The following is a 236,364-nucleotide window of genomic DNA, read 5'->3' as shown; positions in this document are numbered from 1 at the left end:
CAACGCCACACACAACTGCCGCAACTTAATGTTCAATGCGACACACCAGTGATCCACACATCTTTCTCTTTTTAAATTAAAATGTTTCAACATTACTCAGAATGTAAAGACATATAAGCGGTATGAAAACTTTCCAGCTGTGTTTTCCTCTGCCGTTGTTGCTGCAGCGGTCTGTGTGACGGCGGGAGAAGAGGGCTCTGTGAGCGGGCGGCTGGCCTGCCTCACACGCTCCTCCTGTGGGTTGGCACAGGCATCCCCCGCAGCCACTTGCGGAGCTCCTCAACTCCGAAAATATTCAAGCACATTTTTGTTCCGCCATCACTTCTCGTAAAACTGTCAATATTCGAAATCTACACAGCTGATTTCTCACCTCAAAACTTCTCAGAAGTGGATTTAGTGATGAAATTACATATGAAAACTAAAATATAAAACTTATGTTGCTGGCCTGTCTGGCGCACACAATCATGATGCAGTGAATAGTGTATATTCTCTCTGTCCAATCAGCAGTCTGTCGTGTTTTCACATTTACATCCAATCGAGCTGAGGGACATTTTAGTATCCCTCAGCTCGATTGGAACCTCGATGGAGGTGAGGTGATACAAAAAAAAGTACCTGGAAACTGGTACAGGTACAACATTTCTACAATGGAAAACCAAACAAAGGCGAGTCGTCCAAAAGGCCTGACGTGGGGCGTGCCTGACCCCGCTAGCCGCTTGACAGCTTTATGACGCGTTTTCACTGTGACGTCACAAGTAAGTGAAGGGCTGGACAACAAACAAGATGGGAACTCCCTTTGGGCTGGACTTTGGGCTTTTTCACTTTGCAAACCTGTTACATGCACAAAAAAGATATATCGACCTATCGGCCAAACTATGGAGGGATTATTGGGTCCGAACTAAAACTAAAAGTTGAAAACTAAAAGTCGAAATTGGAAACTAAAAGTCAAAATCAAAAACCAAAAGTCGAAGTCGAAAATGAATTTGGTTTTAGGATTGGGCATTTTGCCATTTAGGATTGGGGATTTGGTATTTAGGATTGGGGTTTTGTATATTTTGTGGTTTTGTGGTTTTGGGGATTTGGGGATTTGAGGATTGAGGAGACCCAAAGGCTGCAGGGAGGGTTTGGAAAGGCTGAGGCGCAGAGGCACTTTATGGACTGCAGGGGGAGCTCTGACTGCCAGAACACTGCCATGAAAGCAAGCAGAGGAAGTGAGCAGGGCTGGAGGGAAGACTATCATTTATAATATCATAACCAAAAGTGTACAGCATTTCTGTCCATGTGGTCTCACACACAAAGTCAACAGTGAAAGGAATGCTATCCATCTGACAAGAAAGAAGTGGACAGTACAGCAGGTAAGATATGATAATATTAGCAAGTTAGCAATATTAGGCTAACTGTTGCTGACATGCATGAGTTACGTTACTGTCGGTACATGCAGGTTTTAAATGAGGCTATTAACCCAGCTGTGGGCTGTGTGTATAAACTGTAAAGATAAGTTGTAGAAGCTGTGTTTCTGGGTAACAGCACCATGCTGGGCAGGTGACAGGTGTGTGTTTACAGTGTTTGTGTGCTCTGAAAAACATAACAGCGCAGCTATAAAGTCTCAGCCGGCAGATCTAGTATGGTATTATTACTACACACACATGGATGTAACGTTGAGGCCCGATAGACATCTGCTAATTAGAAACAGAGGACACTACCTGCATCACTGCAATGTCATTTGACCAGGGATTGAATGGTGATTAATGCGATTGTCATCAGTGTTTTCCTATAGTGTCTCCTTTTATTCTTTCAATTCACTGTGTTTTGAGTGTTCCCGTCTATCCCTGTGTTTGTTACTGCTCCATACTCAGTCTCCTGGCTCCCACTCAGCTGCCTATTAGGGCCTAAAGTCTATATTAGAGGTGTTTGAGGTTAACGCAAGCGCCACTGTTTTTCCCCACTGACTTGTCCTCCCCCCTGCAGACAAAGATGTGTCACAGCTTTGGATCAACCATCTGCAGCAGAGTCCCGGTCCACTGGGTCACACCACAAGTTGGAAATTACAGCTACAGCTGATTCAGTAACTTCTGGATCCACTCGGGACTTTTCTCTCACTTAGACATAATTTACTCTTCATTGAAGGCTTGTATTTTATCTTGCAGAGTTTCTATGTGATCTATAATTACCTTGTTTAATTTTGCTCATTATATTATGCATATAAATAGCACAGAGGTGCAGTCTGACGGGAGAAGCTGCTTGTCTTTTATTTTCACTATATATAATTGCTAGAGTTGCTCCGATTAGGATTTTTTGGGCCGATTGCTGAAAGCAGTATCGGCCGATACCGATCACCGATCACTGGGTCTATTTGGAGCCTTTTATTTACCATGTAGCATTATACAGTATACTGTATATTTATTTAATTGGTCAATGTATTAAGTGTTAAAGTTAACAGATGATAAAGTATCATGAAATGATAACTGTTTATTGTATTGCCGGGAAACATGGGCAACAAATTCCGCTCAATCTGTGTTAGAGACTGAAACCATAGCACCCTTTGCCTGGTTACTGTGAACATCTTTTAGCTTAACAAATATAGCTTTACTAAATAAACTACAAAAACAGAACAAACAGCATCTTTATAAATTTACTACAACCATAAAAACTGCAACAAAAAAGGCTGTAGCCAAAATATTTAGGAGAAAAAGGGGCACAGGCATCATGAGTCGATGATAAACTCTGAAGTAGCTGCTTTTTGTTCTGGAAAGCTGGGGCAGGTTCTGTTGGCTTTAGGGGGGAGAGAGGAGTGGAGAGAGGGAGAAGGGCTACAGAGAGGAGTCAAAACTGCCTTCAGTGAGATTTGAAAATAAGGAAAATTTTAATAAATAAAAATAGGCCACAATGTAAATTCCATATTATACAGTCAATTGTTAATATTACATAGGCTACGATATTCATTATAATTTCATATGGTTTGCCATTAGTAGGCTATAGGCCTTATATCATTTGTGGATTTGTTTTCATTTTTAATCCTTGTGCAAGAAGCACAGTCTACATATTTTCCATGCTGCCACCGACTTTACCAGAGGGAGAGTAGCAAACACTTTAAATACGGGCAGAAGGTTTTTATTTGATTTCATAAAGGTTAAAAATATGGGAGATTTACAGGGAAACATTTAACGAGTGGATACCGGATGAGAACGGAAAAATACAGGAGAATCTCGGGGGAAAACGAAGGTTACGATATGGTAACCCTAGTTCTATTAGCACAGACGGAGCCCTCTACTGGACTCTATGGGTACTACCTCTTCTCCTATCACACGTACGTACTTGCCCACTGAAATTTTGCGTACTGTAAGTAGCCGACCAATTGGACGTCGCTACTGTACGTGCGCACCGGATAAATAGCGGCGTCCTCACTGCTCAGCATCAAACCACCCCTTCAGCTGCCTCCATCCTAAGCGATGGGGCAGTGGGCCACCCCTCAGAAAGGTCACTAGACTGCTCTTGGCATGACCAAGAGGGATCCAGATCCAAACATCTGAACTGTCCTGACCCCTTATAGGGACATCCGGCACAGTCAGCGTAAAAATGTTTTCCCCGACAACCGGTAGTCTATGGTAGACACCAGTCTCCTTCTTCACAGATCCTGAGTCACACCTGTAAGCACAGATCCTGAAAAGGAGCCCAACACATCCAAGAGGTAAAAACGAACAAAGGGACATGGTGAAGACCACGATGCCGTTGTACAAATCTCCTCGACGCTCACCCCGCTGAATAGGGCCGACACAGCCACACCCCGTGTGGAGTGAGCCCAGACCACCGAGGGTGGGTCTTTCCCTGCCTGCACGTAGGCCTGTGAGATACAGTCACAAAGCCATTCGGCTAGGCGCTACCGATCGCACCGTCACCAAAGCAAACGAGCATTTGATCAGTGCAACGAATGGGGGCCATGCGCTTCATATAATGTGTTAGGGCGCGCACAGGACACAACAGATGCAGCCTCGCCTCCCTAGGCCCAGGGTGGTGCAGAGGGTGGAAGGCATCCAAATGTATGGTCCTCGACCTGAACAAGCTTCTTATGTTCTTAGGAACAAAGGAGGGGTTCGGTCTTAACACTGCTGCACTGTGGTCACAATGAAGCAGCACGCAGCTGGGATAAACCGACAGGGCGCACAGCTCACTCACCCTCTTGGCAGAGGTGAGAGCCAGTAACAAGGCTATCTTGAGAGATAGCATCTTCAAGGAGGACTGTTCCAGGGGCTCGTAGGGGTTTGACCTCAGAGCCTCTAGTACCAGTGGCAGGTCCCACTGGGGTGCGGAGAAACGAAGCACTGGTCGTTGTCTCCTCACACCCTGCAGAAAACGCTTCACGAGGGGGTGGGTGAAGACAGGTCTGTCACCAAACCCCTCATGACAAGATGAGATAGCTGCCGCATACACCTTAATGGTTGAGTGTGACAGTCCCTTCTCCATTTGGCCCTGTAAGAAGGAAAGGATGGATCCCACTGAGCGGGTTATGGGATCCATTTCCTTGTCAATGCACCAGCACTGAAAGCCCAGCCACTTAGGTTTGCAGCAGGAAGTGGTGGAGCCTGCCCTCGCTGCCTGGATGGTATGTACCACCTCTGCGGACAGCCCAGCCTGTCTCAACCTCTCCCTTTCAGGAGCCAAACCTGGCGAGGATGGCCGAACACCGGCAGCTTGCCTATGGCGCCTGACTCCTGGAAGGCAAAATGCAGAAACTTCCTGTGTTTCCAGGCCACCTCAACATGAAAGTAGGCGTCTTTCAGGTCTATGGTCATCAACCAATCGCCGGGCTGCACTAGCTCTAGCAGTTTTCTGAGTGTCAGCATGCGGAACAGTTTCCGTGCAATATGCTGGTTCAGGTAACAGAGATCCAGGATGGGTCTGAAGCCTGGCTTCCTTGATGCCCTGGAAAGACAATACGGCATGGGATACGGCAAAATTGTAGGGAGTAACCCCGCCTCAATGTGCTGTTCATCCAGTCTGTTGTCTTGCAGCAGCGTCTCCATTCCGTGTGGAAATGAGTCAGGGGATGCACTGTTAGCTGAGGAGCGTTGTGGACGAAACGCTGGAAAGCTTCCTTGGCCCTCACCACTACCAAACCCTCCATAAACGGGAGTTTGGCCCAAGGGGCACCGCAATTGAAAGTCCCAAAAAAAAAACGAGCGGACTGTGGTGTCCTGAACACACCACGGCCGGTCGCTCCGTTGACGTCATTGCCTGCGACAGTGTTGTCGTAGCGTCACTATCGGCAGAACTGTTGTGAGGAGCAGTGACGAGCCGTGGAGCTCTCCTCTCCACAGCTGTTGTCCACTGTGGGAGAGATTGTGTGCCCTCTGCTGCCAAACGGCGCAGCGAGCTACTCGCAGAGGCAACAAAAATACTGCCGGTGAGCTAGCAGAGCGGGTTCACGTAAGCACGCTGGGAATGCAGGCTAGGATCAGATAGCTGCATTGTGCCGCTTCTACGGCAAGAGCGGCTCGTTTCTCGCCCGTCATGCCGCGGAAGCGGAGTGTGTCGCAGCTCAGGCGGCGTAGCGAGCACTGTGGATGCCCAGGCCGCACCACCGTCTCGTTTGGCCGGGAGAGCGGTGTGGGCCACAGGGTAAGCCGCTAGCTTAGCGTCGGTGAACGTGCCGTGTTGATGTGGCGTGCTCAGCACAACACTTTGCTGGGAAGGGGTTGGTGGGGAGGAATTAGCTCTTTGAGGAATGTAGGCTGTTTTAATCAAAACATTTGGTACATTCACAACATTGTCACAAGCAGCACACAATGTATTAACACAGTGGCTTGGACATGATACGGAGGGGAGGGGCTCGGCAACATCGGCCGGCTACTCTCCATCCTCAGCCAGTCATTTCAGCGGCCGCTTCTTCCCACAGCCACAGGTAGGCTGGTGGGGGTCTAGGCTGCTCCTCTGGCCGCGATGTTGATCCCCTGGGCGGCCCGGTGTCTCAGGGAGGGCGCGGTGCATCCGTGGATCCACCCTGAGTGGCCGGTGATGACGACAGCAGTGATCTGGCTTGACAGCAAGCACGCCGTCTGAGAGTGGCATTATGATGGCGAGGCTCGCCGCCCTTGCCCTGAGCCAGGTGGCTTCTCCTCCTCCAGCCTTCTGAAGCGCTGAGTAGAGGAGGATATGGAGTCAAAGAGGCCGTCGGATGAGATGGGGGCATCCAACAGCTCTTCCCAGTCCTTCCCATGGAGAGCGGTGAGTCCCAACCACACGTGGTGAGAACCTACTGTGGCCAGAGACATCACACCCCCAGCAGCGGTGGCCACACCTTGGACCAGGTTATTCATCTGACCAATGGCTCGGGGCAGGAAATCTACCTGGTCCGATGAGGGGGGGCAATCGGGGACTCGGATGCCGCCGCGACGCCCAGCACACCCAGATTGTTGGCCGCTGCGTCCAGCTGCATGCCCAGTTGGAATATTTTTTCTAAATACTCCAACGTCCCCCTATCCTGCGCCAGCGGCGGGCGGGGCTTCCTTCCGGCTGACCAGCTAGCAGAGTGAGTAAGAAAGTGGGCAGCGAGGGCCTCTTCCAGCAGGGGCACGCACGGAACAGCTGCTTCTGTGTGGCCCTGCACGCACAGGAAATCAATCAAACCCGCGACGGGCACCCTCGTCCGCTGCGGCTCTGCCCAGGATGCCTTGGCGCACTGCCAGAAGGCGGGCTGACCATGTCGGTCCATAGAACCCCTCCCGGAGCAGACTCACCGGCTTAGGCTGGATAGGGGGAGACAGTGCTAGCCCGACGCGCCCTGCCGCTATAGCCATAACCGCAGGGAAGTCCTGACGGACTGAAGAGGAATTCATTTGCTCTTTAGAGACGCCAAGGTGGCCGTGGTAGAGGTGGCTGACGCAGATGACAGGCTGTCAGCATCATCTTCAATCGGTGGCGGCAGGGACGGCAGGGAGCGTGAAGCCGACTGAGGCGGTAGATCGGGGGCCGGGGCATCCTTAGCGGGGAGGGGATCCGGGCCGCCATCTTCCTCGCTCTCCTTGCAGATGAGGGAGAGCTCACACTGCTGGAAGAGCTCCCAGCGCTGCTGTCGCCGGATGAGAGGAATGGCTCGGCAGTCAACACATGGCAGCGGATGCCATCTCTGCCATGGTCCCTACCGAGGCATTCAAAGCAGAAGCGATGAGTGTCGACCCAGGCGATCAGAGGGCAAAGGCGAGCTTCAAGGAGCAGCGACTCCATCCGTGGAGGTGAAGGAAAAAAGGATGCTGAGCAGTGAGGACACCGCTATTTATACGGTACGCACGTATAGTAGCAACGTCCAATTGGTCGGCAACTTACAGTATGCAAAATTTCAGTGGGCGAGTATGTGCGTGTGATAGGAGAAGAGGTAGTACCCATAGAGTCCAGTAGAGGGCGGAGCCTGTGTGAGATAGAATGGGAGGGTTGACATGAGAGGAGTAGAGAGAGGAGTGTGGTAATGTGAGGCTACATCCACACTGCTACGTTTTTAAAACAGTTTTATAACGATAACGATCTTCTCCGTCAACAGCAGCGTTTCAGCTGTGTATCAGAGTTGATCTCTGTCTATATTAGAACGACTGACAACACACATCTAGTGGCCGTTCAGGCAGCTACACTGGGCATGCGCGTGCCAGTGTAAACATGAAGCAGATGGTCTACTCCGCAGTAGCAGACAATTTAGCGAAAGAAGAAAGTAATACAGACCAAGAACCACACCAGGCTTTTTTCTTTTTTTTGCATTGACCGACAATGAAGTGGAACTGTTACTGAAAGTAACACGGGAGTACGAGAGACGGCGGCGGAAAACGGACTGGGAGTTGTCGCAAAGTAAATACAGCGACATGCACAGTAGGCTAACTGTTAAGTTTACACAGTACTTATATTTTAATAAAAATGCCAAAACTAAAACTCTGTAAAGCATCGTGTTTTTGCTTTGCATGACTGATAAGACCGACTCACAAAGCCAAATGATAGTGTGTGTCATCGTTTTATAAAGTCCTCTGTTTTGTCCATCGGGTCAGCAGCGTTTTCAAACAAACATCTGATTCACCGTTTTAATCTGGACAGGGGGTCGGAAACATAGAAAAAGTCAGTTTTTGTAACGAAAACAGAGAGAGAGAGAGAGATGCAGTCAGCTGATTGAGTGGCACCGCTCTTTGCATCAGGAAACTCACACTGAAGGATCAGTCTCTCTCTCTGTCTATTAAACTCCGGTTGCGGGTGGCCTGTGTGTGAGATAAGCACAGCTGCGAGAGTTTCACATGATCGCTCCTGCGTGTTGCTCCACTTGTCTGATTGCTGCTCAACTCTAATTGTAAATAATTATGTGGGCGCGTTAATCCCTTCTTGTCTGAGAAGGACTTTGGTGCTAGCTAGCTTTGAAAACCGCTCACACAGCGTAGTGAAACATTTTTGCTGCCATTGAAAATTTGTCTGGCGAGTATTGCATCATCTGATCGTCTTTTCTTATCTGCCTTTTTAGCGACCACCGATCAAACTAGTTAAAGCCATTTTTGGCCGATTATGATCGGTGGCCGATAGATCAGAGCACCCTTAAATTGCTGCTGTTGCACCTGAATTTACTTTAGTGCAGTCTTATCTTAATGATCATACAGCCTATGGACTTGCACAGTTTCTATGATCAAGGTATGTGCTATACCCTGGTCTATGGCTATTTGCTTCTAGTGGTGGGTGCTGCTGAAATTAGAAAGATATTAGGTCTAATTTGGCTTTTAGTTATGATTATGTAGTTTGTCATTTGTTCTGCTGTCTTTGGAATAATTTGCTAATTTGTAGAGGCAGCGAAATAAAATTGGAAGTAGGCATAACATTTCATTATACTTCCAATTTTACGATAATAAAATGTTAAAATCAGTGTTCTTCAATTATGCATAGAAGCTTCCTACACCAGGTAATGACGGATAGAGACAGCGAGGACACCTCACAAGGCCTGACCTGCACATGTTTATTTGACATAATTTTTTCATCCTGAAAACAAGTCTTAAAAACTATTTGTAAGAAATAAATATTTACCTTCTGAGCAATCACCCTCTAATTTCCAAGTTTTGCAGTATAAGAAGCAACATTATATATTTTACGCCCTGTTCTTCCCCCATTTACATTGATCTGAACTGGCACCGTTGACAAAACCTGGACTCATCACATGGAGACAAAACTCAAGAACTTTATTCCATAGGGCAGGAAAGTTTGTAGTCTCCTTATGATACACACACAGAACATAACAGATAGTTAGATATACATTTGAATATGGTAACATAAAAAATGGCCTATACAGTTATTATTTTACAAATATACATATACATATACACCCAGGAAGTAATTGTCCAGTGCATTTTTTTAATTTGTGTCAGGGAGAATGTAAACAGCAGTAAGATCATAATGGTAAAATGGTTTTCTCCAACAGGATCTCAGTCTTTTTTTTTTTTTACTGCAAAACATTTTTGATCATCCAGTACTTGATGTCACTGATACAGTTGTCAATGTCATTAATAAGGCTGAGGATATCATGTGAAATCATACACAACTGAGCCTTGTGGGACCTCAAAGAAAATTTCATAATTGCCAGTTTAAAAGTTGTCAAGAGACACAGAGAATGTCCTGCCAGTTAGATAGGAAGAGAGCCCCTTTAAGACACGGCCACATTGCCCAAATTAATTTTCTAGTTTACTGATTAAAATGCTGTGGTTGACAGTATCTAAGGCTGCAGTCCGTTCTAGAAATACTAGGATAGAAGGTTTGTTTGCAGCATTGTTGATCTTTTGATCACTGACTACTTCAAAGCTGTTTCAGTGCTGCGGTTGGTCCTGAAGCCAGATTGATACACATCGTATAGATTGTGGAGGGACAGGTAATTATGCAGTTGTTTGTGGACATCCTTTTCAAATACTTTACTAGGAAAAGGGATATTGGAGATTGGTCTGTAGTTGCTTATCACAGATGGGTCTAAGGGGTTCTTTGAAAAAAAATTGTGGGTCAAGGAAGCAGGTGGAGGAATTTAGCTGCTTTATCACCTCTTTTGGATCGTAGAGGTAGTAGGTGAAAAATGATATAATGGTATAGGGGCATTAGATGAACGAAAGATGACTAGGGTTGGAGATCTGAAGGCATCTGAAGGAAGTTTGTGAATAATGTCAGACAAGATGATGTGGGCAGTGGCGAATGGGGACACATGGCTGGCTGTCCAGCAGAAGGCAAACGTGAGGCAGAGGAGCAGGAGGTGATCCTGAGGTACAAAAAACAAAAGGTTAGTCACAAAGAAAACACTAGGAAGCAAAGGAGAGATGATGAGGCAGGAGCTCTGAGTTGATTGAGCCTGAGATGTGAAACTGAGTTTTCAGTTCTTAAACAGCTGATCAAAACTAGTTCAATCAACTCTGAGGGTATTCACTGAGTTAGTAAGTGGGGAATGAAAAGAAAACTACAATTCACCATGGCAATGAGTAAATAAAGATCCAGTGGCGCTAGAAATATGAATTCATGCAAACACGGACCATTTCATTTATCTTAAAAAACTGTAGTGGAGGAAGGATTAATGATTCAACACTATTACATTTGATTCAGTGAAGCACATTCATTGTTTAATAAAGTGCTGATATCCTTCTGTATGTTGCATTGCATTTATTTAGCTGATGGGGACAAAATGCAGGTGGCAATAACTGAAGATGAAATTATGAATCAAACAGATAAGACAGTTTACTCAAATACCTGTGAATGTAAAGTCACAGTCTAACCCATTAATAAAGATTGTGGTGATTTGCAGTTGAAAATTAGTCTAGGTTCAAACTGACTCTATTTTACATGCATTTTGAAGACTATCTGTAGATGTTCAAAGACTTTGGAACTCCATTTAGTCCATACCCAACATTAATCATGTTGCATCCAATTTTGGTTACTGTTTTTGTTAAAATCTAACTAGCTGTTACTAAGCCTCTAGTGTCGAGTTTATGCCCTAACTTAGGAGAGAAGTAATTGTTGCACATCTGAATAAAAACTCAGTGTGGCTTTGAATATCTTTACTAAAATCTGCAATATAGATAAACAGATCGAAACATTGTTATCAGCATGGTCAGTTCAGACTCATGTTAAGTTACAGAAAGGCACTGCCATTTTGAGGCTTCTCACATAACTCACTAACAGTATACCAATAAAGGAAAACATTTGGCACAACTCCTACATTAATCAGATTAGTATTGTAGCTCCTGTTTATTACAGCTGCATGTACAGTCATGTTACAGGCTTTACAGACACAATTTCTTATATGTACCACCACAAGTCTTAAGCAGATGATACATGGACTATTTACGTCTACTTACTTGTGTAGGTTCCGTTCATATATTATGTCAGCTTGCAACATACCTGCAACATACACAAACGGATCGGTACATTGTTATGAGCATGGTCTGCACTGCCTTGTTGAGGCTGCTCCTAACATGACTCACTAACAGTATACTCCCTCTTGTGGTAAAAGTGGGATCTAACACTTACTGGAGCACAATACATAATTAAACAATACCAAAAAGCAAAAGTATCACAAAACAATACATGAAGAAACAAAAAAACCACACTGCTACACTCTAAACAATATGTAAGGGGGTGCCTGTGTTATGAATCTAAGAACCCATTAACCTCACATAATACAGAGCTAGTGCAACCCAGTGCTGGTGTGTAGATGTAGCTGAGCATGGGGCAAAAACAAACACTAGGAAAACACTGATGACAGTCACATTAATCACCATTCACTCCTTGGTCAAATGACATTGGCAGTGATGCAGGTAGTGTCCTCTGTTTCTGATTAGGCCTCAACGTTACCTCCATATGTGTGTAGTAATAATACCATAACGTAGACTAACCATGTTCCATACACAACGATATTCCGTACAAATGACCTTTTCCCGCCGATCACTGAATAAATACTTCCAGGTTATACATAACGCTTGTTTCAGTGTGATTTCAGTAAGTTTGCTAGGTGCACCCACTGCACTTCAAAATGGAGGGTGGGCAAGCTACAGTCCAAAAAGCAGCTTGGGTGGGGAGACAACTCCAGCACCGAAAATGTACATTTAGTTTGAATTGATGCTTCTCACAGTACTACAGTCTTTATGAAATGATTATTATGTTATCACAAGTCATTAAATATATTACATTTTGTTGAATAAATTCTTTGAAATAGGATTTTTTAAACGTCAATTCCGGGCAATGACCTATTGGCGCCACTCTCACACTGAGAAAGCACGTCTGTCAACACAGACGCTGTTTGCATGTTATCCTGTGTGCAGCAATGATGTTTATATTTATAAAGGATTAAGTTAATTAAGATAAGGTTCAAAAAATTTTAACAAATGCACATTGTTTGCCCTTATTCTTGTTCTTAAGAAATATATGGTAATGTTGTTCACTAACATTTTACATGGTTCATGCTTAACTCACGTGCCTTCTAGCTTATTAAATCAGTAATTAACTTGTGTTTTAAACAAATTAAATGTCCTGACCTTTAATAATAATTTAAAAATTTCTGTTAAAATAAATTAATAACTCACATATGGTACATGTAATAACGCCCATTTTCGCCAATGAAATCAAGTTATTCGGTCTGTACGGAACACTGTTGATAGCCTGTACGGAACCATAATGAACATCCGTACACATGCGGAGGAGGTACATTTCCCCACTTATCTCAAATACTATTGGTTCAAAAGACATCACTCAAAGAATAAACTGTCCAATAGGTATTCCCCCAGGGAATGAGCATGCAAACATGCTTGTCAGGCTCTCAACAACAGCGTGGTGGTCAAGTGTACGGAACATGGTTAGTCTACGTTACTAGATCTGCCGGCTGAGACTTTATAGCTGTGCTGTTATGTTTTTCAGAGCACACAAACACTGTAAATACACACCTGTCACCTGCCCAGAAACACCCAGAAACACAGCTTCTACACCTTATCTTTACAGTTTATACACACAGCCCACAGCGGGGTTAATAGCCTCATTTAAAACCTGCATGTACCGACAGTAACGTAACTCATGCATGTCAGCAACAGTTAGCCTAATATAGCTAACTTGGTAATGTTATCATATCTTACCTGCTGTACTGTCCGCTGCTTTCTCGTCAGATGGATAGCATTCCTTTCACTGCTGACTTTGTGTGTGAGGCCACATGGACAGAAAATGCCCAAATCAATCCCCAAAACCCCAATCCTAAATACCAAATCCCCAATCCTAAATGGCTAAATGACTAAATGCCCAATCCTAAATACCAAATTCATTTTCGACTTCGACTGTTAGTTTTTGATTTTGACTTTTAGTTTCCGATTTAGACTTTTAGTTTTCGATTTAGACTTTTAGTTTTAGACTTTTAGTTTTAGTTCTGACCCAATAATCCCTCCATAAAACTCGAGGCTTCAAAACGGCAGTCCACAAAACAACGGGTAAGTAAGGGGTAAGTCCATTTCTTATATACAGTCTATGGTCAACACATATGACCTACAGTGTAGGCTGTGCCCTATGGCTCTGCCGTGGTGCACCCGATCTACTGTGCAATTTCAACAATGGAGGATTCACAGTAGATCGGGTGTGTGTTGAGATGCTGCTGTCGCAACTGCTCCCCCCTTCAGCTTTGGCAAACAGATCATTGCTGGTTGGCATACAACACATCACCACCGGTGTGCCTGCGTGAGACTGTCGTCACAGACACCAGATTTAAAAACTCAGGTAGCCTATACTACAAATACAGAGAGATTTACCCGGCAGTGATAGGCTTGGTCCCCATTGTGTGAACTCATTTGGCAAGGGCTTGAATGGAACAGACTAGGGCTGAACAATTTGGGGGGAAAATCTAATTGCGATTTTTCTGCCAGATATTGCGATCACGATTCGATTTGCGTTTTATTTTTTTCATTCTTTAAAGTTTAGCTAAAGTTCAATATTCACTGTCTATTTTTGACAGAAGCCGCGTCAAGCAGCACAGAGCAGATGAACCAGGCAGGAAGTCAGACACATAACGGCATAGAGAATCTGGTCGATTTTCAAAATAAAACACCCTGTGCAGACTCCCAATCGTATATGAACAAAAACACAGTTAAAGCAGACAAAAAAACAAACAAATTTAACCACATAGCCTACTTAACCATCGTAGAAGCACAAAGGATAACTGAACAAAATCTGAACAAGTCAGCAAAATTAGGCAAACAAGGGGAATGTAGCCTGCGGAGAGCGGCACAAAACCGGCTCACAGAGAGCTGTGATCTCTAGTAAGAAAGGACAAATTAACAACGCATCAACAATGTAGGGCAGCTAAACACTCCGCTGCTGAAACGCTTCAGTTTGAGTTGGTGACGGACAAAACCGCGACACAGCCGCCGCCTGTCTCGACTCGCCTGACGCCATCATCCCACGTTTTCCTCTAGTTTCGTTTGTTGTTACAAATGTGCACGCCCTGTGCCCGCTCTGAATGGTGAGTAGAACCATAACAGGAGTTGCATGGCGCTTGTGATTGGCGAGCAGATCTGTCACACAAGGATGACAACGGAATTAATTTGTAACTGCATGACTGTTTAAAACCTACATTTTAATCGGCATCTTCACGATTAGCTAATCGTGTTCTTTCAAATCGCAATTTCGATTTGAAAACGATTAATTGTTCAGCCCTATAACAGACGTTCATTTATATGTAAAAGTCCCGTACTCTAGCTTTAAGTAGGACTGCACAATTAATTAAAATAGCAATATGGCCAAGTGCAACATACAAATTCCAGAAGCTGGTCAAATGTGTGACAAAACAGCATGATAATGCACAGTAATGCTGCAGAGATGCCCTTGCCTACATGTATGAAAACATGTTTGTTTGGTACAGACCCAAACAAATGTCATATAATTGTGAAAATGAAAAATGTAATGCAAAAATGATCACTCCCACGAATCATATTGCAAATCATAATATCTGTTAAAATACGTCTATCTGGTTAATGTATTTTTATGTGCATTTTCATCCTATACATTATCTGTTCATTTTTTACAGACGTTAACAAAAGGTCCTCCAAAAGAGCATATGGGCACTTTGATGAACATGTAAATAATACTTACGTTGATACCTTAATGCCTTAATATAAAATGTTTTGGTGTGCTGCACAGCAAAAGTCCCATGAGGCCAAAATGCATCCAAGCCGTCTGTGTCACACGTTTCTTTAGTTTTGACCACGCATCATTGGCAGTTCATTCTGCTGATTGATTGATTTCCTAACAATTACCCCTAATTATTTTTCTGGGTGAGAAAAAAAAACTAATTTAATGCATGGGTGATTGCATTAATTGGGAGAAATGACATTGTCCAAGTTTCAGAGTAAATACAAATTATTGACTCCATTATTGTTATTTGATTGTATATTGTCCCAAGTACACTTCACTGACAAAGGTAATTAGCGTCCTGCTTCTTTATTGGGGCAGCCAACAGAGCAAGGTCACCATCACGCTTTTGACATGTACAAATCAAAGACCACCTCAAAACAAATAAGTTTATGCCTGCTTTGCCTTCATCGACATTGAGATAAACTGTGTGACACAAACAAGGGTGCAAATATCCACACCACTGCTTTTGTAATGAGTTTTTTGTCTTTGCCATTGATTCTTTATCTAATCAACTATTGTGACCTTGTTTGGTCAAACAAATATACTAATGAATGTAATTAAAGTGAGGAGATTGGATTAACTAATTGAATATGTGCACCGTTGGAGGTGGATTTTCTTTGATACTGGTAATTTTATTGCAACTGCATTTAAACATAACACAAATACGATACCCTTCCATTTTCATTTAAATTAAAATGTATAGTGGGGTAAAGGTTTTAAAAATCTATCTGTGCTGACAAGCGCTAAGGCCCATTTCACAGTGACTTACACTACAGCTAATCTGGTGCATGCATTTGAATAGGAAGCATCAGATCATCAACAGATCATTTTTTATATTTGCAATGTAGCTCAATGATGTAATGGGATATATTATTGTTTATACAACTAGATTTATATATTGTAATTTCAGCAGCTTTTTCCAGCTACACACCTTCAGCTGGCATCTGAATTCAAATTTAAGATGAAATATGTGTCCTTCTGTCAGTCCATTTCTTCAGAGAATTTTAGGCCCACTGATTCAGATCTATAATTTGGTTTAAATGACAGTAAAGAATTACGATTGGCAGTCCCTGGTGAAACCTGTCTTGACAGCACACACATAAAAAAGTGAAAAAAGATGACTCCATGTCCAGATAATATGTAATAACAATGTTAGTTTGAATAAAGAAAGCCAAATCTAGATTCAAATGTAATTTTCATTTTAGAAATATGAACAACCGTGGAGTAAAGGTTAAAAAAAACATCAGCCATATCCTTCATATAGCAATAGTCTTTCCTTATCCCTGAGGCTATGGCCTGGCTAAAACCTCAATGCAGCAATTATTTGCTGTAATGACTGCAGTTCAAATAAGCCTGGAGATTTTATTAAACCAAATGAGAGAATCATCTGTGTATTATCACCTTGTGATTGACAGTGACAAGTGTTGGGCAGGCTCGGATGTGAGCATGATGAAGAAGCTCTCGGCAAAGCTCTCGATAATGTTACCCCTGATAAAGTTGCCTGGAAAACCTCAGCCAACAAATGGAGAGGGAAAGCTCCACGCATATTAATTCCAATTGTCAGATCCCTCCAGTGGAGGAGGCGGGGGGGTAATCTGGCAGGCAGCCCCGGCTGCCCCTCCATTCACTGAGTGGCATTTTACACAACTAATGAAAAAGAAATCCATTGTGCTGATCATATGCATAGATTTCACTCTATAATAACGATGAAATAGAAATATTCATAATAAAAGTAAAGGTCACTCGCTCCTGCAGCTAAGCTTCCTAAGCTGCAATCTTTGCAAAAGTAGTTGTCAGGTTACAGCGATAAAATAGAAAAAAAGGGAGAGGCGTCAAGTTTTAACCCTGCAGAGGCCAAGAGGTGAGACACTGCAACCAAGCCACTGCTACGTACTGCAGCTCCTTGGTCATTTGTTTATCTTTCTCCTACACCAAACAGTACATAATATATCTGCTCAAAGATGGACAAACAGCTCGGTCTCCTCCAGCGTCCAATGGAGTGGTTAAAGGTCAGTAACATAGCTGTGATTTACATAGTCCTTTCTCTGACGTCCAGTATCAAAGCTAGTGTCTTCATTCTTCAGGGATTTGTCTAGTCTAGTTAATAAAATACATGGAAATATGAACAGCCGCCTCTCCTCTCTTGAGCACTCCGATCCTACCTGCCTCTGTATGTAGGTCACCTGGGCTTCTTCAGGCATATGAGCAGTGGAGTACAGGGGTGGAGAGAGGCATGTCTCACCTCTGAAGGACATTCACAGCATTATTATTGCCCTGCTGCGACTTCCACACTGAGCCCCATCTTCATATGCATCATACATTGGCATTTATTAGTGCCATGCACTAAGTATAGGCCATGTTATTGAATTTGAAAATCAGCTCCTAGCCACACTCGCAGGCCCTGAAAATATATTATATTAAGATGAAGCAATCTCATTTAATAACACCCAAACTAATAAAAGGAGAGCAGATTGGAAATTAAATTTATGAATATTGCTCAGCAGCAGGAGTGATCCAAAAAAGCTTGGTCTGTCGTATGCAGGAATATCTCTAGCTGTAAGCCCAGGTGTTGGAGAAATTTCAGATGAGTATCATGTGGAGAAAGCAGCAGGTATGTATTGGTCCTTTTAAGTTTGTCATTGTTCAAAAGTAAGAGAGCCATGCTGTTGGCTACTTCAGCTGCATAGAAGCATGTTGATGCCTGTATGTGTGAGTTCAACTTTTGTTTTGAATTAACCACAATGCTGTTTAGTTTTGTCCCTCATAATGTTTTCCTGTTGTTAAACTAAAGTTGTACATCCTGTGGATGGTAAATAAAACACAAAAACCACAAAAGTTTTAAGTCTGTGACAAAATATAAAAAAAAAAAAACCCAGCCAGCACTTGAAAACGTTTTTCTAAAATCTTGAAACACTGACTTTCTGAAGTGGCACTCATCCAACAGCAGTCATGTCAGTCTGTGCCAGAGCTTAGCATCTTAAATTATGGAATGCCACTTTTTCACTTAACTGACTCTGCTTCTCACGAGCCTGTAATTTTCCCTCTTGAGTCGTTGATGGACAACATGATGTTGGTCAGTGTTTCAGTGTTATGTGTGTGCGTGTCTGTGTGTGTATACAGCAGTCTTATGCCAAGACATCCGACAGGCCTGGTCCATCTATGTGTAAATGTTGACTCCCGGTGGAGCTGTGACTGTCACTCATTGCCCAGCCAGTGTAGTGCCAGGCATTGATCGCTACATATATCTTGCTCTGTACTTCGCAAACCTTCATCAACAGATGCGGCTGCAGAATTGATTAGCCGCCAGTCAATGACCAAATCTCTTTGGAAACATTTTTATTTATGTGTGTGTTTATGTGGATAGCTTAGAGGGCCATTAGCGGGATTACCTTTGAGGCCTGGCTGAACAACAGATGTTCAAGGACGACTCAATCAATTTGACTTACAAGACGCTGTACTTTCCGGAAATAAGTGATAAGTCTTTGGGCGGGGGGGTCAGATAAACAGTTCACTGTGGTAATACACAGGTACAGCAGAAGAACATCAGAATTAGACCCACAAAAGGTCCATTATTTAGAGTGAGATTACTGACGTGTTCCCTGAGACTACACAATGGAATAGAAGTGAAATCTTCTTGACGTTTACAAAATGATCAAAAGATTTGGTGGTGCCATTTTAACTATTGGCTGCTTTCTGTTATTACTTAAACTCACCATGCATTTGTTATATACTAATAGTTTTAAAGTAAACAAATTCTGAAGAACTATATATCATAATTATGTGCTTATGTCTGTGCTTAAAATTCTCAATCATTCTCAAGCATTGAGTCCTACACAAATAAAATCAGTCTGGCCACTTAATATAATAAATACATATAGCCCAAAACATGTTTATTAAATTGACGTCAGACCGAGCCAAATGCATGCATTGGTATAAGTAAAATATTTTCAATATAAGCAACTCCAGCCTCTAGACAGGCCCGTTTTAATTTGTGCAGAGTAGTGCATTCAATTATACAAGCGTCTATATTGAATTGAAATTAATGTTTAATATGGACATTTTTATTATATTTAAATAATCTTGATTCAGCACAAAATATTAAAATATTTTTTTCTCAGAGAAGATCATGTTCTTTCATTCTTTTCAATTTTCCCCTTTCCTCTCATGAATCAAATACTGAATAAATGTGTTGCAGAGACTCACGATCTGCCTTTCAAGTCCATGCTTATGCTTCCTTATCTGCAAACTTATTAAAATTAAGTCAGAACACAAAATGGTATTTAAAAAGTTTAAGTGAAACAATTTGCATTGGGAGTGTGTGAAAATGCTAATGCATTCTTTCACTAAGCCTCACAATCACTGTCATCCGTTTCGAGCTCTGATTGTTTTCCACATGGATGCCTTCATTCATTATTGCAAAATTATAAACATAAAGAAGATCTCTGTATTAATATTTCTGCTTTTTGTAAAAGCTCAATCAACCATAATGTTCTAATTTTTTCTCTGTGAACCTCATTTTATATTATCTCACTACTCAATGAATGGATGTCCCAAAAGGGATTTATTTCATTTATCAGGATTATTGAATTAAATTAAACTAGACACTTACTGCAAGCCGAACAGAGGTACCTTATCCACTTAAAAGGTGGGCCTGCTCTTCACTGCTATTTAGGCAAACACATTAGGCAGCAAATGCCTTTTGTTGGCTGAGCCTAGGTTACTGCATAATTCATTTGTTCATTAAGGAAAAGCATTGAAAGTGCTTGAGGTAAGTGGAAAAGGTCATGTATTGAATGGATCTTTAATTAAGCTACTTTACAACCACAGTTACACGACTGATGACATATGCATCATGTTAGTTTACATGCAGAATTAGGGTGTGGAAAGACAATAAGCAAGGGAGGTGAAAAAGAGGTGCGCAAAGTTGATTTGACCCAATTTGAAAATAAATATAGTAGCCTTCAAAAAAATGTTAACTATAAAAGTTGTTACTGTGTGTATGTATATAATGTACATTTGAGTTTAGGGAAATTTTACATGGGTTTTATAAATAAGTCTTTCACCTATAGAAATTGCATATGTCTGTCATAAAATATTTGTTTCAGAAGAAGTCTGGAGAGATTTTCAAGAGCCTATCTGTTATTCTTGTGTCCAGCAGCAGATGGCAGGCTGTTTCCACTGATGAACCCTCTCCCGACACCAACACATGATGAACTTCTGTACCCCTGACACTATGGTGTTGGCTTCCCAGACCTCGCTGCTCTTGCCTGTGAAATGCATTCCCATTAAAAAGGCATTTTTAAAGCCAACACCAGTGCTATAACAATCATCTCCCCAAAGCCAAGCCTCCACACCCGGGAGCTCAGCACTGCCACACAGGCAGACATGTGGCGGCTGCCACAAACAAAGGCCCCGTGCTCTCCTCCCCTTTCCTCTTCCCTAAGTCTCCACATGGTTACAGGTTGGCTTGCCAGGGGCAATTACACCCACAGCCCAGTGTGTGAGGTCTCACAGAGACCCCAATCACTACTAACAAGATCAAGGCTAACTCCCTATCACATGCACACATACACCTGCATACATATGTGTTTCCAAATAATCTGTCCCCTCTCTCTTCACCCAACCTCTCTCTCTCTCTCTCTCTCTCTCTCTCTCCCTCTCCCTGGCACGCTCTGAAATCATAACACATTTTGAGTGGCTGTGGAAAGTATATAGCTTTTTTAAGAGCAACAAAAATAACAGGGTGACAATCATGCTTTCAGACGTGGCTGTCTCATTTCACTGTATGTCATCAGGTTCAGAACTTTGTCTTGGTGACACTGCAGCAGAAATACATCAACGTGTTTTATTGTTATACATAAAACATAAATTTAGATAACAGTCACATGACATGAGTTGAAACCAAAAAAAGACATGGTCAACCATGCATCTTAAACAATGTTACCATGTTTCCAATCAAATGCCTGTGCCACCCCCTATCCTCTAACACAGCTTACTTTAGTGCTGACATTTGTTTAAACCATGTGCAAGTTGTTCTGAAAGAGTTGGTGTCACTTTTTCAAACATGGTAAGCCTCTGATTTTGGAAGGACATTAAATTTGTTGCATCTGAATCATTCACTGTTGGTAACGAGGGCGTGCATTTTACCCTCATTAGGCCCAGAAAATGCAGAAAGGCTGGATGGGTGACCGGTGAGGGAAAATGTACCCCTGTACCCTGATACAGCCACCAATACCCATGAGGCCGTGTGTCATGCGGTGGAGGTTCACATGCTCATGATCCCTCAGTGAGAGCCCATGCTTCATGTCCTCACACCAAGAGCTGATGTGGCAGCTTGCTAAATAATTTGTGCTTCTTTACCGGGGTCATTGGATAGAGAATCTGGTCTTTGAATAATTGATCAAGACACAATCTAAGCATCCGACTTCTGTTTCCTCCTCATTTCAGCCAGATTGTCTGCCGCTGTCCCCCCGCATTCATACCAACTTTCCGTCTTATTCATCTGGATTGGAACTTCCATCACAATATTGCTGTAGGCAGACTGATGTTAGGAAGAACATGTCCTGAGCATGACCCACAGGATCTTGAAAAAGAAAACCACACACAGCCGCGGAATCTATTTTCATTTTGTGGATAAAAATAAAACAAAAGCCAATTACCGCCATGGCTTTGTTTAGCTACATAATTGCTTTTCATTATTCAGTGCACAGTTGATACCCACAGTGTAGGTTGAAAGAGGCACAGTTGTTTGAGTGCGGCTGGAAATTAGATCTTTTATTGATATACTGCTGTGTCTCAGATCTGATTCTTACAAATGCTGAGTGATAAAACTGGAGCCTGATTGTCTGTCTGTGTCTGTGAATACTAATGGCGCTATTCAGAATGTTAGATGGGGTCCTGGTAGCCTAGAGGTTGGAGAAGCAGACTTGTTACGCAAAGATTTCCCATTCAGCTTGTCAAACTCGCTGCAAAATCTGGGGCAGGCAGGTATGTAAATCTACTGTAACTCTCACTTCAAGGAATTGTTCAACATTTTGGGAAATAAACATATTTGCTTTCTGGTAGAGAGTTGGAGCAGAAGACCAACACCAAGCTTGTGTCTGTAAATATAAGGCTACCACGAGCAGCTGGTTAGCATAGCTTAGCACAAAGATTGCTAGCTTGGCACTTTTTTAATGTAATCATATCCACACACATCAGCACAGCTAATAACCATACTGTACCGTATTTGGTTAATCTGTACAAAAACTGAAGGGTGAAAATTTGTGTTATGTTTCAGACTATTTTGTGGCTTTAGTATGGATCAAACGAACAAAACATGTTAAGAAGTGAGCTTTAGAGGTGCTGGTAGGCTTTTAAAACAGAATCAGGCTAGCTGCTTCCCCTTATTTCCAGTCTTTGTGCTAGGCTAAGCTAACCAGCTGATGGCTGTAGCTTTATATTTACCGGACACATATTATCTATCTTCTCCTCTAACTCTTTGCTAAAAAGCAAAGAGGTGTATGTCCCAAAATGCTTAACTATTACTTGAACTACCACTGAAGGTCCCAAACAAGGCACTGACGTGTGCAGTAATGTTTAAAGTTCTGGAATTTTTCTAGATATGATTATATGAAAACGTGTGAATCCAGATTGTAATCCTTCCTTGGATATAGATATAGCATGCTAAAAAATACTTAAAAATTAGACACCTTTATTCAATATGCCCCAAAGTACCTTGAGTGCTCATGCGCTGAGTATGACTGGCCCTAGTGGGAATCACAGTTCTAAATCTAGCAGTTTTAGTGGCATGCTTGCGCTATCGTCACTGGGAAATCAGACACCAATAGCCAGGCCAATGTCAACGAGGCTTAGCTACATTATATTGGCCCCCAGAATCAAGACTCTTGTGTGTGCGTTCCTCAAATACTTTCCCATCACTGCAAATCTCACTCATACTTAACTGTCCATGTGCTCATCACTGATAGCTTTCCACATGTATGTAAATCCTCAAATTGATTTACTTTCATATTTTCTCCATCTTCGGTTGTTTCTAGAAGAAGTGGTGTATGACCAGGGCCGGTACCTCTTGATAATACCCCAACATGGTTGTCAGGGTCTGTGTCCCTTCAGAGCGGCCATGAGGGATAGGGCGATAAGTCTGAGGCGCACGGTAGAAAGGATAGTAAGAGATGGAGCTCTTAAAAGAAAATACACCAAGACAGGAAGAATGACACTTAGCCCTTAATCATCTCTGTGTCTGCAGGGATCCCCTGTACTTTTGTGTCTATTGCAGATAATGGTCTTTCCTTACTTGACAGCATGTCTTTGCCAAGCCAGAGCTCTGTAACCAATGCTTAAGTGTATCAGGGTGACAAAGCGTTGCTAGATTCGGTGGTGTCATGGCTCATCATGTTGTGACATTGCTGACAGCTGTGGTGTTAAGACAGGGAGGCTGTTGAATGGAGTCAGAATAGAGTGCAGAAGACCCAACTTCCATAACAATGCCTTCCCTAAGGATCATGCTGCAATATGCAATCCAACAACACCAGCTGTAACCACTGGAAGACAGGGAGGGGAAGAAATGGAAATCTTGGAGTGCAAACCAAAATGCTGCTACACTTATTGGAACACATGGATGCTTGTGTTTAAGGAGAAAAACCAGAGGCAAAAGCAATACAAGAATGACAATGTTTTTTTGTGGGATAGATCTCTCACGCGCCATAGTGGCTGGCAGGCTTTCCAAATGTACTGGCTCCTTCCTCAGAAAAAGTGGGAGGGAAAAGTCCCAGCCTTCAGATATAACCGCACCATCTTGAATCTGTCCAATCCCATCAGTCCTCTTCTATGAGCCTGTCGGAGGAGACACGTTCTTGCCAGCTCCTCCACTGGTTTTAAGGGACTTCCTGTTTGTTGAAAACAGTACCGACAAATTGTATAATGACAAATGGTGGCCTAAACATCGTGGGAGCATGCCGTCTCGGGACCTCAAACTCAGTTGCAACAAATTTTGCCTTGACCCCAAAACAAGCAGAACAACATGACAATGACCAGGCTTTGTCTGTTTCAACGCAAAAATGGTCTCTGAGGTTTGGCTAGATGTGAAAAGAACTAGACTTGTAGTTATCCACTTTCTGCTGGGCTGTGAACAGTTTTTAGAATAATTACATTCAATATGACCAGGAAATACACATTTTATTCTACCTTTTTGCATTTAGGTCATATATACAAGAAGCCAAGGGCAGTGCAGTCAGTTTGGCGGCATGGTGCATCTGAGAGACCTCACTACTAACAGGATTCCAGTGTTTATGCTGCTGATCAGGACCCTGGATTAGATTACTGTCATCCTCGATTAGAGATTAATTCGGGAAAGAATGCTAATGTTAACTAGTGATGTTCTCAGTCATCTTTCCATCCAGCTGTTTAAAATGATACAGTCTTGCCTGTGTACTATGCTGTTGATAAATCGATCCTTATTTAGAGTCTGTGGCTATTCCATCGCCTTTCACTGACTTTACTACAAGAAATAAATGGCAACATAAAGGATGTCTGGTTTTTGTGTTGCCAAATGATCAAATGTTTGGACATCATGCAAAATGTTTTATTAGAAAATAAATGGTGCTCACTTATCATTTTCTGAAATTTAACACACGACCGTAATACTGCTTGGGTGGATAGTTTTGGACATTTTGGTAAAAATGGTCATTTGCCTTCTTGCAAACATAAATGAGAAGATTGGTATCACTCTCATGTCTGTGTGTTAAGAAAGAGATTAGAGCCAGGATGTAATTAGGATAGTTAGCCTAGGATAGCATTAAGACTGGAAGCAGGGAGAAACAGCCAGCCTGGCTTACTCCAAACCAAATGAGATCCAACATATTAATGACTTGAGAGGTGCTGGTAGGCCTATTTTTGAACCTTGGACAGCTACTTGTCTCCCCCCCCCCCCCCCATACAAGTCTTCATGCTAAGCTTAGCTAATAAATTCCTGGCTCTAGCTCACCCTTAACCAGTGTTGGACAGTAATGCACAATTTAGGAACGTGTTACAGTTATGTCAATTCTGAAGGTTGATCTCAATTTCATTTCTATATGCGGTCAGTGGACAGACGTGTGCCAGGTCCGGCGTGGCACAGGAGCTGGCAGAGGGAGTTAGCCTCCACCAAAAGAGGAGGAATGGGCTTTAACTACAACGTTTTCATTATGTGTCTTCTTTGCTGGCTTGTTAACATTAGCCACTGGAAAGACACATTTAATAATCAGCTGATTAAGAGGTGGGTTTGATGGCTTTGGAATTGTTAAAAGGCACCTTATGAAAGAGCTGTGCTGAGAAGCTGTAGTTGCTGCTGTAGCCATAGTTTTTGTCAATTCCTCTCTGGATGACTCATTTATGTTTCTTCCTGATTTTGAATGAATTACATCAAACCTAGCCCTGGTTTCTGATATGCAATTCACATGCATATGGCGACAATATTGCAGTATAAACTCCTTAGCCCACCACACCAGGAGCACCATGACACAAATTGTTTGTCGTCAGAAGCCTCATGTATGTTTAAACAGGCCTCTGTAATGATGGTTCTGACCGTGTGCTTATATTTGGCTGCTCAACTTTGTCGCAGATCTGTAATGAATGTTGTGGTAATCTATTTCATCCCCCCAACCATTAGCAAGCTGTAAGCACTCTCTAATACCATTCCGGGCCTCATTTTCCAGGCCTCTGATCACACCGAGCAGTGGGCACCTAATTCGCTCAATGAAATGGGACTTGTGATTACTGAGGCAGAGATTTGATATATCACGGAAAATTAGGTCAATTTTAATAAATTACCCATCCCACTGAATAGTCTACATATGCTTATGGTGGAGGAGGGGCTGCTTTGCCACAGGGAGGACTAGTTGTTCTAATATGTGTATTAGAGGATGAGGATGAGTGGCGGAGAAGGAAGTGGAGGGTGAGTTGGCTTAGGGGTGTCCCCTCCCAAATAAGGGATATAAGCCCTTTGGAGTCCTTGTAAACAAGAGCAATTAAGGTTTTGGCTTTATCTTCAGTCATCTTAATGGACTGCACAGACCTCCACATCTAAATATTCTATCTTCATATCTTCCTGGACCTCCCAAAAAGCCAGCGGGCCTTCCACTGGCACACAGCAACTTGTCACACAATGCATGAGTAAATAAAATATGAGTTAGTACATTTTCACCATGTAGCACAGGGTGTATTTTACTTTTACGGCAGCATATTTTGCTCATGATGGAGGGTGAGCGCTAGAGAAGTCGAAATACCTCCATAAATCATTCTTTGCGTTCTACCTCAAAAATAGTGCTCACATGATAAATGCGAGTTTACTGGAAGCATTTTAACTCTGAACAATGAGTCTATGTGTGTGTGTGTCTGTGTGTGACAAATCTGGAAGCATTTTATGGTCAGCCGCAGAGGCCTCTGTGATTGGACAAGCTATGTCACTCCTGGTTTTAAAAGGCTTTGCACAACACAGAGGGCATCCGCGAGTCATCCCGCCATTTGTGGGAGGAGAAATTCCACAGGATTCACCACACCGTTCATTTCTATCCAAACTGCTTATTCTATCTGCAGGCTCTTGCCAGCTCAGTAATTTGTGATTGTTGTCCATAATCAATACCCATGGCATTCACACTGACTAATCTGGAAACGTATTTGTCAGAGCTGCAGAATGTTAGTTCTGAATCACACTGATGTGTGTACATTATTGTGAGTAAGGCACCCAGAGAACTACAGCTTGTGACTTATGAACTGCATCATTTTGTTGTATGACTTGGACAGGGTACACTTCCGTGGCATAGGTTGCACATCATCAATAAGTAGATTCACAGATTTTGATTTTACTTCCACTGGCCACTTAGTGACACAGTCCAAGTCAGTGGTCTCCTCTCTGCATGAGTTTTCACTGCAGGTTGAAAGCTCACCTATTTAAGAAAAAACTCACATCATCTGCACCCTATTAAATCACATCTCATATCCCCATGCTAATTACTCTCTGTATGTCTGAACTGAGATTTTCAGCATTAACCTACATTTTTTTACCGTTTATGGGCAGTACAAAAAGCTGTATAACAAAATTGACCTTGAAGTTCCTGTCAGAGCCAAATCCGTTCTGCCTACCGGATCCGTTCTGCACATGCGCAAAAGTGGTTCTGTCAGTCAAAGAAGGTTACTCAGATCTGCCTGTTCAAAATGATCCAACTAAATCTTTCAAATCAAGATAAAAAAATATTTTTTAATCACTGGAGATTAAACTGTTCATGATGTAATAGGATTATACTTAAGATATGAACAATCTTATTCAACAGTACATTTTTTATTTCTAATAATGACAACAATCTAACAAAGTAGCAACACAAAGGAGGCTAGGATGTGCTAGCAGCTAGGGGTAGCAGGTAGACACGCATACAATCGCTGACTTATGTTTATGCACACACCCCTGTGATTGTTAGGATAAGGGCAAGGTGCTTTGGGAAGCTGTCAATGCCTTTTATACTAACAAAGCTAGCTACCTAGCTAGCTACTAGCGCTTCTGGTCTAGACAGGGTGTCTCATACAGATGCGCCCAGGGACGTCTATAGGGACGCTGAAGGGTACCTTTTGCATCCAATAATGCTTTGTCAGCCTTTCTGAGAGCGTCCATATTTGACGCCCTGAGATGAGCACAGACAACAACACACGAGTAATTATGAACAGGCACATTTGTGGTAACCTTCTTTGACAGACAGGACCACTTTTGCGCATGTGCAGATAGGGATCTGGCAGGTAGCACGGATTTGGTACAGTTTCAACATGTTTTTAACGTGTTAGCAAACAGTTCCTTATTCACACATCTAGAAGAGGGTCAATAGTAAGCCCAATATTCACTGTTCTTTTAACTCTATATTGGTCTCCACCAACTCTTGAGGGAAATATCTGGCTCTTTAGCTGCTAAATGCTCCACTATGCTCTTTAGCTAGTTGCTAACCCTGTAATGCCAATTGTATCATATATGATACATGCGTTTTAGAGACCTCTACATCACCAGTGTGATAATTCCCCCCCCAAAAAACATGTATACAATCAAATACATGCAATGCATGGATAATCTACCAGGGGGGCGAAATTCGTCCGCCATAGATCCTTCAATTGAGGCAGCCAAAAAGGAGGTTGTCTGTCGGTGGTTTTACAAGGAAACTTTTGCCAATTTTGAAGGAGTTAAGGTGAGAAAAACACTCAAATTGTTGAAAATGTGTGTATCAAATTAGATACGGCAGGTATATAAGGTAATTTATGTGTACATCTGTAAATCACAGTTTTATTGCATATCCTTCATTATGCATTCCATTAAGTTACTTACACTCTTTTAATTATTTAAGAAAACTAATTAAAGGCACAATTAGGTATATTTAGTGCAGAAATTGAGAAATTTTGTAGCCTAAATTGTATTTTCCTGCATCGAGATGCTAAATGTCTAATTAGATGTTTCCAAAACTCACTTAATAATAATTGTCTTTTGGTCATTGATTTGAAATAAAAATTTACCAATTCAGAGGAAAAATACACAATAATTTGGGTTTGGTTTGTATTTTTTAAATGGCAATAAAGTACACCATTGAAGATCCTGATTACGGATGGCAATTCAAGTGACATGGAGCAGCTAGGGGAAGATGATGCTGCTGCTGCTGATAAAAAGCTTAAAACATGTTGTGTCTGCATATTCTTTGTTGTTTAAAAAAAAACATGATTTGCGCAAAAAATTTAAATAAATTCCGATTGTGTCAAATATGATACAAAACAAAAAACAAAACTTATACATGAAAAGGGCTATTCAACATTTATTTTATTTTATTTTGGCATTAGGCATAATAATCACTCCATATTCAAAAATTAGAATTTTCTGGCAACTGTTTGATGGTTCAGGCTTTACAGGGCTTACTTTGTCTGTCCGATGTTTGGTGCAGAGCAGCTAGTAGGTTCATCTGAGCTTCTTAAAGTAATGACCAAAGCAATACAAAGACGCTATAACATCGGGTGATATTCTCTGTGTATTCATCATTACAAGCAACATTATACATTAAATCTGATTATTGTTAATATAAAAATCTTGATTTGAGCTGGTGGCTCAAACCATTACAACCACTAGTGTTTACTTACACTGTTTATTTATTTTGCACATTACTGAAATTTGCACTGAGTGAGAGCATAAGCAAAATATCAAACATGTCATAGTGCAGTAAGTAGAAGAAATTGATGACTTATGCACACTTGATTTAAAATTGTCAGTATTAATCACTGTAAAATATAAAATGATTGTGGGGTGGTATTTAGGTGATGTTGCAGCAGTCAACGGTCAAACCACAACAACAATTGCATGTACAACGTAGATATACAGATGCCTTACAGATTACATTACAGTACTGAAGACAACAATAATAGTCAGCTTTTTTCCTTTCAACTGTCAACAATGTAAAAAAAACAATATGTTATAAAGGAATGCAGGGTAAATACATTATTATTATGTAAGATCAGGTAAGCGAGAACAGATAAAAAGGGGAAAAAAGTCAATGAAAAATTTAAAGCATTTTTTATAGATACAGTTTTGAAATGAAAAATCACTCAAGTAATATGTTTACATATTCCCTATTGCTAGTGGATGTTTGAGGGTTTGTTATAAGCTCTGTGAAAGGCACACAGGGCTCCCAGAATTCTTCATATCACCACATTGCTTCTCCTGTATATTTCTCAAACCCATTCCAAACACCCTCCCGCCCCCCCCTCCCCATTCAAGATAAATATGAAACCAAAAAGAGAAATTCATGCTTGAAGCAAGGGAACTAATCTCCCTCCTGCCTGTTTCACTTCTCTGTGTTTAATTGATAGAAATTGCACGCATCAAAGAAAACGCACACTGAGATTTAATGGGCATAAAATGGACATTAGCATTTTAAAGAGGTGGATTAACACATTAATCCGGGCAATTTTCATCCAGCATTTCCAATGAGATCGTCACAGCGCGCAGGCTTCTAATGGGGCTTAACTGGCTTTCTGCTTTCGCGCTGCTCTTAGGGATAACACCAAAACTTTTAGTTTTTTGGAGAGGGGGAAACGAAGGGGCTTAATTTGTGTGATGACTCTTTCAGAACTGAGCTCTTACTTCCAAGCGAACAGACATCCACATGACACATTACACCACCAGCAACAGTGACACGGGTGTGCTCTTACGTATTTGGTGCAGAGTGGAGACACTGTAAAGACGTGGGTTTCAGATGGTGAATTTGCACGTGCTTGAAAAGCAGTAATCAAAGGAGCTGTTGTTGGATGAACATCATGGAGTTGACTTTTCATCTATGCTGAACATATGTGGTTTTACTAAAGGCACACTGGGTTGTTGAGCACAATCACTGTACATACAATAGAAGTACATGATTTTACCATGATGCGGGGCGCTGAGTCTTGCATTATGATCAAAGCCGGTCCAATATGTTCACCATCCAGCCAGATGAAACTCATTTGGGCTGATTTTCTGTGTATCACATCTACAGATGCAGGTTGGTTTGTGACTCCCACACACAGCCCTGAATGTAGAAGACACACAGTACTGCTGTGGATTGTTTTAACACATAACCTGTCAAACCAGAGGAAGAAAGTAGCTGCCATTTGATCCCAAAGGAGCGTTTGCTGTGTTTCATGTGTGAGGGACGAACTCCTGATGAGCACACACGTCCTGTATGTACACACACACACACACATGCACATAAAGCATGTTCACACACGCACGCGTCCCACCAGTGCAAACCATCATCAGTGACACTAACCCACAGTGGCGGTGTTTAGACTACACTGAGCTGTCTTGATTCGATGTGTCCCCTACAGTGGTACGCACTTTCATTTCCGTCCCCGTACGGCTGCTCCTCCCTTTTGTTCGAGTCATTTACAACGCAGTTTATGCACACACAACATGTAAGCCCGCTGTACCTCCATGCAAAGAGAATGTAATGTAGGTCATCAAACAGAGCTGACTGGGAGAGTGCTGTTGTTTGTGAGCGGCGAGGCAGCCTCCAGAGTAAAGGACTGATGTGAAAGGAGGGGTGTAAAAAAATAACAGAGACAAAAAAACACAATGGAACAAACAAAAGCTTCTTTGACAAACTGTTAAAATGTAGGGTGCGTTTGTTTTGGGTGTTGTCACTGGTGGGTAGAGGTATGGAAATACAGAAACATTGCTTTCTCTCACTCCCTCTCCTCCTATCTCATGCACTCTGGTGAATAGTTTATGCTACGTACCTTCTATTCACCTCTGCTATACTTTCCATCCCATTATCGCTCCAACATGAGATTGCACTCAAGACAATGTTGGAATTTTTGATAACATGGATTGTGAAACTGAAACACTGTTTTGAATTAATAAACAACACAGTCTGGAGCTTTTAGAGAGGATTCCACTGTTTTCCGGCTGCTCGCTGTATTATTAGCAATATTACTTTTCATGCTCGGCCTGTTGTCCGGTACCATCTGAGTAATATTAGAGAAAGCTCTCAGCTTCCTGGACGGGGATTGGAGATGGGTGTTTCCTGAAACATGCACTGGCACGGTGCTGTGATTTGAGCAACCCTGAATCTGCAACGCAAATGATATCTGAAAAGACAGGCTACACTCAAAGCATGGTTTCCCCATTCCCTACCTTTGTCTGAAAGCCTGCGACATCTCCATACACAGGTGCTGGGCTTAAAGTGTCTGAGTCGCACTCTGGCCTAGATTCGGAGCAGAGTGGAGACACTCATTATCATCCAGTGAGAAATCTTTCACTGCAGAACAGACTTTTTGTCAGCCATAAGTTTAGGGCATTTAAGCTCTTCTTCATCTAAGTCGCTCTGCCACTACCTCACACTTTCCCAACAAATACAGTAACTCAATCACTCTTCCATTTTCACCACGTTTACCAGATTAAGAGGAAGAGACCCCCTCGACCTCTTCTGTGAGAGATAATGTTCACATTCCTATGGCAACCGCTCTGTCATGGTCAGCGGTTTCTTGCCAGACAATAAAACACACAAATGCTGTATGCTGATCCAAGATGTCGATAATAACAAAAACCCAAGCCACCTTCTCCCAAAGTACAACTCTAACCACTGTGATCATGATTCACTTTTGTTACCATCTTTTCCATACAGTTCTCATCAAGGAAACATTTCAAATTCAGAGGTCTGGTCAGAGAAGGAAGAAAACACATACATATAAAGGAAGATGTTCACCCAGGGGCTAACCATGGCCAGTATTTGAAACACTATCAAAGATCTGGTCTTCTCTTTGTCCTTTGAGAATAGTTACACTTACTGTATCTGCTGCTCAGTCTGATTTGTGTTAGCAGCTTGACAGACAGCCAAGGCACTTGGACGAAAAGGACAGAAATTTATAGTGCAACGCTTGTCTTCTCATTTGCCTTGGCCAGGTGTTCGACAGCCTCAAAAAGCTGGTAAGCTCAGATACTTTGAACCGTATGATAAGGATGATCCCAAGTCAGACACACGCTATGCAAAGAAGAATCCAATTTTACATAAGGGCTTTCAAAGAAGTGCGACATCCGTAATTGAATATAGAGTACTCCGATAAAGTGATCAAAGCAGAGCGCTGCAAAGTTAATGAAAATAAACACAGCTAAAAAGTGAATTTCTCTTTAGTGACAGAGGGGTTTAAAAGGATGTTTCATCCTTAATGCTGAGACCTGTCTTTTAATAAGGATCATAATGAGGGGTTTCCTTTATATATATAAAAAAAATCACATGTCTGCAAACAGGACAGAATTTGATTAGGACAGCCAGCTCTTTTCGATGTGTATGTGTGCATGTGTGTGGATGTGAGTGTGTGGAATAGATCCATCCATTCCTGATGTGGCTCCCAGCAGTCGACAGCTCTGCCAACCGTTGTCATTTTCTGGCAGCCAGATTACTCTTGGGGTGGCATTTTCACAGTTGTCAAGTGAGGATTTAATGGCCAATTATCCTCAGATAAATATATCTCTGCCGAGGAGAGGGAGCCATCGTAGGAGTGGGAGACTATCGCTTCTAATTGTGGGCTAAAGAAAGAGGAAAACATGTCTGGTCAAAGCCTCCAGAGACTGGCCAACTCTCTATATCCCTATGCTGCTACTTCATCATCTCCCAAGAAGGCAGTTGGATCCCTTAAAATAAAATCAACTGTACTGTAAATCACGTGTTACACTTACCGCACAAAGTACACGCCGTCGTTAAACAGGGTGTCGCCATCCTCACTTTAACCAGAGCCGTGCTGTCGATAGCTTTTTTTTCCCCACACTGGTGTTCATGACAGGGAAGGAAATTGTTCACTGAGGAGACTGTTCAGGCCAGTAGGATGGCTGAAACACAAGAATAATGGGATTATGGAACGAAAACATTGAAAACCAAATTTAGCACCTTGCTGAACTACAGAGGTCACATCAAGAAACAGACTCAAATATGACAAGTAATGTTTTTCTAAAACGTTACGGTGAGGTTTATTTACACAATATTGCACTTTTTTTCAAAAACACTTGCATTACTTTTGGAATAAAAGATGTTAAAAAAAAAGAAATCCAGACTATCTTCATCAACAGTTTATGCAGATTTTAACTTCCTGAACTTAACAGAGCACCATCAAAACAGTTTTAAAGACATTTAGTGGAACCAAACGACCATAGAGTGGTTGTGACACTCCTAATCATTTGAATCAAGTGGCCTGTGTGGAAAACACTAATGCAAACTCTATGTCCTGCTACTTCCCCACTGAAATCATCAGTAGTAACTCCTATAGGCTCTGACTTTCACTGGCACTAAATAAAGTTTTGCTTGAGAGGCGGCAGTGATAGAAACAGGCTGGTTTCAGGCTTGAGCATTATACAGATACATGTCTCTGTTGCTGAATGTTAGCGGAGTATAGATGTCAGTGGGGATAGCAGCTAACAGACTGAGCGGCCTGCACCGACGTCACCTCAGGTTAATGACAGTGACAGTCTCAATCGCTGTGGTGGTGGAGAGGATTTAATGCTTCCCCTTTGCCACCAGGAAGTGCTGATAATGATGCTGGGTGGCATGGAGCGTGTCCCTTCTGACATCAGCAAAGATTTAAACTCCTGCAATGGTGAGCAAGTTCACACACACACACACACACACGCATACACATATTTTTCTGTCCAAATTATGCCTCAAATATCCTATTCTCTTCTTTATCTTTTACTAGGACAGTACACATTAATCAATATATCAGCCAGGTCTAAAAAATAACCCTGTTTTCAACATTAAACCAGTGTCATTACATTACACTACAACAATTAAAATGTCAAAAAGCCACTTACAAGCTGAAGAAACCACTCACGGAGTAGCAGTAATGCCACCAACAAAAGTCTGTTAACATGTAGCTATCAATAAATCATTATTTCAAATATAGTTTGCTTTCTGCATGACACACATAAACAGAAACAAACAAATACATGATGTAGCCTAGATAAAGAGAGGCTTCAGTGATACAAGGACAGGTGCTCAACAGATGATTTCCTTTCATATAATTATCCCCAAAAGGTATCTCAGTAGTTATAAACTACTTATTAGTGCTTGACTTATAATACATTTTTATAATGCATCATTTTTAAGCCAAACCACGTTAGTACTAGCGTACCAACAGCAAGAACATTGCCGATACGAATGCGATGGCTGTTTTGGATAGATTTCAATATGAGTAATTGGCTATGTGACAGGAGTCTACAGTTTTTGTGCAGCATTTTTGAGCTAACAAGCTACTTTGCTAACCAGCTATCAGATACAACCATGTGCAATGACCTGTGCTACACATGTCACAGTCTAAGCATGTCAAACTAGGAGCCAGACATATTTTATGCACATAGCTCATTATTTCAGATTGTAACATACAATTCAGTGGTGTTTAAAAAAAAGTCCAATTACAGTTCAACATTAGGCTGTCACAATGCACATCAATAAGCTGTAAATGTATTTGACTTATTAAGCTACTTTTTCTGTCAATTATTGGACATTTCCTCTGCCATATAGTAACATTGGTAAAATTAGCTTACTGCAAAGGAAATACATTAATTTATTAACAATGATATTTTGAATATCTCTCAGAAGACGCGCGGTGCACTCTGATACTGACATATCTGCTAAAAGTTCAACCTAAAAGTTTCATGTGATCTTCTGCACAGGTGTGATGTTTATGCTCTGCCTACCACCTGATGTAAAGTCAGTGTAACTCATCGAAATTGAACTGAACATTTCCCCTCCCAATTGCTCCATTCTTCCTGCTCACAATGACTATTTCCAGTTGATTCTTTGCCCATCGTTCCCTGCTACCCTCCTCTTCCTGTTCTTTCCTCCCTCCACTCTTTATATTTACATTATCATCATTGACACTGTAATGATTGGTGTGATTATGCATGCGGACGGGGCTGTGAACGGGTGTGTTGACACGGTGTTGACAGGCTGCCGCGGTCACATCTCTCCCACTGTCTCAGGTGGGAGCTCTGGTTATGCACAGCCTTCATTTAGATTCGATTACAGTGATGCACGCCTCATGGGTGTCACTTCTCTTCCGCTTCACAATTTAGGGAGAGAGGATGGGCAGTAATTGTGCTACCTGGGTTCCGAAGCCCTGGTGGCAAATCAAGCAGCGGGTGCGCGGTGGCATGTCGTCTGGCTGCCTTTCCCCAGCTCATTTATTTGCCTCCAGTTGTCAACGCGGGAATATCACTGTGTGCAAATTAGCTAGCCGGGCCTTCAAGGAGCTACACTGCCTCTTCCCGCCCACCCCACCTGAGTGACGCCGGTTATGTCCAATTACACACCCAGTAGCTGTGATTAGCATGTATAACTAGCAGCTCCAGCATGAGCACACATGTGCATATAGGCACAAACAAACACAGATACACACAACCTTATCTACATATGCTTCATTACTTGCGATCCCCGTCAATGCGGATGCATAGCCGTGTCTCTAAGTTTTCATCTCCTTCTTTAAGCCTCCAAGGGGTCTTCATTGTTCCTTGCAATAAGCCAAGAGAAGCTACTAAGTGACAACCTATATATATATATATTCTACATGTGTATATCCAAGTCACAGCATGTGTTCTGCAATGCATAGATGAGATGTGAGCATAGATACCACACTTACAAATAATACTATTATGTGACACATGCCACTATGACACATATTCCCAAAGTAAAAGAATCTGCAGGGAACAGAAAGATCACAGTTTCTTCTCTAGTCAACAGAGCCAGTTCTCATCTTACTAGCTCCAAAGCCTTTGGGTATTGCATATTGCAAATAGCCTACAGCAGTGCAGTTATGTGGAAGAGAATAGAAAAGTACGCTGGTTTTGGTTGGTTAAATATGAAATGTTAGATCTGTAGCGTTTACTGTCATACAGTTGTTGTTATTTCAGTCTGTGGATATTTGTGGCGCTTCTTTCGACATGGCCCGACCAAAGAAGCAGTATTACTCAGGCTCTGGCCACATGTGAGCCGCACATTACGACGAGCTGTGCTGGCCTCTGACCACCCCTGCTCTTAAACTGCAGTGAAAACAAAAGAAGACAGAGGGTTCAAAGTGGTGTCTGTTTTGTGTGTAGTCATGGTGGCCTGCCTTCAGATGCTTTCATCATATCTCTCAGTGATGCCACAGTGCCCAGAGGGGGTGATGTCACAGCGAGGTCAATGTCACATATGAAAGAGGGAGTAGTGGCTGCCAAGGACTTGTGGGGAGAGACAAATTTAACCAAAGTGTCCTGAGATGGGAGGCAAGAAGGCAGCATGTGCCACATTTGCCTACGTGCCTGCACATCAGGCCTGTATACTGTCAGCCAACCGAGGCCTCGAGCCCTGGGGATGCAGATAGTAAACCACATGCTTCCGTTTATGTCTCTGTCTTTCTTTGTCTCTTCTCTCAGTTTATCTGGAACGCAGTCAAATGGACAAAGTGCTCCATGAACAAAGGGAGCATTGGTATCCTCAGTACAACGCTTACTGCTCGGAGCAGCTGTGGAAATGTCAAACAGGGCTGAGATGAGAGAAGTGTCGCGAGCGGAATGAAACTGCTGACACCTCATTTCCTTTCATTCCCAGTTCTGAAGCTACTTTTGTCACAGAATGTTTTATATATGTGTAGGTCCTATCTCTCATCTCTTGAGCTTTTCACCCGACATCAACCACAGAAACACACACACGCTATCACGCAAACTGCTTCTTGTGAGCCATTTGTTCTGCCGTGGTAGTGCGCTCTTTGTTTGAACCTATACTGTCTGTTTTCTCCCCAAATCTACTTTTTAGAGGGAGTACAGAGGGAGACACTGTTATTCTCCCTGGCTGAAGGTTGTTCAGTGTGAGTGTGCTGTGATTGCTGTCTCCACTATCACTATTCTTTTCTTCCCGAAATGTAAATCTCATGTTTTAAAGATTCCTTTAATGGGAATCAAAGTCTAAATATTTCAATACAGCTATTTTATTATTCAGTAGACTCACAGGCATTTCAAGCCATCTGACTGCGAGAAATCCATGTGGCTCACGTCTTAGCGGTGCAGGTACATGGCTTCAGCTGGCAATATTACAAGGATTAGCATGGAATATGAAATATTTAGTGGATTTCTTCTCCCCTCCCTCTAAAACCTAATAAATCAAATGACTGCCAAATGTCATTAAAGTGATGGTCTTTGACTGGGTAAGAGAGAGTCCCTTTTCATATTCAAATTTGGGGTGGAAGAAATGAAAGAGCGGAAAGGTTACTTGGTTTAGCTGACGACCCACAGTGCCCCGACGCTGGGGGGTGAAGATTTGAGGAAGGGCAGATGGAAGGACAGAGAAGGAGTAGTGGGGCGCTGTGACAGAGCAGGTATTGTCTGACATGCCAGCCAGGCGTCCTCGTGGCATTGGTGTCCTGTTGGCGCAGGCAGGGCGTCTGGCCTGCTGTTTTGATTAGTCAAAGATGTTTTTTCCCCCCTCTTTCCTTTTCTTTTTTTTGGGTGAGGTGTCACCTCATAGTGGATCACAGGCAGGGGCTAGTGGGACAACCAGCTGTCTCTGTCACCAACTGTCACCAGCATTGTCTCTCCTCCCTCACTGGCTGAACAGATGACGGACATTTGAATGGCAGGCACCATTCAGTCCCTCCCGCCTCTCCCCCAAACCCAGCATACAGAGGAATCATCGATATTCATCCCCTCGCCCACCTCCAGCCTCCCTTTCTGTGTTTTGAGTCATTCATATGTAAACGTAGAGATAAAACATATGGTGCTAATTTGCAACAAATCAACAGTGACCCAGGCTGACTCTCTTCTCCGGATATTCATAGTGAGAATCACTAGACACCCAACACCTGTCTGTGTTTGAAGCCTTGCCTTATTCATTACCAAAGTGTTGGCAAAGAGTGTCAACAAAGGCTCAGCAGGCCTATAATTTGCAGTCTTCCTACAGGGTGACATAATGATGAAAATTATCAAAGAAAACTGATTTTGTGTAAGGCGCTGAGGTTGTTGTAATGCCATTGCCATTGGTCTCAAGAGAATATTTGAAAAGGAAATTATTATAGATACACAAGGCACTGTTTGTTACCTTAACTCTAAAGGGAAATCAGCTTCAAAATCATCTGTTTGTGAACTCAGTGAATGGCAGCTGTCCTCATGTCGACACCTCATAAGAAATGACAACATTGATCTAAGAGGGATACAATGAGCCAAACAAACTTTGATTTCACTTCACTTACATCATTAGAGCCACTCATAAGGTCACAGCATAAGGAATAAGATTGAGGAACATCATGAAAAACATAGCATGAATAGAATGAAAAGGAAACATCGTTGACAAAGTTAATATCCATTATACATCAAATTGATATTGTTAATTTTGAATAAGATCAGAAGTGTGAAATATTCATGTGGAGCTGTCCAAAGTTTTTTTTTAAATTCCTTTTCTCTCCTCCTTCTTCTTCTCTTCACGTTGACTTGTCTTTCTTCTCCATTAATTATCATGCCCAGGAGGTTTTTCAGGGAGAGGAGCAGCCATCAGGCTGAATCATCTTGACAAGGCGGCATGGCCCAATTACACTAGAGCTCCACCGGGCTTTGATGTGGCGGAAAAGCAGAGAGATAGGGGCAAATTGCACAGCCATATTATGGTAATGATCTGATTTAATCCTGCCACTAAACTTTATGTAGCTTGTTTAAAGAAGATGCTAACGCTAATTACAGAGGTGCACAGAGGTGCTGGGTGGGATCGGGTGGAGAGGGCTGAGCCCAGGGGCTAGCGGTGCCGGCGCTGCCGCCATGGCTGGTGGGAGTTGGGAGTCCACAAAGTGCAGCTCATAAATGTTGTAAATGAAAATGAGACAAAGTGGACTCATTTCCGTTTAATTATACATCCAGCATAGGTGAAAAGGTCAGGGGTATAGGAGGGCACGTGCGCGAGCTCAAAACCTGTTGGGCTACCATTGTTAATTAACACATCTGAGAATGGGAGGTAGAGCAGGTTCGAGAGAACAGGAAAGGGACTGAGACAGGAGTAAAGGGAGAAGTGGGGAGGGGGTTAGAGAGGGGTGTTACAAGGAACGCAAGATAATATCAGCCTGTAATTAACTTGTCACTTCAATTACAGCCCCTCAGATTGGAATTGTCTTGGGTTATGGCGCTGGGCCCTGTCTGTATGGTTAATTAGTCTGACGAGTAGCCACTGTACTCCTCTCCGCTCTCCACGCCGTCACGCCTGCAGCAACTTGGTTTATTGTTCCTGATGACTGACTAGCATGCAGCGGAGAGCGGATCAAACTCAAGAGAAGGAGCGCGACTGATCAGCTGTCACAGGTAACCGACTCCATGCTGTCCATTATTTTAATGGCTGTTATGACTTTAACCTCTTTGCTTGTTTTTCATTGTCAATTATTAATGCCTGTGTAAAATGTATTAAGATCCAGAATGTGCTTGAAATAAGCTCAAGTTGATTTTATCTTCAAACAGGAGAAGACAGATAGAGTGGCTGGTTGAACCTAAAAGCTTTGCATTTAAAGAATGAGTGACTCAATCATTCACAGCTTTGAGGAAAAGACGGGCTTGCTAACCTTCATGTGAACCCACCTGTGGACCATTTCCAACTGTTAGACCACTATTATATGAGGGGGGGAAAAGAAAGACATTGGAACAATGAAAATAAATAAATAGCAAAACCAATAGATGAATTCATAAAGGAATTTTCTCTGTATGCTTTTCTTGTTTGTCGGACCACAAGCCATTAGTGCCAGTAGAGATATCAAAGCGAATATAAATATCACACTGACAAATTGCAGACTAGAGAGTAGTCACAAAGTTTCCTTGTAGAACAGACTTATCTTTGATACCATTGGTGATATTCATCAAGTAAAACAGTGTATATATCAATAGGCAGAAAAAAGTAAACATAATTATCGGTTTGCATTATGCTCAGAAGAGGATCAAAGATATTTAGCATCCTTGGATAGGTTTTTAAACTTTTTAAATAAAAGTGAAGTGCTATAAATATACATTAGAGAGATAGTTGCAGTATCTGCTATGGTTTGTCCTCTGTGTTACCTCTCTCCGTGAAGATGAGGACATCTCCTGGGATGCTGAGGGCCTCTTTGTAAGGATTCATCACTTACACAGGCAGTCGTGTGTACTATCACAGCTCTTGGTGTAACTCTTTGAAATCTCACTGTTATGCAGAGCTTGCACTTGTGAGGTGCTTGTGAAGATGTGTCGAGCATTTTGACACAGGTATAATCGGAGTGGTTGGAGTGGATTGGTGTGTTTTCTTAGGGTCTCAGAGGAAACTTTGACAGTTTGTGCTCCATCAGATACTTATAGGCTTATATAGTCTATGCATTTATTTCAACAAAGCAAATCTATAAAAGGAGAAAAAAGTGTCAGTAAGTTCTGAGAGTAAATGTCACTTTTTCCATTTGAAATTCTGAAATTCTTTGCTTACTTTCTCTTTCATTCCACTCATTCCACTAAAAGTTTAACCTGTTTCAGTTCATTCATGTGCAGCTATGCTTCATAGTGTTTGTGTATTTACAGATGGACTCACAGTGCTCCCCACTTGATAGTCTTTCCCAGGGAAATATCCCATTCTTTTACATTGATTTATTGTATAAATTGTGGTATCAAACATCTTTGAAGAAAGGAAGTTGCTCTTGGCTGACTCCTTTCTCTAGCTCTTTTTCCACTGCTGTCTTGTTGCAGACATGGCTACAAGATTTAAACTCCACTCTAACAGAAAGGTAATGGATATTCAGATTACCTTTAAATGCAAAGTCCAGAATTCTCTTGCTATGACATAACAGCACTAATTACCAAGCCGGTGCTTTGAGCTAAATGTCTGCATGGAAACATGCTCATAGTGACATATTAACATGCTGACGTGTAGTAGGTATACTGTTGACCATGTTTAACATCTTAGAGAAGCATGGTAACATGCTAATATGTGATAGTTAGCACTCAAAACAAAGTACAGCACAGGGTGACGGGAGTGTCATTAGTTGATGGTGCTAAATTAAACCCTAAGGGATCACCAATGTTTACATTGTATCCCGAGGGGGACATGAATGTATGTACCAAATTCAATTGCAATCCATACAATGGTTTTTGAAATAGTGTACTTAAAGCCAAAATATAAACATCATGGCTAGAGTATATGTGAGGGGATCATTCAAGTCGTAGGATCCATCCTGTGGTGCCCATGAATGTCTGTACAAAATAACATGGCAATCAATTAAATAGCTGTGGATTATAGATATTTTAGGCTGGACCAAAATGGTGGACAAACAATCAAATGAAATTTCCACCCTTTGAGCCACATGCTAGCTTGGCTAAAAACAAGGGAATTTAAATAGGGGTCGAATTGCCCTTTAAATCCTACATGAGACCCTCTGCTAGGCTGTATCGGTTACTACTGCATTCAGACCACTAAGTCCAGCAAAGACTAAAAATCCAACTGTCACAAACACAGATATTTATGCATCAAGATGCATGCACTACATTACATCATAATACCTTTGTAATACAGAAATTAAGTTGGACCTTGATGGCCCATATATGTATCTGTGCTTATGTAATAGTAGTAAGACTCACATGACAATTTTAAGGTTAATTTCTGTATTTTTAAATATGGGCCCTATTTTTACGTTTTCTCAAGGACAATTCCAAAAGTTGTTACAGGAAACGCTGTTGGAAATGTGGGTGTAAAGAAACTGCTAGCAAGACTATTTCCTAACTTTACTCCAACACAACAAACTCCTCTCAGCAACAACTTGCCCCTCACGAGATTTCAGAGCGAGAATTTACTTTGAATGAGACTACGGTTTCTTGTTAAAAACAAAGGTTGTCACCGGGTGTTATTCATATGGATCCTTACCGTGATGTTGTTATACACCTGGTATAATGGTCTGAGCCTGTCAGTGGCAAAAAGAAGCACTTTTTGTGGATGTAATTTTGACAGGCAAAATTGCCCCAATATGTTGCAGCCTCTGCAGCCTCTCCACAGCTGCCGGCTAAAGCCATCTACTGCACAGATTCTAAAACTTTTTTGTAACTACTTGTCATTGTGACCCCAAAATGTGTGAAAATAGAGCCCGGTTTTAAAAATACCGAACTTATCCTTTAAGAGAGAACATTAATCATTTTCCAATTCAAACACGTTGTTGCATTTCACCATACACCATCAGTTTGAACTTACAGCAAAGATTTACAGATTCATAGATTGTAGTCACTGTGGAATTGCTGGTAATAAAAAATAGCAGTTACACCCTTGAACAAAAGCATTGTTTTTCTGTGAGCGTCTGCCATCAGAATATGTCATCGACTTGAGGTTAGCTATCCCGGTCACTGAAGAAGTCTTGGCTTCGAGGGGCTGGGTTGGTGGTTGCACAAAGTCATGATGAGGCTTCCTCTCTGCCTTGTTCTCCAACATGTATCTGTCAGCCTGTGGCCTTCAGAACTCATGCCCGGAGAACCCTCTGGGGCTCGCACTGACATTGTCGTTACTGGACAACTTACAAATGTTGTGGTTTACAAGATTGACAACAAAAAGAAATTGTGTTTACTTATTTTTTACATTTGAGAAAGGCAACATTACTGTGCACATATTTACTGGAAGTGAAATGATCCATGAAAAAGTGGCCAGCTGATCAATCAAATCTGGAAACAGCAAGTAAATGAAAAAAAATGCTTGTTGATTAGACTCAAAATAAAGAAAGGATTTATGATTCTTCTGCCTGCCATTGCACACTTTCTGTTTCTGGGTTCATTGTTTTCTTTTTTTTATGATTTCTATTTTCCATTATTTTGTTCTTTTTACTATTTTGTGTAGTTCAATTGAAAGAAAGCATAAGCCATCATTTTAGGAAAGTGATAATTGTCACACTGGTCTGGTTCTGATATAGGGGCAGCCATCCATAAAAAATCTGCCTCACCAGCAATGACACCAGCAATGGGGAATGCACACCTCATGAATAAGCTGGCATGCAAAACCTCTGTTGCAAGAAGGCTACATTCAAATGAGCTCTGTTATCAAGCTCCTCCATGGTGGCTTGCCAATAGCTGGACTGCTAGCATGACCGTTTTCCAACAGCAAAAACCCTTTGATCAGTAATAACCAATACTTTAGCAGCAGTATTGGGCTGACTGGAGCTCATACAATTTTTTTTCCATTTTGCAACTTGTTTACAAGTTATTAAGGAGCCTCCTCCCTCTTTGTAGCTGTCAGTCTGTGTAATTGTCATTGACAACGCCGCTTGGCCCACGACACTTGGGACATTCCTACAAAATACAATGAAGACAAGGCTTTGGAAAATTCAGAATCTGCAAGGGAATTGGGTTAAAAGGCAAAATTAGCCTGACAATTACTTTGTGACGGTGCTGTTAAATCCATGCAAAAAACAAAAGGTATTGAACTGATTAAAGTGTTACCCTTTTTTTCCCGACTCCCTGGGAGGATCAAACGTAGAAGTTCAGCCAGCTTCTTTTAGTGTTGCCATAAAAGTGTCCCTTCCCTCGCAGACATGATGTGAGAGCTGGAGAAGTTCAACCCCTCATATTGTTTGAAGATTACAGTATCTTTATGTGCATGTACCAAATGTGCATGTGCAGCAACAGAGCTGCAGCCTTCATGATAAAATAGCCAATGGCTTTTGAAGCTGCCTCCTGTGAATCTCGGCCCAACACATTCCATGTTGGTACTGTTTAGATAAGGGCTTTTATTCATTGTTTTAAGAGCAAACCATTGTAATACATGAGCATAGTATATATGTGCAGTACAAGAATATTTGAAGTACAAAGGGGTATTCTAGTCTTGTCCGGTCTATTCTCATTTCTTTTTATCATGCAGTGGGGTAGTATGTTCATATTGGAAAGTTATCCTAAAGAGAATAAAATACAATCATAAAGTTGTCACAGTCCACAAACTGTGCAGAGCTGCTTTATGAGATGACGCCACAAATACCAGATCTGTCTGTTATTGCAAGTGACATTGTCATTATGCACTGACACAGCATCCTTGCTCTAGTGGGGCATAAAAATGTCCTACTAAAACGGCAACATAAACACGCTGATAAATTACATTTATATGCCATCAAGCTGCGACATTTGCTGACACCAAAAATGTTTCTCCAGATCTGCCGAGGCGATGGTTCTCATTATCCAGCTGAGGAGTGAGCGGCGCTGGGTTGTTAATGAAAAATACACAGACAGTGACCTTTGTAAAGTCTCCCTGCAAATGACAGTGAGTTAACAAACTCCAGTCAGGGTGCAGTGAAAACTGGAAACAGAGGGAGAGGGCCTTGCTGCTCAAGATACTTTGAAGGAACTCAATGTTTTATCTGTCTGAATCTTTGAGTTGTCGTGTTGGATGGACGCTGATGGGGTCAGAAAGGTCACAGTAGTCGCTAACTCCCGTCTCTGCTCCAGAAATCACAGCTGCAGAGGGAGAAAACCTCAGGTCTGAGCTCTGCCCAGGCAGCCCAGGAGTTGGAACAAGTCGAAAGACTACAGTTCGACTCAACAAAGAGTGTGGAGGAATTTCTATAATAGCTAATGTCTTAATTAGCCCATAAGAAATAATAGAGCCCAGGACTGAAACACAGCCCGCCAAATCATGACAAAATGGCAGTAATGGTTCACTTGGATGCCTAAAAAACATGCAACTCATTAAGCATCAGGGTAACAGGCTAATTTCCTATTTTGCAGACAAGGTTTATAGGGCAAAATCAAATGCAACATTTTATTAAATATAGGTGTGTCCAGCAGACAGCACATAAAAATGATATTTTGCTTCCTTTTATGTATCCAGATATGCAAGCTAGTGTTCTTGTGGTATTATTGTACAACTGTAAAGGCGCACTGAGAAACAATTAGAGGATTTACTGCCAAGCATCAAATTAAACCGCCTGTGACCTCTGGGTTCACTCAGTCATTTTCATAAATCCTTACTTGGACTGATTTATTGAAAGACCTTAAGACGGGTTACCAGACGAACTGTGAATTTGCTGAGTTGATGATGGCACCATGTTTTTTATACCACAGCCTATTTGGCTCCTTTGGAGCTTAACTGATCACTGCTGATGAAAGGGTCAACACAATGACAGTTGAGATGCAATCAGCCCTGGGACCATTAATGCTGGGGTAATCATCCTTTATAGTGGTACCGGTTTATAAAAGATGTACACAGCAATACTAGCAGACTGTGCAAAAGGATTACTGTAAATGCAATCAACTTAGACACGTCATGGGTGGAGCTCACCACATCAGGGTAATTTAGATAGTGTCAGATGCGTTGTCAATCCCATGCAATATCCAAAATTCCCTTAAACATTGTCTTTGTACTGTCTAGTTATATCAATTCAATCTGTCTGGAACGCTAAGCTAGCTTCATAGCTTCAAACAAGCTAAAAAATATATTTTCATATCCTAGCTGACCAAGTCGGTGCGCTAACATCACCTCAGAAGTTTTTGGGAAAGGTTTCAGCACTTTGTTGAGTTGTTCTTTGCTCCATGGCAGGTGCCCTCTCTCACGCTCTCACTGAGATCATATGGGCCCATCCAGCCTCAGCCTCAGCCTCAGCCTCGGCCTGCACCAGGTTCGCTTTCTGCCAAAGCCCTGTCACACCTGAGTACAGAAGATCAAAGAGCCCTGCAGTGCCTACAACCACACAGCTGCTGCACGTGCCAAACTTCCTTCTCCGCTCCACTTCCTTTGCTTTTAGCACATGTGTTTCCAAGGTTGACCACTAATCCTCCATTTATGTGCATTATCGGGTAGAGCTAGAACTCACTGGAGTGACAGCTCTGGAAACTCTCAGCCATGTTGTTATGTATTTGGCATTGTTATCCCCTCTGGTTTGTTTAGCTTTTGGTCTCTTTGTCTGTTTGTTTGTTTGTTTCACCCTAACTGTAGAAAGCCACATTCGGAGAAAAGGAGCACGAGGTGAAGTCTTCTGCGATCTCACTTGGCCAAACCGTAACCAGTAAGGCATAATTGTCGTTGGGGTTTCCACTTGTAAAACAATGGCTTTGGCCAGCTATGGAGTCAGCTTTTCATACCAGCCAGCTGAAGAGAAGAGAGTTTTTCTGTTCAGCACTGACTTAAAGCTCCAAATTGGGACTGTCATTAGAGAATTCCACAGAGACTGCAAACGATGCAAAACGCTGACTCAAACCAAAGCAAGAGAAACCTCTGGGGCAAATAAATATTCTAGATACAGCCATGTATCTGAGCAACAAACAAACAAATTAAAAATATCGCTGTCTGATTAAACAGGAGAAAGAAAGCTATTGATTATCACTTGGCTTGCAGAGTTTTTTAAAATTGTGTCTACCACTTAACGGAACAGAGACTGGCGCAAGGAGAGACAATTTGAGATTAGATTCAGCTCAGTCCTCATCTAGCAAGCGGTGTTTATTGACTTCTGCAGATGCACTCAATCTAAGTTAACTTTTTTTGTGGCAAGAATTGATTTGGAAAAAATCACCAGGGGTCCCTTTAATGCTCTAAGCCACATTAATTTCCACTGGGAAATCCATCTTTGTCCTTTTACATCAAGTGAAATGGAGATTTATTTGTACTTGTGCTATCCCCTTAATGAAATCAACCCCAAAGAATATTACCATGTGTATGACGTATGTAGTTCTACTAAATTAAGAATATTGTCCATAGGTTTATGTATTAGTGATGAGATGTGAATACTTTCAGTTGCAGCCTTTTCTGTTACAGCAACAGTTCCAGTAAATAATGGGTAACTTATGCAAAATTGAGAATCTGCGATGTAAACTATGCTAAAGTGACATTCAAAGCAGTGATTAAGGACAGATTCTGATTGGCTCAGAGATCAACAAATTTTGTTTTGGAGAAGAAATGTTGCTCAGATGTTTGGAAGAAATGAAGTATATCATAAAATGCAAATACATTCATTGCTATTAAAGACAATAGCAGCGGTGTTTATGGACCTGCGTAACAGAGAAATACTGTAATTACACTGATAATTTACTAATCATCCCATGTAAAACGTGGAAACAATGACAGAGCTCACTCAATCTGTGCCCAATATTGTATATCAGATGCAGCTGTATGCTTTGAATAAACCATAATTTGGTGAAAAAAATCACTTGCTGCATAACTGATATTCACTGTACCATTACCAAGACGCAAGCAAGGCCACGCTTTTATTTTATGATGCAGATGTTTATCAGAAATGAGTCACCGCTCCTTGGCACTGAAAAGCAGCACTGTGATGTACCGGCATTATTGTCTGACTGCCAGATGCAGAGGTCTCAATTTAATGTTTTCATGACAACTGTTAAATCTCCGCAAAGCCACAGCGTTAGCATATCCCCAAGGTCAGATATGGACCACCGCTCCGGAGTTTTCCGTAAAAGAGTCGCATTCAAGATGTTGCAGTTTCATCCTGAAATGAGATATCTAGTATTTGAAAGAAATGGTGCCTAGCCTTGAGCTGCTTGCATGCATCTCGAACAAAAGGATGGATGGATTTTAGGAAAGGACTGATTACAATGCAAACATCAAGACAATATGGTATGATAGCAGGTCACTTTGTTTTGATTAAAGGTGTGACATGATAAACTGACATTGTGTGAAATAAGTGTCATATTTTGTGTTGACTTTTAAAAGAAATCTGTATTATTCCCTTTTCATGGCCTTCCTTTCGAATGTAATAGATCCCAGGTTAAGAATGTATATTTCGCACTGATTTACAACTTAACACTTTAGGACTTCAAAGGGTATTTCTTCAACAGTTTTGAAACATAATTGAAAAGCAGCAGGGTCACTTTTCCAGGCCAGTATTGGCAAACTACACCATCCCCACTGATTCAAATAATGTACTATAAATCTGTTGGGTGAGGGGATTCCAGAGAGCATATCAATTCAAATACCACAAACCTGGCTGACAGAAAGGATTTAAAAATAGTTTAAGGAGAAGTTTTCGTACATCAATTTTATCAAGTTTGATGCTGCCTGAAAAGAGTGGAGAAAAAGGAAAATGGACAGGAGCCATGTTGCCTGTCTAAGACACGATTACATTTCTGTCTTAATAGCATCTTAATTCAACATTCTTCTTCAACCCAAATTTGATTGATTGAATTTGATTGTACCAGAAATGAAATGTCTCTCATTCAGTAAATCCTATAAATGCTGTAAAATCGAATAGACCTAGAAGCAGGAGTATTTGGAGCCAGCTTTTATGAGGGATTTTAATATTTTATATACGTAAATAATGTTCACATACATTGCAAAATTTAATCCACAAACAGCTGGAAGGACTGGATGCATGTCTCCATAGGAAAATTGAAAATGAATACATTGATTGCATTGTTTTCCAACAACACATGTAAATGTTAAGAGTAAACAATAACTTTTCCAAGTGAAGAGGAATTTGAAGAAAAAACAACCAAGGACTGTGCTGCAGGGAATATTAGTAGATGGGAATTATATCTGCTTCGCCAAAAAAACAAGTTTCTTGTGTTTCTAAAATATGTGGGTTGTCAACTAAGCTGTGACAGGGTGGGATGTGATGTACCAATAGGAACCAGAAGGTTTAGGGGTCATTTGCGGAGTAGTGACAACATGCCACTCACCAAATCATCTCTCATCTCTCTAATGTAAAAATTAACCATCCCCTTTGTGCCGACCACAGCGGATTTGAGAGTGGCTGGGCTACACGGTTGTGCAATGCTTCCTTCATAATTCAATAAGGATCAGTTTCACTACAGGGAAGGGAAATCTTTAGAGCAACACATGAAGTGCAAATGCTGAAGCTCGTCGAAAGGTTTCGGTTTTTGGTTGTCATGTAGACCGGGGTTGAGCATTTGGTCCGTCGCCTAATGTTTTAGTGTTGGCACTCGCCTTCTCACCCGAATGGGTGCCAGATGTCTTTTTTTCCCTGAGCTAAGGACCTGAAGCGCGGTGACATGGAAGGCCCTCGTGCTGCTCCAAAAACCACCAGCAATGTACACACAAACTGGCACCATTTAATGAGTCACACAATTGCTTCAAAGTGAAATTACATCCATTAAACCTGTCTTACACATCACCCAAAGACGCACAGAAAAAAGTGTCTACCTACAATTTATAGCGAATGAAAACCGCAAAAGACAAAAGTGGGACATGTGCAAGTTATTATGGATACACTCCATTCTTAGTGATGAGAGCAGCATGTATAAAATGGGGAGGAAAAGGGAGGGGTGGCATAATCTCTGCCCGGCATATTTGTATGATACCAGGCTTTGAAATGGAAAAATCAAAGGAAAGCTTTTTAGAACAAAATGTGAACTTTCTTGCTGTCTCTTCATGACCAGGCATGGTTTATAATCATCATTTCAGCTGTTGTTTCAGGCCATCAAAGGCTCTGCGCTCGATTACTATATCACAGGTGATCACAGGAAAGTCAGGAGACATGCTCAGTGAATAAAAGCAGCCTAGGAAAAGTACAGTCTGAGCTGCTGACAGAGGGCAGATTGTTTTGGCATGTAAAGCCTATGCTCACATATATGTGAATATAGGGCTATAAAGCCTTAATACAACACTTGGGAGTTATGGAAAAGGTTGGTGCATGGCCTATAGTTAGAGGCAGAGGGCCACCATGTCCTAACAGCTGTCCACAGCTGTGTGGGTGGCTGAAACAGTGGCGACAGCACCCAAACTGACTTGCATGTGAGCGCCAGAACACAGAAATATACAGCTACAGTACTGTCAATAGCCAACTTGCTTGGGTGTGTGTGCAGTGGCGGTCCTTGTAACCAGTGTCAAAGACATTTCCCAGAGGCAGACAACATGCTGCATGCATTTCTATTATTACCAACAGCATAGCTAATGTGAGAATACCAGCTGGTACAAGGGACCCAATAAAATTATTTATTAAGGATTAAAATGGACCAAAAATAAAACAACCAAAAGGTGACACAATTGAAAGAGTGCCATCTTTGGCCATGATATAATTTTTTTTTGCCCTCCTGAAAGTTGACTGAGTTGTCCCTTAATTCCTTCCCTCACACTGACCAGTAATACACCCTCCATTGTCCTGGAGAAGAAGAGAAAGAGCTGGAGGAAGTAACACCTGGTCCCCCAGAGCCCCGCTGAGGCCCCTGGATAGGAATAGCACATGCGATGCCACTCTTAGTGGCCCGGGCTGCGCTCAGCTGCAGGCGGAAAGATACTGAAGTACGTTAACCAGAACAACCAGCTGAGCAGATGATCTGAGGCAAGAGGCACTATGGCTTTTAAACATCTAGGTGAGAGGTAGGGCAACATGGGGAAATGGGGGCGAGTCTGTGAGTGATAGAATGTGTTTTAATTGAGTGTCAGGCCAAGCAGGGTGAAATCAGGTAATCTGGCACCAATAAATCTTTGTGTCCCTAGCATATGCTTTACAGACAGCCCATCTTTCTCTGGCTGTTGCTGTAAAGCTATCAGCCGCAAGAAGAAAAATCCAGCCAACACGTTCTCCGAAACACACACATATGACATGCAAGTTGAAATATTGACGGTGGTACCATCACACATACACACACATGCACACGCTGGACTTGGTGCATCAGCTTCACAGGCTATGACTCTCCCACTGCGTTTAAAAGTGGAACCACACAGGGCTGTGGCCCCCGTCTGCACATCTGGAGGCGCTGCTGCAGAAGGCCGCAGATCCCTCCTCCTCCTGCACAGTCCTCATCATCCTCAGCCCCATTATAAATCCCATCTCACTGTGTCCGTAATTATTCCACACATGCTTGTGCAACAAAGCAGTAGCCAAGCCAAATGACAAACAGACCAGAGCTATAAATTAAGACTTATTTCTTACTTTAATGGCTTGCACTCTCATAATGTTTGCCACTAATTCTGTGCTGCAAAAAGTGGCAACAGTGCACTTTTCTTCCCTGTGCATCACTCTTATTAACCCTCGTATCTCGGCAACAAAGCAAATATGGCGGGTGTTGAGACTGCAAATAAACATTTGTTTTCCCCTTTGTTAATCATTTTCTGTGAGGGGATTAAATGATGCAACGGCTTTAAAGACACATGCGATATTGTTATAATTAGTGTTGTGAATCTTCGTACACAAATAACCAAAATCATCCCACTTGAGACTAGCGTTTTGAAAAGTATCCAACAGAAAAACATTTCTTTGGGTAAGTGGCACTATAAATCCATCAACTGTCAACACTTATGCTCAATTACAGAGGGCCATCTAGATCCTCCAAAATCTCTCTATCATACCAGTTCATCATGATGTATGCACACCGCTGTAAATAAGAATTTCATCCATAAAGCAAGAAACAAATCAGACCACTTGACAATCTGCACCAGTTTGCCTCTTTGTCACAAGGACCTGACATCAGAGAGAGCAGAATGAATGGGACAAGGAGAGCAGAGCAGAGGAGAGAAGTTCTTCCCCAGCCCAAGGCTTGTCACTCAGCCGTACCCAGCACTCACTTAATCAAGCAGGCATGTGGCATGGTGTGGCAACTGCCTGGGTGCATAAGTACATGTCTTGTGGTTTACGCTGTTTTAAGGCAGGACGGATGTGGCACTAGTGGCAGCCTGTCTCAACTTGTTCCTGGTATGTTTGTTTTGACAGTCAGCTAAGACCCCATGGCCAGGCCCTCCTCGCCCCGGCTGATCCGAAAACATAATACATTTGGTTTTTCGGAGACAGAAATAGAAGCCACATTATCCTTCAAATATGGAAAGCTGTTGCCCAGAGAAATGTAGAAAAAAAAAAGTCATTTAATTTTTTTTTTTTTATCCCCTGCCTTCTGGCTTTTTAGAATAGACCGGAGATACTCACACACAGGCAGTTCAGCCCAGCACACCATATGTATAAGCATTAATCAAAGGTTCCTGGGCCTTGCCTTTAGTACCCAATTCACAATATAACAAATGTTCCTCCAAGCAGCACATCTGTAGAGGATGTCAAAAAAAGGACTTTGAAATGTACACCAACGCCGACACTCGGTAGACAAGAAAAGGGGGCTTTGAAACAGCTCCCATTGGAGGTGCTCGCTGAAAGGAAGACCAGCGGGGTATTGAAAAGATGTCCGTTTCCCCAACTTTTTCTTTATGTAAATCCACGTTCCCTACGGGTTCCGTTTCTCAGCGAGGTATCTATATATGGAGCCACTTTATTATGGACAAATCCTCTTTAATGTTCTTGTCGGTGGAAGAACAGCTGGAGCAGAGATAAAAATGAGGAAGCAATCTGCACCAGCTGTTGAAGTATTAATACAAAAATTAACTACTGTGTGTTGGTTAATTGCTTTCTGCTTAATGTGCTTTCAAAAGCCTTGATTCCTCTTTTCTGTTACACAATCGCAACTGCGGCGGGATATCAAGAGGCCTGTGAAATTAAAGATTCCATTTAAAGGAGCAGGCCTCCTTCCCCCCATTCTTCTCACGGCTCAGCGGTCATAATGGACTCATGTGTTGAATAACCAAAATGGTCACATTAGACACCTGCTACTGTGGTCTTTGTAGACACAGATATGGAACTCTTTTAGATTGAAGCAAACACAAGTGCCGCTTATCCATCAAGAGCCCATGCAAACATTTCCATAAGCTTAGACTGTAAGTTTATCACACTCCGTTCTGTCCCATTCCAGCAATCACACGCCTACACAACCGACTGAGTGATGACGAGCGATTTCAAACAGCACAGCTGGTATATTCACTTTAAATGTCATGCGTTTTATTTGCGTTATTATCTGTTGCCACCTCACTCCTCAGATCCACACTGACTGAGGCCACATGGAAGTACTTAAGAACGACGTGTCCCTTTACAGAAAACAAAGGGATTTTTTTCCCCCTCTCTTAAGGAGTCACAGCTCTCCTCCTCTGGGGCCCATACATGCACGGGTCGTGTCTCCAGCACATTTAATTCCATGCTGTAAAAACATTAATCAGAGCCAGATGAAGTGGGAAGAATTCTAAGACATTATGTTTTTATGGATAATTTGAGGTTATTTATGCAGGATAAATAAGAAAATAACAAGCCCCAGACAGCAGTGTAGAGGACACTGGTTGCTGTTTGGACATTCATTTGCTGCAATTATTCCACTCCAGAGCACTAATCTTTATAAACCCTATAAACCCTATAAACCATAGATAGATAGATAAATAGATAGATAGATAGATAGATAGATAGAGCTTGACACCAAAATAGTTTCCATTGTTGTCCATTAGATGGCTTGCTTGTACTACAAACTCCCAGCATATTGGTGAGGTTGGGGGCTCATAGTTCATGATCAGGCCACGGTCGACATCTTCCAGGAAAACAATGCTGGATAACAACGTTGTGTGACATATGAGAGGTCAGAGAGAGGGCTGCCACCACAGAGCGAGAGCCAGAAGACAAGGAAGGGGGCAAGCCAATTTGACACACATTACTGCTCTCTCGTTCTCTCTCTCTCTTTCTCTCGCTCTCTGTCTCGCACACAGACACACACACACTAACACTCACGTGTTCGACACTGTAGGGCATGTACACACAACCACTACAGTCAAAAAATACTATTGATCAACTGCTCTGATGTGTAGCTGTCAAGGTGTGTAAAGTGCTGCAAAAATCAATACAAAATGATTCTAAACCTCTTTATTTACCATTTTTTGGACCCAAAAATCTGAAAACTAGCGAATTCATTATTTTAAACGTACTAAACTTAAGCGCATGATAATTAACAATGAAGTGCATTAAGAAAAGTGTAGTCCTGCAGGGCAAATACAGGAAAGTAGAAAGAGCAAGGCATGCCCGGTAAGGTGGAAAATGCCCCCCCCCCTAAAAAAAATCAATTTTGTATGTATCCCAGAATGATGATTAAAAAGAGGATAAGATAGAAACGAATCTTAACCTTATCATACAGCACAAGTTTTATGTGGAAATCTCCCCTCCTCCCCTCTGCTTTGATATTGCATGTGTTGTGAACATGGAGTCTGTATCTCTGTTCCAGCCGCACCACCTCAAACTGTCATTAAAGCGCATGTCCTCAGGTGGAAAATGACTTCTGTGGGGGAGCTTCTCCAATGATAACATGGATTTGCTCTAAAATATGTTGCTTTTCTAGAGTATCATGAATAAGTAAAGGTTGATGAAAACCCTTTGCATTTTCACTATCGTTCCTAATGCTTTTGCTTTTAAGATGCACATTGAGGCATGCATAAAACATCCCCTTTCCCCCCTCACTGCAGCCACAATGAATGATGGAAGAAACTTGCGCACACCAAACCCTCTTCACGGCAAAAAGAAAACAGATGAACAAACAAAACAAGTAAGTCTAAATGTGTCCAAGGAGCACTGCCGAGGCCTAAAATTACATGTGTCTCCCTTTCCATTTAGCCGAGCGTTTCTGAATCGCACTGGCGTCACTAGACTTTACTTTGGTTGAATGAACTTCATGTGATCTTTTAATTCATCCAATTGTTGCTGTTGCCCTGGAAAACAGGGCTGTAATTTTGGCCCCAGCATTGATAAGTTTTTCACTTAGCATTGAGAGGATTAAATCAATTATGTTGATTCTGAATTTACTGCTTGCATGCCCACAGTCGTTTGTAATTAGCTTATTGCTTTTGATCTGATGTAATGTGATGAAATGCCTGGAAGCAGCTCTGGGAGCCTGCTTGGCTGGAACGACTGGGGTGGGCGCCACTTCCAGGCCCCCACTGAAGCCCATCCGATTGTCCAAGCATGGGGAGAGGAGGGGACCGGGGGGACCAGGGCGACTCGCGTGAGCAGCCGCAGACAGAGAGGCAGGGGGATCGGTGTCAGAGTGGTGGGAGGGACCACCCTCTGAGATGGCAGCATCCTCCAAACCTCATTACACTCAGAGGCCTTTCCTTCACATGCATGTGTAATTACACCCCACCCCGCCCCACCCCACCCCCCACGAAAGCTTTCAGAACACCTGATACCTGCAGGTAGAGCACCACAGGGGGGCCTTTGCAATGATAGGGCTCCAAGGCCCAAGGGCCTGCTTAGAGTAACTAGCATTCAACTCTGGCCACCCACATCTATCAAAGACCCCATCACACAGAGACTGATGATGTGTTTTGGAGAGAAAGAGCTGTTTAGTCATTGAAAGCTAATTGTTATACCTAGCCACTGTTCTGTCTCCAAGACTGTACTACAAAGCACAAAGGATGCAGGATTGGATTTGAAACAGTCCAATATATTTGGACTTGCCTGAAGTATTTGATGTTGCCTGACAGGGAATCCTTCTCAAGTTAATTCTGTCAACCTTCTGGTAAACAGACGGATGAAATCTTTGGCTTATCTAATACAAGAATGAGCTGGACCTCAGTTAAATGTAGAGTTTCAAGTGTTGCCCATCTTTCCCCAAAGCAGAACGGCTCCAACATGACTTCCATTCAAACTACCCCGACAGAACCCCTCCCAAAGCACCCCTCTACCACCCCCTTCTCTTCCTCTCCCAAACTAGTGAAACGGACCCATGGTGCACTGCAGGCTGTTCTGTTTATGGAAGAGGTCAGGGTGGCACATATGGCCAGCGCGTTAAAATACACACGGCTCCTACCGTGGCTGCTAAAAGTGTATTGCGGCTGTCTGTACATGCAGGAATAAAATAAACTCTGAATGTTTCAGCAAGCAGTGCTGAGAATTTAATGATTGAGTATTTGAAACTATGGTCAGATTTGTACATGAAAAAGCAGAAAGAAAGCACATGTCTTTAAAAGTCCAAAGATATTGGGTTAGACGTCAGCAATATACAGAGAGTTGTTTGACTTGGCAGGAGGGGACGCTTAGATTTGCCTGGGATAAGTGTGTGTCACACGCCATCTGAGAGGATAGCAGTGCCACAGTAAGCCATAGGAAACTAGTGGTGAAACTAAACACATGCAATGACAGCCACAGGCAGTTGATGTGAGCCAAGGAGTCTTAGCTCCCAAAAAACTGGCCTGAGGGGAGAGAGAGCGAGGCTACTGATAAATGGAATAAAGAACAGAAAATATGAGTACCTTCCCCTTCAAAGCAAACCATTATGTGCCACTAAATTTTGATTATTTTCACTGTGATTCTGGTGCTTATTTCTCTTGGCTGCACAGAGTTCTTCTCTGGATCTGTAACAGATTTGTGGCTCTATGTTTCACCTCTCCAGCGGATAGACTCTGTGCCTAATAAGACATAGGTTGTAGATTAGACTGTGGATTGTGTGGGTATTAACAGCAATGCTTTTCGTGTTTTTTTTTAGTTGTCACGCCATTAATAAAGCCTCTTCTGACACCAAAGACAAAATTTCCAGCTTCTGCTGGCGCCAGTTAATGTGAAGAGAAGGTCAAGAAGTGATCATGGTGTGTTGCTGGGTGCTGTTCTTGTTTTTATGACAGTCACGCCTTGACACTGGGCGCAAATTAACCTTAATGCTGTAAGGTTGCAAGTTTGATTCCATCAACAGCCAATTCATCCATCACTGTCAAGATTCAGCGAAACACCTACTGCTCCAGCTGGCTGCTGCTTCGAACCACTATGGAGAAAACACCAAATTCATATTCTTAATTGCATTCTGTGATTAAAGTGCTCTACATTTCATAGAAATATTAAATCAGCGAAACTCCCCAGACTGCAAAAAACAAAGGATCTGAATGCATGCAAGGCGCCACTAAGTGTGAATATAAGTTCAAGAGGGCATCGCTGGGCGCAGCACTGGGTGTTGCTCTCCGACGCCCTGTCTTTACGAGATCAGGCCTGGTTCTGGGTAATCTGCTGTGACCTGTGGCAGGAAGACTGTGTCCACCTCTCAGTTCTGTGATCCTTTCTTACACCTAGCAGTTGTGGGTAATAACCAACCATAATTCCATCTCCCGCCGGGCAATGAAAAACCTCCCCCGCTGCTCTTTGGTTTTTTCCAGTTGCAGGGTCATGCGCTAGCAAAGCATTGTGGGAAGAGAAGGGTGACCGAGGTGGAGGAGGGGGAGGAAAAGTTTAGGGGTGTGGGTTTGGGGGTTGCTCAAGAAAAAAAAGAAAGAATAAAAACATGTGTAATGAGAAAACATGTGGTGTGTAACTATTGGAAGTCATCAACAACAGAAAATAATAATTAAAGTACAGAATGAAGAAAAAAAACTGAAGCTGTCTTTTCGTGGCTGGGAGACCACTGTCATCATGTCTCAGGAATTAGGCAAACATATGCTGGTCTGCTGCTGTTGAAACCGAGGCGCCTCGCTCAGGCTGCGGTTTGGGAACATGAAAGGCTTTGTGGGATGAGCAGGAGGACTGGCCCTAATTCAGGGCCTCATTGCCAGAGAAGCTGGCAGCAAACTCCGATTGTGGGACAGGGAAAGGAATTTGGTTACATATTCCAGCAAGGACCGCAGCTCCAAACAAACCAAAGCAACAGGCTGCTGAGCAAACCATTCTGTCCGCATTCAAGCCCCCTCTCCTGCTGCTGCTGTAGGGGTGAGGGACTCAACTTCCACCTGACTGAACGCCAGAGTAGGCTCAGGAGGGCGAACATGGGGAACAGGAATCTGGAAGGTCAGGCCCAAAGTTAAACTTGTAGCCCTTCCTCCCTCCCCACGCAGGGTTAGGGATGCTGGCAGCAAACTCCCTTATTTGGATGGAGCGTTTGGAAAACAAAGCAGGCTTTGTGTTGTTTTATTGCAGCCAATTAAACTCTTAAACTCAATTTCTATCTTTGAGAGGATGCACAGAGGTCAACCTGAGATGTGCAAGGGAAACATGGAAGATGTAACAGATAACGGATCTCAATAATCCCCCAGGCTGCGGATTTCACTGGGTTAAACACAGCATGCCTTCACTGTAACTTGATCAATTTAGCAAATTGGATAAAACTACTTTTCTTCTATCTTTTCACAGCCGTTGCAATGTATATATCAGCAGAGCAAGCCTGTCTTGATTGCCTTCCAGAGAGAGACACATTTTCTGGCATTTTCAGACAGGCAGGGATTAGATTAATCATGCCTCTGTTCAGGGTACATATGATTATGGTTGACTGTTTACAAGTTTTCTCAGATGTGCTCCCCATGCCAGGACATGGTGGTAGAGCTCAGAGCCTGAAACTCATTCACGCATGTGGTGGTCTTGTTTTAAACCAAGCTGAACTGAAAAATCATTCAATTTTTTGACAGTGGAAAATACAGATGTGAGGCAACATTGGATTTGCACCTCTTTGTTAGCATTTATTTAACTTCTTGGTGTTCCAACTGGTTGATGGTTAATATGTGAAAGTGATTTATTACAGTCAAGTGACTTCTGAATTGTGTTGATGCAGTTAACTCCAAGCAGGTTAACACAAATTACTTAAGTTTATTTGTCTAGCAAGAGAGGATGTAGTTTGAAGTTTCTATGTCAGTATCGTGCCCAACCAGTGGGAGGCAGCACAGACTGGAGGATAATAGGACTGCAGAGCAAACACTGGCACGCATGTATACACAAAGGGTGAGTCACTTGAGTGGTTGAAGGTGACCATATCACACATCTGGGGTGCAGACGCAAATGGCCGGTGGCAGAGGAGAGGACCAGGATCAGTGGCCAGAGGAGCGGTGACATGTGGCACGCACAGGGGAGAGTGGACCGCATTCAGTTTCTGTCTGTAATCCTCCGCCTGAGAGAAACGTTTGGTTATGGTTAAAGGCACTGTTGTCCCACATTTTCATCCACTTCTAATTACAACATAACTGAGGCTCAGTGGCAGCCAGCCTAACTGTTGTTGTTGTTGTTGCTGTTTGTTGACATTACACAGTCCTCCCCCACAACACACTTGTCACACGCACACGTTCAGCCTCGTACAATCAAGACCAAGTCATTCACACCCTGCATGTGAACACACACAGGAGCACACATGCCTTATTTAGGGACCCTCAAACACACACATGCTATACATGCAGGTTTTTGCGCACACACACATACACAAAGTGATCAGGATAGTTGAGCAGTAACCATTGCAGATCCCAATATAGAGACACAGATCTGTTTGGTGCCACTGGGAGATTAGTACGACCACAGTGAAAACCAAAAATCACTATGTAGACATTTTAGTGGCCCAGATATCACAACTTGTGCATATGTGAGAGAAATTCGGAGCAGTAAAAGGACAAGTGAGTCAGTTATGTGCCACATACAAAGTGTACAATACAAATGTGTTACCACTAACTAATAGTTGCCAGATACGGCAACCTAAATGGCTTTGTGTGATAATTTAACAATATTACAGCTGCCAAATGTAGAAAGGATATTGAGATATTATGCCTTTTTAAAGAATCTGGGATTATTTTGTTTTATTTGTTGTGAAATGAAATATGGACTAGAAATTGTGTGTCTATCCGTAGACATTTACACAACACACACCATGAACAACAAGTATATGTCTTGATGACGCTGACACTTATCAGGACCAAAGCTCCAGCTGCAAGTCTGTCTAAATACATACTATGTACACGCCACAATTTCTCAGTCTGTAATTTAATGTTTGCAATTAAAAACTCCTGTGCTGCCTCTCAGAGCGCGTAATTTACTGAATCAACGCCTTTAAATCAAGCGTTTCCTTCTGTGACAGACTTGTGTCTCCCGGAGGAATTTGACATTCCAAACCACAGTCTGCGATCCCCACGTTGTTTTCACTCCCAATCACACGCTTTATCTCCAATTGCTGACTAATTACCAAGAGCTAAGGGTTATGGAAAGACCCAGAAATGGCAGTCTGATGTTTTTGTGGTTCAGCATTTGGATGGCTGCTTTTCTTGGGCTGTTTTGTAATTGTCTGTCGATTTACAGTGTGTGAAACTGGGATTCAGATGTGAAATAGGTCAAAGTAGGGTCAACTTTTTTTAATCGGAAAGCATCTTAAATGTACATTTACAAAATATTCATGTACAACAAAACCTGAAGAAACATTTGAGTACTTGGGGCCAGATTGTACCTTTGGCTCTTGGACTTTATACAAGAGTAAGTTAACCAATGTGAAAATGTAGTAATGAGATAAAATGTGGCATACAGTCATTTTACTGCTGGCTGAGTGGGTAACAACAAAGAAACACTAAAACTCTCCATTGAAACCTTAAAAATTTAATTGTCGTTTGGAAGATCCTCAAGGTGCTGTACAATGCCCACTTTTTTTTAGAGGAAACTCCACGATGAAGTGAAGCATCATTGCTTGGCTTTATCAATCAATCAATCGATCAATCAATTTTTTTCTCTGTGATCTCTGATGCTGTGGATGAAGTAATCTGACGACATGCCATGCCATGCCTCTGTTGATGTGCGTACGAAACACCTGAGGTGACTGACTCATATAGAGGCACTGTGCGGTGTGACATGTACGATTCTCCGAGGAGAAAAAAAAGGGGTAGCTTAATGCGTCTGTTCATGATGAAGCAGCGAATTATGGAGACAGGGTGTGTCATCTCATTCTCTGCTCCTTTCATCATAATCTCCCCCACTACGTTCAGAGAAAAACTCACTGGAGGCCATCAGCCCTGAACCACAGCCAAGAACATCATACAGAGATCTACCTATGGCCTATTTCAATAGCTCAGTATACAGACAGCTTATGGATTAAAAACCACCATCTTGAAGTTGGAGGAGTAAGGAAGTACAAATGTACAGTGTTAGAAGTGCCTGTGTGTGTGTGTCCAGATTTTACGCTAACTGATAACTGACAGGTTGCATTGACAAACACACCCGCACACTCAAATAGTAGTTGTTGCACTTATTTGATATTTTTATTGCCAAATCTCAAATTGAACTGGTTAGAATGGTGGGAGCAACCACAAAAGTACATCCCATTTCCGGAAATATCTGTGCATCATAAACCAAAAACTTTAAATATTAGGTGAATTAGGCGAAGTCTAACTGAAGTGGGACCTGAACACCATTCAGTTGTTTCAATTTCTTCAGTTGCCCAATTTCAGCATTACATTTGAAAATACTGGCAAATGGACTCTTTTGCCTTACAACATAAAACATACAGCATTAGTGAATAAGCACCAAGATATTTTACTTAAGTTAAGTTTCACTACTACTACTCCATTACAAGTGCAGGTCCTGCATTCAAAATGTAATGTAGAAATAGTACAGAGACATAATGAGCCAAATGTGCTTAAAGTGGCAATCCTTAAGATTTCAGTCCTGGTTGATTTGGCAACACCTAGTTAGTGGTCATGGTACTAAAGTTACAGGTCAGAGGTTTCTGGGGGCAGCAAGACAAACTTTCCATCGGTCTGTGAGCAACTGTGATCTGATTTTATGCACATGGCATGAGGCTGCGATCAGCGAAAGTGAAAGCAGTTGGATGGTTACCTTGCTGAGAAGTTGGAGGTGTGCAGCCTGTCGCCTGCAGCTTTTCATCTAACAGCTGTCTGTGGATGCTCCTTCTTGTTCCATTAGCCCCTGCGTTATTTCAAACTGATCCGCTGTCAAAAAATGCAGAAAATGACCGTTGCCTTGTTTCGAAGATGTATTTTTGATGAACAATAGCGGTCAGTGCTAAGGTCACTGACAAACACATTGCACTCCTTGTGACTACTTTATAATAACAGTTTCGGTCAATTAAATGCTTTTAATGTGAAAATATAGCCGTGGGAAATGTCTGGATTGCATTAGCAGCGTGTTTCCCTAGACACACAGTTTGTAATACTGAAAATATATAAATATTGAAATACTTTCAGAGGCCATAGGCTCAATCACCTCGGTGTTATTTCATTTGGCGATAGATAGGGACTTAATAGATATTTATTTAAATGAAAAATTCAATATTGCCACTTTAAAGTATCAAAAGAAAAAGTACTCCTAATGCAGTATAATATGCCAGATAAATATAGCGGAGTAGTATAATGGAAATATTCCAATAATGGACAAGTACCTCAGAACTGTACTAAAGTACAGTACTTGAGCAAATGTACTTAGTCACATTCCCTTTTTGTGTGTGTGGCAGTACCCTTATCAGCCTTAAACTTGGCCACCATCCATTACAACAAAATTGTTGCCTGCTTTTAACATAATTATATTTCTGTTGCTTTGATTCCAGTCCGACGTAATAAAACACTTCTAACTCAAACCCCAAAATCTATCCACAACTACAATTAAAGTTAAAAGTGCAGTTGTTTTATGATAAAGGCTGCAGGGTCTGTAGCCACCAAGGCCTAACACCTGCTTCTGATTGGCTAGTGGCATGTTATTTTCCCCTCACATATACCCCAGCATGCACTGGGGTTTATTTATTAGGAATAAAAAAAAGGAGTCACTAATCTGTGTTCGGTTCAGACAGCGGGCTCCCCCTAGACACTCGCACACACTTGCACACACACACACATCTGCGTACCAGCTGAGCAGGGAGCAGTCCCACTGTTAGGCTTTCACATATCAAAGGGCCTGGGGTGCTTTGGCACTGCTGGGGTAGTTGTCCTTTTTTACAAAAGACAAACAAGCAAAGAGCTCGAGATGCGGTCCAGAGCTGCCTTCGACACAGGGTTGAAATGGGGACTTGGCTCCGTGACATATGTGATCTACATGTATAAAAAAGCTGTGGTGTTCTTTTTTAATACATAGTAGTTGTTAGTTGCTTGTCCTCTGTGTATAGCAAGACAGTCCACATTCTCTATTAATCTGCCTTAGCCAGATACCACAAAACAACATAATTTGCTGAATTGTTCAAACTTCAGCTTGAGGCTGCTTTTATGTCAGAGTTGCATGGAAAGTATTACCTCTAGGTGTGTGGTACTTCTGTGATGTGTGGTGTACAGATTTTCAGAGGTCAGGATGTTAGTCTGACACTGTGACATCATCACAACATCAGTATTTACGCAGAGTGTAGTGAATCCGTCTTAGAGAGATGATCAATTGGCAGGCATCATGAATTACGCTACAATCCTCAGAACTCCCTAAGAGACTAATGTTCCCAAAATAGCTAATCATTATTTATCATATTTCAGCAGCGGAATCTGTTATTGATGATGGTTATAATGAGAAGGGAAACAAGGATGATGAAGTCCTGTGTGCCTTAAAGTGATCTTGCAAGACATCATATTTAACACGTAGAAACAAATCACAGAGGTCCATTCCATGTACCGCAGCACAAATACAGAACACTATTTTCAGCAAATGGAAACAAGACCCATTTGGGATCAAAGCATCTAATGGGTTCTGGATAACCAGAAGCTGCTGTCAGTTTCTGGCCAAACCAAACAGACATGCAAACACATGCGGTACCGCGTCCAGAAGATTTTCAATGCTGCTCAGAGAATTGTAGCTACATTACGTCTGATATGAGTTCTCCCCCAATCATGAACCTATAGAGGCGGCAAGGAACATTGCAGTTTGGACAGTTGACTGAATGGAAAAATTGCTAACAATCTTGAAAAATGACTTGGCCGAGTTTAACTAGAGCTTGTGCAGTTGAAACATTTTTATTGCTGAGATGACGGCTATTTACCAAGTGCACCTCCATCCCTTTAGGAAAGAGGAAAGAAAAGAAAAGGAACACTGAAAGTAAATGAGAAGCAAACTGAAAAAGACTGAATTTATGTTACACACACAACTAAATTCTCATATTAACCTTTGAGGTTGGGCTGGGGAGAGGTGTGTACCATGCTTGTATGTCCCACTATAAACCAACCTTCCATCCAGTTGAATGTACAGTAATTAGACATGAAGGCGGCCCCCAACAGGAGGTAAGAAGCTCTGTATATGGGATGTTGGGTGTGATTTAAACTTCCCAGCCAGTGTTAAATGTACCTGTCACCATCAGCACGCTCCATAATGTAAACTAATTTGGAAATGAGGAGAAATGTGCATGGATAAATATACACATTTCATGTCAGTGGTCAGACTGGTGGGTTTGGGTACAGTTCAGGCTGTCAGATGAATTCTTGATCATTTGCCAAACTAGAATCAGTTTCACATTCATCAGCATACACTTCTAACATTTATTAGTAACAAATGGGCAGATTAATTCAATGAATGTGTGTGTAGCATCGGTGCACCAGTGAATAAAGCATACAATACAAGAGATCTTTATTAACCCAGATGGGATTTTAATTTGCACATCAAAAGACTACCAATATATGTTCTGAGTGTGTACTAAAAATCATTGTCGTATGTGTGCCGCATGTGTGTCTTGTACTGAATTCAGCGACTGGTCACACAACAGGACCTAAACCTGGTAACACTGACTCAAGGGGAAAACATGCACATAAAAGGCCAGAAAAGCCCTAATAAAAAAACTCTAATGTAAAACAGTCCCCATCAAAGAGATCCCTCCCAATATTTGTTGAACTCTTACATATCATATTAATGCCATATCAGCCATTGTTCACTCTCTGGCTGGGTTTGATCTGTAGGGCTGCAATAACTCTGGGGCAGTAGGAGTGCTAATGAGAGGAGTTGGCACTTTATAAACACTGTCACGAGCAGGTGGAGCTAGGGGTCACACTGGGCCATTGTGTCCACCTCAGCTGGTCCTATTCAGAACGACTTATTTTCTTAGATCATGGAGTGTTTTGACAAATCAGCATATTTCAGGCAGACGTCTTTGTTAAAAGTTAAGTCCGGTCCTCGGCGATTGTATCATGCTGAACAAATGTGCGATTAATCTGCGGCATGGTGCTGAGCGATAGGGCACAGGCTTCTCTAGAAAACGGGTCATCTCTGCCTCTACAGAAGATATTCCTTCCTCATGGTAGCAAGGACACACGCAGAGGATGTATGCTTCTGTACAGAGTTTTATAATGTCTTTCAGCCTGACATTGTGCGTGAGATTTAAAAAGGGGGCTCTTTTGTATGCCAAAACCTCACTTTTAATGGGGTTCTTATAAAAGTGCTCAGTGATCATGGTATTCAAATCACAGCAATAGCAAAGCACTTCCTCATTTCAGTGTCTGGAAGTGATCCCAGGCAAGGAGGTGTACCACATCTTAGACTAAGGCTGCACGCTCTTTCTGTTCACTAACCAAAGGGCTCTTTCCTGTGGTGCTATACGATCATTTATTGAGGCTTAATCAACATGTATTGAATGGTGCATGTACTTTTTGAACCATTTTAAAGGGCCCTCTGTGCACTTCAAGCCACGGCCATGGGGTTGAAAGGTTTCAACGATATTCCAGCAAAGGGTTAGATGCAACAAATAGCTTCTGTCCCTGCAGAGCTTTCATTATAGCTTTAGGAAACTATCCTTTTCACTGGTAAATGAAGAAAGATAGTTATTTTAGCTGGATAGCAGGCGCTGCTCAGGTATGGCACTTGTCCCTGAAGGATTGCAAACTGAGGTTTGAGATAATTTGCACTGATGCAGTCTGGGCCTCAGTGTTAACAATCCTGATTAGTCAAAACACAGACAAAGCTATGATACTGAGGAAATGTAAAAGGAAGGCATCTTGTTTTAACTGGTCCAAGCAGCATTTTGCACATAGACCATAGCGGCATCACACTGCTATCAATCTGCATTGCATGGAAAACACATGGCAGTGATATTCATATGATTTGAGTCTGTCACATACAACATACACAACACAACACACCAAATACTTACAAAACACAAAAGATGAAATCCACAACAAGAACCACAGATTCAGTCCAAATTGGGACTTAGACATAAAACAAGCTGTAAATGGCGTATGACACAGAAAAGGTGTTAAGCATAAAATTTAAACGTTGCACTGGAAAACAACAGTAACTTCTTTCCATGGTGATCTGAGTGACCCAAATCATGAACGACAAAGATCAATGTGCCGCCGCTACATAACTGGCTTAAGTGAAAGTTGTGACATGCAGATTTAATTTTTGCTGTTATTTCTCATCATAGAAAAGTCAATTTTTACTAACATACTCATTTCTTTCATCCACCTCTTACATTTAATATAATTCTTTAAACATGTTTTTGAAAACTGTATCTCATGTCATCAGGTAAGCTGTTATAAGCTGGCCCCCCACACATCGAACTGGTATAGATCCAAAAGAACCTATCATTGACATATGAATCTATGACATTTGACTGAATTTTGATGCCTATTGACACCTGTGACGGACCATTTGTCCATTTACAAACACAACCTGCTACTTATTTTGAAAAGTGAGTGTGAGCGTGAGTGGATGTTCGTCTATGTGTGGCCCTGCGATGGACTGGCGACCTGTCCAGGGTGTACACCGCCTTGCGCCCGATGTCAGCTGGGATTGGCTCCAGCCCCCCCGCGACCCTGTACGCAGGATAAGCGGTTGACGATGGATGGATAAATTTATTTTTAAAATCTGTAAAATGTTGTTAGAAAGACCATGCTGATAGGACATGTGGTGTCACAGCAACTCTCCTCTAACATTCAGAATACCTATTCTTAACTAGGCACTTTTCATAGTTCATAGTTTGCAAATTTTAATATAATGCATGTACCAAGACCATCAGTACATACATTATATGCAGCTCCAGAGCGTAATGAATATGAAATCCCAGGAGAATTTACAAAATCTGCCCTTTTTGCTACACAGGACTTTTAATCTTCTCCATCACTATTGTAGTGCCACTTTTAATGCCCTGTAACTAATAGGCCACAGGGTATGAGCCACACAGGTAGCCTGGTGCTATAAAGAGACTGTACAAGAATGATACGCTGATGCTTCAAAGGGACAAGTAGAAGGAGGTGGAGTGTATGGAATGGAAAAAGTCAGCAAGAAAATAAAAACTCTCTTCTGAACGAGGACATAATCTTTTGGAGGGCTCCAGCACATAACCTAAATAATACATTTCAGGTTTTGATATAACTATTACTGCCTGCGAAGCGCTCTTTGATGTTAATTAAAACCAGTGGGCAGCAATCTGCTTTATAGCACTGACAAATAACAGTTTCCTAGGGCTAAGCATAGAAGATTAGCAAGCAGAGAAGGCACATGCTTGCTCCATATGCTCATTCGATATAAATAAAAATCAAAAAAGAGCTTGTCTTCACGGACGGTGCACAATATGCTGAAGAGAGTCCCTGGCCGAAGTTGTGGTGAGTGAAAAATGCTGTTTACAATTTTAACAGTACCTTTACCAGAGGTCCCGTGCGGTGCAGGACAAAGCATGACTGTATTGTTTTGAGTTCTCCCATTAGTTTGCTTCCCCTCTTTCACACAGAAACCACAGCTTAACTTGATAACGTAATAATAAAATCTAGGTGGCCCAACAGAAACTCCTACATCGGAAAGATATCATTATTCACAGAGAAGTCTGTCTCTTGAATTTCTGATTTTTCAGGCCATACAATAGTTTGAAGCATGGGGGAGAGATGATTGCAGGGCTGTGGGCTCTGGTTTTAATACAGACACAACACAATGGTCTCTGTCTTCCTTTAATGTATTTTAGTACATTCTGGCACCGTGCTCCTCATCTTTTATTCTTCCCCAGCTTTTTTTGACGCTCATTATTTCACAAAAAGGAGCCTTGTCAAAGGGTCATCCAGATCTGATGCAATGCACATTAACAGGAAACATACCACCAATGAGCGCAAACATATTGGCCAGAGCAGCAAAGAGGGTTATATGATGATAGAAGAAGTTCAAAGAGATTTTTTCCCCCTCCATCCCATGTGATACCACATCAGAGTGTGTACAGGGATGACCTTGCCTTGTGCTGAACACCACAGGGCAGACATGAGAGGAGAGGTGCCTGCTTTAGAGCCTGATTCACTGTAGGACAAATGACAGGCATTGTTGAGGAAGGTAATTGGCTTGTTTCCATGTAAAGAACCCGTACATTATGATTGTTTACAGAGCCTCAGATCTGACCATGGAGCAAAAAAGATCCAGAGAACTCTCTCCCCTTTGCCGTTGTTCCTCATCACAATGACTGACAGTGAGAACATATGAATGATAGTTTGAAGTGTTCCCTATAGTAACATACTGTAATGATGGATTGGGTTTATGGGTTGAATGGAGTGGTGTAGATTTAAAAGAAATTTTGACATCAGTGGAACAAAAATAGTGCTTTTACAACCCCGAGAGTAACAGTATGAGAAGAGTGATACCACTCACATATCAGTACAGCAAATATGAAGCTACAGCTTACCAGCCCGTTAGCCTAGCTAAGCCCAAAGACTGGACACAGGGAGATTTGGCCAGACTGGCTCTGTCCAAAGGTAATTCCGCCTACTAGCACTTCCACGGCGTTCCAACACATTATATCTCAATATGTCCTCATACCTAAACGACCAAATAGATCGATTGTCAGTTGTCCCAAAACGACATAAGACCAAACGGCATGTATGAGTTAGCAAGTAGCCCAATGTTACCAGTCCAGCAACATGCACAGCGGATGCTAATTTGATGACGTTTCTCTCCTAGCCATCTCTGAAAGGAACAGGAAGTTTATGCTGTTCTACTGTCTTTGGCAAATTAGCTTGACATTTCTAAGCTGTAAGATGTTTTTCTAAATGCAGTCCATTTATTCACTGTGTAGGAAACAACCTAGTTGTGAAGGGTGAGAAGAAACATTAACGTAATATTTTTTCTTAAGCTTGTTAACTGTACAAGATCCATGTGTAGGGCTAAGTGTTTAGCCACTGAGATGTGGTGCAAAGTCAGCTAGCAATCCAATCAGTGGAACCCTTGCTGTAAATTAATGCCACGCCATGAATAGAACATATACAGTAGTAAGCTGTGACTCAGCATAACAACAACACCAGGTCTCCCCTTTCAAGTATCACTAGGTAGATGGCATTGATTCATCAGACCATGCTATGTTTAGTCAATGAACCAGACGGATCCTGATGGTTATAAACATACAAACATATGTATTCATGAACAAATGAATGAGTTGCTACAGTAAACAAGTGGACAGCATTTAGAAGAAATTATTACAGCTGAACAATTTTGAGCTAATTTGTCAAAGACAGGAGAACAGCAAAAACTTTCTTTCTTTGGGGCTCTGTGAGAAATGTTATCATCAGGCAGACAATCAGAGGCCGAGCAGGGCTGATCATGCCTGACGAAAAGGACTTTTTGTGAGTCACGTGACCTAAGTCACATGATGTTTAACATGTGGTAAATGCTTTTTATTTACAGTCTATGGATAAATGCTGTGAGAAGGGTATAGCTTGGTTAGGTTTAAGCCATAAAACCACTTCGTTAGGCTATCGTGTTTTGGGTTACAATAAATACATTACATAAGTCACTTGTCATGAAGTCATCATCTGGACTTTGGCTGCTGAGGGAACGCTTTGGTGAAAGTCATGAGTTTACTTGACACATCCATCTACCCCCACCTCATCCTTACGTGGACTACTACATTGCCTGACTTCATCCTTTGCTATTGTCAGACGACCACTAGAGGTTGAGACCTAACAAAAAACATAAATATGGATCAAAATAAGCTGCTGCATAATCTGCTGTTTTTCTGGTGAGGACAGACTGGATATCTTGTTTGTTTAATCTTTACAATATCCAAGGGTACAAACAACAAGTTGTAGTTTTACAGGGGTTGTTTGCTAGATTTCTTGGCCAGGCTGTGACTTCCTGGAGTCTTGTTGTTACTTTAAATAGTCCAGCACATTACCCCCTTCTTGTTCTTACACTTAGGTTTTTGTACAAATTACATTTCTCAGTTAGTGAGCTTTAGAGGTGTTGTACATGTACCTTCGGACAGAGTCAGGCTATAGCTGTTTCCTTTCTGTTACTAGTCTTTATGCTAACCAAAGCTAACTGCCTGATGGCTGTGGCCTTACACAGTAGGCCTCCAGTATTTATTGGATAAATATGAGAATGGTAACAATCTTCTCATCTAAAGTGCAAGTTATATTTCTGCGTGGACTCGACGGCGTAGCCACTGCGTAGCCCCCTACCCTGCCTGAAGTGCACCTCCTCAAAAATGTAACTACACGTTGAGTCGACGCGGACCGTAAGCTCTGTGATTGGTCGGCTGGGAAGCCTCGCAATGTCTCCGAGCTGACAGGAAGTGCCCGTGCTTTGATGTGACTTTTACTATCAATATATTTGACCGTCACAACCCGAGTGAAATGACTCGTTTCATTATCAGAATGTAATCCATTCAATCGATGACATTTGAAAAGGCTATAGCAGCTGCACGTTTACAATTTTACCACCATTCACGTTAGCGGAGGGCTAGCGCTGTAACGCTACTGCCGACTAGCGTTTGGGGGTGTAATTACAGATTGACGGACACATGGACGCACAAGTATAAATGCCTGGCTACGTGTGTAGCCTACGGTGTCGCTACGCACGTAGACCCTACGCAGGAGTATAAATCAAGCTTAACACTCGGAAACAAAACAAATGAGTTTATTACCGAAAATGTCTAAATATTTAATTAAAGTAAAACAATTTTCTGCATCATAAATTGCATTACAGTTTTAATACATTTAAAAGATTTTTAAAGCAATACACGTAATAATGATCAAAGCAACTCTCTCTATTGTGGCTCTAAAATGGTCCCACAAACCTCCATTACTGAGAAGTATAGTACAGGATTTTAATGGTTTATACTATAATAATAATAATAATGATAATAATTTAATAGGGCCCACTGTGCATATACGATTCTTCAGCCATGGGGGTTGTTAAGATTTTGACACCCTTCCACCAATGGGCCACCAACGATGGAATTAAAAACCAAGCTTCTGCAGGGATTGTTGCACTTGGTAAGTGGCCTGTCTGCCATTAAGGGCCCTATACACTATGTTCACTCAGAAACCCAGATCTGACAGACTCGGCCAGGAAAAGTCAGTCAGGGAACCTTGAAATGGTAACCATAAAGATGATTGACAGTGTGAATATGTGAATGATAGTTTGACGCATAAAAGGAACACAGTGTGATGATGAATCGGGGTGATGGAGGTTGGATGAAGGCAGATTTTGACATTATGCAATAAAAAAAAGAAATTATTTACAACATCATAAGATTGTGTTCCATTATAGTAGCTCTAAAAAGGCACTATAGGCTGACATATGTTAACGCTGAAAAAAAAACCCGTCTATATGCATGCACATGGATCTAGTTTTCACAAAATAATTCCAAGGATATTTTTCAAACATATCTTCCCCTTGGAAGACCAGGACAGAGTAGAGGAAATGTAGGTTATAAATAGGAATCAAAAGAACCCCCTCTGTTTATTAGTAAGGGATGCCAGAGACACCGACATCTTTGAAAGTGGGAGAGCTTTTGAGCATTTTACAAGACAGGTGAAAGAAACATGTGTGTTAAATCACTGTACCCGCCTCACTTGGGTCAGCTCTACCATAAAAGAAAAGAGATTACAGAGGAAACTAATGAAGACACTGATCAAAGTCTGTAATGGTAATATGTAACAGGTGTTACAGACCCCTGCAATCCGCCTATGCACCACCCCCTCCCACCACGTCTGCTCCAGTCCATGAAACTCTCTCATGTATTTCACATGTGCTTTGATAGGAACAATGGACAGAACACATTTCAGCACTATTCAAAACATGTTATGAGCAATGGGGATGAACTCTTGGAGGGTACTTCAGCTGTGGGTGATACATAAAGGCAGCCACATAGACGCTGTGCGTTTATGGTGCACTTTCATGATCGGTAGTAAGTTGAAAAGGGCTGACGTGGTTGAAGCCCACACGGGCAGAAAAGCACCTGGATTTGAGATGCATGCAAGAGTTGAAAGAAGGCTGGCGGGACATGAACTGGAGCACCTTCAAAGCGTGATTGCTATTTTTACACATAGTCTAAGATGAAAGTGGTACTGCTTTTGATTTACAAAAAGGGGGAAGCATATGGGATATCCATATTGAAGACCTGTATATTCTGAATAAAATATCATAAATGTGTTTTATTTAAACACCTTTCAATTTTAAAACATCAAATTATTGCTGAACTGCAGTAGGACCACCACTACCAGGCTACTACAGACAATAACAATAATAATTATTATATCAATGATAACAATGGTAGTGTGTAGCAGAAGTTTATTTTACACATCTGTTTCACATGTTTGTCTTATGTCACAGCCATTTCAAGGGATGCAAAAGCTAAATCACTGATTTAAAACCATGTTGTCCGGCGGATCTGTATTTGTAGATCTGTACCTGCACTGCACCTGCGCAGTGCAACATGTAGAGCGTGCCCACGCTGCTTCCGTCGCTACCACGCGTCCAATCTGGGAGTTGTAGTTCTCTGTGATACTATTTTAGCGTCTCCTTCAAGGGTCTCACTGCAAAATAACATTTTACACTGAACATATCGACGACTGAGCTCTGGCTGAAAGAACAAGAAAGGCTCCTTTTGCATGTGTTTTTTTCTAATATGAGACTAGACTGAGATGTGATGTACCCGTGCACTACAACAACCACTGTCGCTCCTAATGAAAGCGAGGCAGTGTAAACACAACTCCAGGAACATGAAAAGATCGGGTGACAGTGAGGGGGAGAAGAGAACAAAGGTATTGATAGCGTTTTTCTCCGTTAGGTCTGGCATATTTCTAAGCCCTGTTGCTCGCTGAATATCTAATGCTCCTTATGTGATGCTGCTGGCTGCAATTTGAAGGCTAGAACGCCGCGAATGTCAGCGCATACCTCACCTTGCCTCTTTCCTTTATGGTGTTATCCATTTTCCCCCCCAGTCTACCACAATGAAGAAATACAGTTAACATTTAAACGGTGTTTTATCACGTAAATACACTGCTGATATGGAGCTGTAGCTTGCAGAATAACGTCTTGGCAACATCCCATATCAAGTGGAAACACGATATGAATTACAGTCTGTGTAGCAGGCTATATTTGTTATAAAATAGTAGAAGCCTATTATTCTATAGGATAGCGTAAGTTGTTTACATTTAATTAAAAAGAAAATCCATGAAGCAACATCAAAGCTTAGTGTGGGGTGTCATTCTGGTGTAAAGAAAGATCAATGAATCAATTCTTAATTGTATGGTAGCAACAGGAACAACTCGGTGCAACAGTAAAAAGAAATGGTAAAGTTAGTGTGCAGTGTATCTCAGATTTGGTAAGGTGCCAGGCCAGCAGCCTACAGCTGCTTCAGGCTTTACTATATATGCAGTGGGTAATTACTGGTGCTCTGGTGTGCAGTAGAAATGATAAGTTATTGGCTAACACCCTCTGCAAATAAGCCAGCTGTAGCACCTGCTAAGGTATAAGAGTGAGATGTGTGCAGGACTATTTATCATGTGAACAGAGATGGGTTCATTTATAACCTGTCATGACCAACTGTTGCGTGTGCTTGTGCGTTACGCTGTGTTTCGTGCTGACCTGGGCTTAATCAGGCTTTCACATGCTGTATAACCGTAACTTTGTTGTTTGTTGAGATACTAAAGGAAAGGAAGGAAAGGGATCTGCTGCGCCCAAGGCATTATGGGCTGTGTTTCGCCTATAGTCATAGTGTGTCTGTCTGCCTCTCTGTCTGTTCCTTATCTCCTGACTTGGACGCCGTCTGCTGTGGCACATGTGTTTGGATCATGTTAGACAGCAGTGAAACTATGTAGGACGTGGTTCCTCCTGTTTATGAAAGCGGCTATGGCGGCCAGATGAGCGGCTCAGAGAGAGAACTCATTCCAGCTGGCCCTCAGGCAGTCAGGCAGCACTGCACAGACCTAATGGCTTAGTATCCTTTCTCTTTAGATAAATAAAAGGATGAGCAAGAGCAACTGTAATTGCAAAATGACTGTGTGTGACTGTAGAGTAGCCAAGGAAGGAGCTGCATGCATTTTGGCCAGTTTTTTACAATATCAACGGTTGTATAATGACACAGTTATTATGATAACTAATAACTTGGATATGGTGGTTGTCTTTTCCAGTAAGCAAGCATGTTTGCAATGCTGCACAAACTGAGAGATGCGCTATGATGGGTCCACTGTCATTCTGAGTTAAGGAATGCAAGCACCAAAAGATTAGTGCCAAATGAATACACAATCTCCCCAGAATATCCCAGCACAGCATGCCAGTATAACATACTGACAGCAGGTGGGATGTCATTGTCTATATATATATACTGTATTTATACATGGAGAATTAATCAACCCCATCCACATGAATTGACATTATTTAAATTTAAATAATTGTACTTTTTAACTCGATGATGAATCCATCAGACATAGTTTGACACATCAACTATAAAAACTGCAGACTATTTGTGTGTTTGTGGTTTCTCAAGTAGCTACATTTGCATGACCCCCCCCCCCCCCCCCCTAGCAATGATTGAAATTGAATTGAAAAACATTTAATTATGTTTTATCAGTATTGTCATCGCAGGATGAATTTCCATGCATGCCTTGGCAAGTGTGAAAACAGCTCTGACCCTGTCCCTTAACCCGATGTTCTAATGCTGTCTTTGATGCAAGCTCCCCATTTGGACAGTGATGACAAGTATAAAGTGCTGTGTTGAAACAGGAAGTGTATGTGTGTGCGGCGGGCTAAGTAATGATCACACAGGGTCACCAGATGTTGTGAGGTCCTGGGCTCAGCCCAGCCCATTGCTTAGATCAGCCTCATTGGTTTGCTCTGGTTGTGGCACCTAGTGCAAGCTGTTTAGGGTATTTAATTTCTGAACACTCATGAAAATGGTTTGTGTTTCCCTTGGCAATTCTGTTAAATTAACAACTACCGAGGTAAAAGCTGATTATGTGGCCACACATCCAGACATGGTTAATCAATTTTCGCACACAAAATGTTAGCTGGTGAATTAGTGTACAGGAAACGATTTATGGCGACTAATGCCGACGTCCTGTCATGTCAGGCCTGGTGTTTTAGCACGAGGAGGGTGTCAGATTCAGCACATTCAGCAGGTTTGCGCTCTGCCGGCCATCTTTTTCTCCCTTTTAACTCAAGCTACATGCTGCTTGCTCTATTAATGAGCCAATAATGGAGAAATAGTGTTGGGTGCTGACATAAAACATGGGCATGGATACCTAGGGCAGGGTAGCACATACTCTCTAACAGAGCTAGATTTACACCAAGGCTCTGTGTAGAATGGTAGAAAGGGGAACACTCAGCATGGGGGCTCTCACAGCTTCATCAGACCCCCGCCGGTCGAGCTGTGGAAAAGCCAGGGCTCAGAAAAATACGGCTGTGGCAGATAATGATACCATTACACTAATGGAGCTGGCAAATGAAGGAGAACCCAGATGTCCTGCTTTATTACCGGAGGGGGTCATTTCCTCGCTGCATTCCTAATGGTCTGAGCACACAGTATTGATCAGGCTATCATACTGCTAATCCTCTACAGAATTACTTATCGCTGGCTAGGTGTCGATCCACCGCATGCCCTGCTCTGGCCTTGCTGCTGGGCGGTTGCTGTGTGTCCAGCAGGGACACGCTGGGCCGTTTATCCAGTCATGATTTAGGGCCAAGCAGGGATGGTGTCTGGGAGGTCTTCAGCAGTGGGCTGGCCAGTTCATTGGTAAAAAAGGAGGCAAATGAACCTTACAGCTTTCATTTAATTAAGGAGCAGGCAATGATGTGGTTCCTCCCTCTTTATGGCCCCATTGGCTGCTGTGGAGCAGGGGAAGCTGTGAGGCTGGGTGTTGTTCTCAGTAATTGTGTTATGCTGTAAATAAGAACATGCAACTCTTGTGCCACCAGCAGCAGTGGGATGCAAGCACAAAGTGCTCCACATATGAAGGAATGAAAGGATTCCGCAAGAAAATGTGTTTTTTAGGCCTAACCATAGTGGCACCCTAGATCCAGTTCTGATTACTACAATTAGAATAATGGCTTTATGTGAAAACTGAAGAAAAGACTCTCTAAATTATTCATGGTATGCATTATTTGAACATGACTGAGGATGGTGTAGCATGGGCCCATCATCACTACAAATGAATAGAAGGGTCATGTAGCACATAGCACTTTGCCCAGGGCATGTGACCTGTCATATCTTTGGCCCCTTTACTTTACCCCTGTGTGCATTAGCATCCTCAGGCCATTGGAAGCGATGCATCATAGCATCAGCAGACCCCTCTTGTTACCTCTGGCCTTGGCTAATCAAAGAGTTTACCTTAAGGGGGGAATTTAGCCCTGTTCGTTAGGGCCACTCCAGTTGCCATAAAGAAGTATTTATGTATTTCCATCTGGAACAACCTGTCGTGGCTAGGGAAACTAGCTATTGATCTAGATATTTAGTCATTTCTTTCTGCGTGCGCCATCAATATTGTGCAAACATCCGTCCACGCGAGCGTTGACCTCAGCCCTGGCCTCTGTTTTTTTTGCTCCCATTAGAGTTCAGTGATATACAATTCTGAAAAGTAAAATCAATGAATGAATATGAAGTTTTGGTGTGTAATATAGCGCAGGCCCAGGGCCCCCGGGTCTTTCATTGATCTGCTTTGTGAGCGTTGGACGGGGCTGATTAGTCTGCTGCTGAGCTTTTCCTCTACATGTCTTTACCTTGTCCTGCCTATTTGATCTTTGGCTCATATGTTTGGTTTACAGATCAGCCAAACTATTCTAATCATAGTTAAGCCTCTCATTAAACTAATTCTGCCAACATACTAAAACTGCTGTGCATTCATGGTCCTGCGCAGTTTGGTACAAGAATGTTATAACTTGTAGAGTTATTGACATTTATTATTACTTGTTAGTGAAATTAATGAAATATGAGATGCAAAGTGTTTACTGAGATATTTATAATATTGCATTCATTTTACTTCATTATTCTGGAGAAACTAAAGTGTTTTGATTTGTAAATTTATTTTAGCGCGTAGGAGATTGGATAATTTGAACTTTACCAACTTAGGCTACATCTTAGTTTTAAAGATGTCACTGAAGGAAGGATGGGATTGATTGTTACCCACTTCATCTGCCATGTATTAAATTCAATATAATATGTCCTACAACTGGTGACATTTAAACATGAGCAAGCTGTTTCCTTAATATAAAATGCTGCATCAAGTTACTGTTTATGACCCATGAGATGATGTTCTGTTGATGACATTCTGTTATCAGCCATATAAGGGTTCAGTTAGCTTATCATGATCAACGTGAGAAATCTTGCACGTCGTTCCCCCACTTCCTACCACCTTTTATTTTTATTATAGCAGTCTGTGTTGAATGCATGACATTTTAAAGGTGCATGATGTCTACATTTGGTTTGCATCTGGAAGGATATCAACTTTAACGGCCCTGCCTGCATAGTCTCAGGGTACATGGCTAAGATGACTTGCCACGGACTCCCATATGTGCTCAGAAACTTACTAAACATTTAAATGGAAAAACAGAGATAGCGTCATGCTAAGCTTTACAGTTTTGTGTGGCTTGGGGATTGAATGTCATAGTGAGTCATACTGTAACTGAAAGGGTATGCATATGCAGAGGTTTTCTCCAAGTACAGGCTGCCATCTACTCCCCTCTGACTAGCTGGCCACTTCAAATTATGCCTTGAACTAATGCAATGATCATTAGCTGGATTTCTTTTGGAGAATACTAGCACCCCTTTACGATATTCTTCCCAAATAAGAAAACAATTATATTGATGCTTCATTGTTTAAAAATATTAAGAAATATTCTGCCTGTGAAATACCATCTTATGTACCTATGGTTTTCTCCTATGGAAGCAGTCACTAGGATTGCCCAAACAGCCCTTGACAGCTCAGGTGTCTGACAGCCCCTATCCGCGTACCTCATATTAGTGTTGAGGCATTATCTACAGATGTCTGCGTATTCGCAAACAAGGCCTTGATGTGGATCATTCAAACTGGCCAACCAGATCAGCCGTCAGATTCAATGCGATTAGGCTATATCGACTGTGACCTGCCCAAGTAGAGTTCATCTGTCATGCATGTGTCCCGTCACAAGAGAGACATAGAATAATCAGTTCAATCAATAGATGGTGGTGGCTCATTGGACTGGTGCTGAATAAACATGGGAATGACCCTCTCACCTCATACACAGAGGCTAGAGCCTCCAGGGGGTTCATTAGCCACTCGAGGCTATGATCCGGGCGAGTCGTTATTTTCCATTTCTGTTTATTTGGCATTCTGGTGTGTGTGTGTGTGTGTGTGTGTGTGTGTGTGTGTGTGTTAGAGAGAGAGACTGAATGTGCAGTATGTCTTTAATACATGGTTTTGTGCGTTTCTATACATTTATGTGTGTGTGTGTGTGTTGCGGCTAATGCTAAGAGAACATAACACATAAAAGATCAATATCTTCAATAAGCTTGTTGGAAAGATTAGCAATTACAGAGGTAGTAAATTGCATCAGACTTATTCAGACTCATCCTCCAAAGCAAAAATGTCAACAATAATCAATGCTATTCAGGATACATCCTAGCTAACCTGGTTGTTGCTAATTTTAGCACATTTTAGCGGATTTCACTATGAACAACCACCTGCATGGGACAGAGCATTCTTCATGCTGTTTATTTGTGAATTTATTTTCCTTTGTAATGACTCACCTTTCCAGTAAAGTAAAAGTGCCTACTGCTACAGTGTTGTCCAACATCTGGTTTTAATGGAAAGTCCAAAAACCTTCATTCACAAAAGCTGCGGGAGACCAGGTTCACAAGGTCCTTTAAATAGTAACTGTTAATTTGTACATCATAAGTTCTTTTCCATAAACGTGAGCAATGAAAGCGTGTTAAAATACCTGGCATTTAGCACGTTGCTTTGTAGAGGCTGAACATAGGACCTTACCTCCTTTAGCCAGAGCTAGGGTTTAGCCTTGCTATTAGCTTAGCTAGCTGGAGGTACACTTGGCTTCATCTGCTAACCAACATTAACGAAATACCACAGGCAGTATACTTGTAAAATCAACCATATCATTTCTTAATATACTGTGTTACTTAATAGGAAGGGTAGGGTAGTAATTGTATCAGGCTTAGGGGTTGTCTTTTCTATGTTGTTCAATTAGCAAAGATGTTTAAAAAATAAACTAAAACATCAATGCACTCAATTACAACAATAGCCATTAATCAAATTTCTGTCTCAACACATATCATAAAAATACTGAAAAAAGATTTGTAGTCCTACGCATTATATCCACACCAACTTCCAGCCTGGAGTGGGGGTCCTGGTTATCCTGTATTTGCTTTCATGGAGCTTTTTGTATTGCTCGTTCCAGCATTTACTCTGCATCAAGTCTTTGAGAAGTGTCTGCTCACTTCAGGTAGTCTGTTCATGTCTCAGTGATTCTTCCTCTGAGCCCCCCGTGTGTTTTTTCTTCATCAGCCTAACTTTTCCTTGCATATGCGAAGGAGCCAACGACAGCTTGACTGGCATGCTGTCAGACAGGTGATGCCTTTCGGTGGAGCATCAGCCCTTTCCTGAGAGTGTGTGCGTGTGTGAGTGGGGGGGGGGTATTGTCAGGACGTGACCGGCACACTTTGCATGTTCTTCTCGAGACAGGTGCTCCTGGGCGAGCACTGGTGCATGACAGTTGCCTTTCATCGCTGTCTTCTCTACACTTAACCCCTGACCAGCCCTCCCTCCTTCGTCTTCCTCCTCATCCTCTTCTCCTCTCTCCTCCCACCCTCGTTCCTCCACGTCTGACCTCTTCTCACGGCACTTCCCTCGGCCGTCCTGAGTGATGGACTGCGAAGGCTGGTGGGCGGGTTGCGTTTTTGTATGTGGTGGTGTTGTGCGGCAGGCTTGTCACAAGCCTTACACAGTCAGGCCACGGAAACCCAGCTGTCCAGACTGAACTACACGCACACACACACACACACACACACACACACTTTCACTCACACCACAACTTTTTGTTCAACAGTCCGTAATTCCATCCACTGGCGCTGTCAAGCACTTGATCAAACGTGCATAAAGAAAGGAGCCCCTTGGCTGAATCCCATCTTCTCTCTTCCTATCGTAATGTAGGCAGATTTTCCCTCCTCTGCCTGTTTCTTCAACTCTGTTTATTCAGATGAGCCTGACTGGGGGGCAGCGGGTCACATCCACTTGCCTGGCTAAAACGGTCCTGAATTGAGGGTTGTCTCCAGTGAGATGGAGAGAGAAAAAACACAAGGAGGGGTTAGGAAGGGCTGCCGAGCGGTCATGTCAGGGCTGTTTGCGGGGCTATTTGTGTGTGTGTGTGTGTGTGTGTGTGTATATGTGTGTGTGTGCATGTGCCATGGCAGGGGTAGGGGTTAGGGAGTTTGAGGGTTCAGTTGTCAACCCCTGTGTCATGCTTGCCCTGGCCCTGTTATGTAGAGGGCATCCACTGTCATTTGTTGCGGGACTGTTTGAAGTGGAGTGAGCCACAGAAGCATAAAAAGCAGTCAGCTCACTGTGAGCTCTCAGGTGCCGTCAAGTACCACACGTTCATTTAAAAGTACAAACTCCTACTCTGCAGGAACTAATCCCTTAATAGTTTGTGTCTATCTATTTTTTTTTTCTTTTTAATCTCCATCATACCTGTATTAATTCAAGAAGGAGAAGCAGATGTTTTGTATAGGATGCACTTAGTTTTACTCTTTGTTTTCCCTTTTATTCTTTGAGCTTCATCATGTTAAGTGAAGTAGGTGGATCAAAGTCATGCTTGAAGCCAAGTTTTGAGTAAGCTTGTGGTTTTCATCGAACAATCATTCTGTACTTCCAAGTTTTTTTTTAAAGTTTATCCCTGTGTCTGCGCGCGTGTGTTCGTCAGTGTAGGTGTATGTGTGTTTCATCTGACATACATCTCCCACATTCTCTCTACACTATGGAAAAACAGCAATGGTTAAGACTTCTTAAACTTGTTGTTGGAGTGTCAGTGAAGACATGAGCAGAGCGCACACCATGAGCTTAATCCAACAACAGCCCGTCTGCCTTACTGTACAGTCACTATCTGTCTGCGAGTGGACCCCTTCCTTGCAGCCATTGTCATATATAGGGGGCATTGTCACATATGAGATGGACTCATGTAAATGTGATGACAGGCTACTGTCTCGGCTGACTGACAGCACAGAGGGATTGGGCTAATCTGAGTGACTGATTTGAGGCGCACAGCGGCTCGGCTGTCCCCATAACTCCTGAGAAATAGACAGCTTCAGCGGAGTTATCTGTGTTTGTAAGTCCTTCTGCTGCACTGGGATGACAATAGGGATTAGTGCCAAGGTTCTTTAAACTGTTTTTTTATTTTATTTTTGGGAGGGGGGAAGGGGGCCTCTTATCGGCGTCTCGGCAGGATGCTGCCGCAGCCAGTTTTCCTTGACTGTCAATTAAAGAGGGGATCATTAACTTCAAGGGTATAAATGTTCTAACACTGGTATTACGTTGGGAAGCTAAGTCGCTGACAGATGTTCCAACTTTAATTCTCCACTTGTTTTTTTGTCCTTTAATTAATTTATGTATCACTATTCGGGTTTTAAATATTTTTTCCCCCTGTCTGCTCTTTGTTAGCCTGTAATCTCAGTTACCATGGTAGTCGCAAAGACGATTGGGCCTTGTCACTCGCCTGTGTTTCTTATGAGGTTCACTCGGCTAATGTATTCAATATCACCCAAACTGAAAGGTAAACAGTGTCTAATGGCGTGTGTGTTCCTGCACTGCCTCAGTGCAGCCCGGAGGCGCTGGGCGGGAGGAGAACAGCATGTCTGCCTCTGGTTCTCCGGGCTTTTCAGGAGGACTCTGCTACTTAGAATGGTGCTTGATAAAAACAAAACGGGCGCAGCTTGTATCTCTTTACATGTGCATGGATTTTTTTTGGGGAGGTAAACAAAAGTAGTGTACTACTTTGGAGTTTTCTTTTGGAAGCTTTGCTGGCGGTTGTGAAGCACCAGTATGACAGCTGTGGTTGCAACGGGATACAATGAGGTGTATACTGTAGGTAGCCACACAGAGAAAGAAAGACAACAAGAGGAGGAGAGACGTTAAGGGGAGTGGAAGATAGGCGACAGAGACCGCTAATGGGCAAACTCTCTTCATCCACCGCCACTGCCATCACCAGCACCACCCTGTTCTCTCATGACAGCTCTTTTCCTTTGTTCTCCCCCTCGGCCCACTCTCTGCCGGGGATTCGTGACAAGTTTTCGCGGGCTGATCAAACGCAGCGGTGACACCTGATTAGGATATAGTGCGTGTTTACAGTCATGCATGGCGTGGACCCCCCCCTTCGCAGACAACAAGGGAGACTTCACCTTGACTAATTAAATTTGCACCTGCAATGCCGGCTGTGACAGCCACTGGAGGGCTGCATTTATTTATGTCACTCCATACATACTTCCTGTGACGTTCATGGAGGCTGAGTTTGCAGTAGCTCCTCTGTTTAGCCAGTGTGGGTTTTAAATACCTTTGTGTAATACCATGGCTTTCAAAATTGCTTCTGACTGATAACAAAAAAAAAAAACCTGTTTGTTTTGGCAGCGTAATTTTAACATGTATGATGTTCAATCACAATTCTTTCTTGAACATTGCATGCCTTTAAAATGACAAAATGAAATACAAATTTTAGGTAGGATAGCCGGTGGCACAACTTTCCATATCAAATTAATTTGCTAGGTTATGCCAGGTATCATATAGTGTTGATGGTGTATTTTTCATCAAGGTAACTAAAACACATTTTATTCTGTGTTATCGCTTGTGAGAGTTTGAGATTAAATTTTGAAAGGGTTTTGAACCCTTGTTTAAAAGAATGTCATTTGTGTGTACCTCGCTCACTGTGTGTGTATTTAATCATGTATTAATGTGCGTAAATTTGGGTGCTTGTACATGATCTGCCTTTCAGAGTGTGTGTTCGTGTGTATCTATCTAAATCAGTGTTGAGAGTGTAAAAGAGCCACAGCTGAAGTGAGCAGGACATCATTCACCCAGTAGCAGGAGACGGGGCCCGGTAATTTGTGGCCCCCCCCCCACATCCCCGTCCTGCCTCCCCAGCCTCAAATTGACCAGACTCGACTGCTGGTCATGCTGTATTACATGGGTTAGATGAAGTAATTATTTCTAGGCCACTGACTACAAGCAAGATTAATAGTTTTTGAAACGGCCATAATGGAGGGCTGACCCGCCGTGACATAAGCATTATTTCAAGCTCACCTCCACTCTCATCCCTCTCACCTCTGGGCACCGGCGGAGTGTGATTTATACCTGGGTTAATGAGGGGAGGGAACCTAGGAGCCCAGGGCCAGCAGCATACCAGTGCAGTGTTACAGGCCCGCTCCCCCAACTGAACAGACAGTGGGGTCACTTGAGGAAGGCTGAGTTTTTGCTTGGTTGGGTTTTGGAAACAAGATTTAAAGTGATTAAAAATCGTTTTACTGTATGTTGAAATGTGACGTGAAACTTGAATAGATGGTGTTCGCTGAGATGTCCTTCAAAGAAAAGAACAATATGCTAATGATATTGAATCCCTCTGTCCTGGGTAGGTCCACCGCCACCACGACTCCCCCACACCGCCTTCTCCACCCACCCCCACCCCTGATGCTCTCGAGCCTTAAGGACCAGAGAAGCTGGAAAATTGTCACTAGGTGGCACTTGGACATCATGTTATCACATGCGCTCTCCCCTTCACCCTACACCACCCTCCCTCTCTTCCTCGCTCATGTCTTGCCTCCCTCACCTCCTCCCTCCCCTCTGTGCTAAGTACACCTCAGATGTCAGGGTGTTTTATTTTTATTGGATGAGGCCAGTGTGTAATGCATTCACCTCCGTTTCTGCCAGCTGTTAAATGCCCCAGAACATGGTCTTGCCAGGCTCCGCCCCGTTAACCCCTCCGATTGGGTGTAATAATTAGCAGAAGTGAACAGTAACTATGGCGCCTAGCGAAGGCGTGGGACAGCTTGCGACTCCTTGATATGTACGTGACAGAATGGTCCGTCTTGCCCCGGAACCTAAGTATCTTGGGTCTGACCCAACCTGGCCCCATCCCTCCTTACTGGAGTGCATGTGTGGTTTTTAAGTTTTAATATTAACCCTCAACTTAAACACATGCATGCGGTGTGGCACCATCAATTACATTTTCAAATGGCTGGGTTTGTAAAACTCCAGGATGTTAATCTGTCACCATTCAAGCTACTGGGAAGAGTGAAAAGAGGATTAGGCCATTCAATTCCTGGTAGAATATTTTCCTTTGTTCAGAATGAGTGAAGGAAAAATAAATAAACAAATGAGGTGGCTTCTCATGCAAGACAAATGCTGTCTGCTATACTTCAGGATTTGACTAATGCCATTATAGCAAACTTATCTGCTTCAGGATTCCAGGAAGACAGGCTAACGGTCGTGTAAACAGCCACAAATCATATTCGGCCCTTAATTCAATATTAATCTGAGGTCTCATCATAATGCCATTTTATCTGGGTCAAATACTACATGAGATGGAATTAGACCTGTCCTAGTTGTTCAGTCCACATCTGTTTTGCACCATATGTTTTTCTAGTGGCTTAGGTGATTGTCAGATTTGAAATGTAGACCACTGCTTCAGCTTGTTAATAATACCATATTCAAAACTGCGTTTCAACAACTAGGTCTCAGCAAATAATACAAGAGGTGGCAAAAAGTAAAACAGCTTATCATATTGTGATGAATAGGCCACAGGCCTACTCTTGGTAAAATTGAAGCAGACAGGATCCTCTCTATTTTTGATATGTAGTATGATCTTCTGATATGCGTTTCCTTCAAAATGGCTCATTTTATGTGTTGTGTGGTAATGTGACACACAGCTTAGTTGATGGTAAAATATCCTTGACGTTTTTTTGTCAACATACTGTATCAAGTCTTATATTTAGCATAAGGTTATAATATACCGCATGATAATTGTCACAGTTGTCAGCCAATCTGGCACGGTACCCCTGTCTTAGCCCCTCGTTTACCCCTTGACTCCCAACCCTTCCGGTCGGATTGCGCATCATCTTTATCCCAGATGAAGTACAGTACCAGCCTTGGTAGTGTCAGAAGATGATCTAATATGGAGCCGGAAGGACACAGAGCTGGGAAATCATCGTCATTTGAAGAGGTTGCTTGTCACATGATGGGGTTTGATCAACCCGTGCCGTGTACACAGAGCCGGGTCTTTGCACTGTCTAACAGTGGTACTGGATTAGAGACACAAGCCACTTCTACTGTGATCAGTCACTCACACATGGAGACACACGGCAGGACTGAAATCCTCCTTGCACACTTCATCCACATCATGTACACACTTCTTCGTCAAGCCTACTGTATGGAAATGAGGAACACTGCTGTTGACAATGATAGTATGCCAGTTTTTTTCTTCTTTTGAGGCTATTTCTGATGTTTTATTCTATATCGGTATCACAGCTGCAGCAGTAAAGCTGCCTTAGAGTGAGATACAGTACCAGGGTGTGTTGGCCTATAGCTGCCTGACCTGCATGGGTGCTACTGATCTGTGACATGTTGAGACAATGGCAGTGTGTGTGAAGAGTCTGGCTCTACACCCCTCAGACAATGTGTATGGCTAAGTGCTATTGAATTGTTTATTGTCACAAATCGCAAACCTTTCAATGACTAGGTGCGACCACCATGCACCCACTCATCCATCCATCTGTCCAGCTGCTCTGCCCTGAGCGATGTGTTGGTCTACTGGGCTCTGAGGAGCGTAACGTCAGCCTCTTGAGCTGGGGATTTTAAACGCTCCACCTGCTTATCGATCTCTTCTGCCCCGCTGAGCCAGCCAAGCCTGGGCAGCAGAGAGAGAGAGAGAGAGAGGGCGAGATGCAGAGGGGAAGGGCAATCTAGTGGCCTCAGTTCTGGTCTGTCCTTGACACTGCCTGTGGGACAGGCCTGGAGGACGCCTCTTGTCCTCCCTTTAAGCTCCACATCTAGCTCCTATAGCTAGCTGGCCCTCCCTCTGGGCCAAGCTGCACTTTGCACAGCCATATTGATTTTTTGGGGGGGCAGGAAAAGTGTGGCTGGGTGGTGAGAGTGAATGAGGGAGGGAGGGGGAAATGGAGAAATCGAGGGTGCTTTCTAAAGCGCTGACTTCTCCTTGACTGCACCTCGAGACGCGACAACCCTGTTAGAACAACTCTGTGGCCCCGGTGCCCCGCTGAAAACTGCTAATCACAGTCTTTCAATCAACGCTCTCCTTCCTCTCTTCTCTTTCCTCCCTCCATCCCTCTCCCCCTTCTTTATTTTCTCACTCTTTCCGTCGACTTTCCCCTCGCTGAACCGGACCCTGCCTGAATACCAAGGGACTGCGTCTGCATTAAAACTGGCCATTCCACATGGAAAACAGCTGACCTCGTGAAAGCAGGCTGTAATTTGAAGGTGAAAACTAAAAAGCTTTTCTCGATCGACATAATCTTAATGGAAACATTATGGCCCGGCTGCAAACTAACAATTAAGGCAAAATGGCAAACGGCCCTTGCGTGTCTGTGGTAGAGTTCATAAGGCTCTACGACGACAAGGCTGCTAGTTCGAATCCTGCACTGCGTTTAAAGCTCAAGATGCCCTTGAAACCCCCCAGTTCCTCCAGCAAAGAACAGAGAAACCTTCTATGTCCTGGGTGTGAAATTGTCTGCGTATGTGAGTGTAAAGCTGCTAGTATGTTTTTGATAAAGAGAATGCTCAGTCAATCTCCCCCAGCTAAATAAAAAGGTTATGTAAGGCGTACATTGACAGATCTCTTAAATCGCCCTCCCCTCTTTCTCTTCTTTCCCTCTCTTTTTCTCTCCGAGATTTGACACTTGCTAAAGGTCACCGAAACATCTTTTTTTCCCCTTTGAGGTGTAGATAAGTGTGAAATAGATGTTGACACCACAGACACATTGAAAAGCACTTAAACAGAGTGGCCATGTGCCAACCTGTCCATGTCTGGCTTTTGTGCATTTGTAAATACTTTTGAATGATTGATCTGGAGACCTCTGTAAGCCGGTCAGGGGCAGTGAGAGAGATGGCGAGTGGGAGAGTTCAAAAAACAGATGAGGTCCAGGACTTCTTTCCTTCATCTCTTTCTGTCTCACACGCATGCACACATACTCTCCACCTGACAGAATTACACGTACCCTGGGATGACTGGAAGAGTAGCTTTAAGTAGGTGTGTGTGTGTGAGAGAGAGAGAGAGAGAGAGAGAGAGAGAGAGAGAGAGAGAGAGAGAGAGAGAGAGAGAGAGAGAGAGAGAGAGAGAGAGAGAGAGAGAGAGAGAGAGAGAGAGAGAGAGAGAGAGAGAGAGAGAGAGAGTACACATGGCTGACAGAAAAATAACTGGACAGGACTTTTGATGTTTAGTTAAAATGGCGGGTGTGTGTTACTGTACCTTATCTTGTGACATTTTTCTAATGTGACTGGGCCCCAATAAAGTTGGTCACATTGTGTGTGCGAATCTAATTAATGACTGGCAGTAGTCCCCCGCAGCTCTGGTAATGTGCTTAGATCAGTGTTATAAACAGGGTGTGAAAGGTCTACCCAGCGCCAGCCCTTTAAATGACTGGCCTCTTGTTCAGGTAGATGGATGGAAATGTTCTAATATTAATGATCACGTCCCCCGCCGACCTGTGGCGAGGTGAAATGAACAACGCTGCCCTCAGCCTCCAACAACAATTAACGGGCCAGAGCCAGCCTGTCTGCCATTTGTCATCACCTGTGGACCCTGACTGAACACATGCTGAACATGTCTGTCAATATATACAGAATGCTCTCTTCACTGATTTGGACAAATATGCAGCAGTTAATGGCAAAGCATTAATCCTCAGGTATTTCTGTGTATGTATATATTTATATATTAGGGCTGAGCACGTTAATGTATTATTATCTCATTGACACATTAATTAATTAACGGCAACAATTATTTTTTTCGCACGTTAACGTAGTTTTTATTATTGTTATTACTTTGATGGTCTGTTGCTCACTGGCTCTGAATACACATAGAGTCACACCATGGGTCACAGGAGGGGTGGGATGTTGAACAGCCTGCAAATCACTCACCCAAACAAGCAGTGGAGGGAGGATTCGGCAGACTACGCTAGATGCAGCGTGTTGGAGCAAGACAAGCGTACAAATGCCATAGCGAAGTGGACTGCTGCACACTGCATTCTGATTAGTATAGGGGAAGATGTCGGTCTTAGGAAAGTTCTTAAAATCACAACGTAGTTGCTTGGCCTTGTGGGCTTGCTCTGTGCTCCGGCAAAAGGGAGACAGCGCTCCACGAGTAAATGGCAGGCGCTGTATGGATAGTTACCATGGCAACGGCTTCTGTGCGCTACACAGCTGTAGCTTATTTAATGTAAGTTCAAATTATACACAAGTTTACCTGATAGGCCTTCATCTAGTTTTGCTGCTCTGCCATGCAACATACCTCCTGTTGATGTCCTATTTAGTAAACAGTAATAGATTCTGGAAACTCAACAGAGAGGATCCGTCTTTCTTCCAGTGATTTGTGCCCCGTTTTGTGTAGCCTACAAAAAGTTCAACACAATTCAACGTCGGCAGCTGGCGGGCGTATACGTGAGGCGTCCACTTCTCCTCACTCTAACAGGGACACTTGCTGAACACAGTTTATGCTGCTCCCTGATAAAAGAAAAATGTTTCTGCTGATACCTGTTCAGAAAAAAAACAAAAAACAGATTTATATATGTTAACCTGTTGCTCAGGTGCCTGTTATGATGTTATGATCGTGGCTCTGAACTTGTTTTAATGAGCTAGATAAAAGGTAATGCCCTGGCAGTGGCAAACAGCTTTGGTTTTATATTTGACTACATTAATGTTTATGTTGAGATTTACAAGAAATATTTTATTGCTACTATGTAAAGGGAATACTGCTGGTAAAAACGCACCTTATTTGTTTAATGTTTTTGCAAACCACGTGTTATTGTACTTTTGTGTAAATAGCAGTAGATTTAAATAAAAAAAATCTAATATCTATCTATCTATCTATCTATCTATCTATCTATCTATCTATCTATCTATCTATCTCTATCTATCTATCTATCTATCTATCTATCTATATATATATATATATATATATATATATATATATATATATATATATATATATATTTTTTTTCTGTTTTTGTTTCTTTTTCTTTTTAAATAAAGAAACCCAGAACAAAACAGAAGGTTCTGAATTAGATGAACTGAATTTGATGAAATCTTGTAGCTATTCTGCAATATGTCTGTAAGAGAATCATGGAGGATTATGTTCTTAATAACTGACATAAACATCTGATCCATATTGTTTGCATGAGCTTCGATGGATGACCTTGCATTAAACATGATTTGCGAATGTAGGCTAGACATACATGCCAAATTGAATCTGTAATTACATCTCAGCATAATACAGATTATCCAGGAATCGTTTTTTTATGTATCAGCAGGAAAGTAGCTGAAAACCAATTGTTTTCAAATGTTTCTGGCAACAATTTCCTGAATAACCTCTGGCTCTCACTGTCCAATTCTTATTCATGGGATGGTCCTGAGCAGGAGTGTGGAGACACGGAGTTACACATTACCAACGGCTCTGCTCGGCTCCCACACATTACAGTTAGCCATTGACCAGGCTGTCCAGTCCCATTGAGTCACCAAAATTCTAGCTTGTGTTTTTAAAATAAATGAATGCCACAAGTAGCTCTAAACAAAATGTCATAAGTCATAAGGAAAATGTCATATGGAAATTATTAATTTTTGCAGTGTTTATTTTAGTGTGGCATTTCCAAAATTGTAAGAAGTACTGGAGCTGCTGTTTTTCAGGCTGTGCAGTTGATAGGATGGACATATTTTTGCATATTCTAAAAGAAAGTCTAAAAGTCTAACTCTCTCACTCAGCAAGAAGCACTGCAACAAAAGTGGAACCTCTCTCTGCGTGTGTGGTCGTGTATGTGTGTGCTTGTGTAGGTATTTGTGTGTGGTGGCACCTAGGTGCTGTGTTATCTCACCATAGTTCAAGTTAGTGACATACCCTGAAGATGAGGTAGACCTCGAACTATAGACACCCTTATGGAACAAACTTGACTTCTTTTAGATGATGAGCCTTGGGTGTGTTTTAAGTGGGTTTTTTTAAGTAGCTCCTCATGTGTTTGTTTTTCCTCAGTTACTTTCAAAGTTCCAAGCTGAATTCAAGGGTCCTACAGACTGTATTTCTTTCTATGCGTCACACATGCAAACACAAATGTTCTGGTGCGGTGGGCACTCCCTGCCCTTCTCTTACACCCTGGGTCGCTTCACACGAGCTCCCTACATTCTGCGATCCGGTGCCAAATGGACGAGGGAGGAAGCGCCTTTGATGTCCTGTCTGTTTGACTCCAACATTTTACAGCTGACTTGTCAAAACTGTTGATTCACCATCACTTTTGCAGAAGAGGACCAGTTCTGAAATGGGTGTCACACAAGTACCAATGGCTTCCTGTTTAAACACAGAGCTCTATTACACAGCTATCTCTCATCACGCCATCCCCGGGAATGCAAAAGGCCTGTTTGAGATTCAAGGTTTTCTGTCTGTCTCTGCACTCTGGAGCACCTACATTGAAAGAGAAAGTGCTGCCCCCATTTGGTTAGAGGTCTTGAAGAAAATATGGTATAACTCTTGCCACACATTAAAGAATATTTAGATACCAGCCACGATGGAAAGAAGAGCTTCCGTCTAACCAAAAAGTGGGCACTGGAAAACACAAGAAGTGCTTCCACATGGGGTGACACTTATCAAGCCATCTTCAGGGCTTACTCCGCATTGTAGCTTTTGTCTACAAGTTATGAAGCATCTGTCAAATCTCGACAAGTCCATTAAGACTCTGTGTCGCCCTTCAGCAGTCATACCACATACAACGTCAGTCCAGTGGACCCTCTCTGGGGCAGACATAAGTTAGACTGGAAGTGTTTTTATCCCCGCAGCAGCGGAGTTATCTGGCTTTTTTGAGCTATTGATGCTAAGCGCTGGACATTAATCTACTCTGCAAGGAAAGCTTTGAAGAAAGTGTCCGTTGAAGTGTCACAAATGGGGAATAAATTAAATTAATAAATACATGGTACACAGTTTGATATCTCTTATAGGCCAAGATGAAAGCAAACCAATTGAGTTCTATTCTACCTAATATGTTTTTCGGTGATAAACAGTCCGGCTGAGGGAATAATCCCATCAAGGAAGAGAGAGATTAAAAAAAAAGGGGGAAAAAAAGCATCAGATATATCACTCAGTGCAGACGGTTGGCACGGCTACCGTGAAGCATCCGTGTTATTATGGGATTGGTAATCTCGTTTCTTGGGTCTGAGTGGAAACGCAGACCTTTTTTGCGCCTCGTGGTTTTCCTTCTTGAATCAGGTGCAGACACAGAGACAGGAAGACAGACACAGCAGTCCTCTGATACTGAGAGACTCCATCTGCTTCAGAGGGCTCTGGTAACTTCGTGTCTTTCTTTTTTTCTGTGGAATTTCTGAGTAGCTTGATGTATTTGACACGTGTGTGACAGCCCTGGTTGTGTGCGATTGGGGTTGAGGCATCATGCTCGCTACCCCGGCTGTGTGCTTTTTTTTTTTTTTTTCAGGATGGGCATGTATCTATTGGAGCCTTACACACACACACACACACACACACACACACAGTATGAACGCGCACTTTTGTGCTTGTGTACACAGTAGTGGTTTGCACACTGTGACTAAAGTAAAGTAATGATCTTACTTATGTGCACACATGCGCACATCTACACTAGCTGGATGCCAGGATATGGATCTGTACAGACTCACAGCAGCACACAGATAAAAAACACACACAGATACACACATAAATACACACAGATGCATACACATACAATACTAGCCCAGAGCCTCACCTTGATATCTTGAGCTTCTGTCATGAGTTAGAATTTGACACCAATGTGTGTCAAGTTGTCAATTTCTTCCAACAGCCTTTGAATGCAGTCTGGCCATGAATAGTGCATGTTGTTTTGTTTTTCCGATTCCAACTGTCTGCAAGTCTGTTTTTGTTTGTTCCAGAATAACTTGGAAGGCCTGTACACTCATGTGCATCCTTTAAGAAAACTTTCAGCAGGTGTTGTGTTGTTTAGCCTAAGGTAAGATTCAGCCCTGAAGGTAAATTCACCAAACTGCTTCAGATCTGATGCCCTCCCATTTCTTCCGCCTCCATTATCGGGATCTGTTTTCCTCCCTACTGTCTTTAATGCACACGCTTTCACCACTTGCCCTCTTTTTGATCCTGCCCCCTTTCGAGTCAGGACACACATCTTTTTATATCTGCACTTTAATGTTATTAACTGGACATTTTATTTCACTCTTAAAGTCAGGACATATTTTGGCAGCCGGTTTCCATATAGTGTGCCACATGAGGTCTTTGGCATTATTAGGGCAGAAGAAATCTGAGGCGCTTGTTGTAAATGTCTTGGAAATATACACAGGGTCAGTTCTCCTTAAACTATAACAACTGCTCGGTAGTTGATTCACAGGCCATTCATACAACACTTTTAAAGATGTAAAAAGACAGTGGCATGTCGGTGACATTTCTCTTTCCTGCGGAGACACCATGCAGAGGCCGTGTGTTGTGTGTGTGTGTGTGTGTGTGTGTGTGTGTGTGTACCTGTTCGGAATGAATGTGAGGTTCTTAACCCACATACACACACAGATACAACTCCTCCACCTACACATACTTACACAGGAGCACATAACGAAGGGGAAGAAGTGGCAGGGTTGGGAAATTGTTGGGAAATTTATGTGGGCATATAGTTTTTATTCCAGTTGCCATTGGATTTACAGGTCGGAATGGAATGCGTCCCAATGAAAAGTACTTTCATCCCTCCACTAGGTTGACACTTTTACTGGAGGAGCTATGTATGGCACTGGGCAACTTTTATAAGGTTGTGAAGAACCCCACGGCAGCCTTCACAAAATCATAAAACTGTGAGACGTCAATGAAAATGACTGGTTACCAGTTTTGAAAGCATCATTTGTTAAAATAAGCTAATTTATGAATTTGATCCTCAAATACCAGGTGATTCAGTTTGTGTGGTTTGACTTTAGCTTAACAGTTTATTTTTGTTAGTCCCCGTTCTCCGGTATGTGACGTTTTTGTACACAGCACACCAAAGAAGTTGCCTATTTATTTCCAAAGATTTTATCTATTGTGAGGCAAGCAAGACGGTTGGGAATGTATTCAGGTCACCAAATGCTCCGTCCGTCCCTGCAAGGAAAAGCCTTGTATACAAGTCTTGTATCCAAAGACTGTGTTGTTATTGCTTGAAAATGAAGCGCCTCGGTGGATGTGGCATATGTAAGCCATACAGGGCCATAAGAGATTTGTGTTACAAAAGCTCCCTTTACAAAAAACCCCAACAGATTCTTATTCCAGTCATTTATATTTTGCCCGCCACACCATCTCTGCCTCCAAATTCCCCAAAGGTTATACACTAAATATATTTTAATAGAAAATAAAAGGCTGGGGTAATTGATAAGTTAGACACAAACATGTAAAAAAAATACACTATAGCTACATGCAGAAGGTTCCTGCTTATCAGCCTATTTTACTGTGTTGTGTTCCACAGAGGCGGAGGCTACTGCAGGAGTTGGGAAACCAGAAGATCCCCTTTCTGGGACCTTCAAATCAGGGCTTTCAACAACTGGTGAGCCAGCCACACTTCTAATAATAATAATAATGAAAATGCTGCTTAGACTTCTACTTTAACGGGCCTGCAGCAGCATTTGCCTACTCTAACCTGCTGCTACAGGCCTGCGCCGTGTAACATTTTGCTAAAGATCTGAGAGAGAGACATGTTTTTTAGCAAATAAAATTATAATTCAGTTTTAGTGAGATTTGTTTGTATGTCATGATCAGTTATGATAAGAATGTGTTGTGTTTTCAAGTGGGACTCCAGTTACTCCGGCCTGGTTCTGAGGAGATCCTGCTCGCTACCCACTGAGCTCCATGGCCGGGTGCAGGCAGCTCTACTCACCCTGAGGAGGAAGGGCTGCCTCCTGAGGGATTTGGTCCGCGTCCGTGAGCGAGATGTATTCACTGCCGTGTCACGGGCACTGCTGGGTGAGCCGGGCCACACCTATCGCTACCTGGACACACGGCTCTTTGCCATCCCCTGGCACAGTGAGGACATTGAGGTCAAAGGACAAAACTGTTGTGACCCTGACTTTAGGGCTGCCTGCAAGGCATTGTGGGAGCTTAACACCTTCTTCTGCTCTGATGTGTCTCAGCTGAAGGAGGGAGACAGGCTCACGCAATGTGTGAAGGGGGGTGCAGAGGCCAAACAGATAGAAGAGGGGGACACAGAGTCTAAGCACAGTGAAGACTCCAAGAATAGTGAAGGAGGGGACTCGGAGTCCCGGCAAAGTGAGGAAGGAGACACAGAGTCCAAGCACAGTGAAGAGTGGGACATTGAATCAAAACACAGTGAAGAAGGCTGCTCTGGGTCAAAACAAGAAGGAGAATGGGAGACTGAGTCCAAACACAGCAGTGAGGAGGGAGAGTCCTCCCAGGTCAAACCATGTGTCGCAGCAGGGTCGGAACACAGTGAAGGAAAGTTCCCCGGCTGGGCGCCTAAGGTCATCAGTGGCACAGAGACTGAACCTGTCGGACCAGGGGCCCAGAAGAAACCTGTGGCCCAACTGAAGCACAGCTTGCCAGATTACCACATTGAGGACAAGGAAGAACAAGCAAGCGGTCAGGGCTGTTCCCAGCCGAGTCCTGTGCAGGTATACACTGGTCCGGTCAAGTTCAATGTCACTTTACTCAACTACATGGACCCAGCAGCTATGAGCCAACTCAAAGAGGAGCCCTACTATGGCATGGGGAAAATGGCGGTAGGGTGGCACCACGATGAGAACCTCATCAGCCATTCGCCAGTGGCTGTTTACAGCTATAGCTGTCACGATGACAAAGGTAAGGGTCAAAGATAAAATAGCTTAGTTGTCACAACTGCGCTAATTTAATAACAGTAGTTTGGATCTGTATATTTCACATTTTAGAACATTTTATTTAAATGTATTTTGTTTAATATATCATGCTCGTCTTTGGCAATTTGTTTCTGAAATTAAGATTCCATTTTCTCTTTCACCTCAATATCCCATCAACTTATCTGAGTTGCTTTGTGGTGGATCAAATGCAGCTAACCTTGTGTATTATGGCCCTACAGCAGCGCTGTAGCAGCTGTAGACACGGCCTCTGGTGAAGCAACCATCAGATCTATCTATGTGATAGTGTCAGGGCATTATCAAATGTCATCACTGGCTTGCTGCTGACAGCCTTATCGCAGACGTGCGTTGGGAGATCACAGACATTTGGATCTGAGCTCTTAACATGCGCTCAATGGCGCAGTCTAACAAACAGACCTTATCACACACACTGCATCTCATCTAAATCATTTCCCCAAGAAATGATCGATGTGCAATTATCTGATATGGAATAATGAGCCCCGCTTTGATAAGTGTTCCTAGACTGTACTGTATGGATAATACGATGTCTCCTAATTATGGAAAGTGCACTCTTTCAAGAGCTGATAGATTTTGCTGATCGAGTTGATAGAGAATCTCAGTGAGACAAGAACTTTGCTTTCTAGAGCGTGTGTGAACTATAAAAGGCAGTATCGCCATATCAAAAGTGTGTCGTCTTCTTTTCAGTGTCAAGTTTGCATGTATACAATATTATTCAAAATACATAATCTTTTTTCTTATTACAAAAAATAATACTCATACCACGACACTAATGATTAATGAAGCTCCTTTTTGTTCATTACTCTTTGCAACCCTAACTCTAACCCTTTAAAAAACAAATAATCCTGTCTATGTCCCTTTATCAGCCACTCACCAGATCATTTCTTTCACCTTCCACAGGCTGGAAGGAGAGCAAAAAAACGATTTTCCACTGTGGAGATACAGGTGTATTTCAGCAAACATATACTTTAACTACACAGTCTGCATCTGTGTCTTGATATTGGAATTTTACAGAATCATACAGGTGCAATGCCAACTGCTCTGACATCCCAACACATTTTATAGCTGGGCTTTCTTCATTGGGGTTTCTTAAACAGAAACACCTGCTCCAGAGCTCTGCTTCAGTGATTTGTTCTAGGCCATTTCAACTTTGACCCTGTGAACACGGGCTTCAAACACTATGGCATAACACCTTGCCGTGCTTAGCAGCTGCATCTTTTCTGGTCCTGAATGACCCCACAGCTCCAGACTTTAGAGAGGAAAGTCTCATCAGAGCGCCATAGAGCTATATTCCAGTGGCTGGCTCTGAGGACTCCCAGAACCAGACTAATGATATTGTTTCTTTGAGGAATGTTGCACTTTTAACACATGTTCCCTGAGAAGAAAGAAACACGGCACATTAAATATCTTAGCTGTATAAAGAATATATGTTTTGCATGACACCTGCTTCCTTTGAGAGGCTTTTTTTTTCTCTTTGAGCAGCCTCACCTTATTTTTTTCTTCAGCCGGAGAAGTGTTCTGAGTGTTTTTCCCAGCTGCTCTGATCCAAAGGAATCTGCCACGACTGAGTGTTTTCCGGCGTGGAGGATGATCTTCCACCATTCCTGAGGCCTTGGGGAGTGCTGTCATTAGCTGGCTCTCAGAGCACAATGGCTGGAAATTAAGTTACTATTTATCCGTGCTGAGCAAAGGAAAAGGCAGCTGTGGGGCAGAGAGGCCCAGAAAGAGTTTAGTATTGATTTTGCTGAAGGGTGTTGGCCAGCCGAGCCAAATCTTGTTTTCTTAGCGTGCTGTGTAAGAATAGAAGGAGAGAGAAGAAATGAGGAGGAAGTTACAGTGAATAGGTTCAGAAACAGGAATATTGTAGGACACCTACTGTCCAATAACACACTCACTAAACAACATCAAGTGCTTTTATCCAACTATTTCCTCTTACACAGCATAATGATCCTGTGCTAACAGCCAATATGATCACACTTATCACTTATCATCTTTGCTCTGCTGTTAAGTGATTCTTACTTTCTGGAGACAAAGGCTAACATTTTAAATGCATTATTTGGCTGGTGTGGATTTAATCATTGCACTCCTTACTATTTCAAATGGTCACCCTTTATTTTATTTATTTTTTGGGCTGGTAAATTGTCACTGCAATGGTGTTACAGCACTGCATTATGCAGATATCACTTGTATTGTGAGAAAGTGGATATAATTAATATTGAAAAACAAGTTTTTCTATAAAAATGTGAGGAATTTAAGTTTAAGCGTATTGCACTTTTACTCTCAGTTTAAGTCACGCTGGGTGAAACTGTCAAACCAAAAGCCTTAAATATGAATAACAATGTAAAATGCAGATGTCACAGTGAGATGGGCTGTGTGTGACTGACAGGTGAGAGCAGCGAGGGAAGCAGCGGTGAGAAGGCATGCTGGAGGATTGGGCTCAAGGTGGCCTGGGACATCCACACACCTGGCCTGATGTTGCCACTGGAGTCGGGGGACTGCTATTACATGAGAGGTACTAAATCTTCTCTATAAACACACACGCACAGACATACACACATGCACATGTAAACATATTGCTCACACTACTCGGCCACATTCACAAGCATGTCTGACTTTGGAGGAAGGAACACTTTTATTACCCTGTGTTTTAGTGTTTCATGTACTTTGTCCCAAATGACCCATACCAGCAGGATGCACTTCACTCTCACTCTCATGCTCTGTTCTCTCTGCAGGAGAAATGGAGCTGAGGCGTGTGTGTGCGTGTATGTGTGTGTGAGCAGGGTTACTTGGCCTCAACACGGGGCTCTAAGGTTCCATGAAATTGTGTGCATTAGAGAGGTTAAGAAAACCAAATGTTATTTTTTGAAGTCCTGTGACCCAGTACTGACTATGTCTCTATGGAGAGGACAGACAGCGAGCCGCAGGGGTGTAAATCATAGCTTAATGCTTTTGGCAGCAGCAGGCACCTCCACCCTCCTCTTTTCGGCACCATGGGCCCTTCCAAGGATTCTCGTATTTTCTGAGTGTGAGGACATTTATCCATATCACAGCAGAAGCTTGTGCTCAGATGAACAAGAAGTTAGGGCCCCTGGTTGGATGAATGGGAGATTTATCATTTTTTAAGAGCACTCTGCTTTCAGAGTTATATATATGGATAGACATACAGTACAGTCAGTCTTCACTTCATCTGATCAATGAATTACTTTTGACAGACGCTTACCTGACAACCTAATATTTCAACTGATATTTATCTAGAAATCAATATATCAAATACATTGTCTTTTACTTCCTTCATCTAGTCTGTTAGCTACCTGCATATGTGATAATATATCTGATCTAGTGATTAGAGTGACTTACTTGTGATTAAACGATCACTGTTCTGATCCCTCCAACAGCAAATACATCAAATACATATATCCATGTAGTGTACAACCACATGTGCTGTCAGTGTTTTTTATGAAGATACTGAACCCCTACCTGTGTACTCTGCATAAATGTCAAAATCATAAATACAGTGCTAAGATTTACACCAGCTTTAAGCTGAGAGCAGAGTTTGAAGTCAGGGGGATGTAACTGATGTGATTTACAGGCCTTTACCAAATACAGGAGATACGCTGAGTTTTAGCCCAAGAGCCCACAAGGCCCATTCTACCAACTACAAAACATACAACCAAGCAACAACACGTACATTTCCTCAAGAAGAGGAATTATACAATGCCCCTTATTTCACTGCATTGTACAGTGATATCTCTACAAGTTAATTCAGCATCTCCTCTGGTAGGGCATGATATGTGAAGTTGTGCAGGTGATTTATGGTACAAAGGCAGAATCTCAGCCAAAACAGTCGAGAGTTGGTCCACTTTTTTTTAGCATAGACATATCATAGGTGCACAAGCACATGGACTGTCAAGATGCTCTACAGGTAACAGGACCTGGTGCCTACCAAGGCATACAACATCAAATGCTGTGTTGTAAGTGATTGCATTCTGGAGTAAATTAGCATGACTACAGCGTGTCAAGTGAAAAAAATAGTTGTTTTGTTACCATCGGGAAAATGTTTCTTGTCCAATCTTGTTTTTACTATCTGTGTTTTGATAAACATTTCTACTGAGTTTTTTCAAGGTTGTAACTAGTTACTAGAGTCAGCAGTGACAAGGTTGTCAGCCACTAGATAATAATTAGGCCGTTGCTTTAGTTATCAGGATGTTTGCGGGTTGTTAATAAGAATTCGCTATGCATAGTGACAGCAGGGGGGCTGTTATATATGAGACAAAATTAAAATATTAGAATTTGTTTGAAGGCATCCAAAAAGTTGAAAACATTCATATACCATCTAACACATCTGTCTAACTGAATATTAGACTACCTATCTGCTGTAGTTAGATTGTCAAATCAAATAGGCCGTTAACAAGTGTTAGGTAAGGAATAGGAAGGTTTTAATGAATTCCTTAAGTTGACTCTTTGAAACTGCTGTGTTTTCATCTGAGAGCAGCGATGTCTGTACCTAATATTCAGCTTGACAGAGCTTGAAGCCGACCTCCTTTAGCTGGATAAGATTTACAATAGAACAGTCAGTTTCAGGCCAGCCATGATAATAGAGTGATGGGCTGTTGTGCAGACCATTCTAATGGGACTTGACTGTCGCGGATCAGTGGGGATTTATGCTCCACTTGGTGAGTACGCCCTTGAGAGGCCAACTGCTGCACAACGATAGCAGCTCACACAGTCCTCGGCTGTCGCTTTGTCGGTCTACCTGAATTAAATACTTGGCACAAAGCATGAACATATGCATGCACCTTTAATTTGCACAACTGCCATAAAATACACACTCATACACACGTGCAAAGAAGGCAGTCCTCTGCTTATTGGCTATCTCAAGCACACGACTGTATACACAGACGGAGCAGCCACCACTAAACCATGTGTTAAAATGTATTGTACCAGTGTTTTAGTGACATACACCATATGATAGATAGTTTTGCGGTATTAAAAGAAAACTACAATGGTGTATAACCACAGACACCGTAATGTCTTTTCAGCACCATTTGTCGCCGCCTGGCCCTTTTGAACTGCTAATGTCTGAGCTGCTGGAGGCAAATTGAATCACCATCATTTCCACCCAAATGGAATTTCAGTGGTTAAAAAAGAACAATGCAAGTCTTGACACCGGGCCTGTTCAATAATCAGATTTCCAGCTCCCAATGCACAGGGGGACTGGAGAAAAGAGTTGACCCAATATATTTAAAAGCCTGCTTCCTGGAAAAGGAGGACAAGTGGCAGCAGGCGCAGGGGTTGAAAGAAAGATAAATATTTATTACAGTTATCGAGTTTGCCTCTACTCCCTCCTGATCCCACTGACGCATCAGACGCGCCAAGAAAAGAGCAGATTGATGGAGATAATTTGTTATTGGATATAAACAGTTTTAAAGACGCAGAGTAATTCTGCCCAGAGACCTAATCCTTCACAATCTCATCAGGGTGAAGAAAACACCGGCAAGTTGTTTTGTTTGTCACCATTTTTTTTTCTCCCACCAAACAATAATATCTTGCTCCCAAAGCATTTGGCTGTTTGACTTTCAAATCACAGGCATTAGCCAGTGTACTCTTGCTCAAGGCAGTTGTAAATATGCACATGTGCTGTGAATGACAGCTCTGTCATGGCTAAATTAATTATTGGTATGAGGCAAATAATGGCAGAGCTGAGAAACATCTATACACACAAAGAAACACATGGAGGGATACACAGGAAACAGCAGTAAGGCCTCTTTGTAAAGCTTCCGTGATATTGGACAAATGTTTGTTGGTATGGCTCTTCCATCTTGACAGATTGAGCGCGATCTGGTTTTGTTTGGTAATTAAAATTATAGTACAATGCTGCTCATTCTATTTGATTCGGTGCTGGACCAAGCGCAATCTGTCTGAGCGTACAAGATGATTTAGTTGTCGTGTTCCTCCACGCCCTGCTTTTCATCTGTTTTTCGATTGTTATCAGTTCTTTTGTTTTCATGGTCTGTTTTTTTTCTTTTTCAAAAAATTTATTAAAACCACATGATCAAAATTTGAAATCATACCTCTTCTTCTATTTTACGGCGCTTTTGTGCTCTACATTGTTTCAGTAAATAGTTATTTCTGATGGATGAATAATCTTTGCTGTTCTCATGTTTACTCTTCTTAGCTGCTTTGTTGATGATTGCTGGTGGAATTGTTAGCATATTCTGTTTCTCTTCCCTGTATTTACCAGATGACCTGAACAGTACCCACCAGCACTGTGTCCTAGCTGGAGACACTGCACGCTTCAGCTCCACACACAGAGTGGCAGAGGTGAGAATCCACAGGCATAAAAGGGCCTACAGTCCCCTTTTGCTTTCAGTAAGATTGTGTAATATGGAAAACGATATTGAGTGTGGTGACACAATTCAAAGTAGTATAATCAAAATAAATAATGTATCCAATAAAACTAAAGCATTCATTGATCACTGAGTTAAAAGAAATATATATATTTATTTGAAAAAAGTAAATAAATTTGTATTAATCAAAATAAAGCTGCAGAGTATGTTCAAAATCAAACATACGGGCATTTAATACAAATGTATGTTATATGTAGATACAAATTTTTTTTGATTAAAAAGTGGATCATGACAATTCAAGTAAAATTTAAGGGTGAATTATCAAGACCTCATCTATCTGGAGGTTATATTTCAGAAGCTTTATGCAAAACATAAAACTTAAGTTTTATATTGTCTTTTGACTCACAGGGCTTAACTGAACCCTGCATAGCAGTTGTGTGTTTAACAGTGGATCTTCCCTACCAGTGTTCTAGTGGGACCCTGACCTACATCCAGTCGCAGTGCCAAGAGGCCCTGTCCAACCTCCACACTGACCCAGAGACAGGCTCCCACAGCCTGCTCGCCCTGCTGCCGACAACGCTACAGCGCTGTGAGGAGATTCACAATGAGGTGTGTGTTCACATGCATGTGCATGCGCGTGTGTGTACACATTAGTTATATAGTTACATTAGTATTTGTGTGTGTTTTGCATTGTTGCGCACATATTTATATGTTCTTTTCGTATGATTTCATGTGGGTGCGTAACTGTTAACATTTCTTTGTATTTGCAGTTTAATCTGTGTAGGCATTAACTTTTAACCTGAAGAAACCTATTGTTTCCTTTATTAACATGTATGCAGCAGACCTGAATCACACAGCATTTGGAAATATTTGAAGTTTGTTTTGGCCTGCGAGGAGTACCAGATGACTAAGCTTTGCCACACTGGACAACAGAATGTTTGCCAATAAAGTTTAGACAATAGCACGCCAGTCTTTGAAAGTTTAAATATATTTTTCTGTCATGAACCTGCCCGACACTATTTGAATTGTTTTGATGCTGCAGTCCTCGCCCATCTGGTACTTTAAGGAGGTTAAAAATGCCTAAGAACAGTCTGCAGATATGACAGAATTTCATCAGGAAAGGATCACAGAAGATATTAGAAAACTGTCATGTAATATCGAAAATTTAGTCATATGAATAAAGTAGATAAATATTTAACAATTGAATGAATTTATTTGAACAAACTTCTGCAATTGTGCTTTTGTGCATATGTAAAGATTTACATATATATGCATATATAATGCAGTACAGATATTTTCTCTGGGTGATCTTTAGGACTGTGGCCTAGTCAACAGTTTTGATATAATGTCAGCACCATCCTATGTAGGGAATGCTGTGTTACCAAGCCAAAGTGTGAATCAGGATACTGTTTAATTCTGGTTTGATATGCCCTTTCCATTTTCTTGGCATCATGGGATTTATAGACCATCCTGGCAGTCCTCTGATAAAAATCTGTAAACGGCAGAATGCGAACTTGCCAGCTTGCCACATTCTACTTACCTGGTTGTTTAATGCCTCCAATATGAAATGCAGGTTGTTCTCATTTGTCCTGGCCTGTGATGGATCGTAAGTCAATCGCCTCGCCATATGTTATCTAAAGATGGAGTCATGCCCCGCTCCCCTCCATAACCCCTTTTCAGACACAACACAACAGTGATGCTGGCTTGGGGTATTGAGGGGTAGAGCAGGGTCAAAAAAGAGAAACGTGACGGGCCGTCTGCGGAGCCACCAGCCGCCTGTGCTAGCATGCCGCAGGCCAACAGTTAATATAGCGCTTCACCTCTCCCCCTTTACACCCCTGGGCTCAAAGGAGCACATCCTAGCCGACGCAAGCACCCAGGCCCCTCAGCGGGAGCCATGACAGATGAGTCTGACGTAAGGTTGTTTAAAGGTTGTAGACAATATTAATTATTCAGCACTGCAAAACAATAGGGCTGTCTGTGTGTGGAGGTGCACTGAGCTAGTTGAGCTAGCAACACCTGCTAGTTTGCTGCACAGCGCCACAGGATTACCAAGCGTAGGCCCCTACCAGTAGGGCAAGGCAGGTTTATTTAGGAAAACAGGATGCTTTTTATGAAAGAGCAGGTGTGTGTGTGTGTGTGTGGATGTGTGCATGTGTGAATGTTTAAGTAATGGGAGGGGGGGCTCTCAGGGGCTCAAAACTACCCTACCTGGCACTCACAATGATCGATGTGGCCATTTGTTTGGAGTTGCCCACGAGAGCAGAACACCCACTTAAATGATGTATTGTTGGTGGAGTTATTTATGATGGCGGCCCTCTTTGGCACTTGGCGGGTGCACATTGCGCAGGTCGTGTTTGACATGGACGACCGAGGAGCGAACAAGCCTGAGACACACAGGCAGCCTGACCTGAGCAGTGCCTTATGGGCCTTTCCTCAAAAAGTGCTAAACAGCAAGCTAGCACAGGCTGACGTGCCACGGAGATTGTGCAATGTGGTGCAACAGGGGGGAGACGAGGTTGACACTTGTCAGAAGACGTGGGCGGGTCTGACGATGATGAAGCAGAACGTCTGCCATCTGAGTATGAGTGTTCGGGGATGGGGCGGGATGTCGAGTTGAAGTAGGGGTTGATGGGAGACAGAGACAGAAATGAAGAAAACTGAAGTTCCCACCTGTTTGTAAAGCGCAGTCCCTCTCACTGTCTCTTTTTAATCTTACCTCCTGTCTTAGGTGGCGGGGGGGTAGTATAACATAGCATTGCCACACAGCTCCCGTGTGCATGTTTGGCTTTGAAATGCTAATCCCAGATGCAAACGTCTTGTCTCATTTAAAACCACTGTGTCACTTCCCAGGTGGGTGTGTGACAGAGTGCCCTGAGGGACCCCATCTAATGATGCTAGTCCCCCCACAGTAAATATTGAAGGGAGGGACAAGGTATTCCCACATGTTCTGGCAGACAGAAAACTGTGTGGAAGCAGGTGTGTGTGACCTTCCAACGTCCTGTTTCCAGGCCAAAATATCTCCCTGGGCTCTTAGGTCTTTGCTTGGCTTTGAAACGCCTTTCCTGAGGGGCTTGTGGGGGCAGTATCATTGTAATCTTATAAATAAACTTCTGAAAACATATTGTTGCCAGCGGACCTGTGTAGTATATACTTTGAACTTGTTAGTCTTGATGTATTTACCAGTTTTATTACCATTTAACACTTTATGTGAGACATTTCTGTTGTTCATTTTAAGGGTTTATTTATTGTTTTTTTAGTCTCAGAAAGTACTTATTTTTTGAAAAATGCTGCACAGATACAGATCACAGTGGATAACACGTTCTAAAAGTGAATGTGTCTTCTGATTGCTGTTGTTTTTTGAAGATTTGATTCATTTAACTGTAATTTAACGATATAAGTCACATTAACATGAAGTAGCTCTTCTCCAGTGGCAGATAAGAAAGGAAGACCAATTTTAGCTACATTTGTGGCCAGAGAAAGAAAAAAAACGAACACAGACTAATTTATTGAAATAGCTAGAAATGGAAATGTATCCAACAATCTGTGTATGTACAGTGTAACCCAGCTTGTGTATGACCTCTGTGGCAAATGTGTGATGAGCGTAAATAGCGTGCTTGGTTGCTCAGAGAAAGCCAAGGGTACCAGTTCTCCTGGCTAATGTGTGAGAAGGCGGGGAAAGGTAAACAGAGAACGGCAGAGTGGGATCGATCCCACTCTCATCAGCTACAACCTTAGGGCCCTGGCCTGGAAATTGATTGGACCCGCTCAGGGAATACCGCGAAGGTGTGGAAGCGTACCTCATTAAATGGGAAAAAGGGGGCTACTTGGCTTTAACACCAGAGTTGCCACGGTGGGCGGCCGGTCGAGTAATGTGGGGCTAATGTTTAGTTAGTGTGTCCATCACCTGGAGAGATGACAGCGACTGCCGCAGGGGAGCCACTAGCTCCCCTCTTGCTCCCCCACGCTGTCTATGAGAAAAACTAGCCCTAACAACCACTCTCTCTTTTGCACACACTTTCGATCTGTCTGCCTGGATAGGTGGCATTTAGTCAGAGTTCTCCTCTTGGTAACTCTCAGCTGGGTGGCCAGACTCTAAATGCCACACGGCCAGTACTCCTCAGTAGCTTTAGATGGCCTTCTTTGTGGCTGCCACTGGCCTGCGCAGTGGGGGACAGGCAGCCATGTCAGCTCAAAGTGGAGACACAGGTTGGTTTCTTCTCACTAAAGGACAGGCAGACAATCAGAGGGATGGAAGGAGGGACTGACAGAGAGAAAAGGACGTCCGATATCGGCGCTTGGCGGCTTTGTTGTGTGTTTGAGCTGTAGTGATCGAAGGGGAGTGGATTTGGAGAGTGTTGAAGGGACCATAAAGGATGACATTTCTTTGAAGGGTGGGTTGTATGGAGTGACTGAGAGGCTGCTGAGCTGTGCCACTGGCTGTGTATTCTCCCTGACATGCCCCAGTCCTTGCATGTCATCCCTGCTGTGATCAGAGCCTTTTGGGAAGCAAATGGCAGAATGATTCTGTGCACAGCCTCTACCCAAGGCAGACCTTACTCTAGTTGTTTGTGCAAATAATTCTTGCCCTTTGTTTAAACTTTCTTGGGGTGCTGGACGGTAGGTCACTTGCTTCATAATACACAGCAATGACCACTTGAAAACTTTTGCAACAATTGCAGCAGAACGTTTCCAGATCAATGTTCTTAATTTTCCATGACACTTTTCTAAGCAAGAGTCAGTTTGAGTTCAAAACTACACTATATTTTATATTTTTTTAATTCTTTTTATTTATTTATGAACACAATCTCTTTAGAAAAACATTTTTCCAAAGTGACACCCAAATACCTTCAAACCTCAAACCCATGCTGCTAAGTGCTACTTACCCCAAGGGTCAGGTTATGTTTGATTAGAACTAGTTTGTAAGATGTGTTGGCCGACAACATCGGAAATCAAAAAGTGTTTATAGTTGTTTGAAACGGCCATGCTCGAAGGCAGGGTGAAAAGGCTGGTGTCATAAAGAGTGTTTGTGCATGATACGCCATTTCATAAAAAAAAAAAAAAAAAAAATAGAATACCAGTAAACAAAATAGTTTTCAGAAAAGGAACAATAGTTCTTTCAGTCCCATTTGATGTGAGACTCCATTGCATACAACCGCTTTTTGTGTTATACAATTGTCTGCGTCAAAATGAAATGGAGCGTGTATTGTTTTGGCTGGATGATGCTTTGTAGGACGTTTTAGGGGAGGGCAACTCACAGCGTCTCGCATTTACGTTGGCGGCAATTGGGGCAATCTTTGACATACACACTCGCATTGGCAAGTGTATGCACAGACGTTAACAAAACCCAAAGTCACTCACACACTTATGTAGACGGATCCATGCAAGAGCGTGAACACGTCTGCTACACACACAGGTACATACACACAAACATGCAGACGGAAAAGCACACTTAGAAATAGATAGGCTACACCTGGCTACATGAAGCATCCTTGCGAGGATTAAATCAGCACTTCAAAAGAGCACGAAACAAAAACACTCCCAGTGGAGGAGAGGGGAGCGGCTCGGCAGTCGAGACTGTCATCTCCAGACGGAGCAAGGGAATGGGAGAGGAGGGGATGGAGGGAGGAGAACGAAGAGAGGAGGAAGAGGGTGGAGTTTTCAGGTGTGCTGACTGGAAGGTGTGTGTGTGTGTGTGTGTGAATAGGCATATGCATATTTGTGTGTGAATGCACTGTGTGTCTGTTTGTCTGGGTCTTCGTGTTTGGTAAGGGTGTAATTGTAGCGATGACCAATATTTGTATTTTACTACTTTTTCACGCATGTATTTTATAAAATATGTCTTTACTGTGTTGTACCTTTAAGAGACCTCATAAAAATAATTGAATGTATTTTGAATTAATTTTATGACATAACAAATATGCAACAATTCAAAGCAATGACTATTAACAATAATTTTCCAAATATGACATTTTAAAATATTTTTGAAAGCAGTTTTTATAACATTTATAAAATGTATCACAATTTTGATAACGGAAAGAAATTTACATGGACCAAAAAAGGCTAAAACTGTATATTTAAGTATGACAGTGAAGACTGAAATATTTCATTAAAAAACAAGATATTTACCAGCTGAAAAGTCAGACAGCTAAATTAAGCTAAATGACATTGCTAAATTAAAAAATGTGATGTTGTTTAAGGAGAGAAAGGAGGGTGTGCGTATTCAGATTTAGATTGCATTCTAAAGTTATAGTTCTTTAATTTGACAGTGTTTCAGTGTTGTGTAACAGTGTAACCTATAATTTAATAATTTACAGTTTCCTCTACATTAAATAAAATACTGTGCTGTAATGTCAAATGTTTTTTGCTGAGGAGCAGTGTCAGTGTAAGAAAAAAAAAAATGTTTGTGTGTGTGCATCTGCAGGTGGAGTTTGAGTGGCTGCGGCAGTACTGGTTTCAGGGCCAGCGCTACGCCCGCTTCTGCAGCTGGTGGACCAGACCGATGGAGCAGCTGGAGAAGAATTGGAGGCTCATGGAGACGATGGTAAGGCTGCTCAGACGCGCTGCTGCCGGTCACGTGGCAGCCTCACTGTCTTGTTTCTCAGCCTGCGTCGTGTACTGAAGTCAGTGTCACTCATATACTATACTAACCCTTCAGTCGCTAAATTACATGTATTTCTTTAGTAGGAAACTATGTTTTGTTTCTTCACAAGTTCAGGTTTACGGACACACCATCCTCAGACCTAGCTTTTACAATGACATCGTTCCTGTTTAAGAAAATAGATGAATACAAAAACATAAGTCTAAATAGCTTTTTTGAAAATCTAGAAAACCACATGTATTGTAAATAAAAATGAAAAAAAAAAATCAACAAAAAATAGGTACATTTTGCCCAAATAATATTGAAAGTGAATACTACTACCAAATTTTTTGGGACTAGTGTGTTACTCATTTAGTAATAGTGGTTTTATCTATCTAAGTGCTCAACATGCCTCCGCTTGTGATTCTTATGCAGACTACATAAGTGATCAACTGGCTAATAATGCTTCTCACAATGGAGGGTGTGTTTAAAGTTACATGATGGATCGTCTAACCACGGTGCATTATAAAGGATGTGTCATGTGTTAAGTGTAGCTTCACAGAAGTTTTATTAGAGAGGAACGTGGCTGCACAGCTATTAGTTAGACACCACTGTAAAGGAATCACATTTAGTAATGTCAGGCTCATAATTAAGTCACCTTAGTCACAGCTCTGCACTGTACACATGTGCCGCAGAGACACACACAGACACACAGCCCTGTAGATATACAACTCACAAACTCACACAGATACATGCTTGGTCTCTCTTTCTCTCCCTTCCCGCGGGTTCTATGCAGTCCCTCGCTCATAGCTAGATTTCAAAGAGTGTGTGTGTGTTTGTGTGTTGGTGTGTGTGTTTAACACCCAGACACCAGAAGCAGCAGGGGGCACTCTTGTATCACTGTAGCAGCAGCGGAGGGAGCGAAAGAGCTGTGCTCCTCTTTTCCTCTCCGCTCCCTCTCTCCCTCGCTCTCTTTCTCTCTCTGTGCATCTCTTTATGTCTCTCACCCACTCCTGCTGTCTCTGGGAGCTCTCTGTCTCTGTCAGTGTCGAGCGCTGAGCAGTAATCACATCTAATGCTCAGGCGGGGATAAAGACAGGGGCTGGAGGAGAACAGCACTGCTGCTGCCGACGCTGCTCGGCTGTAGTCATGGTCTCTCTCTCTCCTCCTCTCTCTCACTTAGTCGAACAGCCTGGCAGAGGGTGGGTGGGTGACGGGGTTAGTAGACAGGGGCTAAACTCATCTGGAGCTCCACCTCCGGGCCCAGATGAAGTGTGCGATTTGGACCTGTATTTAGAAAAGGGCATCAGTGAAATGTGAGGTCTTTCTCTCTCTCTGCTGCTGTGTCTCTGTCTCTCTGTAATGGGCAAGCAAACCATATCCACTGTGTGTGTGTCTCACATGCGGTTGTGTTTGTGTCATGCAGTAGAAACTTTACAGCATCATACTTTACACAATGCAGCAAATGAAATGTGAGCCACTTTTTATTTAAAAGAAAGTGAAATCAATAAAAGAAGATTTTTGAAAATGAGGATATATTCATATTTTTTGGAAAATAAAATTAGATGTAGTATTTTTATATTTATATCTCAAATGACTGATGTGTATTTATAACAGCTAAATTAAATTTACTCACATTCTGTCAAATTACTCGAAAGCAAGTATATCTTCTGCAGAAATGCATACTGAACCTTCGCACAAATAATACAATGGTGGATGCATAAATGTAATCACTCGCTATTGTGATGAAAGACAACATTATTGCTCTCGCAAGCAATATTTACATACATACATCGACCTCTGATATGCTGATGAAAGGCACTTTATAGATGTGACTTATAGATTTTCCTTTTTGATAGCTGTGGCTTTTCTGCAGTTAGATTAAAACGGATTTCTCTAAATTACTCTGAGTTATTTAAATTATGTGGGTTCCCCCCCATGATTCCTTTATTGCATATATTTTACGTTTTGAAGCTGGCAATTGACAGTATAGTGTAATTTTGTGAAATACAAGTGACCTACTGTGTGCAGATGCTGTTTGCCATTTATTTATTTAGATTTTTCTGTTCCTGCCTGCAGAGTATATTTTAGTACAGCATTATTTTTTGTCAAATTTGATATCACCATGGGTATTTTAAAATAACAAATATATGTCTCTTTAAATAGGGTTTATAAATTGACACTGTTGTTTTATACACTGCGCTGTGGCAATAAAACAGCCTATTGTTTTATCCTGCTAAAATAGCAATACAAACAGCCAGCCTTCCTCTCTTTATTGTCATATTTAGCACACAGTGTTGTGGGATGCGCCGGGCTATGTATGCGTTTGTTAGTCCGTATGAAGAATATTGCAATATGGGGGGACTAGCTCCTGTTTATGGATACTGTCGCTCCCTGGGGCTCCCTCTCTGCTCCTCAGCCTGTTGTCATGCAAATGCTCATCCTTCCATTTGAATGACATTCTGATAAAATACATAAATAAATAAATAAAGAATCGACACAAAACAAGTCCACTTGCTCGCTCGCCTCTTTTTGGTACCTCATGAATTCATGTGGCTTCTTGATAGAAACAAAGAGATGTGCTGCTGAATAAACTTCAAGTGTAGTTATGTGTATTTTAATGTACAGCAAAAAGTGTAGTGTGTCTGTGTGTGTGTCTGTGGTGGTGGTGGTGGGGGGGGGGGTTAGTGTATATAAGGTAAAGGTTGTTTCTGGAGGGTGGAAAAAGGAGATTAACTTAAAGGTTTTACATTCCCCTGTGATCCAAGGTGCTAAAGTCCGTTTAGACCTGCCTCGCTCGCAGCTGCATGTTCCCTCAGGACTCTATCATGGCTATCATACAATTGTGACATTTCCTTAAACTAGCAACAATGAATAGCTTCCGCCTGACTGACAATAGAAAGAGAGTCTTGGCTTTATGCAGAATATTTTAAATACCAGTGTGGTATTTTTTTTATCTTTCCTCTTTTCACCGTGGGGGAGAAGCGACAGCGACGAGCCCGTGAGCACATCTCCCCTTTTTTCTCCTGTCCTGTGTGTATGTGTTTGTGTGAGTGTGTGTACCATTGATGTTAATGTATGCACTTGGCATGACTTTAATTGATTTAGCAGCTCTGCTTGCACAGTACAGTTTTTTCCCTAATTTGTCACTTTCCTGACTTCTGTGGCTGCTCATCTCACAACTTCAAAAGCCACGGTGGATGCAAAGAGATTTATTTCAATGCCCCCCCCCCCCCCCCACACACACACACACACACATGTTCGTTCTTTCTCTTGTTCTCTCCCTCTCTCGTTCCCTCTATCTCGCCCTATCTCTGTCTCTTTCTCACACTTTCTCCCTTATTTGACAGCAGAACGAGCCTTTTAGATGGAAATCTTTTCAACACATATCAAGGAAATTAATCTACTTTCATAATAAATGGGATCCATTGAGTTGAATACATTTGTATACTTCAAGATGTACAAAACAGGAAGTGCTATCGGGGCCATGTCTTCTTCTACTCCATTCACCCAGCCTGTCACTCCCTGTTTTCCCAATGGTTTGGTCACACACATATACGCAGTGTACACACTTTTCCTCTCGTTGAAAAGTTCCCTCCTCTGATTTGCAATAGAGCCTGACTTTTGCGTGCACGCACATGTGTATGTGCAGGGATGCGCTTAATGACCATTTCACAACCCCCCCCCCCCCCCTTTAATAACTTTCTTCGGAAACAATCTGGCCTGCTCAGAAAGGTTGCACTGCAATCATACGCAGCCTGGCCCGGTCGCCATCGATAGCTGATTAGGTTATTGACCTAGCATGTGGAGGGTGGGTGCTGAGGAGTGGTCGGGGACGGAGGGATGGAGGGTAGTGAGCTGTAGGGAGAGTCTGTAGAGACAGGCACAGAGAGGGGGAGGAGGTAAAAAAAAGAGAGGGGTTGTGTGTGTGTTGGGGAGGAGGCGCGGGGGGTCAATGTAAATGTTATTGCTGTGTGAGCTCATTTGATCAAAGTCCTGGAAAGGTTAAGCGAATCCAATCTGGTTTTGTATGGCAGAGTGGAGACACAGGCGCTGGGGAAGAAACCCCCAGGACGGAGAATGGATTATCATATTGGCGCTGGAGTAGCAGGGGCCTCCGACGGACAGTTTACCCAGCCCGTAATGCGTTTAGACAGCAATTGGCCTTAATAACCTTTATTGACTTCAGCGGGTCAGTGCCAAGAATCTAATTATCAAAGTGTATCAATTTCATTGGAGTTTAGAGTTGCACCGCTCACAATAATTATTTTAAGGTCGGTCCGGGGCAATTAATCCCTTCTCCACTTATTTGATGGCTTTGTAAAACATAATAAATGTTATGGTTTCTGTTGTGCGTTTCACCGTAAATAATTTCAGGGAGCAATTTTTTGTAATGTATTATTTGGAGAGCTTGCCGTGCTGGACCAGATGAGGGGGGAAATGCAGCATATTTCGAAAGCTAGAGGCCACAGCTGAATCATGTTGCAGATGTTTACCAGTAATTTTTCTCTTTCGTTCGCCGTTTTACTTGCACAGTCAGGCAGAGTTTTATACCCACTTTATATGCACACATGGAACCCAGATTAATTATAAGTGTGAACTAAGCTGTAAACTGTTTAAAGACCATTTATATTGCTCATTATGAAGCCATTTATTATCTCTTACATTAAATCACACTGTGTTTATGCATCATATTGTTTTGCATTTTAAGCTCTATACTGTGGAAATAGGCTTATACATTTAGTATATTCCAGTTCTTTGAGGTTCTTACGCATATATACAATATGTGTGTGTGTGTTTGTGTGTATGCATGTGGGTTTGTTTGTATATGTTTGTGTCCATGTGCTTTTATGTGTGTGTGCAGTGTGTCCACAGTGTGAATGTGCAACTGCACAGTAGTTTATCCTTCATTGACAGTCAATACGTGCTGTTACCTGGATTGTAGCAGCTGTTTTTCCTTATCGCACAACATAGACTAGAGGTCTAATCCACACGTTCATTATTGCACGGCCTTGTTTACCCGTGGCTCTATATTAGCTTGCTTGCTTTGCCCTATTTAGACGGAGCTGTATAAAAAAGAAATTACTCAAAGATTATTGTTATTATTCATTTAAAGAGGAAATATATGGCTTATAATACATTTTACATCACGCAGCAGCTTGTGTTTGGAAATATAAAATGAAAAGAAGCAGGAAGAGAAAGAGAGAGAGAGCGAGACAGAGAGAAGGGAGAAAATGTAGCGGTGCAAAGGTATTTGCAATTCTCTTTGAAGTCCCTATTCAACAGGGTAAGCTGAATTTTCGGCAGTGCCTGATAGTGTTCTGCGTAAATGCTTAAACCCCTTTAGAGAATTTTCATGGGCAGATACGCGGTGGCTTGAAGGGAGCGTTTATGTTACCTGGAGCCAATGCAGCCCGCTGCTTTGTACCTAAAGATGTACACTAGCAGTGAATGGAATCCCACAGAGGTTTGTCTATGACAGAATCTCACTGCAACATCGCTGTAAGCCGAAGCAGGGGGGAAAAAAATACGAACAGATTTTACCCTGTCACTTCTCAGCTGGCTTCTCACATACGTATTTATATACATGGACACAGACATGGCTGGACAGAAACACTGGGACAGACATATCCTTACTTGCATGTACAGTGGTGTCCATTTAGGAAAGTATAAAAGACACTTTGTGGTGAAGGCTCTTATAGTAGCACTGTTTTCAGTTAACACATGCGAGTAACAGTTTGAAATGGAAAGAACTGCAGTTGAATGTTTTTTTTCGGTCTCTTTCATGGATTTACTTTGAAGCTATGTTGCATTACTGCAACATTCAGTTTATTTGAATATTACATAGAAGAATAAAGTTGGCCTATTCAAATGTGCACACAGAGACATGCGCACACATGGCTGCCAATCATAATTGCTCTTGTTGTCAGAGCTCATAGTGTTTTACTATGTATTACTGTCTGTTAGTGAACAAAACCTAACACCAGCTCATCTTTCCTTCTTTGGAACAACTCCTTGTGGAGCACTTTATCATTTAAAATGATTAAAACAATTCCTCATGTATGTGTGTAATTATTTCTCAATAACAGGGTGTAGACGTGTACCGAAAGCTGAGGAGCTGTTGAGAGTTATTACAATTTCATTCCTACCATAGACTCAGACCTGAGCGAACTTGTTTCGGGGCTGTGGATGACTAAATTTGGAATGTATCAGAGGAACTTCATCATTGACCTTCTGTCACATTGTGCAAACTGCAAGTGAAACAATGCCGTTGTTTTACGTTGCTGCCATTTATGACAGAAAATGAGCTCATCGAAAACCCCCTACTTTTTTTTATCTTTGTACCCATGACTGTCAGCTACAGTATGGAGTAGACCTCTCCTTTACAATGAGGGGGTGGGGAATTTTATTGACAGTGGTTTGGATAATTTATTTTGTTTGTCTGTGAACTGTGATGCTGACAGTGTTTTTACTGTATCAGCAGGCTTTGAAGGCGGCTTGTCTCGTCTTCTTAGAAAACAAATGAGCACTTTACAGAGACTGATCTGCCTTATCCGCTTAGCAGCTTCCTCAATCCCTACATTTATTTATTTACTTACTTATTTACTTACTTATTCATTTACTTACCTCTGTCTGGATTTGGTTTGATTTCTGCACCCCAACTCCCACCCACCCATAGCCACCTCCTTCTCTTCCTCTCCCTCTCCTCATCCTTGGCCTCGATCAGCAAGATAAGCCTTCAGAGGAGGGGAGATAACATCCATTAAAGTGGTAAAGAGGAATTATGGGGCAGCCCAGATTAATCACTGCTCAGCTTAATCGCATTCAGTGCGGACAGCGGGGTTGGCTGCAGGGCCCAGCTTTTTCCTGTGTCATACCAACAGAGAGAGAGATGCAAGGAAGGAGTGTTTGTGTGTGTGTTGAAAAGTGCCAATGTGGGGGAGAAAGGATAAAAAGATGAAAGAGAGATTTCATAGCATCTCATAGCAAAACCTGCCCCTCTTATAGCTGACTAGAGACATCACCCATAACCAGCGCTTGATATATAATTATTCCAGTACTTTGATCCAGGTGTAATTGTTTATACTCACAGGCAGTCGTGTCAAAGGGATGGAGTAAAATAAATTACCACAGACACAAGAAAACACATTGATTTGTCACTAAAAGCAAATAAAATAACTTGAAATCTTGTTCAATTTATGTATGAAGTTTTAGTGCATATTTAATCGTATTGCATATTAAATACATGGCCAGAGCTTGTCTATCACTAGTAATATTTCTCATTTTCAGAAATAGCAATACACACATTGAGATGTGGTGCTGAGCTTCTATGAGCCGGGGGGAACAAAAATAGAGCCCTCATACTCTGAAATCTGTGCACACACGTTTATTAAAATCACTTGAATCTGAATCTGGATCCTCATCAGGTCTTGTGGTTGATATCCTTATTATTGTTTATCCGTATGCCAACTCAAATTAATTTCACATTTATTTGTACTGCCCCTAATCACAGTCACTCAGTATCAGAAGGCTTCATGTCTCCCACACATAGTGAAACAATAAATTATAACCGATTAATGTACATGAAAACAGCCCACCGCTAAAATCCCACTCCAAATCTTAATTAGAATTCTTTCAAATTAAACATAAGGGTCGATCTGAGAGAAAAAAAATAACCATTTTTCTGGCATTATTACGCACAGGTATGATCAAAAACCTCAGAGTAATATACTGGACAAAAAATAAGCCTCAAAATCAAATATCACCAAATTAATCTTTTCATCTCTGAAGAAGCCATAATCAGCTTTTTGTTCGAATGTTGCAACTAGCACAGCAAAGTACTAACCACTTAATACCTCGGTGCCTCGCTAATTCTTCCAAATGACTGGCGCAGCTATCATGTTGTTTTAAAGCCTAGTTTCGAAAACAGTTGGGTGATCCTGATGGGAAGACAGTGTTAAATTCTCTCATTCGCTTGAAGACACGCAAAGAAAAGAAGGAAATATGGGAAAAGATTGTTGATGATAATTGTATAATTTTGTGGGTTCATGGGGGGGTTTAGATAGGTGGAAAAGGGGGCTAAATATAGGGGGGTTGCTTTTTCAGAAGTGAAGGGAATTGAGATAACAGTAAAGATTTAAGTTGGAATCAGAGTGTGCGAGAGAAAGTAAACCAGAAAGAAATGAAAAGCTGATGCTGTAAACAAGGGGATGTGAGTACAGTCAGGAAGAAGTACAAGTCCTGGGAGCATTCTGGGAAGTTCCATGCCTTGTTTTTATTTTTATTTTTTGCCCGTGCACCTTTCAAAACAAGGCATGTACAGTATGAAGAGGATAACCCAACAGAGATCAAACTTAAGATGTGTGTTTTCTGGTAAAGCAGATTCTCTCCCATGTGAAGCCTGAAAGAAAAATCCCATTTTTTACAACCTGCTTTTGTAGTTTTAACCATCAATCCTATTATGTTTTTACTCAACAACTTTTCATTGTTGACATCCCAACACTAGTAGCCACACCTTTGCATGGGAGTTTAGGCAAGAAACAGTGTTGTTCCCCCAAATCCCGAAGTATTTAACTCCAGGATGTTTTAAAACCAGAGGTGTACACACCTAAAGTGTCCGTTATAAACCTCCATTGCATTACTCACTGCATGCATAACTGCTGTAATTATTGTAACTCAAAGATGAACCAAGAAGTTGCTGTGCAAGATCTACCTTACTTTTACAACTGACTGTAATAATACATATTAATTTTTGTCTTTGTTTTCACTGGACTTGTTTAAAAACCTGTCTGATCACTCAAATATATCTAAGCAAAGTTTTGGGCTGTTTCACACTGGTGAAGCAGACAGCGGCCATCTTTCCAGGTAGTGACTGGCTTCCACCCTTATATCCTTCCCATGCAGATAGAGCGATCTGATGGGTGGTGTTAAATGGGTGAGATGTAGGACAATGTAATTAACGCTAGTCCTTTAGCGGGCCCCGCCTCGCTCCGCTGGGAGTGCCTGATATAGCGCTCATTAATTCCTATTTGTGTGTAATGAGAGGGTCATGTTGGATGTAATAAATGGCTCTTTTATTTGGGCGAGAGCTGTGGGGCGGCATCCTCTCCTGGCTAACAGTCTCATAAACACCCTTTAGCCGCTCTCATCAGCCTCACTTACACACACACATACACATAAAACACAATTGTGGGGGACAAAGTATACTGTGTAAATGTAGGGAATAATCAGATATCAGAATAAGATAATCATATTTCTATTAATGATAACCAGTAGAGATAACCACCAGAAAGCCATTAGTAGCACCATATCAGCATCACATGTTAAAAAGTTGCAGTATGGTAATGAAGTACAGATTGACTGAAATGTTCCCAGGGGCTTTGTTCAAATGCTGATCAAAAGTTTCAACACTTTCAGCAAGAGTTGGCAGCTGAACAGCTTTACAATTAGGGGCTATTTTGTAGAAAGATTAAACCAAGAATACAAACGATCAGCAAACGTAAATGTCACAAAAATGAGTTTGAACTTGACTGCTTTTTGATGATACAAGTCAATCTAGATTTTTGATTCATTGCAATAATTAGGTACATGGTGTAACTCAATTGAAAGTGTGCTGTATTCACTTTTAATTCCCTTTAATTAATTAGATAATGATAAATAATAATTGTGATAGCGTCTGTGTCTTTTTTGCCAGATTGAAGTAGACAGCATTTTATAGTCAGTATGTGAGTCCATAATCCAGTTATATGTCACTGCTTCATGCTGTGTTCCATCGTCAGTGACTGTATAGCAGCGTAGTGCCGAGAAAACTGTTTAAGGCAACAAGGCTGCCAGTCTAATCACAACAGGGCTATAGGTAAGCACCAGATTAAACACTTGGTTTTTTGTCACATAATGCACAGTGCTTTAAATGATCAATACTAGAACTTGAGGTACAATGACAACAGAAAAGACAGAAAATATACTGACTACCCTAAACCTGTCTTAGTTTTAAATTAAACAAAAACTTGAGCTGCCATAATTGAAATAATATCACAAAAAACAAACAAAGTTGTTGAGAATGTTGGCTCATCTTAAATATTTTGTCCTCCCATTCAACTCCCAGGTTTATCCATGAAACCAGGGTTTGGCTATGGCCTCTACTACACAGACCTTATGGCTTTTAATAAAGTAAACAGTGTTTTTATGGTAGCGAACCTGCTATTTTGGAGATCCTAATCCACATAGTCATTCTTTTTCACCGTACCTCTAAAAGAAATTCACATTTGTTGTCAGACTAGACATATAAGAGGGCCTGTTTTGTTTCGCTACAGAAGCTCCACGGTTTCCAGCCAGATGCAAAAATTGAGGAATCACTGCACTTCAGACTTCTTGTAGTCAATCAAAACTTAGTAAGCAGCACATTTCAGCCCCTGCAGGCATATTCCCCCTCTAAAACAAAATTCCTGTCTGCAAGCGTGTCTAGATGGATGGAAACCCTTCTTATTGGTTTAGCATTTGAAGACCTGAAGTATGGTGCAGTGTGTATTACACTGTAACTTAGGGTCTTAGAAAGGCTGGCTTTGGCCCCACTCAGCAAAAAGCTTTTTACTGGCAGGAGAGTGAGGTGCTGATCACAATCTGCTATCTAGCTAGAATCTGGACTCCGCTTTCATATACTGAAAGAGAGTAAGGGGGTTTTAACAGAGCAGAAGGTGCTTGAGTGTCACGCTCATCACAAACATCTCTGTCTAGCTCTGTCTTCATTGTCCTGAATTAGTCAAAGCGCCTCTCAAAGCTTTCTTGTGATGGATGGATGATGCGTTCTTGCCAGACCAGTGAGGACATTGCACAAGTGTGTGTGTGTGGGTTTGTGTGTCCCCTGTCCCAGCCTGCTGGAGAGCTCATTCAGACCAAAAACTATGTGGTTTAGCCATTAAGGTCAACTGGATCCGCACTCCTTATCATGACACAGAGACAAAAGGCCTCACAAGAAACAGGCCGGTGAATTTTTTATGTGATATTTGTGGGCCCAGTAGACTACGACCCAACAACAGATTTGCCTTTTCTTCTCGATAACCAAAAGGGAGCACCACAAAAGCCTGTGAGTTCTGCTTCATTTGACCCGGTGGAAAGCATATGTCCTTCCATCCCGCTTCTTTTCTACCAAGAAGATGGACTGCCGTTCGGACCATAGAAAGCCTGTCTGCCCACTTGAGTGTCCTACAATGCCTTCAAACAAAATCACTTGTCAGGGGTCTTCCCTTTTTGGGAGTGTCCACCCCCCACCTCCCCAACCCATTGTCACTTCAAACATGTTGCTCTGATGTTTCAGACACATTTTTCTAATGTTTTACACTCCATATAATCTGCTGTGTGTAGCAAAGCCCATTTTACTGGCTGACATAATTGATGGTGCCTGTGACCCTGCAAAGGTCAATCTAGCCGAAAGGTCTTGGTTTCTATCACCACGGAGACTGCGAGAACACATTAACACACTCACCCCCACGTACACGGTAGAAATTAGTGATTTCAATACAAATTTATATATTTAAGTATCTTGTTTTATCATCATTTAAAAATGTAGACAGACATTGAATAAAAGACTTTGATGTTATGATATTATGTTTCCAGAAATTCTATAATCTAGGTCTCAATTTTGAACCACCTGTAATCATGTGACAGCAGGCAAACGGCAAGAAAAAGAAAAAACACACACACACACACACACACACTTTTTATGACTTCTAGTGTGATGTCACAGAAAAGTGAATGTGTTCTGGGCTTATTTCTTCCTGGGCTAATATAATTTTTCCACCGGTGGAGAGTCCCCCCCAAGAGCAATGTAACTTGGTGGTGGCATGCAGCAAACACACACAGATCCCTTGTCCAGACTGGAACTGGCCCTGGCAGGATCACAGCTCCCAAGTTGTTTATATCAGTGAGCAGAAGCTATCCATTACCCCGAGCAAGGTGCCTGATGCCTTTTTCCACCAGCGGTCAAAGTGATATTGGTTTCTTGTATTAGAGGGGAAAGGGAGATGTAGGCAGCGGGCAGTCCGCCAAACTCCCACTCCCAAGGCCTATGAAATCATATGTCAGAGCAGTTGAGCTTAACCTGTGGCAGAATTCAGTGGATTGTCTGAATATTTGGAGAACGGGGTTAGACCTTAAAGCTTGAGATACCTTGCTAGCCATGTTGGTGAGCAAGGGGAAGTCAAGTTAGGGAGAAATTACAATAAAAGGTAGAACTGACAAAAGGTTATACATCATTCATTTTACGAATCTCATGTCTTTGCTATGGTTTGGAAATGTGGTTCTCTGTCCCGAGTGTTGCCCAAAATCAACTGGTCGGGTGTTATTCTCAGGTGTAAATATGTCTTTTAGTGGATTGCTATAATTGAAACCAACAGAGCTCTGAGTCATCTTCCTGTTGACCAGGTTTAAGCCCCACTGATTTTAAAGAGTTTAGACTCTATCTGGTAATTACCAGCATTAAGAAAACAGATTATAAAACATTTCCTTCTTTTCATCACATGAGGTATTGAATCTCGGAATGCTACACAGAAAATACCTTTTCCATGAATGAGATTAGGAATAAAATGACCTAATGGAAAGTTAACCTAAACAAACAACACCTCTACTACAGAGTGAAGTACATTTGGGTAAGTTCCAGATACTGTGTAGGTATAATAAATGGTCCATGGCCAGACAGTTATCAGTCCCTTCTGCAAATGAAAGATAGATTTTTCTCAAAACACGGCTTAATCTTTGGAGGGTAAGTCAGTCTTGATTAGATTGGCACCTTAATGCAGGAAATGTAATTTTTTAATATATGACCCATTTCATGGAGAGTTTAAGTGCTTGCATGTCGTCACTATGGGTTAAAGCCCCCAGTGTTTGCTCAACAGAAAAGAAAATAGGGGGATAGATTACTATATTAACTATAGTTAGGGCCATGCCTGCCTCTATATGGGCACATAGGCATTTTGGCACACAGACAGGCGAGTCTACTTGCCTGTTGCTGGGCCTGTTAGGTGTGGAGACTGCCAGTCTGATAGACAGAGGTTCACTTAAGATGGGTTTCACCATGGTGGCAAATTAACACCAGCCACCAGGCAAAACCCAGGGAATTTTGATGTTACTGGGGAGATTGTTAACTACCTACCTTTTTTGGTAACCACCCATCATTTGGATGGTCTATTCTGGTCTCGAAATCACCCATGTCTGTGAAAATTGTTAAAAAGGGAGGTAAATTTAAGGATTTTCTTTTTTTTTTGTGGCCTGCAGACATAAAAGTTTCCTATTTAAGAGAGTGCCAGTAAGCTTAAGAGTGCTCTGGGTCCCCTGAAAGACCTGGTCTAAAGTCAGCTAAGGCATTTCATGGGGTGTTAACAGTTTCTCAGACACTCTGGTGGTCAGCTAGTAGCTCTGTTTTATGGAGTGTAAACCTTCAGTTGTGCATGCATCTTTTTTTAAACCTTCCTCCCTTTCAGCGCTTGCTTCCTAGCTATTATGTGGCCTGTGACAGCTATTCTGTGAAGTTTTAAGGGATGTGCATCATATTGCACTGTGCATAGCAACAAAACATCTCCCCGTTCCATTATTCTGTGTTGAGTGAGTGACATGTTGTTATGTGATGGAATAGACAGATGCTTGTTGGTGTTAAGATACAGTCCTGGCTCGAGGTGTTAGTGAGCCACCCCAGGCTGCCCTCGGGCCACCCTTCGCTTGGAACACTATCATCACTCCAGCTCTCCACCAACCAAAATATCACCTCAGCCTGGCTGCGTGTTTGTTGACCTGCTTCTGCACAGGGCTTGAAATGTTTATGCCTATCTGTAGTAAAATAGACATGGTTGAGTTTGGGGTCTGAGGACCAGGTAGAGGTACCCAGGTCCTCCTTGTCCTCTTGTTCACCTCGGGATATGGCCTGGGTCAGGGGGACATCTGTGGTCAGCATCAGGCTGACAGAGGTGGAGGCTGAGGATAGCTACTGTCATCAAGGGGTAAATAGAAGGAAAGAGGGGGCTGATTAGTGCTAACACAGGCCCCGAGATAAAGGGCTGTGGTATTGCCGTGGCTGACCGATGCTGGACTCGACCAGTAAACAACCAGTGGGATGTCTAAATGGCCTGAGGATCGGCCTGTGGCTTAACCTGAAGGCCTCTCTCAGCACGCGGTCTTCTAAACACCAGATCATATGCACACAAACTCTGGCATGCAAACACGCATACACACATTTTCATGGGTAGGAGGCTTGGTAACACACATTCACATTACTAGAGGCACACCTATACTCACAATAATTAGCACAGGACAAACAGCTTTTTTCATACACACACACAAATGTACACACAGTCTCAGGCATACACCTTGTTTGGCCATTAATTTATAGACTGTAACATACAACATGGTGATATATAAACATGTGGACTTCAGTTTAGCAGTTAGTGAATTGTAGTTTTGATTGGCTGTATTTTTGTTTTGTTTACAGTGAGAATAAGCTCATTGGATTGCACTGTATATACTTCCTTGCTACTCATTCTGTTCCCTAGTCTGCTTTGGGAAGAGCTGAAGCAAGCTCAGAAGCATGTTGGAGCAGGTTTCAGATCAACTACGAATCACTTGCTGTATTTGAAACACTGAAACTGTGCTACACGGCCAGCGTGGCAATATGATGTCAAGTAGCTAAGATGCTGATACAGTTTGAATGCACTTTCTGGCACTTTCTTATCCTGACACTCATCCCAGAAGGATGGGGTTTGATCCAAACCGAAAGGTACAGTTTCCATAGGGAGTACAGCCAGCCCTGCTCCCTCCTGGTCACCGTAATCTTTGGTGTCTCCTCCAAGTCAAGTGTAATCAGTCACACGCTGCCACATGTTTTGACACCTGTCCTATGTGGTATGGAGGAAGTAAGCATATTACTCTGTCTGCAAATCACACTCCTCTCCTTTGGAAGTACGCACACACAGACAATCAAACCTATCTTCACATGAAGTAAGACAGACAGGTGGATTGTCAGAAAGGGATTAAAAAGAGGGAGAGGGGAAGAAATGAATGTTCTCTTACATTGTGGGTTTTTTGAAAAGGGGGTTGGATGACTGGGGAGGCGAGTGACTGTTAATGGGAAGAAATGAACGCGCTTTACTGGTGGATGTGACAGGAAGAGACTGTTCTTAACAAGGCGTCAGAGTCAGTCAGAGTTACAGATCCATCACTTCTCAGAGGCTGGGAGAAAGGGGGTGCGGGGGGGCTTTTAAGGATATTCAGAGAGGGAGAGAGACTGTGAAGGGTAGAAAAGCAGAGGGAGAAAGAGGGATTTGAGTGTGGCTGACAGCACTGCATTTAATTTGGGCTGCCAGATCCTTTTTCATTTGACTCCCTCTCAACCAGCTTAGAGGCTGCGGAGGACTTGGAGGCGAAGGTTTGCCAGGATGTCTCAGATTAGCACTGATGTGCCACGTCACACTTTAAGCTGGCCTGTAATTCATGTTCAACAGGAGGATACTCACACATTACACTGTGCTGTGCAGGACGTGATTAATTGACTCACACTCTAATATTGGGTGTAATTTGCCCATCCTCTGATGTGAAACTGACTTTATACTAGACTTACTGTATGTCGCCGTCCCAGGGATGTTATAATGGAGTCTTGGCTCAGAGCTGTGTAATTTCTAAACTGAGGATAGAAGCTCAAGGATGGAGGGAATTGCTTCAGGTAGTCTTTTCACTCAATTATATGCACTTTAATATGGGAAGATTTAATAAGGCCAAATAGTTTTGATATGTCTTACTCAAGTATGTAGTGGGTGGTAAACCGGCCAATATCATTTTTGCCATTGTTTTAATAAGACAGTTTTCTCCTGTATTGCAAATGAAAGTTTCCGTAGATAAGGATCGTGTGAGTTTTTTACAATAGCGTGTTTTTCCGGTGGTCCAGGTCATGCTGTAGTTTTCATTTAGTTCTACTTGATGCATCATTTGTTCTACTTCTGGCTCTCTTTTTCAGACCATGCTCTTCCTGGCTACGGTGGAGGAGGAGGGCCAAGCACAGGAGGGAAGGAGGGAGATGGCTGAAACCCTGCTGTCTGCCTTGACAGACAGACACCAGCAAAGACAGACATGGAGAGACAGGTAACACAGTGTACCACCAACTTTGTTCCCTTCGTTGGTCCTCGAAAAATAAATTGCTGACATAGGTGTGGAACAGATAAAGTAATGGAATGGGAACCGCCATCACTCAGCTATTCTGCTTATTCAAAATAGTCATGTTTTTACACACAGACAACATGTATTCATACATTTTGCTGTGGGCTGCTCAGAAAACTCTGTGTAGTTATATGAGCATCATAACCAATAAACAGCAGCAAATATTTAGTGAACCCCCATGAAGGATAATGGGACCCAACCAAAACATGTTGCTTGTATTATCCTTACAACTCACACTTTTATCCAGCTGTGATAACTAATTTGTTGGACGGATCAGAGCTGTTAATATGTTGAATGATAGCAAGTAACACCAATTGGCCTCACTTTATAATCATGAGTCGTGAACCTTAGTTCCTTGTTTAAGGTACCTTCTAAAGAGCTGATGTGAATTCCACTGATATGCAGTGGTGCATTTGGTGTTTGTTTGCTGTCCTTGGGCCTGGCAGCTATCACAGCTATCACAACGACACGTGTGTCTTGGATAAGCCCAGTTACTTCCTTCCTTCCAGATAAGAGCAAAGAGCTCATGGATTAGAACACTGGCCATCCATTCAGATAAAGAAGGGCCTCACACACACACACACACACACACACACACACACACACACACACACACACACACACACACACACACACACAAACACTGTTATTTTAGCTGTTCTCTCTGTTACTCTCCCCCTCGGCACTAGCAAGGACAAAAACACTGGCATGCATGTATGCACTAGATCTGCATTCACATGTTTCACTGCTTATTGTCTCTATTAACATATTTGACCTCAGTGTCACACACACACCGACACACACAAATGCACACACTTTGGACCGGACATGATCCAGAGCTTAGACAAAACAAAAGTGCCAGGGGCAGAATCCATAGACTAGAAATTCCTGAAAGCAACATCTTTTCTTTTAAAAGATATATGTTAACTTCCCGCAGTTTTGTAGCCCTCACCTTTCCATGGCGTCCCTCTGCTTTGAGTTGTCGCCCCTAGTTGACCCTTAGCTATGCCCCATCCAGTTGAGCCTTGTAAACAGGCTGTTTCCACACACCTTTGCTTTGCTGTGTCAACGCCCACCGCCTCACAACTCTGATGTAGGCCTTGCTCTTGTAGTGCATTCCAGCTACAGGTGCTGAAAGCTAGAAACCATCTCACCACACCCACCCCCAACCTAACATCAGCACTGTCCTCCACCATCCCAGCACCCCCACCACCCACAATGCGATGTTACCACCTTCTTACCATGTCTAACCCTAGACTTGGCTCAGCCCACCCTAAGATCCTGACAACCAGTATCGAAGACCAGGACAGGAAATGCTCAGTCCTTGTCGGCGGGGCAGACAGACGTTTACTCTATCAGCAGTGAAAGACTGATTAGATTAGTTTTGGAGGAGGGCAAGCATCCCACACAATATGTTTGAACTCCAACTGCTCCTGATACCTCCTCTCTCCCTTGCACACATTAAATGTCTAACCCTAACCCCCACAACCCCCAGGGGTCATCCTGTCAAGTGGCTGTCAACAGATCTCATTTACACAAAACTAAACACATGGCCATGTGCAATTTTAATGGGGACGTGCTGGCACTGATTAGAAATTCACGGCTGATGAGGTTTAAGGTTTGCCACTCCAGTTGTTAATGAAGAAAGAAAAAGTTTGTATTTCTTTATGCATACTTCTAAGAGATAGTCATTGTTTTGAATTTCAGATACAGTATATTACAGAATCAGACACACAGTGAGGGAATTTAGTTCACTCCAGTCAGATGTATTCAAACCTTCATTTATTTTCATAAAAGCACTCACCAAAATGGGACTTTGGAAATTAATTTGCTGATTCATTTTGCTGTTTTTTTTATATCGTGCTAATTAGGTTTCCACACAATATGCAACAGGCAGGCTTTTATCATAATACTGCCTTTTGTTTCCATGGTTTCCATTCACCACATTATGCTTGCAAAAGGATGGGAAAAAAAGAAAAAAAACATGATTGATGACTCTTGCTAGAGGCACATAAACATAAACAACCAGCACTGATTGATTAAGTTTCTCGCTGACTTTTGTTTCTTAAACACCAGTTAAAGCAGCACTCGCTGGAACGCGGGCCTGCTAGCTGCCATTTTCTGCCTCCAGGGCATTTTTAGCTCTAGCAAGAAAGAAAGAGAAATTGGACCTGGTGACCAGTGGTTCTTCGCAAGTGACTTATAGGCACTCAGAGTGAGTGATGCCTCAGCTCACCCTGCTAGCAGAAGTAGTCCATTTATTCACTCTGAGCCAACAAAGTTATGAGAGCTTTTTTATTCTTATGAGCTTTTCTGGTAACTGGGTTTTCCAGATGCACATGGTGAATTCTTTGATAGATGTTGCCCTCCATGTCCCTTTGGTAAATGCCCTGTGAGTGCCCTGGAAATAGATGTATTATTATGTGGGTGGGTGACTGTACCGTAGCAGAGCAGCTGTGATGCCACACAGGAAGTGCAAATTGAGGAGCAAGGCACAACCTCCAGGGAACAGACCCATTAGGATAGGAAGTGGTACCAGAACTAAAGATTCAAAACACTTGGTCCCAGAATTATTAGGTTCTATGCAAATGCATAGATAAAGGAGGATTCGTTGTTTGACAAACACTGTTAATCAAAAGTGCAATATCTTCAGTAGTTACTTGGTGTGAAGTCATCTTCAATCTGTATGATTACAGTATCGCTACCTTTGAACCTCCTGGATGAGATGACCTCATGCTGACCTTCCAGAGCCTAGAGGTCAATTCTCTGAACAGAAAAAACAAAACAAAACAAAAAAAGCTTTGTCACAGCCAGCAAGCAAACACTGAAGGGAACAGCTGCGAGTTTTGTACTGACCATGCAAACTGCTGTAGGCTTTGTAAGGTCATTATATGATAATGAAAATCATTACAGAATTACATGGGGGTTTAGGACATGAGAGCAGCGGGGAGGGGAGGGGAGGGCCACATTGGGTTTGATAAATGGACTGTGAAGGTGCCCATCTGGCCCTCTCTATGGCTTTTTCTTCCTGCTCTTTTATCCACTCTCGTCCTTTACTACCCCTCTTTCATTCTCCTCCTCTGTTCTCCAGCGGGCCAGTGTAAAAGCAAGCAGGCTTGTAGTGAAAGATTAACAGAGTGCAAACCCAACTCACCTCTGTGGAGGAGAAAAGAAGAGGGGACGCAGGCGGATTTGTTTATGACCCAAAGCAGGGTTTGTGAATGACTTGGCAAACCCTGTCCTCCCATCTCTCAGTGTGGGCCGGTAGGAGAGTGAGCAGCCACTGACCTTTGGCATCGGAAACAGTTGGACAGCTCAGGATGTGTGAATCGCGATAGGTGGTTACTTAAAATGTTTAAAATAGTCCTTTTTTAATTTGTGTCACATACCTGCTCCTTTTAGATTAGAGAGGGGAGGAAAGATGATGCAAACAAGTTACTGAAATGCAGCATTTGCAGCATTTTGGGTTCATAGCAAGTGACAAGGGATTATGTGGCAATTATGCGGCAGTGGCAGCAAGGGATGGAAATACATCATATTCATCCGTAGCCGATTGAGACATTGTACTTGATATTAAAGGGCCTTTTCTGTTTCTTTGTAAGTATGACAACTTGTAAAGCATATTTTCAGATTTGTTTTTAATTACGAAAGTGTTACTACAGTTAAAGTAATGTATCCATGAGAGAGCATCTAGTTCATGTTATTTCCATGTAATTAGTAGTTTTAACATTTGTTTTTAATGTAGATTATTTTAGGAACTGACCATTTTAATTTAAAATGTTTTAATTAATTTCAGACAAAGAAAAGTTTTATGATCTCATTCCATTCTAGTCCCACTGGACAAGGAGGCAAGGATTTGACCCACACCGTATGGGGCTGGGTATTACTATAATAGCTGTACTCTCAGAGTCTGTGGCGTACTACATCTGTTAGATGTTTATTACTTTTCTCCAACTTGTTGAAAGTTAGTGAGGTCTTTATCCCAAGACAAAGGCAACATCAGCTGACATGGCAAGGACAGAGAAGGAGGTCCACGTGTCCACAGCTGCACTCATCACTCAGCTGTCCATCTTGACCCATGACCCCGTAGGCCTGTCTCCAGCCTCCATTTGGCTTTATGCTTCCTGCCATTGTCATCCTCTCTTGTCCTCACCTGGACAGGGTGCTGCTACTCAAAAGGCCCAGTCTGTCATCAGAACCAAGGGTCACTGGGGGCCAGCAAGGGCCAGAGGGCCGTGGCTGTGCCCAGCCGAGGATGACCCCACCAGTGATGTCAGCTACCAGTTGCACCCCTGTGGAGACGCATAGAGAGAGAGAGAAAAATGAGGAGAGAGACCTTCGTTGGCTGGCACTTCATTCCAGGAGTGGTGACATTTCCTTTGTGTTGTCCCTGACAGACCCCGCCCCTATTCCTGCACTGGGGTGGGGCAGGGAGTTAGGAGACAATGGAGGTCCCCTGTCCCAGATGGGAGTTGGAAAGATTGTCAGTGTCGTGTCCACAATAAAGAGGGAAAGACCACTGCCTTGTCTAATGTGGCCAATGACCTCTTTTTAACGCCTTAGTAGCCCATTCTGCGGGGATTGCTCTCATCCCATAGGCAACCTACTCTCTTTATACACTCAAGGGTTTGCGGGGCACAGGTTCCCATAGACCTAAATGTCATCTCTTCAGCTGTCATTGCACCAGTGTTGTTGGGGTGGCGTTTCTGAAGGTTTAGAATTTTATCAAGGTGTCATTACGTGGAGGCGTTTGAGAAACAGGGTTTGTGAGGTACATTTAAGAGAAGGTGAAATTAAGCTGTTAATAAGTAGGTTTAATCAGCGAGTGCTGTTGCATTTGAGCTGGCATCATAAACCAATGTTCCTGTTTGGCGGCAGGTCGGTCCGGGCATGTTGTCAACCAGGCCTGTGTGATGTAAGTTGCAACCCGAGGTGACAGGTTAATCAGATCTCCCAGACAGCAGGCCCACATTGCCTCTACATCACCCCCACAACAGCGGTCCTGTTTTGCAAACAGAACAGCCAGGGCTAGCTCAGTCTGTTTATCTTGGCAAGAGTTGCCAGCCAACAGTTTTTCTAGCTGCACCATTGTTTCTCTTTACCTCAGGGGTTTGCTTTCTGCAGTGGTAGGTAAACACCTGTGTGTGGTGGGTGGAACCCTCATCCCACAATCATGTTATGTTCATATGACCTGTGTTGTCTGTGTGCCTTTTTCTTTGCACCACCTACTTTTACCATCGTCGGCATTGTTGTGTTTATCTAGTTCAGGGCACTGGAGGAGAAAACAAATAAGTACATCTCATCTGTCTCTTTCATCGCCGGCCAGCCTGTAATTAGCGCAAGCGCAGTGGTTAGCCCGAGACGCTGTCGTCTAATTTGTCTGTCTTTATCTAAAACATGTCTGTGTGGTCCCCTACACTGGTTACATGCGTGCAGCGAGATTGCCTGTGGCCTGGGTGTTTGTGAGGTGTGTGTTTTTTGTGAGTTTGATTGTAAATTATGAATTCTTCTCTCGTGCACCCGCCCCTGTTTAACAATCAGTCAGTTATGTGTGACATGTCCTGACCTCAGCAGAACCTCACAGCTGCTGTTGCCGTAGCAATCGTCCTCCCATCCTAGTTCGCTCCCAGGCTGGAAAGTACTTCAGAGAATGTCTTGTTCTTGCAGGAATGTACTTTGAACAAGATGACTGATGATGCTATTTCTTTACCTTCTACTTACTGTACAAACAAGTTCTCCCCGTGTAAATATGCACTTAGAGCTATCTTTCCTGGTTCTGAAACAAGTCAGTAATTAGCCGTTGAGGTACATGCTTTCTCTCGTTTTGTGGTTAGGTGTGGGAATGGAAGGCTCACAACTGGCATGAATCAGTATCACATTGTTTCTTTGTGAAATTCACAATCCACTTATCCTTCACTGAGTCACAACTGCATTAAATTGCTTGCAGGTTTTAATTGAAACGGTGATTTCATAATTATGCGTTTCACAGTAAGAGGTTGGCAATGCAATGTGGCACAGAAAGGGAGAAAGAGAGAGTTAAAAATGTCATTAAAAGTCCCACAGACATTTAAACACACTTGTTGCAGAGACAGTTGCACATTAAATCCTGCCTTTTTTAATATGGAAACAAGATTTGTGTTTGGAAAAGACAATGTGGTAAAGAGAGGGGAGGGAGGGTATGGGTTTGGGCCTGTTTTACGGGTAGGCAGGAAAACCAGGACATTCTTTCTGGTCAAACCAAACATCCCAGAGAGCTGATAAAGCATGATTGGGTGAGGATGTGTGGCAGCCATATGAAGCAAATAGCAAGAACATAGCATTATGGGCCGGTGGAGGGTGTGCTCACCAAAAACACTCTCATTACTGTTTATCTCATCTAAATCTTGTTTGTCCTTGGTTGGGTCACAGTTCTCCTTAAAACATGAAGTTGTAAATTTACCAATTCAGGAACAAACACTTGAGTGTGGTGAGCGAGCTAATAAGCACAAGTAGAACCGTGACAGAGAATTATGTCAGTTATTAAGTGTAGGAAAATCTGCATATCAGAAATTGTGTTTTGTGTTTGGTTTGTTACAGCTACTTGTTTGGAGGTTGAACATTCCTGTGCTGAGTTCAAGTCCTTGCTATGTAACGTCTATAACACAGAATTAACTGAAGGAATGGATGTCATTTTTAAACGCACGCATGCACATTTTATATGCTTGCACATCACATGCTCCATCCATTCCCTTTTTCTCTCTCTCTCTCACACCCACCCACACTCCCCTCCCACTCTATACACACACACACAAACACACTCCCCTCCCAGTCTATACACACACACACACACACACAAACCTTCCACTCTATACACACAAACACACACACACACACACACACCTTCCACTCTATACACACACACACACACACACACACACACCTTTCTCCCCTCCTCTGTTAATTATAACCTACACTGCTGGAACACTTCATTTCATATCAAGCATATTGTCTCTTCAAGGCTGGCAGGCAGGTCATAAATTATCCTGAAGGTGAGGATGGAAGTTGGAGGAGATAGTTATGAAAATTTCATCTGTCTGCCGTAGCGGCCGCAGCTGCTCCTGTCACCAGCCGTGTGCTAGAGGAATTACACCGGGTCAGCGTTTGTGTGCATGTGTGTGTGTTCTTCAATTTGTGCATATGCGTAGATACATGAACACATGTGAACAGTTACAGTGTGCACGGATACACAGCTCTCACGCATGCAAGTCTTTGTGTATCTCCACATTTGTCCCTGTGTGCGTGTGTGTGTTCCTGTGTGTGTTCCTGTGTGTGTCGCTGGGCCAATGTGTACAGCGGGTTGGCCAGGTAAGACCTGCCTGTCAGTGTGTGGAACATCTCTGGCGTCCCTGTCACCCCAGGGCCCCCAGTTCTGCCCCGAAGCAGGGAGACTTGGAGGGGGGACAAGCTCTCAGGGCGGTCCCCAAGCTGTCTCTGTTCATTACTGCTACATAGACGGGACGTGGCCGGCAGGTGGCCAGACCTTTACTCCTTACCTACTGTGATCATCTGCTGCTCCACTCTGTGTATTTGTGTCTGCGTGGGTGGGTGTGCAAGTGTGTTTGAGAATGAAAAAGAGTCAGAGGAAACCCGTAACTTATGTATTTGAGCAGGGAAATACATATTTTATGTTTGGCCTATGAATGTGCGTTGTGTGTCTGTGACAGATTATTGCATTGAAGCAGTGTGCCTGTGCACGCACATCTTTTAATGTGTACATATATACAAATTTACAGAAATTCTGCATTTGGAGAGAGTGGAGTGCTGCTGTGGCACTTTCTTGACAGAACGCAGAGCAGCTCTTCTCAACAGACAGCCACCCCAGTGGCAATTAGTAAGAAAAGGAAAACACAGTAAAACTCCCCCCTCGTCCGCTCATCCCTTCCTACGTCAATCTGCAGTTTCCTGCAAAAATTCTATTAGGGCCAAAGTCCATAGCTGTTAATTACAATTCTAACTAGCTTGCCTCCTGACGAATGGATGGCTTCAGCAGCGATGTAGGATAAAAGGGATATCAGCGATTTCACTTCCCTGTACAAAGGCTGCCTCTGAAATGGGTCATCAATCCCATAGTGATAAATGTCTGGTGGAGTAATGACTCTCTTATCGGCGCCGGATTACTGCAGATATTTGTAATTAGTGTAGCCACACAAGTCCCCAACAGATGTTTTTGAGGCGGCACAATATTGAAGCCTTGTTTGAGTACTAAATGGGAACTTTCTGCAAAGAATAGGGATAGTTAGAGCTATTGTATTGCAGCAGACATAGGTGAATCAGGAGAACTGAGATGCTGTTTTGTTAGTGGGAATGTGTGTTTGTGTTGTGCTGTGCACACACACCTACAGTACACACAAATGTATGGAGCCACATGTACACACACACACTTGCTCATGACCTGATAGCTAAATACACAGCCCGAGGTCTATCCTTAAGATATTGAGCTCAGCCGTCACATGACTGTGGGAGCCAGGGGGCTCCTCTTCTCCTCCTGTTCTTCTTCCTCCTCCTCCTCCTCCTCCTCCTCCTTTTCCTCCTATCCCAGCCCCTGAGGTAGCCACTGCCACGCCAGGGGGAGTGAACGATTCACTTTTAACTTCCATTTCTCCTGTTTTGGATCGAGATTCACTAGCCGCCCTGAAGTTTTATCCTTCTTCCTCCTCTTCCAGCTCTCATGAAATCACAATGTGATGTATTCAGCCTGAGGTGTAGCTCTATTCACAATGCAGTTTGACACTACGAAGCCCTGCTCCCCCTGCTTTCACAATGCATCTGTACAGACGGACTGCTGACAAGTCAGTACCACTAATACAATTGTCCTGGCAGTAGTCGACAGCTACTTTGACTAAAGATGTTTAATGTACGCTTCAGGAAGGGAGACCTGTGTTGGATTCATCTCTGTCTCTCGCTATAAATATGTGTATATAAATACTGTATATATATTCTAAAGAACTGGTGCCAATGGACCCTTTGTGTCTAGATTTGTTGCCAAAATATACACTCACCAACCCACTGTATGGCACACCCACAAACCTATAAACACATACACAGCCTGGCCAGCACTGACAGACGTGTAAGCAGATGCAGCCAGAACTGGTAATGGCAGGTGATTATAAGTGGCACACGTGCCAAACTAATTAAACCCCTGGGTTGACAGCAGCATTTGGTAGCACTGGCATTCTGGCATGCTGGCATTAGAATAATTGTAGCAGTAGCACGTTTCACCTGCGAGACTGCATCTAACAACGTCATTTATTTTACAGCATGCTGCACCGGATGTTGCTACAGAGGGTCGAGTTAGCTTGCTTTAGATTTGACATGTATGGCAACCTCTGGCACAGATGGGACATCTTTTCTTGCCCGGGGGTGTATTGTTTCTGTTTTATGCAGTGCAAAAATGGTTTATCAAGTTGCTAATTTTGTTTAACATAAAAACGTTAACCCCTTGATGCCGATTGTCTGCAAATTCGCATACCAAATGCAGCCTGATATTTTCAGGCAGGCTGACCTAGCTCTGCATGTCCCCCAAGCAGCACACACTGTAGCAGGCAGGCAGGCAGGCAGGCAGGAAGGAAGGAGAAAAGGACAGGAGGATGAGTTCTCTCAGTTTGTTCACTTCTCAGGTCATTACTTCTCCAGCTGGAGGGCTGTAGCTGTGATCCACCTCACAGAGGTCAGTTGTGCCAGGAGGCCAAAAACTGCACCAGGAGGCCCACCTGCTTACGTGCATCTCCACACACACACACACACACACACACCTGGACAGTTGAGTAAGAATTCTGACATACCTTCTTCAGTTCTGTGGAAACTAGACTGGTTGTAACCGACTTGACTGATTCATGTGATTGCCTTGTGCTATGCAGCAGGTGTGTCTAGGCCAGGTGCACACTGTGCTGCATCACAAGGTGTGTGCACTTAAGGCGAGAGGTAAATCTGATATTGTATCTGTTGTGTAGGAGTGAGTGCAAGGTGTTTGCGTGTATTCTCAGATTTATGGGCTGTGTCGTGGCATATCATATGCTGTCATGTGATCTCCGAACTAAGACCTTAGACAGCCGTAGATTTTCTGTGCTGTAAATAGCAGTGACAAATAGGGTGTATTCAGCTCCCACACATTTTCCCCATAGGCTGCATTGTCTTGTCCACTTGCACATAATTGCTTCCTTGCTTTACTGTATATATATCACTTGCTGAAACATAAACTTAACATTTTCAGGTTTTATTTCACATTCACGGACTGCGTTCGCTCTCGATAGCTACTGTGTTAAGCTGGTTGTAGAAAAAGTGAAAAATCAGCTCTTTGAAGGCACAAGTAAGTGGCCGATGGCAGCTGATAGCTGGGGCTTAGTGGATCCTCATTATGTGCTGTAGCAAGCTGATTAAAACATTTGATTTTTTCCCAGTGTGTGTGTGTGAGTGTACAGTCAAGGGCCTGTGTGTGTCCTGTGTATGTGCGAGCGTCATGTGCATGCGCATGTGCGAAAGCGTAGACCTTCGGGCTGCTGCGGTGTGTTATCTGTTTTTTCAACCTTGTCATACTAATTACAGTCCATATTTACTTACATTCTCTTTTTGTTTTCTGCCCTCGATAGGCATCTGTGAGCGCCGCTGCCTAGGCTGTTCTCATTAACAAACTGATGATGTGTGATAGGTCTATCTGGTGATGATACAAGGAGCTTTTCCTAAAAAAGAGGTCATGATACAAATGTTGTCAGCTTTTTGCAACCACAAAGAATTATGTTCTTGTTATCAGTGACGCTGTGATTGCAGTTTTGCCAGTGACTGTTGGTGGGGAAACACTCTGTTCAAATCAAAGCCAAATAAAAAAAGGCGCAACATTAATTTGTATCAGAACCATATTAAATTGTATTATGGCCCCATGATAAGCCAATTCTCAGGGATGTAAAATGGAATAAAAGAAGGGGATAAAGGCTGCACAAAATTTCTAATCTTTATTTTTTTTTCCTCTGAAAAACTTGATAGTTTTCCTCTTTGGACATGGAAAATAAATATCACTCCTTTCTTACAGTGTTCACAGAAAGTTTCTGTTGCTTCATTATGTATGTCCACACGCCATGCAGGATGAAACCACTGGCTGAAAACTGATTCTAAGGTACAGTGGTGGCTAGTGTTGGGCTTTCAAAAACCCATTTAAGTTGCACAAACAAGTAACAGCTAGAATTGCTAGACAGCAGATGTAACCAATATCCGTCCCTTGAGCAACTTACAAGTTAAATATCTCAGACCTATGCCAAGTTACTGACCGTGTTCATTGCGGGTCGCTCACCACATGTCACTGAAGAAAAAGACGGATGGAGCAGACCAGACCCTAACACTGTTGCTGGCTTTTCGGAAAACACAATTTCTTATTAACCAAACCCCATTCGGTTAACTAATCTGGTTACAGTGCAATCAACAACAGCTTTATGCATCTGTGTGTATTAGAGAGACATAGACCAACTTTACAATAGGATTTGTAAATGGTTAAACTGAACAGGAAGCGGTGTGCGGATACATGGTGGGGTGAGCAGGCTAAATCACCGACAGCTGAGTTTTATATGAGGGAGGTGGGTGGTAGGGTGTTTGGGGGTGTGAATGGTTTTATATGAGTGTGAGTGACTGATTCCCAGACACAGAGCACAGTGCATCCTGAATGGGTAAATGGCATTTATTCAGCCGGTTAGTCTGGGAAAACATATGGTGCCATTTGGAGGCCCAGACTGGTGCACGCTGTTCTCCTGTAATTAGACTGGCCCAGCAGAGCAGCTACATAACTGCTTCATGATAACCGCCCTACTGTAGCCTACAGAGCTGCTGCCACCCAGCCCTGGCTGCAGCACAAGACCAGCACACCGCATTACACATCCTGTTAACACACTGTTCAACACCAGTGAACACCAGTGACACCACAGCTTTGGCAGCTGCACATGTGCCAGATTTACTGTATGTGATGGCACAAACAAATATATGCACTATACCTTTCATTCGATTTATGCTTGCAAAGTGCATAAAAATGTAGTTTGATTTACCAAAGCAGCAACTGATTGCACAGTCAGTGACTGGGGCTGCCTTATAGTTGCATTCTGGGATAATTTAAAAATGTGCAGTTCAGAAAGGCTTCAGATAAAAAAAAGTATAGTGATGTCTGTAACTAAAATTGTAATCTTCATTTATAGAAAGGTTGAAGTATGAGTCATTAAATAAACTTTAAAATGAAAAAATAGATGGATTCACATAAAAACAAATATTGCTTATAAAAAACTTAAGCCGCCACAATATAAATGTCAAATCAAAGCATATCCACAGCACATTAGCAGCTCAGTGAATGTCAAGTTCAAGTTTAATGACCACTCGGCTGCAACTCCCCATCCAATCTTTGTTTGGTCAGATTTTGCATTATTTTATATGTTATAAAACATTTGGTTATTGCGTTCCCGTATTATTAGTTCTGTTTTTCTTTTTCTAATTGGATACTACCTCAGTACTGCTACCCTGTAATTTTTTGGGGGCGCTCTCTTTCTTTGTAGTCAGAGATGTGTGTGTATAGTTTAATATACCTGAGCATATTGTGTGGGTTTAGTGAAGAAGACTGAAAACACTACATTTGTATGATTGTGGTTGTCTAGAGAGAATAAGAGTCCAGCAGAATTCACTATAAAGGTATTTTATCATATGTTTAATCATTTGTGTGTTCATCCCTTACCACATACTCACCCGTTGGCCTGTGTAAGAAAGTAGAACACCTTTTTCTTTCTCTCTTTTGTCTTCTTTATTGTCTTTGCACTTTTCTATTTTTTTTTTTAATCACTCCCCACTATCCCTCCATCAGGATCAGTGGAGCAGATTGTGGGTCGAAGGCGTGGGTTGTGTTGGCAGGGCTGTGGGGCGTCAGCTGGGCTGTTGTCCCATCAGGGGGAACAGGCTGGCAGCCCGGCGGGAAGGCCCTGTTAAAGATACACTGCTGGGAATCGGACTGAGCCAGTGCCTGGCCTAAACCTCGCACGCACACACATCAACACACACACCAGGAGGGATTGGTAAGGAAAGTGGTGGGGGTGTCCAAATCTGTGATAAAGACATTTCCCCCCTCATTTATAACATCTGACACCACCAGTCTGCCCTCTCCTCCTCCCTCATCAACATCCCCACAAAGATCACACACACACACACACACACACACACACACACACACACACACACACACACACACACACACACACACACATACACATACACATACACAAATACACATGGTGGTGCACATACAGCGAAAATACATGCTGCAGTCTATAGTCTTAAACTGTAGTTTCTCTAATGACCAGTAGATGCTGGCTCAGAAAATAAATCTCTGTCTTCACAGGCTTCCATGAAACATATGACACTCCTTCAATATGCACACATATACTTACATTCTGTCTGTGTCCAGAAGGGTCTGTTTGTGTGGCATGCTATTCTGTTATTGTCTATTTAGCAAGTACAGCATGCGAGAGCACTGCCAAATTTGCATATGCCGCCATGTATATTTCAGCAGCGTTTAAGACACACACATCACTGGCAGTGAATTATGCATGGAGCTGGTACAGTGGAGGTGCTTGTTTTATACACTTGTGAAGAGAAACCGAACTGTGTTTTCTTCTACTCGTGACGCTCAAGGCCCAAGGCCCATTAAAGCACACCGGTGCAGACTGCTTCTAAATGGACTGGTGGTGTACATCGTATTCCCCTTTAACAAAAGGGGCCTGGCATAGGGAAAGGCATCCGGCAGGTTCTGACAGCTAGGTAAGAGGATTCCCACCTCTCCAAAGGGACTGACTGAGGTGCCGTTGTAGTATCCTTGTAGACCACTCTGTCGTTTTCTATGTGAATGTGCATGTGTGTTTGTTAAATGCGGTGCTGTGGCAGAGATGACTGACTGAATAATTCAAAACTGGCATGTCTCACAAAATGATGCAAACCCGTGCATGGATTGTCAGTGGGAGGAATAAAGTGTTGCAGTAAAGACAGCCTAAAAGGCTCTTATGCATTATAAACAAGCCTTTTGAAACTGTTTTCTCATATGCAAATATGGAACACACACAGCTGCAAAGGCTTAATATGAATCTCTCCCATTTGCTGCAAATCCAAATGAGGCATAGGGCTGTTTATGTTTATATTGTGGATATGACTGCTAGACGAGGATGGAGGGGTGTTTGTCGAAGCACATGAAAGATACAATAAAAGACACAGTTGTGCTGCTATCGATGTTTTCTTCAAAGAATGAGCAGTTAGAGCGGCGGCTTTACCTGCACACAGCAGTTGTGCTCATAAGCCTCCTCTGGACTGAGAGAAAAGACTGCAGTGGATGAGCATCATTACATATGTCATTTAAGACACCCATGCTCTCCTACTGCTCTATATTTATCCACTTGCAGGTCTCTAACAGGCCCTTAGGTCAACACCCTGTGTCCCTACCTGTCAGCTCAGCAGTGGACGGGACATGTGTGGTGGATAGAGACAATACGACGGCACCTACTAAGTCACCCTCTCCTCTCCTCTCCTCATCTTTGCCTAACCTTGCCACTGGGTGCGTTTATAACAGTTCATATATTCCACTTATAGCAGCCTTGTTTAGCTTGGCTTAGTACCAGTGAATCTGCCATTTATAGAGTTCGTTTTAGCCACCTCTGTGTGGTAAATGATGATAAGTCTAGCCTGTAATAAACAATCTCGTAAACAGCTCTGCAGCTCAGCCCTTAATGGCCTTAGGGGCTTGTAAGAGCTTTATAACACATTTATTACCCATTTAATAGCCAAGAAGCTGTAAGCCATAACATAAGCTAACACTAATTTAATTTCCTGACATATATTGGCTTTATGTTATCTTAAGGTTTTGGATATTTTGATTGATCTGGTCCTATTTAGGGTCTTACTTAATGTGATGTGACACCTAAGAGAACTGTATTCAACACTTGCCTCAATTATTTTGCCACTTGGTATTCAGAGTCTGGTAAGAGAAAAGGAGAAACCATTACTTTGTTAGCCAAAAGCACACATTCACTCAGAACAGACGAAAGGGCCAGCATGGGGAATAGAGATATTTGATGTTGAATCTCCCCCTATTTACAGTAGGATGCCTGAATAAACGTGTTCAGAAGCTGGAAAGCAGCATTATGACCCATAACCCCGAGGTATTTGAAATGGAACAGCAGGACTTACTTTGAAAAAGAATAGGAGATGTGCTCTGGGCTCACTGTTTATACCTTGATGTGATTTGGACTGAAATATATAAAAAAAAGCCTGTTTATCTGTTCTTTCCTTTTCGTCCATGGTTGGAAATTGCATGGTTTAGGAAAGGGAGGCTATTCAGATACACTGCACTGCTGGCAGTGGTTGGGGGAAAAAAAGTCTCTTTTTTTGTTTTAGATGTGTCTAACAAGGGTAGGAAATTATTAATTATTAGGAAATTGTTGTAAAAGTTTTCATTATATTGTTAGCTAGTCACCATTTTTCCTGTCATTGCTGTTGAGTGTTCAAATCAGATTTTAGTGGTTTTGTCTTGCACAAGTGCCACTGCAACCCTCATAACCATGACATTATATTTGAAGGATCTAATAAGAGGGAGTGTACCTTTTTACAAGGTACAGATTTTCTGTCACACAAGTGCCCTTTCTGCAACATTTTCCCATTATGGTTTATTAAACTAACTCTGGGACCTGAGTGTCTACGTTAGGTTTCATTGCTTCTTTCTCCAAATACCAATTTCAACCTTTCTTTAATTATTCTTTTGTTTGAAAGGAAGCAAGGTATCAATCTTTCATGTTTTGGAAAATTCTGATGAGTGCTATTTGCCGGACCTCCTGCTCAACAGAGATTGTGGAGCTGGGGAGAGAAATACGAAATTGCAGAGTAAATCAATACTGGGCCAGTAATGTTAGGGGGGATCCCCTTTCAAAGAGCAGAGCTGAATTTGTGCTCCTTATGTTTTTGATCTCTTACTGTACTAATTTCATTCCAGACGCAGTTGTTATCATAGTTGCTGTTGTTTGTATGTTATTTTAGCTTCTTTCCCAAGTAGCTATTTTGCAATTTGGACAAAAATACAATTAAAGGCCCATCTGTTTCCAATGGTCCTAACGTTAGACAGATGGGGTCTGACTATTGAAGCCATACTAGGATCCTGGCAGGTTAGAGGTTTCAGTAATGAACATGCTAAATATGCGACCAGGCTGATTTCATCATAACAAGGCCTGTATGGGTAAAATGGGTAAATACAATCTTTCATGAAGTTAAGCTGTCGCACTTTAGCCTCGGCGATAGTCAGAGAGATATACTGGACTGATGCTCATAGGTATTCACCCCTAGTGGTGTAAGTTTCAGTTGCATTTGGGACTCTTCTTACTTCTTACTGCCATGATTCAGTCTCTTGAGACTAGGACAGCTAAGGTTTTATTGTTGGGCAAATGAAAAATTGTCTGGCAAATTTTTAAAAATGTGATGATACAAAAGTGATGAAGGCTTAATGTTTGTCCTAATATTGTTTAAACTCATGAACAGCAATTTGTTTGCTCATTAACATGTTTTGCATGTTTTCAGCAGAACACCACACGTTTTCAGCATGAGAGGCCCCAATCCTAATCGGGCCCCTAACCACTAAACCTGACAATGTTAGTTAGTTATTTTGTGGGACATGCAATCCTGATTCTGGTTGAGCTGTACTGGGCCACTGTAAAGACCACAGTACTTTTCAGAGACCACTGCAACTTTTGAGGAGTCATGGGATTTGTCACATGCTTTCACTTTCAAACTCCTCACGTTAAGCCTCAAACCACTGACCCTATGCCTGCCCAATTATAAATGTCAAAGGAAACCTCACGAAACACATCACACTGATCCCTTTTGCATAGCCCATGTGTGTAAACAGCTCGGCCGCATTCATGTATGCTGTTATAGAGTAGTCTTCTTACTTCCTGTCTGATCCTGTTCCTTCCTGGGCTGCTACAATACAGCTGTAGTCAGTAGGAGGAGATGCCCTTTTTTTGGCACTTGCTAAGTCCTGTTAAAAATACAAGAGCTACAATTATTTGTACTAAAGTTGCACAACAGGCTAATCTTATAGATGATAATATCCCCTATTGACAGCTAAGTGTTTAGGTTAGTTGTAACAATATACTGGCCCACCCTGTTATGTCCGTGTGAGACACTTGTGTGAATGTGCAGCACATTCGTATCAGGTTTTCTGGGGACGGAGGAAGTGTCTGGGAGTGAGTGATCGTTCTGATGGTCTTCACTGAAGTACATGCACTCGCCCACTCCTCTTGCCTTCCAAGCATGCAAGCACAGGCATTTCTAACACAGTTCTTTTACCTAGAAACAAGCCAGAGGGCTCTGACCAAAACACTTCTAATATAGGAAAATTGAGCTTCTTTGAACTTTCGTGTTTTTGATAACTACTTGGTATGCTTCCTGGAGGATAACCTGTGGGCTTGGCTTCCCAAGCTGTAATCCCTTTGATTAAGTGCCAGGGCAAGATATCTCGGCATTCAATAGGCCTTTTACCTTCCTAATATCCCCACTGTCCTGAGCTTGAAAGCACTAGTGCTCTCAACTCTCAGTGGGTGAATGTTTAGCCCTCCTGAGACTCCTCTGCAGATAGTTGTTTTCAAAGTTTGGGCCAATAACCTCCTTCCTGTCTGTGCCCTTTCCCTTGTCCCTCATCCTGTTTTAGGTCAAGGTGTCCTCTGTTCTTTTGCTCTGTTTATGCATTATGATTCATAGCAACAAGGGTATGCGTGGTACGGTACTGCGCCTACCCCTCCTCCTTCCCTCCCTTTCAGTGGCCGAGTGGAGCTGACGGCAGGGCCACAGCCTCCACAGATTAGCAAGGCTCAGAGGAGGAGCACTGTTGCTGGGGTAATTATGCTGAGAGTTGTGGGTTGCCAGATGCTAGATGAGGCTTGGGCCTTGATTCCATACTGGTGGATCAACCCTAGAAAGCTGCAGCTAATTGCAGGGAGCGTCCATGGTCAAGTCCACCAAAGACCCTCATCATCACAACCATCTCTCAGCTCGTGACTGTTGTGGAAGTATGCAAAGGTTTCCTTGTTAAGTTACTTTGTCTCTTGCTTGAATGATAGATAAAGTATATTATTATAATCATTTTGACAATATATCATGGCATTATTGACCAAATTGCCTACGGAACACCTGAATTTATCCTTAAGACAGTTGAACATGACAGTGGGTGATACAACTGTATATTTCACATTTTTGCAAATTGATTCTTGATTTAAAGCTACTGATTTATCCCAGAGTTTCAGTGAGAATGTCACATGTGTGCTTTCTGTGTCGGGCACTTTTCTGCCCAAACAAGCATAATATTTGATTACAAACATTGATTTTAGAACTTACTGTTTTGATATGAAAATGGAAAAAAATTAAGATTGACTGTTGGCAAATATATTGTGTGGTGATGATTATTGGTATTCAATGTCATGAACCCATATCAGTCAAACCCCTCAGCTTGCATTTTCACATAGCTGAAGCTTAGCTGTGCTGTATCTGTTTAAGTCTTTGCTCATTTGTTTGTGTTTCATACTGTACATATTTAAAATGTTTCATGATCTGGGTCCAAAACCCAAACAGTTGTTTTGTGAACCTATTTTTCTGCTCTTTTATGGGAAATTGTCATAAACCTTGGGGCTTGAAAAGTAAATGAGCTTGTTTGGTTGGAGAAAACCTCAAACTTCAAATAACTGACTTATATTTACTGCATCTAGCTCCTGATGCCTGTTATGATTGGCCCAGTGTTTCTCAAGAAGAGCTTTTGTTATGTATTTCACTGCAGCTGCCCAAAGACAACCACTGGATTTAGATGCAGATAGAAAACAAGACACTCTCTAAAATTGGCTGACCCTTCCCAGCACTCTGTACCCTTTCTGCCCTCACCGCAGAGATATGAGGGCACTCTGACATACTTCTGAGGCATCTTTTGTTGTTTCTCATGGTTAAATTCTGCCCAGTGATATTCCCTGTGAACCCACTCCACAGACACACACACATGCACATAACCAAAACCAGTCCACAGCAAAGTCCAGAGCGTTGCAGTTTTCTTTCACGCCCATTAAATATTGCATAAAAAATACAGTTAAAAGATCACAGCTGGGACCATGTTTAGATATTTGCTTACATTTATAATCTAAGACAGTAGCTTGCAACAAAAGGCTATAATGGATGCTTTTCTAGCTGTATCTATTTTTTTACTTTTCTGTTTGCTTTCATTACTTCTCAATTGCATCCATCCTAAAAATGATTTGATGTCCTCCTGATACTGTAGAGAGGAGAGTCTTGTAGTATAAACAGTTTGAAAAGAGATTTGCTTAATATCCACTATGTCCTTATCAAAGCCAGCAAATAATCTAGCCAATGACAAGTTGGTGGTGGTAAATAAGTTGCACAATATCCCAAATATCCTGTATTAAACTGACGCAACTGCTATGATTATGAATGATTTGTCAACCATGGAGAGCAAGCAAATATCCTAAGAATCCTAAGATGAGCTAAGTCAGTTACAAATGCAGTGTGTTACCAGTTTAGACATGTAAGTTCTCAGGCTCGGTTAATCAATAGGTAGAGTGAGTCAGCAACGTGTTAAAGACAAGCTCCTGCTGGCCTCTCATTTATGTCCACCAATTTATCAACAGATCCCAGATTTGTTCCCAGCTTTGATACAGATGTTAGCTTTGGTGGCCTCTCAGTAGCCTCTTCCTTGGCACTTATCCTGTGCCATGCCATCCCTCCCCAACACCAATGAAATGTCCATTGGCATTTGAATAATGTAGAAGGTAAAGTCATCCACCATGACATATAGCAGCTTGACTGCATGCATGTGTTTATGAGTACTCGTTTGCCTACACGCCCGTTTACATAAATATGTGCAAAACTCAAGATGGGCCCCATTATTTGTGCAGCAGGGTATTCCTTAACTCCTATCTTTTTTAATTATTTATTTCAGGAACAGTATATATATTTTGTTGGGGGTTATTGGGGCATGAATAAGCGCGTGTCACGGCCTTTTCACAATCCCTTATGAGCAAATCCCACCCCCATCCCTGCCTTGCCCCCAGCAGGCCCAGCTCAGAGTTCTTCTGATAGCCATGAAGGGATTTGGGCTGGATGGGCAGACCCTGACTGGGCTGATTGCTTTGAATGGCACTGGCTAAAGCTGCCTTTGAAAGCAGGGGCGTTGATGAGCTGCCTTCTCAGAAGAGCCTGTGTAGTCACTGCCTCTGGGAGGGACCCTCACTAATACCCCAGCATAAGATATACAGGAAGAGGCAGGGATCACCAGTCACCCCCAGCCATGCACACACACATACATGCACATAGACATGCACACACCCACTTACTTAGACAACAACAGAAAAGTATTTCGAGTAAACTTTTTGACTTTTACTTATGTTGGCTAGTAGTTGATGGATCTGTAAGTCGCTCAAGCTAGATGGTGCAGTAACTAGTTTTATTACCCCAAAATACTGTGGAATGAGGTTATTCATATTATTTAAGTCCTCACTCAATTTGATGAACATCATTCCGCAGATCTTTTTGTTTTTCCTGTAGATTATTTGAGAATAGCAGCTTGCAAAGACAGAGTGGGAGGATTTCAGTAGGAGTATTGCACTTGCTTGTTTTGTTCGCTGTTTCACCTTGTCCTTTTGCTCTCATAAAACACCTTGAACATAAGAGAAGACAAATTACAGCTCAGACGCAGGTGTCCTTGTGCGTTTTTATCTCTCAGCAGGCCCCCAGGGTACATTACCTGTGTTCCACAGGGCTGGCTGTGACATGGGAGCTGTCACTGGTGGGAGCCCTGAAGCCCAGCTTGCTGCTCTAAACAGGGTGGCCTTCTCTCTTTGATGGCCTGTCCCCTGGAGCATGGAGCTCTGAACTTAGGATGGGTCCGCACCCAGCAACCCTGACCCCAAACCTAGTTACCCCTTGACTTTTCTATCATCTTAGTCATGGGAACAGGCCTGTCCACCATGTGCATCCTTGGTTATTAACATGAAAACACAGCTATACAGCTACATGCTCATTACGGTAATTGGTGCAAGTTCAGGCACTGAGATATCAGTGCTTTAGACTACTCATCTTCACCGTTCTTACATATGGAAAATTCCTAGGTAACGCTTGTTGATGTCAGTAAACCTTGTGTCAGAGTCAGAGAGTTAAGGATACGTGCTTGTCTTCCACAGCAGACGAATGGCTTCAGGCGAAACAAGCTCATTTTGTGTGAAAGAGAGAGAGACAGAAGGGGAAAAAGAAGTAGCAGTAAATTACTGATAAGTGACAGAGAGAGAAGCTTATCATGTGACAGCATCAGTGTGGAATGAAGGCCTGGTGTGTGTGTGTGAGTTAACCCTTTGACACATCTCATGGGTGAAGGGTTAGGGTGAAGGTGAGTTAAACACAGACGCACAGATGAACAACCGTGGAAAGAAGAGAGGCGTAGTGGGAAATGGGAAAGATGGCAGGAGGGGAATGGGTGGTGCATACAGCGTGCCTGGCTTTATTTTCAATTGCAGTTTACAATTTTTCATGGTCATGTCTCCCCTGCCTCCTTTTCAAAATAATCGGCTGTCGGTTTTTGCAAGCCTGGCCGCCTTTCATTTCAGAGGTTTGTTTTTGAAAAGGTTGCTATTATAGCCAAATGGTTTCTGTGCTTCTCTAAACACGGCAAGGCATTAGGCTGGGCTCCGGTTTCAGGGCCTGGCTCCTAATGAGAGACCCAATCACACAGAGGGAAAAGACGGATCAGTCCTGCTACACCAGACCCAACCTGTGGTTTACCTCTTGAAACATAACCACACTGCTTCATTCTCTCTTTTTCCCCCGTTTCTTTTTCTTCCACTCTGTCGTTCCCTCCACCTCCTGTCATAACTCTTCTCTTTTAAAACCAAACTTGATCAAAGTTGATCTTGCAGCTGCACAGATCTGTAAATAAATAGATTAACACCAGGGCCAAAATCTGGCCTGACAGTTGGCATAAATGCGTGCATGGTGCTGGAATACTTAGTTTCATCTCATATTGGTAGGGAGATATTCCTCTTTAGCCGCAGACTGTGACTTTGAGTCAGAGCAGTGACAGGCTGACATGCCATGTAAACATAAGCAGAATATGTGTATGCAGAGCGTATGTATTGTCCATTGCTAACTACACCTTGAATGTCAAAGGAGAGAGATGCTGATGGTCCTTAACGTGTCCTTTATCAACAACGGGGGATTTAGAGACTGGAGATTGTACTGTAAAAGGTAAATAGTCGGAGTATCCTATTAAATGTAAAAGTTGTTTCCCACACTGTCATTAAGGCTAAGGCCAGTACAGAAAAGTGTTTTACTTATCCCATCTTCAGCTCTCCCATGTTGCAAACTTTTAAATATGAATAATGATATAAATGACTAGACTGTTTTTCCAGGATCTTTTCGCAAATTTGATGGCTGGAGTCAGTGGGCTCCACTGTGAGGTCAATGACAACATAAATATTAGCTGTACAGAATAGGTGATACAGCCCTGACATCGTCTTTCCCTCTCCTTGGTGTGTGTCATGAAGTGAAGTTTTGAGATAATTGCAAACGTTTTGCCCTAATTGAAACATTCTTAACACCATCTAGAGCACACCCATGCATGTTTCTATCTGTTTGAATTATTATATCTACTTTGTATGCAGCAACACTAAAAATATGCCTTGCCTTCAGTATGAACATGCCTTAGGCTAATCCTCTGCACTGTGAATGTCAAGTCAACCCATGTACAATCCTTCAGCAGTTAGCACAAATGATTTTGATTTGGAGCGCAGTATGTTGAATGGTATGGTGGCTACAGTATTGCAGCTATGGTCCCAACTAACCCCATGGCTCTCCACAACTCTTCCACCAGTGTATACAGAACTTATGCTGTATTTGCTCTGTGAAGGTTGTCTTTTCTGCACTACAGAGTCACAAGACCCTGTCAGAAAAGCTGTAGTGGAAGAGAGGATGGAGAAGAAGAAGACGAGCGCCGTATGCACACAGTCTTCTGTCACTACGAGACACTCTTCCGTCTTCTTACAGTGGAGACTATAATTTATGGAGGAGTCTCCATGTTGTAAGGACTAGAGCAGGATCACTTGCTTCTACAGGAAGAGAGGTGGGGAGAGCAGTCTCCTCTGTCCCTGGTGCTTCTCTTACACACCTATCTTAGCTCTTCTTATTTCAATTTCTGTTTATAGTTTTGACGGATTATAAAAAAGCAATGCCGGATGGATACCTTCTCCTTTTTTGCCTTCTGTTCTTTTCTCTTTTTTTCAAAGTGAGGATTGTTAAACAGTTTATGTATTCTCTTTCTGCCTGTGTATTTATTGGAGGTAGTGAATTAGGTTTGAAACCATCACCGGAGGTTGTGTTTGAAACTTGAAAGGAAGCCCCCATAGCACAAGCCCCCTCCCTGTCTCTCTTCCCCTCACCCTCACTCTCTCTTTTTCTTTTTTGTTCTCGTTTTCTCGCTCCCTCTCTCTCTCTCTCTCTCTCTCTCTCTCTCTCTCTCTCTCTCTCAGCGTTAGCATAGTTGTCACACTGTGCCGCCACTATCTGCACATTATTAGTTATTACTTTATCGGCTCCCAAAGCTGTCAGAAGACACCCTCCTGGAATATACAGCAGCCATAAGCCATCAGTCCTCATTACGCTAGACCCGTGTGCAATTTACACCCAGCTGCCGCTCACACATCCACGGCAACATGCTAATGTGTATGCGTTTTTGTGTGTGTGTGTGTGTTTGCACGCTTCTATGCAGATGACAGGGCTGCACACATATGATATGAGCACACCTTTGAGGGAATGCACTCACATGTAGAAATGGGGCAGGGCTAATGTGCAACATGATAAAAGCATCCACCAAGGCCTTTATGTATGCGTTTGAAGAGAGCTAAAGCTTAGGTTTTTTTTATGCTTCAAGCCACCAGGAGGCAGGGACAACATTGAAAACTGCTGCTCAGGACAGCTCAAGTCCTGTTTAACACAGGTGTGCGGTAAAACCCCTGGAGGCACCTGGGACAGAACAGGGCCCAGCAAGTCAGGCTGGGTGAGTTACTGCGTATCCCAGAGATAGAGATCAACACAAACGTCACATCACCTGCAAAAAGAACCGCGCGTGTGTGTGTGTGTGTCCACGCACACGTGTGTGTGTGTGCGTGCGTGCGTGCGTAAAAATATGTAATATCAAATCTAAAAAAGCATCATATCAACATAATGAATTATGATTCAACTCTTGCACATTTTGCCTGAGGTAGCTGTCATGAACAGATGTACAAGTCAGGTTCTCATCATTACTGTTAGCATTGGAGTATGAAGATTGTGCAAATCAGACCTCCTGCACTGACATGCCATTGGATGCTTATTAGTCAGTCCTGTTGCCAGTGACTAACCTCTCCCCCGTTTGATCTAGCAAAGTGGCCACATTAGCACTGACTAATTCCCTTGGCTGTGGGTTTGGAAACAGCGCACGTTCTTGAGGCTCTGCTGACACACACTGCGATTGTAAAAGTTGAGTTGAATCTTTGAATCCTTCCTCCTCCCATCAGTTATACACATGACCTTACCAGTCTGTCAACCAGGCATTCACATTTGGCATGAGGAAGAAGTTGGTATGTGTCTCTGTTCTTGTGGATGTTTGATTAAATATGGTGTCATACTTGCACAGTAAAAAGTAGTTAGTGTACTTTTTTTTTTACAAGTTAAAAGTGGCCACCTTGACAAATGACTACAGTTATTTCTACATTTAGTGAGGAATTTCAGTTTCAGCTGATGTTTACAGAGAAATGAGTCGTGTTGTTTTTCTTCATCTGTCATTATTGTATGCAACACTTCTGAAAAATGTATGACATATCAAGTACAGTTTTTCATGAGGCTTTCTGTGAAGCTGTCATAGTAATTATATGAAGGACACACTCTTAACAAGGTCATGAATAGTAACATCGCAGCGTGCAAGCCTTTGAAGCAGTGGTGTCTCCAATTTGGTTATTGCGAGAGAGACATGTCCCTATTTGTCTACTCCTACATTATCTAGAGAACACAGGAGTATGGATGGCCAGCAGCAACAGGAAAGATTTGCTAAGTTGCTCTTGGATAGCTGAGCTTCCATTCCACATAATGCTAAACACAATTATGCAAACTTTATTTTTTTTCATTGAGAACAACGCAAAATAATGGCTTTAATATATGCCCTTACCTCCAGCAAGTGTTTTGTATGCAAATTAGGTGTGATTTCTGGGACGGAGAGGCGGAGTGTCTCTTGCATCCATCTTTTGTTGCCAGGCGGATTAAGGGAGATCTGTTATGGTTTGTTAACATGAGAGCTTTTGATTCGGATTGAAACGAAACCATGTGTAGAATTAGATTAAAGACAATGTGTGGTGAGCGACAGCTCAGGCATGTGCTGGACTTCACCCACCCGTACACCAACGCTCACCACTGTGGTCCCATTGTTTGGCCCTGCTTCTGTTGTGAAGTGGGTTTTTGTCCTGTTTTTGTTCTGTAATGGGCTATAATAACTTATATAAATCACATTGACTGAGCTGGAGCTCCACGGTTTGGGCTTGGCATTGATGGAAGGCCTGGTTCTCCAGAGGACCAGTGAGCAGAAAGTCTTGTGTATGCTGAGGGAAAGTTTGAAAGTCAGCGGGCTTTAGGTTTGACAGTGTTGTTTTGTTGCGAAGGGAATCAGCCTGAGGTTTTCTTTCTGGGGAGGAAGGTCAAATAAAGAGAGAGGAAAGCTTTGATAGTGATCTACAAACAGTGTGTTAGACCAGGACAGGTGAAGATATGAAAAATATAAAAGGGAGCAGGATTTGTGTGAATTTTTCTCTTTCTGTCTTTTGCTTTGCCTGAAGGGCTTTATCAAAAAGAAAATGAGAAAAATAATGCTGAATTACAAAATCAGGCTGTTCTCATTAAAAAGGCCACATAGATATGAACAAAGGGAAAGCACATGAATAATGTCTTCTTGGAAACTGTGCTCTAGTGGAAGTGAGTGTGTTTTTTTAATGTTGAGTGATCTCACGTGGAGGTGTGTGTTTGTGATAATGTGTAGGGATGATAAATTAAGGAATCGGGATTTAGTAAAAACACTCACTGTGTTCATTACTAGTCAGTGATGTTTTGTCAATAGAGGGACTCACATCGTCTTGTAAGCTTTGGGCTGTGCATTTAGTTACACTGCTGGGAATTGTCCGTAACCCTGTTTTACATTGAAAATAGCCCAGAGGAAAAGGGGTAAGAGGAGAGAGAGGAGGGGGTGCAAAGAGTAACCACTGATTAATTATGCACATCCCTGATTGTGACATGCTATCTGCTGCTATTAATGGGCAAGGATAATCACACTGGATTGTAATTTCAGTCTATGACTTCAGAAGTGTACTGTGTCCAACATCAATCTTCATGCGAAACCCCGCAATTTGGAGAAGAACTTCATTTGCGACTGCTGTTGACTCTCCAACCTGGATCATTTTTAAGATGAGAAGTGAAGTGTTAAGCAGAAGTGGGGGCAGAAAGGGTGGAGGGTTGCTTTAAATGGTGTCAGCCGCACACAGGCAAGTTAGAACAGGAAGCTGTGATATTACTGTACACTGCTTGAGGTTATGAAAAATAATTAGAAAGATCTGTGGAAGAAAAAAAAACTGTTTCGAGGTGGCATATGAAAGTTTTCATGAACTTTTAATTCATCTCTAAATGAGTGTCATTATTCTCACTCACACACAGTATTATTGTGGAGGAAAATATGCGACAGCTTGGAAAAAATATCACATTAAAATGTTAAATATGAGTTAATGAGAAAATAACACTCACCAACTGATTTTTAAGCATCATCAAAATTGCCAAAGAGCCATTTCAGGTGCCGTATTTGCTATGAAATGTGTTTCTGTAAATGTAAATGTCTGTTTTATGTCATGTGCGTAATAACTCTGCCTATTAGAGGGAAAATATAAAGAAGATAAATGGACAGTTTATTCCCTATTTTATCCAATTTCAGCACATTTTTTTCATTACAAACTCAAACCTTATAAAAAATAACAAAGTGAAATTGAGCCCAGCTTCTCCTTTTTTTTGCCTTCTCCAAAAGCTTCACTGGCAGTTTGTCTAAAAGCCGAAATGAAATGAAGAATGTAATTAGAGGGAAGGGAAACTTTTAAGGGGAATTTCAGAATGCAGAGCAATCAGAGCCTTAAAAGCAGCTTTTGGTCCCCCATCAGAGAGTCTCCTGCCCAGCCACAGACAGTACACAGAGTGCAACGGGCCCCCTTTCCACAGAGACACACCACGTCTTACTGTTTTTGTTCTACCTTCTATGGGTGTTCTTTGCTGCTGTCACACCTCCCTTACATTAACCTCACTGTGTGGCTTCCAGATCCAAGGGGAAACCACAATATACAGGCTTTTTTTCTGCTGGAAAGACAGGAAAGGGAGCTTGGCGGTGAGGAGTTTGGGTGGTGGGTGATGGTACAAAAGTTAGAGATAGAAAAAAGAAGACGAGGGAAGACCAGGTGTGAGAAATGGAGAGACTGGGCGAGAGAAATGCATGAAAAATAGCATTAAAAAGTCTGTCCTTTGGTTCTTTCAGGCCCATTGGCGAGGCTAAACAAACAGCGAATGCTTTGGAGAGACACATTAACTGTAACTGCCCTTGATCTGGCAGTGTTTAGAGTGCTGTCGGCATGGCTAATAAACACTTCATTTAGTTTTAATGGTGCCGGCGCCTCTCCACAGCCTTCAAAAGTACCCTTTATTTGGGTCATTTACGGCTCTTCCTCGAGGAGCACCCGAGGGACGGCAGATCCAGTCCACATCTCTGTCTGCCTGAGCACTCCAGGCCTGGGGAAAATTAATAGGGCTATCTGGGAAAAATAAATAAGTGATGGGCTTTACCCCTGCCAAACAGCCCTGAGAGCTTATTAAGGCAAAGTGAGGGGAGATGGGGCAGCAGAAAAAGAGATTTTAATATGAGTTTTGCACCTTCTAATGTAGGGCCAGGCTAGTTCTTTTCTCAGTTTCATCCTTTCTCTTTTTTCTCTTTTATTCCATTTCCTTGTGCACGCTCTCTGCTCTTCTTCTTGCTTTGCCTCTGTGTTCCTCTTCTACAGTAATTGTAAACACAGCAATTATGGATTGTGTGAGACTTAATTATAGCTTGTGCAGAGCCCTGGGGGAGCTCTGCCGGAATGCTGCGGCTGATAAAAACGCCAGCTCATCAGCACCCCTCCAATGGTGGCGAGCCCCAGCGAGAGTGGACCAAAGGGAACCGTTCCCCCAGGGCCCTCTCAGCCGAAGGACCAATTAGTATTAGGCGGGAATTAATCTTAACGGGACACAGCCACTCAAACAGGTCCTCCCAAGGTGAAGAGGAATTAATGTGGTTGCCTTATTGGTTATTGCTGCTGTTGTCTTTTAGGTCGTTCCCCACTCAGCGCGTGGGCTTAGGTGTCTCGATAGACCAGATCGGCCTGTAGTTGACATGTGTTCTTCTGCGCGCGCCTATTGAGACACGAGTTGGAGGAAGCTCCTGGATTGGAAAAAAAGAGCAAATCGAATCAGAGGAGGTAAAATGTGCCATCTAATTTTTTCTGCTGTTCATATTTGTTGCAGCTTCATTTATCTTTTTCAAAATGGCTTTACAAAGTCAGCTGGAGAGGAGAAAATATTTCAGGCAGCCTATAAATTCCAGTAACTGCTTCTTGTATTTAGACATTCAAAGCTCAGCCCTATTGTCAGATCCCATCAGGAGGGGGCTCATATGGTGAGCCATGCCCACTTTGAGTATTGATTTCTGGGGAGCAGGGCTCCATTAAGGTCCTGCCCGGGGGTGTGGAAGGGTCAGCAAGGGAAGTTGTGGGCTGCCGTGACCCCAGCTGCAGTTTACAATCGATTAACTCTGACTGGGAAGGGAGAAAGTCCTGAGGAAGTAAGCACAAGGCCCCACACGCGATTAGGCTACATTAGCCCTCTGGTCAAAGCTGTTCCAGAGGTTGCAGTAAGTTAATTAGCACTTTCTTATGATATCAGTGATGACAGGGGTGAAGCAGCTAGCATTGATTCGGCTTTACTCCATTTCAGCCTTGGAGACCAACCACCAAAACACCGGATACTCCCAACCTCCATCCTTCTAATCGAGCATAACATGTACGTCACTACCTGGAAACGATTAGTAAGCACTAACCTGTTGCGACCACTAATATGCAAGTGTTGATCCTGATATTTAAAGCTGTGTAAAGTGCTTGAAATCCATGCATATTCAATATTGAGGCTTAATATGACATTTATTGTCAGTATTATACCCCTAAAACACATGCAGTCTATCCTGGAAGTGTTCAGGAACATTTTCTGCATGGTGTCAACAGGGATCGATATTTAGGAAAATCTTCACCTCCATTTTCCCACCTCAAGACCTAGTAACGTTTCAGGGAAAATGGATGTATGGCTGTGTTGTGAATGAAAGCAGCAACATCGCAGGGACATGCACGTAAAGGGTTACGCCCGTCTGACGAAAGACGCTGCCACGTGGAGGGAGCAAATTATAATTGTGAGAAATCGCAAGACTCCGCGTATTTCAATCCATGATTTATTTACTATTGCCTTCCTTAGCGGATGATTTGATAAACAAGCACTACAAGCTCTGTTTTTCAAGTATGTCGGGAAACTGGACAGATTCAGAAATACAAAACATCTCCTCGCCCGTGATGATTCTGAAAATAATGAGACGTCTTCCAGTTCCGCTGTTGCCGTGCACACGTACATTCGGCCTTCCCCCATCTTCTTCTTCTGTTGATTTCTTTTTCAAAACAAGTGATAATGAACTTTAGAGGGATAATGGATTTACATTTATGGCTTCTGACAGTTTGCAAGGGTTAGATATTGGGGGGGCTTGCTCTCTTACAGTACCACATAAGGCTTGAGATAGTGACTTCTACTTTGACATCTCGTCACATGTCCTCATGAAATGTGTGTTTTTGCCTTTGACTTCTCATTGTCTGGAGAAAACACAAAGAGCCTGCACTAATTTCTTATTTTGGCAATTAAAGTGTAAAGGTGTCAGTAGCTGATCGTCTTTGTCTCCCCCACTTACTGCGTAACGAACATCTCCCCGTCTCGTCATGTCTCTCCAGTAATCCCTTTGTTGTTTGCCTGCCATTTTCTTTATTTTGCCTCCTGCTCTGTTCTTGTCATTCTTCTTTACCGCTTCATCTTCCTTTCTCTCTTGCGCTACATCTCTCTGTCTCCTCTGATGGTCTCACAGTACTCCCTTTGTTAAATGAAAGGTTTGCCAATAGATCGCTCACTCTCTTTGTTCTTCCTCCTTTACAGCACACTGCTCTCAATATTATTTGTTTTACCAGCAGCTAAACTGCATAACACCTTCTTTTTCTCTCTGTCTGTATCGCTCCATCTCTGTCTGTCTGTTTTTGCTTGGGGCCCAGCCAGGCAAGTGAACAGCGACAGATGAAGCACCATGTCTGTGAGCAATGTTGGAGGGAATTAATTACAATTCAGTAAGTGCTCTGATGAGGATTCAGAGATGCTTGTTAGAGATAGAGCCATCAGGTGTGTCTGATCCGTCATGCACTGACAGCAGCCTCGGGCGGGACACTGAGTCAGGTATTAACGCCTGTTTAGGGCCCAGTCCTGCCCTCAGGTGCTGGTGGTCATGAGTGTACAGGACTTAAAATTAACACCCACCAGCCCATCAAATGTGGGTTTAAATGAATTGTGGCGTGCAAGTTCCTGCCCAACCTAATGGAGGACGAATCTAATTGAAAAGGTTAGGGTTCATTTATATGTGCAGCACTTTATAAACATAAATTGGAGGTATAGCATGGTACAATCAAGTATGTGCCTTTGAAAGTTGAATTCATGTCCGTGCATAATGAGAAACTATTTTTCAGTCAGAGATTCACTTCGTCCATTATATCTGCAGGTATAGCACAAGAAAGCTTACAATTACAATAAAAAAAAAATAATAATAATAAGTGACTATTGTACTATCAGGTTTCTTTGTTACTTACCTTAGTGATTACTAAGGTTGAACTATATACATTACATTTATGCATGTTTTAAATTTATTTGAACATTAATAAATTTGTCTGTAATTTCAAAATTCTAATCGTCAAAAAAAAGTGATTGCATTGTACAGTGCCACTGAGAGACAGACACTAAACAGTTGAGCTCCTCTGCTTATTAGCGGCTATATGTGGCCATGTCTTCACATGCCAAGGGAGTGCCTCTGCACCCTTTGAAAGCCAAAGAGTATGTTATGGCTTTGTGACAAATCTCAGACATGACACGCTAATCAGATAAGTGCTCAACCCCAAGGCCAGAGAGGGCCATGGGGACAAAGGGACAGGTTGAAAAATAATAAATATCTGCAAAATGTTACAAATTATAAGTGTTCTTCTATTGAGGGAGTCTATGTGATGTGCTCTTTGTGTCTGCGCCCAGTTGCACATTCCTCGGGGTAATTTACAACATGGCTCCAAGCGGCTTGTTTAATTTCAGAGCCCAAATGAAAGCGTTTGCAGTGTATTGGCATATTTTTCTTGTTAAGCAATGTTTAAGGTAGAGATAGACAAGGCAGTAATTGCAGGTTTGACTGAGAGTAGGAGTTGAGTTAGCAGACATCAACACTCCCCCTGCTTTGGGAAGAAAATGAGAATAAAAAGATAATGTTGCAGATAAAGAATGAGAGAGGTATGTCATCCACTTAACTATTTCACTGTTGGGGCACTCGCATGGATCCTGCTGTAGATTCAAAGTATGACGGGAAACATTTGAGCGGAATATAATAAACAAGAAAGCCAAAAAAGTAACTGGGACAGAAATTAAGAATGAGGACACATGAGCCTGTAATAGCGGTAGAATAACAAACACAAGCCAAAATTAGTCTCTCACAATAAACTGACAGGGGTATAAAAACAAGCCTGCGTACATGATGTGAGATTATAATGAGGCATTGATTGTTTGTCCTCAATTTCCATTTCAGTTCCCTCTCAAATTGAAGGCAGACACTTGTAAACAGCCATACCTATGTCTTTGCTGTTCTCATTAGCTTTTCTTTTTATTTCCCCCCACACATTATTGAGCTAGAGGATCTAGATGAGAGGGCCCCGTGTCACTTCCTGTTTGCAGGAGTGCTTCCTGTTTTCCTGACCATGTTCTGGTTGTCTGTTCCCGAGCTGGTGTTTATCGCCTGGTTTGCAACCATCTGAATGTTGCAGCCGGGGTCCTCTGGGATGTTTGTTTGTGCTGTCTTTTATTATGCCATTTTTTAAGCTGCCATTGTGGCAGGACAGGAATGTGCCATTGCTTGTTGTTGGTCGCTAGAGTGAAAAAGCCCAATTACCGTGGGTCCCAGGGCCTGTAGTTGTACAGTAGGCTGTGCTGTGCTGTGCTGTGCTGTGTGTGTGTGTGTGTGTGTGTGTGTGTGTGTGTGTGTGTGGGGGTTGTTCTGGTGAGCAGCTGTCCCAGGCCCCATTGGCAGTGATGGCAGGGGATGGTTACGGTTGCAGTGGTGACAGCGAGGAGGAGGAAGAAGAAGCAGACAGGCTTATGAGGGACTCCTCATGTGTTGTGTGCTGCCACCTTGGTTCTGCTCAGCAGCCAGCTCTCCCCGTCTGTCTCCCCACCACTTTTAACTGCTGTCTGATGTTGTAAAATCTTGTATGTGACGCTGCGACTGAAGTCATGTGCGTCCCTCCTGGTTTACACAGTATGTGTGGCCAATTAGAGCTGGGGTTATGAGGCTGATGTATGGATTATAGTCTATTATTCTTTCTTCCCTAATGTTGACCATTAACTGCTGTGTCATTAGTTACTTTACCAACTGTGGTGGCGGGACAGGAAGGCACACAGTCTGTCATACACATTTATCTGTGGGTAGATGGCATGGGACACAGGAATGTTCCTGCAAAGCGGTGACAGTATTCTGGGGAATTTTTGTAGAGTAAACCAGGAACCACATTTTATGGTTACCATCTAATTAAAAGAAAATAGCAACTACATCTTTAAAACTTCTTGCTTCTTGCATTTAAAAAATCTACAGTACATTGTTGAATGGTTTGCATTAGGAGAGAGTCATGAAATCATGAAAGATTGTGCAAACCCTCAATTTAACAAGAGAAACAAACATGTAAATTGTGAGTTTTCTGGTGTTGCAGCTGCAGTGTATACAATAGTATCCTGTGCATGATTCCTCTACTGTGTTGGTCCACTGTGGGCAGTGTTGTGTGTGACATAGCACTGACTTGCTGTCTGTCTGTCTCATATCCAGCGTGGCAGAGTAGTGAGTGGTGTCTAATGGAGCCTCTGATGAATAATGAGTCCATACACTGGTAATGTTCTGTGCCGAGTAACGGCTGCATTGGTTTCTGTCCTGTTAACTCCGCTGGTGTAAGATTGATTGTGGTGTGCTCCGCAGTCATACAAAGACACTTCATTGCTTGGCAATGAAAATAAAGCTTCTCCCACTGAAATGAAGAGCAATGGCACTAGGGCAACAGAGTCAGACCAGCGGCAGGCCTGGAGACAACCACAGTCTCGTGTCACCAGCATGAGTGAGTGACACACCATGAAATAGGCAGCGCTCCAATAAGACTTATTTGTTTACACATTGCTTTCTGCTAATTGAGGTGTGGGAGAGTTTGTTATTTTTGCCTCAGTCAAGATGAACCTTAGGCCTCTCACTGTACTTAGAGATCCTCCACCAAGACTCTCCTTCAAATTACACTTGACACTGTGAAGAAACATCTAATAGAAGTGTGTAATGGGCTCTGATGACAAACTACACGGTTGGAAGACCATGTAATCTCCCCGCAATTAATTAAAGTACGTCCTGTGTGTGTGTGTGTGTGTGTGTTAGCAGTTTTTTTTCTTACTCCCTTTCTCTCACAGCCAGCCTAACCAGATGCCACCAAATAACTGAAATAACATTGCCTGTCAACTGTAAAAAATGAAGACCCATAGCCTAACAAAGAAAGGTACTTAGAGCTGGCAGAGAGAGGCAGATGCAGGGTTATTTATGCTCCAGTGCTTCTCAGTATCCCGGTAAGGGTCCTCCACAGCTCAACATCTGTACCTCCACCCGCCTAATTACCCTCAACACCCTTGCCCAACCGCTTCCTAGACTGTCACCACCTCAAAGCTCGCTGGAGAGGAGCAGGAAAAAGAGAAGGTGAGAAAAGTGTTCCCCCTTGCCGGCCTTCATCATACAGTTTCACCGTACAGTATTGCATTTTTTCCATTGTTTCAGAGATGAATTGTACGTGTACGTGAACATTTTGTGTTTTTAACAAAGCAATTCCATTACTTTTACCTGAAATGTTAAATCTCACTGATCAGAAAAGATTTTATGTCTCTCTCTCCACCACACTCCTTTAGCCCTCTTTCCACATTGTTTGTTGTTCCACACTTAACTTTTGTTATTTATCTGTTTATTTATTTCCCACCACAGTATTGATTTGAAGACAGAGAACAATTAGGCCCATTTTGGGGATAATTCCCCTGTCTTCACTTATTTTTATAAGTAAATGAGAAATTTGCCATGCTTTATGTAAGTTTTGATGGGAGCTATCAGTTTTGAGTTGCTTGTGCCATTGATCTGATTAAAGGCATTACGCATTGTCTAATGAGTTTTACACATGGCTGAGTGGTGAATAATCGCCCAGTGATTTCTGACCCAGAACTCTTCTTCACACCCCCTCCTCCTCTCATTTTCCTCACTTTCTTCCTTTCTCACTCTCTTGGAGCAGAGGACCAGACACTCTGTAGTTCACAGAAGAGGTAACGGAAATCAATTGAGGCTGTGATTTCAAGAGTTTTTTCCCTCTTTTTTCCCCCCACTCTCAAGTCAAATTGATTCCTTTGCTTGTTTTGCTTTAATAATCATTTTAGATGAGCGTTCAGTAAATGTGCACCGAATGAATACGAATATTAGGTGTCAAGCCTCTTTGCATGAGATCAGTTTTGAAAACTATAAATTTTACCCGGCTGCAAATTGTCTGGCAATTAAAGCGTATTGTGTATAATAAGCGGTGTCTCTATTGGGTGTTTAGCTTTATCGAGCCTGTCTGGAGATGGAACTCATACCTGCTGCTCTGTGAATTGCAGCACATAAAAGATGGACTGAATATGTTCACGGGGAATATTGCCCTCTCCAAAAGACCAATCCGTCTTGCTTAGGGAGGCAATCTTAGGTGCGGTAGATAAACTAATATTTGTGTATAACCTCAGTCAGACAATACAAATGATCGGATGATTTTTCATCTCCTTATGCATACAGGGAAATATGAAAAATTGAGGTTTAGGAATATTTGCAGGGTCTGCGAGGCGGCTGGCTGGGCCGCTGAGTGCCCTGGGCCACGCTCCTCACCAACGACTTCAGAGTGAAGAGTGATGAGAATATTATACCCGTCTGTTTCCCGTCACTCCCCATCCTCCCCTCCCACCTTCTTCATTCTCTCCTCTCACCACACTAATTCATATGGCCACAAGATGGAGAGAGAGGGAGGGAGCGAGGTAAAATGAGAGAGAGAGCAGGGTAGAGCCCCCCCCCCCCCCCCGGCTTGCTGTCTTTGACTTTCACCGTCTACCCGCCACCCATGATTGACAATCACACTGACATAATTCTCCTTGCCCCTCTCGCTCCTCTTTATTGCCCCCCCCCACCTTAAACCAACACCCCCACCACCACTGCCAAGTCCTACCGCTGACACATGCACACTCTCTTCATCCTCTGGCCCTCGGCTCTCACACTGCTAAAAACCTCTTATTGGGTTAATCTGCTGGTGTTACAGGGCCAAACTATTCATCACATTGTGGAGCTGGTGGGCAGATGGGGGCACAGTTTCATCCCGAGTGTTGAAGTTGTGTCATAGCTCATGTTTGAGGAGGCTGAAGGAAGCTATTAAGCAGGCGACAATGCTAATACTCCACATGTGTGTTATTCTAAGATGGTATCAGTGATCTTAATTCCCAAATACCACATATATGAACTGTGCCCGGCGCAACATGCATTGTAGATTTAATGTATGTATAAGTTACACAAGTGCCTTAAAGAACCATCTTCACTTAACACAAGTCTTTATTTTATAATGAGCAACCCTTGAGAGCATGGTACAAGTGGAAGTATGTGTCCATCCAGCATCAGTCAGGAAAAATACAGTACTTCAAATACAGTAGCCCGGTGTCCCTTTCTATCCTTCTTTTCCTTGAAAAAACTGCTGAATCTTACAGAATCCAGCCGTCAAGTGCAGTTCCCCCTCACCAACTCCCCCTGACATGGAGATTGTGACATTTACCCCCACACTCCACTCTCCTCCTCCTCCTCAGGTTTGGGAGTTTTATTTTTAGTTTATTGCGTTGCCTCACGCCAAAGCCTCCATGTTTTCCCTTGAAAACCTTTCTGTTTGCTCTCTATATTTCTGCATTATCTCCCTTTGCCCTCTGCTTTTCAATATGTCTATTTTACTCCCCCTTTTTATTTCATTTTCTCCCTCCCTCCCTTTCTTTGCATCTCCGTCTGTGTCCCCCTCCCATTCTCTCTCTATTTTAGCTCTACTACGGTGAAGAACCTCTCCCCTTCCCTGTTCATGATAAATCAGGGGTCTAAGCGGCGGCACTCGGTCAGAGGCATCAGTCGCGAGGCTGATGAGATAAGCGGCGCTCATCTCTCGGCCCTGTATGGAGATTTATTGGGCTGGGATAAGCAACAAGCTAGCCATCACTCTCAGCCAAATAGACTCCCCGCCTGCATGTGTTTATTCTTATTGCACTGCCACGACCACTGCCTCTGTCAGGGGTGGAGTAGCCCCCGGAGGCCTGCTCCATGGAAGAGGAAGCCTAGCCCTGCTCTCTGGATCATTACCTTCTATTAGATCAAGAAAACAAGCCTCCACATTGGGGTTCTGAGTGACACTGATGACCCAATTTCTCTCCATCTCAGAGGGCCACATAGGCATATATAAAATAAGGTTATTGTTTATATTGGCTCCTCATATCCAAGTGTCAACAGTGTAGTCTTCCTTTTGTAAATTTACATGCCCTTCTTTTGGCACAATGCACATGGAAGAAAATTCCTAATTATTTATGTACTTGTCTCAGACAAACATGTATTTTGATGGTGTGGTCAAATGTCAGGAGTCATTCAGGGGCAAGTCAATTTTGAATGCATGTACATATTGGCTTTGTGGACAATGAATGTGTGATCTTTGAGTTTTGGGACAGTCCCTAGCTAAACAACTTGCCCTTTGTACTGGCTCCACAGGGGTGCAAGTCCACTTTGCTCCCTGTCTTGAAAAGCCAGCATATGTACATTTGAAAGAAAAATTAACTCAATCTCCCTCTTACAAATGAAAAGTTAAATTCATAAGCAAATAGATCCACCCACACTGAACTTACTTGGTCTGGTATGGCAAGTAGCTCATGGTGGCTAATGCTACTACGTTAGCAAACATAAATAGATATTGATGTGACATTACTGAAGCAGGTCACTGACTTTAAGACTCTTCTCTACCTGTTTTAGCATGTGACAGATGAACATTTCAGTCATTTTATCAAAAGAAAAAAAAGACCAAAACAACCTACCTCACAAGAGACATATTTGTGGACCCCTGCCTTCTCTCGCACACTTTTTCACAAAAATACTGTTTTACATGCAGATCGCAACTAGTGGCAATGTCACTTTTCACAAATTGTCACTCACAAATTGCACACACACTTGTGCAGGGCACTTGCATGCTCATGCCAGGTGATAAATTTGATTTGATTAAAGAAACGTTAAAATGAACAGGAGAGGAAATTATCTCATGTTGCAAATTGCTGTTTGCATGTGGCCTCAGGTCACTGAATGGCAACTTTAAAGCAAGTGACTCAAGAGATTGAAATTGAATGCCATTATCCTGTAATTGCCACATGTGACCACAGTGGCTGCTGTTCTTGTCCAGCTGCTGATGACAGCATTAATTTCAGGCGACCAGCAGACTCACACATTAATGTTGCCCGGCTGGTGTCAGAGAGTTGCAGGCCAGGATGTGCACGTCCAGCACCCATTTCTCCCTCCACCCCCTTACTGGTGCCACAAAAACACACTCCACTCACCCAACAAGTTCTCCACAAATTGCTTTTACCCTCCTCACCCCACAAGTGTACAAACGCACACACATGCACACACAAACTTAGGCCTTGGCGGGGTAGTGGGGGTTAGTTTTCCAGCACTCAGGTTATATTTAATCATGGCTGGTGGATGAGGAGGCTTTTCTCTTTATGAAAGGTATTAGAGCAGCGCTGTGTTTTCACTCAGCTTTACGCACTGCCCCCATGCTTTTCTTCCCCTGACCTCTGTTACCATTTGCCAGGGAGGAATTTGATAAAGTGACACCGGGCCCCCACTATCTCTTCCTCTCTCTCCATCTCCTATCTCTATCTAAGATTCTGTCTGGACTGCCTCTCATCTCATCAGTGGGGTCACACCTTTGGGCTGCCCTCGTACTCTCTCTCCCCCAGCACTCGCCTTGTCATTTATTTTGCTGCTGAAATGGCTGGCGAACCGGCAGGTCTGATTCAATCTCCTACATCCTTAGGCTGATGTACCGGACAGAGCCGCCACCTTCTGTGATAGCGCTCACAGGAATGAAGATGGGGCAGGGTTTTACAGCAGGAACATCAGGCCCCCTTGTCTTACAACTTCTTGCTGTCCACCCATCCTTTGCTCTTTCCTCACTGAACCTAATCCTTTAGGGAGGATTTTCTTGCGCCATACATTGTTAAAACACACTTCCGTTAGCAGAGGAATTGCACTCTGACAGAATATTCTATCATTCAACTTTCCCCCTGCATCCTTATGTGACTCAACCCCAAACCTAGTTGATCTGTACTACTTCTACTTAAGGACCCCATTCTCTTTGATCTAACTAAAGTTACAGAGGAAAGTGAGAAGCATTGGGAAAGCTCCAGCAAGGGGGTTTACATGCCCTTTCAACACTTTGAGAAGCAGGGGTTGCTCTCCATTCTGCTTCATGTTGCACCCCGGGACTCTCCCCACTTCACTAGCATGCATCAGCAGACACTTGGTCATTAGGTAGATTGACAGTGATTGTCTGGCCTGCGGAACTGAGGCAGCCTCAGCTCAGCTCAGATGCAAGCTTTGCAATGCACACATATAGATTTTGTGTGGGTGAAGAGAATTAACAGAAAACGTTACAAGCGAAGGTAATCGATAATGGCGTGAAAGATGCGACGGACAGTGTTGAAATCACATTTTGGACAGGTTGCTACTCCATAATTGATTGGGTGTAGCTTTAAGCTGGTGCTGCTGCTGTTTTTTATTGTTTTGTTTTGTTTTTGCTTTAACTTAAGGGCAGATGGTCAGTGCCTTGTTGCTGCTCATATCTCATGCACTAAAGGAGGTGAAAGGTGTACTGTAGAAATGGTGTTAAGCCAAAACTGAGGAACCTTTGGAGTGAGATTGTCTGCCTTACAGGACTGTGCCCTATGTTGTTTTCTTTTCCGTTGCTCAGATTTTGTTTTGCCCTTATTTTGAGAGAGCGTGGAGACTTATTTGCTTTTTTGTTGTTGAGTGTATGAGTTGGACATGTTGAACAAAATGCTCCAGCATCTTATATCTCTACTGTTAGATGCAACTCTGACAGTAGTTGTCAGTAAAACCAATGCATTTATGACACCTGAGATTGAACTTGATGTGACTTCTGTCCTCATAGTGCTGCATTACCTTCTTTTCCTGTGTGTTTGCATTTGTGTCTCTCTATGTGTGCACATTCAGAGAGGACAAGAATCCTAGGGAGGTTGAGGCTGTCCTCTATTATTCATCAGTGGTAATGAGTGAAAGGAGCTGGCAGCATCTGTGGACTTATTGATCCTGTCCTCTGGTTTCGTGCCTCACCTCCGGTGAGGGAGAGGAAAAGGAGGTGGGCTCAATGCAGTCATACACCTCCTCTCTGGAGCCTAGGGTATGTGCTCAGCCCCTTGTTTGCCTGCCCTGAGTGCCTGGCCACCTGGTACTAAGACGTGAGTGTCTCATTGTTTTGGATAGGAGTGCACTGTCTTGCCTTGCTTTAGCGATTGAGTGTCATAACATATGTGATTACACAAGATCTGCATCTGTTGCTGTTCTTCAATTAAGCTGATTTTCATGTTTTTCCTTGTATAACCCAGTGCTCTGTGTGTTAGGGTCCATAACCATACAAATAACTGTCACTGTGAAAATTACACCTTCCCAAACAAGCTTTTTGTTTTCGGATATGGTGAAATGTCTTGCCTTGCCTTTATTATTTTATATTCATATATATTCATAGTATGTTCCCAATGAATGCTATGAATTTTGGAAATTGTCAGCCAAATAAACCGTTGCTGTGTGAAATGTTGAATTTTTATAAAGGATGTGTAAAGACCATTTGGCAATAACCCTCAGCTGGCATGCTGACCACACAGTATATCTGAACCTTGCAGAGGCCTCCCTCTTGCTTTCCATCCCCATGTATTTCCCCCACTCCACCCATTTTACTGCCCTAGTGCACAAACGCAAGCAGTCTAAATTAGACCAGCCCCCTTTTGATACCATAAAAAGGGGAGAAGCAGCCATTATGAATTATCCTTAATTACAGCCATTTCCTAAACTAATAAAGCTGCTAAATCTTTACTGCAAAGGTTAGTTTACCCAGCATGCATAAAAACCACTGCATCGTGTGTATGTCTGTGCCTCTATGTGTGTGTGTGTGTGTGCGCGCACATGTAGGTGTGCGAGCTCATGCATTCAAGCATACATGCTGGTGATTGGTGTGTGTAAAGAGTGTGTGTATGTGTATGTGGGCGCAGGAGAGCTGGCTGGCTTGCTGGCTGGCAGCACCCATAGTCCCATTAATTTCACGTGGGCTCCCTATCACCAGCCACAGATGCCTATAGACACGTAAATGAGTCTCCAGCGAGCGGTGGGCCGCCTCAGCCAGCCAGCTCGGGCCTAATGGGCTGGAAAGCCAGCGTATGTGACGGCAGGAGATGAGGGCCTTATTTACACTGGCAGACATTAGTGGATGGACGCTGATTCACTGATTAACACGTCAGCCTCCCTCCCTCTACCCACCCACCCCCACATGCCTCCAGCAGTTCTCTTCATCCCTTCCCTCTCTCCCTTCAAACCTCTACACTCATAGCTGCGCACATAATGTGAACATACAAAAAAATCCATATACAAACATGTCCTCTCCCTTTTGTTTTCTTCCCTTCTCTTTTTTCTCCTCTCAACTTCATACATCATTCCCCTGCCTATACTAAAAGATACACACACATACACAATATCCAGTGTTGGAAATGCATGGTGGCAGGTTGCTGAGAAGGGGGAAGCCATCTGTGAATGATAGCTCCTGTGGAAAGATAATGTTTCTCATGCAGCGCCGAGTGAAGCGCTGATGGAAGAAGATGACTTTTTGAATGGTTAAGTGGGTAAACGTTAGATCGCGGCCACAACGCTCCCGTTCTCCTCACCCACCATCAATCCCTCCCTCTCTCCTTTCTTCTCTCCCTTGCTCTGCCTTTCTCGCTCTTTCAGTGTACTCGATTGTTTATTGAAAAGGCACAGGGAGGCCACCGATAAGAGAGGCATAGCTAATGCCATGATTTGTGTCAGTCACGCCGTACAATTTGTTACAATCGCGACACTTATCACAATATAATATGTTTATTCTGGTCAATTAAGTGGCACAGGAAGGCTCCTGCATTTGAAGTGTCACATGCAAGATGGGACGGGGTGAGGCCGATCAAAGGAAATGGAACTAATCTAATTGTACAGCATCTCATGCTGCTGCCACCCCCGTAGCCATCGCCATTCAGCCTATAAACTGATGCATTTTGGGAGAAAAGAAGGGACGGGTTTACATACTCCTGCATATATATATATATACACACAGCAACTCATAATTATTCCTGCCATACATATCCTCATAAACACATAACTTGTATTCACACCTCATTTAGGCCTACATGTACAGGCACTGTACATATTCACACACTCAAACATAGGTAATTTTACATGCACACAGACACACACGCACACCAGCACGTAATAGGGCATATGTGACAGAAATGTAAACAAGGCATGCACAAGTGCGTAAATAATCATAGTATTACATAGGTCTGCATAGATGTGCAATTACATTTACACACAAACACTCATAGATACCTTTGTACTGTACATATACACTACAGTGTTTTTGTAAACACACAGACGAAATGGGTACATCAGCACAAATTTATCCAGGAAGCTGCTTGCACACGTGGACACACATACCTTGGGCATGTTGTGGTCCAGCATAGATCTCAAAAGAGTCAAAGTATACATAAAAGCAGTCAAGGCAGTGAAGCCAGGCTGTGTAGCGGACCAGTGCTTTCATCGATCTGAGCGGGTTCATTAGGTAAGTGCTGACATCACAGATTGATGTCTCTTTAAACCAGTGCCTGCCGAGGAGCTGACAAGGAAAATCAGCACTATTGACTCCCTTAGTGGTGTGTGTGTGTGTGTGTGTGTGTGTGTGTGTGTGTGCGTGTGCGTGCGTAGCTTTAAAATATATCAGTGTATGCTTACATACATGCTTACATATATGAGTACATCAATGTCAATGTGCACAAATGTGCCAATAAAATGAGTATGTGTGTACTGGCATTTGGCACACAGGTGTGTCTTTTTGTGTGTGTGTGTGTGTTTCCCTTGACGCCACACTAAATACCCTTGTCTTTGATGGGCTCCTTGGGTGTAGGTGTTCACTAATGTTGCTAGTTATACACTCAGCAATGCGGCTAAGGAGCTTGTCGGCCTGTTTCTGTCTTTATGCCACCATTCATCCATCTCCCATGACAGAGTGGGGAAGAGATGGAGTGGAAAATGGAGATGAATAGTAAAGGAAAGAATATGGGGTGGAGAAGTCAGAGATGGACTGGATAGCATCTCTCTCCATTAATAATTTATCAGCACATCTAAGACTTTTTTTCTGTGATTATGTTGCGCAAATTTTCAAACCAGATAGATCCTTGGCATCGGGCTGCTTACATTTCATATGAGGCCTCGATGCTGTTTAGTTAAAATATAAAATTTAGGATTCATGTTGTGGAAAAGAGACTGAAAGTTGTCTCTCTCTATTACCCCAGTCCCCTCACCCTGTACTTGTCGATTGATTTGAGATGTCGTTTGTATCTGATGTGTTTCTCTAATTAAGATCAGGGGAGAATCATTGGCATTGAGTGGCTGCACACGCCCATCGATTCGACTGGGATGGAGTCGGTGTTTGTGAGGATAGTGTGGACAGGAGTGACAAGAATCAAACTGGTGGTCGAGCCATAGCCACAGCGACACCAGACCAGACCAAGTAAGATGGTCCATATAACCTCCACTGTTAATCATTTTGTTTTTTAGTTCACCTCAGGTGCAGTTTGGCACACAGCTTTTCAGGGAATTTGTTTCTTATCATATTACAGAGCAGGTGATTTGCTGAAGGACAGCACAGAAAGTTGGTTTTGTGAGTTTCTAATGATAGCATCACTTCTGGCAGTACCGGGCAGTTAAGTATTCCCATCATCATGTAGTAGCTGTAATGAGCATTTTTTTTTGCTGCTGATTTGCATCTGTTGTAATCCATAATAAAGTAGTCAATACTTTGTAATACATTATGACAAAGGGCATTGACAGCTGGAGATGAACGGCACATACCCAGAGGTCTTAAGCGCTGATGGTAATACAATAAACATTACCTCCTCTAAACACCATGGCACCACATCCTGCTGCTTTAAATGAGCAATTGATCAGCTCCGTTGGAACATGAACAGGGTGTCTTCATGTCCAGTTGAAATGCCTTTAAACGATCCATAGTCTAGGAGAAACAAAGGCAAATTGACTTATCTGGCTTTAATATATCAATACACAAGATGGTGCATTTTCACAAATAAGGGAAAGAAAAAGAGTTTAGAAAGTTTGCCTGTACTTTATTTTAGCCTGAGCTGAGCATAATGCAAAGTAAGTGTTTGGATTGTGGAATGTGCAGAACCAAAGGCATGAATCCCTTCCAGGCCACCACCACCGGAGGCACATCCCAATTGGCTGCCTCCAGGAGATTAAAGAGAATAATTGCCAGCTGATTGGCTGTTTAATTTTTCATGGACCTTTGATGCACAGAGTGTTTGTATTACCTTTATCAGCAGGCATAATAATGGGATAGCGTTTGACACACTTAAGTAAAACAGCTCTTTCACCGAGTAGAGGAGCTGCTACTCTTCGTCTCAGCAGAAACGAACAGACTGCAGTGGGATGTCGCTTTCAGTGCTGTATAAAATGATGCACATTGTTTTGAAATGTCCCTCTGTGCAACTAATAAATTACAATTAAAGAAAATTTATCCTGTAGGTGCCACAGACAGATAGAACAGAAAAAGACAAACACATAAACTTTAATTTAGTATGGTTGATGGTATCTTATATTTTTCTTCCATATATGTAAATGAAGTGAACACAATATTAGAAACACCTTTCAGTGCATGCACTGTAGTCCAACACAACACTACCAAAAAGTATTGCCTCAAAAACTGAGCATTTCTAAATAAGGTAGTGTTTATTCCATGGCTGTTAAAGTCTATTGTATTACAATGTACAGGTGTTTCTATTTTTCTGGTGACTCGTTATGTGTAAAAGGTAGCTGCCTGTTTGAAATGAACTGATTTTATCCCTGTTTTACCACCTCTTTGAAAGCAGTATGAAAGTACATGAGAGCTAGTTTTGCCTGCTCCTCCCAGATCAGAGACAGCTGCAGTTGACAGTCCCATGTTCCTACCTCTGCCTGGTGACACTAATCTCTTCCTGTAGGTGACCTACCTCCTCATTCCCAATCTGTCTGTGTGTGGTGTGTAGGTGTGTATGTGTGTTGTGTGATAGTTGCAGCGCATGTCACCTTTGCGGTTCCGCTTCGGAGGTCCAGGAACGGTGAGCTTCTCATGGTTGTCACTTTGAGGTGGGAGAGCAATCATTTCCTTGGACAACAGTCCCATCCTCATCCCTGCTTCCCGCCCGCTCAGATTAGTTCCTCTTGCTGAGAAGATTTGCATCCAAAATATTTTTTCCTTACTTATTTTTTCTCTATATTTCCTGTTTTCTTTGCACCGTCTACCATCTGTGTTTCTTTTTCCCTGCCCTTCTCTGTTTCCTTCTCTTCGTTTTCCCCTGGACGCTGTAGAGCATTTTATTACAATTGTCAGAAAGAGTAACAATTCTATTGTGAGGTGATTACGACAGGGTGTTTTACCCACAGATCACCAGAGCAATTAAAATCTGTAAATAAGGCTACCCATGATGCCTCAGTCCAAACAATGGGGTCCCGTAGGAAGTGTTTGTTTGAAGAAGAACTATGGAAGAGAGTTTCTCTCTCTTTCACTCTCTCTCTCTCTATCTTGCTCATTAATTAGGAGACGCTCCTTCAACCCGACACTGCTGTGTCGATGGGCAGCTTTGCACAATCGCAGTGACACATATTTCAGACACAAGATGAAGTTGTTTACTTTTGTGTAAGACCTCGCATTACGCCACTGCACTTTGTTTCACAGCATGGCAAAGATAATGCAGGCCTTCTGTGATTGTGCTAGGAAAAGGAAGAGTTAGGAAGAGGAAAGAGAGAGGCCTGCATCAGTTACTTTGTAGAGGCAGACAAGTAGACATACTTACACTTGTACATATAGGGCTGACACACACATACACACAAAATGTGACACTTTGAGTTGACCATATAGTAGATTTGTAGGCAATGAGGTCAGATGTTGTAAAACTGTAGTGGGAACATCTGCAAAGTGGATTTTGATGGATGTCCAGTTTGAACACGGACTCAGAATTTGTGAGTGCACTGGTTGTCCCTTAACTCCTGGCTAGTCTTTTGGCCTCCTTTTCTTCTAGTTACTTGGCAGTGTATCGCATCTGTACCCTGGCATAACCAAAGGAGAATGCTGCCAGATAACCAAGACAATGCTGCCAGATAATGTCATAGTCCTTGAATGAACAGCTTAATTAGGGCTTATAACCATCAACACAGAGAGCTACTTTTATTCTGGTTAGCCTCTTAACTGGGGTTGCCATAAACTACCTAGTTCACAGCAGTTCACAAAGTGATGCAAGCACCCCAAACGCCTTAACTACTTTTTGGTGTTTCTTTTTCTTTGTAGAGACAAAAGGGCTCTTTGTAGTTTAGTAGGAAGACATGTGGAACATGTCATGTATTTGGTGTCAGGATGTGCACGTACCGCTTCCGCAACCACCCCCACCAGCTTCATAAATTACTCACGAGTGGAGTTTGGGCAGGTTGGAGCAAAGGAACCAGACAGATAGAAGGAGGGACCGTGGGAGTATTGCAGCTCAACACAGCACTGCAGTGATGCCGGGCTCCGTGGGCCTCACCAGAGGCTGTATGCCTTACCAAGATCCTGTTTACAGTCAGCCAAAGAAGCTGCCAGCCACCCATTTCCATAACGGTGCCTGCGGCCCTCTGCGGAAACTAATTTCTCTTTGCCGGAGATGCACCATGATGCTGCGTGCTCTGTACCTCTCCCACTTTGCATTCTATGTCTTGTGTTTCTCTCTTTTGTTTCCATCTGTTTTCCTCCCATCTCATCTTCCCATCGTTCCGTATTTGCTGTGTCTCTTTATTTTCTCTGTCTCCCTCTACACTAATCTTTTCTTGGCTTTCTTCCAGCAAGAACCATTGAATTCTGTCCTTTCCTGTTAATTTGCATCAGTGATTGTTACCAATATTCCAGAAACATGTTGTCACTCAAGGTGTAGCAGTGGAATTACATTGTTGGCATAATAATTTAGATGATTAGTAGGTTCATGCATTTATATTGTAATACGTGGAGGCTGGGGCTGCTCATACTCTTATCTGTCCAAGTGTGTGGATTTTGGTGGTCTTTTTTTTAAATCACAAATATTTTAAATAGTCTTCTGTGCACATCTTGTGTGGAGGCTTTTAATTGTGTGCATGTGATTATACATTTACATGTATTCAAATGTACATGTACAGTTTCCATGTAATAGTAGCTGCTTGTTAGTGTAGAAATATTTATGTGATTGTTTGTCATATGGGTACCTCTGATTATTTCACATCTGTTTCACTGGTGTCTTCTTTCATCTATGGGCATGTCAGTGTGCCATGTCCACTCTGCTGTGTATTTGTGGTCGTGTTTCTACACTCAATACATCTCTGCGTGAGCCTGCCATCTTCAGCTTTTTCCCCTTGTTCTTTCCTTCTCATATGTTTGTGCAGATTTTTTTTTTTCTGCTTCAGCCACTTGTGTAGTTGCCATGTTCCTGTGCCTGTACATCAGTGAGCATCTGCTCTTTCAACAAGGTCCCCGTGGCCTCAAATGTCAGAGTAAGCAGCTGCCAGACAAGTACATTGTGCAGCAGGCTTGTGTTTCGCCCCCTCCCATCCCTCCACTTCTTGTTCTGTGATGTTAACTGTGATTGAAAGTAAGTTGGCAGCAGCAAGTGGGGGACAGATGAGGGAAAGGGTCTCTGTTTTTTAGAGAATTGGATTCCTGCAGTTTGGAGGAGTACTGCTTTTACTGTTGCTCAGGACCTGACTGTTCTCCAGGGCTTCAGGGTCAGGTGGGGGAGGTGTTCTGTTGTGCATTTGGTATGGCTTCTTCTACCCTCTTGTGTGAAAGACCACTACAATGGTAGGCCATTTGCAGCTTGTCCATATTGTGGTCCATGTACTATGGGGTATCAGGGGACAAACAGTGTGTGCACATTTATCAATATGTGTCTCAGTGTGTGCATGTGTGTGTAGTTGCACAGGTTTGAATTTGCTTGTATATGCTCTTATATACCTTTTAAAAGTCTGCATTTGCAGTGTAACCTTTTAGACAGTATGGATCCCTTGTTGCGCTTCATAGTATAGGTGGTGCTACAAGATGTCACAGGACGCCCGTACCAAAGTATATGTGGGCTTGTTCCATGCACTTGTGTATATGTATGTGTATGAGTGAGTAGTTGCAGGATGGAAGCACTGAGGCAGAAGAGACAGAGGGCAAAGAGACAGGCAGGTACCCCCCCCCCAGGAGGGGCCTGGGGGCAGCGGGCCAGGGGGAAGCCCCTCCAGCTCTCCCCCAAGCACACTCTGCTCAGCTCTCAGACACTTCTATTGATTTGTCCACCAGATATGGCCACAGGTTAGCTGCTCTGCTAAGTACTGCTCTTTTCACCTCCCTTTGCCTGCAAACAAAGGCTGGACACAGGCTCCATTTGATGTCAGGTGATGTTGTTTCCTTGGCATTACATTTTCTAGCCACACAACTCACCCTACCTTTATCTTTCTTCCCTGGCACAAAGCATGCATGGACCATCAGGGGGCACTGTTAGACTCACTCTGTACCTAATGACCCAACCCAAAACTGGCATAGTCCTCCACTGTCTTCTCCTGAGGCTACAAGCTGTGAGAAAATGTGCTTTAGGTGTCAATCAATCCTCCGCCTTCAAAGTTTCTCCTAATTCAAGCCCAAACTAGATGAGTCCAAACAGTAGCTTGAAATTGTGCCCATACTTTGCTATATGTGATCAACACGTGTAGCAAAGTGTAAAATTTCAGCCTGACAGATGTAGATGGAAGCCAAGACAACTCTTGATCAGCTTAAGACAGTTCATCTCATTGCCAAGCTCTTATGTGATCGGAAATCAGTCGGCAGTACCTCTGTATTCGCTGACAGATGGATGAATCGAGTCTTCAAAAGGCCTCATTGGTGACACATTAACATGAACCGAGCTTCCTGGAGGACTCTGAATTCTGAGCTGTCACAGGTGGCAGATGAGATAAAGCTACTATGCTGCTCTGCTTGTTTCGTAACATAAGCCAAGTCATGTTGAGAAGAAAACTGGCACCTGCTCGACATCTATTAAAAATCTGTTTTGAAGTAGGGTTGTTGTAACATGTCTTGTATTATTAATTAAAACACCCTGCTCTGAGTCAACATCAGCTTTTTATGTGTCCGATGTCTGATGCCAGAACAGGTGTGAAGGTAAAACAATGAACATTGAAAGAAGGAACACCACAAATGTGTGTGTGTAATACAACTTCCCACGCTTTGATTGCAAGCTAGTATACCCTTACAAGACACTGCAACATACTTTATCATTGTTAATTAGGAAACTGCTGTGTAGGACAGCATAATACCAGCTCGTCATATTGTTTGCTATTCTTCTTGCACATAGTTGCATGTCATTTATCATTGCAGAAAGCCGGACTTGTTAGTGTATGTTAAACTGTTCCCCTCTCAGATGAGTAATGGGGGCTATTACTAGCAATGTCAGCCATAAGAAACAAAAATCTTTCCAGGCTGAGGACTACCTGTAAAATTTGACCAAATGGGACAGGAATCGTAAAAGATAGTAATATTTTGAATCGTCCTGTTTCAGACTGCATAATTTGTTGCTGTGCAATGACAAATAAGTGAATAATTTTGAAGAAAAAAAACCACATGGGACCAGTGGAATTATAATTGTTGTTAAATGAACTGAGATTAAATGTCCATGTATGTGTATATTAACAGGGATAAACTGTCTCAGCAGAATCTTTGCTTCTTGGATTCACTGTCAAATGTAGCTGTGTAACCGTTTGCTGTAAATGGTCAGTTCTTCAAAGTAAATGTCTCTGACTGATCTAACAGAGATACCCAAAGTGCAGGTGCATCTGTCACAAATAACAAGATGATTAATATGTCATGGACACAGTTATTAAAAACAAACCCGGGTAAACGGAATAAGAAAGAGGAACAGCAGTCTCAACTTAAAATTACCTAACAGGGGTATGATAAACAGTTGAAGGATATTGGCAGTGTTGTGAAATGGCATGTAACCTTATGTGAACCTTTCTTATGAAGTGTTTGTATTATTGTGTCTACTTTCTGTACAGAGATTGATTGATTGATTGATTCATCTTTAGTAAACCAAGTTGTTGCCAGCTGCACAATTAAATATGGAAGATGCCCGCTTCTCAACCTTCCACCCCTCACCGGTCTCCTTGGCACTCATAGCTATAGCTGTTTTGCTTGATCCCAATACCACTTACCTGCAACATGAACAGGAAGGACAGGGACTAATTGCAAGGACAAATGTTTGCAACTGCGGGGTTTGCATTTGTCTGGGCCTGGTCCAGGCCCTGTTTATTTCAACCTCTGTTGGCAGTCATGCACACACCACACTCGCTTTGCTCTGATTTAACCAGAGGCAAAGCCCCCGCCAACCCCCACTCTCTCTCATCAAAGATTCATAAAGGCAAGGTTCTCAATGATTTTCTGTCTCTTCCCGTATTCACAGCTTGTTGTCCTCACCCTCCCTGTCTCCTGCCAGTCAGACTGCGGAAGTCAGGCGGAATTATGGGTGAAGGGGCCGCTGGCTCCCAGAGTGTGTGTGTGTGTGTGTGTGTATGTTAGTGTTTGTGTGTTTGTAGGCGTGTTGGTGTAGGGAGGCACTGGGGTAGGACGTGGGCAATAGGGCGAGGGGACGAATGGACACTGACATGTTGATGTTGTACTAAAAATGTTAGGAGCCCCCATGCAGGGAAAGGAGTAAGACCCCACCCGCTCCTATTTACCCCCATGCACTCCTTCCGCAGTTCTTTGTCTTCCGTCCCAACCCCTGAGCCCTATGTGTCGTTGCAGCTTCCATACTCGCTCAAAAACTAGCTCATTCAGAGCCCTAGTCACCAGGCCCAGGGCACACCATCTGTAGCCCTCGGAGTCCTTCCGTGTGTATGTGTATGTGTGTGTAACTATGTAAGTGTGTGTTTACCTCCATACTTATGTGTGTGTTGTTTGCGTGCAAGCTTACAAGCGTGTGTGTGTGTGTGTGTGGGTGTGTGGGTGTGTGTGTGTGTGTGTGTGTCTGCAAACCCAACCCACTGTGCCTCAGCCTGTTAGTCTTGCTACTTACCAGGCTTAGCCAGATGAGGGCCACTCAGCCCGGATCTAATTCCTTCGACTCTGGCAGCACTTCACTCCTGGCTCTTTTTGCCTCTCAAGTGTGCATCTGTGACCTTGGCTGAAGTCGGAGGGGGTTAAACTGTGGACTTGGAGATGTGGCTACAGCGATTGAGTTGTAAGCTAGTTTTTGGATCAGAGCTTTCTCACAGCCATCTGGGCTTCTATGGGGCTCAGAAAGAGGTTATCCCTCTCTTACTCCCCACAGCTGACCCTGGATCAGCAGTAAGGGCAAAGACTTTAGTCTGAAGCATCCTCGCTGGGATAGGTAGTGCAGAGTGGGGATGTTTGTGAAGTGGAAATTAAGAGAGGAAACTAATGAAGAGAGTTGATCTCTGTTACCAGTTGTAATCCCTCTGTTTTTATTGTGCTGAGCTCTGCATGTGCCTTTTGTCTTATTGTTGTCTTTAGTGGCAAAGCCTGTGTCACCTATTTTTTTTTTTTAACTCTTTTTGACTCACTTCAGAATTAATATACGCCTGTGCCACTATAGACAAAGGGTTGGGTTCTACAAAACACTGTCCTCGGTTATGCTGGTATTACGGTTATTGCATCAAGTTTATTGGCACTACAAACAGAACACTACTTAGTTCCTGTTAGACCACAAACAGCATTTTTTCAACACCCAGAACAACTTTCACAAAGTGATTTACACACATACACCTACAAACGCACTAAGTAATCAGCATAGGCAGGTACTATATGTACTCATACTCATTCACACACCCACACCCACACATGCCATTATATGGCGCTCCCTGGCTTGCTGTGTGCACTCTTTGCATCCTGTTTGGTGCAGAGCCTCAGGGCCTAGCCTGGCTGCTCTTCCAAACAAATTGCTGGCTGTTCACAGCGTTTTAAATGCCGAGGCCCTTTAATTACACTATTTACTTAATAGGGTGAAACAAAACTCGTGTTCACGCAGCAGGAGCACCAGGTGATGCAGAAGTTCAAACACCTGGCGGAAAGCACTCCTCTGGCATGGACGCACAGCATACACGTGTGCACACACGAATGCACACACACACTCGCATTACTGTGTTCCAAATGCTATAGGCCTCACTCAGGCTTGGATGAGAAGCTTTACTGAGTTTGGGACTTTTTCTTTTGTTTGTTTACTGGAATAAAAAAACAAATGTATCTGGGAAAATACGACTCATATGTTGCTGTATACCCAGCCTGACATTTTCAGAATGAGTTCATCCTGTACTGTAAATAGAATGAGTAATGCTAGTTTTAGTTGTTGACTTATGGCAGATGCCCATGTGGGAATGTGCACAACTACTTCTGTGTGCCACTCCTTAGTTTGTCCATTCAAAGGTTATCAGCTGAAATTAGACTAAAAGCAATATATCCTGCCAAAAGATATGCCTTTTAGATTTTGCTATCTGATATTGCTTGTCTAAAAGTGCAAAATATTGCTAGATAGTGGCACTAGAGGAAAGGTCAGGGGGGTCACCACAACTTGATTAGACTGGTGGTGACCTGTAAAAAGACTATAACCTGTCTCTCCTCCAGTGCAAGCTGGGATATATATCTGGGCTGGTATTTATCAAGCTTCTCAAAGTGCCATTTTAGTCTTAAGTGTTGAGAATTCATGAAATTTACTCCTACTTTTAAACTTAAGAATAAAAGCAAGTTATCAAATTTCTGAAAGCTAAGAATCACTCTTACTCTCCCAGTTATTTAAGACAGCTCGAGAGGTCTCTCAAGTGGTTAGGAGTTGCCAGTAGGACTTGTGATGGCACTGTGGAGACAGAGACATGAGACATTAATTGATGACGCACAGTTAATAAGACGGGGTCAGACAGCGCAGGCATAAACTTTGTCAGCGAGTTGGTGAGGGACGCCATCTCACCACTGACTTGAAGCAGGATTGTGTTTTCAGCTAAACTGAAGGTGGTGATCACACTTTGTTTATTTGCCACAGGACAAACGCAGCAATGCAACCATCAATAAGCCGAATAGTCATGGAAACAATTATGGCACTTCAGCTTCACAGCTCCACACATTGTCATGCGTTTAATCGACTTCCCAACAACACCCCCCATAATCCGACAGAAGCAAACACAATTCATGCAAATAGCCGGCTTCACAGGAGTAGTAGGCGCAATTGATGGCACTCATGTAAAGATAAACTTTTTTCATTTTTCATTTTTCATTTATTAATGTGTAGGCTGATATAATGTATTCTCTTAAAAATTCTTTATTGTTAATTGTTTGATGAATATAAATTCCTCTTAAGAATTTCACCATTCAATGTGAATTTATCTGAGAATATTCTTAAATAAGGAAATCTATTCAGTGATTGGTCCTTGGCTACATCGTCATCCAAAATCCTGTTTGCAGCACAGTAAGTGTGACAAAGTGACTGACACTTAAGATTTAGTCCTACACTTAACTCAAATTGGGACTATGATGCCTGATAACTATCTTTTAAGCACAGCTTTGAGCCAAGAATTTTTTTACTCTTAAGTCAGTTGTTAGCAGTGTTCTTATGAGTAATTCTGAGAAGCTTGATAAATACGGGCCCTGATAATTATTATTACAACCATTAAAGTAGTCAGTCTAGCATACTTGAAATTACACATTTCTAATTATATCTTTTGTTTTTCATTTATATGATTCATTTAAATGAAATGACAAAATTAAATTCAATATTAGGTGATCAAGTGTTCTGTTTTTTTTCTATTTGTTTTTACAAGAATGTCTTGTCTGTGCTGATGGTCATATTATAGTCTACGCCTAGATCTGTCCAATTTATGGGGTTTCAAATTTATGACAGTTTCAGTAGGGCGTGTTTACAATCACTGGATTGCTGATCCTATTATGTGACAAGCATCATGACAAAGCAATGTCAACAATGAGTTTTCAAAGAATAGTACTTAGTACTCTTTAAGAGTAGTTGTCATGCTAAATTTAAAGGGAGTAGCAAATTCAGTGTCTATCTTTCTTTGTTTTTTGTAAGGCAGTTTAATATACATGTTTCTGAAATCCAATATCCTTTTGTGCAACATTTGAAAGCATCTATCTAACAGTTTAACTTTAGACAAAGGCTTCAGAACTTAACACCACATTCCCTGGAGCTAGAAGGATGACTTGTAACCAGGCAATTGAAGTTACAATAGACTATAATTAGCCGGGCCAGCTTGACCCCGCCATTGTCACCTGAAGACAGGTGGGAATTGTGCCTATGTTGGATCGACCTTATCATGTGACTGGGGTCAGGTGTCATCCAATGACTTGGCTTTATAGCTGTTGAGGCAAGCCTCATCCATCACCAGCTTTATTGCACCATTCAGATGATGCCCACAAGGCACTGACGCTTGGCCAGGAGGGAGGGGGCATGCAGTGGAGGGAAGGGATGAGGGTTAAAAATGATCGTTTTACAAGAACACTCTCAGAACAAGTTTTCACAGCAACGGTGTGCCCTGGAAATCTAAGAGTTAGTGCTCCCCACGCCACAGTAACCCTCTTCCTGATTCCACAACAGCAGATTTACAGCCTTAGAACGCCGAGCTGTGAAAAAGTGCAAGCACTCGCAGGCTTGTAACCTCTTTACCCTTGCCATCAAGTCCTCCAATTGCTCCATTTTCTCTCCTGGGCGTTATAAATAAACAGCGTCATCAGGAAAAACGTCATTGTCTCTTTAGAAACAACTAATTAGTTTTGCCTGTATATATCAAAATGTTTCACTATGGCATTTGGCCATGTGTGTGGCTCATTTGGGACGATGATGGAGTGGGTTGCTGCGTTGATCTAGGCTATCTGTCCCTGCTGAGTGCTTTCCTTTCGGTGTTACAGGCAGGACCCAGAGTAAACGTTTGGGTTTTTTTCCACTATTCCTTCAAGCCAGCTGCTTATGTTGAGCTAGCCTGTGGCCTGGCACAGGTGACTAGTAGGTTTAAAGCTGCAGCCACCTTCATTCCTCCCCAGTCAATCTGGAGTCTGGAGCACGCACACATACACACACAAGATCTCTCACTCTCTCTGTGACACTTTCTTCCTCTCCAAAATACACACACAGATCCAGAGCCTTAGGGGGTGATCTGTCAAACTACCTCTTGTCGGTGGGGTAAACGGCCAGGAGGGCCCTATCTGTTTGTCCTTTTCCTGCCTCTTTTTTTATTAGAACCTGATTGCATTTGAACAATAGTTGTCCGCTCGTAAATTTTACGCCTGTGTTGACATTAGGCCACATTCCATCCCATAGCCTGAGGAAGAGAAGGAGCAGGCCAGGGTGTTCGGTAATTTGTTATGCTGTTAAGCACCTAATGGACGTCCACCTGGTTTTTGAGAGCAGTAGCTGTAGTTCAGGGACTTGCCTCCTTTGCACTTCAAGACTGCAATAGTGTTTTATTGCCTCCAATTATTAAGGCTATTTAGAGGCTACCTAGCTTTGTGTGTGTTTTTCTGTTAAATCTGGTTCACCCTGACCTAGTCGGGGCAGCCAGCCAGCCCACATCAAACACTTGAAGCAAGCAGTGGCTGTGCAGGTACGATGAACCTACTCTGTTTCAGCTGTTAGCTCCAACTAACTCTGCATACCGTACATGGGCCCAATGCAAACTCTGCGTCTGGCTGGAGATGCCAATAATGAGCCCTATTTGTTTTGTGTGGTTTAATGAGCAGCCTAGACTGCAGCTGGCAAGAGGGGCACCTTACAGAGTATGAGGAAGTGGCTGCTCCACCCAAAGGTACCCATGCTCCTTGGCAGAGTCATTGCTCCCAGCAGCAGCAGAGCCATGGTAGCAAGTGGGGGGAGAGTGTTGAAAGCTCCATGCAGCACCCACCTCCTCTCCTACCCCCCAACCCCCCGGTGCTAATGCATTTTTGTGTGGTTTCCACAACCATTAATTAAAGGGAAAAAGAGTGCATCAGATGTTAGTTTTATTAGCCTAGGCTCCTTAGAGGGAATCAAAATGAAAGGAACATATGTCACGCATTTGATGACGCCCCCCCACCACCACCACCACCACCACCTTCTCTCTCTGTTTCGCTCTCCACAATTGCCCACCTCACATACTCAAAGTGTACAGTCAGCAGCTGTCTGCAGACACAATAGCATTTGATTGATCCTGAGGAAACGGTTAAGACGCGGCCCTGCCCACGCTTTCTGGCTGGCTGGCTGGCTGGCTGGCTGGCTGGCTGGCTGGCTGGCTGGCTGGCTGGCTGGCTAACATTTTGCACCACTTTACATTTAAGACTGAATGTGGCAGTGATTGGGATAATGGGAGTTGGGATGGTGGGTGGGGATCTGAGGCTCTGTTCAAGCTTTAATGAAGACAGCCCTGAAAGTTCACAAGAGTCTTGGGTGGTGTAGGGTGAGATCCAAAGCTTGACACTTCACAGGTTGGGCCTTGCTCTTAATCCCTGTTATACTGCCCTCTGCATGACATCACTAATATCTTGCACAACACAGTAGAAAGATAAGTATGTAGATAAATGCTATCTCTTCCATTACATAACTCCATGACATACAAAGACAGATGTGCTCACTAGCTCATTTCTTACACAACATTGCATAGATACAGAATGTACATGGATAATATACTTCTTTCTTTCCTCTCTCTCTTTGGGACGTGATTGCATGCCTTACCTTCAGGGGCAGGCTGATTTATGAGACACATGCCTGTTTTTTCATGAATTGTTTGATTGCATTCTCAGCTATCGGGCACTCGGGTTGCCAAAAACCATAAAAATTCACACCTGCATGGGATTGCTAGAGAGTTAGAAGAAGCGCAGGTAGAGCATGAGAAAGCAGGTGATCTGAGGTATTTTGCTTCCCTTGATCAGCACAAGCATGTAATACAGCTCAAAATTCACATGGATGATTGATTGATGTTCTGCATAGTTTCACCTTCATGCAGGCTTTATTTTTGGGTCCGTCATAGCTAATGCACAGTGCATGCCACATATTTTGGAGATGATTGTCAATGCACTACCCATGTTCTTATTGTAAACAAGAGAGATGTCTAATAAATTTTTATCAAATAATTAATCTGGTCTTTTCTTTCTTTTTTATTAGCAAAGAACAATGTAATTCAGGTAGTGGTAGCCACAAACACAATCTGTCAGGTGAAAGTTTTACTACTTGAGTTTTTGGTTTTTATTGCTTAAAACCAAAAACTCAATTGCTTAAAACCATTGAAATATAAACGGATCTTATAAGGATTCAGTGGATTTTTACTGAACTGGATTGGATCAAATGCTATTAAACCCCAACCCAGACCCTCACACTACATACTTTTGTTGAAGGTACTATTGGTGATATTTCATGCAGAACATTTACAGGACACATATTCCGCACTGATGCACAAACAGAAAGGTAATTTGCATTGCTCTCATAATTAAACCACATCCACTTTAGAAATGATATCTGAGCCTCTGTAAATCCCTTCCAAAAAGCTTTCCATTAGTAAGGCGTGACTCCACCCTTGTCCTAACATGATGTCCAAGTCAAGCAGCCCAAGCTGTCTAGTCCCATGTGGTTAGAAATGACCTCCTGTAGCAATAATGCAATAAGCGTTGTCTCCTATCTACGTTCTCTGGGTTCTTTTTCACTTGGCCTGACACAATTGTGCATTTATCAGTGTAATTGCCAGAGTTGGAAGCACTGATGTTGTCTATTAGGCAGATTTCCATCCTGTTAAGAGCAGTGGGCCTTTTAATGTATAGCCCTGCTTGAGTGTGCTGCTCCACAATTACACACCAGCCAGAGATTGAGTGGGCTGATGATGCTGATGATTGTGATGGTTGAGATGGTGGTGATGGCAGTGATGATATTGGACCACCCTGCACTCTTCTAACAAGCCTTTCAGAGAGAGACAAAGAGTGAAACAACAAAGTGATACCGAGGTTAATCATTTTACTTACTCTTGGTTGTCTCTCTCTCTCTCTCTCTCTTTTGCTCACCTCTTTCTCCCTTTGCTTTCTTTAACCAAGTGATGGAGCCCGGATGGTGGAGAGGGGGGGGTGGGGGGGATGGTGGTAAGGGATCGATGGGGAGCGCATTACAGTAAAACGTATTGATTAGGAGACCTGCGAGCAGTGTGTTGGAGATGGTGGAATGATGCAATGCTTAAAGGAATTTATCCTTTGACTTTTACATTAACCTTTTATTGACTGCTTTGCCTGTCCATAATTAACACTCACTTTAGCTAAAGTGGTTAGTTTGAGCGCAAAGGGGGCTCCGGCCCTTATTGCAGCGTGGGCCGTGGAGCTCCCGCCCCAGCCGCAGTTCAAGTGCACTGTGCTGCATGGAGGGAAAGGCCTCTGTGGAATAGAGGCGATAGAATCCTAGATACCTTTCACATTAGCATACCATTTGAGCAGGGGCCTGCCAGGCTATAAGGTTTCAGGGCAAATTGAAATGAGTGATTGTGTTGCCAATCTCTCTTGACCGAGCGCCAGATGGGATAGTTAGGCCCATATCTGTCTGGGGTTAATCCATTGGAACAGCCTGCACTCACAAACACATTCTCTCCCTCCACAACCCACCCCAACACACACCTCTTTGTCTTTGACCTTAACTTTAAGGTGGGCTGTTCTGCCATGGGAAAGTCTTTTGGTGAGCCTTGTTTGTACGCCACTGTGGCTTACACTGAATTTCTAGCCAGAGCCCTGGAGAGCTTAAGGCACCTCGCTTGATATTGACTTTTTGTTTGGTTCCATTTTAGCAGTCAAGGGACGGTACTCTGTGAACAGTAGCAGATTGTGTAAAAGTGTGTGCTGAATTACCTACACTATATTATCTTTGATAGTCTTCCAGTCTTGATATCTTTTATATCGCTCGTAAACCAGGAGCCTTCTATTTGCAAGCTAATGTTGCAAGATCCCTTGTCAGATAAATGCAGCAGCTCTGTTGAAGATGGCTGGTCAAGTATTTACGGTATATAGCTATTCAGTATGTGTCACGGCAGCAGAAAAGAGGCAAATGTTTTCTCTCATAGCTATACTGCATGAATACTTAATAGACTAAATCAAAGGCCTGGGTTCTTTTGGCCTATGGTGTCCTCAAGCTGATGTCAGCAGAACCACACAGTGTGCACTGTCTGGGTCAGTTTGCACTCTCTCTCTCTCTCTCTCTGTCTGTAGATATGTATGCCAGCCATGTCCTCCTCCTCCTCCTTCTCTGAAGTGGCGCTTCCTTTAATTCGCACCCTAAATAAATGATGAGAACATTTAAACACACGGCTCGTCGCAAAGCCCCAAGGTCGCCTAATCGTATTATTTATGAAGTGATGTGCTACATAATGGTACTTAGTGCATGTTAACAGATGCTATTATCAGGCCCTGATCCAGAGCACAGAAGATATATTGGAACAGTGGATGTTAATGCTGCTCCTCACCACCGTAATGCAGCAGCTCTTTAAAGGGCTAACCGCACCAAAATGCAGCACTTAGGCCGAAAGCCAGTCGAACATTAAGTGGCTCCGGTGAAAATATATAACCACAAATTGTGGCAGCCCCCGACTGTCCCCTGACATCTTTAACATCCCCTCATCTCATCCATAACCGACCCCCATATCCTCCTCTTCAGCTCTCTATGTCCTCTCCATCCCCTCCGTTAGTCGGTGGCCACAAGGTGGTGGTGGTTGTGTGTGTGTCTGTGTGAGGGGGTTGTTTGAGGTTTTTTAGGGTGTGGATGAGATACAGGGATATGATACGACAGACCCTGGCATGATGACTGAGTGGGGGGTATAACTGGACTTGTGGCCCTTGAAGGAAATGCTTAGCCCACAACTCACAAGCGCACACACACTACATACACAACATACAAATGCCATCCTCCACCCCTCCCGCTTGCACCTCAAGGCCAGGGGTCACTCTCATCTGTCAAGAGGCAGAGGGAGGGCAGATTTACAATGACAGCAGAGAGCAACACCAAGTCACCACAGTAAATATTTACACTGGTCTGACAAAAGATGTGGCTATGGTCCGTGGGGGTTCCAAACACTGTAGAAATGACAACTAACCCCAGATTATTAATGATAATAAAATCACGCTGCCATGAAAAGGCTGGATTTCTCACTGCTCTGTCATGAATGCAACAACAAAGAGTGATGTACTTGCATGTGTGTAAGATGAATGGGGCATTAATCACGATCATCAGCTTGATTCTGTTGCTGCCCTTTTATGGCTTTAGAAACACTTTCCTGACACTTTCTCCCACTCTCCTAGCTCCATTTAGCTCAAGGAACTTCACTGGCTCAAAGGTTTTAAAACAGTATTGCCAAAGAAAGGAAGTTCTAGTCACATAAAGATCAGTAAGTTAGATATCATTAACAATATGTAGAGGAAAGAAACTTTTGTCTAAAGCGTTTGTACAAATACATTTAAATCTCTTCCAGTCTCCTTTGTACATACAGACATACAGACACACTTAGTCTCTCATATCCTGGAGGTTTTAATTGGGCCCAGTGTTATTAGGAGTCATAAAAAGGAGAGGAAACGCACAAGCCGACTGCCCCCTGGTCAAACACACACCCATGGTGTGTTTTGAGATGAGTTCTCACACACACACACACACACATCTATCATCATCATTGACTAAAGATTAGAATCAGATTTTTTTCGGTAGCTATTGCATTTAGTGAAGTTTGTGTAAACAACTCGTTCAAATAACTTCACATGGATTTGCCTTGTTATAGCAGTTGCTACCAGATGTTACTAGGACAGTAGTGCACACATCTCAAAAAATTAAGGCACTTGTGAAAGGTTTTGTGAGCGACCTGAGACGTGTGTCCTAATGCTGATGAGTGTCTACCAGTTGGTTTTGATGGGAAGGAGGAGTTAATGGGTGTGCTTGTTTCCTGTGTCCTGTCGCCTCAGGTGCCACTCAAGTCTGGCCCAGACATTACCCCCTGAGGAGGCCCCAGTGGACCGGCCCTTCTGGGGTGTGGATGACCCCAGCATGCCACTGCCCTTTGATCTGGCTGACATCATCAACAGAGTGGAGTCATTGCTCTGGAGGTGGGCCCAAGATGTTCAAGTGTGGAAATTTGCTTATGTACACGTTACATATATAGCTCATGCGACATGCGTTCATCCACAGGTGGTTAAGTTGTTTAGTCATTACTTACTTCATTATTTTTATTATTGAATAATGTCTTTTTTCGTACATAAATTCACACAGACCAATGCGTGAAGAGTCAAATAAGAAATGTAGACATGTTGTGCATGCCAAGTGACAGATTCTGAAACAGAACCAAGGCATATTGCTGCTTAAGGACAATGTTGAGCCCCTAAAGGAATATGAAAAATAAATAAATAAATTACTGTGAATGACCCTGTCAACCACTTTTTCATTTCAGTATCACATTTTTAGCTTTAGGAGCTGCTCAGAGTCTGTTCATGGCTCCAAAAGAGATAAAACTTGCCTTAACTATTCATTTACAGATATGCAGAAAACACACACACACACCTGCTGTCACACATACTTTACATACACACTATCAAATTGCTCAGCAAGTCCTGTCACAGACTCTTATAATAAGTAATTCGGTAGTGTTGGCATTTGGGTTATCCAATACATCACACTTTGTCATGAAGTTAGACAAATTCTGTCTTCCTGTTAGTCAGTCGTAACTACAATGTCTTTATTAAGCTTACACTTACATCTAAACATTAAATTTACTTCCCAGGAAGCCTTTTTTTCAGTCATAACATTTGATAAAAATAAGATACATTTAGATCATCGCCTATTTCATTTTTCTTTTTTTTTTAAACAGGATGTGAAGGATGGATGGAGGAAGTCAGAGAGAAAGACCAGAAGAAACCCCACCAGCTTTTCTGAATGGCCCCCACATCAGCTGAGGGGACAGACCACTGAATACATCTCCATTTTGATCCAATCAAGATTGATTTCTTTTTGATTGGGGCATCTGCATCCCCCCTAATCCACCCTCCCCTACCCCAGCTGACCCTGGCACCCCAGCCACCCCAGTTTGGAGATGGCGTGAAGGAAACCAGACCACCACAATAGAATCAGAATAGTGCTTTGGTAACATGCTAACAACGCAAGCTTAGCGACAAGCTACTAGTGTCACAACGTTCTAACGAAACATAAGTGGAACCTGCATTTCAGTGTTGGCATACATTGTGTAACTATTTATTATTTCTGTGTATTCTGTTACTTAATCTCATGTAACCCTGACATGCTTTTATCAATGGATTGACTCATTCTCAGTAGTCACAGTACAGTACATACATATATGCTTTCTATTTGTCACACAGTGTTATAATACAGAATAGAATGGTTAAAAAAAACTCACTTTACTCACATGGTATTGCATTCTTTACTTGTGTATAGTAATCCCTTTTATTGTGTTCAACGGTAGAATGAGCCTGAAGAGACCAAAGAAAGATTACGATGAGAAAGTTGTTAATGTCACCCAATGGAGAACATGAAGAATGTGCTGTTTAGTGTTTACTCTGCAATGGTGTGCTTGTGCCATACTGATGTGTGACTATGTGTATGTTTTTGCTTGTATGTGTACATTTAGCCGTGTGAGTATACATGTGATCAGTCTTTGGCCTGTGTGTTTTGTTGAATGTGCACGTTCATGCTCCCACATGTCTATGTGAAGACGCGCGTGTATGAATGTGATAGTGTGTGTGAGCCTGTAGGCAGCCTGCCAGTTGTTTGTTCTTGAAGATATGCATATGGAGAAACAGTGACTAGCAGCGGGGCCCCTCTGCCTCTGCTCTGATGAAAGGCAGCACTGATAGAATGACCCGGAACACAACCGCCGTTTCTCATAATTACAGCTGTTCAATCGCTTTTAATTACTCTTAAAGTGTGTAGAGCACCACATTCCCCTGTAATGCTGCAGGCCATCCGAGTGAGCGAGAGAAAGATCCGGCGCTTCTGACAAAATCCACTTTCAAAAAAGCTAAAAAGGGTGGAAAAGGGGGCCGACGTCAAAGCAGTGTAGCAGCCCTCCTCGTTTGATTCCTTTCTCTATCTAGTTCATGATGAAGTAGAGATGCTGTTTACTATTAAAAATGCAGAATGCACTCCTTTTTTTACTTCTGAAGTTTTTTCCAAGATGTTAATGGTTGCCAAACGCTGTTTTTCTTGCTTCTTTTTTTGCTGCGCCTCTGTTATTTGTTGTTGTCAGAGAGATTTGTTTGTAGATCGGCAGTAGCGTTGACTTCTTTGAATCACTCTGTGCTCCCTGCGCCACAGCTTGTCTGTCTGAAGCAATAGGAATGGCAGTAAATAAAAAAAGTGTTTTATCCAACAACTGCGGTGCTCTGTTCTTTGTGTGCTTTTGTCCATTATTTCTTTTTTAATTCTTGGTGGACAACATGCGAATGACAGCTAGAAATGTTTGTTTCAATTTATATATTGATAAATTGTATTTTGTCCTAATATTTTTGATCTGACCTTAAACCTGACCAAACCATGTGTCTTTTTACTCTCCTACTGTGTTCTCTAAAGTAGCCTGTTCTAGTAGCCTTGGTGGTGTAGCTCACTGGCAGCAAAATTAGCTCAAGTTTATCAATACCAGACCAAGGCCAAATAGTGCGCACATGTACGGTAGGCCTGAAAATAGTATTTTAATGAAGTTACTGTGGGTGCTAGAAGGGTCACGTTTACTGTATCAGTGCAAATCATCGTGCCAGTGTCAGTCACATGAATTTATAAATGACATAAAATATAAATACATTCATGGTATTTCCCTCCAAGGTAAACATTTGGTTTTCCAAGAAGGATAAAACAAAAGCAAATAAATGTTAGAAAAACATATTGGACCATGACTAGCATGATGCTGTTTTCTAGTAGAAGAACATGTTTCCCATCACTATGAAACTACCTACTGCAAACTAATTTCATCCAATTCAAATGTATTGCATTTTTTTATTGAATTAATTGGGGCTTGTTCCATTGTATTTCTGTTAATGTATTTTTAGCCACGTAGCGGCATGGCAATGTTGGTCTGTCGGCTAGTCTGTCCACCACTTTGGTCCAAGTAACACATCGATTGCTATGAAATTTTGTTCTGACATTCATGATCTCCACAGGATGAATCCTAATGGCTCTGATGATCCCCTGGCTTTTTCTCTAGCGTGTCCAGCAAAGTGAAATATCACTACACCTTCTTGATGGACTGACACAACACTTTGTACAGACATTGTTGGTTCCCAGATGATGCATCCTTATTGTGCCACCATAAGATTCACATTTGCAGTTAGGAGTGAAATATCAAACAACCATAGGATTGATTGCCATGACATTATGTACATACATTCATGCCCCCCACTAAATACTTGCAAAACTAATGACATCCCCATAAGCCCTCACCTGTACTTTGTGTTGGGTGCTACTTAGCAAATGTTAGCATGTTAACACACTAAACTTAACATGGTAAACATTATACCTACATTAAACATTACATCTGTTCTATACTCAACAAGGAAGCCTTTGCAGCAGGTCTTTTCTTTTTTTTTGGCCAGCTGCTTTTTGCTTTCTGTTTTCTCTAAACTTCAAAGGAGCCAACTGGATTAGCAGAGCAAACAGCTTCTACGACAGATTGATTGATGGATTAATTGTTTGAGTTATGTCACTCCCAGTGATGAAGTGATGACTTATGTTCTGTATGTCTCTCCAAAACCTAAACTCCACAACCCCTACCAGCAGTGGACTGCCATCCCAGAGGTCGCCCATGTTAACTACTTCCTGTAGTGGCTGAGTGACTGAGTGATGGATGAGTGTGGAGCGCTCTCCCCTAAGGGTCCGACTGGAAAAGGGCCCCACTTGAAGAGACAATTACACAGCGCTGGTGAGAGCTACAGGTATGCATTGTGCTGACCGGGGTCAGCCGCCAGCCAACAATAGGTGCTGGGAGAGATAAAATAACCAGGTGTGTGGTGGGGAAAGGTATCAGTTTGGGGTCATATCCCAGTCAACTCCTGTGTGTGGCTATTAGGCTGGGGTTGATTGTAGTGCATGTTAATGAAACAGGAAATAGATCTGAATCCAAATGCAAAAATGTTTTTATATCCAATTTGTAAAGAAGAGTGAAGACACATAACAGATTTGTTGTGTTTTTTTTGGTGAATAATGACTATCAATGTCAGTGAAGGACAATTTCATTTTATATTTAGGACTGAGAAAACCTGACCTCAACCTTATTTATGATATAGTTGTATAGTGAAGGTTGCATAAGCTGTAATTGTTTTTGGACCGGGCTTGGTGTATTCTTCTGTGCATGTACAATTCACTCAAGAGAATTTTTGTTTTGTGTCTACAAGAATAAGTACATGTGTAAAGTTCTCTGTGAGCCTGTTTGTACAAATGAATAGATGTGTATAATGTATCTGGGTGTGTGTGTGTGTCCCAGGTTCCAGAGTACAGGCTGGTGTTGGAGGCCCTGGGGCCAGAGAGGCAGTAGTAATTGTAGAAGCAAGCTGAAGAGCTGAAGATAGCATCGCAGCTCTGGGGCGCCTGTCAGCAGTGGGACATGCTGCACTCATTTGTCACCAACACAGACAAACACCACTCAGCACCGACAAAACACTGACTTGATTGACTAAATGTGAAGCAACACCTGCCCCAATGTTTTGCAACTGTTAATTGCACTAAAGGTCATAAAAAAGGCAGACAGCAGAAGTTTCATGTCGGTGTAAATATTAGGCAGCATCTACAGTGACTGCTCTGACATCAAGGTAAGACAAAATCTTTCTTTAATGCTAAACATTTTTCTGACCTACATACAAAATATAACCTTTTTCTTTTAAATCATAAAAATATAATTCTGCTTTATTTGATATTGAAAATGTTAATCAAACATGATCTCTCCCTCCCCACTTAAAATGAATTGATGGTAAAGTCTTGGGGGTGCAGAGGGGTCTTGGGGGGAGAAGCCTTGCAGATCAAACAGCTGCCTGATCAAATGTAGAGCATGTTTGTGGGTCGCCGCTGTGGCCCTGGCTCTAGTGACCAGCAGCCCCAATAACATCTGTCCTGCAGGACCTCGATCTCTTCATTTCTTCCTCTCTCATTTCTAATCTGAAGTGGCTGACCCATTTCTCTTATTCACTCTTAATCTTCATATGAGGCTTTCTGTACACCTCTGGTCAAATCTTCCATTCCACCTTCTGTTACAGCCCAATCAATAGGGAGGTTCCTTAATATTTGATCTGATCCGATGAGCTGGAAAAGGCGACAAAAACCTGTTTTAGAGTCGTGGTCTTCATTTTGTGAAACTAAAATACTGCACATAGCATCTTTACATCCTCCTTTTTTTCTCTCCTACACTACATCTCCTCCGCTACCAAGGCCTCACTCCCTAATCATTTTCCCCCACTTCACATACACTGAGCCCAGTTTCTAGGGAGGGGCGTTTAAGCATCTCCACTCATACCTGTCTCACTCCCTTACAGTTGCAATCCCTGTTAGCACCCTGCCATTCATATCAGTGGGATTAAATGGATCGTTTTCCAGTGTTAGCAGCTCCTCTGCCAAGTGCTCTTGATGTCAGGCCAAGCATAATTGAGTCATCTGCATCTCATCTAAAATGGATGAAAGGACTTTTTGATATCGCCAGTTCTCGCCCCCCTGTACCCAGCAGGAGAGAGAAAAGGCTTAGGCTAGTATCAGTTCCTTTTACAAAGGTAGAACAATGGGAGAAGAACTCAAACAGGTCTCGTCAGCCATCACTACTTGTTGAATGTCAACACAAGAGAATATGATAAACAAAGGAAAAACGTACAGGTACTTAAGCAATTAAACTAACAGGATATGGAAAGATTGTGGCCATGGTTAAAGGCTGCCAAAGTTAATTGATGTTTTGAAGTCAGACGCTTTTTATGACCATTCTCAGCTTCGTCCCTGTAACTTTACTCTGCAACACATCACACAATTTCCTGCTTTTGGCAAAAAAGACCAATGTTGTTGTTTTTCTGGAGAGTTTCTTTTACAGTGTCACAAGATATGAGAAGGAAGAACAAAGCAACAGTAAATACCACACAAGTGATGCATTCAACCTTGAGGCAATAATGAAATACAAATATGTCAACTTATCTTCCTTTCTGTAGTGGTATAATGCATTTTCCCTGGGTTTTTGGCCTTCACAGAACAGTTTAAATCTGAATCAGTGGCACAGGATTAGCAGAAAACGATCTATCTCTTAAATCCTGTATTCCGATAAGGAAAAAACCCCAAATGGAAGAAACGTTAGGAAAAGCAACAGAGGAGGGACCGCCTCTCCCAGAATAGAAGAACATACAATAGCCGTTGTATATACAAAATAGAGTAACGTACAAAAATGACAGTATGGACAATCAGGATTATAGATAGACTTTTATATAGACAGACTCCTACAGTACATGGCTGTCATGTTTAATGCATCTGTCATTGTTAAGATGATTTGATATGCATGGCAGAAGTGTTAAGGGATGGATATAAGGAGGGTAGAGGGATACTTTAAAAAAGGTAGTAGGGGGAGCAGGAAGGTGTGATGTATTCATCAGGAGAGATGCTCACCTTATCTGCTCCAACCTTGAGAATGAATTGCTGGCCAGCCCTCCCAAACACACACACACCCATACCCAAAGCCATCGCCGCTGCCCCCTTGATTGACAGCTCTTCAAATGAGTATCTGAGTAGCACTGGGCTCTGGCCCTCCAAGTAAGTGGGCCGTCAAATTACATCCAGGGGACCAACTGGCCCCCTCTCCCCTGGCAGTGGAGATCTATTTATTTGTCTGTTTATTTGCTTGGTTTAAATATTTGGTGGGGGAAAAATATTGAATTTTTGTCCCCCGGTCAAAGTCCCCTCATATTTAGTTAATAAAGAGCAGAGGAGGTTGTTTGCCCAGAAAAGTGCAGGGTAGGAGACTTTATTTAAGGGAGTCCTCAGAGAGAGCTGGTGACCTTCTTCTCGTGGAGGAGAGGACTGTGTACACTGTGCTGAGATTCACTCTCTCTGCCTCCATCAGCCTCTGCCGTTCTATGGACAGATGTGCTTCCTTCCCTCTTTTCCTCTGCTCTCCTGTCACTTCCCATCCGTTCTTTCTCTTCTTTTCTTCATACATCCCTCACCTGACTTTTCTCTGCCTGCCTCCCTCTCGCCTCTCTTTCTGCGGAGCCTTGCTCTATTTGACTGGAGTCTCTCTCTGGATTCCCCGGGCTGCATCCAGGTTAAACTCTTAATTGCCTTGGCAGTGGGTGGTGTAAGGCGCTGGCTCACTGCAGCTCAGCCGGTCCCTGTGCAGGGGGCAGCAGGGTTATTGGGGGGGGGGGGGTTGTTCTGTGTTGGATTGTGGCTGGTGTGTGTTTGCCAGAGAGTGCTGAGAGATGATAAAGACTTATTAATATAGACGATGGAGATGACCTCTGACAGCAGCTCTACAGCGAGCCGCTGCAGCATGTAGCAGACAAGACATGATCTGTATGTGCTCACACATCTATCTATCTATCTATCTATCCTTTTCCATTTAATTCCCATTTCTTTCTCTCACTCTTAACACTACCACTTCTCCATCACTTCTTTTACCTTCCTTTTTCCTTAAGATGTGAATACATTTACTGCACATACATTGATCCCAGCCACACACCCACACGCCCGCTCAATACCCACTAGCAGGATGACTTTACACTGTACATGCTGTTAATGTATATGTGGACATCTACGGTGTCTGTCTGCCGCCCTGACTCCTGGACAGACTGCAGTGTGTGTATCAGTCAGTCTGACGGATACAAGACCCTCCCACCTTGTCACATACAACCACAACACATGCCTGCTTCGATCCAAGCTACCACTCGGCCAAGCCCCGCTACGTTCTAATGCTTTTCTGTCACTACAATAAAACCTGCAACACGACTGCTCGGCAAGTCAGTGGGATCAATGGTGTATCATGGTGCATCAGCTTATAGATATGTTGACAGCTGGCAGGTCCTGTAAGTCACTGGTCAAGTAATATTTTTTCCTTGCCATGACAAACATCAACAAAAAAGCTGTATACTGTACTGTATATTGGCTTTACAGACAAGAAAATCCAGCTTCAGAAGCCACAACCCTGGCTCATTTCATGAGGCTGTATTAACGAGTTAATGCCCCCGTCTCAGTGCTCCACCCCTGCTATTGATTCCTGTTTAAAAGGCTATGGGTAGTCGATACCACATCCTCATTGCCATCTGTCTCTATTTACTAATAAATAAAGTGGAGAGCATTGACTGGTTTGGCCAGGCCTGTAAAAGCATGCATGCTAATGAGCACTGGGCCTCTGTGGCCAATGGAGGAGGGAGAAGGTGGGGATACTCTACCTCTCCACTAACTCCGTCTCGATGGCTCTCACAAGGAACAGCACTCCAATCATGGTAATTGCCCGCCGGTCCAGTTGTTGTTTAACATCGCTCATCAGACGAAATGCGGTTTCGCCTCAGCTGCATAGATTTTTCTCCTAGGCTTTCTTGTAGGTTCATTCTGGTTTTTTTTTCCCCTCTCCTCGATGTGTGTAGGTCAGCTCTTGAGGTCGTCTCTAGTCGTTTGTCAGATGTGGCCCATGAGCGCTATACCCCACTACACTCTGTCATGCTGATCAATTATGAATCATACAGATGGGCTCGTTTAGAATGGCCCTCATGACGCATTTGTTCTAAAAAGTGCTCAATCTTTTCTATCCACCTCCCTCCTCCCATTGCTCTTAGTGTTGCAATCTACATAGGGAGAAATTAATGTTTGTATTAATAAAGATGTGTGGAGGAGGGGGAAAAATCAATATTTGGAATGCAGGACATTCCTGTCCCATGTGTGGTCAAGAAAAGCTGACTCACACTAATTATTAACATCATAATAATTATGAGAATAATAATAATTATTATTTAAAGAAGATTTAGAAGAAGAACATCTGCACACATTTACACAAAAATTTACACACACACGGCCATCCATTTGGTTTGACACAGATTTCCTGAGTGAAGGGGTGGTGCTGATGTGTTGAGGCTCTCATAGCTCAGCATAACACAGTACTGCTGTGTCAACTGTGACCCCAGCGACCCTGCAGGAGCCAAAGAATGGACTGTGGGGTCGCTCTGCGACTCAGGTGAAATGAGGGGTCAAAGGTCAGCTGTCCAGTGTGTCAGGCTTGCTGATCAGGAAGTGTAGCCTCTCGCTTCAGGGAGTACACAGGGAGTGTCATGTTTTGGACACATACTTGCAGTCTGACATAAATCTCCCATGCTTACATGCAGTGGAGCTCCCTGCTATGTCAGTGTACTGCAGGAAAGTGGTGGGAAGACTTTTTATGCTAGTGATTGGTGTTTGTTGCTCAGAAGGCAGATCATAATTATTACAGGACTAATGGTTTAATTAATTGCTACTGAGACAAGTGAAAATGTACTCTCTACTACACTATAGTAAAAGCTTTGAATTAAATGAATTATTTATAAATTATATTCGATATTTTACTTTTCTGAAGCACCAAAAACCTGGTATAACCTGCTATAAATTCCCACATCTTCTATCAGAATTATTGATTTAGTAAATTTAATATTTTAAGTTTAAGTTATTTAAGTTACTCTTACTTTTATGTAATTTGATTTTATTAATCCTGCTATTAGTTAGTAAAAAAAAATATCTCAACTCAAGTAAAAAGATTTCAGCTTAAAGTATTTATTTGTACACTTCGGAACAGTGCAAAGGTTCATGTTTGTTTGTCCCAACCCTTGCTCTTTATCGGCGGCTCACTCCCATTGTAGACACATCCAAACAGACCCCCTACCTCTGCTGCACTGAGGCAGTCCTTCCTTCCATCCTTAACCTAGAGTCTTGGGTTAGAGAGCTCACTGTTGTTCTGAGCCACGCCAGCATCCTGGTAGTGCTATGAAGGAAAAACAGCTGCACCACAGTGGAGTTTCCTTCCCCTGTCTCATCTGAAGCAGGCTCTGCTGGCTGTCCGGATCAAACTGGCCCACAGTGTGGTGCCGAGTCCTGTCTGCAAACAAGAGGAGGCCCGTGCATTAAAGACTCGCCACGGGGGCACCCATCCTAGAAGTTTTGCTCTCCAACAGTCCTCGAGAAGGTAATATTACAAAGAGAGTTTATGTGTGCATTCACATATGTGTCAGACTCTTCTAAATTCCTTCACAAAAGAGCCTTTATCAGAAGTAGTTTTTCATTTATTTGTCCAATTTGCTACTCTGTATCTATAGATGATACTTACCCAAAAACTTAAAGCTAAGTCCCAGAATCATTTTCCCTCATCACACTGGGTGCTGGGTAGGTGTTTTCTCGTAGAAATCCTTTGACATCCATGAAATGGTTTGCTTGTTTCTGCCAGGAGCACAGAGGAAGAATAACTGAGAGGTTAGCAAAAGAGAGCTGCCTAGGAAACTTCAGTAGGAGAAAACCTAAGGAAAAAGATGTCACAGCACTTGACACATGGTTTCCTTTACAGGTGAGCATAAAAAGACCACAGCAATGCAGCAGAAAAACTTTAACCAATGATTACCACTTTAAATCCTATGAAGGTTCAGTATGTATTCTCTAACTAGAAATGACTATTTTAGAGCAGATTGCTGCAGGGTGTTGAATTTAATTCATGTGTTTTTTGTCAAAGGTCATGAACAAGGAACACATTTCACTATTGCAGTTTATTTTTAATTTATTACCACAGTTGTCTGCATCATTTAAGCACTATTATGTGACACTACTAATCTTTATCCTTCATTCAGAAAACTACTAACGTTTGAAAGTCTTTGGTCTGCTTCTTTCATCTTTGTTCATCCTTGCTTCTGACAAAAAAGCAGACAGGCACTCTTCACTCTCCTACTTCTCTCTTCTTGCACTCCCCCCCCTCGCCTTCTTCATCCACTCACTCTGTCCAGGGAGTCATTATTGCTTTGGTAAATATTTCATAGACCTCAATACCTTTGCACACAGCCACCTGCCAGCCGCTTCTTCTCTCACACACAGACCATGGATAGACAGATCAAAATGAAAGAGAGCAAAGTGAAGGCAGAAGATAAGGAGGTGGAATGAGAGAAAGGTAGAAGGAGTCTGCTCACTCTGCCTGCCTAGTGTGCATTTACATTTTCAGTGAGCCGGGGCTCTCTGCTCTGTATCATGGCTTCATAACAGACTAGTATTTTCAAAAGGCGGAAAGATTCCCTGGATGCTGTCAAATCTGTGCCCAACAACGTTTTGTTTTCTGAGGCCATCTTTTTTTTCACCCTAAGCATTTTTTTCACTTGGCACATAAAAGGTGCTGGTTTAGTTTCCAAGATCATTGTGCAGGGAAAGGAGGACGATAGAGGAAGAGCAACAGACGAAAGAATGAGCTGGTGCAAGCTTGAGACAAGACAGAGAGAGAGAGAATACTAAGCTTCTCCTTCTTCTGACCTTGAAGGGGCCTATAAGCAGCATCCACTCTCCCTCCCTTCCCTTCCTCCTCCTCTTGCTTTCCCAGCCCCACCTGTTTACTTTGACTGGGTTAGAGAGGGGTCTTGCGTCACCTGCAGTGTCCTCTCTTTCGTTCTGTGCTCTTGCTTGCCCTGTGTCGTTCCCCTCACTTCTTACCTCGAAAAAAACTCAAAAGGAGCGATCCAGGGATGAAATATTCAGCATGGATATAAGCGCTTTAAGTTGTTTCAGAGTGGATAGCTTGTTGCCACAGAGCTTTTACTTCATAAATAAATGGTCAACAGTGGCCTCTTCGACTGCCCTGCCTCCTGTGTATATATGGCTGCGTTTGTGTGCCCGGGGCTAAGCCCTGCCAGTAAGTTCCAGGCCTTAAATATGGATAAGCTGTGAAACGCTTTTGGACATACTCCTATATAGTCAGGATAATTTTGAATAAAGCTCAACTGTACATACGGCAAGAGACCTTGAATGTAAAATGTAAAATCTTTATTCCATCTTGGGAAATGCAAGGCTATTATTTGAAATTTGGATGTGCAATGAGGAATAATAGTTTAGATGTGCTTTACATTCATGCTTGTACCCAGACCCAGCAGATACATTTACTGTCCACTATTTAGTTTCTTTTATTTAGTTGTTGATGGACACACTGACTCATCAGGAGAATTTAATGTGTTAACATTTGTTTGCTCTTAACTAGTGGTTAGGCACTCAGCCTAACCACTAGTTAACACATGGTAACACTTAAGAGTGTTGTGCTGTGCTTTCCTTTGCCTTCCGACAATGTCAACTGACCATTTACCCCTCCCCACTTATTTTCTGCCCCCCCCAACACACACACACACACACAAAAAACGCCCATTTCCCCCCAAAAGCTCCAAAGCTGCTCTTGTTTCTTTTAGGGGAAAAGCTTGACACTTGGTTTCCTTTCAGCTTTCCTATGTGAACACTTGTTCTCACATTTGCCTTGCAGTGTTGGACATTTCTACCAGGAAATGAAATGAGTCCATAACAAATGTTTTGGCTTCTGTTGAACTCTTTAGCGAACAACAGCTTGCCAACAGTAGCAGTGTGTTTGCGTTCCCAGAAACCCCCTGGGATGGTGACTCCCTGAGATTCCGGATGGAGGGCGAACAGTTTCTCTCTTTGATTGAAAAAAGAAAAAAGACTAAAGAAATGTCATGCATAGTTGCATAGGTATTAGGATAAGAGGGATTGAAATAAAGATTTTTTTTGTAGATATATTTAAGTCCACTTGTATTTCATTTGTGTGAATGGAGATATGGTTGTGGTCTAGCCAAGTCATTTAGTCTTGTGCACTAATCTGCAGGTGAAAAGGGGACTGTGAGTGTGATAAAGTCGCCCTTGAAGACAGGTTTGGCTACCTCTGGTGCAGCAGTTTGAGCTCAGGTCACGAACAATTTGTGCCTCGTTGATTTTTTTGTGTGCCCAAGTGTGTGTGTGCATGTGACACTGTGAGAATATGCAGTACGCTAACACCCATGAGTCTTGTAGCCATAAATCAGCAATAGGAAGTGGTGTGACACAGGCTACAGGGCCCTGCTGATACAGACTGGAGCTATAATGGGCCCTGTTTCAGGTGGAGGAAGACATCAGCTGCACTGATCTTTACTACCCTGCAGGGCTCTGGAGATTACTACTGTACAACACTATTCAGGTCATTCGGATGGTAAAAACTTTTTCTTTGGCATGCCTGTACCACACACAGTCGCTTCAGTACAGTACGCTCTGTTGAAGCCTTGACAATACTGTACCGCTGCATGAATGATGAGCTGTATTCACGGTTTGTTCAACGTGCACACGCAGACAACAGCCTTTGTTATTCTGTCTGTTTGTTGCAGATAGGGCCTGGGTCTTGTTAGCTGTCAGGCCAAGCATCCACAAAGCTATTCTCTCACTTATTGATAGGGATCCACTAAATTACAGGCTCAAACAAGAGAGGCAGCTGCAAAAAACAACCCTTGTAAAAGTTTCCTACGAGCCCCTCATGTTTCAGCATTGTGTGTGTGTGTGTGTGTGTACATGAAGAAAAAAGAGAATGAATGTCAAGAAGATCCCAAATGCATTTTTCCTTTATTTCGCTTTCTCTTTTCTTTTGGCTGTCTTTCTTTGGTCAGACCCTGTTTGGTCTTGCTATTATCCTGGGGTGTTATCAGCGTGTAGCTGCCTCTTCAGATCAGGCCTGCGATAAGGGCTAAATAAATGGAATGCTTGGCTAGTGGACATAGGTCAAGCCTTGTTTCACCCCTGTTTTTTTCATGTGTTGTTGTGTTTGTCTGCAGGGGAAGTGGAGGGTGCAGCACAAACAGGCTCTGCAGTCTAATGAACTTATTGATTTCAATTTCAGGGCTGTTCTCTCCTCGCCTCACACTTCTGAAGCTTTCATCCATTGCTGGACATAAATTAGTAACTCTGTCTCTTATTCAGGACTTTTTCTTTTTTTGTTCATCTCTCTCAGTCTGTCTCTCTGAGACAGGTTGCTATCTTGGAAATGCTGTTTTTAAATGTGTTAAAAGCTTCTGTGGTTAGATGGATGCTGTCTCTGTGTGGGTGTTTTCTGTGTGGCTTAGCATACACCTGTCCCTGACAGATATGGAGATGGTGTGTGTGTGTGTGTGTGTTTGTGTGTGTGTGTGTGTGTGTGTGTGTGTGTGTGTGTGTGTGTTTGTGTGCCATTAGCCACTGGGGGTCATTGAAGATGCTGAAGGACCTCTTCCCAAGGGGGTCAGGGAGCAGCTGACGACTGTTAGTGTATGTCTGTGTGTGTGTGTGTGTGTGTTTGTGTGTGTGTTTGTGTGTGTGTGTGTGTCTGTGACTACATGTGCATCCACTACTAATCCATATCATGTATCACATGCACAACATGTTTTCACCGCAAATTTGTGCACACATCCAAAGACAGAGGCCCATGCCAAGAGAAGTGAACGCAGCACATTCCCAAAAGAAGCCCAACATGTGGAAAATGAGAGGCCACCGGCGCTGGGACAGGAAGCTTTCTCGGCCCGGCCCTAACGAGCACTGTGGGAGCCTCCACTCTGGACCCAGTACATCCGATACCCCCGATGATGTCCAAAGGCTAAACAGTTAAAAGGTCCGGTTGCTATATGTAGATGCGCAACACCCCCATTCTGAATCTGATACTCTGGGAAACACAATAACAAGGCTGTGAGCTCTGGTCAGTTTTCCAGAGCTACCATTCAGCCTCCCACCAACAGGCACTGCCTGCGAAGTCCCAGAGAGAGAAAGATAGAGAGAGAGTGTGAAAGAGAATTGATGCTGAGTAGCACAGGTTTTAATAGGGCTGTCAGAGTCATATTGTTTATGTCGTGTTCCAGATTAATCCATTCTTCCTTTATGAGCCTCTGCAGCCACCGTAAATTGCAAGCACGAAGCCGGTCCACTGTTGAGTTACGCCTGGGGGATCAGTGCCACACATGGGCGGAAAATAAATCATTTCCCCCGGATTTAACGCCGGGCAATACCTGGGCCCTTTGTAAATAAAGCCATAGATGTTTTTACACCCCCCTGTTTTCTCTCTCCTGCCTGCAGGGTTCTTATTGAATCTCAAAAGGAGAGGGAGAGAGAGACAGAGAGAGAAACATGAGAGAATAAGAGAGAGCAGAGTTGAAGGGGGACCGGAGGAGAGAGAGGGAGTCGAATAAGAGAGAGCGAAACAGAGGGAAAAGTCAGGGAAAAGATTCCAAGAGGCGAAGGATGAAGAGACACAAACCAAGATAGCTTCGCAAAACAGACAAGTAGAGAGAGAGGATGTAGATGTTGGCTGGGTGATGTATGCGTGGAGTGCTGACTCCCTGGGTTCTCGGGGTGTTCAGGTTGAGATCTGTCAGACTGTCTGAACACAGGGCCCACTGTACTGCACTGCTCTGGAGCTGTGGGCACCGAGCAGACAACCAGCTTCACCAGCTTCACCAGCTTCACCAGCTCAACCAGCGGGGAGGCCCAGCTCGGCCCCGGCACTGGATGTGGCCGCAGCCCAGGCTCCACATTTCCATCATCGTAACCTCTAGGCCGAGGGAGCAGTGCCAGAACCTGGAGAGACAGAAAGGGGGAAAGAGAAAGAAGGATGGAGAGAAAGGCCGGAACAACTTGTTCATCCAGGCTTGTGCGGGCTGCCAGCCGGAGACAGCCAAAGGGAATGAGGAATGTGTGTGCTGCTCTGTCAGGACTTCATGAGTTATACATGACGTGCTATGTGAAAATGCTTCCTGTGTACTGTGTGTATCATGCTCTTTTCTCTCCCACCTTTTCTTCTTTAACCCCATTCCTCCCTCCCTTCTTCTCTCTACCGTCACTTTCAAGAGCTCAAAGTTTGCTTTTCTTTTCAGCGACAAAGTATTCCCTGGTTGTTAAATGTTAATCAGTGGCAGGCTGCAGGGGGACATGAGAGGCTCCACCCTCTGGTGGGATACTGCAGTTCAGCTGTATATCATCTGGGATGATATTGGGCTGCCGTAAATTTACATGGACCACAGTGAGATCGGTGCTAACTAGAACATGTGCAGCATCTTATGTCTTTGTTCCCTTTGTAGAGTCCAGACCAAACGATTACATAAATACCGCTTCTGAACAGACCCTATGCTAATTCATTCTTAACACAAGCATTTAACCTATCCATTATTCATATCTCCAACAATGCCAAGGGGCAAAAAATCAGCGCTACCCTCGCCCATATACAGTATCTGCCCAGCTACAGAGATGGTTATGAATTATTCAGGGTGTGCCAGGCTAGACTGTTCTCCCTGTTGTCGACTGCTGGAAGCAACAATAATCTCTCTAGGACACTGTTCTCTGTCTCTAAACTCTCTGTCCTCTCCTTTCTCTGTCTGTCTTTGCCTCTTCTAACTGCTGTTGCATCATGGTCACTTTGCATCTTTGGTGTTTATCCAAATGCATTGCTGAATTGCTTTCTTTATCTCTCAGTTCTGTTTGTACATAAATATCTCTTTCTTTGGTGCATACATGTTGCTCCAATGGCTTTTAATTTATGTTGATCTTGGCCTCCATCTTGCACTGTGCTGTTCATTATGGCATCTCTCTTCCTCCCCACCTGCCTCCATCTTTCCCTTGTCATCTCTTTAAACTCAAACTGCTGTCTTAAAAATTCTGCCTCTTTGCTTGTGTTTCTTGTTGATGTGAAATGTGACTGGGATGGAGGAACAGATCCATATATATTTTCATCTATATATATTTTCTTGTGTCCTCGGTCTGCCGTCTTCTCACTCTCTGTTCTGTATCTCCCCTGGCTCCCACTCAGAGAAGACATTAAAATTTGAGCAGAGAGGGGAGATGGAGAGCTGGGCCAGCCTAGGGGTCCTGGTGTACTGCCGCACGCTGTTGTCCCAGAAAACAGAAGGGGATGATAAGTTGCGAAGACTCTGGGCTGCTTGTTTGTTTAGGCTAGAGTGAGACTATTTCTCCAGGCCTAGAACATTATGAGTTGGAGTAGTTATTGCTGTAGCATTCAACTCAAACTTCTCAGTGTAGTTTTGAGTGCAGGGACACACAATTGACAAAGCAAGGCATTGGGAAAAGGGAGAGAACATCCACATACTTGAATGATTTGAGGTCACTTTGCACAAAATATCAGGAGAATTACAGCAAAATGAGCACTACTGACTTTTTTCTCAAAAACATTCAGCGCCAAAGTTGGAAATCAAAATAAAGTAGAGCTACTTTGTGGGTAAAGGGACGAGGATAGTCTCATTTCTTATTTGAAATCAGCTCCATAATTTGATCTTTGTAAAACTTAAGTTGCTGCAGGTGTTCGGCAGAAGGAATGATAGCCTTAGGGCTTGGAGCTACCGTGAGGCCCCGCCGAGATTTCCCATCATCCCTACAGTCTGGCAGCAGCTTTTCAAACAGCGCCCCTTCTGAAGTTGCCCTTGGTTCTACATGTGTAGCAGTAATTATGAATGAGGGGGACTAAGATCTGTACAAAACCATCAAACATTTTACAGCTTGCTGCTATTGTAATAAAGATCAATAGACATGGTATCAGTCATGGTTTTGAAGGAGAGGTGGTGCTGTACATTTTCCCTCCATGCTTCCTCTCTTTCTTTCTCTTTTTCTGTCTCCCTCACTCATGTCCCCTCTCATTTTTCTTTTCTTTATCTCTGTACTCTCTCTCCCTATACAGAGCCAGTGTAGCACATCCGTTTTAATTGCCGTTTGTAGGGCTCTGTGATGTGAGCTGCTAAAAGACACCCGTCCTGTAAAAGAGCAGGAGACGGAGACAGAGAAAGGCAGTGAAATACATTCACTTCAGCACTAGCACTAGTTGTATAGTAAGGGTCAAGGCCAAACTTCAAGTGCAGTGTGAATATACTGTATATTTGTGCATGTGTGTATGCTAGCACATGTGTAGCACAGAAAAGAAACTGTATGTGTGTGTGTGTGTGTGTGTGTGTGTGTATTACACAATGCATGAAACATACCCTCTAAGCCAAGACAATCACATAGACTTGAACACTATCACACTTTCTCCACACTTTCAGCAAGCCAGGGAGTGGTGGGACTGTTAAAGCAGCCTCTGCTAGTGGGCTGAGGTCATTTGACCAGAGATAGAAGGCATAGAGAAGCTGCAGATCAAACAGCATTCTGTCTGACAGGAGGAGATAAAGAGACTGTCAGCCTCGCCTCAGAACAAAGCAGCCTCTCACCTCTCTGGCCCACATCAGCTCCCTGACGGCCAGTGATGCAGTGGTAAATCAAAAGGTGGGTAAACTAAGATGAACGTCAAAAGATGATCGCAATGCCAACATCCACCATTATAAAATATTTATAGTTTTACGAAGGATTTTGTTCCAGGGTGCTGTATATCCGTTTTGAAAAAAATGTTGCTACCCAGTGCTGATCGGTAACTATATCAAAAAGATAGATATTTTTGCTCTTACAAAGATGGTTAGGGTATTATGCATGCAAGTGTATTTCCAAGCTTATTTTCTTTTAATATGATTTATTATTCCAGTGGAAAAATGTTGATGTTGCATTGAACTGGAATCTTCAACTGGAGAAATGTGGCAACCAAATCATCAGTTACACCAACAATCTATAATATAACCAAAAACAGTTGCTCTCTTGACGTTGCTATCAGTGCATGTGTTTTTCTCTCCATGTGCATGTTTAACCGGTCGCTTGATGCAGCAAGCCTGTGCAAGTTTCCTGAGGGCTGTCCAAAGGTATCAAATTTAGAAGACAGGTGTTGATATTATGTGTTTGCGCCAACAACTTTTAAATAACATAAATTGCAAATGGGTGCTGGAGTGACACCTACATAACATCTTTTCCTGGGGGTAAAATACAATATTGACACAGCTTATGTTCAAGTTCAACAGAATCAGCACCAAGAGTTAGACCTTTTTTTAAAGATTTTTCAACACAGAAATAAATTTTTATGATTGACAGTCTATCGTGCAGTATATCTTTCCTCTGTCTAATAAAGTTGCAACTGTAATTCACAGATAATCCAAAAATTGCTCTCATCAGCTTTAATGGGTCCAACCTACAGAATTTAGAGGTATGCACACACTCTTTTTCCAGTTTCCAGTTGCTACTGTTAAACCAAGGGGTCTACTGTGTGGGGGAGGTCCTGCGGTACCTCACCTGGAGCATTGCAAGTCACACACTTACATCTGTGTGAGCTCAGATGGTCAGATGTCTAAACCAGAGTACAGGGGTTTTCCCCACAGAGTGAATTAAAAGGATGCAGTAGAGTAACAGGCCTGGTCAGCCTTCACTGTAGAGAAAAGACATTTGGCTTTTATCAGCCCTTTTATGATGCAGGTAAATTTTTATCAGAGTAAAAAAGTAAGTAAAAACATATCTTTGACATGTTTGGTTTCATAAGACTTGGTTTAATGTGATTGTGTTTAGCATAATGTACAATGATGTCTTTGCTCAAAGCTCCAGTAGGTTGGACTAAAATCACAAGATTTACAGTCAAATTGTCCAGATACCAGCCGACCGCCTTTTGTAGATTACACCTGGAAAACACGCTCCCATTAGTCGGCCTCTAGTCGTCTAATACAAGCTGAAAGGTCACTGTGAAGCTGCATGACTGAGCGGAATGATCCAATGTGATTTTATTCTCCTTCTGAACACTGATGATAAATTCTTTGCCAAAATGAAAACATAATGCGACACGTTGATCTCCACAACACATTACAGAACCTGCTCATGCGTGAAGACTTTGTAAGTGTGATGCTCTTCAGCTGTGATCCGCTGTCACACAGCAAAAGTCTGACTGATGAGACTTTATCTGTGATGCCTCTTTCAGAGTGGAGTTACATTTGCCGCCTTGTCAGTAAGTGATTAATGGATTCAAAAGGACATGATGGCTGGGATATCAAACTGTGTACTGTACAGAGAATATAGATTTTCTGCTGAGCCTGAGTGTGTCTGTTTGTGTTGATAAAGACTAAAAGATAATCTGCCTCTTATTATATGGATATTTCACTTCCTTGAAGAGGGCTATGGATGATTGCTTCGCATTTTTTTTCACTCATTCAAATAATATGGTACACAATTGTCCTTGATGCTGCACTGCATTGAGCCACCAATGCATGGAACAAAAGGATACAAAACAAGGACACACATACAAATGTTACGTTTAAGTAAACAGCAAAAAATAGACCCATCGAGCATAAATACACTTCTCAGTCATTTTTTCATTTAGCATAGGGAATATAACTGTGTCAGTCGATGAGGTTTGGCATTTGACTGTAAACTTTAAAAGACACCTATAATCTGGCTCCATTGTCTTTAATGGCCACATCATCTACTTTTGAGGATAATCATTTTATCTGATAAATAGGGATTTCAAACACTCTTATCAGCTGTGCACTTGCAGTTGTTTGTTTTAATCCCTCCATTCTGTCTCGTTGTTTTTAATTGATTCTGCAGCACAGAGGCTTTCTTCCAGAGATAATGCACTTGTGAGAACAGGTCATGATCCCTAAATGAGGGAATTTCACTCCAGTGTATTTGCCACAGCGTTTCTATAGTCCTTCAGAAGCATTTCCAAACTGCTGGAAAGTACGGATTGACTTTGTTTTTCTGCATTTCTGCCGCTCGCACTCTCACCACTGCATTCAGAGCCATACTCTGCAACAAATGGCCTCAGCTAAGAGCTGGTGGTGCTCATGCTGTTTGGAAACGCTCCATGTATGTCCTACCTCAAGGCTTGAACCAAATCTCTGTGTATTAGGATCAAAAACAGTGTCTACTTCTCTCCCTATGTCTTTACATAATATTGTAATGTGAGCTCAGCCAGGCATGGAAAGTAGACCACTCTGATTATCCAATAATGTCATAACAGAAGACATACAAAATAAAAAAAATAAATAAAAACAAGAAGTGTTCCAGCATCTGTGCTGTGTTGGACTGCGATAACAGCTCATCCAATAAGACCTCTACTCACCTCTCCCTTTGCCTCACGAATCCACCGCTGGTTCCACTCTCAGGCCCTCAGAGGAAAGCTGTTTATTCCACACACTGCCTAAGTAGAGGTCTTGGGGTTGGAGCGGCTGTGTAGTGCATGGTGAAGACAAATGCAGCCCTATTTAGTCTGGTTGGGAAAACCATGGTAAACAGTGCAGAATGGAAGCAGCTGGGGATTTTTGTTTTCTTGTTGTTTTTTTCTTTTCTTTAAATGCTCCTGTTTCTACACCATCACTCTGGTTTGGGAAATATGATGGATTTTCTGTGATGCACAAGTTAGAGCAGACTGGGCTCTTTTTAATCTGGCAATGGAGAATATCAATATAAATCAAAGCACTTTTTTCAAACTGCTATTCATACATGATGTTATGTGTTCACCACAACGTATAATGACATTTGCAGTTTGATCTTGGACTTTACCACACGTGTAAACTCTGTTGGACTCCACTTTGCGGCAATGCCATTGTGGAAATGGTTACAGTTAGTATGCCCGATTTTGCAAGCATGACAATTCCAACATGTTATGGATCAATAAATTACATTTCTTTTTCACAGGATTAGGACATTGATGTGTTGTTTACACCTCCTATGCCCTATATGTTGTACAGGTTGGAAAGATTATTTTCAAAATGTTATCTGGTCAAGATTAGTGTTGACATGCTTAAAATTGAAGTTATAAACATACTTTAGTAGTGAATTATTTTTAATTATGGTATCATCAGTAGGCTACATGGAGAAAGAACATTTCTTTGTTAAGATTATGAGTGAGAAACAAACAAATTATCTAACTGCCTGTGTATTTATAATATATGATAAATTAAAAAGTTATTGTGCTACCAGTACATGCAATTTTGGATGCATTATTTTTGAGTATTTGGGGTATGTGCATGCTTGCATGTGTGATTACATGTCCTCTGGAATGGCATGGGGAGACCCTGGTCTGCCACTGGGCCTGTGAATTCCACTTGGTATGGTGACATGAACACTGGCCCATCCTTTCCACCTGTTTAGAGGTCAGAGGTCATCCTGTGGGGTAATCCCCACAGTAACCTGACCAGGCCAAGGGATAGTGGCAACCAAATGTGCAATAGTGGACCAAGTTGTCCCCCTAATACTCCTGCTAATTGGATTTTAATTGAATTCCAGTGAACATGTAAAAACCTGGTTCAGTTTTGTTATTCCATTTTCCTAACAGATGTCCCTGTGATCCCTGTAAAGTGATCTGTGGTGGTGATGTCCTCTGTTTAGAAACACATACATGAATTGGCTGAACTAGATGGGGCGAAAGTAGAACCATGTGCTTGTCCTCAGGATGGATGCCATGAGGATGGAGGAGTCGGGGTGTGGTGTGTGGAGGTTAGAGTTAAGTAGGTGGGCCTTGAGGATGTAAGGAATCTCACTGGGACCTCGTAAAGAGATTAGGAAAAAAAAATCACACATCTTTTGGTGAATACTATCATTCCAGAAACCTCATAGCATAATTTGCACATAGATCTTTCCTAATTGGACTAAAGGTCCTTACAAGGCCTGACTGCAGGACACATCTTAAGGGCTCAGCACGCTCCATCTCCTCTGCGACCATGATGTGTACATACTCCCACTTAATGTGTGGGAAGTAGCATTGCACTTCACCTCTCAAGTTTGTGCTGTGGACAAATCTACAGAAAGTAGACCGGGAAGCTAACCGCAAAGGCAATGTAAAACTGAGTATAACCATGATAGCTTTTTACAATGCTGAGGCTTTGGTGCCATTTAAATCAAACAACTCAAGACTGGCTTTCCCTGGACAAAAGAACACTGTTCTGTATGACCACCAGCTGATTACAACTGTTGGTTACAAAAGGCAGAAGTCAATCATCAAAAAGGAGCAGCACGCACCAGCTGCAATTACATAAAAGCGTCCCATCCTCTTCGCTTTTCATCATCTGTCGCTGTAGTGTTTGTAGAACTCAGTCATGGCATTTGAAAGTCAGGCGTGGAACTGATGGTGATTTCTTGAGGGAATGGGAGTGGTGGGAGAAGGTCCTGCTGGATGAGCTGTTATCAGAGCCCTGTGTGTTCACATAGGAAGTATTTTTTATGTCATAAAGCCAATGGACAATCAAAATGATCCACTTTCCATGTTTGGCTGTGATCAAAGTACCAAATTATATAAAGACACAGGGAAAAAAGTAGACCCTGTTTTGATCTTAAAAAACAGAGATTTGGCTCAAGCCTTGACATAGGACAACTGTTTTCTCCTCTCTGCATTTTTCTGCAGGAGGCGCCCTCAGTGGCAGTTAGAATTTGCCATTACCACATGCATATAGCCCCAGAGCAGTGATGGATGAGTGGCTTTTTCACACCATCAGTTGAGTGATCTCTACTTCATGTTTCACAGTCACAAGCTAAGCAAATTCTAGTGTCCCAGTTTGAGACACAAACCATAAAAGTGAGCAGTGTCAGGGATCAAGGTGATCCATGTATCAGTATCTACCTACCTCCCACCAACCAGCAGCCTCAAGCCAAGGAGGGGGTTTCTCCCACATGCCTCCAACTCTCTGATTAACCACCACAAGCAGCAGAAAGTTTTGTGTCTGCAGCCCACTTGCCTGTTACTGAGAGCTAAATCAAAGGCCTGCTCTGTTATTAGAACCAATGTGCTTTTGAGGAAAACAAAATCCGACTGTGAGCTTAAAAAGGAGTTGTCTCATTTGATCATTTATTACACATTTTAAGTGGTTTGGAAATAACTGAGGCCAGCGTGGTCTACATCCCTAATTGGTGCTCTTTTTCTCCCATTAGTACATCCAGACTTGTGATCCCACTAAAACAGGCAAGAGGAGAAAAAAATCTTTTCCCCAAACAAAGCGTTTGTCATCAGTTTGCAGTTGCTCTGTTTGCAAGCATGGTTCAGATTTGCTTCTACGCGCAGCTGTCACTGAGCCTGTTGGACGTCCTGGACCCCAAACACACAAACCAGAAGAGATTAGTGTGCCATGTCAACCCACTGCTTCCGCAGATGGCACGGATGCTTTTAGCCTACTCCCTGTAGACAGCCACTCATTGATCTTTCATACTAAACTCCCCACAGCAGGACTCTTGATACTGTTTTATTTATCATTCTGGCATTTACTATTAAGGCCAATAAAGTTTGACATGTGTGGGTTTTAACTGTAGGGGGCACTGGTTTGGTTTCTGTGCAACATGCTGAGGGTAGGGGGTGGGTGGATTTATATCCTGGCAGTCAGAACTGTCACCCTCAGTAATATATCCCCAGTCTCTCTTTCATTCAGCCTGCCCCTAGCCCCAATTCCCTAGGTCCAATTCAAACTCATAATTCACTAGTGTTGTCTCTCACCTTGACATACACCTAGTAAACGTGTAAAACATTCCGGTGGGATTTGCTCACATTTTAATAACAGAGCATTTCAGGCTGTGTGTGTGGGGGGGGGGGAGGAGATATCAGTTACTAGTTTTTAAGGATCCTGGCATGGACTCCAGGAACCCCTAAGCTCTAGCCCAGAGACCTCATCCAAAAACAACACAGGGGACAAGCAGGCAATTTTGGAAATGCGGTTTTCGGTTTCTGCACATATTTTCCAAGGGTGCTGCAGTCAGGCTGACCATGATGAAATTTGGTTCTGGCTCCACTTCAGAACATTACCTGTGTGAGTGTCAGGTGATAGCCTCCCTAATTACCCTGGAAGGCAAACAGAGAATCTTTTTCGTTGAGATTTCACAGAGCCCTCTGCACCAGTAAATGTGTTGCTCCTGTGGTAAAATGTGATCTTTCAGCTAATGAAGGACACGCTTCGTTTCCTTAACTGAATCACCCTCTAGTTTTGGCCTCTAGGGGGAGCTTAGGCCACTTTTTCTTGTTTTTACTGCAGTGGGCACTGGCAAGAGTTTAGGTGAACCTTTGTGAGTAAGTATTGATTTATGGCCCGGGCTTGAGGTGTGCATCTCTCCAGGGGTATTCAGCCTGCCTGGACAGAAGCGTGTGTGAACAGTGGCTCTCAGACATCACTGACACTCTGTCCAACCACTGGACCAAGAACCACTGATTGGAGTCTGCGGTCTGTGGTGTGTGTGTGTCTCATACACACACCACAGAACACCAAAACCCTCAATCACTGGGTCTTGGTTGAGTCCATGCCCCCGTGTTTCAAAGTTGAGTGACGCGCTGCAAGTAGAGCACTCATTAGAATCTATGTTTCACAAGCAGAGCAGGGATAGTAAATCGTTCAGGCCTCAATGTTGTTATAGCTGGCCCTAACAAGCCACTCTCTGTCTACTTTATTGGAGTTTAAAAGTGGATTTCATGTAGTTTCTGGCGACTTTGAAAAAATATGACAAACAATGGAAACTATTGGTGTAAGAGACAAAACCGCAACATGATGAAAACTTGTTCAATCTTTCAAAGAAGCCCTTTCGGTTTGAAAGCCCTCTGCTACTTAGAGACTGACAGAAACATCATTAGACAACAAAAACATCCCATTTATGTTTTCAATAACACCAGCAATGGGGAGTATGCTATGGGAATACTGTGTTTTGGGAGGGTGCTATGTGATCCTCCACCACATGGTCAAGGCCCATGCTCTGGTACTGAGTTAAAGGATTTTCTCCCTACGGCCCCGCTCCTAAATCAGATCAGCTTTTTTTAAATGCTACATCTAAGGGCCCCCATCCCATGTCTAACTACCTAGTCTTTTGTTTGCTCATGTTTTCCTTTTCCTCTGTGGATGGGCTGGCTCTGACCGTGTAATAGAGCACATATTGGCCAAGCGAGGCAGCCTGCTGTGACCAGATCAGATGTGTGCTCCTGATTATGAAACTCCCTTTTAGTCACTGACAGACATGGTAATAAATGTGTCCATAAATTGAATTTGGGGCTTTTGAAAAGGAGCAGGAATATCTAAGGAGCATTTCAGCTGATTGTCTCCAGCCGACATGGCAGCGCTTCAGTGGGATTCTGGGGGGAAAACTGATCCTGCTGTGGTGCGGTTGGATGGCTGAGAGTGGGGGTGGTGGTGGTGGGGGGGGTGCGGGTGCGGGATGGATGCCCAGCCAAGCAAAATAAAGACTGCTTTATTGCTATACAGAAAATCATTTGATTAAATTTGCACAAGTAAGAAAACGGACAGCAGTCTGTAGGAGTGTACATGTATGTTTATGTTGTTGAGTGTTTGAATGTAATTGTGTTTTTGTTTCATTGCATTTAAGTGTGCATGCTTTCAAGTCCCTTTCTTATACTGCACAGGGGCAAGTTTCTGAGTCATTCAACTAACTTTGAAGGGATGTACAGTGCACTTGTGGTTACTTAAATGCTCCCTCTCACAATAACACTACTGAAATAGTGAAAAAGTGGTGTTGACAGCAGAACTGGGCTAGTTAGGCCAAAGCTTTTCTATTTCATTCCTCTTTGGATAAGACCTTGGATGCTTTTTTATAAATGGCAAACTATGAAAACGTCTTTTACGTCTACCTTTATCTGTCATGACTATATAATTGGAAAGTAATATTTTTAGCAACATTGTCCACAGCTTGGCTTGTCATACATTCAATTGTTGCTGTAGTGAATTTGTTTACATATTCAGTAAATACATGGCAAAATATACATACTATATTTAGATGGTGTCAGTACATTTTGTGTGGGACATGTTGGTCATGCATTTTATTACCAAATTACACTGTGAACACAAGAATGACACAATCAAATAATGTGTGTTTATGCTATTAAAAGCAAAAGTAAATGCAAGTGTGCTGTAAATACAACTAGGTGTATTTAAATGTATTCAAATATGCATGTATGTATGAAGCAAGGCACAGTCTATGACACTGTTAATACGTTGAATGAGTAGCAACAAATAATTGCTTCACATATGAAACCTCACTTTGAATTTGCCAGGGCACTTACCCTCCTTACCCTCATACACACGGTCATGCTAAATCTAAGGTGAGCTCAACTGTGCTAAGCTAAGCTACATAGTTCTCACTATTACCTCAAATGCAGTAACATAACACAACGCTCGCCAAGAGAGGAAACAGTGTCTAAGTGCTTACTGAGGTGTCTATATTTAGCCTGGTCAATCATGAGGGAGGGACACAACTTCTCAGAGTAGTGTGACAAACGTAACTCAGCCACCAAGAGTCACACATCCCCATGTGTTTGCCAGGCCTATCCTTTGGGCTTGATTTTCGTGGAGACGTGAAGTGACGGGTCTGGAAGGTTCCCCTGGGGCAGAGGGCGGCCTGAGTCATAGCCAGAGAACAGGCAGGAGCAGTCAGAGCCCCGGTTTAGAACTGGCAATAACATGATGTTGTGAAACTGTTATCCTTCATTATTTATTCACTATAGACATCTGTCTTGGCAAAGGGAATGGGATTCAGTGTGTGATTTTTATCTCATTCTTCTCGCCTTCCTTTTGCTTCTGTCTCTACCCTTTTCTTCCGTTTCTCTATCTAATTTGCCAATTGTCATTCACTCTGCCTGTCCCTTTTCGTCTCTTTCCATCTCTTGCTTTCTTCTGCATCTGTCTATCCGGCCTTTCTTTGAATTGTTATGATTCACTGGCTGTGATCTCTGTGCGCAGTCTCCTTGAAGTCTGTGTGTCTCCTGAGTGCAACCACAGAATGGTACATCACTTCTATTACATGTAATTTCCTGGGTTTTATAAGGTACATTTACTCACCCTACAATGGTGAAGACTGTTCTTTTCTACAGTCGAGTTCAGAGTATCTGTCTCTTACACCGTGGCCCTGTTCATGGAAACCATTATCTGGTGTGGGAATGTGCCAACATTAGGCTACAAAGTTTGTCTCTGGGTAACATTTGAAACTTGGATTAATGTAAAAGTCCAAATCTTTCCCAGAGTCGTTTTAATAATAATATCATGATAAGACAAAAGTATTGTACTTTTCCAGGAAATATAGCAAGTCCAATATGGCAGTAGCACAAAGTTACAGAGGAATCTATCATGAACTGATAATACCATAATACATGGTTTAAAAATGGTTTAATGAAGGCATAACAATCAAGTAAATAACTCTATGGAAGAAATTAAAATACATGCTGGAGGATATCCTTTTAGACAACAAAAGTTCTTTCCTTTAATTTGCCATAAAATCTAAACCCATTTAAATACCTCCACCTGTGTTACCTTTGCTGTAGCTGTGCAACATTGCAGACGGGCTCAATTACACTGTTATTCTTACTTATGTTTCTCTCTCATTCTCTCTCGCTCTCTCAATAAAAAGAGGCCAATAAATCACTTAGCTGTCTCTGTGGGTTTGGGGTATTGGTGTTGGAGCGAGCTGTCCCACTATCCCAGCTGAGTAGACATGACTCTCAAAGCACCAAAAAAAACCTTTCCCGCTCCCCTCACTCTCAAACATTAACATGGTGAAAATTACATTTTGGTTGAAGAGTCGAATAAATCTTGGCCGAACGTGGCTGGAGAAGTGGAAAAAGGCCCTCCATGGCGGCTGCAGTCTCAGTGATGTGGATCCTGCGCTGGGGGAGAGGGGAAGCCACATAAGAGGAGGTTTGTGTTAACACGGGGTAGATGAGGTGCAAGGGGAGTCAGTGGGAGAATACAAGGCCTAAAAATGCTTGCGGATTATAGGGAGTGATAACTCTAATGTTGAATGTGTGTGCGCAGGGCAAGCAGCTCTTGAGACTTGTGTTCAGATAACAGAGGTCTATTATCTAGATCTAGATATTATCTAGATCTATCATCTATCAAGGCATGTGGAGATGATGTTTGCTCATTTCAGGGAAGAAAAGAGTTCCACTGACTTCTCATGAAGGAAGGTAAAATGGAAAAAAAAAGTTGTTGAACATTTGATCTTTTATGATTTGGAAACTGTTACTTTTTTGATCAACTTGTATTATTAAGAGATGTATAAAGTGTTACACAGAACCTTTAATAATTACTTCAATAACACTTTTGGGCAGGTGTTTGGGTGTATTGTCATTCATCTATAGGTGTTGGTTTTTAGCATTCACTTGGGGCTTATTCAGATTCACCGTACCATGTCCACATTGTTGATCTCTGTTGGTTTTCCATCTCTGGGGCCTGTTTGACTGGAACAACTTGTGTAATGCCATCAGCAGCCTGTCGAGGCTAATTAAAACACACATCTACAAATCTGCCAGCAATTACTACACCCAGAAACATTTGGTGGCACTCACAAATTTTAGGCAGAAAAGGCTGTGTTTACCGTGCTAGCTTTTCATTTCTCAGAGCATTCCCACAAAACAAATACTGGTTAGAGCTTTGTTTGATACGGCAACGTTCATATTTATTTTGCCATTTAAATGTTACAAAAATGTAGGCAGTGGGAGACATGATAATGGAAACCAGATTTTGGCTTTATTTAATTTGTAGCTCTGTATGGAGTCATCTCATTTTAGATTATAACCCTGCGTAAACTGTGCTGCTTGTGTCTCTCAGGGTTGGTTGTATTGTGAAACAGTGTTGTGTCCCAGTCATCTGGATGTGCTTTGCTGTCCTCAACAGAGCATTCTCCTTATCTACATTGCTTCCAACCCACAACCTCACGATCATGTGGTTCATCTACTTTGCTCAATGAAAAAATAGCAAGGAGGCCCATTTGTATGCAAATGCAGGGATGTCATTTAAAGTTCCCTATCTTTTGCATACCATTGCTGGCACAGGTGGAAGTACACCTGTGCAAAACACGTTTCCCCAGCTGTCTGTTAACCAGTAATTAAGAAAGATACTAATAGGCATGACTCAGTGTATAAGAGAACATATAACAGTGCTGTACATTACAGCCAACAAGTAAACACACACATTCAGTTATATGAATATATGCACCCTGGCATTACAGCTAACAATCATGATTTCTTTCTTCTCTTTGAATTGTGTAATAAACAATGCACACTAACATTTTTGATTGTTGAGTGTTTTCTGAACCCTACTATTTTTCAGTGAAAGACTCAAGAAGATATGTTCTGCTATGCATTTTACCTTGCATATTGCAAATGCTGTAGACACTAGGTGGACAAGTCGCCATGCTTTATGCTTTTTGCTTGCACCATAAATGAGTTTAGTGAGGAGAGACCCATGGCTGATGTTGTTTTTACAGTAATGCTGGAAACATCAAACATATCACTTCCTTGTCACCCGAGGATATTTCCCAGAAAAGCTCCACCCATCACCAGGTGTTGACAAAAATACTATGTAAAAGCCTTTGTGACTCATAATGTCATAGTATGAATCTGTGGTGTAAGCAGTTGTCAGTAGAGTTGCAGAACATTATTGCAGTTATTGAAGTGAATCTGTCATGAATCATGTCTTTGACAATGATACATTTGACACATAATAGTTGCCTCATTTCAAAATGTAATCACCTGCAATGATCTGGTTGAGTCTGCTCTGATCTATCAACTGTCATCTTATATGACATGATTATAACTCATCTTAGGTCACAGGGTAAATTCTTGTGTGTGCCTTCTTTGTTGACATTGTATAGTGTAGTGTATTAACAACCTGTATCCCATTGTAAGACCAATTAAATAAATGTGTGAAATAAGTTAAATGGCACTCTCTGATTTAGATTTAGACTCAAGTATGCCCCATCCCGAATCCCCAAATTTCCTCTCAGCTTACTGTACACAACAGTAAATTGTGTTCAGTTGGCCATTACAGCAAAATCAGGGAGTGTAAGATATGAAGATATGCCTGTTCTCCCTGTGTAGTGGCCCATTGATACATTGTACTTGACAGTTAAAGTGACTGTGAGTAAGGACATGTTTTATATCATGGGGAGCAGTGGAAGCATGGAGTTGGTCCCTGCAGGCCTCGGAGCAGAGGGGCTGGACAGGGATTAGTGTGGCTGCTGAGGAACACCTGTCTGTCACTGACGGATCCCCTCCTGCCAGGCCCCAGATGGATCTTGGGAGCAGTGGGCCCCATCATAACTTCCTCCTTCCTCCTCTCCATTAACACTAATGTTTTTTTCCCCTTTTGTCTTAACCCTCTTCCCCCCGTATTCCCTTACCCTGCATGTCTGGCATTCTGTGGGTGGGGGCGATTGGGGTGAGGGGGGCATTGCAGAAGGGGAAAAAGAGGCTGAGACAGTTTAGTAGGATGGCCAGCTGTGTGCCAGCTGTGTGCCAGCGGAACGCTGAGTGGCGTGGAGAAAGGCCTATTATCTCCCACACGCACACACTCTCTCTCGCCTTTCACACCCCAAGCCCTGGCCCTGCGAAATCAGGCAGACAGATTCTGCTAAAACCATCACTCCTCCTTTTACATGCATGTGGTCTCCCCCTGCACACACTCACTCACATCCACATCCACATGCACACACACACACACACACACACACACACACACACACACACACACACACACACACACACTTATTCTAAGTGCTGTGCAGGGAGTTATTTTCTCTTCCCAGCCCCTGTCTTTGCAAACACACACACACAGATGCACAGAAGGCCCAAGAGCTTCCATGCCATCCTCTATGTGTCACTGCTTCTGACACACAGGACTAAACAAGTCATTAAAGCATGGGTCGAATCATCCATACACATAGTCTTATCTGTCTGCTCTCAGTCAGCCAGCCTATTGCACAGCGGCTGGACGCCTCTCACTGCTGGTAGGATATGAGCAATTAGCAAGAAAGACCTTTTAGCTCTGCCAGCTGATTTGTGGCCAGCTTCTGCATATGCCTGTAATTCACTATGACATTTCATCTCCTCACTTGTCACAGTCTTTATTGTGTATTACCACAATATAAACAATAATGATGAAGTAATAATCAAATCGGAGGCAATATAATCATTTTGTTTCCCCCTGCTCCAATGTCCACTGGTTGAACCTGTGGGAGACAGCTGATAAGTGAGTGTTCTTGTGCGGAGTGGAGGTCTCTGGAGAGCGAGTGGAGGCAGCCGGGGGGAGTCTTCCCAAGTCAGCTCAGGGGAAATGGATGACATATACACTACCCTCCGGCCAATTAACTGTCATTCTAGCTGTTGGTTTAACTTGCTGACCTTACCTCTTCTCTACTGTTTGTCTTATGATTTCCGGAAAAGAGGACCTCATCTGTGTATGTAAAGTAGACAGGTGACCTTCAGGGAAGAGGAGCAAAGGTCACAGTTCAACCTCTGTATATTTCTTTTGCGCGACTGCAAATATACTGAGGAGTCTTCTGGGAATTTGCGGGTGTAGGAGGACAGAAGTCCTGTGGGATTGAAAGAGAGCTATCTGTTATTACTTCCAATTACTCCCCAATCTCCCGCTCTATCTACCTGTAAAATGACATTAGACATGCCTGTTCTCATGGTCTTTCACAGATTAAGGCTGTACTTCTCAGTGAGGCAGCCGATGGGAGCTCGAGGGCCACACTCCTTGCCCTTAAAGTCACCAGCTAACTGAGCGTATTCACAAATCCGAGGGAGAAAAGTTGGTTTCTTCAAGAATTGCATGGGTTTTGTCTTTGAGAGGAAGCATGGGCATGGGCGGCTGCCATGTTTGTCTCTGGGTGAGCGTGAATTTGAGGTTGATGTGTGAATAGGGGTACAGTTCCAGTGAGTGGTGCTGTCTTAGCATGACAACAGAAGGGGGCGGGCTGTACTGGCCCTTCTGACACTGTGCCCACCCCTCTCTGTTTGTGAGAGCGCCACTTCATTGTGCCCAGTCGCCACTAAGGGACAAAACCTAGAGAGGCGACACAGCTGGAGATGGCAGGGAGTAGTCATACTGAATGCTCGGCTTGTTCAGGCACTTTTCTGCCCTGTGTCTCACTAGAAACCCACTTCCTACTTCCCGTCCTGTCTTTGACAAGAGACGGGTAGACCTCTTTAATTTATATTGTCTAGATTAAGTCTTTTCCGGATGCTGGAACAATTGCTGGAGGAGGTCTTGTAATTAGTAATTATTAACTCAAGATGCCAAGAATTATTCCTCCCTGACCACACGTCAGTGAGTTTCTTCTCCTACCCCAGTAAACAAACAAAAAAAGACGATGACTACGTGGTGTATTTTCAATTACCAACATACTGTTTGGTGTCCACAGCACGTTTTTTCTGTCCTTTTACACTGTACGTAAAGTCATTTAATTTTATAAAGGTAAAACTTGTTTTACTCTCTAATCTATATTCTTGCAGTCACATGAGGACATACTATTGTACATTTATTCTACTTGGCAATTTAGGTACCTCTGGTTGTGACAAACTGTCATCTTTAATTTTTCTCTGTGATGTCTTAAGGCAACTTGTCTTGACTAGATGGGGGAGATTTCCCAGGAGTAGATGAGAGAGAGTTGACTGAGAACAGAATTTGGCTCCTTCAGCATGCATTGAGTTTCCTTATTATAGACAAGGCACCAATCTATCCTCATGCCACTGCTGAATCACTATGTCGCCCACCCTTTCATTCTCTAATAAACACTAACAAAACAGATGCATGCATGAATGCACACACATGCACACACACACACACCTACACACACACTGGTGGTATAGCTCTCACCATCTCTCATTTGCATGGCAATGCCATTATCTGGCTGTGAGGTGTCACGCTGGAGTGGCTAACAATGTGCCTGACAACAAGTTTATCTAAGCACAAAGAAAAGTTCAGAAGAATAGAGTACATTCCCTGACTCCTCTTTTCCTCTGGCTTTCGCATATATATACTTTCAAACTCCCCATGGAGTATGAGGAAGCATGTCACCCAGCCTCATCCTGCATGATAGAATGGCAAATGTACAATTTATACCCCTGTTAAAACCTGTGGCAAACATTTTGTGTAGACATATATTTGCTGTTAGCACTGTGTCTTCCTTAGTCTGTCCTCTATTTCCCTGTTTCTCAATCATGATCCTCCACTTTCTATTCTCTTTTTTTCTCATTATAAAATGTGTTTATTTTCATTAAATTTACTGTAAATCACTGTAGCCAGAAGTGCTGCTGCGGTCTTGGCCGGGTCTTCCTTGGAAACAGGATCTGTGCTCTCAGTGGGACTAACTTGGTTAAATCAAAATAAAAATACAAAGGTTGAGCTGCTTGTCAGTATTCATTAATAGTGGCGGATATTGGATTCTATGCAGACACATTACTGCAGACTTTCAGGCATGGACGATCGTGGAGACTATTGGCTGAACTGAAGAGAATCAATTGCAGGGTTTACAACTTAGACACTGGTAGGCATCATCATTACACAGCGAAGCCCTCTCACCTGCTGTTATCGACCTCCCTCTCAGGTTTACAGCAGCAGTGAGCAGTACTTGGCTTGTCTGGTGATGTCATATATCGTTGTGTGTGTGTGTGTCTGGTTTGTAGCAGCAAAGCAAACAGAACCTGTCTGGGTCATGCAGTAATGCACTGGGACGTGAATAGCCCTATCTGTGATATCCGTGTTTGAATAAATCACTAGTGGTGGTGTATTGCAAAATACAGCATGGTGATAAGTTGGAGCTGCAGTGTCCATTGCTGGTAAAGTCTCTGTTGTTCCTGTGTAGGGCTGATAAGCAGGCTCAGCTCTGGGTGGCTAAACAATTTCCTGTACATGGTTTACCCCCTACCTAACACCACACTAGCTCCCAAGAACAATGATTAGCCAGCAAGCTGTTTGAATACACATACCTACCACATGGAAACTTTGACTTATGTACTCAAACACACATGCACACATATGTATATGTATTGGATTTGTATATATTGTATTTTTGTATATTTGACATACATGTATGGTTAAATGTCTGATCTACAGCAACTTAAAATTAGTACAAAACAGAGTAACCCTCAATTCCTGAATCAATAACTTTACAAGCAACCAGGCGTAAGTGGGGCAAGGGTCATAGCAATCCTAGACTTTAGAATGATTATGTAAGATAAGGAGAAACATAAGTAAAACTGAATAAGGAGAGCGTTTTTTTCATTTCCTTTAAACATAAAAAATACACATGCTTTTAGAAGTATAGATGCATACCGTCTGTCACATACACAGCTCTATTACAATGCAGGCATCAGGTGCAGAGTTATTTATACAGTCATCACTTAATTCCTGATCTAAGGCCATTTCATGGATATTGACTCAGTTTCATTTAGCTCTAAACGGCGAGCAGGACTCTAAATCAATCCTGCTTTCTCCTGTTACCCAGGAGAGACTTTTAAAAGAGTTTCATACTGGCTGCATGCAGGCACAAAAGTGCAAACAGTATATAAAAGGAACCTAATTTCTGTGGTGTGTGGCACTGATAGGGAGGTGATGGATATAGCCAGTTGGAAGTTGTGAAAATGAACTCAAACTAAAGGGGATGTGGATCAAATAGAGGGACAGCGCCAGTGATCATCGTTAGACTTCCTGCAGCCCCCCACCCCCACCCCGCTTTCCTTTACATTACCATTATTAAAAAGGAGAGGACTCTCTTAATAAAGTCTATTAATCACACCGGGGGAGTCGGTTCATCGGTTCACCCTCTTGCGAGGGTCTCTAATCAATCAAGCTCGCTGGTAATGTATTCATGGGAGATGTAAGAAAGGACTTGTTTGACAGTGTTCCAAGAAGGAAGAATTTATTAAGTTCCCTTCACCAGTCAGCCAATCCTGAAGAGTCATGAATACACCCCCACCGTACCCCACCCTTTTCCTCCTCCTGGTACAGTGAATAAAAGGGCCTTCATAATGAATAAAGTCTGTACAAATACTGTAAACGTCCAAAATATGTCCTCTCATTAACAGTGATGAGTGAAAGCCAGAGTATTGGCATTTGTCAGATATGCTCGGAGTGTAAAGGCACTGTTGTACAAGGCCTCTGCTGTGTCGGGTGATGTAGAGACATCACTCTCTTGCGATCCTCTCAAAAGCCAGAGAAAATGTGTCTTATTAGTTCACACAAGGTGGCGAAATTCTGTGCTACACCGCTGACTAATGTACAAAGCTGAGAAAGCACAGGGCTGATGGTTTGCTGGGCCCCTGTCAGTGACGTGTGAGTGGAGAGGGAACATCAGGCTGGTAAAAGCGTGCAGCTGTTGGAAGCAGCTATGAAGCCAGGCATTTTTTTTAAAAACCCACCACTGTGCTCATCTCTTTGGTAAATGCTTAATAAGCAGAGCGATATGGTAAAAACAAAGTCCTATAATTTTCTTTTATACTCATTTGAAAAGTATATCCACAAATGTCAACACTAACTACAATATTGTGTGAGTTAGAGAAGAAAAGTTAGGAACATACACATCTGAAATGTGTTTTATAGGGGAGGGTGCATAAAAAGCCCTTATTGCCTTTGCTTTGTCCTGAGGAAGAACTGAAAGAAGGCTATGCTTGGCTTCAAAGCTGCATTTCCATAATTGCCCTGTAACTCGGGCCTGTCTGAAGGATCTGAAGGGGGCTGAGAAAAGCACAATCTTTCAGCTGGGTGAACGGCAAAAGCCCCAACGCCTCTCTCTCTGGCCTGTCGGCCTGTCGCCCCCTTCCCCACTTGTTGCCTTTCGAATTCAGTAAAAGAATTCTCTCTCTACCTCCATCAACAAAAGGCATGAAATCAGTGCCCTCCCTCTCTCCTGCTCCGGCCCCAGAGAATCTCACTCCTTCTGGGCCTTTTGTCCTTTGCTCAGCCCAGGGAAACACAACAACCCCTCTCTCCCTGCTCCCTGGCTATTCTTTAACAAGTTGCCGCTGCACTTTCACTTACATTCTCAATAATGAATGTGCCATAAAACATGCAGGAGACACAGAAGTCACATATCTTTGGCAGGGGTAAAATTGAGCTTCCCACCTCCTCTTCTTTTAGCTGTACAGTTACCACTGTAACAAGTTGCCGTGGAGTGCTGCGGCCTGTAAGCCTGTGTATGAAGGTATGTGGTGTGTGGGACATGTGTTCCCGAGAGCAGATCCCCACTCCTCCTGCGGTCAGCACAACACAGAGGCCGAATGCTTGCAAAAGGGCAGCCACTCTCTTGGCCCGGGCAAGCGCTGGGTGGGGGTGCGGTCGACAGTGGCTCATAAAAGGATTAGTCCACCGCACAAAGACAGTGGGCCGCTTCTAAGCCTGACTAGGTCCACAAAGGAGATGACATTTGTCTGTTTCGGTGGCAGGAGGGGGTGTGTCAGAACAGTCCAGCCTGGGGGTAGGAGGAGGAGGAGGTGGCAGTGGTGCTGGGGGTTCAATGACAGAAGAGGTGGATGAGATGAAAACACAAGACTGACCCCCTTTATTTGCAGCGGCCTCCTCTTTCACAGGGCATCTCTGGCCCTCTCCAATGGGCTGCTCTTGTGTTTATTTACTCCATGGTTTCTCCCATGAACCTCTGATAGCTCCATTGGCCATATCCTTTCAGCTGCCTGGTACTGCCGTCCACCTTCTCCCAGATCAATGAGACCTTCTAAAGACAGATTCAATTTCCTTTTAATGATTCCATCTTTCTCAGATTTTCCCCCTTCTCAGTGGCTGTTTAACAGCTATTACTTTTTTCACACATGTAGCTGTATGTAGTCATGTTTTTCAGAGTATGGCGGGTAAAGGGGGGGTCATCAGTTGGCTCAGGATAATGTAAGCAATGTGATTGGATGGGAAATGAAGTACAATTTATTTGAACTATGCAAAACGTCTCCCGTGCTGTCAATACTGCTATCTACTTTCCATTCATGTGTAAATAATTACTGCTTTTAATTTGGATATCTGAATCTGAAAAATCCATGATGTCACACTTTGATTATTTTGCAGCTGTTTAAAAGCATGTAGCAAGTTTGCTCTTAATATTTCTTGAGTCTGTCTATAACGTTTCTTAAGGTCTTGTGTTGAATAGATTAACCTGTGCTTTTTAGGAAGTGCTACAGTGTGCCCCAGAGTCTAAGCATTTAACACAGCATGGACCTCAGAAATAAGAAGAGTAGTCAATGTTGATTATTGCTCATTAGCCAGGAGAACATCCACTTAACGTGCGAGGAGGCGAGTGACACACCAGCCCCACTGGAAATGGTCCCTGTGTAGCTCAGAGCAAAATGTTAGCTAATGCATTCCATTTGCTCTTTGTAACCGGGAGCAGGTTGGACACGTATGGCGACATAAGCAGGCATGATTACTTTGTTTCTGCTGAGGCTTTTTAATCCCCAATTTCATGCACTGATCAGAGGAGAGGCCCCGAGCTCTTGACGCGATCACCGGCCCTTCAGTTGCATTTCAATTGAACCCTCACAATCAAGAGGTGGCTTGCTCTAGGCCCCTCGGGAGCAAACATCCTGTTAACAGTGAAGAAATAAGCATTGTTATTTATGATAAGGTTCAGTGTGCTCACATGCAGCTAGCTGCCCTTGTAGTCCATCTTTTATTTATAGAATAGCTTTTTAAAATTGACATAAATCTTTATAACATTTGTTTATAATACAGCCATGGTAAGTGTTATAAAGGTAATGGTTTGTTAAATGTACAATTACATAATTGATTGAAAGCCATTCTTTCTGATTTGATTTGACTGTTTCTTACTTTCTTACATCCCATGTGAACCCCACATTTTCCGTTGTATTGAAAAATTATGAATCGCCAATGTCACTGTAATGCTGGTCATTCGAGGCTACTTCCTTCAAAAAAGGAAGTGAGCAACAATCTACAAAAAGAAAAAAAAAACATTACATCAATCAGCTGGCTGACGCCACTTTTGAATATGCATCGCGCGTTAAGATGAGGCTCTCAAGGAAGATAATTGATTAGACAGGAAGGCAACATGGTGAGAGGAGCTCCAAAAGGCTCCGGAGTTTCTCCCCCGGCTGAGATGGGGTTTGTTTAAAGCATATCCTAAACCTAGAGAGGATACGGCTCGAGCGAATCAGCGCTTTTCATCTTCGATTGCTGCCCTGAGTGGCAGACATTAAAAGACATTGTCCTCGTTGACCACATTAGTCTAGTCGAAGAATGTGTGACAGACTGTGCGTTTTTAAAATATAAATGCCATCATAAATCTCAGTCCTCCCAAAATTCAACTATGAAAAGGTTTATAAATAAATAATGAATAAATAGCCTAAAGATGAAAACGTTAGGCTACAACAAAAGAGGTGCTTTTCGTTTAGAGTAGGAGAGTTAGAAAATCTAAATTTGTCTCCCAAAAATACCTACATTTTTTACTGTTTTAAGCAATAATATGTTTTTTTACGGTGTTCAGTAAGATGAATAAAAAAATAAGAATTTGCATGACTAAGACTGTCATGTCTTTTATGAGTATTTCAAAGGCTGAAGGTATGTTTTTATAATCTCTGCTAAATTTGAAAAATAGGAATATTGACGGTATTGTTTCTTCACAGATTTTTTCCCCCTTTCTTCCCTTTTCCCTTGATTTTTTAAAATCTTGTATTTAATCTACCTGATTTCAAAACAGGAAGTGAAACGTCTGAATTCGCTATCAAGGATAATTGAGAAGTCCTGTAATGCTCAAGTTAAGCATGGCAGCCATAAAATATATGCTAATGATTTAGCTATTATAGAGTAAAAAAATATATAAATTTTATCTTCTTATTAAATGTTAACAGTTTTGTTTTATTATGCCTTTGGGTAAATATTTGCATAATGTTTATGCCCAGAGGTTTGTTGTGACCTCAAGTGAAAATGCCTGTTTGTTTTTTATTAAATATTTTTGGACCAAAAATAAAACTTTACATACCTTTAACAATATATAGGCCTATTTTGCTTTCTGAAGCATTAAAACAAGTCTGCTGATTCATTTTGACAAATGTACTGTGTTCATCCACATAAAATCACAACGTTAAGGCTTGAAAACACATTAAAAAGGTATGCTATTGTGACAGATTAATGAGAGCAAAATATTACTATCGAATTCTATATCACTGATGGATAAATTAGAAATGTGCCCCCCAAAAAGTGAAACTACCTGAGCAGAATGTGTGTCTGTACACCAGAACACGGCCGACTGCAATTGACTGTAGAGGGAGCTCCAACACTAAGTTTACATAAACTTCCTCTGATAAGGGCTCAAGCATGCAAATGATCACGTCACGGGCAAACAAAATAAATGATGTTATTATTAGTTGTACAGCGACAATATATTACAATTATACCAAAGAGCAGCGTTAGTTCAAGAAAATGATATATGTGCAGAGCAAAAGCATTACAAATTGAGCATGATGAGATCTGGGAGTTGCACTGCACAGCTAAAATCCATCTTTAAGATCAGCTCAGCCACTCTTACCAAGTACCAACGATCATCTAGCAGCCATTTATTACCTAAAGTATTTTTATGGACGATACAATTTCAGAGGAAAATTAATGAAAGAATTATTCATTTTAATGCGACCGCTATGCCTCTATAAGGATAATCCCACAACATTAATATCCAAATGTATGCCGCAACACTGGCTAATTAGCCTTAAGAACCTCCACTACAAAAGTGTGATAAATCCCTCTCGAATATTTACTTATCACTGCCGCGGAGGATGAAGTCTGTGCCTCGGGCTGTCCACTAACACACATACAAAAACCAAAGCAATGCAATTCAAGCAGCAATGAACAATGACAGCCACCATCAAAAGCAGCTGTCAAAATATCTCGGCCAAAAACCAACCATTTCTTAAAGTTGCAGCAGTTCATTTATTAGCCAAAATATAGACTTTCTTGTACAATTTGGTTCACAAGTATGTACATATTCTTAACTTTATATACAAAACATTTGAACATCAAATCCTCACAGAACTTACAAAAAGAAAAAAAAAACTCACAGACTACAGGTTCATACATTATTACATTAGCAGTTTTACACAGGACATGCTTACAATGTAAGTATACAGAGATGTATTATTCTTATTTTACATTCCATATTCAAATAAAAGAAAAAGAAAAAAGAGCATGGGTGAGAGGTTATGGAAAGGAGAGAGCCTATAGAACCACCGCTGCTTGTAGTTAGTTCTGAGGCCTGAAATACACAGGGGTAAAAGGAAAGAAAATTGTAGTGATCTAAAACAAAAACACTAATAATAGCCTCATGAAGAGCTAAAAACACAAAGTGATATAAAAGTGACAATTGCCTTTCAAAAATGAGCCTGTAGTGAATTTGCATTGAGCTCATTTGCATGACCAAACAAGTAAGTGTAACATAGGCCTTGACGAAATAACACAAGCCACACACACAGGGATAAAACAAATCTTAGAATAAAAGCTAATTTGGGTAAATATGGCGTTTAAAAAAGAAAATGTGATATGGCATCAAAAAGAAAAACCCCAAATGTCATTAACTGACAGCCTCTCTATCTCTGAACTGGGTGGCAAGCTGTTTTTAACAACTTTTTCTCTGCATCCAAGGCACTAGCTCTCTGAAATTGTGGCAATGAAAAATAAAAAATAATTGAACTGCCTATTATCTGAGCACATCCTGTGAATTTTGTGTTCAAAACGAGTTTGGTTTGATGGGTGGAGGGATTTATGTAAATCACTGAATACAAGCACATGGGCCTTAATATCATAAGGATATAACAATTTCAAATAAAGGAAGGAAGGGGCACAAAAATTAAAATCATTTTTCACCCAATTCAACATTTGACTTTAAAAAAAAAAAAAGCTTTCTGGTGTGGTGTTCATAATCCTCTCTGGCATTTTTCAAAGCAGTTACACACGCACACACACATCACACACACTGTCTTCTGTAAGCTATAACATTGTAACACTGTTCATCTGTGTGGCCTAGACAAAAAAAAATCCATGAACAGGCAAAGAAGGCAAAAGGAGGACTAAAATAATAGAAATGAATGACGGGCAATGGACTAGTGTCTTTGTTTTTGTAGTTATTTATACATGCGCGTCTCAGTGTCGGGGACATGTACCTGTGACTGGAGTCTCTGAACTATGACTCTTGTCCTCCGTTTGCCTGCTGCTGTAGAGGGCCAGGCCGGTGGCTGTTGCCTGGTTTGCCAGTCCCAGATAATGATTTGAGTTCAGTAAAGCCAGCTGATGCGCCGAGAAAGCTCGGTTCGTCCAGTTCTGGATTTTCCCAACGGGACAAGAAGAGATGAGTCTGTGAGGGGCGATTATGGTCTGGGCGGCCGGCCCTGCGGAGTTGCTGCCGTTTATTTGTGGCGATTTGCGCGGATTGTCAGGGGCCGTGGCAGTCTCTGCCAAAGACCAGATCTTTGGCTTTTGGGCTGGGGCAGGGTTGTTTTCTGAGGGGGGTGAGCTAACGGACACAGGGTTTAGTTTGAGCTGCTCTCCGTTTTGTTGGGACGCTTTGGTGTCCAAAGAAGAGTGATGGTGGTGGTGGTGGTGGCTGTGGAAGTGCTCTCCTCCCCTCTCCACGTCTTTGCCCTCTTTCCCTACAGCCTTTAGAAACCTCTGGTCGGGCCCTTGTAAATCCTCATAGCCGTCAGAAATCTCAGAGTCACTCCTCCCGTCTAGTTTAATGTCTGAATGTAGGTCGTCCTGGTCGTCCAAGTCGTCCTTGTTCTCAATATTTTCCGTGTCGATGTTCTCCAAGTCGATCTCCTCCTCGTCCTCCCTCTTGTCCCCCTCCTCCCCCTCATGATCGCTGCCGTAAACATTTCCCTCTTCGTCGGTGCGGTTCCGGGGGGCCCAGGTCATCTTGTTCTCCTTCTTTAGCCTCCTCCTGGCGTTGGCGAACCAGGTGGACACCTGGGTGAGGGTCATTTTCGTGATGATGGCCAGCATGATCTTCTCGCCCTTGGTTGGGTAGGGGTTCTTGCGGTGCTCACTGAGCCAGGCCTTCAGGGTGCTGGTGCTCTCCCTGGTGGCGTTTTTGGGTCTGGACGGGTCACCGAACTGATATTGGCCATATGGGTAAAAAGCAGGGTGATGGTGGGCAAACCCTGGGTGCTGGACACCGGGACTGTCTTTCAATTCATACTGAGCACCCTGCAAAGACACGGAATCAAAGAGTCAGAGGGATTTATAAGACTTCAAATATTAATGCAAAGACAAATACTTTGTCTGGGTTTTTTTTTATTATAATAAATATATTCATCCTAATATGACATGTGGATCTACAGTAATAAAGTAACAATGGGGCCATTATTAAAGTGAAAACAACCAAAACAGTTAATGTATTTTTCTCACAACCTAAATCGTTATTTACTACCACAAGCTTCACAACTGAATGAAAATTAATTAAACTATTTTTAATTTATAAAAACCGAAATAGTTGCAAGGACACAACACTTTGCTTTCATCCACTTATTCCCCACCTATACATTCCTGTAAACCTCCCACAGCACATTGTATCATTTTATTAACTCGTTTGCTATCTGTTTAGGAACTGATGGGCTAACAATAAGCCTAACTCCATTCACAATAACCCACAGCTTGTTAATGTGTTACTTTCTAACCACTATAACTACATTTCACAAAAGATTCAACGCGAAGTTCACCAAGGCGCTCTAAAAGTTTACACTTAAAAAAGTGTAGAACAACCTCTCCTAAAGGTCGGCATTGCTTATTTCTTTTATTTTTAACTGTAGCTAACATAAAAGTTTTGGGTGAGTTAAGAGAAAGCAGAGTGACTTACCAATTGATTGAAAATTGATATATCGTTTGAGTAGGGGAGAAACGCTCCATAGCCCTGCGCTGCTGCTGCGAAAGGAGATCCGTACATAGTGGAGAGGACGTTGGAGAGTGCGCCGGACGGACTGAGCTCCGTCCCGGACCGAGCATTGCTGGCGATCCCCTGGCGCTCCGGCGGGTATATCGGTCGGATGTACTGATATCCCAGCTGAGGGAAAGACATGGCGGTAGGAAAAGGGAAAAAAGTCTGCTGCAATCACACAAAGCAAGGGAATTGCCTCGATATCCACTTTTACAGTGTGAGCATGTGAGCAACAAAAGGTGCAAGCAAGGGAAGTCTATATTTCCTCGGGAACAGCCACTGTAAACGATCCGGTTGCGCCCCTTATTTCTTCCTCTTCTTCTTCTTCTTTCCACCCTCACTTCCCTATTGATCTGGATGGACTAAGGTCAGGTCCTTACAGATTGCTTTAGATTATTGGGACTCCCTTGCTCAGATTGACATTTCTAGTCGTTTAGAAGCCCCTCCTATTTCTCAAATCTCACCCCTCTCATATACACCGCACACCAAACAGCCTCCCTCTCTCTCTCTCTTCTCTCTCTCCCTCCTTCCCTCCCTCCCCCCCCCCCCCCCGCCCCCCCACTCGGATAAGTGCACTGACGTCGCGAGCTCTTATTTGAATGGGGTTTCAAATCTCATTTTATGGCTCGCCAATCTATTTCATTTGTTATTTGTTCGCGTCTGTCCTACCGAATTTTTTTGTGTTAATTCACAATTTTGGCCATTTGCACAACAGTAAGCATTTTGGTGTCAGTGACTGATTAACTTTTTTTGTCTGCAGTTTCCTTTTAATACACAAATAGAGAAGACTCTTGTCTTTGTAGAAGCAAACTTGGACACTTACCTACAAGAGGATATCGGGTAGAAAAACTTAAATCGGGAAGTAAAGGTTAAGTTTAAGACAACTTGAAGACAGTTTTACTACCTTTTTTTAATGGGAAGTTTACCCACACCTTTTTGAATTGACATTTATCTAGCCTATATAAAACAATGTTAAATGGGATGTTGACAAAACACATCACAATGTGTGGCATAACACAAGTTAAAAAAAAGCTGTAAATAATTAATAATTAATGCGTTTGTAAGCACTGATGGTCAGGCCTTGTAAAGACCCCGGATCATAGGTTACACGCGCTTTTTTTAATTTATTGCTACATCACCGGGTGAAAGCTGTTCTTACACCGGTTCTGAGGTGTTAAGGGCTCTTGGTGGCAGGGAATCGGAGTCGTTTCATTCTTTAATTTGAAACATCAAACGGGTGGCATGTAGCCACTTGACATCAAAGAGTGAACTGACGATAGGGACATTACACTGTTAATGAAGACTAAGTGTAAAGTACCAACAATGATAAGTAATAAACATCTTAGTGGATTGGGCTGGGAAGATGTTTATTCTGGGAAACAATGTAGATTTCAATAAGAAAAAGTAGGGAAAAAACAATTAATCAACAGTATAATTTTTAACAACAATCACAATAATAATAATAATAATAATAATAATAATAATGCTGCGTAAATAAACGGATCATTTAGAGATTTTAAATAACGGATCTTAATCCACTAAAAAACAAAACGATCATCTGGACAGACTGCACCTTAAGAAATTAATTTGATAATGTTGATGTAACTTGATGTTTCTTGTAAATAATACGGATTAAAACAAAACAAGACAGTCTGAATTGAAATTCCATGAATCAATACATGAAAGTGTGTACAGGACAACAATAATCACATTTCAACCCGGTTTTGTACCAGCATCTGTTTTGTTAATCGTTTGCAAAACAACTGCAGAGACTGAATTATAATTTGACGTACTTTATTTGAATATGGTATAAGTCCTAATGTATTATTGACAGCGAAATTAAATTTCATCAATCTCAGTTTAGTTTTGATAATGCGATTCTGGGTTTCCAAGAACTCTGAACTTGAATAAACCTTTAATCTTCTTTTGAAGCAGATAGTTATCATTGTCTGGGAGGGATAATAGCAGCTATAATTTCATATATAGAGCTACCCATAAGGATACGCCTTGTTTCTGTAAAACTCTGTCCTGAATCTGTGTGTGTTCTTCGCCGACATCCACCCCAACCCGGATTATGGGGTTATTAATTACAGAGGCTTGCTGGTGCCATCCGACCGGAATGGTAATCACTACATAGCAGTCAATAGCATACTCACACTTAACACACACACTTATGCGCGCGCACGCGCGCGCGCGCGCACACACACACACACACGCATACACATAAGATCGACCTGCAAATTGAGGGGGTCCAGACAGTGAAATGAAGGGTGGTTAAGGATAAGTGAATGGTATTTGACATGCAGCAGCATAACACCTGTAAAGCAGAATTAGAAATTTAAGAAGGAAAAACAATCACGTCCAAACATCATATTGCAGACAGAGAATAGAGAAGAAAGTGTGTGTGCATGTAAGAGAGAGAGAGAGGGGGGGGGGGGGACTGTGGCTGAACCGTAATAAACGTTAGAAGTGAGAGCATAAATCTGAGAGTCCAGCGAGGTGTCTGCCCGCTGGTGTCCGCTAAGCAGCGCTCCGAGTCCGGATGGACACGTGTCTCATCCCCGGGACCATGTGCCCCACCGCCCCCGTGTCTGATTTATTACCTCCAATCAAACTCACCACGCACTAACTTAACACTTTCACGCCGACCCGGGAAACTGGCGTAGCCATAAAAGCATTAAGACGCCGCTCCCCTCTCTCCTAAAGAGAGTAAAGAGTAAACAGTAAACTAACCTCTGCTTGACTTCCGTATACACACACATGCAAACACACACGCATCGGAATAGGCCAAAATTCAACACAGCAAACATCAGGAAAACTGTAGACAGAGAGCAATAATTCTGGCAATTTTATTTAGTTGCCACAAATCCTATTATTATTATTATTATTATTATTATTATTATTATTATTATTATATCTACTTTTAATTAGTTTTCTTAATTCCTGTGAAAGAATGCTGGGAGCGCGCTGGAGCCAATTTAATTTGTAGGTGCTGTAAAAAGAGGGCAATCATACACGAGTGACTTGAGGGCTGTTTTGTAGAGAGCTCTTTGACGGTAATTATGCAGATGACACAATTTCACATTCTCATAAGCAAACATACACGGCCTATCGCTCAACAGTAGTTCCTTATGCAATACACAGGGCACCAGCGACACGTCGCAAATGATGAACCGAGGCGCTGCAAAACAGGCGAGATCAAAGGCTTCAAACAGAGACACTTCAAATTACACATTTGGATCTTTTCCATAACGCCCCGGTGACAGAAGAAAAAACGTAACACATCTCTTATCACACATGGAATCAATTTTAAGGGAGCCCTTGCTGATCAACATCCGTTAATTACGGAGAGGATTGAGGATTTGAAAAGAAAACGCAATTAATGACCCTTGGATGCTTGTGGTAGTTTGAAGTGTGTGTGTAAAAGAGGCAGAGAGAGGGAGACTCAGATGGAGAAAGAGAGAGAGAGAGAGAGAGAGAGAGATAGAGAGAGATTTTTTTGACTTGCTTGACAAACCAGCACTCATTTTGTTAAGCATTTGAAGTAGACCTTCACCAAAATGCAGTAGCTTGCAGAGTTTGTTACTCACCAGCATTTCACATCTTCAGTTTCATGTGCAGAAACTGCTGCTGTAAATATTATATATAAGAGTGGAGTGATTTACAGCTTTTTCAGTGTGATCAAGAAAAGCTACTGGTCAGCTGAAGCCAATATACAAGTTACAATATATTTGACATCTGCCAGAATGATGAAACTAAATGACAAAGCATATAGGAAAAAGTCTCAGTGTAATTCACAAGTGACTATTGGTATTATCCTATTCCTAGCTTATTACAAAGCAATTATTCTTTGCTGTTGGGAATATACACAGCTGTTGTTGTTAATCAGAAATGTTCCTCAGTGAGTTCAAACTTAAAGCTGTTGGTAACCTAAAAAACTAACTGTGCAACACATTCACTCTCCAGATATGCTCTTTCAAACTCATGTCCCATTAGGGTGAAATAAAGGTCCAAGAAATCTTGCAGTGTTTAAAGAACAGTGCAGCTTAATCCAATAAATGAATTAGTTTCTAAAATTAATTGTTCTTAGGAGCAGAAGCAAGTGTACTTTGGAAATACATTTAAAGTTTAATTTTTTCACTGTTAATAATTTAAATAGTATGATTTTAATTACATTACACCAACCAATCATGCATATTAAATAGATAGCTTAACTTTGATTTGCATTAGTGGCAAAGTAAAGCATTTTGGAACTGTTCCTCCTGCTCACACCATTTGGAAACAAATTAATAGTCAATGGACTGCAACTTATTAAACTGGGTTATGACAGTGGATCAAAGAGTGAATTAATGCATTACCTTGCAAATGGTTTACATTAACTTGTTTACTTCAGGTTGTAGGGTACTACTAAATTTAAATGGTCAGCTGTTGAGCACATGAATTGAGTGTGAGATTCATTTTAGATTTAGGCCTTGAATAGAGCTTTAACTAAACAGCCTGCAGCTTGTAAATGTTCTGTATTTATGTGCATAGCAGGCCCATATGGGGTGTTGACAAATGTATAAATAACTCAGATTATAGACTTACTATATGCGCTCCAAAATACTATATCCACACTGGCTTAGTAACCCTGTAATATCTGTCAATATAATATCCACTTAATATGGTCTGTCTCATCACCCTGATAAAAGGTAACATTGTCATTCAGACTTTGTGTGCCCATTTTAATCAATAGTGGGTTTAGCACTATGCTTCAGTTTCCTATTATAATATTGCATTAATGTCTTTGTGGGATATTAAATGTAGTTTACACTTCACCTGTGATACTAACAATCCCTTCAAAATATAATACTGGGGTACTAATTCATTTTTCAGACTCCAGGAGAAGTGATGAAGCATTGAAGAACAAAACCCCCAAAACAATACATCTGGTACTATGTTATGGTTTTGTTATCAGTTAAAAGTGACTGGATAGCACAGTCCGATTCCTTTCCCAGCAGAGCTTTACTCCCAGTATTTTCATATGGACATAAAAATCATGCATACTGCTCTGAGGGATCCCCATGTTGTATTTGTAGAATAGAGTTACTTTTTAACAGCCATTACTTCATTATTATTTAGCAAACAAAAAAAATCATTCCATGAATCTGGATTGAACTGAACTAAATTATATATATTTTATAACATCATACTCTTGTTCTGGTTCAAGGGGGCATGATCAACATAAAATAATACAGCCCTGTGCAAAACATGTAAAATGCAATCAAGGTAGTGCTTCCAGTTTCCCAGTGCAGTGACAGTATAAGCAGGGCAGTGATCCATAAACCACAGCATCATATCCAACTGATATCTGCTGAATATATGTGATTAGTTTATATATCATTCATAGCATCACTAGCACACTGATAAAGAATAAAATGCTTACACTGTAAAGATTTGCAATGCTTTTTGAGTGCCTTTAAAAACACTGCATTGAAGGTGAGTTGCTTTTTTTGTTTCCCCTCTGCCCACTCACTCTCACTCCATCTGCTGCAGTTTCCCCTGTATCAGTAACACAAGGCATTGATTTTACGGTAAAGTCACTTTGTAAAGGGAATGAGTAACTCTGGGCCCCACTATCACTGTATTACACGGGTATGGCCCACGTAACAAGATGAACATTGATTCAGCATTACGGATGATCGATAATGAAATAAGTAACTTCAGGGCCAAATTAAAATGCAAGCTGGCTTGATGCTGCCAGGCTCTGTGAGAGGTGACAGCAGGAGAGAGGGAGGGAGAGGGAAAGGCAGAGCGAGAGGGGAGGGTGAGAAAGACTACAAGCCAGTGGCCAAAGAGAGTCCCCTGTGTACAGTGATGATGATGTTTTCAGGATGTTAATAATGACCATAATGGCAGTGATGGCTGTCTTTAGAGTAATTATTCTTTTATGAATAAAAACACTCATAATATATGATATTATTCAACTTCCATTATTATAACACACTTTCCCAAATTTTGTATAATATCACTATCACTATATCATGTCCTGCCTAGCCTTGCACCTTTGTCTTAGGTCTCTAGAATCTTAGAAACTTAAAACTTAAAACTTAATTGAGGCTTAATTGATTCATTAATCAGCAAATACTGGTTTTACTTTACATTTCAAATTGTCTGAATCACATGAATTTACCTGATCTATTATTTGGCCTGTTTATTTGAGAGGTTAAACTCACCATTTGACATCCTGTGGAATTGTTCCATCATAGTCCCCCTGGCATCACAATGAGCTGATGCTGTGAATGAATGATGTTGCTATTGGATGAAGGAATTACAATTAATTAATTTTATTTTTGTATTTTTTGTAAAATTCCTTAATTAGTTTATTTTTCAACCAGTGTCTGTTTATCAGCAGAAAAATCTGTGTTTCTAGCACTCTAAAAAGGATCCTAAATACCTTACCAGCAGATCGTTCCAGCATTTTTATTTATTCTTTTACGGTTTATATTTCTAGTGTCTGTTCTACTCTTCTGTTTTTCCAGATTTTCTCTTAGTCCATGGAGCCAAACCATCATCCATCCATTCACAAAGTGGCACATCCTCAAGGAAACACCAACTATCATGAAAGCATAACATGGTTTGTCTATTATGGAGTGTCTTGATCCAGTGGTAGCCATTGATGCCCTTTCGTGGCCCCATAGCTCAACACTGCGGCCAGACAAATATCAGTTTCCCAGCACTTTTGGCCTACTGAGCCAGACAAAGCCTCAGTCTTTCCAGCTGTTGCTTCTGCTAGTTTGAGGCTAGAGAAGAGGCAGCTGTACCAACATGGGTTAGCAAAGCGTCTTCATCTGTGTGGTGGCGTGGATCTTGCAGGGGGTCCAGGGTAGATGGTAGGTGGCAGGATGATGAAGCCAAGGAGGGATTCAATATCTGGACATCAGCTGCTATGAAACTGATTTTTTTCCATGACGCTGCAGTTACCACGCATAATCAAAGATGGATTGGCTAATTATAGAAGACAATGAAGCGACTATTTGGTTGCATTACAAGTCTGGAAAAGTTGACGGTAGCCAGTATCAACCATGCTGACATTGGACAGATGCCACCACTCACATGAGAAAGGGTTCAGAGAGTTTTACATTACTGAGTTGCAGGAAGTGTTATGGCCATTCCTTTGTAGCATATGAATTATCTAAGGCCTTGTTTAAACCTGGCATTAACATATGTCTTGGGTGATCCGATCCCAAATGGACAGCTCTAAGTACAGACTTTGTTAAGATCTGATCATTCAGACCACATTAGCCGTGTGTTCGTGATTGAGTTCTGGGCCACATTGAAGCCTCAGTCAGCTGTGGAGCTAGTTGCACTATTAGTGGTAGCTAACTGATAATCGATAGCTGCACAGTTATATAGTTAGCAGTTA

The 236,364-nt window shown here is 42.5% G+C and overlaps 2 protein-coding genes across 4 annotated transcripts; one reads left to right on the top strand and one right to left on the bottom strand.

The window, feature by feature from the left end:
* The first annotated feature begins 72,936 nt into the window (after positions 1 to 72,936).
* On the top strand, positions 72,937 to 187,806 carry fto (FTO alpha-ketoglutarate dependent dioxygenase). 3 transcript variants are annotated; one of them, XR_005442196.1, is made up of 10 exons: positions 72,937 to 73,037; positions 93,950 to 94,027; positions 94,269 to 95,295; positions 97,732 to 97,857; positions 101,587 to 101,666; positions 102,158 to 102,301; positions 108,117 to 108,236; positions 124,267 to 124,391; positions 167,771 to 167,920; positions 185,393 to 185,513. XR_005442196.1 is itself a non-coding variant. In XM_038701285.1 (10 exons), exons 1-10 carry the CDS (start codon positions 72,960 to 72,962, stop codon positions 186,296 to 186,298), a joined length of 1,926 nt encoding a protein of 641 aa, XP_038557213.1. In that variant the 5' UTR covers positions 72,938 to 72,959; the 3' UTR covers positions 186,299 to 187,806. The 3 variants fall into 3 exon arrangements, 1 of the variants encoding a protein (XP_038557213.1); XR_005442197.1 differs by lacking the exon at positions 185,393 to 185,513 and adding an exon at positions 168,030 to 168,211; XM_038701285.1 differs by lacking the exon at positions 167,771 to 167,920 and adding an exon at positions 186,292 to 187,806 and having other exon boundaries at positions 72,938 to 73,037; positions 185,393 to 185,533.
* A 38,138-nt stretch (positions 187,807 to 225,944) lies between these two features.
* Positions 225,945 to 229,367, bottom strand: irx3a (iroquois homeobox 3a). The gene is made up of 2 exons (XM_038702055.1): positions 228,882 to 229,367; positions 225,945 to 228,232 (listed from the first exon to the last, which is right to left on the bottom strand). The coding sequence occupies exons 1-2, from the start codon at positions 229,098 to 229,100 to the stop codon at positions 227,171 to 227,173; spliced, it is 1,281 nt and encodes a 426-aa protein (XP_038557983.1). The 5' UTR covers positions 229,101 to 229,367; the 3' UTR covers positions 225,945 to 227,170.
* Between the last annotated feature and the right edge of the window lie 6,997 nt (positions 229,368 to 236,364).

Source organism: Micropterus salmoides, unplaced genomic scaffold (genome assembly GCF_014851395.1).
Source record: "Micropterus salmoides isolate LMB-PRFRI ecotype aquatic unplaced genomic scaffold, ASM1485139v1 Ms_hic_scaffold_6, whole genome shotgun sequence".
NCBI lineage: Eukaryota > Metazoa > Chordata > Actinopteri > Centrarchiformes > Centrarchidae > Micropterus > Micropterus salmoides.
Note: the sequence above shows the minus strand (reverse complement) of the source record. Positions and strands in the feature narration are given on the sequence as shown.

Coding starts and splice junctions, on each gene's coding strand:
- fto (XM_038701285.1), top strand. CDS start 72,960: ATGAAAGCGAGGCAGTGTAAACACAACTCCAGGAACATGAAAAGATCG. Junction 94,028..94,268: donor ATCAGGGCTTTCAACAACTG/GTGAGCCAGCCA, acceptor TGTGTTTTCAAG/TGGGACTCCAGTTACTCCGG. Junction 101,667..102,157: donor CCACACACAGAGTGGCAGAG/GTGAGAATCCAC, acceptor CTTCCCTACCAG/TGTTCTAGTGGGACCCTGAC.
- irx3a (XM_038702055.1), bottom strand. CDS start 229,100: ATGTCTTTCCCTCAGCTGGGATATCAGTACATCCGACCGATATACCCG. Junction 228,233..228,881: donor TATCAATTTTCAATCAATTG/GTAAGTCACTCT, acceptor GTGTCTTTGCAG/GGTGCTCAGTATGAATTGAA.